The sequence below is a fragment of the Podarcis gaigeae genome (assembly GCF_964106915.1).
Source record: "Podarcis gaigeae genome assembly, chromosome: 11".
NCBI classification, from domain to species: Eukaryota; Metazoa; Chordata; class Lepidosauria; order Squamata; family Lacertidae; genus Podarcis; species Podarcis gaigeae.
In genome coordinates, this window is record NC_139687.1 from 1,818,525 (window position 1) to 2,079,256 (window position 260,732).

General features: G+C 42.8%; 4 protein-coding genes across 17 annotated transcripts in view; 1 reads left to right on the top strand and 3 right to left on the bottom strand.

Moving 5' to 3' along the window:
* Positions 1–75,353, bottom strand: part of TRPM3 (transient receptor potential cation channel subfamily M member 3) — a 418,053-nt gene extending 342,700 nt beyond the window's left edge. For 7 of the 8 annotated variants that reach the window (XM_083701865.1, XM_083701870.1, XM_083701877.1 and 4 more), the window contains exon 1: positions 35,624–35,894. In XM_083701865.1, coding sequence (XP_083557991.1) covers positions 35,624–35,806 — 183 coding nt within the window. In that variant the 5' untranslated portion in view covers positions 35,807–35,894. Of the gene's footprint in view, positions 1–35,623; positions 35,895–75,127 lie in introns of those variants that run through there. The other variant, XM_083701876.1, reaches the window with a different exon arrangement.
* Positions 75,354–128,937: 53,584 nt separating this feature from the next.
* CEMIP2 (cell migration inducing hyaluronidase 2) lies at positions 128,938–191,292 on the bottom strand. Of its 7 annotated transcripts, none has more exons than XR_014555944.1 (24): positions 191,174–191,292; positions 175,473–175,815; positions 171,572–171,712; positions 167,041–167,602; positions 161,943–162,112; positions 158,759–158,947; positions 156,159–156,328; positions 155,376–155,585; positions 154,071–154,276; positions 152,144–152,213; positions 147,163–147,291; positions 144,763–144,851; positions 143,852–143,983; positions 143,600–143,635; positions 143,150–143,305; positions 141,597–141,774; positions 141,248–141,463; positions 138,697–138,908; positions 137,579–137,920; positions 135,055–137,069; positions 133,695–133,793; positions 131,275–131,423; positions 129,549–129,652; positions 128,938–129,336 (listed from the first exon to the last, which is right to left on the bottom strand). XR_014555944.1 is itself a non-coding variant. In XM_083701896.1 (24 exons), exons 2-24 carry the CDS (start codon positions 175,801–175,803, stop codon positions 129,140–129,142), a joined length of 4,146 nt encoding a protein of 1,381 aa, XP_083558022.1. In that variant the 5' UTR covers positions 175,804–175,815; positions 191,174–191,238; the 3' UTR covers positions 128,938–129,139. The 7 variants fall into 7 exon arrangements, 3 of the variants coding, with proteins under 3 accessions (XP_083558022.1, XP_083558021.1, XP_083558020.1); XR_014555945.1 differs by lacking the exon at positions 191,174–191,292 and adding an exon at positions 188,543–188,761; XR_014555946.1 differs by lacking the exon at positions 191,174–191,292 and adding an exon at positions 185,108–185,252 and having other exon boundaries at positions 131,275–131,787; positions 131,909–133,793; positions 135,055–135,274; positions 137,741–137,920.
* A 5,033-nt stretch (positions 191,293–196,325) lies between these two features.
* Positions 196,326–216,816, bottom strand: ABHD17B (abhydrolase domain containing 17B, depalmitoylase). Its single transcript, XM_083702133.1, has 4 exons — positions 216,641–216,816; positions 206,957–207,431; positions 201,590–201,769; positions 196,326–200,990 (listed from the first exon to the last, which is right to left on the bottom strand). Exons 2-4 carry the CDS (start codon positions 207,421–207,423, stop codon positions 200,771–200,773), a joined length of 867 nt encoding a protein of 288 aa, XP_083558259.1. The 5' UTR covers positions 207,424–207,431; positions 216,641–216,816; the 3' UTR covers positions 196,326–200,770.
* A 61-nt stretch (positions 216,817–216,877) lies between these two features.
* LOC310826806 (uncharacterized protein C9orf85 homolog) lies at positions 216,878–238,259 on the top strand. The gene is made up of 4 exons (XM_083702153.1): positions 216,878–217,068; positions 231,721–231,827; positions 234,167–234,280; positions 237,899–238,259. Exons 1-4 carry the CDS (start codon positions 216,967–216,969, stop codon positions 238,068–238,070), a joined length of 495 nt encoding a protein of 164 aa, XP_083558279.1. The 5' UTR covers positions 216,878–216,966; the 3' UTR covers positions 238,071–238,259.
* Positions 238,260–260,732: the final 22,473 nt, after the last annotated feature.

Consider the following 260,732-nt stretch of genomic DNA (forward strand, 5'->3'; position numbering starts at 1 on the left):
CACATGCCATAGTGAAACTTCTAAAGAATTTTCAAAGGCACCCCATGCTTGCTCTGGATGGGATCATACGCTCTCTGAAGGAGCAGCTATATAGCCTGGGGTACTTCTGGATCCTGTGCTGTCTCTCGAGGCTCAGGCGGCCTCAGTGGTGCAGAGTGTCTTCCATCAGCTTTGGCTGGTGGCCCAACTGCACCCCTTCTGGACGGGGACAGCCTGAATTCTGCCATCTATGCTCTGGTAATATCCACTACGACATGGGGGGGCCTCTGGAGACAGTTGAAAAACTTCAGCTGGTGCAGAATTTAATGGCCAGGTCGCTCACTAGGCAAGATGGTTTCAGCATATAACACCAATCTTGCCCAAACTGCACTGGTTTCCAATTAGCTTCTCGGCTGATTTCAAAGTGCTGGATTTATCCTATAAAGCCTTAAAACGCTCAGGACCGCAATACCTCAAGGTCTGCCTCTCTCCATATGAACTGACACAGACTCTGCAATCATAATATGAAGTCCTTCTTCATGTGCCTCCTCCACGAGAGGTTCAGAGGGTGAAAACACAAAACAGTGCCTTTTCTGTAGTGGCTCCCAGTTTGTGGGATGCTTTCCCCAGCGAGGCTCACCTGACACCATCATTATACGTATATATTTAGGCACTAGGCAAAAACTTGTCTCTATAACAAGGCCTTTGGCCTTAAACTCTCTGTGGCCTTTTAGAAGTGGGTGGGACCCTTGAGGGCCTATCGGGTGGCTCAGGAGGTGGGCCAGGGGAGCAAGCCCCCTCGGGTATTTAAGATGGTGGCCTGCCAGAGGTTGCCCAATTGGCAGATCAACATGGAAAGTTACCACCCATGCAGATGTTGAGGGGCCTGCCCAGTGCTTTTCTTCTTTTAAAAAATGTTTAGGGGCACTCTCATTTTCCTTCTCATACTGAAATACTGCCCCTCAATGAGGCCAAACTTAGATTCACAAAATGTTTAGGGGTATGCGTCCCCCTGCATCCCCCCAGAAAAAAGGCACTGGGTCTGCCCAGAAGGAATGGGCAGGGCAGCTCCAGACTGTGCTATGGTTTATTTTGTCCCCATATTAGAAGCCAGGGAGGACAAATTGTCTGGTGTGCAGCAACTGTCACAACATTTATATATATATATTTTAATGATATTTATTAGAGTTTCAAATAGTACATAAAAGCAAAAAAAAGAAAAAGAAAAAGAAAAAAAATCAACATTTAAAATCCATATTTTCAATAACTTTTTTCCGCAACTTCCCCTCGCCTCCCCTTCTTGTATTCCATGTCCAAATATTTGTTCAACAAGTTCTTATCCCTAAATTTTTAACCTTAATTTGTTATTATATTTAATTCAATTTATATATCAACTTTTAGCTTATATACATCAATCATTATACTTAAAAACTTTTTCTAAGATCGACCCAGTTTCCCTTCCACGAATTCCCCATTTTTATACTAATAACAACACAAAAATAAAAAATAGAAAAAATCAGAATATATTTGTACACCCTTTGGATTTCCAAACCCCACCCTCCCTTCCCCGGTTTCGATCCCCGGACCATTGTCCATTAGTCCATCTACTATCAGCCTGGCAGCCTCACGTCTGAGGCCCTTAAATCTCTCTCAGTCCCTCTCTGCCGGTTTCTCTGAAAGTCCTTTATATTAAACACCAAGTCTTGGAGGGGCACGATCCCTATAATGTCCATATTCCTTCCAGCCAGACCTCCATATTTAAAGGTGGAGCTCAAATCTTGTTTCTTAATCCTTTTAAGTCCAAATAACCCAAAGGCTCCAACTTCCACCTTGATCAGATTTATAGTCCATAGATCTTCAGATCTCCACAAAAGGAGATCTTTCCATTCCTCATTTTTCAATTCAAACCAAATTTTCTTCATCCAGTTCTTATTTTCTTTTATATCCATCTTGACAGGCCTCCGGCTCTCCTTTGCCTTGTGCAGCATTGCAGCCCCTCCTTCTTGCTCCTCCTGTTCAGCATATATCTCTTTCTCCACTTCCTCAATTTCCTCAAATTTCTTTTCTTGTTCAGCTGCCTGGGTTTTGTACATCAAGTCCCTTTCCAACTCAGTAGATTCATTTACTGTTGACTTCGAAGTTATGGCACTTGTAGACAAAACATGACCTTGCTCTTGCAACTTTCGCAACTTTCTCAAGAGAAAAACAACCTCCGGGTGTTAAGGATGACTTCCGGGTTAGCGCCATCGTCTAATGGCGGATTCCCTCCAAGCTCCGGAGGGAATCGGCTCGGTGGGGGTCGGGTCCTGCCGCGGCGGCGACGCGGGGACCCTAGAAACCACAGGCGCGGAAGCCTGTGTGACTCGGCGGGCACCATTTGCGCCCCCCCGACCAGTGAAGGAGCCTTTTTAAAGGCTACGGAACTGGGGACGGGGAGCGGCGTGGTGCTGAGAGTCGACTGCTTCCCCTACTGAGTGCAGCCGCATGCCATGGTCGGAGAGCGCTGACTTCTTCCTTTGAACATTTGGACCAAAAGTAAAAGCCCGTGAGTAATACGGAATTTGGATTTACAAAAGAAAGATTTTTTTTTTAATTCGGCACGATCGGGGAAGGCGCAAAGAGGAAGCCCGTCTCCCCGCCTTGTAAACAATTTGAAGCAAGGACTAAATAACCAAGGTCGAAAGATCTCCTTCTTATTTGGATAAAGTTATTAATTGCACGGATTGATAGTATAAGTAATTGTGCTGGAGGATAAGAGCTAACTTTGTGAGTTAAAGTGCCACCCCCCCCCCCGGGACCCGGGAGTGATCCGCGAGAGGAGCCTGCTGAGGAGACATAGAAGATTTTGACAGCTGTCAAATTAGCTGTCAAAGTTGGAAAAAATAGAGAACTTTGTCTCTGATGTTCTTGCTGGTTACATTAGATGCAATATAGTTACAAATTGTTGAAAATAAAGAAGAACCGAAACAAATTAACTTGACTTTTGGGTTGGAAGTGAAAGGAATACTGAATAACCAGAATCCCTCTAGAGGGGGTTCAGGGACATTACAAGAATGGAAATAGGTCAGAAAATACTAGCTGTCACAACATTTATAGACAAGGCATTGGGTTGGATCCTTAATTGAGCAGGTACCCTGTTAAAGGGATCCACGAGAAATGTCCTGGAACATAATGCTCTGTGCTGAGTAAAAGGCAGCGTTTTCCCTCTCCTACACACAGAGAGAAAGTGCTGTGTGTGCTTGTATAGATGTATATGAGCAAATGTATAACACTTGGTGTGTATGGATTTGTACATGTGCAGGCAAGTATACATTGGCCATGTCCACCACTGGCATATGACCCTGTCAATGTGGTTCTAAATCACCTGCACCTATGGCTATAGATTAAGAAAAGATGCTTCTGTTTTTATAGCTGTGAACACTGTGATACTGCTTCTATCAAGGAGGAGAAAGAGACCAACATTTTTCACCAGTTGTGTCACCCAAATAAAGTAAAGAAAAATGTAGATCCCTAACCTTAAATTATGTTCCAGTTGAGTGGTGCTGTGATATTATCTTGCTACAATCCCCTTTCCATACTTCATTATTTCAGAAGGGATGGAAGCGAACATGAGCAACGAAGACAGTTCAGTGTTCTTTTTTTATGAAATGTAATTATAATACACAGTGGATCTGTTATATGAAGCAAAACCTACTACTTCTTTTTTACTTTTGAAAAGGTGACTAATCCCAGGAATAAAAAGAATTAAATTAGTTTTAGAAGTTCTAGACCCTATGCAAGTGCACAAAGTATGGCCTCTGTGACATGAATGCTAAAAATACAGTACATCTTTGGTACCTAAAGTCATGCTAAAGTTTTGGGTTCATTAACCAGACCAATTAAGGTGTTTTTCCATTTTTCTTTATCATGGTTGTCAAAAAAGCCATGAATTTCAAAAAATAATTCTGATAGTTAATGGCATAGCACACCTATCTGTATAGTCCATAATACCAAGCAATGAGAACGAGCCCTCTGCTCATCCTATCCTCCCCCAACCCACCTCACTTGTATGAACTTCCTTATGTGGAAAAACAAAGGAAAAAATATGACTGAGAAGACAAGTGCATACCATACTTTCTTTTAACCATTTTAACCACATTATTTTTATATCGTTGCAAGCTGCACTGAGACCTCATAGTGAAGCATAGGTAAGAAAGACTAATATTAATATACTAATACTAATAATACCACAAGCATTCTGGCAAGTACATTTTGACGATTCCAGGCTGTCTTTAAGGGAAGCCCTACATACCGTATTTTTCGCCCCATAGGACGCACCTTTTCCCCTCCAAAAATGAAGGGGAAATGTGTGTGCGTCCTATGGGGCGAATGCAGGCTTTCGCTGAAGCCTGGAGAGCGAGAGGGGTCAGTGCGCACCGACCCCTCTCGCTCTCCAGGCTTCAGGAAGCTATCCGCAAGCCTTGCGAGCCCGGGGGGAGTTCCTCACAAGCGCGCCCCACGCAGATGTCCGCAAGCCTTGCGAGCCCGGCGGGAGTTCCCGCCAGGCTCGCGAGGCTTGTGGATAGCAGCCTGTTCTGGGGGCTGGGGTTGGGGGAAGCTCGGGCTTCCCCCACCCCAGCCCCGCGGCTTGCAGGGGGAAATTTTTTTTTTTAATTTCCCCCCCAAAAAACGAGGTGCGCCCTATGGGCCAGTGTGCCCTATAGGGCAAAAAATACGGTAAATAGCAAACTAGTGATCCAGAATGGATCTAATCAGTGTGTAAGTAACTGAAACTGGCAAATCAGCTGAAACTGATAAAGTGATCCCAACCCCAGACACCACCTCTATCTCTTACGGTTACTGCCTTGTCTAGGAGAACCACCAAGCTGCACACCTGATTCCTCCTCTAGAACAAACGCCCCATCTCTATCCAGCTCAGCAGAATTCCCAAGCATCACCTATATGCAGAAATCACTGTCAGGGATGTGGCAGCAGCATATCGAACTTTGAAATGAAGACTAGGTAATTCAGTAGAAGTTAGCTACGATTACTGGAAGCTCTTAACAAACTAGGGCAAGTTGAGGGTGGAGGTACTTCTACAAAAAAATTCATAAGCTGATATTTTAATTGACATGTAGCCTGAGTGCATGGATATTGAAGCAGGATTGCCTTAACTTTAATGTGCCCAGGTGACCACTTCCATCTGCAGAAATGGTACCATTACAGATGCCACACAATATTCACTTTGCCGTTTGAAGAAATGGCTTTTTTAGTGCGGCAGCACCTGCACTCTGGAATTCCCAGACTACTGCCATCAGGTATGAGCCCTCACTGTGTTCTTTTCAGCTTGACACATTTTTGTTGAGGCAAGCATGTGCAGACATGAAGCTGTTGATGTGTTTTAATCTCATTTGAGTTTGTTGCAGATTCTATTTACTGGTGTTTCTTTAAAAAAAATCAAACTGCTTGTTTTTAACTGCTTTTATTGAAAATTTAAATATATTTAGTAAACCACTTATATTTTGTTAACCACTTAAACTATGTTTCTGCACTTAAGAGGTTTTGTTACTATCAGGTGGTACATAAATTTGGTTAAATAAATACAAATTAAATAAAACTTATCTTACAGCTTTTCACGAACGTTCAAGCATTTGGTACACACCAAAAACATGGACTGAACACATACATAGTGTTATGTACTGAAGTTCTCACCCTGGGCCAGCAGGGGGATACTGTAGATAGTTTTCACTCAGGTCCACATATGCAAATAAGGGATTGAAAGTGACGTTCAGTGATTGGATAGTTACAGAAAGTGTTACAGTTGCGTTGTGGTGGAGCTCTATAGAAGCAGGCTGGCTGAACCCTTCAGTTCAGTTCTGTTCTGGCCTGTGAATAAACAAGAGCTGTTTGAAGAATCGCTGTGTCGTTTGATATGTTCACCCACAAGTTAACCCTGGCAACGAGGATGGGATGGATGGACATCAGAGCACAGCCAGATGCGGCCACCCTTTGAGCTGAGCTGAATGGCTGAATCTTTTTTTTATATATATAAATATTTATTAAGATTTTTATAAGAGAAAAGCATAAGTAACAAACAACATTGCTTATATCACACACAAAATTTCATAACTTGTTTGGACTTCCTCACGTCTCCTGCTCCCACTTACATTGTTAAAAAGTTTTTTCAAGCAAATTATCATCTTGTTTACAATCTTATATCCACTCGTTTAAATATAATCTAATAGTTCTCCCAAAGGGTTTGTCTTTTCCTTAATCTCACTTATCATCTAATTCCAATCTAGTTTAGTGGTGGCCAATTATTTATGATCAAGCATTCTTCTTAACATTCAATCAAATTACAATATTTTTGTAAGTAAATTTTAAATTTCTTCCAATCCTCTTCAATCCTTTCTTCTCCCAGGTCTCGGATTCTGCCGGTCATCTCTGCCAGTTGCATATAGTCTATCAGCTGCATCTGCCATTCTTCCAGTGTGGGTAGATCTTGAGTCTTCCAATTCTTGGCAATGAGTATCCTTGCTGCTGTTGTTGCGTACATAAAAAATGTTCAGTCCTTCTTTAACACCTTCTGGCCGACAATACCCAGGAGGAAGGCCTCTGGTTTCTTAGTGAAGGTATACTTAAATACCTTTTTCAACTCATTATATATCATTTCCCAGAAGGCCTTCACTTTAGGGCAAGTCCACCAGAGGTGAAAGAATGTTCCTTCATTTTCTTTACATTTCCAACATTTATTATCAGACGAATGGTATATTTTGGCAAGTTTAACTGGGGTCATGTACCATCTGTATATCATTTTCATTACATTTTCCTTCAAAGCATTACATGCAGTGAAGTTCAGCCCAGTGGTCCACAACCTTTCCCAGTCCTCAAACATAATGTTATGCCCAATATCCTGTGCCCACTTTATCATAGCAGATTTAACCATTTCGTCTTGTGTATTCCATTTTAACAGCAAGTTATACATTCTTGATAGTACCTTAGTCTTTGGTTCTAACAATTCTGTTTCCAACTTCGATTTCTCCACCTGGAACCCTAGTTTTTTGTCATTTTTAAAAACTTCTTTAATCTGGGCGTAATGTAACCAGTCTCGCACTTTACCCTCCATTTTCTCCAAACTCTGCAATTTCCAATTGTCCCCATCTTTTTCTAATATTTCCCAATATTTTGGCCATTTGGCCTCCATATTGGGTCTTTTTCGGGCCTTGGCTTCCAGAGGGGACAGCCACCTCGGAGTTTTGTTTTCCAATAAGTCTTTGTATTTTGTCCAGACATTAAATACTGCTTTCCTGACAATATGGTTCTTAAAGGCCTTATTGATCTTAACTTTGTCATACCATAAGTATGCATGCCAGCCAAAAGCATTGTTAAAACCTTCCAAGTCCAACACATCAGTGTCTTCAAGAAGTAGCCAGTCTTTTAGCCAGCAGAAAGCTGCGGCTTCATAGTACAGTTTTAAGTCTGGCAGGGCGAAGCCCCCTCTTTCTTTCGCATCAGTTAATATCTTAAACTTAATTCTGGGCTTTTTGCCCTGCCAGACAAATTTAGAGATATCTCTCTGCCACTTCCGGAAACACTCCGTCTTGTCCACAATTTGCAATGTTTGAAACAAAAGCATCTTTGGCAATACATTCATCTTAATAGCAGCAATTCGGCCTAACAAAGAAAGCTTCAATTTTGTCCAACTGTCCAAGTCTCTCTTAATTTCAGACCAACATTTTTCATAATTATCCTTAAATAGACTCAGATTTTTTGCTGTTATGTTTACCCCTAGGTACTTTACTTTTTTAACCACAGTTAGTTCTGTTTCTCTCTGAAACCGTTCTGACTCTGTATCTGTCAAGTTTTTCCCCAACACCTTGGTTTTCTGTTTATTTAGTTTGAACCAAAGTCTTGAATCAGTTGTAATACTCTTTTTGTACTAGATTCTGGCTCCTGCAAAGTCAAGACTAGGTCATCTGCAAAAGCTTTAAGTTTATATTGTTTCGCTCCGACCTGAATCCCTTGCACCAACCGGTCCCCTCTAATCCTATTCAAGAGCACCTCCAGGACCGAAATAAATAACAGAGGGGAAATCAGGCAGCCTTGTCGTGTACCTTTTTCAATTTTAAACTCTTCTGTAACCACATTATTAACTATCAATTTTGCCTTCTGTTCTGAGTATATTGCATCAATCCCATTCTCAAAACCCCGACCCACTCCCATTTCTTTTAAATTTCCCTTCATAAATTTCCAAGAGATATTATCAAAGGCCTTCTCCGCATCTATAAAAATTAACACTGCTTTTGTGTTTATGTTTGTTTGCAAAAGTTCCAGAATATCAATGATGTTCCTTGTGTTGGCAAACATATGTCTACCTGGGAGAAAGCCTGCCTGGTCTTTATGAATTACTTCATTTAAAACTCTTTTAAGTCTGCTTGCCAAAATATCTGCGAATATTTTATAATCCACATTTAAAAGGGAGATGGGACGATAGTTCTTGAGTTGTGTCTTCTCAATTTCCGATTTTGGTATCAATGTGATGAAAGCTTCCTTCCACGATTCCGGCGCCTTCTTTCCCTCCATAATTTCGTTACTGACCTCCATCAATGGTTGTATCAAATAATCTTTTAATGTCTTATAATACTTGGAGGTCAGGCCATCTGGCCCTGGAGATTTGCCCAATTTCATGTTCTGAATGGCTTGTTCAATCTCTTGTCGTGTTATTTTGCTGTTCAGGAGTAATCTATTTTCTTGTGAAAGTTTTTTAAGTCCATTTTTTTCCAAAAATTGTTTAATCTCAGCCTCATCCTGCGGCCCTTGAGTATATAATTTTTTGAAATATTTCTGAAAACACTTTCTAATCTCCACGGGGTTCTGAATGTTTCTTCCTTCAATTTCCAAATTTGTGACTACATTTAACTTTTGTCTCTTCTTCAACTGCCAAGCCAGCAGTTTCCCACATTTATTTGCTGATTCAAAAGTTTTTTGTTTCATTAGTTTGATCTTCCATTCTATTTCCTGGTTCATCAGTTTAGAATATTGTGCCTGATGGAGTTTAATTTCTCTCAGAATCGGCTGTGACTTCGGATTCGATCTTAACTTCTTCTCTAACTCTTTAATTTTCTCCAAGATCTTGTCTTTCCTTTCATTTTGTGTTCTTTTTTTTACAGCATTCTGTTGTATCAAGAACCCCCTCATCACGGCCTTGCTTGCGTCCCAAATAATTCTTTTTTCCACCGTAGTGCTCATATTTATCTCAAAGTAGTCCTTCAAAACTTTTTGGGCCTTCTTAATAATCTCCTGATCTCTAAACAAATTGTCATTCATCTTCCATCTAAAGGAACCGATTGGTAGTAGTGTCATGTCCATTTTCAGTGCATTATGGTCGGAGCAGGTCTTTGGGCAGATTTCCACTTTCCTGACCTTGGGTGCCAGACCTCTAGTTATCCATATTTGGTCGATTCTTGTCCAAGTCAGCTGGGCTTCAGAGAAGAATGTTCCTTCTTTTCCCAAGGGGTTCTTCGTTCTCCAAATGTCAATCCAGTCCATATTGTCTGTCATTTCAAAAAAGGTCTTTGGTAGTCTGCCATCTTTCGTAACATTTTGGCTTTGTGACTTATCCATGTAAGTTGATACGACTCCATTCATGTCTCCCATCATAATGATGTTGTCATAGTCCAGATACTCCAGCATAGTCTCATGCAACTTCTTATAAAATTCCGATTTTCCTTCATTTGGTGCATAAATTCCTAATAGCAGAATCTTCTCTCCTTGGTGTTGTATTTCGATTGCCAAAATTCTTCCATGTTCATCTTTAAATAGAAATTTAGGTGACAGGCTCTCTTTTGCATAAATCACCACGCCTCTCTTCTTTACTGTATCTGAGGATATAAATTCCTGACCAAGTCTTTTGTTTATTAACACTTTTCTATGGAGCCTAGTCACATGTGTTTCTTGTAGGCAAATAATGTCCAATTGTTCCTTTTTTAATATATGAAAAATTTTCCTCCTTTTTTCCAGAATATTACAGCCATTTATGTTCCAACTCAACAGTTGCAGAGACATCCTGAATAAATCTGGTTATTTTTCTGGGGGTGGTACCTTGTTCGCTGGGTCTTCAGAATCCAAGGGTGCCGGTGCCTCTGGTGCTCCAGGCCCTGAGGGTAATTCAAGTCCTTTTTGAAGGTCCTCTCCGTACACGTTTAGAAATTTATCTCTATCTTCCAATGTTCTAATTTTAATCTTCTTCCCTCTGAAAGTAAAAGATAGTCCTTGAGGAAAGTCCCACCTGAAGATGATTGAGTTGCTCCTCAGCAGTCTTGCTAGTTCCAAATACTCAGATCTAAGATCCAAAAGTTGTTTAGGAATGTCCTTGTAAATTTCAATTCTTTTGTCCAAAATGACCAGTGACTTTCCGTAATGCAGGCCCAGAATCTTGTCCCTTTCCTCCTTTGATCTCAATGTTATCAAACAGTCTCTGGGTTTGTCTTTCTTTGTAAGTCTTCCAAGCCTGAAAGCTGATACAATTTTAAAGTCTTTTTCTTCTAAGTTCCAGAACTTGGAAAATATTTTGGTCAGAAACTCAGCTAAGTTGTCTTCTTCCACTTCTGGGACCGACCTTATCCTTAAATTAGTCTCCCTGTTCCGTAATTCAATCATAGAAAGGTAGGTCTGGTGTTCTCCTACTTGTTTACTGAGTGGTCTCACCTCTTTTTCTAGCTTTCCAAGTCTTTGGCTGGTATCTTCAGCCAATTTCCGATTTTCACCTGTAGCCTCCTTCAATTCTCCAATTGCTTGTGCATTCTGTGCCACTTGTCCAGTTAATCTATTTAGACATTCTGTGTTTTGGTCGATTTTAAATGTTTGCTCATCAGCTTTTTTATCCAAGGATTCAACTCTCTTATCCAAAGATTCCAATTTTTCATAGATTTTCTCTAAGATAGAAACAGTTGTTCCAGAGGCCATATCTTCCAATTGTAATTCCTCAGTTTCTCCTTCTCCTGCCCTTGGCAGGGATGCAGCTTCTTCCTCAGAAAGTAAAATAGGCACAGACGATCTACGTGGCTGTAAGGCTGTGGCTAAGGTTGTTTGTCTAGTTCTTACTCTATATTCCTTTTCTTTGGGCTCCTTTTCTTTAGGCTCCTTTTTTCTTGCACCACTCATTCCAAAGTTATCTAAAAGTCAAGGTCAGGCTGAGTTGTTTCCCATGGGAAAGAGACGGCCCAGATGGTAACAGTCAAACAGGAGGCCGGGAAAGAGAAAGTAAAACAATGCCACTGCTGTAAATTCCAAAACCTCTAGGGGGAGCTTAAAAAGTCTTTCGGGAAGAGATCAATTCCAATAAAGTTCATAAAATCAAAATTAATGTCCAGGAACCTTCAAATAGTAAATTTTAGCAGAGTTGGTATTAAATGAACACAATGTCTCAAATAGTGCTTGCTGGTATTCCAAATGATGCCTCAAAGTAGCAATTCCAGACCCCCTCAGATTGTTTCCAAGTTTAAATTCAAAGTATCCAAATCTGCAGGCTGACTGCTACAGTTACTCAGGCAGTTCCAGCACCTGGGCAGTTCCAGCACCTGGGTTTTTAACTTAAATTGTAATTCCAATAGAAGAAGATGTCACAGTCCAAATTAGAAACGCAAAATCCAATGCTTACAGTCCTATTCTGCTTCAAAGGAGGTTCAGTGGGTGCTCAGATCCATTAGGTTAAAAGTTCACTCTCTGCCTCCACTCCTCCTGCTCTTTGCTTTGAAGTTCAGTAGCAGCGGAAGACGGACTTCCTTTTTTTTCGTCAATCCGCTTTCAGCCAAATTCCGTTGCTTTTTAAAACTTTAAAATTTTTGAAAGTCCTTATTACTCACGGATTGTTGCTTTCCGAAACGTAGATTCCAGGAAGAAAGGTCAGCGCTCACCGGCAACAGCTTCGCGGCTTCGCTCCGTTGACTGCAGAGCGACCCTCAGCGCCGCTACCCCCTCCGCGATCCGGAGCCCCTTACGGGGTTCCTTCAACGTTTTGGGGGCAGCTCCTGGCGCCCGCCGGGTCCCAGGACCGCAGGCTTCTGCCGCCTGTGGTTTTCCGGTGTGGGTCTCCGCTTCGCCGTAGCGAACGACCCGTTTCAACGGAGCTTCCCTCTCCTGGTTAGAAGAGGGCAGCCATTACCGTTCGCGCCGCCTCCGGAAGTTGAATGGCTGAATCACTGAGCAAAACCACTGAACAGAACCAATTCAGAGCTGACTGTTCTGGCTAGAGCACTGTGTTCCATGTCGGCATCAGAACCATGGCTTCACTCGTGCCTCTACTGCCATTTGCGCCAGCCTCTGAATCATGGGACTCTGACCTCGCTCGGTTTGACTGCTACCTCCAAGCCAACAAGCTGCCAGAAGTGTCAGAGGAGCGTAAGTGGGGCCTATTCCTCAGCCTCTGTGGGCCCGAGGTGTTCGAGATGGCCTGAGCATTGGTTGCGCCTCAAGCAGTCCAGGCAGCGCCATGGGACACGATTCAAGAGAAGCTCCGCAACCACTACACGCCAAAGCCGTCCAATTTTGAGAAGGTGCCATTAAGAACTTGCAACTAGGCAAGTCTCCAGGCCCAGATGGGCTTTCCTCCAAATATTACAAAGTAATGAAAGACTATTTAATTCAACCATTAATGGAGGTTTGCAATGAAATTATGGAGGGGAAAAGAGCGCCGGAGTCATGGAAAGATGCTTACATCACGCTTATACCGAAAAATGAATTAGAAAAAACACAACTTAAGAACTACCGCCCCATATCCCTACTTAACATGGATTATAAAATTTTTGCGGATATTTTAGCCAAAAGATTGAAAAAAGTTTTAGCAGGAATTATACATAAAGACCAAGCAGGCTTTCTCCCAGGCAGATATATGTTAAATAACACGAGGAACTTAATTGACATTTTGGAAAAATTACAAGTTAATATCAATACAAAAGCTGTTTTGATATTTATTGATGCAGAGAAAGCCTTTGATAATATTTCTTGGAGTTTTATGAAGAAAAATTTGCAAGGGATGGGGGTGGGAGAAAGGTTTGGAAACGGCATAGGGGCGATTTACTCGGAACAAAAGGCAAAATTAATAGTGAATAATGCAGTCACAGAAGAAGTTAAGATAGAGAAAGGGACACGACAAGGCTGCCCAATTTCCCCTTTGCTTTTTATCTCAGTCCTGGAGGTCTTGCTGAATATGATTAGAAGGGACCAACAGATTCAGGGTATACAGGTCGGAGTCAAACATTACAAACTGAAAGCCTATGCAGATGACCTAGTTTTGACATTACAGGAGCCAATCCCTAGTACTAAAAGAGCTTTGGAAATAATACAGAAATTTGGTCAGGTGGCAGGGTTTAAATTGAATAAATCAAAAACTATGATTTTAGAGAAGAATTTAACACCAATTGAGAAGGAAAGGTTTCAGGGAGAAACAGGCCTAACAGTGGTGAAAAAAGTAAAATACCTAGGGGTGAATATGACTTCGAAGAATGTTAATTTATTTAAAGACAACTATGAAAAGTGCTGGTCTGAAGTGAAAAAAGATCTTGAAATGTGGACAAATTTAAAGCTTTCCTTATTGGGTAGAATTGCAGTTATCAAAATGAATGTATTGCCAAGATTGTTGTTTTTGTTTCAAACGTAACAGATTATTGACAAGATGGACTGTTTCAAGAAGTGGCAAAAAGAAATTTCTAGATTTATCTGGCAGGGCAAAAAGCCCAGAATAAAATATAAAATTCTCACTAATGCAAAGGATAGAGGGGGGGTTTGCCCTGCCGGACTTTAAACTATATTATGAGGCAGCAGCTTTTTGCTGGCTAAAGGAATGGCTACTTCTTGAGAATACAGACATTCTTGATTTGGAAGGATATGACAATGTTTTTGGATGGCATGCATATTTGTGGTACGGTAAGGACAAAGCACATGGCGTTTAAAAATCATATTGTCAGGAAAGCACTGTTCAATGTCTGGGTCAGATATAAAGATTTCTTGGAGAATAAAACCCCAAGGTGGCTCTCACCTATGGAGGCTAAGGCCTTGAAAAAATCTAATATGGGATCAAACTGGCCAAAGTATTGGGAAATTCTGGAACAGGAGGGGGACAAACTGAAACTGCAGAGCTATGAGAAACTTAAAGATAAGGTGCATGACTGGTTACATTATTTTCAAGTAAGAGAGGCCTATAATTCGGACAGGAAAAATGGTTTCCAGGTGGAAAAATCGAAGTTGGAAACAGAATTGTTAGAACCCAGTGCTAAGGTATTGTCGAGAATGTATAATTTGCTGTTGAAATGGAATACTGAGGATGAAACGGTTAAATCTGCTATGATAAAATGGGCACAAGATATTGGTCATAACATTATGTTTGCTGACTGGGAATGGTTGTGGACCACCAGTATGAAATTTACGGCATGTAATGCCTTAAGAGAGAATATTATGAAAATGATTTACAGGTGGTACATGACCCCAGTCAAGCTAGCAAAAATATATCATTTGCCCGATAATAAATGTTGGAAATGTAAAGAAACAGAAGGAACATTCTTTCACCTTTGGTGGGCCTGCCCAAGGATTAAGGCTTTCTGGGAAATGATCTATAATGAACTGAAAAAAGTATTTAAGTATACTTTCCTAAAGAAACCAGAGGCCTTTCTCCTGGGCATGGTCGGCCAATTGGTGCCAAAGAAGGATAGAACCTTTTTTATGTATGCCACAGTAGCAGCAAGAATACTCATCTCAAAGCACTGGAAGACACAAGATCTACCCACCTTGGAAGAATGGCAGATGCAAGTAATAGACTATATGGATCTGGCAGAAATGACCGGCAGAATTCGAGATCAAGGAGAAGAACAGGTGGAAGAGGACTGGAAGAAGTTTAAAGTTTACCTACAAAAATATTGTAAAATTTATGAATGCTAAGGGCATTGTAAATGAAATGAAGGGGTTCTGGCGATTAAGATAAATAAGACTATAAAGGGAAGGACAAAGGATGAACTTGAATATTAAATGATTTTGCTGAATTAATTTATAAAGTGGAATACAAGAAAGGAAGGCGGGTGGAAGTAAGGAAAATAAGATTTGGAAGGGTATTGATTTGAAAGAGAGTGTTTTTTATGCTAAATTTTCTTTTTTATGTTTTTTCTTTTTTTCTATTTTTCTGTGTGTATTTTTGATGTCTGTTGTTTGTTTGCTTTTGTGATTTTAGTTAGTTTTTTATTGGTTGTTAACTTTTGTAAAATCTAATAAAATATGATTTAAAAAACAAACAAAAAACAAAACAAAGCCGTCCAAGTTTGCTGCCCGCCATGCATTCTACCACCGGAACCAGCCAGAGGGGGAGTCAATTAACAACTACACTCCGGCCCTCTGACAGGCTGCAATGCACTGCGAGTTCCCAGACTCAGACGATGCCCTGATGGATTGAATCGTCTGCAGGGTTCAGGACATCGGTCTGCAACGGCGCCTTCTCGCCAAGCCAGACCTCACGCTGCAGAAAGCCACTGAGGAGGCTGTGGCCTCGGAAGCTGCAAGGCCAGCAGCCCGCGTCTTGCTAGGAAGCCAGTTTCAGTGCATCACGAAGAGGCCAGCAGTGACGGGGCATCCTCCAGTGAAGACGATGACGTGCACCAGACAAAGCGGGAGCACAGGAAGTTCAAACAGAAGTCCAAGGGCCAATCGGAATGTGCCGGCTGCGGAGGCAACCATTCCCATGCCAAGTGTCGATTCAGAGACGCCATCTGATAGAAGTGTTCCAGAAGGGGCCACATTGCTAAGGTCTGCCGGTCGGCTCTGTCCGACAACCCATTCACCGACTTGCAAGTCCAAGTCTTCACTCCAGTCCAATAAAGGAAAGCTGTTTCACTCTCACCAACTGCCACTGCCCGTCCGGAACCACGACTGACCAAACCGACTCGCCTACGCGAAGCAAGCTGAACGTCACTGTGTTCATTGAAGGAGCTCCAACCGAACAGAATTACAGCCAACTTGACAAGGAGGCACTGGCACTTGTGGCTGGAGTGAAGAGGTTCCATGGATACCTCTATGGCAGAACTTTCAACCTCATCACCAACCACAAGCTGCTCCTGGGCCTCCTAGCCAGTGATTGACCAGCTCCACTGGTCCTCTCACCACGCATGCTGCGATGAACTGTTTTCCTGGCTGCCTACCACTACCGGCTCGTCCACCACCCAGGAAAATTGATGGGCCATGGCGACGACCACAGCCGTTGCCCTCTTCCAGTGTTTGTGGAAGACCCAGCTCCTGCTTCACCGCTCCTCCTGATTGAGGATCTTCCGGCAGCACCTGTATCAGCTGCCACTGTGGCCTCCGCATCTGCCCAGGATCGCACCATCAGCCGTGTGCTCAACTGGTTGTGGAGGGGGTGGCCACAAGGGCCTTTTGCCAGCTGTTCCAGCTGTTCACAACCAGATAACACAAACCCTCGGCTCATGCCGGTTGTCTGCTGTGGGGAGACCACGTTGTGATTCCCCAAAGACTCCGTCAACGCGTCCTTGAGGCTCTGCATGATGGCCAATCATCAAAATGAAGGCGTTGGCTTGGTGTTACATCTGGCGGCCTAACATGGATGATGGCATCACTGCCTGGGTTTCCGTCTGTCAAGCATGCCAAGAATCTAGGCCTGCGCCACCAGCAGCTAAGGGACACACCTGGGAGACGCCCAAAACACCCTGGTCGAGGGTACACATCGATCTAGCTGGCCCCTTTCACGGCCGGACCTTTATGGTAGTGGTGGACGCATATTCCAAATGGCTGGAGGTGGCCCTGATGCCCTCCACCACTACCGAGGCCGTCATCCGGGTGCTGCGAGGCCTCTTTGCAACGCATGGGTGTCCTGATGTCCTCGTCTCCGACAACAGACTGCAGTTCACCTCAGGCACTTTTGAGCGGTATCTTTTGGGGCTGGGCATCTGCCATGCCCTAACGGCACCGTTTCATCCATCCAGCAACAGGCAAGCGGAGAGAATGGTGCGCTCGGCAAAAGAGGCACTGGCGTGCCTGGACCAGGGAGACTGGCATGAGCGGGTCGCCGAATACTTGTTCGTGCAACATCACCCCTCATGTGGCCACAGTCCTGCCAAACTGCTTATGGGCCACCGCCTCAGATTTCCGCTCGACCGGCTGCACCTGGAGTTTGCCGTGGCCGAACCCCCAGGCTGTGCCAACACGCCACGGTCCTTTATTCCAGGAAACCAGGTTTTTGCCCGGAACTTTGTGGGGGACATTCCTTGGGTGCCAACCACAGTTGTGGGAGTCACTGGACCTCGCTCGTACCAGGTGGCACTTGAAGACCGACGTTTGTGGCGCCAGCACATAGACCAGCTTAGGCGCAGGGTTGGGGACTTGGACAGTACCGCAGTGCCCCCAAATGCACTCATGGCTCTGGAACAGACACTTACAGATGGCGAGGCTCCACCTACACCTCTCTCACAAACTGCAGGCGTGGAGCCGAACCAAGCTGCTTCAGTGGGTCTGCCGGACTTCCCACAGACTCAGACCACTGCCGTGCCTGACATTCCGCCAACTCCACTTGCGGAGGTTCCACCCACAGCAGCGGATCCAGGGGACGTGGTTTCAACGCCACCTAGGGTCGTGCCGCAGCCTCAGCAAGAATCGGGTGGCCCCCCCGGACTTGGCTACCAGTCACCGGCGGTCTGGCAGAGTTTCCAAGTGCCCAACTTATTTAAAGGACTATGTTGTTGGACATGTAACACTGTCGGTCTAATAGAAGTATGCAAAATGTAACCGATATGCTTTTGTGCCTAATTGAACCATTTATGTGTAGTGCTGTATATAAGGAAACCATTACGATTGTAACTAACGCCTTATCTCGGTGGGGAGGGGTGTTATGTACTGAAGTTCTCACCCTGGGCCAGCAGCGGGATACTGTAGATAGTTTTCACTCAGGTCCACATATGCAAATAAGGGATTGAAAGTGACGTTCAGTGATTGGATAGTTATAGAAAGTGTTACAGTTGCGTTGTGGTGGAGCTCTATATAAGCAGGCTGGCTGAACCCTTCAATTCAGTTCTGTTCTGGCCTGTGAATAAACAGGAGCCGTTTGAAGAATCGCTGTGTCTTCTGATATGTTCACCCACAACTTAACACATAGCTATGGCTATCCTCACCCAAAGCAATGTAAGCAACATGAAACACTTTGGATAACAGATTCCAGAGGATTTAACACACTCCTGTCAAATAATCTCCATGTCATTCAAAAATGAGTGGAGAAGGGTGCGATTTTATCTTTCCACTTCAGGTGCAAAAAAGTACACGGTAACACTGCTTCTAATTATTATTTGGGTGTCATAATTGCTCTTCTCTTTCTAAGGGAAGGAGGAAAGAGTCATTTTTAAAAATATATTACAACTCCAGCTACTATTAGGAAAATATAGCTGTTAAACCTCCTGCTCCTGAAGCAAAACCACCAAAGAGAAAGCCAAATATAACAACATGCAATTATGTAGGGCACAGTTACCAAGGAGTTACTGTGTCTGCTCCTTGAAATGTCCCTATTTTAAGTCGGTACCTGTTAGTAAGGTCCACTACAGAAAGACCTAGAGGGAGAGAGAAAAGCTTCCTATGTGTCAGACAGGAGTAGTCCCCTGCTTTTAATGAGACAAAATCCAAACTGCATTACAAAATTCTAGCTAGCATAACGGGGGGCGGGGGGTCCACATATACTTCAAAGTTAGTTTTCCTTATTGCTAGTACTGTATCTTTATGCCTACATTTTGTTAACTAGATCTGTACAAAACTTGCATCTATGGTACAAGACAGTGGAATGCAGCTACCAGAGATCTGCCAAAATACCTTCATTGTAGTGACTGCTGAAACTACACTTAGTGCCAAGACTGCCTTTAGATAGAACTGGCTTCTTCACTTGTTGCTTTTCCTTCTTTTACAGAAAAGATTTGGCTTTCTTTCGGCTTCTTTATATCTGTGGATATTTTACTGGATATACGGTACAATGCCAAGGTAGCACAGATTGTTTGCTTGACTAAATCTTAACCGGTGTTGACATGATAGCAGTTTTTCTATCTATGGGCTCTGCAGAGACTTCATTCCCCAAGGAACAAGGCTTACAATACCAATAATTATAACTATGTCGCCACGTTACCTCCCCACAGCCCAGGTTCATTTTTGTGGGAGAAATACAAGACAGAAACAAATAGCAGCTCAAAATTTGTTTAGTAGATGTAGTGATTTATTTGTCCTTATTGTAAAGAAAATGCACAGACAGAAGGCTTATTTCCAATCCTCCAGCCTGTGCTTTGCAAGGATAAGTCAGAGAGCATGATATCTGAACACAATCCTAGTGTGTTAATACATTTAACTCAGCTTTGAACCAAGTAATTTTCATTTTGTGAAGGGTGTTAACATAAAATTTTCAAAGAGGATAGACAAATGTTTCTTTCTTTTTTAATACCAATTTTCCCTCCACATCTACAGCCTGAGAATAGTGACACATCTTTGATAAGAGCAAATATATTCAGAAGGCAAGATTGCTTTTTAAAAAAATTATTTGGCCTGTGCCTTGCAATCAAATGCTTATTTTTCCTTTTGACGTATAAATATTTATTTTGCCTGATGAATCTGCATTATTGTTCAAAATACTGCTTAGTACAATAAAGGTGTTTCACTTCTCTGTTTCTCAGGGTACGGAGGGGTGGGATAAAGGCAATAAATTTCAAAACGAACAAACTGTAGAAGATAACATATTTTAACAAATCGTATATAAACTTTGAAGTACATAAGTTACCCTCTTGTTAAGAATGCTTAATACATCCGTGTTATCTTTAATTTCCTTATTTTTTTAAGACACAACAATGTCAGAACAGAGACTGTTGCACACTGATTGAAAGGTAACCAAATTCATGATCCAGTTAAACTGAAGAGAGGAATTCCTTTGCAGATGAGGCAGTGACCCTGAACCAACCATGCCTCTTTCCATATCCATCAAGAATTGTTATTGAAAATCAACGTATAAAAGTAGTGCCTTACAATATTACAGATTAGACTTTTTTTCTGAAGGTGACAGTTCTAAGCTATTTTGGGTCTGACAGATCAAAACCCAGAGGCTGTTTTAAAAACAGAAATACAAAATGCCACATGCTTGCAAAGAAAGGGAACAAATCGTCAAGCTTAGCCACAGGTGAAAGGAGCAGGCCAACTTTGGTGGAATCTTAGTTCAAACACTACAATATACAAAAACTGGTTTTATGAGCAATATATCTTCCTTTGATACAGCATGACTAACTCCGTAGTAAATTGTTGTAACTTTCTTTCAAAAACATCAGCAGTGAATTAAGGGTTTTGTAGCACTTTAGATGACACTGATAAGAGTCGAAGCCAAACAGAATACAATAAATCAGATCCCAAAGCCAGAGTATCCTTGATGTGTGTATTCCATCACTTAAAGTTGTCCAAACGACAGGTCTATCCATGTAACCAACATTTATTTCTGAAAAACCGAAATGAAATGTATTTAGGAATTCAAAGCTGACCTCTCACACACAAGCATAAGAGTTTGGAACACCCTCAGCAACCCTCAGGGCTGCCAGGGAGTGGGTCCCAGCCAACAAAATGGCTGGGGCAGGTTAAACATGGGGGGACGCACTGAGACAACCAATCTCAGTGATCATGGGTAGGAGGAGGAGTTACGCTAAGATCAGACTATCCCTGCCTCCGGGTCTGGTCCTGACCGGACAGTTACTGGAATTAGCAAGGGAGACCCACATAACCTGAAGGTGCTGCTGTGCAATGCCAGGTCAATGATTCATAAGACCACTGCCATCCATGACTTGATCATGGATGGAGGACTTGACCTGGCATGTGTGACAGAGACCTGGTTGGATGAAGCAGATGGGCCTGTCCTTGCCGCTGCTTGTCCACCAGGTTTCTCTTACGCACAGCAACCCAGGCCTTGTGGGTGGGGAGGGGGGTTGCAGTGATTTTTAGGAAGTCATTAGTTTGCACCAGGCGTCCTATTGGGAAGACCCAGTTCTCTGAGTGCATGTTCTGGAAGTTGGGCAATAGGGGCAGTACAGGATTCCTTCTGGTGTACCGATCTCTCTGCTGTACCAAGGATTCCCTGCCCGAGCTGCTTCAGGTCATGGCGAATGTTCTCCTGGAGACACCTAGTTTGGTTGTCCTAGGGAATTTTAACATCCATGCCAACACGACCTTACAAGGGGCCGCTCGGGACTTCGTGGAAAGCATGGCCTCCATGGGGCTGTCCCTGAATAGGTTTGGACCAACGCCTAACCACGGACATGCCTGGGACCTGGTGTTTACCTCTATGGATGTTGGTGATCTGACATTAAGTAAAAGCAAAACGAAAGAAGTGCCATGGTCAAATCACTTCCTGGTGCAACTGGACTTCTCCACGACCCTTCCCCTTTGCAGGGAGGTGGGACAAATTTGGATGGTCCGCCCCCACCACATAATGGATCCAAATGGTTTCCAGAGAGTGGTAGGGGATGCTTTATCCCATAGAACCATAGAATCATAGAACCATAGAGTTGGAAGAGACCACAAGGGCCATCGAGTCCAACCCCCTGCCAAGCAGGAAACACCATCAGAGCACTCCTGACATATGGTTGTCAAGCCTCTGCTTAAAGACCTCCAAAGAAGGAGACTCCACCACACTCCTTGGCAGCAAATTCCACTCTCGAACAGCTCTTACTGTAAGGAAGTTCTTCCTAATGTTTAGGTGGAATCTTCTTTCTTGTAGTTTGGATCCATTGCTCCGTGCCCGCTTCTCTGGAGCAGCAGAAAACAACCTTTCTCCCTCCTCTATGTGACATCCTTTTATATATTTGAACATGGCTATCATATCACCCCTTAACCTCCTCTTCTCCAGGCTAAACATGCCCAGCTCCCTTAGCCGTTCCTCATAAGGCATCGTTTCCAGGCCTTTGACCATTTTGGTTGCCATGTTGATGACCTTTCAGCTGATTCCCTGGTGGCCCGCTGGAATGTGGAGTTAACCAGACCTATGGACTGTTTGCTCCGAAGCGCCCTCTCCGATTGCATGGAGCCCGGAGAGCCCCGTGGTTTTCCACAGATCTGAGGGTAATGAAACAATTGCTGAGACAGCTAGAGCGCCGGTGGCAGATAACTCATTCTGAAGCTGACCGGACACGGGTTAGAACTCAATGTCGAGCCTACCAAGTGGTAGTAGCGACGGTGAAGAAGACGTTCTTCACCACCTCTATTGCATCTGCAGAAAACAGAAGCAGGAGACTTTTTCAGGTGGTTGGCAATTTAGCAGAACCACCTGCTACTTCAGGGCTCAGTACGGGCCACATGATCTCCTGCAATGATTTTGCAAAGCTTTTTGCAGATAAAGTCACTCAGATTCGGGAAGAGGTAGACTCCACTGTGGGAGCAGGGCCGGGGCGGGAGAGTGCTAGTGTCCTGTCTAGTCTGGTTGAGTGGGCTCAATTCCAATCTGTTACCTCCGAAGATGTGTACAGGCTGCTTGGACGAGTGAAACCAACCACCTGTCTCCTTGATCCTTGACCAACCTGGCTTATAAAAGCTAGCCGGGAAGGGCTGGGCGATGGGCTTCACGGGGTGGTGAATGCTTTTGTCTGTGAGGGAGCCTTCCCAGAACCACTGAAAGAAGCAGTTATCAAACCGCTTCTTAAAAAACCATCTTTAGATGCTGCCAATATGGCCACTATCGCCCAGTCTCAAATCTTCCATTCTTGGGCAAGGCGATTGAGCAAGTGGTGGCCTCATCATGGGACTGAAATTGCCTTGGTCGCACTGGTCGATGATCTCCGGCGGGCTAGGGACAAAGGTGAGAGCTGTTTCCTAGTCTACTGGATCTCTCATCGGCGTTTGACACCATTGACCATAACATCCTTCTGGACCATCTAGAGGGGCTCAGAGCTGGGGGCACTGTTATACGGTGGTTCCGCTCCTTCCTCCTGGGCCGTGTTCAGAAAGTGGGGGGGGGAATGAGTGTTCAGACTCCTGGGCTCTCACTTGTGGGGTGCCTCAGGGTTCTGTCCTTTCCCCCATGCTTTTCAACATCTACATGCAGCCGCTGGGAGAGATCATCAGGAGGTTTGGGCTGGGTGTTCATCAGTATGCGGATGATACCCAGCTCTACCTCTCTTTCAAATCAGAACCAGTGAAGGCAATGAAAATCCTCTGTGAGTGTCTGGAGGCGGTTGGAGGATGGATGGCAGCTAACAGATTGAGGTTGAACCCTGAGAATACAGAAGTACTGTTTTGGGGGGACAGGAGGCGGGCAGGTGTGTAGGACTCCCTGGTCCTAAACGGGGTAATTGTGCCCCTGAATGACCCAGTGCGCAGCATGGGATTCATTCTGGACTCACAGCTGTTCATGGAGGCGCAGGTCAATTCTATGTCCAGGGCAGCTGTTTACCAGCTCCATCTGGTCCGCAGGCTGAGACCCTCCCTGCCCTCAGACTGTCTCGGCAGAGAGGTGCATGCTCTAGTTATCTCTCGCTTGGACTATTGCAATGTGCTCTATGTGGGGCTACCTTTGAAGGTGACCTGGAAACTACAACTAATCCAGAATGCGACAGCTAGATTTGTGACTGGGAGCGGCCGCTGAGACCATATAACACCAGTCCTGAAAGACCTACACTGGCTCCCAGTACGTTTCCGAGCACAATTCAAAGTGTTGGTGCTGACCTTTAAAGCCCTAAACGGCCTCGGTCCAGTATATCTGAAGGAGCGTCTCCACCCCCATCGTTCTGCCCGGACAGTGAGGTCCAGCGCCAAGGGCCTTCTGGCGGTTCCCTCGCTTCGAGAAAACAAGTTACGGGGAACCAGGCAGAGGGCCTTCTCGGAAGTGGTGCCCGCCCTGTGGAACACCCTCCCACCAGATGTCAAAGAGAAAAATAACTACCAAACTTTTAGAAGACGTCTGAAGGCAACCCTACTTAGGGAAGCTTTTAATGTTAATAGGTTATTGTATTTTAGTGTTCTGCTGGAAGCTGCCCAGAGTGGCTGGGGAAACACAGCCAGATGGGAGTTGTTGTTGTTGTTGTTGTTGTTGTTGTTGTTGTCATTATTATTATTAATTATTATTATCCCTCCCTATCATTGCCTTCTGGTGAAGTTAAGGTTCAGGTTAATTCTTTATCATGTACTTAAAATGTATCTTGCCTTCCAGGTTGCTGGTTTAACTTTGTTTTTCCCAAGGTTTCTCCCATCAAGCACATAAAGTTTTGTTCATGTGCTCCCTGACCTTCCTGTGGTTGTCAATGGTCGCTGTTTTCAGGGCTGGGAAGGAATCTGCCTGAGACGAATTGGCCCGCCTGGAGGTTTTGCCTTCCTCATAGCAAAACTTCACTACTTTAAGGCACTGGAATCCTAGTCATTCATTCTGGAGTAGAGTGTCCTCAACCAGCAGCGGATTCCGGGGACCCCATCAGAGGAGTCTCGGTGGAAGTCTCTGTCCAGTATTCAAGTGAGGGGCATAGAGCACCCAGCAACAGCCTTAGGACAGCCACTGCTAGGCATGTGGAAAGAGGGTAGAAGGAAGGAAGGAGCAGTGGTTTTCCTTCATTATTTCATGGATTTTTTTAAAAGTACATCCTTCCCACTGTTTCCACTAGGAGAGGAAAAACATAGCAGCTCTGGAGCTGGAACTTATTTCCCCTTATTTCAGGAAACATGTCAGAAGAATCTGAATGTCTTAGATCAGAATCCCCCTGACCCCCCAACTTATTGAAAATAGCTGGGGTGGACCCCTCAGTGATTTTTCTGCCTGTTGTAGCAATTGTAATGCTCTGTGCTAAATGCTGTAAGGTTTTTTATTTTATTTTTACAGACACACTGTGTACCTCCTGAATGAAGCTCATAGACCACCATTCAGGAACCCCCACTTCAGATCCATGCCTCCCCACAATTCCACTCCTAGCATGCCCCCAATAGGCTCCAACATATCCCCTTTCGGGATTCGGAGCTCTGTAATCAGAAAGGTAATGGCTGCAGAGCCTTATGAAGTGACTTCTTTCTCCACTCTCGAAGAGGAAGATCCAAGACAGCCCATGGGGAGCCCTGCTGGCTATCATTCCAGTTTCTTCTTGCCCTTTGACAACCACCCAGTTCCATAATAAGCAAAGTGAGGGCACTGCATCTGCTAATGTTTTAGCAGCAGGATGATGTATTCCCAGTGGAAAACTATGAAGCAGATGCCTATGTAAAACCTATGTAAAACAATGCAAATGAATAGCAATAGTCTACTTGCTAATAGAAGTGAGTCAAGAATGATGCTCTTCAAGAAGAAATATATATTTAATGCTCTCTCTCTCTCTATCTGTGTGTGTGTGTATGTGTCTATCTTTTCAAACTGCCCTTTATAATATTTATTGACAGCTGACACATCATTGGTGATTGAAATAGTAGGAAAGGGACAAGGCAAAGTGTTTTGTGACAGAATAGGCACTAAGAAATTTATTATGCATTAAGAAAAGCATTAAGTAGAAAAGTAGAAAGCCAAACATAATGCTGTTAAGTGTTTTAATACTGAAAGCTGTATCCAATGGTGGCTTTGCATTACTATCGTAATTCTTTTTTCTTTTCTCTTTTAGGGAAACCCTTAGAGGCTCAACACATGGGTCTCCGATCCCTGGAAGAAAGCCTTTCTCCTCCCAATGTCTGTCACAATAGCACAAACTGTTGTCAGTTTACAACTCATCACTGAAAGGCTTGTACAAAAAAGGAAGTTACAAGACATGTTTAAACCTGTGCTGAAATAACTCTGGAGTGTAGAGTTTATTTTATATAAACATAACTGATACATCATAACGGAAATACTGTAGATGCTGTCCAGGAAAACAAAAGCCATAATCCATGCATTAGCCATTGAGGTGTAAGAAGATTCTTTGTTGCCCATTTCACAAAGTTACAATGGGAAGGTTAGTTAACCTTCAGAAGATTTAAGCTAATGTTACTTCGTACCACAAGGCTGCTCAGGAACAGAGCATAAGCTGTGAGAGAGTACACACACTGCTGCCGGCCATGAACATGAGGTTAACAAGTCACATAGCAGGTACAGCAATACTAACAAACTGAAAAAGTGATACTAATAAAACAGCCACCTAAGAACACCCCCCATGGTACATGATGACTTTCAGCCTGGAAATTTATTTATTTTAAAAAGTCACTGTATGAAAGCACGTACCTTGGCTTGCCATTACCCTACTTTAACACAAGACTGTTCAATGGTCACTAGAGCCAAGAAAGCATTCGGGGGGGGGGGGGATTGGGGGGCATAGAACCAATAGGACGTGTAATTATTCTAAAGCAATTTGCAGAATTATTTCTAGTCAGAAAATAAGCACTATATTATTCACTACCAATGACCTTTTGCCCTCAATGCAAATTTAGAAAGTATTAATTAACATTTAATTCCACGTTTTTAATACTGTACAGTACTATACCAAAGTCAAATATTAGTAATGGAAAGTGTGTATTTTAAAATATACATGAAGTTTGTGAAAGGCAGAAAATGTTTTCTCTCTGAACAAATTATTCCACTGATAACTACATTACACCACACACAAAAATTACCCAGGTGGTTCCAACATATGCAAAATATTTCTGTTAAGAAGCAAATGAATGACCACTTGCTATATTGGTTAAAAAAATATTTTTAAGGAACCAATAATAAAACAGTGCTCTCCTTTCTATTTAGTTATTATCTTTGAAACAAAAATGGATTAAGATTAGAAATAGAAATGTTAAATATTTAATTCAGTTGTATTATAAAACCAACTTTGTTACTTAGGTTCAAGCTATTAGTATAATTTATCCATGCTCTCCAATTTGAAACTTATTTAAAGCCAAGGATCCAGAGAGCTATTGTAGGTATTCCCACATCTGCATGCCCAATGCAATAGGTTTTTCATGTTAATTTGAACGATTTCCTGTACTATATCCATTTTTTATTTAAACTCTCCGCATTTTCTTCTGGAATTTAAACAATTTTGTTCAACATGTGAGAGCATTTTGGAAACATATTAGAGCAGGGATGGGGAACCTCATGCCTAGGCCTGCGAATGTGGTTCTCCAGGCCTCTCTCTGACCTGGAGCCTCTCCCCAGGGCACACTCTCACCAGCCCTCTTTGCCAACCTCCCTCAATTGTCCCCCCCTGGGCAAAATATGTCCTTGAACTTGGGTAATATTTCTTTCTTGCCTAGAAGGGGGATAGAGAGGAATGTGCCCAATGTACAAATTTATTTATTTATTTCTCTACCACCCTTAACCCAAGGCCCAAAGTGTGGTTTACAATATAAAAACACAAGATTAATTTATCAGTATTTGTTGCTCTGCCCACTTTTGCTTCCAGCCCTGCTCAGCGCTGGCACGTGGCCCCTCAATGGCTGCCAAGAAGGAAATGTGGTCCTCAGACTGAAGAAAATTGAAATGTATTAATATTTTTTTTGTGATACAGCCACTGCTTTTTTTCCTTTAAAAATGTTTAGGGGTACTCTCATTTTGGCTGCTCCCGCTCCCCCTCTCCCCAACCCCCGGACTCAAGGTGGAGGCCCCCAGCGACGGCAGGGTTGGCTTGAGGGAGGAGGGGCGAGCTCTAGCTCTAGCCTGGCAAGAGGAGGAGGAGGAGGAGGAGCACCAGCACCTCCAACGCGGCCGCCCCAGACTCCCCTCCCCAGGGAGAATGACGAAGCTCCAGAGACAGCGTACCCCTGCGTCCCCCCCAGAAAAAAACACTGGATACAGAAATTAAAAATGGATAGATTCTGTAGGGCCAATGGTATATTTAGATAGTTTTGGACTCTGGACTTAAGAGTTTAATGGGGAGGGATCCGTATTGATATGGTAGTGTGTTTCACCTTAATTACTGCTGTTTATGAGGGGCCACCCTGGGCACCTGCCCCAAAGCCATGCCCTGAACGCACCATTGCTGAAGCTCCTCAGGAAGTTTCCAGTTGGCATGGATGATGCTCCTGTTCAAAAAGTGTAACTCTGAGAGAAACTGAGATGACTTGAGCTTTTGACAGCATCACTCCTAATCACTCTCTCTCACACAGGTTTACCAGGGAGCTAGGCATGGTGAAACAAGTTGGGAGATAGCTAAAATTTGTTATGAATACAATTGCACACATGCACAGGCATTCTGTTCTCTGCCTACTCTGTGGCAATGATGGCAACAAAGAAACCATTCTGCTCTAGCAGCATGTTCTCAGGGTGTTCTGTTCCTCTTCCAGCTTCCTGCTCAGAGAGATGTTCAGGGACACTTGGGAGCATACTGCACTTGCTAGACAATTTGGGGAGGGGGCAAACTGCTCACATCCCCCTCAACTCTGATCTCACAAGTTCTACACTGCAGTCAGTTGTTGGGTCCATTGCAAACCAACTGCAATGGTTTGCAGTTATTGTTGCTCAAAGACACAGACAGGGTGCTAGGAGGGATTTGGTCTTGCACTTGTTTTGGTACAAACTTGGCCTTCATAGTACAAGGAGCAGAAGGGAAATTCATGCTTTTTATGTTAGCTGACTGAATTCACCACTCTTGGACCAATATACAGATCAGAACATAATAATTCTTCAAAGTTCACAGTTTTCTGAATTTTATGTTCCAGTTATTGGCATAAAAATGCATTCAAAGTATGTATTTTAGGATAAAATACTGTTGCATGCCACCCCAATCTTCACTGCAGTGTGAAATTCCAGGGATACCAGGTGTGCTAAACCCAGGGTCAGTGTTTCCTTTTGGAAAAGTAAGGCACTGCAGAGACTGTGGTGTCTTTATGATACTGCCCATCGTTTATTTATGTATATGTCAACCTGAAGCCTAGATGGCAGAGAATCCTAGCATTACAGCCTGTACGGTCCCTTGCTGTCCCACAGCAGGCCTGGGTCTAAAGCAGAGCAAGCAGCCATGCTCCACGCCTCTTTCGTACAGTCTGTCGCTGTCAGCTGTTCTTACGACCCTCCTTTCTTCCCCTCTCACTGCTACTCTTGTGCAACTATCTCTTCCAGCCTAGATCATCCAGACTGAAATCCTAAACCCTTTTGGTCTCTGCCCACTAACACACAGCTGGAAGAGGAAGCCCATCCCTCCCTGCCTGGTACATCTTTGCCCTCTTAATGGCTTCCTTGGTGGATTAATGACTGGCCATCGTCAGGCTTCGTTCCTTCAATGACTCCCACTAAGCTAACTCTGCCAAGCTGGCCTGGCTCCATTACAAAAACTGAATCCGGGGGTTTCTTTGTTTGGCACAGTTTAGTCAAACCTTAATTAATTCTAATGTTTGCTAAACTCAGTAGTCTATCGGTAACATGCACCCACAAATTCCGGCATCCAAAATTTATAACAATACATCGAGAAACATGCATTTAAAGTGAATATTTAAATAAGGAGTGAAATAAAAATATGATTTGTGTAGGGGTTTTTTTTAATCTGCAGTTTCCATGCAGATGGAAATTGGATGGAACAGACTTCTGAATAAATAAAAACTTGCAAAAATCTGACAGTACCAGAAACAGAGGGCTCTAAGCGAAACAGAGGTCAGTAACACTTTATCTGAGAGAGAGATAGCAGCCATGGATATTTTGAAAAGGGCAATTGTGAAGTCCCTTCTAAAGAAGCCCCTTCTAAACCTTGAAAATTGTCACAATTATTGATCAGTCACTAGTTGATCAGTTTCCTTAGGGAAACTACTCACATCTTCACATGCTCTGAAATAAGACTGAATCCAGTCTCTGCCTTGGTCACCCTGACATATGCTGGCTTAAAGGTATTTATTTTCCTTGCAAGTGAAATAGACAGGACTGGATGCATGTCAAAAAGGAAAGTGAGGAAAGTTTTGGGAATGGACGAATCCAGAGGCTAGTGCCTTGGTGGTGAAGAAAGGAGCAGAACTTCTTTGAAGTATCTGCAACAAGGGCTGCCGCTGCCAAGGCCACCTCTGTCTATTTAAACCTCCATTCACAGAAAACATTCACAGTAAATATAATGTAACTGTCAATAGAGAAGGAAAGCAACTGAAATAAATCAGCATGTTACCTAATATTCTTCCCCATTACACCCAAGACTTTTAAAATATTTGCATCACTGTCATTCACTGTTAACTTTATTTTCCTGTTTATTTAACAATGCTTTAAATAAACACTTTTAACATTTTAAAAATTCAATCAAGTGAAATATATCAGTGTTTATGAGAAAGTAAGCTCACAGCTTATTACTTAAAATAAGCTGGGTGGTGAGGTAGGCTTTTTGTGCAATCTAAAAAAAGAGAAATATTTCACAATCCATGTGTGCCCAGTGTAAAGCTACCACAACTTCAGCAATATATTTTGACACCTGCTCTTCTGCAATACAGTGGTACCTCGGGTTAAGTACTTAATTCGTTCTGGAGGTCTGTTCTTAACCTGAAACTGTTCTTAAGCTGAAGCACCACTTTAGCTAATGGGGCCACCCGCTGCCGCTGCACAATTTCTGTTCTCATCCTGAAGCAAAGTTCTTAACCCAAGGTACTATTTCTGGGTTAGCGGAGTCTGTAACCTGAAGCGTATGTAACCCGAGGTACCACTGTATAGTGGGGAAAACCAGGAATGGAAGTACAGGGACAACAGAAAGGAAAGTGCTTGCTGTGAGTATAGACAACTGCTTTTTTTTACAACCAAGGTCTAACAAAACAAAAACAAAAAATCATTTCTCAAGAGCACATATGAAAATTTCCAGAATCTGCTACTGTTGCAGACTGGTCTAAAGGAATGTTTAATCAGTTTAGTATGAGTTCTTTCATATTATCGTTATTCATTTCTCTGGAGCAAAAACTGGGTTTCTTTTTATTTCTCCATAGATTATTTTTCAATCCAAATCACTATGGTTGGTTTCAAGTATTCTGAGCTAGCTTAAACTGGCCCTTCCAAAAATGGAATCAGACCAAACTGAAGTTTCCAATTATTTGTTTAAAATTGAGTCAGAATCCCCAAGTCATGGTATTTAGATAAAATAATTTGATAGAATTGGAATGCGTCAGAACAATTAGTTGCAGGGGTGGCCAACCTTTGTGGTGCCACAACTCAAGGCCAGCCATGCCTGGAGCACATTTGCCTCTCAACACTATGGCAGCAAAGACGGCAAGGTGAGGCAGCCCCACTGCCATAGAAGAGCAGCCCATGGCTCTTTCCACAGCTGTCAGTGCTTCTCCTGCTTGTGGCATCTGGGCTGCATGCTTACCACCCATGATTTTAGTCTGTGGTTCTTCAGTGCAGCCAGCAAGAATTCTGAATGAGGCCACCAAACCCTTGTCCCTTGTTCTTTACAAATCAAGAGATTGTTTGTTTCACTGACCTGTACAGAACATGAGAAAAAGCTGCAATCAGAGAAGCAATGGGGATAATCAAAAGATGCGTATGACAGACCCCAAATAAGGCAGAGCTTAGGGCAAAAGGGGGACATTTTCTTCCTCAACAAGTATTTCAATTACAGCCATTTAAAAAGCTTTCAAAGAGTTACTGAGTTTTTGTCATCACAGCTACGGATTCCCAACATGCCCCAAATCTTCTTATTGGGCCATAGATTAAAGCTGCAATACGTATACACAATACCTAGACACTAGTGTCTGAGTAAGTGATACTTAGTTAAGAGTTATACTTAGTTAAGAGTGATACTTAGTTAAGAGGGTTAAGAGACATGTATAAAAACCACTTACGACATACCGGTAGTTTTAATTATTTATGAAAAGGATTATGAATCTCCTTTCTGACCATAACATGATATACAATAGGTAAAAGGTAAAGGTAAAGGACCCCTGGACGGTTAAGTCTAATCAAAGGCAACTATGGGGTGTGGCACTTATCTCTGCTTTCAGGCTAAGGGAGCCAGCGTTTGTCCACAGACAGCTTTCCAGGTCATGAGGCCAGCAGGACTAAACCACTTCTGGCACAACGGAACATCGTGACAGAAGCCAGAGTGCACACAAACACCATTTACCTTCCTGACGCAGTGGTATCTATTTATCTACTTGCACTGGTGTGCTTTCGAACTGCTAGGTTGGCAGGAGCTGGGACAGAGAAAGGGGAGATCACCCCATCACATGGATTCAAACCACCAACCTTCCAATCGGCAAGCACAAGAGGCTCAGTGGATTAGACCACAGCACCACCCATGTCCCTATTGATATACAATATACTCATACAGATAAGCACACCAAGAAAAAGAGAACAAAGCCTTATTAAAGTAAAAGCAAAACTTAAAATCCACCAAATGCCATGTAAAACAAGAGTTTACAGTCTGCGTAAAGAAGGCAAATATGCGGCCGACAACAGCCTTCTTTAAAAATGGAGTTTCAGAATGGGTACACAGCTCCAGAAAAGACCCTTTCCAATCTACCCACCCACCTACTCTCCCTTGGCAAATGGAAATGCAACAGGAGCCTTAAATACTTGAACCCGAAGTTCTCTAGCACAAGGAGAAAGGCATTGCTTTCATGCAGTGAGGCAGCAATTAGCACTTGTAGTAGCCAGCATCCAAGTATCAATCAATGAGATTTAAAAGCACAACTTCATACTAATTGTGCTCTTCATCTAGATCAAGAAAAGCTAAAACTTCACTCCTACATGTGTTTGGCTTGAAATAAGACCCATTGATTTCAGTGTGATATATAATTTTCCAGGTCTGTACATCACAAGCCTAAACAGATTTAATCATAATTAAAAACAAGTATTCAATAGGATTTACTTACTCCACTGTAAGGTACCTAGCATTTCAGTCTTAAACATTCTATACTAAGTAAGCATGGGAGATAAAACAATTTTACTGCTACTGGTGAACTGGCAGTGATTGCAAAAGAATTTCCTGAACTACATAAGGAGTTTTGGCAGAGAGGGGAGACCTATATACCAGCTAGACACAAACATTCTGGACATGCTTGAATGCTTACTATTGCTTGAGCAAGGGCGCTTAGCAAGCCACAATGGATAGTGGCACTATAACCATCACAATCAGAAAAAGAAAGAGCAAGTGATGCAGAAACAAAGAAGGATTAGGAACAGCTGAGGGCCAAACCAGATAAGAATGGGATTGCTGATAGGATTTTCTATCTCTTTAAACTTGCTTCGAAGGCAGGTACTGTACTGGGAGGAGGAGGATGTGGAACACAGTGCTAATGGAAGTTCAACTCCCCGCAGGCCATTTTCTCCAATCTAAATCCCTCTCAGCAAGCTGCTATTTCCCCTATCATATAACATGGCAAAGAAGGGAGATTAACAAACTCTGCCCCATCATTCTGTTCACAATTACATATATTGTGCCCTGAGCTGCTTAAAAAAATAAGTAAAAAAGAAAGACAGGAAGTGTCTCATCCAGTTTGGTCCTGGGATACCGAGACTACAAATTGTATCCAAACCAGAGGGAAACCTACCCTGTGAAGGAATCTGTACCATGTTATATTACAGGCCCTGGCAGTTCTGATGCCTCATTGCTTTTCAGTAGTCTGTCTGTGATCACAAAGACTTGTGTGTATTATCTATATCTGTATCTCCAATGAAACAGTTCTAATCTGGATTAGGGTCTTCATTCCACATTTGGTAGCATTAGCACATTCAAATCCCTTCGGTTAGGTATAATTTAGCTTTGTTAAATTATAATTTAAACTGAAGTTTCAAAAATTATTTTAAAATCAGAAGAATCAAGCAAAATTAAAATACTCTGGTTTGGGGACATGTTTCAGAGTGGCCAGGACTACATTTCTATGGAATGTAACAAGGGACATAACTGAATAAAGATGATGGACACAAACCCTATTCAGCATGCAGAACTTTTTCATTTACTGGAAATGTATTATTCTTCATGATACAGCTATAAGCACCTTAACTATTTTGATGCTACCTGGCATTTGATGATATTTTCTGTCTATTTTTTTCCAGCCGTTTTGGTAACACTTGCAAACACACATTCTTCCCCAGAAACTGTTCTTTCTATCTGAAAACACCAACTGTGTCATAAGAAAAGAAGTAGCACGCTAGTTCTCTTTAAGTATGTTTATGACACTTGAATCTTTGTGTCTCAACTTTTCTCTATAGATTTTTTTGTTATTTGCCCTCACCTTACCCACTCAGATGCTGCAAAGGGTACAAATGTGCCTTCATACACACCTATCACCCCCTTTATCATGACAACCTGCTGCCATTTTCCAACATCCATTTCAAATGGATATCACAGCTTTTTATATTGTAATTTATAGCTATTACCGCTATATGTCACAGGTTGCTATTGAATTTCCTGTGAAATTCAGCTATAAAGTCAAATATTCAATTTCATGTACTTATTTGTATGACACATGAGATTAAGGATAATACAGATTTAACAAAAATACGTATAACTATTATTATTCTGCATCATCTGTTTGTGTCAGAATCAAGTTGCTTCTCCAGATTTTGGTTGTCATGGCACCCGCTCTACATCAGGTTCCCCCCTTTGCCTTTATATTCTCTCAGTACTGTCCTACTGCAACCTGTTGGGTGTTTTCTTTCCAGCTCAACCATCAATTGTGTTTAAATAATAATAATCAGAAGCACAACCATCATAAATCATTGAATCCTTTAAGGAAAAAAGAGTAAGGGGTTTTAATATATGTTAAAAAGGTAAGAAGACTAAGCGAACTTTGCAAAGCTGCTAATCCACTTCCATACCCCTCACTCTGCCCACACTGACTGGCAGCAGCGCTCTGCGGTTTGAGACAGATGCCAGGAACTGAACCTGGCACCTTCTGCATGCAAGGCAGACACCCTTCCCATGAGCCACAGCTCTTCTCCTAAACTGCAGACCTTTTCAGAATGACCTCAACTCAACTTCATCTTCAAAGAAAAACCACTGTAACCAATATACTCCCTTAGCATACCAGGGAACTCAATGTTCTGCCATTTTTCCAGTAAGTCAGTTTCCCCCCAGAAACAAGTACCATACCTTAGAAGCCCAGCATCAATGCCTCTCTCTTTCCAAATGTTTTCACGTGACAAGCAGTGACAGACAAAATGAATATGCATCCCTTAGCAAGATTAAGAGAACACACTACAGATCTCTCAGAATGTGTTAAAACAAGTTGCATAGTCAAAGCTCCACTATCCGTGCAAATGTTGCCACCAGTTCAACAACCACAGCCATGTTCTCTTCACATGAACACAGAAATAAAAGGAGGGGGCTCATTTTCATAGAGTGGTTAACCAGCTAAGCCAATGTTTTTTCCAGGCAAGAAGCAACAAGTGAATTTCACTTCTCTCTGCTGAGTTTGGGGCACTTTCTTTCTCTCTCTCTCTCTCTCTCAGAGAGTGGGACTTCCCATCCTGCAAGGGCTGAAATTGCACATGACTTTTCGGCCCTGCCGATACCTGCAACCCACACGAACACCCCTCGCTGGAGCCAAGGAAACGAGAGACAGCGGGAAGTTGGCCCTGGGAGGACCGTGTTGCGGCGCCAATGCACTCAAGGATCCCGCTTGCGAGGCCGGCGGGGCGGGACGGGGCAGCCTCGCTCCCCGCCCATCCCAAGGGCGCGCCAAGCCGCAGCCGGGCGGCGCGGCGCCCGCTCGACGCTTGGATCCGGCCGCCTGGTCCCCCGGCGTCTCTGGCCAGCGCTTCCAGCTTGGCGGGGCTCCGGGCGGCACTTACCGGCGGCGGCTGCGAGGGCAGCCCGGAGCGCTTGGCGGAGCCTTGGCGGGAACTTAGCCTCTTCCAGGACTCGGCAAACCTGCCGCCCCGGCTGGCGCTGCGGCTTCGGCGCCGACCCAGGTCCTCCTGGTCGGAGGAGGCGCCTTTCTCCGCCTCGCTCGGACTCCGCCACTTCTGCCCCATCCCAGGCCGAAGCGGCGGCGCTAAGGGGCGGCTCGCGGCTTCGGGGCGACCACCTGCTTCCGAGCGGCTCTTGCCATCTCGTCGTCGCCGCGCGCCCCCCTCGGCCGGGTCTTTCTTCGGGCGCGGAAGGCAAGCGAGCCCCCCCCCCCCCGCGGCGGGAAGGAGGAGGAAGAAGCGGCCGGCGGGCGGGCGGGCGGGGGCGGGTCTCGCTCGCTCGCTCTCTCGGCCCGGAGCGGGTCGGAGCAGCGACGCCTGGTTCCTGGCGCCAGATGGAAGTAGCGCGCTGGAAACAGCAGCAGCAGCAGCAGCCGCCACGCGCGACCAACTTCCCCCCGGACCGAGGCGAGCCGCCCTCCGAGGCTTCCTTCTGGGATGAGGCGGGGGGAGAAAATAAAGAACGAGGAGGAGCGACTTCCCGGTGGAAGAAAGTCACCTCCCCCTCCCCCCTCCCCCCTCCCCAGTTTCAGATCTCACCATTTTATTTCTCTTTGGGGAATTGATCTCTCGCCTGCTAAACTTTAAGCTGTTAAATTAGGTCATTTCATATAACATTGGGAGGATTTATCTTATGCATTACTTGACATTATTTTCATTTTTCGTTTTGAACTGAGCACAGAGTTGTGAGAAAATCACATTCAAATAAACAGATGACGAAGATGATGCCGATGACCAGGCAGATTTCACCTCTTCTGCCCCCAATCAATAAAAAGACAGAAGGTCGCTAACTGAGCTTCTATACCCCCCCCCCCCAACAAAAGGTCTCTCCCCCCCAACAAAAATCCTGGCTTTACCCACAGAGTGGGGAATCCTCTTTCCTTCCTGACAAAATGGCCTGCACAGAATGGGCCAGGTCTGGATTGTGCCCACAGGTCAAATCCAGTCACCCGCCACTGTTCTACCAATCTACCCAGAATCAGGCCCACTGAATTTAATGGGGTTTACTCCCTCGCAGCACATGTACAGCTCACCACTTTCCCCAAAGAATCCTGCAAACTGGTTTTTAAGAGTGCTGTGAACTGTAGCTTTATGAGTGGGTAGACTACAATTCCCAGGGTTTGGGGAAAGTTACGTGTGTCTGCAGCCTGAACAATGTGCAGCATGTTCACTAGCAGGTAAATCCCATTGAATTTAATGAGATTTCTGAGTGTACACGCCCAGGATTGCCCTGTAAGTCAGTTGCACAGCTTGCAACCAATGTCCTACAAACAGCGTATTTCATAAATAACTGAGAACATGATAAGTAGTAAAATAGTATCCAAACATAGGATCCGGTCATAATACAGAATGAAGGCCCCTTGATTCAGAGCATTTTAAATTCCACAGCAGTGCATGAAAATACTTTCCACAAATGCATTTTGTTTTCAGAATGCTCATTAGTTGAATATACAATCTCTTTGTAAGAAAATATTCACCAACTTCGTGTGTGGTGGTTTCTCTTGGCGTTTCCTATCAAGTTAATTGCAGCAGAAAACATGGTGATTGCTGTGCACAATTACTTGGAATTAAGACCCACTAGGATTTATTCCTAAATCATAGTCCATAATCATGCATGCCTGAGTATTCTCCAGTATGCAGATGATACCCAGTTCTACTTCTTGTTTAAATCAGAACCAGTGAAGTCTGTGAATGTCCTGTGTGAGTGTCTGGAGGTGGTTGGCAGATGGATGGCAGCTAATGGATTGTGGTTGAATCCCAACAATACAGAAGTACTGTTTTGGGGGGACAGGGCAGCTGTCTACTAGCTCCATCTGGTACGCAGGCTGAGACCCTACCTGCCCGCAGACTGTCTTACCAGAGTGGTGCATGCTCTAGTTATCTCCTGCTTGGACTACTGCATCGTGCTCTACATGGGGCTACATTTGAAGGTGACCTGGAAACTACAACTAATTCAGAATGTGGCAGCTAGACTGGTGACTAGGAGTGGCTGCCAAGACCATATAACACTGGTCTTGAAAGACCTACATTGGCTCCTAGTACGTTTCCGAGCACAATTCAAAGTGTTGGTGCTTTAAAGCCTTAAATGGCCTTGGCCCAATATAACTGAAGGAGTGTCTCTCCCCCCCCCCCCATCATTCAGCCCAGACATTGAGGTCCTTCTCCAAGGGTCTTTTGGTGTTTCCCTCACTCCAAGAAGTGAAGTTACAGGGAACCAGCCAAAGAGCCTTCTCATCAATGGCACGCTCCCTGTGGAACACCCTCCCATCAGATGTCAAGGAGATGAAGAACTACACAACTTTTAGAAGACATCCAATGGCAGCCCTGTATTGGAATTTTTAAACTTTTTGATGTTTTATTATGTTTTTATATGTGCTGGAAGCACATTCTGAGTGGCTACTCAGAATGGCTGGGGAAGCTGAGCCAAATGGGCAGGATTAGTACTTGTAACCACCCAATAAGATTGACAATGGATTCAGGACAAAACCTAACAAGAAAGCACTTTTTTAATGCAAGGGCATACCTGGGTGCAGGCCCAAGCAGACATGAAAATCATACTGCTGGTGATTGTGTGCATGGATGGAAGAGGTGTGTGAATCCTCCCTCTTGTCTCCTTCCAGTTTTGCCCCCCCCCCACCTGGCCAACCAAGGCTCTCCTATGGATCATTCCTCCCGCCAGCTCCCTGCCCAAGGAGGAGGAGGAAGCAAGAAGGGAAGTGAGAGACGGAGGCAGCAGGCGAGAGCATTGCATTGCTAAGGCTTCAGGGAACTTGACTTGCTGAAGTGAGAGGACAATGGAGCCATGAAGGGGTGGGGGGAATCCGGGTTGCTCTTTGACCCCTGTGGGGATGGACAGACCGAGGCTCAACTGGGCTCTCTGGCACTGCTTGCAACACTTGCCTGAACCTCTCTCCCCTTCAACTAGCCATGTCCTCTCCCCCCACCCAATGTGTGTGCATTTAAAAGCAAAAAGATTCATCATTCACCCCATCTGTGGATGGCCCCATAAATAATTTAGGAAATTTGGGGAGCTTCCTTAAAGTGAATTAGATCACCCATCCATCAAGCTCAGTGTCATCTACAAGACTGACAGCAGCTCTCAAGGGTTTTAAGGCAGGAGCTTGGAGGGTGATGACAAAGGAAAGGGCCTTTTCACTTCTGGCTCCCTATTTCATGCTTTGCCGAGGGAGCTATCCCAGACTTCCTTGTTCAAAGCACTTATAGTGGCATTGTCTTGTGTAGCAGCACTAGTGAAATATCCTGGATGTTTGCTAAACTCATGAATCACTAGGGCATGGCTCTTGCATCGATCCTATTAATTAAACAGCTGAAGCATTTTTATCCTGCTCATCAGCAGACAAGGCTACCAAAGTGACTTACATACAATCAGTTGGTCGGTTGGATCCATATTCAGCTAGTTGAACTAGGATTCTATAGAAATCAGTGGGACAAGATAGCTCTCACTGAAATTACAGTGAGTAATTAACTAACCCAGTGCATCCCACCCAATAAGGACAAAACAATTAAAACAGTAACATCCCTATTTAAGAAAGTAATGATCATAGTTCATTACTTTCGCTTTTTCTGCTTGCTGAACAATTGGTTTTAATGGGGTATGTTATCAGTACCTTTCGCAGTGACCATAGATCAAGTGAGCTCTGTGTGATGTCTGAAAGTGATCTTTAATATTTCTAGAAAAGGGGACCAGAGGGTGGTGAAGAATTGCTTGCTTAAACTGAAATAGCTGGTCCCAGGCTGCCTTTTCAGAGAACTGAAAAAAGATGGCATAATTTGACCTGCTAAATGTGGGGTGAATTATTCAGTGGTAAACACGCATCCTAAATAAGATCAGATAAGACACCAAAAATTATAGTATTTCAACAGTATTTTATTCCTTCTCAAATTCAGAACCAGGGTATTCAACAAGTTATTTTTAATATATTTAATCTGAACTAGTAGAAGCAAAAGAACATAAGGCATGAAGAGATGCAAATAATATCTCCCAGTTTGAAACAATCAGTGATGCAAATTATGTATATTATAAATGTTAGCTGACACCAGAGTTCTAAAAACAAGACACTCCTAGTTCACAAAATCAGAGTTGTCATTACAAAATTCTCAAAGGATATGCCACTTGTGTAAGAGAATAGTAAAGAAAAATGTGTCAAGTTCAGTATGTTCCTTTAGTATTTATCTTAATCTGCAAATTAATAAGCTCAAAAGGAATGCTATAACAACATTAACAACAACAACAACAATTTATTACTTATACCCTGCCCGTCTGGCCAGGCCTCCTCAGCCACTCTGGGCTGCTCCCAGCAGAATATCACCTAAAATGATTTGTCTAATCTGCTATTAAATTTACCTAAATGACATTTTGTGACAGCAAATTGCATCAATTAAATCAGAAGTAGGGAACTGGATTTGACCAATGCGACAGATCATTGTCCCCACCCCCACCCATAGGAAAAGTTTGACAGGTGGGCAGAGCCACCCTTCTGTCAATAACATGTTACCACAATGGCATCAAACCACCTTTTGGGGTTTGGGGTGGTGTGTGTTTTTTAAAAAAAATATTTATTGTTTTTACAATTAGTTTACAGCCATACACTTCAATATTCACAATAAACAATTGGACACAATAAACATTGCAGCATTTAACATGTACAGTGGTACCTCAGGTTACATACGCTTCAGGTTACAGACACCGCTAACCCAGAAATAGTGCTTCAGGTTAAGAACTTTGCTTCAGGATGAGAACAGAAATCAGGCTCCAGCGGCGTGGCGGCAGCAGGAGGCCCCATTAGCTAAAGTGGTGCTTCAGGTTAAGAACAGTTTCAGGTTAAGAACAGACCTCTGGAACGAATTAAGTACTTAATCCGAGGTACCACTATATGCATAAACAAAAACGATAGTAAGTATTATGTTACTTAGCTACTTATTTTGTTGTTGTTTTGTTTATAATAATAATTTATTATTTCTATCCCGCCCATCCGGCTGGGTTTCCCCAGCCACTCTAGGCAGCTTCCAGCAAAAGATTAAAGGTAAAGGACCCCTGACAGTTAAGTCCAGTCGCAAACGACTCTTGGGTTGCGGCACTCATCTCGCTTTACTGGCCCAGGGAGCCGACATTTGTCCACAGACAGTTTTTCCGGGTCATGTGGCCAGCATGACTAAGCCGCTTCTGGCGAAACCAGAGCAGTGCACGGAAACACCGTTTATCTTCCCGCTGGAGTGGTACCTATTTATCTACTTGCACTTTGACGTGCTTTCAAACTGCTAGGTTGGCAATAGCTGGGACTGAGCAACCTCCCCATCGTGGGGATTCGAACCACCAACCTTCTGATCAGCAAGTCCTAGGCTCTGTGGTTTAACCCACAGCACCACCCACGTCCCTAAGTAGCAAAAGATCAGAAATACATTAAAATATCAGTCATTAAAAAATTTCCCTAAACAGAGCTGCCTTCAGATGTCTTCTAAAAGTCAGGTAGTTGTTTATTTCTTTGACATCTGATGGGAGGGCATTCCACAGGGTGGGCGCCACCACCACCGAGAAGGACCTCTGCCTGGTCCCCTGTAACTTCACTTCCTGCAGAGAGGGAACTGCCAGAAGGCCCTCGGCGCTAGACCTCGGTGTCCAGGCAGAATGATGGGAGTGGAGACGCTCCTTCAGGGATACTGGGCCGATACCGTTTAGGTCTTTAAAGGTCAGCAAACTTTGAATTGTGCTTGGAAACCAAGTGGGAGCCAATGTAGGCCTTTCAAGACCAGTTTTGTTGGCTGCTCCCAGTCACCAATCTAGCTGCCTCATTCTGGATTAGTTGTAGTTTCCGGGTCACCTTCAAAGGTAGAGTGCATTGCAGTAGTCCAAGCGAGAGATAACTAGAGCATGTATCACTCTGGCGAGACATTCGGTGAGCAGGTAGGGTCTCAGCCTGCGTACCAGGTGGAGCTAGTAGACAGCTGCCCCAGACACAGAATTGACCTGCGCCTCCATGGAGTCCAAAATGACTCCCAGACTGCGCACCTGCTCTTTCAGGGGCATAGTTGCCCCATTCAGGACCAGGGAGTCCACCACACCCGCCCACCAACCTGTCCCCCAAAAACTGTACTTCTGTATTGTTGGGATTCAACCTCAATCCATTAGCTGCCATCCATCCTCCAAGCTGCCTCCAGACACTCACACAGGACCTTCACCGCCTTCACTGGTTCTGATTTAAAAGAGAGGTAGAGCTATATTGGCCGGGTCCAAATATGGTTTTTTTAAGAAGCGGTTTAATAACTGCCTCTTTTAACAGGTCTGGGAAGGCTCCCCACAGAGGGAAGCTTTCACCACCCTGCAGAGCCCATTCCCCAGCCCTTCACAGCTTGCTTTTATGAGCCTGGATGGGCAAGAATCAAGGAGACAGGTGGTCGGCTTCACTCGTCCAAACAGCCTGTCCACATCATTGGAGGCAACAGATTGGAATTGATCCCATGCAACTTGACTAGACAGGGCTCTAGTACTCTTCCGCCCTGGCCCTGCACCCATGGTGGAGTCTACCTCTTTCCGAATCTGAGTGACTTTATCTGCAAAAAACGTGGGGCAAAAACTTACCGGGCCCTGATGGCAAAGGTTGTTCCGTTAGATTGTGAACCACCTGAAAGAGTCTCCTGCTATTTTCTGCAGATACAATAGAGGCGGTGAATAAGTTCCTCTTTGCCGTCACTATCGCCACTTGGTAGGCTCAACACTGAGCTCTAACCTGTGTCCGGTCCGATTCAGAATGAGTTTTCCGCCACTGGCGCTCTAGCCCTCTCAGCAATTGTTTCCTTGCCCTCAGCTCCAGAGAAAACCATGGGGCTGTCTGGGCTCCATGCAATCAGAGAGGGCGCTTCGGAGCCAAACAGTCAATAGCCCTGGTTAACTCCACATTCCAGCGGGCCACCAGGGATGCAGCTGAAAGGCCATCAACATGGGATAAAGCATCTCCTACCACTTCTGGAAGCCAATTGGATCCATTGTGGCGGGGGCGGACCATCCGAATCAGTCCCACCTCCCTGCAGAGGGGAAGGGTCACAGATAAGTCCAGTTGCACCATGGCACTTTTTTTGTTTCATTTTTACTTAGTGTCAGATCACCCACATCCATAGAGGTGAACACCAGGTCTAAGGCATGTCCGTAACTATGAGTTGGGCCAAACATATTCAGGGACAGCCCCATGGAGGCCATGCTTTTCACGAAGTCCCGAGCGTTCCCTTGTAAGGTCGTGTCGGCATGGATGTTGAAATCCCCTAGGACAACCAAACTAGGTGTCTCCAGGAGAACATCTGCCACGACCTGAAGCAGCTCGGGCAGGGAATCTTTGGTACACAAAAAGGACTCTTTCTTCTTTCATTCTACATGCATACAATGCTAGCTGCTGGTCTACGTACATCTGTTGATTAATCCTCTTCTTTAAAACATCCATTCTTTTCATTTTCCACACTGTTGAACTTCAATGGGGGGGGGGGGATAGGTAAAACTTTCTTAGAGACACTATAAATTAAAACATAGCCCTTCCCTGCCTCCTCTCTTCCTTGCCATCCTTATTTGTACAGTGTGTTGTTGTTGTTATGCTTAATGCCCCAATGCTTTGCGTTTCTGGGGGCAGTCACTCCTGGCAATCCCTATTTCAATATAAATATAAATATTTATAATTTATAATATAATTTATAATATAAATAATTTCCCAGATTCCCTTAGCTCTCTCATAGAGTCAACTCACAAGCCTGAAGTCAACTTTTATTTTGAAACCATTCTCAGCTCTTGACCAGACAAAGCAATCCTTTATCTATGTTCCCATCATGGAGCCATTTTTTGTTGATGTTTTTCCAAGTTATTATTCCATACATTGCATACACCATGGCAAGAAAAATCTACAATTAACATTCTTTCTCACGCATAACTCAAACAGCTGGAATTTTACCTTGCAGTTTCTTTCGCATTGTTTCAGAGAGGGCGCCGTTAATTTAAGACAATCCAAATTGTTCTTATTATTAGGAAGTCAGCTGCTTCTGTGGAGCTTCCAAGGAGTTTGTTTTTTTTATAATAATTTTTATTGGTTTTTCAATTTTTTACAACAAAGCAACACCAGACAAGACACAACAAACACATAAAAAACACAACAAATACATAGATTTTACTTTCTTAACCTCATTTTCATAAGCCTCTTTTCTCAGACTTCCCCATACCTTCCCTTTTTGCATCCTAATTTTACAAATTTTCCAGCAATCCTTTTAGTCAATTAAAATTTAACTTGTTCTCATTTCAAATTCGCTTTAAATCAAAAAAGAAAAAGATAAGCATAGCTGTAATTATACATCTTCCTTTCCCTTGACACTTTAACACTCCTCCAGTTTATAGCCATTTTAAAGATATACTTTAAATTTCTTCCAATCTTCCGCCACAGTCTCTTTCTCTTGGTCGCGAATTCTGCCAGTCAATTCTGCCAGTCCCATGTAGTCAATCACTTTAGCCTGCCACTCTTCCAGCGTGGGTAGCTCTTGTGTCTTCCAATATTTTGCTAGAAGAATCCTTGCTGCCGTTGTGGCGTACATAAAAAAGATCTTATCCCTCCTTGGCACCAATTGGCCGACCATGCCCAAGAGGAAAGCCTCCGGTTTCTTATGAAAGGTGCACTTAAGTACTTTCTTAATTTCGTTATAGATCATTTCCCAAAAGGCTTTAATCTTTGGGCAGGTCCACCAAAGGTGGAAGAAGGTGCCTTCGGTCTCATTACATTTCCAACATTTGTTATTGGGCAGATGGTAAATCTTCGCAAGCTTGACTGGGGTCATGTACCACCTGTAAATCATTTTCATAATATTTTCGCTTCCAAGGAGTTTGTGATCCTCAGGCTGCCTGAGAGACCCTGAACTCCTTCTGAACCAGGAAAGGGGTGGGAAATGACATCCATCCAATGACAACCGTCAGGGACTGGCTAGATGAAGAGGTGGTGGAAACCACCTGACCAAGATCCCCCCAGGGAAAGCGCAGAGGAAGAGGATTGGGATCCTGGCTCCTGGTGGTGGGAAAGTGCCAAGAGAAGGGGAAGAGCTGGGAAGCACTACAGGCTGGGAGCTTGGAGGATGAAGGAAAGAAGGAAAGAGGCAGGTGCCCCAGCACAGAGCAAAGACAGGAATTAGACTTACCAGTTTCACCACAGAGACACCCTGACGGGTTTTCTGCTGACAGCCTACAAGCCAACCAATTTTAAAAGAGAAGCTGCATATTTGGCTATGAACCAAGAAAGCGCAAATACACATGCACAAAGTCCAACAACTTTAGCTCCTCACCTTTAGCACTGTTTCCTATTGACTACATGTTCAAAATCCGTAGAGGTCAATCTAGTCCCTTGTCTATGTAAAACACTTCAAACAGGTGCCTTGGGGGGGTATATGTTTGTGTGTGAGAGAGAGGGAGGGAGGGAGGGAGGGAGAAGGTTGCTGCTGTTACAGAAAGGCTCTTATAGATAAGAGCATAGATGCTGAGAGGGAATATATGGTCCCCATGATAATAAAACTTTGCTGAATATTATGTATCAAATTTTAAATATAAAAAAATAAATCTGGGAAGAGCATTGTATGTTACAACAATAAGAACGGAAAATATACTAAGTATATACTAAGTATTGTTTTGATACTGACGTGCAGCGTAAATTAATAACGCAGAGTCTTCTTCAGTAAAAGAATAAAAGCTTTACTGAGTTAAAATAAACTTGCTTGCAAATAACAGCATAATGGACAGAAGACTAAACTAGCTTTAGAGCATACACAGAGTTTCCATAGAGCACAGGCTCCACCACTCACACACACAGATACTGCAGACACATTGAGTCAGGGACATTGAGTCTGCCTGCAGGCAGATAAAATACTTATACAGAGAATGAGTCATCCTCAAGAGGCGTCACAGTGATTCTGCATGCTAAATGATTTTGCAGATTTTCAGCATTTCACAACATTTCTAGACTCCTTTGCTGCTTCCTTTACTGCTTCTGATCTCAAATACCTTTGTCACATGACAGATACATCCTAGATGTACAAGAGTAATTCAGTACATGTCTAGTCAGAAGTTGTGTGTCATTGCTTTCACTTCAGCAGAGCTTACATCCTCAGGAAAATGTGTATTAGGAATATAGTTTTAGTGGGTAAATGTCTAATATTTATATTTCTACCAACATTTAAATGTCTAACTCCTTCATTTTAAGCAGGAGTGTAAGTAGTTCCCTCCATTTCACTAACAAGATTGCAAAAATAACTTTTGGACATTCTTAGTACAAAGTAACTGATATTAGCAGCATGTGAGAAATGCATATTATTTCATCCATCACAACATACATAACCAATATTTCATTTTTGTTGTTTAGTCATTTAGTTGTGTCCGACTCTTCGTGACCCCCTGGACCAGAGCACACCAGGCACTCCTGTCTTCCACTGCCTCCCACAGTTTGGTCAAACTCATGTTGGAAGGTCCCACCATCTCGGCCTCTGTCGTCCCCTTCTCCTTGTGCCCTCCCATCTTTCCCAACATCAGGGTCTTTTCCAGGGAGTCTTCTCTTCTCATGAGGTGGCCAAAGTATTGGAGCCTCAGCTTCAAGATCTGTCCTTCCAGTGAGCACTCAGGGCTGATTTCCTTCAGAATGGCTAGGTTTGATCTTCTTGCAGTCCATGGGACTCTCAAGAGTCTCCTCCAGCACCATAATTCAAAAGCATCTATTCTTCGGCGATCAGCCTTCTTTATGGTCCAGCTCTCACTTCCATACATCACTACTGGGAAAACCATAAGCTCCAGTATATTTAAAAAGCTAAATTAAATTAAAACAAAATATAATGGGTAAGTATAGCATTTAAAAAAGGTGAAACTGCATTGACTTTGTTCAGCAAGAGGTGGTGTGGGGTTTTTTTTTTGCACCACCTACACACTTTTTGCCTCAACATTATTATTTATTTATTTTTGCAACTTTGATACAACAAAACACTTCCTACTCATGCACACATTAAAAAATTATACAGTGTAACATGAATGTGTTAAAAGGCTTGTTAAAAACATCTGTCAGGAGGGGTGTTTGTGTGTCACCGAAATCCCTTGTTACTGCAAAATAATTGCTTTTCTGGAGCTAGACTGGCACTGTAGGTGGCTAAATAAAATAGCAGCCTAATCAAAGCAAGGCTTAGTGGATTACAAAAATGTGTTTTGACTTTACTAAAAAAATATAGTTAAGATTATTCTGTTTGGCAGGTCAAATGTTATGTCCAAATACATCATGATGTTAAAAGTTATGTGGTGCATTGGTTTTAATCTAGGGATCAGACTCGCCTTGATGTGAGTCCATAGAAAGGCTTTTGTTTTCCTGTGTGCATGAACCTTCCAGGGTAGTTAATTGAAATCAGCAGAAATAATGAAATTCTTCCTAATGAGATTCACTATTGCTGATTCTTACCTCTTATGGTACAGGTTCCTGTGCCATTTCTGTATTTTAAATATACATGATTTGTATGGAACTCAAATCATTTATGTTTCTTTGGATGTGTGATATTTGCCCTCTCTTGGTTCTCTTCTAAGTGCTATGCTCTAAACAATGTGTTTCAGAAATTAAGTTTTTCAGAAATGCTCTGAAGCAGTTCACACATATCTTCCTAATGGTGCCATAAAGGCAGCAGAGGGTTTCTATGAGTCGACTTGGAAAGTCTAGGGTTGCTCCTGAAGAAGGAACTTTTGTTTCTGACAGTGGCATAGCGTGGGGGTGGTTACGCTGGGTGCAAAATTGTTAGGGGTACAAAATTTCACCACCCAGGGCTGCCTCAATACAGCTGCACGCTTCCGTCGCTGGGCTCCATTGAAAACAGCTCCTCCATGCAAACCAGGAAGTGACCTCTCCAGGCAATGGAACAACTCTTCCATTGACTCAAGACAATGGAATGACTCTGCAACTGCGATCTCCTGAGTGACGCAAGCACCGTTATGCAGTTGAATGTGCATGTGTACTCCACACCGTGGAGGAAGGCACACTTGGCAAATCCACACCGTGATCAACCCCCACCGAAACCAATGTCCCCACTGTAGAAGGACGTGTGGGTCCAGAATTGGCCTCCACAGTCACCTACAGACTCATTGTTAAAACCGTGTTTATGGAAGACAATCCTACTTGTCTACGAAGGATCACCAAAGAAGAAGACTCCATCTGTTTCTCTCCCTCCCACCCCACCCCCTTTCCACGGCCCAGGCGCTGGCAAGCCATGCCATGCCACTGGATCCTGAGCACTTTGAAGTACAACAAACATTAATAGTTGAGAATGTGTTTCTCCTTCTTGCATTCTTTTTAATTTCTGTGCTTCCCTCCTGCTTTCTTTTCAGACAACTCTTAACAATGTACAGACAACAACCAATTAATGTGCATCTGAATGATGCACAATCGCACATGTGTGCATAGCACCGGACCCGGAAGTGACCTGAAACCATCACTAAAAGGACGGAATGGGGTGGTGTGCACTTATACACCCTTTGCTGACACACACAAGGACCAGGAACAGAACCCAGCATGTCTGTATTCTATTCAATTGGAAAGTCACTATTCATCTGAATTTACAACCATTACAAATAAAGGTTTAGCTGGTCCATTTGGAAAAAAACCCAAACCACACTTGACCACTAAAATACAGGAATTAAATCCAGAACACCCATTCTGAGCACACTTCCTCAATTTAAGTTCACCTGATCCACCTGATCTGTTTACTCCCGGAGAAGAAAAACCTAGTATCTAAATACTGAGAAACTGGAATGAAAGATTGTGTGCGTATTTGGGACAATATTTCAATTACAATAATTCAGCTTCATCTTCCACCCATTTTTCAAGGAGGACAAGAAATTCTTTAAATAGATTGCTGTGCAATTTGAGTATCAGAAAGAAATTTTATGTACGGTATATTTTGTCTCACTTTAACCCCTGCACCGATTTTAAATGGGCCGGAAAGCATGAAAATACTCAGCAATGTGAAATTCCCTTGATGGTGGAGGATGCTTCAAAATGACCTGTTTATTGGACATTCATCCTGATTTGTTTGCAGAAAAATTAAATTAAGCATTCATTCTGATTTGTTTGTTGGGAGGTTGGATGATGTGTCGAAACAAATGCTATCCAAAATTTTTGATCATCATTTTCCCATTTCCCCAGCATTTCCCAATCACTTTCCTTATCAAAAAGTATGATAATTTGAGGAGGTGGGTTCCACTCCACTGTAATTGTGCACCCTGAATTTGCTGGTGTGTGGCTGAATCACACCTGAAAATAGCTGCAGACTGGAAATGCCCTGAGACATTAGAAGTAAAGTTGGGAGGTACATTTATAACACCATTCAGGGTTGAAGGCTGACTTATCTACCCCCCCCCCCCACATCATTTTCAATGGTGGAAGTTTCAAAGCCTAATTATATTGTAATGTGACATCAGTCAAATGCATTGTGCCATTACAGACCCTTTAAAAACAAATACATGGAAAAAAACAATGTCACCTCCCCAAATTGCTAAGATATAACATACACATCTAAAACAGAAAAAACACCCAAACTGCACTTAAGCTGACCAAATTCCTTTACAAATCTTTGCAGCAGAAGAGAGAAAGTGTCCGGTTTTTGTTTTGCCAATAAGTAGACTAAATACAATTCAAAAGTCATTCCTATGTATTTTAGTCCCCTATGAGTAAATATAATATTTTGGTCATCTCTGTAAAAGCTACGTAGAAAAAAGAACATACATTAGGGTTTCTGTTGCTGTATCCCCACCGGGACAGAACCATTCATTGTGAGTAACCAAGAATGACCAACCAGTATAGAGGAAAGCAGGCAATTAAATATAGTGCTCAAAAAGATATAGCTGATATTTGGGACTAGTCAGGTTATCCAAAGAATTGGTACGACTGTCAGAAAAGTCAGTGGACATACCAAGATGAACTGGAGTGCAAGTTTTATGAACAGCATTCATTCTACACCAACAACATTAATCCAAATATTAAGAATAAATTTTGCCTTGGAATGGTTCTGAATAAGAATAAAATTTACAGAAAGACCTAACTAATGTTTATTGCTGAAAGCTTTGGACCATGAGGTAACATACCTGTCAGATGCTGCTGTGGTTGCTTGAGAGTAACCAGGCAAGACTCCGACCTGTCTTTTACAGGCTTTATTCTTGGTGCAAACTATTTACAGTGAAGAGCGTTGTAAGTTCATGGCTGGCTCAATCACTAGCAGAATCCGGGAGTGGTCAGTCTTTGTACCTCCCCCAACATAAAAGTCACATCACCCCCAGCCTTTTCTGCCCCTCCCTGTGCCAAAGACTACTGCGCAGAATGGGCGCTGGCAAGGGCATGCTTCCCACCTCTCCGGTTTGCTCAGGCTTGGTGTTAAGGCTCTCCGTAGCATCCTCTGGTCCTTGGCCCTCTTCTCCACTGAAGGTAGGGCTTTCCTCCTCGCCGGAAGAGGAACTGCTTCACAAGATTTTCGGAGGCTCCCTGTAACACACCTGCCCTTCCATCTCTCGCCTCTGAGCTGATGGCAGTTCCCTGACAATACCCTTCTAAAGAAGATATAAATAATCCCCAAATGTGTTAGCTTAAATAAACTCTAAGCAAGATCTGGCCAGCATTCAACAGATAGCAATTGAGAATAATTACTCCAGGCAACTGTAACACCCAACACCGCAATAATTGCCTTTGTCATTTGTCCGAACTAGGGTTTGTCTGTACTTGGGATCATGGTTAGCTTAAACAAGCAAACTTCAGAAGCAATGGTTAGAAGATGGTTTGCTCCGAAAGTGACCTTACTTGGTTAGTTCATGATCCCAAATTCAGAAACAAGGACAAGCTGAGACTGAGGAAAACAAAAAGTAGACACTCAAGAGGTGTCCCTGGATGTGCAGGAGGCTGAAATGGGAGTAGCAGGGCGCACAAGCCCAAGGCCCACACAGCCTGGTTACTGCTAACATACAGCATGTTTTCAATGTGGTCCTCAGCCTAATTTCAAAGCCCTCTACAACCAATCAGTTCAGATCTCGGGCAAAGGGAATCTGTCCCTCGCCCATTAGGGAGGAGAGATAGACAGAGAAAGGGGTGTCCCATCCACCAATAGCTTCAGCCCCATCCAAAGTTGACATGAGGCATGCAGCAGATTACCCAAAGGGAATGTGGCCATCAACACAAAATAGGTGTCCACCTTTGTTTAGTGATGTGCAAACACAGTCCATGTGTCTGTGAGTATAGGAGCAATCACATTACTTTGCAAAACAGTCACAGCTCAGGACAATAAAGAAACTTAGGGTGCCATGGTAACATTTCTAGAATTAACAAATATGTTCTTTGAGCACTACTTAATGAAAATGTCTGGCAGAAATAAATTTGAAAAGAAGCCAGAAGCGTGATACTATTTTATTCTCAGATTCTGTTCTGGAGAGATACATTAAACTTTTGTGCACTTTAAATATGAAAAAGAGATCCCTGTAAACTAATGAAGCAAAACCTGATAAGAGGATAATATGTTTACATGACATTGTTTGTTGTTTCCATAGTATTTGTTGTATCGCTATAAGCTAAAAGTAAACACTTCCTTTTACTTACAATAATGTGATGCCCTACTTTTCACCACCACCACCAGCAGCAGCATCTAGTTGTGAACCAAATTTCACTGGGAACAATTTGTCTTATTAGGTTCAAAACAGCATTATTTTGAGAGGGAGATAAGACTGATGAGGTTCCATCCCCCCCAAATGTGTATAATGATATGGTTTATTCTTTCCATGTGATTTAGCATTAACCTGCAGTTTATCATTAGATAACATATGTTCTCCACAAAAACATTAATCCCTATTTGAGTTGCATGACACTTGGCCCTAGAGTAACAAAAACAAATAATTGATAATGAGAATATAAGGCCCCAGGACATAATATGACTAATGGAAAACATTCTCTTAAGCATTCTTGAGAGAGAGATTCAGAACTTATGCACAACTTTTACAATTAAAGTACAAACTAAAAAGGTAGATTAAGTAGCAAACATTTTGTGGACTTCCTTTTCGTAATCCAATATTGAAAGGTCTTGTGGTTTTTGTCTTGGTTTGCATACATCTAGGATAAATAAATATCTACTATGTATTCTGAAAAGTATGTACTTGTAAGGTATGTATTGCCTTAAGGTTACACAGGGCTTCCACTGTTAGATTGGATCTAGACGTGCCTGTCCACAACTGACAGGTCTCCCTTCATTTGTAGAGGGACCAGTGATACTGCAGAGGCTAGCAGTGAAGGAAAGAGATTGTCTCCCATTCCTCCTCCCGGCTGATCTCAGAGCCACCTCCCACACTGCTTTTCAGGGAGTGAAGGGACCCTGCAGGGAGGAGGAGGAGGAGGAAATGACAACAATCGCCTTCTTGCTCCCCCTTTCCAGCATGACTGGAGCTCTGTTCAGCACAAGTTAATCATAGAGCAATCCTATTATTTACAATTATGAGATCAGCAAAAGAATAAGAAGAGCACAAGCATTCTTTCTTGCATAGCCTGTAATAAAAAAGATAAAAGATTAAAAAGCTATTGTACTGTACTGGAAAGAACATTACCAGCATCTCCTTAACCACCACTCCCCCGGAGCTGCTGAAATCCTCTCAGAAATTCCACAAAAACAAATTCAAGATGAGCTTCAGGTATCTCCAAATCTGAGATAGAGAGGAGATCCCAGCAGACTTTAGGGATGCCAAAATTATCAATCTCTTTAAAAAAACCTCTTTATTAACTGCAGCCAGCAAAATTCTTGCAAGGATCTTAGCAAACTGTCTCCTAAGAATATCCAAGGCTACCCTTCCTGAATCCCAAAATGGTTTTCGACCTTCTAGGGAGACAGTGGACATGATTTTCACTGCTCAACAGCTTCACATTCAGCACATTCAGCAGCGCTGAGTAATTAAGTTTTATCATTTACAGACAAGACTTGGCTTTGTTTCTTTTGATGGTTTTTCTTTTTTTGCACCTTTGAGCTCAAGTATAAAAGAAAAACCATGAAAAGCAATAAACTATCTACATAAATGTATAATGCAGAGAGATTGGTTTTATTCACATTAAATTTGTTGAACTTACCAGAATCATAATGTAAAAAATGATTATTGGGCTTATCTGGACTTGAATAGAGAAGACAGAAGAAGTGAGGTGACATTTGAGTACAATTGCAAAATGGTTGGTAAGTTATAGGGAGTTTGGTCTGTTTTATTTATTCAGTGAATTAAAAAAATATTTACCACATTTTTTTTCTAGATTTACTTAAGCATTTTCTTAATTCATTTGTAATCCAATCCTATGCACCTCTATTCATCAGTAAGTCCCATTGTGTTGATTGGGGCTTATTCTCAGATAAATCGGATAAGATTTCAAGTTTACACACAGTAAGGTGGCAGAAGCCAGGTCAAGCCCCCCCCCCCCCAGTACAATGGGGCTTCCTCTCTCTCCTATACACCCCTCCCCTCTCCCAATTCCCCTCCAGAACAGCACATGGCAGGAGGGGGGCCATTATATCTGACAAGCAGAAAAACATGCCCTGACTTTACAATCAGCAGACACAACATTGAATTCCTTCCTGACAGTGTAATTTTAACTATGACTTAGAAATCCTATTCAGTGGGGTTTAAGTAAAAGTAAAGGGACCCCTGACCTTTAGGTCCAGTCGTGACCGACTCTGGGGTTCTGGCGTTCATCTCGCTTTATTGGCCAAGGGGAGCCAGCGTTTGTCCGCAGACAGCTTCCAGGTCATGTGGCCAGCATGACTAAGCTGAAGAGCACGCCCCGAGCTTCACGCAGCTCTCCGCAACCCTAGGGAGCCCGGCGCGAAGTCGTGCCAGTCTCCCAAGGGTTGCGGATAGCAGCCTGTTCTGGGGGCTGGGGTCAGGGGAAGCTCAGACTTCCCCACCCCAGCCTCGCGCCTGGGGGGGAAATAATTTTTTTTCTTTATTCCCCCTCCCCCCCAAAAAAAAAACCTAGGTGCGCCCTATGGGGCGAAAAATACAGTAAATCCCAATCCCAAAGAAGGGAAGTGCCAAAGAATGCTCCAACTACCGCACAATTGTGCTCATTTCACAAGCCAGCAAGGTTATACTTAAAATTCTACAAGGCAGGCTTAAGCAATATGTGGACCAAGAACTCCCAGAAGTGCAAGCTGGATTTCAAATGGGCCTTAGAAAGCACTGCTAATAACAAGGCCAGTGGAAGTGATGGTATTCCAGCTGAACTATTTAAAATTTTAAAAGATGATGCTGTTAAGGTGCTACACTCAATATGCCAGCAAGTTTGAAAAACTCAGCAGTGGCCAGAAGATTGGAGAAGATCAGTCTACATCCCTATCCCAAAGAAGGGCAGTGCCAAAGAATGCTCCAACTACCGCACAATTGCACTCATTTCACATGCTAGCAAGGTTATGCTTAAAATTCTACAAGGACGTCTCGAGAAGTATGTGGACCGAGAACTCCCAGAAGTGCAAGCTGGATTTAGAAGAGGCAGAGGAACCAGAGACCAAATTGCAAACATGCGCTGGATTATGGAGAAAGCTAGAGAGTTCCAGAAAAACATCTACTTCTGCTTCATTGACTATGCAAAAGCCTTTGACTGTGTCGACCACAGCAAACTGTGGCAAGTTCTTAAAGAAATGGGAGTGCCTGATCACCTCATCTGTCTCCTGAGAAATCTCTATGTGGGACAAGAAGCTACAGTTAGAACTGGATATGGAACAACTGATTGGTTCAAAATTGGGAAAGGAGTACGACAAGGCTGTATATAGTCTCCCTGCTTATTTAACTTATATGCAGAATTCATCATGCAAAAGGCTGGGCTGGATGAATCCCAAGCCGGAATTAAGATCGCCGGAATAAATATCAACAATCTCAGATATGCAGATGATACAACCTTGATGACAGAAAGTGAGGAGGAATTAAAGAACCTTTTAATGAGGGTGAAAGAGGAGAGTGCAAGATATGGTCTGAAGCTCAACATCAAAAAAACTAAGATCATGGTCACTGGTCCCATCACCTCCTGGCAAAGAGAAGGGGAAGAAATGGAGGCAGTGAGAGATTTTACTTCTTGGGCTCAATGATCACTGCAGATGGTGACAGCAGCCACGAAATTAAAAGACGCCTGCTTCTTGGGAGAAAAGCAATGACAAACCTAGACAGCATCTTAAAAAGCAGAGGCATCACCTTGCCAACAAAGGTCCGTATAGTTAAAGCTATAGTTTTCCCAGTAGTGATGTATGGAAGGGAGAGCTGGACCATAAAGAAGGCTGATCGCCGAAGAATTGATGCTTTTGAATTATGGTGCTGGAGGAGACTCTTGAGAGTCCCATGGACTGCAAGAAGATCAAACCTCTCCATTCTGAAGGAAATCAGCCCTGAGTGCTCACTGGAAGGACAGATCATGAAGCTGAGGCTCCAGTACTTTGGCCACCTCATGAGAAGAGAAGACTCCCTGGAAAAGACCCTGATGTTGGGAAAGATGGAGGGCCCAAGGAGAAGGGGACGACAGAGGACGAGATGGTTGGATAGTGTTCTTGAAGCTACGAACATGAGTTTGACCAAACTGCAGGAGGCAGTGGAAGACAGGAGTGCCTGGCGTGCTCTGGTCCAAGGGGTCATGAAGAATCGGACACGACTAAATGACTAAACAACAACAATGCTTAGTTTCTGATTACTCACAAAATAGCAAGTGGGAAGTATGTTTCAGATATCCCAAAATAATCTGATGACCATATAATATTAGTTTAGAAAGGCAGAATATAAATAGGATCAAGAGTACAGATGGTTGCACATATACAAATAAATCATTTTAGGAGACAAATTAATATGAGTGTTCCAGCCCTCCCCTATACAATGTAGTATGCTACACATAACTTCAGATGTCCAAAAATAATCTGATGCCCATGTAATATTAGAAAAAATAAGATCTGAATACAAATTAGGTTATGGAAACAAATGGCTGCTTCATATACATGCATTTACTTGGAGGGCCAAATGGTATTATTGTTCCAATCTCCTTCCTGCTCAGTAGTATTTGTTCATAATAATAAACTTGCTTACATAAGATGTTTATCTAGTTGTCTATAGAACATCAAGCCATCTATGTAGGTAGGTAGGTAGGTAGTAATTTAAACTATATATAACTTGCTGCTGCTGCTTTGCTTTGCTGTATAGAACAAAAAAAAAAAAATTGGATACAGCCAATTTTATAATGTGTGAAATCAATAAAGCCAAAGAATATAGTGATCAGGTTATTTAGTGGGTGGTTACTACGCATGTATGAAATTTATAAATTAAAAAAGAAAAGAAAAATTGAACCTGCAGCCTGATTCTGTGCATGTTTGTTTCCTTGAAGGAAGAACTCTTTCTGCATTTAATGGGATTTGTACCCAAATAAACTTCCATAGCCTTGGGGCCTTACCTATATACCAGCAAGGAATCTTGCAGCATGTAGTTTAAGGCCACTCTTGCAATATGTACAAAAACAATGTGCTATATTACTATACTGGGTACCAACAACTCCCATGTGGAGATAATCAGTGGATAACTTTGTGGAAGCACCTTTTTATTTATGTCTTAAACAGGTGCTGGTGAAACAATAGCAAGAAAATATTCAACTCAAATAAGCAGCACTTGTTTTTAAAAATATCTTTTTCAGAAACTACAAAACGCAGGGAACATCTCAGAGCAAGCAGCAAATTCTATGCATGTCCTGCACAAGGGATTAGATGTGAGGTCCCTCTTTCTCCATTAGGCTGCGTCTGCACTGTACATGGACAGTGGTACCTCGGGTTAAGTACTTAATTCGTTCCGGAGGTTCGTTCTTAACCTGAAACTGTTCTTAACCTGAAGCACCACTTAGCTAATGGGGCCTCCCTCTGCCGCCGCACCACCGGAGCACGATTTCTGTTCTCATCCTGAAGCAAAGTTCTTAACCTGAAGCACTATTTCTGGGTTAACGGAGTCTGTAACCTGAAGCGCCTGTAACCCGAGGTACCACTGTAATGCAATATTGCCTCACTTCAAAGAGTCATGATTTCCCCCAAAACTCCTGGGAGCTGCAGTTGTTTAAGGCTGCTGAGACACCTCCACCCCACCCCAATTCCACTCATGGAGCTATGATTCCCACAGTAAAACCAGCTGTTAAACCACTCTGAGAATTTTAGCCCTGCAGAAAAAAAATTGTAGGGGGTCCCAAAGCAATGATGGGGCTACAAAGTTAAAAAACAGAAGCAACGGGCAGAAGGATTTATTCAAGGTTTGGAAACCTTTCTGGGAATATCTGAAGACTGAAGAAAACATGCAGCATTAAGAGGCAGAAGAGAAGTAAGAGAATGCAATTATTTGAAAGCACCAAATAAGCTGAAAATGAGCACGGAATGGAAAAAGAAGCCAGTGACACAAAAATAGAAGAGGCAAGAGCAAACCAGTAGGCGGCGGCGATGGACTGAAGGACTGAAGAGGAAAAGGGAGTAAACAGACCCAGAATGGCTGCAGCTATTACAGGTTTCTCATTTCTTCAAATCACTTGAACATCTGAATTCTGCCATTGAAAAGTTTCTGATTAAAATAGGCTTCTTTTTGCAGTATTAATCACTGAGAAAGTTCCAACTTGTAAGTGAAGAGCCTAAGTCAATCAATTTAAGAAGTTAACATTTTCCCTTACCAAAATTCAACGTCTCTCAGCCTATCCAATTTATAATTTTAAACAGTAAAACTTGTTGTCATGGAGATGGGGCCTATAGATACTATTTGGCTTCATTATGCTTCATTTAGTGTGTTTTGACTGGAATATTAAACACTAATTAAAACATACAGGGCACTAAGAATCTGTAATAGCTTCTATTTTCTCATTTGTTATTCCCCCCCACCCCGCAGGTCTAGATGTCCATGATATGAACAGCTGAGAGACAATATACTCTTGATTTCCCCAAGCTGGTGGCAATATCTTTTTAAAAATAAATTTGTTCTTGATATCATAAAGTACATACATAGGACAATGCTACAGAGGTATAGCATAAGGTATAACAAAAGGTAACATATCTGCACTTATATTATCACTAAGGAGGTTGTGGGTTGTGAAATGGATGAGTTATAGAAAGTTCCCTCCATTATAGTTACTTGTTAGGGCCAATTTCAGAAACCTGCAATAAACTTGGCAACTATTTGTTTCTTTGTTTGTATTTCACCAGTAGCTTATGTCATCACTATCAAGCTACATTTATTGCTAAATGTGTACTTAGAAACATAAATATATTAGGGGAAAGTGTGCATAAATATGCATATATTAGGGGAAATTAACATATAAAATGCATTATATTATGGGAAATTGCTTTAAAAACGTGCGTATCAGGCAAAATGTGTATATCGGGGGAAATGCCTTAAAATACTGACAAATTTTCTTGAGAACAAAAGAAACATTTGCAAACTGATACAGAAATATGGAGAACTGGAGAACTGGGAAATGGAGAGAAACTAAAACTGACAGATTTGTCCATGGCTAGCTGTAAGGGAAGCAAATCTGTCCTCCTACAGCAGCTCATAGGTTGAAGGAGAAGCTACCATAGTTAATGTCAACCACGGTTTGTCAGTCTGGATGAAAAGAGAAACTGTGGTTAACCTAAAGTGGAACTGGAAGCTTCTGAACTTCTCCTCTTGGCTGCACATGAGAAGAGTTGAAGGTGCTTGCCCAGAAGGAGGCTAGACTCTTTCATAACTCACGAAACCATGAATGCAGCCGCCTGCAACCTTGTGGCCTGCAATTTACAAGTCCCATCATCCCCAGCCAGGAGTAGCAGAGAGGTCAGGGCTGTGTGAGTGCAGCAGTAGAGCCAAACCCGAACTCCTGCTGGGGCATCTGCACAGCCCTTCGCCATCACCTTGCCCTCAGCAACAACAATTCCCCTTCCAAGTGACTATTTCTGTCCTCTGCACCACTGGGCGAACTGATCCAATCTCTGAGCATTCATCATGCTGGCTGTGACTGATGTGAGTTGTAGTCCAAAACATATGGAGGGTATCAGGTTGAGGAAGACTAGTTCAGCTTGATGGCTAATGATGCCACATAAATTAAAACCTATAGTGGAGTAATTATATTGAATATGAATGGCCAAGTCATTCAGACAAGATATATGGAGAGTACACATGAGGTGCTATTCAAAACTAGTTCTACCCAGTGTAGACCTATTGAAGGTAATGGACATGATTAACTTGGGTTCATTTATTTTAATGAGCCTACTCTGAGTAGGACTTAATTTAATGAGGCCCATAACCAGAATCCTCTGCAGATAGCACTGTGAAACGTAAGTATATAATATGACCTATGGAGAACCACTATGCAAACATTTAAACATAGACTTTTAAAACATTTTAAAACATTTAAACATAGACTTTTTAAACATTTAAACATAGACTTTTTAAACATTTTTAAACATTTAAACATATATTTAATTTTCCCCGTCATGAAAATTTTGACATGTCAACAGAAAATCAGAAAAAGAAAGTGAAACCTTTCAAAGATGTACATATTTAAAAATGCTTGTCTATGAAGTCTTTGTATCTGCTCTTTGTAACAAAGGTTTAACAAAGCCAACATTATCACATGCCACATTAATGCCAGCCTGTAATTAAAAATAAATGTACCTACACAATTCATGCCTGAGTCTTGAGGTACAGCATGTGGGTTTTCTGCAGAAGTATTTTTAGTTGCAAGTAGTTTAACAGCCTCTGTTACTGTTTAATGATTACTGTTACAATGAAGTGATGAGAGTAATCTGTATTTTGTGATTTAAATTTTTATCAGGAAAATAAGATCATAGCTGTATGAAGGAAGATGAAAGTGCTCAATGCTATACATGACAAATAACAACTCTGGAAAGTCAATAAGAAGAGGACAAAGGAAAGAGCTCCTGAGGGGGCTTTAAATGGAAGAAAATGGAATTTGAAACCTCCTTAGTGAATCAGAGGCTTTGAGAGACAATATGAGCCCATGCAGAATTTATTCTCCCAGGAAGTGCATACAAATTATTGTGAAATTCACAATGTAATTTATTGCAGGTTATCTGCTCACTGAATTTTTTTTTTAAATGTTTCATAAAGCAGAAATAAAATTCATGCAAATATTTGGAAATACAGATGACCTGAATGATTGCTTGCAATGACTACTGTATAGCCATGATTTATTGAATCTGTTGTAGACTGAGAGACAAATAGTGCCCAAACTTTATAGACTGTGTATTTAAAGATTTCACTACTTTGAAAGAGCTGGCCTGCCCATGGTGTTTTAATTCATCACTTCATGAAGAGAAGCACATTTGTTTCTTCAGGTAAAGAAGGTAAAGAGACCCCTGACCATTAGGTCCAGTCGCGGATGACTCTGGGGTTGCGGCGCTCATCTCGCTTTATTGGCCGAGAGAGCCAGCATACAGCTTCCGGGTCATGTGGCCAGCATGACTAAGCCGCTTCTGGCAAACCAGAGCAGTGCACAGAAATGCCGTTTACCTTCCTGCCGGAGCAGTACCTATTTATCTACTTGCACTTTGACGTGCTTTCGAACTGCTAGGTTGGCAGGAGCAGGGACCGAGCAACGGGAGCTCACGCCGTCACAGGGATCCGAACCGCCGACCTTCTGATCGGCAAGCCCTAGGCTCTGTGGTTTCTTTAGTAAATACTTTTAACCTTGATAGCTAAAGAACATCTAGTCTTATTATATAACATTCCTTCTTCATAATTACAGTGCTCCGGTGTATATTCTTAGTACTTACACAGTTCTACTGTGTATACTTTTAGGTAATTACATGTGTTATGTATTCATTTTGCATTTGTGTTTTATTGCGGACTCACCATGCTCTACTGTCAGCTCCGTTCCTTCACTGACAGGGAATGAGAACACAGGCATAGAGAGAGAACAGGGAAGAGGGGAATGCAGAGGGGAGGGAGAGGCAGCAGGGAGCAGCCATAACCTGATCTCTGGACGCAGGGAAAATGAAAGAGAGAGCCAGAGTGAGAGAATGCAACTTGTCCTCTCAGATCAGGCACAGGCAAACTCCGGCCCTCCAGATGTTTGGGACTACAACTCCCATGATCCCTAGCTAACAGGACCAGTGGTCATGGGTGATGGGAATTGTAGTCCCAAACATCTGGAGGGCTGGAGTTTGCCTGTGCCTGGCTCAGACAGAGACACAGGAATACAGGGAGTGCTCTCTCCAAAATCTCGTAGCTCACAAGACTGGCCAAGAAGCGTGAAAAGGACAGGAAGAGAAGGTGGGGGTTTTCCTGTTGGGGGGGAAGGGCGGCGCTCAGTTCCGGCAACTGTGCTTTCTGAGGATAATGGAGATTAGCTGAGCTCCGACCGGGACCTTTTGATTTGACTAATAAATCTGAAATAATTAACTGCCAGAGTCATCCCACGTGTGTGGGAGAGACCCAAGCCATTACATCAACATTGTACAAGATTATTTGAAGTATTGCAAGAGCACCTCTGTGACACCACCAGTCCCTTTCTCAGAAACTGCCTATGCTGTAAATCCTTTGCCGAGAGCTCATCTTTTTTCAGCTTTTTCATCAAGTAAAATTGATTGGTGTTGGGGGGCAGGATGGTGAGAGAGAGGGGTCATAGGCAGGGCTGAATCGAGTACCAGGGGGAACCCCTTTCTTCAATCGGTATTGTTTTTGATATTTGGTTGGAAGCCGCCCAGAGTGGCTGGGGAGACCCAGTCAAATGGGTGGGGTATAAATAATAAATTATTATTATTATAATCTAATTGACCCTTTGCACTCCATATAAAGGAATAACAGCGTCAAAGTAAACATTGCTTAGCGCTGCTTTGATGCATACATTAGGTACTATTAGATAATGTTATCTGTTTATGGAGGTCAGACTTCTGTGGGTTTGGTGTGTGTGTTAAAACTGGGGCAAGATTTTGTGGCTTCCAGGTGGAAAAATCAAAATTAGAAACAGAATTGTTAGAACCCAAAACAAAGAATTTGTCAAGAATGTATAACTTGCTGTTGAAATGGAACACTCAGGATGAAACGGTTAAACCTGCTATGATAAAATGGGCACAAGATGTTGGACATAATATCATGTTTGCAGACTGGGAACAGTTGGGGAACACCAGTATGAAATTCACGGCATGTAATGCCCTAAGAGAGAATATTATGAAAATGATTTACAGGTGGTACATGACCCCAGTCAAGCTTGCAAAAATCTATCATTTGCCCGATAATAAATGTTGGAAATGTAAGGAAAATGAAGGCACATTCTTTCACCTTTGGTGGACGTGCCCAAGGATTAAGGCTTTCTGGGAGATGATATATAATGAACTGAAAAAGGTATTTAAATATACCCTCTTGAAGAAACCAGAGGCCTTTCTCCTGTGCATAGTTGACCAATCAGTGTTAAAGAAGGACAAAACTTTCTTTATGTATGCACAACAGCAGCAAGAATACTTATCGCAAAATATTAGAAGACACAAGATCTACCCACTTTGGAAGAATGGCAAATGAAGGTGATGGACTATATGGAATTGGCGGAAATGACCGGCAGGATTCGAGACCAGGGAGAAGAGTCAGTGGAGGAAGATTGGAAGAAATTTAAAGACTCAATCAATCAATTTCCTTTATTCGACCGATGGTCAGAAATAAATAATACACAATACAGAATTATAAACTAAAACATCATAGGGGTACATAAATAAGGTAGGGCCACAGTACTAGACCTCTCACAGATAACCCACATCAAAGCATTCAGTTATACGTTTCCGACACTTGAGTGCCAGGAAAAGGAATTTAGCCACTGACAAAGTTGTTTTCCCAGAAGACTTACTTATCAGATATGCTGTCTGCTTTCCTCTTTGTTGGGAACTGAGGTGGGGTAAGTATGGAGTTGTAAGATACTGTCTTAAATCGTTTTAGAAGGGACAGCTCAGTAAAATGTGCTCTGTGGATTCTACCTCACCCAACGCACAGTGGCATAATCTCTGGTCATATGGGACTCCTCCATATCTTCCCTTCAGAACCGCCGAGTCAAGAACATTCAGCCTAGCTGCAGTAAATAGTCTGCGGTATTCCAGGTAGTGGATATCCGCCAGGTAGCGAGCTGGAGCAGCCCGATACAACTGCTCCCCCAGAAACAACCCAGGTTTCACATGGGCTATGTCCTCCTGTCTGGCAACATCCCTTAATCTTTGAGCGATCACCGCCTTTGCGTGACTATACGTCATGGACCCTATATAAAGGGAGGACAACCACCTTCCCCCCCCCAATATACTGGGGGAGTTCACTCACCTGGGACTAGCATCTAACATTGATTACTTCTTGATCTCTGCAAATTTGGCCGTTAATGTACTTTCCTTCCAAGTTGAAAACCAACATTTCAGTGATCACCTTCCAATAGTGACCACTTTGTCATTGTTCCGGTGCCAGAAGGACTATAAACACTCAGTCCTTCTGGAAACCTTATCATCGATCAAAATAAGAGGGATCAAATGGTCGGAGGCTGTGCCCCAAAAATACCAGGAATTTTTCCATAGGGAAATCATTGCCTATCTACCTCAAATAACTACTGATTTACAAGATTTCAATTCGGTTTTGAAACTTTTTAACCTTCTTATAACAAACCTTACCACTTTTTTTACATCACCTCCTCAAAAGGCGAAAGTGGCGCATTGCAGTGCTGGGGCCCCTTGGTTTAACACCTCTTGCAAACAAGCAAGATCCCTTCTTCATTCCATCTATAATGAATACAAAAACTCTAATGCCCAGGCTCTACCACCCTCCTATTTACAAGCCAAAAGAGCATACAAACAGACTTTAAAGCTGGCCAAACGCGAATGGTACCAAAAGCGTTGGTGAGCCTTGATTGTGGCCTCTAGATCCCGCAGACCACAGGAATTTTGGGCTCTGATAAACAAAAGAGGAAGGAAGTACCCACTGGCGATTATCCCTGCGCCCACATGGGAACAATTCTTGAGTAAATATTTCTCTTTGGCAGAGGAATCCAACTCATCCACGGAATTCCGAGCCGACCATCTACCTTTGTGGCCCTCTACCGACCCAGACCTGATAATGGACTTGATACTAGATCTGAAAACGGGCAAAGCCCCTGGGCCGGATCTAGTCCCTGCTGAGGCTATTGTTGCGCAAACGAGGTGGTGGGCTGAAATTCTGGCCAAAGTCTTTGATGCAATTAATTCTACGGGGCTTATCCCTAGGTCATGGAAGGAGGCCGTGATCGTACCAGTCCATAAAAAGGGTCCCCCTGCTGACCCAGAGAACTATCGGAACATCAGCCTTTTGTCTATCATCGGGAAAATCTATGCAAAATTTTTGCTGTCTAAGCTGTCCCATTGGGCATACGACTCAAATTTGATTGGCCATGAGCAAGCGGGCTTTAGGAACAATTATTCGACCACTGACCATATGGTAATTATGTATCATCTTGCCAGAAAATATTCTGCCCCGAGTCGGGGGCGCCTATGTGTCGCTTTCATAGACCTAAAGGCCGCCTTCGACAGTATCCCAAGAAACTGTCTATGGAAGAAATTAGAGAGATGGGGCATAGATAGAAGGCTGTTATGGCTTATAACCCAATTACACCACGGGTCGTCGGCTAGAGTGAGACTCACACCGGCGGGAAACCTATCCAACGAGGTCCCAATAAATAGAGGAGTGCGCCAAGGCTGCATTTTGGCCCCACTCCTCTTCAACTTGTTTATTAGCGACATGAAGCTCTTTCTGAGTGAGTCTCAAGCCAACATTCAACATTTCTGAGTGAGTCTCAAGCTGATTTTCGCTGCCCTCTGCTCCTATATGCCAACGATGCAGCAATCCTTTCCTACTCTAGAGTCGGTTTATGCAGAGCTCTAAAGATTTTTGCGGCTTATTGCAAACTCAACCATCTGACAATTAATCATGGGAGGACAACCCGCACTTCTGCACTTCCTCCACTATCTCCCCTTCCCATGGAGATTTAAAGTTATCCCTCAGAATCAAGGGGGCCAAACCCACCGGTCTGAAACAGAGCTTGAGCCATAGCCATAACTTCGCTTTTAGGGCCACATACCTAAAGGCTTGACAACAGGTTTCCAATCTCATGATCGCACCTGCCACGGAGGGGGGGATCCTGAGTATGGCCCTGAGGAATTGGGTTTGGATAGATTCCAATTTTTCAAAGTCCCTACGTGAGCCCAAGGCAATGCCCACCAGCAGAAGAGGGAGGACTTTCATTTTAAAGAGTCGCAAGGCAACTTTGACAGTTTGTGCCTGTTTCTTGGAGTACAGGGTTCTAATCACCAAGGCTGCTTGGGATGCGTTCGAGGCTATGTATTCTCTGTGCGCCAAGAAGGACCTATTTGATCTTACAACCTGACCCAGGTATTTGAAGCAACTGACCTGCTCTAAAGGAATACCATTAATTGACCATAAATTAGGTTTCAGTCGAGCAGCAAAGACCATTATTTTGGTCTTGGCATAATTTAGTTGGAGCTCGTGTTGGGTCTCATATTCATGAAGAGCTCGAAGCATCCTCCTTAATCCGATGGGGGAGGTAGCTAATAGGGCGGCATCGTCCGCATACAGTAGGACATTCAAGGCTCGTCCTGCCAGTTTTGGTGGATGGAAATCAGCATTTGCCATATGCACCACTAGCGAATTAATATAGAAATTAAACAGGGCAGGGGCAAGCAAACAGCCCTGTCTTACCCCCCTAGTGGTGGCAACCGGATTGGAGACTAGCCCCTTGCTATCTAGCCTAATCCTCAGGAGGGTATTTTAATGCAAATTAATAATCAGCAGGAGAAGGCGGCGGTCAATAGATGTCGCTGCCAATTTTGTCCATAGCTGGTTCCTGGGAATTAGATCAAAAGCCTGCTTAAAGTCTATAAAGGCGATGTGGAGGGCTTTTAGGCCATTGCCAGCGTACTTGGTGGCCAAGTGATTTAGGATTAAGATTTGGTCTGTTGTTGATCTTCCGGGGCGGAAACCCGCCTGTTCCTCTGCGATGATATTGTTGCTTTCCATCCAGGTCGTTAATTTGTTAAGTAGAAATCTTGAATAGATCTTCCCGATAACATTTAGCAGGCTAATTGGTCTAAAATTTCTTGTGAATTAACACAATCAGTGCAGAGTTCCAGCTTGGAGGAAATTGTGCTGTTTTGTTTATATAGGTAAAAAGAGCTGCTAGGGGTGGACACCACCAATCCTTATTGGCTTTAATAACATCTATGGAAATAAGATCGTCTCCGGGTGCCTTGCCCGCCTCAAATTGGCCTATAAGTGTTTCCACTTCAGAGCAGGTAACAGGATCCCACTCCGGCAAGGGGGCCAATTCTATCCTTCCTCCGCTGGCAGCGTGAAATTTAAAGACTATTTACAGAGATATTGTAAAATTAAGGAATTTTAGAATAATGTTGGATTGGAACTAAGTGGTTTCTAGCTGTGATGGGTTAAAAGAATATGAAAAAATGGGTTTATATAAGTAAAAATCTAAGATTGTAATAATTTAAGAATAAGATCTGGGTAGTAAAAAGAGGGAAAGAAATTGTTGAATTAATAATTTGATTTGGAAGACAAAAAAGGGTGGTATGAGGAGGTCCGAGAAACAAGTAAATGAAAAATAAGGAGATAGAAAGATTGGTTGTTTTTAACAATTTTTGTTTGATATTTTTTCTTTTTTCTGTTTTTTTCCTTTTATTTTTTGTAATGTAAAATCCTTAATAAAAATTATTATAAAAAAAAACTGGGGCAAGATTTTAATTTCTGAACTCAGTACATGTTAGAATTTTTATTGATTTTACAAAATAAATCTCACATTTACTACATTTAAATTTTAAAATCAAACAAGATTTTTCCGAATCTTAGGACTTCCCTCCTCCCCTCCGTGGGTCCTTTATATATCTAAATCAACTGCATATTATAGTTTTTCCACATTACAGTCCTCCAAAGTATCCAAAGTGTTTCTAGCATTGCAAGAGTTACTAAAAGCTTGCCAAACAACTCAAGTGATTACAGTGTTCTTTTACATACAGTCTGTATTTGTCCCATTCCCTACTGAAGTTTTGATCTTCCTCATTTCTGATTTTCCCTGTCAGTCTTGCCATCTCTGCATACTCTAATAATTTCATCTGCCAATCCACTTTTGTTGGCATTTTCTCCTGTTTCCATCTCTGAGCAAGCAGCATCCTTATAGCTGTAGTTGAGTACATGAATAGTCTTCTCAAATCCTTCAAGATATCTGCATCTTAGAATTTAATTCTGTCCAGTGAGTGGCAGGATTTAATTAAGCCCCGAGTGTTAAACTGGATGCCAGATCCTGCGTGTTAAAATGGATGCAAGACCCAGGTGTGTGTTTGAGCTGTGTGCTAGATGCTGTTAATTCTCTGGAATTAGCATGTGTGAAAGAATTGATATAGCTGAGGAAACTTCTTGAGTTCTGTATCAGATAACTCTTAAGCCTAGAAAATTAGCATGTGTTTTTAAAAACTAATTAACCCAGGCTAATTCCCTTGGAGTTGTTGGTCTGTGGGGTAATGAACCATTAGCACAGGCTTCCTCAACCTCAGCCCTCCAGATGTTTTTGGCCTACAACTCCCATCATCCCTAGCTAGCAGGACCAGTGGTCAGGGATGATGGGGATTGTAGCCTCAAAACATCTGGAGGGCCTAGGTTGAGGAAGCCTGCATTAGCACAACACAGGATCAAAGGAACCATGTGGTGGCTTCCGGTTCCACTCTGCCTTAATGGTGGCAGCCAACATGATCATTGGTGAAGGTAATCATTGGTGAAGGAAAAACAAGGATGATTGAGGGTAATTATCCTTGCAAGTTTCCCCCAGATACGGGGGGAACAGGCTTCACTCACAGTTCGTCTTGGTACCTGGATCTCACTCAGGCATGGATTGCAGGAGGCAGCAAGGTGCTGAGTGCAAAACACTTCACCTGGAGAAAACCCTCCAACGCCGCCATTAAGAAGCAGAGGTTCTCCTGTTAATTAGAGCTTAATTGGACTAAAGTACAGGTGCGCGCTAGAAGAGATGAGATCATAAACTGCAGAACAAAGAACTGCAAGGACTTTAAGGTTTGAATTTAAGATAAGATTTCATTCGGTGCAAAAGATGGTGAGGGAGGGGAGCCTATTGTTTCTTAATTTAAAGTTTTATTCTCTACATTTATGATTCGGCAACCCTCCTCTGAATGTTAGTTCAAGTAATTATATTTGTACAAGCGAGGACGAAAGAAATTGGATTATAGATATGGAATATAACATTAAACAGAACTGTGCGTGTAAAAAAAAAGAGAAAAAGGAGGGAAGCTTTATTTTGCAAAAGGTTTATGATAAAAAATAAAGCTGACTCTTCCCCATCCTTTATTATTTACGGAATGAACTGAATAACACTAAGAGCACTAGGAATTTAATTTAATTGGAAGTATAATTGCTCATATATCTTCAGTTGGACGGAAGAATAAAAGGAGTGTGAACTTGCCAAGAAACTGATAAGGTTCATTACTGAGTCATCTGCAGTTTGACAGACCGCTCTTCTTCCCAGGCTGAGAGGGAAAATGGTGAAAACAGGTCAGCACCAACAAAGAAAGAGTGGCACAAATAAACTCTCCACCAAAATCAACAAGCAAATATTTTAAAAACAAATTAAGAATCAGGATACCAGGAATGGGGGATAATGAAAAATCTCATTATTCTACCATGTTTATTTCCCAAAATATTGCTCAGTTTTCATTTAACCACTTATATACCATGTTAACATCTGCCAGTGGAATCTTCATGGCTAAAATGAACATTTTGAGCAATTTGAGACCTGTTGTTGCTGATATAAATGTTAGACTGCAGAAAGTGCAAAGGAAGTTAATTTGCAAATCACATAATAGCGCTTAACCCAGTTTCTGTGGAAAATGCAGAATTATTTAAATGAGTATTGCAACTAAAGAGGGCTAAGCAGGATCTCAAGAGGGAATCCTTGCAGAAAGACATTCACTCGCCTGACCATCTGGAGGAAACAATTTCATGGACTGGCATGACAGAATGGTACTAGGTGCCCTAGCTTAGCACCTGTTTAAAGAACTTTAATTAGTAGATTAATATTCAGCGATATACTGGGAATCTAGAAACAGCCATGTCAGCAATCACCAGTTAGTCTGCTTGGCAGAAAAAACACTTGGGTCCAACTGACCATTGCCATAGTTTCCAGAGCTGAAGGGCAACAGAAGCTTGCCCTCTCTCTGCCATCAGCCAGGGTGCCAAAGGCCACCCAAATGCTGGACTCCTTTTCTCCTGGGAGGGTCCTCATCCATCATTGAGCAGCTGCAGAAAGGTTGCTTCCTATCCCCTCCCTGCCAAGAAGAACTCTGCTTCCATGGCTGGTTGCCCTGGGGCTGCAGAAAGGTACCCCATGCACTGTCTACACCCACCACTACTGGAGCAAGAACACAAGAAAGAAGATCACCCTGGCCGGAACTGATCTCCCTCGTCTATGTCTCCTTGCCCCTTCCCTTGTCTGTCTTGCCTTTTGCAAGTCTGTTGTCCAGTCCCCGCTGCTCCCTAAATTCAATTTAGTAGTAATGACCTTTCCCTCTTTTACTAGTGGGAGCATCTGCTGGAGTTCTTCATTTCCTTCCATAACTGGGAGGAACCCTTCCATTTGCAGAATGAAAGTGCAGACTCCCGCTGGCAGTCCAAGAAAGAAAGAAAAAATCCTTTTCAGGCAATGAATATATATGGGGGGGGGCACCATCATGATAGTAGGCTTTTCTCTTGACACTTCTGGGCGCCCTGCTCCTCCAGAGCTCTTTGCAAGGCCAACTGTATCTACAGGGGTATTTTCAAAAGCTACAGGGAATATGCACTTGTAAGGACAGAACCTGCCACCCTCCAAAACATGGCAATTGTACATTGTACATGCATTAAAACATTTCTAAAACCCTAGAGAATGAAAATTCTAATTCAGCATAGCAGTAGATCAACAGCCTGGAGTACCTTCAGCAATGTAAGCAGTGCTCAGTTGCTCTGCCAGTTTCATTTCTCATTGGCGGTATCCTCTGGTTTGTAGTGGCAAGTCTTGAGTGTGTGTGTGTGTGTGTGTGTGTGTGTGTGGTAAGTGCAGCTTTTCATTTCATGCTTAAAAAATTATTTTGAGTCATACTATTCTCTGAGCTACTCTTATGAGTTGAAATATCTTCTGTCTTGTTGTTTTGGATATCTTTATCCATAAGGGGAAAGAAGTATAAGATATTTTATTCCTTTTCGAAAGTTTTGGCAAGTCACCTTCACTCCATTGCTTTCGGTGTGGAATAATGCCATCTCTCGAGGCTGCATTGCCGCTCTGTGGCCACTCTGTGGCCAGTCGAACACAGCAAAGGAAAAGAAGAGCAAGTATTGACTATCAAACACAAGCAAGAGGGCACCAATGAAACATACCACAATAATTTTATGAGGCCATTGCTTAGAGAAAAGTATTAAATTTCCTTTGTGTTCATTTAGTTCAACAGATAGTTAATATGTTAGCTGAACATACACTGTTCAACAGGATAAAAGCTTCTCAAGCATATTCTTCTATAATCAATATGCCAGCACAAAGCACTATTCTTTATTATCAAAGTTCTATCCTTCACATTATACTCCCTAGTAGTGTTGAATTGCCCCCACCCAAAAAAAGAACTTAAAAAAAAAATGCATTCAGGTATTTGCAACCGTAATGAAGTGGTCTGTATGCAAGGTGTGCATGTATAATGCCCCAGAATGGGAGGCTTTAGCTTGGATCCTAACTAGGCTTCAAAAGGAAGGGCTTCTTCCATTCATGGACAAGACCAAGATCCAGCAGATGACCATGTTGCTTGAAGGGACGGGAAAAGCAATTTTTGCTTATTCATCCTTCCTCCTTCAGTTACCCCACAATGCTCAGGAGAATCACCCAACCCTCTGGAGCAGATTTCTGGGGTTGTAAGGGAAAGGGGAATCGGGAAGAGTTGCCTTCCCATTCCTCCAACAATGGGAACCTCCCAGAACAGAGCTGTCACAGGGTGGACCTGCCAGCAGGAGAAAAAGCAGGATTCTCAGCCTAGGTGTCTATGTTGGATGGAGGCTTTGAGCACAGTATCATTGGTTTGGAATGCTAGAGACAGGAAGAAGCTGATTAGTGAAGTATATTCCCTGGTTTCTAGCTTTCAGTTGGCTAAGCTTCTCTCTGTGCTACAGTAGTTTGCATAGCTCTGTTGGTAGATCATGGGACTCTTATTCTCAGGCCTGTGGGTTCGAGCACCTCTTTGGGCAAAAGATTCCTGCATTGCAGGGGATTGGACTAGACCGGGGTCAGCAAACTTTTCCAGCAGGGGGCCGGTCCACTGTCCCTCAGACCTTGTGGGGGGCCGGACTATATTTTGAAGGGGAAAAATGAACGAATTCCCATGCCCCACAAATAACCCAGAGATGCATTTTAAATAAAAGGACACATTCTACTCATGTAAAAACACGCTGATTCCCGGACCAACCGCGGGCCGGATTGAGAAGGCGCTTGGGCCGGATGTGGCCCCTGGGCCTTAGTTTGCCTACCCATGGACTAGACCCTCATGGTCTCTTCCAACCCTACAGTTCTATGATTCCATTGATAAAATCTCCGATCCCCTATATCAACTTGTGCAAATAGCTACCTTGCATGTGTGAAAGGTCTGTTTCATTTCTTACAAGCCTGTTTCCATGCATATCCTCTCTATTAGTCCTCATAGAAAATACAATGCTAATCTGTTACTTATGTTGAAATACTTGATCAAGTTTGCATGCTTAAAGGATTTTGCTCAAAAAGTCTGTCTCTAAAAGTCTGAATGATGAGGTGAGAGAATGAATCAAAGCTAAATTGGCAAAAACTACTGATGTACTGATGTACTTTGTACACAATGTGTGCTTTTCTCTATCTCAGTCTGAAACTTCTGTACCGAAAAAGGGAAGGCAGTTTTTCTGATATGGTATGCCTATCCCTGACAATATTTGTTTGCTTGCAATATAATATTAGTAACAACACCTACATTTGTGAAGTATTGGTGTATGTTGGTGAAATATACAAATACTTCAACAGGTTACTGATTGTAGATGCTGACTACCAAGGCTCAGTTATTGTCAGAAATTGTCTTTGTGCAACTTCTGCTTCATGCTAGAGAAGCAGTTAGTGCAAGTTTTACCTACAGCTTTTTGCGGTAAATGTAGTTTACTGTGTTGTAATTATAACTTTCAGAGGAAGATTTTCTAAGTGTAGTTTGTACCAGAAAGCTAAAGTTTTCATTAATTAGTAAGAAATATAAATGGAAATATCACCTAATACAAGCTATGTTTTCTTCCAAGGTGATCCAGATTCTACAGTCTTGTTAATGGATATTTGAGAAAGAAAACTGGTATGGTCGGCCAATTGGTGCCAAAGAAGGACAGAACATTCTTTATGTATGCTACAACAGCAGCAAGAATACTTGTCGCAAAGTATTGGAAGACACAAGATCTACCCACCTTGGAAGAATGGCAGATGAAGGTGATTGACTATATGGGACTGGCAGAATCCGAGACCAGGGAAGAGAGACGGCGGAAGAAGATTGGAAGAAGTTTAAGGACTATCTTAGGAAACATTGCAAAATTAATGAATGTTAGAACGATGTTGGTTTAGAAATTAAGTGGTTTTCAGCTGTAATGATTAAGTAAAAAGAAAAGAAAGGCTAAAAATTAAATGAAAATTAAGGGAGAGGATTTGCTGAACTAATAATTAGAAACTGGAATACAGAAAGGGGAGGTATGAGGAGGTCGGGGAAGTAAGTTATAAGAAAATAAGGGACTGAAATTATACTTGTTTTTGTTTTTGTTTGTGTTTTGTTTGTATTATTGTTTTTTCTTTTATATAACTTTTGAAACTTTAATAAATATCTTTTTTAAAAAAAGGGGGGAAGGGGGGAAAAAAGAGAAAGAAAACTGTCAATTGCATGGCATGGCTAAGAAAAGCCCACCAGGACGCAATTCTGTTGTTACAGGTATTTTCCTGTATTTTAATTATTTTCAAGTTCTTTGTGGAAGACGTGGGGAAAACAGGTGTTTATTGCTTGGCAGACGATCCTCTTAGTGGCTGCTTCTCATTTAAACTTTAAATTAAATCCTCTGTTTACAACATACAAATTGCTGCAGAGTTTATCAAGTCATCAAAAGCAGCACTAACAACTAACAGCTGAATTCATAATCACCAAATATTTTGCAAATGTCTGCATTAAAAGAACAAAAAGGTGATGAAGTCATTAACATTCCCAAGTCAACAGAGAGAAATGTGCTTTAAAAAGCATGTTTGAACCTTCTAAAGCAAATCACATTTACTATTTTCACTTGAAATTGCAACATATATCTGTACTGATGTAAACTACTTAAAGGCAAATTCACCTGAGTCTAGTTTTAGAACCAAAACAAACTTATCCAATGAGCGTAATACAAGACAGGAAGATAAACAAACAAACGAATAAACCTACATGACAAATTCAAACTCTCTTAATGTACCAAACTATGTAAGAGGTCAGTCCCCTGAATCTCTCCTAGTCATGCAGATGGTGGTTTAAGGAAGTTTCATTCCAAAATATCTGGAGGCCACAAAGTTGGAGATGAAGGTTGGTCTATTGGCTAGGAAAATTAAGCTGCAATCCGCAATGGAGCTAATTTCTGAGTAGACATGTATAGGCTTGCATTACTGGAGAGTTTTGGCATTTCAGGTTTGCAATACAATTAAATGAGCTATCAAGAAAGTGTAGAAAAATATTCCAATTGCAGTAAATGCAGCCAGGATTGTAAATAAAATTGGGGGGGTGTTGTTTTCGGGTATAAAATTAATATGTTTGTGAAATAATCTGACTCTGTTTCATCTATCCCACAGATTTTATTAATCCACAAATAAATAACTAAAACATATTTTGCTAACTTGCTCTTGCAGTAGGTGACTTTAAAACACTGGACTCACAGAAAACAAATAAACCAAAAAAGTGTTTTGCCAAAAATTGTGTGATCAGGAAACTAGGAAAAATAACATAAACAGAAACTGTAATGGCATATCAAGTTTTAAATTTACCTATTTTTTAATTGTTCAGAAAACTTACTTTTCTCAAATATTGTCAATGTAATAATAAAATGCAACAAAGCATCAAGTCCAGAAAGATTACAGTGTAACATTTGCCATTTGTCTTTACCATATTACTTATGAAACACTGTATTAACTGAGACTGTTTTCAGAACTGTAGTAATTCTGCCTGAATATTGCAAAATACAATTCCAAAGGCGCAAAAAAACTGCCAAAAGTAAGCACTTTAAAACCCTGTTTACTTAACAAAGAAAAAATGAAGCACATGGTTAACTGTCCCATTAAGAATCAATTAGAATTAACAGTGCTTAACTTACCCTGGATTGTGACCTTATTTTTACCAGCTCTATAATAGTGTAGGTACATTTCTAAATAACTGTAGGAAAAACTTTTAATAATCCAGGCTTTTTGTTGCTGCTGGCCAACAGGCCAACAGGCAATATTTAAATTCTAGAAAGCTTCAATACAGTGTAAACTCTATTGTTCCAAAATAATACAATATATCATTGGCATGCAATTGTACAGTGATATTCAGTCATATAGCTGATAAATTGATATTTTATAGCTTACAATGTCATACTTTTTCATATATTTGTGAAATTATTTGTTTTATTAATATATACTAATAGATATATGAAGAATCTGAACAAATAATAAACATATAATACACTGACCTAACACTGGAATGAGACATAATAACATGCTACTATAATATATAGTCCACTGATTATTTCAGAATAAACTGTTCTCATGTATAATTTGTATTTTTTGCAGTTGCATCATATTCCCTGGTAGAACTATACTGAATTAGGAAACACTCACAAGGGATTGTCTTCTCTCCCATGCCCAGAAATCTGGTGAACCCCCGAGATTCTGCATGTTATTATTGCATCCCTATTGATATTTCCTGGCAGTGTTTCTGAACAATCATTCACCAAATTATTAGCTTTGAATTTGTACTGTATTTCAGATTTCATTTGCAAATCATTTTAAACCCTGGAGTTTGCTCTAGATTTAGGATTTGTAAAATAAGTGACATAAAAAGCTGTGTCAAACAGAAAATTGCATCAATTGCAGCTTCTCTAATCATCGCTCTACAATTAAGGGAAAAGTCAATGCTGCTAAAATCCTCTGTTCTCCACTATTAAAGGCCCAGAGGTCTCAACCCACCCTGGATCTGACAACCCTTAAATAAATGTTCATCTAATTTCAGAACTTTCCAGAGAAATGCAAGACTCACCAAATTGGCTGGTTTGTTCTTCATTGGGGCAGGTGAGCTTTATTTAACAGTTTGACCAGTACGAATCCACTTGTCTGTTCTTCATTCTGTGAAGTCTACATACAGCAAAAGTGCAGGTTGAGCCAGCAGCTCTCCATTCAGCTGTGCAGGTGAGGGTAGCAAGGAGCGTGCTAAGACTTCTGGCGTGTTGCTTCTGCCACAGGTTGGAGTGACTGGCTTTGGCTGAGCCGCGCTTCTCTGACATTGCTGCCTATTGAGCTGCAGATGTGGAAATGAAGCCCTAATCACCCTGTGCCTAAGCTGACTCTTACAATAAAACCCTCGTGTTTTTGTCAGCTGTGGAGATAATCAATTCATGAGGAAGTGGGGGGCTGCCATCTGTCACCTGAGTTAAACTGATCAATTTCCTCATCTGGGTGCTTATATTGCTTTTAAAACTAGGTGATAATTATCCCAGCTGGCTTTTAAAGTGCTCTGTGAACTATGCCACATTATTAATAATGGTGTTAAATGCTTTCAGACATAAGAAAACCTTTGGGTCTGCATCTGTTTGTAGACTGAGCAGTTTTGTTGGTTGAAATTTGCTGGATTCTTAAGGAAAGAAATTTTCCCTTAGCACACTGCCATGTATTTTTCTCCACAGAGTGAGTTGTTACTTCAAATAAAAGTGTACCATTTGACACAGGGAATGGCACTATATAACCAATGGTCAGAATAATTAACACTAACAGGCTATTTCATTATTTCTGAGCTGATGAACACTGAAAAGTGCTTAATTAATATAACAGTATCTTTAATTTATTTATTTCTGAATTGATGAAAACAGAGAAGTGCTGGCTGTGTTAGGATCAAACACTCTTGTGTAACAATATCTAGGTAAAGGTAAAGAGACCCCTGACCATTAGGTCCAGTCATGACCGACTCTGGGGTTGCGGCGCTCATCTCGCTTTATTGGCCGAGGGGAACTGACATACAGCTTCTGGGTCATGTGGCTAGCATGACTAAGCTGCTTCTGGCGAACCAGAGTAGCGCACGGAAACGCCATTTACCTTCCCGCCGGAACAGTACCTATTTATCTACTTGCACTTTGATGTGCTTTCGAACTGCTAGGTTGGAAGGAGCAGGGACCGAGCAATGGGAGCTCACCCCGTCGTGGGGATTTGAACTGCCGACCTTCTGATCAGCATGTTCTAGGCTCTGTGGTTTAACCCACAGCGCCACCTGCGTCCCTAACAATATCTATATACCACTTATTAGAATAAAAGATCTGTAAGTGATTTGTATTCATTTAAAACATTCATTTAAAATACCAATACAAGCATTAAAACCAATTTAGCTTATTAAATTAAAATACAAAATAAAACCAGTAATTTAAAAACAAACAAACAACCACCACCACATACTTAACTAAATTCACATGCCTGGGTAGGCTTGCTAGAGCAATTATTATTATTATTATTATTATTATTATTATTATTATTATTATTATTATAATAGTAGAGTGAAGTTGCCTGCCTAATATCAATGGGCTGGGACTTCTGAAGTGCAGGGGCTGCCTCACCAAAAGATACGCTTCTTGCAAGTGAGCAGCACATCGCATGTGGCACTTGTAAATGTGCCAGGTCTGCAGATTTAAGAAATGGTATTTCATGCTCTAGTGTCTGTCATGTTCATTAATATTTTCTATGACAATGGATCTTTCTCACAGAACAGGAATCAGTGAAAGTGGAACCGGGGCAGATCCTGATTCCTCTGCTTCTTCTTCCAGAGCATCACACCAAGGAGAGGGGGTGGGCCTAGTCCCCCTTTTAGGACTCCAAAGAAAGGTGTGCAAGTACTCCTTCGTCTAGTGGGCAAAATGACAAAGTGGGACTCATTTGCACTTCCTGTAACGTGCAGGAAAGAGTCTTGAGGCAGCAGGTCCTTGCCTTAGCAAGTGAGATGTCAGGGAGCCTTCTATGGTGCGTGCAGAACAGACAATGTTTATGCCTCATTCCATTTCCTCTGTGTTGGGTGGTAGTGAGATGCCTTCACTGACATTATAAGGTGTGTTGCACTTATTTATAGCCCAATGATTTTATCTCCTGGTGTTCAGCTCCAGGTGATGTCTTTGCAGACAGATGGAGTGGAGCAAATCATTCAAGACAGACAGCTGTGGGGATCAGCATAGCTGTCAGCTTTTCCCTTTTCTTGCCCTTTTCCCTTTTCTTGCGAGGAATCCTATTCGGAATAAGGGAATTTCCCTTTAAAAAAGGGAAACGTTGATAGCTATGGGGATCAGGCTGGAGCAAATCTGGAAATTGGTTTCAGCAACAAATAACCCTATCTAAGTAAGGACTTGTAAGCAGACCAGTGGCATGGTGCCCTGTGTGAGCCTCAAGCCCCAGGAAACAGGACATATTTCAGTGCTGACCAAGGGGCATGTGGCTGAGGTGCTTGAAGCAATTTGAATGGTGTTTGAAGAAAGAATGCTTTTGCATGGTGAATATTTGCTACTTTAGTCCAGTGTACAAAATCTATGTGATACCTGCACATCCACTTAACATTTGTTTTGTACTATGAGAATACTGGAGTGTGGCAGCACCATATGTGGTTCATTTTATTGGCTTTGTGCTATTTTTAATGTTGGCAATGTTATCCTTTTTTCAGTCATTCAGAGTGATGCAGCAGTTTCACCCTCAAAGTACTGATAAAGTAGACAATTTTCACAAGACTTGAAGATGAATCTTTACACACACACACACACACACACACACACACACACCCCTCAGTTCAATACAATCTGTTTCTCTCCCTTGAGTCCAAGAGAGGGCTTGGTCTTCTTGCTCCCCCCCCCCCCGCCACACTTTTGTAGCAATGCATAAACCATTAGTCCATAGCTTGCCTGTCTTCATAAGCTCTTCCAGACAGAGTCTGCATGTTCTCAGTCAACAAAACAACAATGAGACAACCAAACAACCCCCAACTCCCACACACTCTAACACACATACACACACTTTTAAAGGCAGTTAACAAGTTAACAAGGCAATGATCCAGCATTTCTGTGACCTTGACTGAAGTCACACACTTTGCAGCTGTTATATTACATATGTTTTCTTTTCCCCTTGACAATTTATTCTTTGTAAAATACATTTTCTAACAAATACAGTACCAATACTAACAGGCAACACTGTAGACGGTGGTAGTATATTAAACACTGGTTTTATCCAACATTTTGGAAATACTTTATTAAAAAGTGAGTTTTACCCTATTTTTAAAAACACAATAGAATCTGCTACATTAATCCACTATGTTATTTTTGTTGTACTTGATCTCCCCATCCCATCAACAATATTATAATCCAAGGAGGAGGAGGATTTTAGTATTATTAAGACTTGTTAGTCGCTTGATTCTTGGAGGTCCCCAAGTGACTTACAACACATTAAAAAGCATTAATATAAACATATTACGTACACCCTAAAAGCAACAGTACCTCATAACAGTCACAGGAAGCTTTGGCAGCACACTTATAACAAAATATAATAGCCTGCCAAAAGTCTGTGGGAAAGGTAAGTATGAAAAAGGTTAGTGAAGGCACCAGGGCAGTTTCACAGAACTCCAACTGAAAAAGCCCTGTGCCTTGTCCCCATCTTCCAGGTCTGTGTCAGGCAGAGAGAGGACCTGGAAATGGGTTCCGGCTAAGAGCTAAGGGGCCAGGGAGCAGGTGCATTCCAGAATATATTGGGGTCCTGAGCCATAATGAGCTTCTAAGGTCAAAACCAGAAATGGGCTCAGAAGCATTGTAACAGAATTATTGCTATGTGATGGGGAGGGGGGTTGGCCTTGTACATGTCAACAGCAGCCGCATTCTGAAGATTCTGAATCATTTTCAAAGTTACCTAGCATAACTTTGCATATTGCTGCCTTAAAGATCCCCCCTCACAATCCCAGCTCCTATAGAAAGTGAATTCAGCTATGGATTCTGTGTAAATCATGCTCATACTAGCACATATTATGGATTGAACCATAAGAATCAGTGCCGGATTTATGTATAAGCTAAACAAGCTCTAGCCTAGGGCCCCACTCTCTTGGGGGGCCCAAAAAAATTAAAGGAAAAAAACAACTGGATGTACATTTCCAAAATATAAGATAAAAAACAAATAAAATAAAACCTACATACAGTTAGAGCTTAATAATTATTTCACCATTAATACACTTCTTCTTAATTGTATTTCACTATTAATATACTTCTTCTTAATTGTATTTCAGTTCAACAATTACCTTGATAACATACATATTTTGTTATGTGCAAATGTCTTTAGATACCTATTAGGTCCATAAATTACCATATAGCATATATTCAACACAAAATACAGCAACAATTTGTTGTTGACAAAGGACAGCTGGACATATAAAGGGCCCCATTACCTTCAGTAGCTTAGGGTCTCATCAAACCTTAATCCGGCCCTGATAAGAATGTACATAGAAACTATGAATGCAACATCACTATGAATGCAACATGAGTGCCTGCGTTTGGGTGCAATTTATGCATGAGCACCTAGTTCTCCCCCCAACCCAAGATATTCCTGCTTTATTTGCAAATACAGCTTAAAAGATATGCCTCAGCATTCAATTGAAAGCAGAGATGGGGAGCCACTACATTCCTGATCACTGGTCATGGTGGCTAGTTCAACTACATATGGAGAGCCACAGGTTCCCCATTCATGACTGAAGAGCATTTATGCTCAAACAGAAGACAGTTATTAAGAAGGAATCTCTCACTAAAATGAATGTGTGTGCTTCTCTATTTGATGGTAGTTCACTATTATTCTGCTGAAGAAGCAAATTGAAGCCAGGAGGCAATAACCTGACCATGTCCAAAAGAAGCTAATTGCAGAGGTGGAAATGCTAGAGATCACACCATTTATGGAAAATCACCTCTCCAAAAACCTTATCCAAAATCACTTCTCTGTCTTTTTGTTCCAGACTGGACTTTTCTGAGATGGAACATCACCTTGGTGTGACAGAGCTCTGTAGTATTGATGTTCTCCTAGTGGTAGAAATACTGCACCATCCAAAGTCTGAAGCACCACAGGGACTGAGATGGTAATTCTCCCTCTCTTTATGTGCTTTATAGAACTCTGACAGCTAAGGCAGCAGTTTACCTATGTATATATGGCTTTGCCTACAAAGGACTTATTAGCTGCAACTCATGTGGAAATCAATGCAATATTGGAAGTACCTTGCCCCTACTCCAGTGGTGTGGGGGGGGGAGATTGCCCTGGGAGCATTTTGGGGTCTGTGTGCAAAATTTCCCCAGTGCTATGAATAGAAACATTAAAACATGTTTGCTAGCATGTCTTTTTAAAATATAAAACTAATAAGGTAATAATTTCAGGTGGCAATGTGTCTTACTTATGAAGAGCATTCTATTTGCAGAGCTTCATTTAAGGAACTGTAAGAAGGGAGAGCAAGGGACGTGGGTGGCGCTGTGGGTAAAACCTCAGCGCCTAGGGCTTGCCAATCGCATGGTTGGCGGTTCGAATCCCTGCGGCGGGGTGAGCTCCCGTCTTTCGGTCCCAGCTCCTGCCCACCTAGCAGTTCGAAAGCACATCAAAGTGCAAGTAGATAAATAGGTACCGCTTTATAGCGGGAAGGTAAACGGCGTTTCCGTGTGCTGCGTTGGTGCCGGCTCGCCAGAGCAGCTTCGTCACGCTGGCCACGTGACCTGGAAGTGTCTTCGGACAGCGCTCGCCCCCAGCCTAAGTGAGATGGGCGCACAACCCTAGAGTCGGACACGACTGGCCCGTACAGGCAGGGGTACCTTTCCCTTTCCCTTTTACGAAGGGAGAGCAGCAGGGGGCTTGGAGCTGCACATCAGCGCCTCAGCAGCTGGGCAGCAAACTGAGCTGATCCCCAGGCAGGTCACTTGACCACAATCTTCTCCACTACAATGAAAATTATATTGATTATGTATTTCAAGATTTGCATATATACTTGTGCAAATTAGCATGTGCAAGTTTTATTCAAATAAGTGTTATTTTTTTACCACTCTTTGGTTATGTATTTCCTCTTGGGGGGGGGGGGTCTAAGAGGCCACTCTATAATACCTTCCCCAAACTGATCTATTTCAAAGGTTCTGTTTGGATGTATTTCCTCTCCAGAATTGAACTAGCTCACCCATGAAATTTTGCTTGTTTTATTAAATAAGCAACATTACTCTATTTTGTATGTTTTACAATAAAATTTCAAATACCATCTATATGCCATCACTGAGAAATTAAGGCTTAAGGAAGAGGTAGAAGTGCAGTTACCATAGTAACGTAGTTCTAGAAGGTTCTGTTTTGACGGCATCCATATGGGATTGCAGTGCTGAAAGGAAATGAGGCAGAGCTTGTTTTCCCAAGGACAGCAGGACCAGCTCACACAACTGTGGCAAATGAGCAAGAGTGTCACAGACTGGCAGGCAGCTGGAGGTGGGTGGAGGAGGACGAGGTGATGGGAAGAGATTCAGCAGGTCAAGGAACAGCGAAACAGTAGAACGCTAAATATACGCAACTAAAAATAAGAGAGGCACTGAACAGTATTAGTTCAATTGAGCAACTTTAGAGATATTTCTGCTACTCGGTTGACACAATTTTCATGTAAATATCCACTATCCCTAGCTTAATGCCAAGGATCTCCGTCCAGGTCTGACATGAAAGAATTTGTCTGTGGTTTCTCATCCCCCTCATCAGCTTCTCAACTAACTCTAGAGGGTGCAGAATGTGTGAGAAACAGATGCCCAGCAATCACGGGGAAGCCATTCTATCAAAACGCAAGAGAAGTAAGAGCTATAGGCTCTGTTCATGCAGCAAGATGCACCATCCCCATGCTGCTCACAACTGTCCAAAAATCTTGGCAGTGGTAGTGATGGTTATACTGAAATGTCTGTGTGGCCAGATATTACAGTCACCAGTAGAGTTTTATATTTAGTTGTACAGGGATGCATAGAAAGTCCTGTTTTGGACCATTTTGTATTAGAATGAGATTCCTTAAATTAGTCAATTTACAATAGTAAATTGTAATAAAGATACCCTTCCCCTTAAAAAAAAACCACATTCAGAGATCTGAACTGATGGTTTCCAAAGAACAGTAAAACTTTGAAATCAATTCTATAATAACTCTGTATTATTCTCTGAGACTTTTCAGAATAAAAGGAAGGTTGCATAAAGTCTGATACTGACATCTTTAGGTTCCTCTTTTGACTCTCGCATCAAGTGAAGATTGACATGTGTGAATAGGTGTTACCGAGAGTCAGAGGCTTTCATTTAATGTCCCATCACCTCCCAGTGTTACACTATTCAACAGAGTCAGTAGTTCACACATGCAGCTGTGAGGCGCAAAGTAGTAAGAGATCAGGTGATACACAAGTATGTGTGAACTAGCCCATAGTTGTGGGAACATTCCCACTGAAAACCTATGAGATCAGAATTCTTTGCAAAACAGTCTTATTCCAATACTGACTGCTGCTTTGTAGAAAGAGAAATCGAAAGACTCGCACACATGCGCTACCAATGCTCAGGCCTGGATTTCATGCATATGCAGTTCTGACATTAAGCAGCCACCCTACACTGTACATTTGCATGCTGTGAATATTCCCAGCAGTGGGTCAAATCCTCCATGGTAACGCTCTTCAGGGAGCTCTGGAAACTATTTAATTATTAAAATGAATAAATTCTACCAACACATTTAATTGGGAAATATTACATGTTTAGATGAGCCCTAATGGAACAGCTCAGAGAATCTAACAATGTAATAGAGTATGCTGTTTGAAGTGAATTCTCGCAATATTTCTTGGTCAATAACATCATGCATTATTTATCTCTTCTCTTTTCCCCTCCATCCGAGGAATTGTATGAGGATGGAGTCTGTGGAACCTTAGAGATAAAAAATGCAAATCTGAGCATAACCCCCTGGGAAACTGAACTAAAACATCTCCTTAGTTCATAACTCTCCCTTCCTGTCTCCTATCTCCCATGGAAATGATTCCATGAATTTATTTCTGCAATAATACTAATAATAATCATTTAAAAATCTGAACTCACACCTTCTTCTCAACTAATGGGAGAACAGTTCAAAAAGATCAGTGGAAGGAACCTCTAAATCACTGCTTAGCAGAGAGTAATAAATACGACCAACGTACAGGATATTGTTAGCCAGTCAGTATGGATAATAACTGGAGGGAGCACAATAGAAAGAGTGACAATGCAGAGATAAAAATGTGACCTTTGCATAGAATTGGGGGAAACAGATGGCATTTATTCCAAGGGAACACTTTAGGCAAACATGAGCTTATAGAGAAAAGTACAACAACTACAAATGTGCACATTTATTCCATATTTGTAAGAGAACCAGTTCCTGTGGAACAGCATACACAAACTCCTGCTGTATTTGCATTTGAAGCCATGAGTAGATTTCAGAGAGCCACTTAGCTTTTCTCTGTCAATATTTCCTTGTCTTAAGAGAGAACAGAATAAGCACCGTCCCATTTCAGAGCATTTGGTAAACACCTGCAAGCATATTCTGTCGAGTCTTTATAAAAACAAAAATCCACAAATGTATTTATTCATACATGCAAAATTTCCTCACAGGGTGGTTTGCCTGTTAGTTTCAGAATAAAATATGGGGGAGAGGATAGCGGCAATAAAGATGAATATCCTTCTGAAGATGGCTTTCTTATTCCAGTTACAGATAGGTAGCCGTGTTGGTCTGCCATAGTCAAAAAAAAAAAAAAAATTCAGATAAGAAGTATCTGAAGAAGTGTGCATGCACACGAAAGCTCATACCAAGAACTGACTTAGTTGGTCTTTAAGGTGCTACTGGAAGGATTTTTTTTTTTCTTCTTATTCCAGTCAGAGCAGGGGAGGATTCTCACTTCCCGACCTGAAATTGTATTATGAGGCTGCTTGCTTGGTACAGATGAAGGGGTGGAATGAACAACAGGAACCTTAGACTTAGCAGGACATGATTTAATGTACGGTAGGCACGGCTACCTATATTATGATAAAACTAGAACACGCAGGGCCTTCTTCAACCAAGTGATCAGAAGGAGTCTGTATGTTTGAGTTAGACACAGTGGCCTACTAGAAAGAAAGACACTCCCCCCCCCCCACTGGATATCCCTTACCAAGGCAGTGGTCGTTAAGAAAGTAAACATGGGGTGCAAGTGGGGAATCTACAAAGACCTTCTGGAGTTCCAAGGTGATTCGATAAGACTAAAAAAGGGAAGAAACTACAGAACTTGTGACAGATTAGTTTCAGTTCTTTCAAATAAATGAGCTTTTCAAGAAGAATCAGAATTTGGGGAAATAATTTAAGGCACAAACAAGAAATTATTATCTAAAATCTATAACATCTTTTTGGAATGGGAGACAAAGGATGAGCTGGCGAAGGAGGCAATGATCCATTGGGCATCTGATTTTGGACACCGTATAGAACTACCAGCATGGGGGAAATTATGGAACAACATGATAAAATTCTCAGCATGTTATGAAATCAGAGAAAACATTCAAAAAATGATCTTCAAATGGCACCCAACAGCCAACCAATTGGTTAAAATGTATAAAAGAGGGTCCAGCTTATGTTGGAAATGTTTCGACAAGGAGGGCTTGTTAGTCCATATGTGGTGGCAGTGCAAACTGGTAAAAATATTCTGGGGAATTTTTTACAAAGAACTAAAGAAGATGCTTAAATGTTCCTTTCCCAATAAGCCAGAAGCATTCCTGTTAGCTATAATAGGACAGGAAATTCCAGATAAAGTAAAAAAATCCTCTTCCTTTACAGTAACAACATTTTAACAAGGCATCTTTCCCCAACCCTGCCTTGGGGAGGCAATAATTGGGACAAAGGAAGGAAGGGACCAGGAATAAGGATCCCCTCTAGGATCCTTATTCTCACTCTAGGAAAATTGCTTACAAAATTGTTTGCCAGTGGATTTTCCATAAAGAACGAAAGAAAGGCAATGTGACTGAAACAGTAAAGGGAATCCTGATTTGTACAGGCATGAATTGTTTTAGAATAACAACTATGAGATAAGAGCCAATCTCTGAATTCTCCTTGTGAATGTTCGTCTTCCAAGTTTTGAACTTCATCATGAAACTGCCATGCTTGTTATGGGCAAGTTGCACTATTACATTTTGTTAATGAGTGTAAGCAAGAGTATGCAGTTATGCTCTGTTGGGTGTGTGTTTTATTTAGCAAATTATTCTTTTAATTATAAACTAATAGTTGTTTTGTAGTGCAAACCTAACCATGATTCTGCAGAAGTCCCATTGATTTGAAGGAGACTTGCTTCCAGAGCAGTGCTTAGAAATAAGTCCCACTGTGTCCAAAGGTGAAACTCTCTAGAATGTGCATTTATAGTTGCAGCTGTAGGACTGCACCCTCAGATACTCATTTTTTGGTGCATTGTGCTAGAACGTCTATTAATTGGCCACCTCATTTTTATAGTGAATAATAAATACATTATGTAAAACACTATGCAACAGATTGTCATATGTTTCTCTTAGAGAAATAACACAGGCCATTATGTCACTCCCCAAATATGATGATATTTTCACCATACAGTGGCGCCTCCCATCCAGAGTAATTTACCGCTGGCAACTTCCTTTTCTTCCAAATGTCTTTATTCCATTTTAAAGGTTGCCTTTTATTTGGAAAGCAGCTACTGAACCTAGAAGAATTACATGTATGGTCTATACATAAGTTGACTGAGAATAAAATAGCAGATGAATATTTCAAAAATATAAAAAGCCATACTTCTTTCTGCATCAATTATTTTAAAAGTACACAAGCCACCTTATCAAAATTGGATATGCCACTAAAATTATTATGAAGAGGGAATGAGCAGTTTCATGGAGAATAGTTAGTAAATATAGTTTCAGCCTTTCTGTTATCAGTTGATGAAGAGCAGGATATAAATGCCTTAATTTTTTAAAAAACTTATCAACACAGGAAACTGGTTGTGTCCTGAGTCAAACCTCTGTTCCATCTAGTTCAGTGCTGCCCACACTGGCAGGCAACAGCTCTCCTCCCAAGCCCTATCTGGGGACTGAATCTGGGACTGTGGGCAAGCTGTACAGGGGAGATAGCCTTCTATTTGCTCTCTTTCCCCCACCATCTATGCTTTCAAATCATAGCATAGATTCACATTAAATACAGTTCCTTAAACAGTGACGTCTCAGAAGAGAGCAGGGCTAATGCTCCGTGGCCGTCATCTCCTCTTCTCCCATTGCAGCAGCAATGGAAACTGACCGGGACCCCAAAAGCATTAATAGCTGTAATAAAAAGGGCCCAGTATCCCACCACCCATCTAGGTAAATGGTTCCACTGGCAAACTATATGGAGCCCCCCGGGAAGGGCTGCAGTTCAGTGGCAGGAGGACCCAGTTACAGTCCCCGGCATTTCCAGGTAGGCCTGCAAGAGACGCCTGTCTGGGGTCCTGGGGAGCCTCTCCCAGTCTGTGTAGACCCAGCCTAGGGCAGCTTCCTTTGTTCTTAGCTGCTTCTCTGTCTACCATATTTCCTCTGTTGTTTTATTGGCACCTGGAATTCCAGGCAGCCTGTGTTTCTGATCACCATTTCCAGCACCCAGAAGAGCCAATTCCAGCATCTTTGTTGCTGAGGGCTGGGGCTGGGGGGCAGAGACAGGTGTGTAGTTTTGAGGGTGTCTTAAGATATATATGAGTTTACTGATATAATAAAGATTTACACCTTCAGCCTTCTTACTGAGTTAAGCTTTCAACTACGGAAACAAGAGCAGTTGGGAATGGCTCCAAGACTGGGGGAAAGGGCAATAGATAGCTTGTCAGGAATAGCAAGAAGCAAAATATAATGGATGAATCACAGTTTGCATAGGTGGCTGCTTTCATTACAGGTATTTGGCTTTCCCTCAATAATCTGCTTGCTGAATTTTTTTTTATTCTCTATTCAAAAAGCGGTGCCATTTGAGCAATATTCTGGGCCAAACGCGACACGTTGCCTTACCCACCAGTGGTCTGTTAACCCAAGCAGTGTTTTGCTGACTCAGTGTAAAGTCTCATGCCAAAGTAAGTTGCTTCATGGGGGGCAGGGAGAAGATAACAGAGATCTTTTCTGTGGGGAACGGCCTGGCTACAGGCCACATGCAGCCCACATCCCTTATGTTGCCAATCTTCTAAACTGGTTCTAAAGCACTGTGTATAAAAGGGACCCATAAATATCACACACAGAGAGAGAACTTCAGATTCAGCATCTAGCATCCAAGGCTGCTCCTTGGTTTTATAAATGGACGGTGCTGTTCTCTTAAATCTTTAAACAATTGTTTGAGGGTGCATTTTTGTTTTAGTTTTTAAAATATTGTATCCCTTTAATTCTGTCTTCAAAAGAATTTGCAAACCATTAGAAACAAGTTCAACGGCATTAAATTTGCAAACATAAGTAAACATAAGAATAGGTAAGATATGGACATAAAGACAAACTGTTACAGTACTGTGTTTTTTAAAAGTCGCATATAAAAGCAAATCCTCCTTTATGTTTACTTGCTGAGACCTCGGGGAAGAGAGGGTTGAAGAAGACTGGAAGAAATTTAAGATTTACTTACAAAAACATTGTAATCTGGTTGAATGTTAAGAAGGATGCTTGATCATAATTAACTGCCTACTACGGAATTAGATTTGAACTTGATGATAAGTGAGACTAACGAAAATATGAATTTTCTGGAGAACTGCTAGATTCTATTTAAATGAGTGGATATAAGGTTGTAAACAAGATGATAATTTGCTTGAAAAAATTTTATAACGATGTAAGTGGGAGCGGGAGACGTGAGGGAGTTCAAAGAAGTGATGAAACTATGTCATGATATAAGTAATGTTGTTTATTATTTATGCATTGTATTCAAAAAATCTCAATAAATATTTATAAAAAAAATATATGTTTACTTGCTGAGATCTGTTAAGCCTACTTTTTATTTTCTTTCTTACTTGCTTAGCCAAACCTTTATTAGGCATTACAATTATAGGCCATCATAAAACCTCTATATAAAATTTAAAAATATACACAAATAATAGCCATGTAAAATATATAATGAGGATTTTCATTGGGATTTCTTCTTGCTAAATCGTGCCATGCACCACTCTAAGAGATACTATTGACAAAAACTCAGCCCCTTGCAGTTGCTTCCAGGTTAATGTCAGAGAGAGTAGAATCTGATGTTTTCACTGTGCCACGATGTCAGACTACCCAAAAAGGGGGACAGGACGCATTTGCATAGCTGGTTGTACAATGGACAGCACAAAAGAATATGTTCTGCAGTGTCCGGCACATTCAAAAAACATCCGCAATGTCTATAATTTCTGGGGATGTTTAAATATCTGCCCTTGACAAAAGCTGAGAGGAAAATGTTCAGTTGGGCTAACATAAAGGCCCTGTGTTGGACTGGAATTATTATTTTTGAAATATAAGTGACCCTGTTATCTGTTGGATTTAAATCATAGAACTTGGGGAACCAAATTTTATTTACACCTGACTCGATGTTTTGTTTTTCAATGTCCCTTAATCTGGTTTGAATATTGCAATAAATATATTGATCACCTGAATTATACAAGAGTTCCAAGGCAATACCAAAAGATCTGAGTTGAAACCCTCGGGATTTATAAGAGTCCTTAAGTAAGTAAAAAGCAGACTTGAAGGTTGGCAATGGAAATGGCAGTGCAACCAGTATTTTATAGTGCTGGCCCACAACCAATATTCAATCATGTGTATGTCTATTTCTGCACACATTGTCTTATACTTGACTGAACTTGGGAGCCCCAGGATACGTCTCCGTAGTATATGCTTGTATCCATATTGGGATCCCAAAAATTAGCTGGGATGACACTTTAGCTTGAAAAATCTGAAAAGCAGCTTGTATAACTCAGTTACCTTTCAGAAAATAAAAGTGAGCTGCTGCTGGGGAGGTACACTTTGCCTGGTTTAGAGCACTTGTGTGGTGATTTGACCAACCTGAGTTGCTCTGGAAAAAAATTCTGAGATATCTGTGCATTATTTTCACCTTGTGTGGAACACCCTTCCATCAGATGTCAAGGAAATAAACGACTGAATCTGAATTTTAGAAGACATCTGAAAGCAGCCCTGTTTAGGGAAGTTTTTAATGTTTGATGTTTTATTGTACTATTAATATTCTGTTGGGAGCTGCCCAGAGTGGCTGGGAAAACCCAGACAGATGAGCGGTGTATAAATAATAAATTATTATTTATTATATAGGCAAGCAATTTATTATGCTTATTCACAGTGTCATATGTGGTAAGTCAACCGCTAGAGGGCAATAGAGTTACACTTGATTAAGAAGCGTTTATATTCCACCCTGAACCAATAGGAAAAGCAGGAAACCAGTTACCTTTTCCCTACTTTCATTGAAACATTCCACTTGACTGCTGGTAGCAAAAAGAGAGCCATTTTCCTGGGTCACTATTCAACCTGTCATTAACCCAAGATATTCTAGAATGATTGAGTCAGCTGTTTCAGATCTGTGAGCCTATATATCTATATCTATGGCTGGATCTAGTCACATGAAAAAAGCGATTCAGTTAAATGCGTTGTAAACTTCATAAAGGGAAATCCCATTGGCGAAAGATGGGACTCCATAAAGCACTTTTTCTTTACTAATGTAGCTGACTCCCTTATCTGCAAAGTGACAAATGACAGATATATTGATTTCATTGAATCAACTTAGATTGATGGAGGACTGCTGCTCATAGAAATCTTCAGCAACAAGAATCAGTAGCACCATAAACAAATAATATCAAGTTCTTTATAGAGAACTGGAAAGTTTGCACCTGTCCGCACCAACCTAACATTAAAAAATGTTAGATGTCTGCAACCAAAGATAAAGTTGGCTATTTCAAATTTGAACTTCAGCCTTCCTCATCTCTGCAGCTTCAGGTCTTCTCTTTCTTTTTTCCTTTTTCTTTTTTCCTTCCCTCAAACGCCTTATCTTTACCTTCTCTTCACCTCATTTATCAGAATCACTCTCTCTTCCAACCTGAATTTATTAGGCACATGCTTCTGTTTATTTCCACAGGTAAGTCATGCTCTAAGTTTAAGTAAACAACAAATGAAACATATCAGCGATCCCCATATAATTCATAATGAGAAAGATCTAACATTAAAGACACAAAAATATAATACCATTAACAGCAGAAAAATTAAGCATAACCCAAATTAAATCTTGATCCCAACAAACACTGCCAGACAATACCCCACTCTGATTCCCAATACAAACTTGAGCCTTTGGCCCCTTCAGCTGCAGCAACAGCTTTCTTTAAAGTACCAAATCTCTTAAAGAGCTCATGAAGTGCTGTTCAAAGTACCTTGTACATCCCATGTTGTAGCAATAGATCATGTCAATTATTCACCATATTGGTGCTGAAAGAGCTGCAGTGGCTGTTGATCTGCCACTTGGCCACGTTTAAGGTCAAGCTATTGGAAGACAGAGCCCTGAGCATCTCCCACCCAGGTGATCTCTGAGAACGCCTTGCCTTGAATACCTCTGCCCCGTCACTTTGATCCTTGAGAGACACTCTTAGCAATATATTATGCTCCTGAGATTCATCTTATGTCCACTAAGACCGGCCTTTTATGAGGTGGCACTTGCCTTTTGGAATATGTTTTCAGTGAACAACACAATTGTCATTTTCGCCTGCTTAAAACTCAGCTCAGGCTTTCCCTGAGTGATGATCCAGCTTTGTTAATGTATTAATCTGATCTACTGATGTGCAACATATTTTGTATTAGATTTTGTTGATTTCATGCTATTCACTGCAATTACGTATTTTGTTTCTTAATTGATTTTTTAAAAAACAAGTAAATAAAAAATACTTTTTTCTGCCTTGAACATACTGTCAGTCAGTTTCATTGGATGACTTTCTAGGCCTTTAATTTTTTTATACTAAACATTTAACAGTTTCCTTTCCTCCTAGAATAATAAGTCAGTTAGGAAATATTTTCAAGCTGGTTGTCTAATAAAAAACCAACCCATTTTCCCCAGACTCTCTAAATTACTTTCATGTGAAACACAAGTTCCCCTGTAAATGTACTACTTACTGTAGACTGAAAACAACACCAAGAAAGCACACAAACAGTTTTGTGCAGTCACAACAAGGTGCTAATTGCTGTAGCATAATATAACATACTCAGTTTCATTTGCACAGAGCTAATTTGTGCATAGCCTTGAAAGCTTTTCAGGTTTTCCCTTAAATCATCCAGACTGAAATGCTTTGCATTAAAGAGCCATATTTCTACTGACAGCTTTGCATTTAGCATAAAATATTTTTCTCTTGAAAGCATCTGCCACAGCCCTCATGGAACATCTTGGCGTGCATTATGAGCTTGCTTCAGCTAAGACTGGTTTACTGACATGTGATGTGCTTAAGCCCTTGTCAAAGGAAAATAATGGAGAACTGTGCCAAGGAAAGGCTTTAAATTAGTTGGTGAGTGTTAGAGAACATGGTCCTCCATGCTGAAGTAGGTTAATTAGTATGATGTGTTAAAAAAAGACAGATGAGGGCATTATCAGAACAGGGATTGTTGTGCCTCTGAAGGAAATGCAGTTTTATCTCTGTCTACAGGAATTCAATTCCTGCAAGATTTGAGAGACAGGAGGCAACCCAAACTTTTCAAATAATCACAAATTAGAAATGAAATAGCTATTCAAACAATGTGGAAGGCTGACATCATACGATGTCATATGAAAGCTGAAGGGCAAGCAGGAATGACCAGGCATATAAATTACGAAGCTGCACAGGATTTCAGGAACAAACACCTGACAATAAGTCTTATTAGGACTGGGCCAACAATGCAGGGGTGGATTTTGGTCTTTCAAATTTCAGTTGCACCCTGTGCAAGGTCAAAATTCAGCGCCCTCCCCTCTTGCCTTCCATTCTGCTCAATTCATTGTATCAGAGCTGCAGCACCCTGCAGAGCCCCCATGCTTGGTGCTCAGGGCGACGGAACCGGTTGCACTGCCCTAAATTCGCCTCTGAACGATGCTGCCTTTGCAACTGCTCCATCTTTTGGCTCTTTGGACACACAGAGGTCCACCTGGACATAAGCACAGGCCTTATGGATTGTGAGTGCTGGGACAATCAGTCAATGCCCTTTAGGAAACTGTATCTATTGTTTGGCAAACTAGCAGTCCCTGGACCAGTGCTGAAGAATCATTCGTGCAACACATTGCGTGATTGAAATCTTCCTTATATGAGGCACGACTACAAATAATAAATAAATAAATAAATAAATAAATAAATAACTAACTAACTAACTAACTAACTAACTAACTAACAGTGGCTCCTGGGGTGGAGGCAGAGATCTGCCCTCCTGTCACCAGCATTGCTGCAGCTTAGCAGGCCAGGGTGTTGTGTGGCAAGGTCAGGATTGCACACACCCAGAGGCAGAGTCCATCCAGCACTCCCTCCGGTGCATCTAAGCAGTCCTGGCCACTGCCCTGTCCAGGAAAGTGAGGGTGATGTCAGTAGCAGCAGCTGGAGCCTCTTGAGAAGTTGCTGTTACTGAACACTAGCAAAATAAATAAAGACCTGATCAAACAAGGCAGAAAATGTTTCTCAGCAATGATTCATCAGATATGCTGAATGTAGTTACATGCTAATCATATGTATATCATACATGTTCCTAATTTAGATAATAATTTTATAGAGTTTCATATAGTGCATATGTTGTGTCTTATTTTTACATGGGTACATTTTGCCTGTTGCATATGGTATGCGATCTCTATGTAATATGGTGGTAAGTTGAAAACCACAAATACTGTTACATGAAACAAATAAATGAAATGAATAATATAATAAAAGTAACTAAGAGTGCAATAATAGACATGTCTAGTCAGAAGTAAGTCCCATTTAACTCCCCTTGGGTTTGCTTCATCCCAAGTAGGTGGGTATAGATTTGTTGTTGTGGTGGTTGTTGTTGCTAATAACCCACCCTTCACCCTAAAGTCCCAGGGCAGGTTACATCTTTGCAACACATTAGTAAAACACTTTTAAACAACTTACAATAACAAAAATAAAGTTGGTCCTTAAAATACACACTTTAGGTGTCAAAATCCAGGGTCAAGATGTGTGTCTTCAGCATTTGCGGGGAGCTGTGTAATGTAGGGTTGCCGTATTTAAACAGTGAAAATCCAGACAGAACAGATTCCATTCAACTTCCAAGGTATGACTGTATATTCTTCTCCCTGTTGCTCTCATGTGCCTTCAGCTCGACTGAAGACAGTATGTACATCCATTCAAGGAGCAATGGGGGTCTGTTCAACCTGCCACATCACCAAGACAAAAGTGTGACAGGTCCTTATCAGAAAGATGTTGTTTGCAGATGACGCAGTCTTGACAGTGCACTCTGAGGAAGCTCCATATAGACTCACCAACTGTTTTGCCCAAGCCTACAGGTAGTTCAACACTACCATCAGCCTCTATGGATCAGCATTGGTGACCACATGTTTGAGGTGATAGAAGATTTTGTCTACCTTGGCAACACTTGGCCAGCACTTTCTCCATCAGTGCTGAGCTGGACAAGCATATTGGCAAGGCAGTTATGCCAATGGCTCGTCTCTCCAAAAGGCTTTGGGAGAATATGATGCTAATGCCCAATACCAAGATGAAGGTCTACCAAGCTTCTGTGTTGAACCTGCTGCTTTATGGAAGTGAGTCATGGGCAACTTACGCCCATCAGAAACAATGCCAGAGTCTCATGCAAAGATATGCTGTCCCAAGCCCACATTCCCAGCATTTATGTCTCAGCTACGTCTATGCTGCCTTGGTCATGTCCACAGAATAGAAGGTGGCGGAATCCCCAAGGATGTACTCTACGGGAACCTGGCTCCAGGCACCAGGCCCGCTGGCAGACCAACTCTGTAATACAAACATGTCTACAAAGGCTGGCAACATTAACCCTGATATGTGGGAATCCCTTGCAGACAACCACAGTGCCTGGAAACAGACAGACAGGCTGAGTATCCACAGCAGCGACCAGAGGAGCTGCAGGAGGAGAGAGAAGAATCGCCCTGGTGCATCTGCAACAGCACAACTGGAAGCCTTCATCTGACCCAGCCGCAACAAAACATGTGCCTCTGCAGCCACAGCAGGCACTGTAACTCGCCAACAGTTTGACTTCACCCCTGAAAGCCCACTCTCCCATGGTCTCCCATGACAGATGATGCCAACAAGAAGGTATTTAGGGCTGATATAGCTTCAAGTCTATATCCACATCAACATCTCCATGTCTAGACAGGCTTGCCTAAAAAGTGTCTGGATGTTTTAATGGGACTTACTTCTGAGTAGACCTATCTAGCTTTGTATTGTGTACTGCACATACAAAGCACAAATAACAAGATAGTAAGAAAGAATGTTTCCCCCCCCCCCAATGGCATTGCAGTGAGCCATTTATTCATAGCAAACTAAATTTGTTTGCACCTCAAAACTAAACCACATTTGAGTCCCTTCCTGGTGGTTATGAAGTATCCAGTGCATCCAACGAGTGATATATGTTTATTTTCAGTTCTGTTAAATCAAGAGAATCAGCCCGAATAATCATATATCCTCCATTTTTTTAAAAAAAAATCCATTACTTCCAGCAACTCCGTATCAAAATGCATCCGTGCTACTATAAATGCATTTCTGCCTCTTATCAAAATACCACCTCATTTCATTTTTATCTTTCCAGGTGTGCTATTATCTTGGCCCCACAGATGTGTTAAGAGAGTTTTTTGAGTACATCTGCTGTAGCAACCTTTCTCTGTTGCCTTGAATATCTTTTAATCACAAATGAATATTCTTTAACACTGAGATAATTAAGGAGAGAAGCACACCAGGAACACAGCTGGGAGAATACAAAAGAACTTTGCCCTGAAGCTGTTAAGGTAAGGAAGGGTGACTCTGCCATCACAATCCTGAACTTTCACATATTTGCTAACTTCTAGCTGTCTCTGACTGCAGAATCTTTAAAAGGTTTACCATTCCAGGAGTAGCAACTTTTACAATTGCCTTTTAGCCTCGTGAAAGAAGAAAATCTATCTGCTTTACCAAAAATCAATAACTATCATTGCAAAAAATCTAAAACCCCGAGCAGAAATCTAAGATTCAAAGAGGCATGAGCCTAAGAATGGTAAATGCTTTCAGTATTAAACCTGAAGGGAAAATAACATGAAATGTTGACCTCGAGTTCTTATGGTGAAAGAGCCGTAAGAAAAATTACTTCAAAGACAATAAATGGTCACTTCTATAGCCTCAAAGCAGGGACTGATGACTGCCAACCCTAAACTCCAGGGATAATGAGAGCTGAAGTTCAGGGACTTCAGAGAGGCCACAGGTTCCACACATCTGAGCCATGGTTATTCAGCTGGTGATGATGCTCTAGGTGATGTTTGAGGACCGGGACATTCACAGGGAAACCAAAATGCTTGTTTACAAAGCTATTGTACTACCAACTTTACTTATGCTTGTGAAACACGGACCACTTATAAACACCATCTCCAACTCCTTGAAAGATTCCATCAACAGTGTCTCCAAAAAATGTTACACATCACTTGGAAAGACAGGCGAACTAATGTCAGTGTACTGGAAGAAGCAAAGATCACCAGTGCTGAAGCAATGATTCTTCAACATCAACTCTTTGCATTGGTCATGTTGTGCGGATGCTTGATTACAGTCTTCCAAAGCAACTACTCTATTCCAGACTTAAAAATGGAAAGCGTAATCTGGTGGTCAACAAAAGAGGTTTAAAGACTGTCTCAAGGCAAATCTAAAAAAATGTAGTAGAAACACTGACAACTGGGAAACACTGGCCTGCGAGCGCTCCAGTTGGAGAACAGCCTTTACCAAAGGTGTCATGGGCTTTGAAGACACTCAAACTCAAGACGCAAGGGAGAAATGTGGTAGGAGGAAGGCACGCCTGGCAAATCCACATTGTGATCAACTCCCGCACGGAAACCAATGTCCCCACTGTGGAAGGACATGTGGATTCAGAATTGGCCTCCACAGTCACTTACAGACTCATTGTTAAAACCATGTTTAGGGAAGGCAGTCTTACTCGGCTACAAATAATAAGAAGAAGCTGCTCTAAGATCCAAGAAATCTGGCTTCTTCCCATACCTGCACTAACCACCGGGATATGGGGTTAAGATCAGTGAGGGAGGAGCTGTGTATTTGCTATATCCAGATGATTATTATACATTTCCCCTGGAGTGTAGTCTGGAGTACCCAGAAGTAGCACTGAGTTCTAGCCTTGTCTTCTCACATCCTAGTAGTTCTGAATGTGCAGAGAACATCCCCCACCGGCGGTCATAAATTACGGTACATCACATGAGCCTGTTGGTTGCATGTATTGTCCCAATACTCTCTTCACAGGCACCTAAAAATGTAAAGAATATGTGACAAGCACATATTTGCATAAGAAGATGTACGGTAACTGGATATTCAGGCTATGGACACAATATTTTATTCTACAATCAATTGAGACTAAGTCGGTCTTTTTCAATGCACTCCACATGCAATCTAGGTCTGTTGCCTATTTTATGCCCCTAAAAAACGCCTCTTCAGAAAAGGTCTTCTTTTGTTAAAAGCAATATAGAAAACCTTGGCAGTTCCTTTTCAACAAATTTGTTATGAAGCTGGGGTGCTAATGCCTGTGCAGTCTTTTTTTTTTTTTTAATACTGAGATTTGCTAGTTCTCATTTGGACAAGTAGAAGCGCATTGTTCTCGTTTCTCTTGATTTCCATCACTGAAAGGCAGTCTTCAAGAGCAGCTTGGAAACTTTTCTGCAGCAAGGGGAAGACCTGACTTCACCAGAGAACTTGCCTTGAATTGAAATTACATGAACTGTTCAGTTTTTAAAAATGGAAGTGATTCACAGCAAGGCTTTTGTTCTATTTCTATTCCTCTGGCCAGAGACTGAATACAGGAAACCATTATACTCCTTGGTGTGTGGAGTCCTGCAGGGTGCAATCCTTTACCCAATGATTTCAATATCTTTATGTGCCCGCTTGCCCAGATTGTCTGGAGTTTTGGGCTGGGTTGTCATCAATATGCTGATGACACCCAGCTTTATCTGTTGATGGACGGCCGCCCTGACTCAGCCCCGGACACACTGACCAGATGCTTGGAAGCTGTGGCTGGATGACTGCGTGGGAGCTGGTTGAAGTTAAATCCTTCAAAGACAGAGGTCCTCTCAGTTAGTGCTAGCGCCTTCTGTCAAGAGTTTGGGTGTAACCTTCAATGCCTCCCTTTCCATGGAGGCGCAGATTGCAGCCACAGCAAAGGTGGCATTTTTCCATCTCTGCTGTATTAAGCAGTTGGTCCCTTACCTTTCTCGCCCTGACTTGGCCACAGTGATCCATGCGACGGTCATCTCCAGGCTTGATTATTGTAACTCTCTCTACGTGGGGCTGCCTTTGAAGCTGAGCCAGAAACTCCAGAGGGTGCAGAATGCTGCGGCGAGGCTCCTTACGGGGTCCTTGCCATGGGATCACATTCATCCAGTGCTCTACCAGCTGCACTGGCTCCCGGTGGAGTACAGGGTCAGGTTTAAGATGCTGTTTTTGACTTTTAAAGCCCTATGTGGCCTAGGACCCTCATACCTACGGGGACCGCAAGGTGGTTAGATTGGCCCTGACTTGGTGGAATACTCTGTCACAAGAGACTAGGGCCCTGAGGGACTTGACATCTTTCCGCAGGGCCTGCAAGACAGAGCTGTTCCACCTGGCCTTTGGTTTGGACTCAGTCTGACGCTTATGTTTCCCTCCCTTTATGGTTTTGATCTATGGGCTACTATTAAAATGAGGCTGCATTTTAAATTGTACTTTAACCCGTATTTTAATCAACTGGGGTTTTTGTTGTTGTTGTCCCCCCCCCCATTATTTTCTATTGTAATTTTATTGGTGTTAGCCACCCTGAGCCCAGCTCTGGCTGGGGAGGGTGGGGTATAAATTATTTATTTATTTATTTGTTTATTTTATTGCTTCCATTTTTATAAGAGAGGGGGAAGGAGGAGGGCAACCAAGTTGATCCAGGGTCTGGAAAGCAAGCCTGACGAGGGATGCTTGCAGGAGCCGGGTATGTTTAGCCTGGAAAAGAGGAGACCGAGAGGAGATACGACAGCCATCTTCACATATTTGAAGGGCTGTCACATGGCTTATTTTCTCCCACTCTGGAGGACAGGACACAAAACAATGGCTTCAAGTTACATGAAAGGCGATTCTGACGAAATATCAGGAAGAACTTTTCTGACAGCAAGAGCCCTTCAACAGTGCAACAGACTCCCTTGGGACCCTTCCCGGGAAGCTGGTAACTGGAGGCTGGATGGCCATCCGTCATGGATGCTTGAGCTGAGATTCCTGCATTGCAGGGGGCTGGACTAGATGGCCCTTGGGGTCCCTTCCAACTTTACAAATGAAAGGTCCTTACAGCATAATGCAATTTAGTCCCATATGATTAAGCAATTATAAATAAATGAGTCCCCCCACCCTGAGAATAATGCACTCAGATACAGTAAACTGGTTTGTGCATATCTTTTTGGGTAAGATACTTTGGTCAAAATAACAGGCTACATCCAACTAAATCCTACTTAGGGCAGACCCTTGAAATTAATCTTTGGGGTTTTAATTCATTTCAGTGAGTCTACTCTGAGTAGGACTAGCATCTGAGGCAACCATGTGCATGGGGGGGAGGGAGAGAGACATGTAAATTGACATAGCAGGAGGAGGGCAAACGAGGGCTGAGAGCAAGTGTAAAAAGGATGGGACAGCTGCATATTCCTGCGTTGCAGAGGGCTGGACTAGATGATCCTCCACAGGGTCCCTTCCAGCTCTTGTTGTTGTTGTTGAGTCGTTTAGTCATGTCCGACTCTTCGTGACCCCCTGGACCAGAGAACGCCAGGCACCTCTGTCCTCTACTGCCTCCCGCAGTTTGGTCAAACTCATGCTGGTAACCTCGAAAACACTGTCCAACCATCTCGTCCTCTGTCGTCCCCTTCTCCTTGTGCCCTCCATCTTTCCCAACATCAGGGTCTTCTCCAGGGAGTCTTCTCTTCTCATGAGGTGGCCAAAGTACTGGAGCCTCAGCTCCAATACTATAATTCTAGGGGAAAGGAGCTGAAAGGGCAAAATGGCTTCCCAAAGGTGTCTTTCCACGTGAGAAAGGATTTAAAGTGAAGCAGGAAACAGTTAAGCGGGGAGATATGGAAAGGTGGGAGGGGAGAGAGAGAGAGAGAGAGAGAGAGAGAGAGAGAGAGGAGAGAGGAAAGTGTGCCCTCTTAATTTGTTCACAACTTCAAAAACACAGCCCATTACTCAGGAGAAGCATCTCATGAATACCTGAGTGTAGGCAGGCGTGCACAGGCACAGCGTGAAGACTTTACACAGAGAGGAACCCCATGCGGGTTTCCCCACATGTACCGTGTGGCCCTGGCCCTTAAATGAAAGGCGAAAGCAGGCAACCACAGCCTCTCGCCTCCATGCCCTTCTCAGGAGTCTGCGTCAGCCCCAGAAGGACCCCACCTTGCCCAGTGAGGAGCACAGACACACACAGCCCCCAAGCGAGGGCGGGACATGCGCCTGGTCACAGAGGAGGGAAAGGAAAGCAATGCAACTCAACCCCACTCGGTTCCTTGAGGTAATCGTGTGCGCACAAACACACACACACAAACATGCACATGCACATGCACACAGACTGTGCCCAGCCCACCACCCGCCCTGGGCGCCTTCTTCGCCTCGAGTACAAATTCAGAGACAGCGTCGAGATGAATTCAGCCAGCATTTTGTCACCCCCCTTCCTATGCCACTGCCACCAACGTGGGTGGCTTTTAAGAAGGATTAGACAAATGAATGGAGAACAAGAATCTCCACGGCCGCTACTCACAAGGGCTGTGTTCTGCCTCGTGTGTTGGAGGCAGTGCACATCCCTGTTGTGGGGCCCTATGTGGGGAGAGGGCTGCTGCATCTGACTGACCCCTGCGAGAACAAGATGCTGGGCTAAGTGGCCATTGGGCCTGATCCTGCAGGGCTCTAATGTTCCTTGTGCCTGCAGTTCTTTCTGACTGTGCTTTAAAACTCTGCCGTTGTTAACTTTGGAATAGACTTGAAAATAATCCAATTGTACATTGGATTCAATGTACAATCTGGAGCTCAATGGTGCATTCAAGACTAACTTATTTACTCTGCCGTAAGTTCTCCTTGACTTTACAACCCATTTCCTCAAATGCATGAAGTACTGTACATAATTCCAGCAAATACCAAGATACACGGGTAGAGAGTTATTAAAAAGTAAAATGAAACAAAACATTTGTTTATGTACCTGTTAATTTCATAGATGCTTCATGCATCTGAAAAAGTAGGCTTTAACCCACAAGAGCATACCCCACAACCAAGTTATTGCTCTTTAAGATGCCACAACACTCTTTAGCTTCAATTGGTACTTGGACCCTTTTGAGGCCATTTTCTGGATGCCAAATGGGGAGGGGTGACTAATAAACAAGGGACCTTTCCAGTTCTGGATGCCTTCTTCCGAGAGGCTTTCCTGGCTCCTGTGAGGTGCTCTTTTTGGTGCCAGTTTGGTAAATATATTGCAGCAATGTGCAGAAAGTAAGAATCTGGTAAGACTGCTGGTTGAAGGGATGAAGAAAATATGAGGCTGAAGAAAACTCAAGGCAATGTCATTCTAAGTTTAGGTTTCACATGTGGCCAAGACAGAGCCAAGAAGTAAACATTGGCTGACTCACACGGACCAGGTTTAGAGGAGAAGCAGGGAGTGAAGCTTGAAAGGAAGTGATCTACTTCACCAACAAGGAGTTACTAAGCAACAAGGAATCGGCGAGGAGGCCAAACAGGTGGCCCTTCTTTCATCTCCCACTGGTTTAGCCTGATTAAAACGTTGTTGCTTTACTCTCAGCATAAATGAAGAAGCAAAGGTGTGCGATTCAAGACAGGGCTGAAGCTTGGGGGGAAATTGGCTGAAACTGGATACATCTTCCACCAGTTCCACTGGGATCTCAAGCTACCGTATTTTTCGCTCTATAACACGCACCCGACCGTAACACGCACATAGTTTTTAGAGGAGGAAAACAAGAAAAAAAATCTAAACAAAACAGTGGATGTATGATTTTTGTGGTTCATGCTGTGGCCCCAGACATGTGATCTGACGGTGAGTTTGGGGTAGCCCAATGCAAAAATCCTGAGGATCCATGTGGATCCATGCTTTGTAACCACGTTTTTGCACCACCCCAGGCAACAGTGGGTGTGTGATTTTTTTGGTGCAAACTGTAGCCATGGACATTCTATGTGATCTGATGGTGAATTTGGGGTGACCCAGTGCAAAATTCCTGAGGATCCATGTGGATCCGTGCTTTGTAACCACGTTTTAAGTGGGGAGGGAAGGAAAAGCACTCAAGGGACAAGGAACACGCGTGGGGTGGGTGGGTGGAGAAGGATGCTGTTAATAATGCAGAAGAGGGGTATAAGAGGAGAAGGCTCCTCTCCTCTCCCGCTTTGCTCCTTTAAAGCAAGCAGGCTTTCTGTCCCTCTCTCCTCCCCACTCAGCGGCTCTTCTCCCGCTTTGCTGTTTCAAAGTGAGCCACGGAGGAGGGAAGGAAGGGGAACCATGGATCCTCTGCTCAGGACTGCAGCAGATCCCCCCGCCATCCGTAGGCATTCGCTCCATAACACGCACAGACATTTCCCCTTACTTTCTAGGAGGAAAAAAGTGAGTGTTATGGTGCAAAAAATACGGTACCTTGTTTTGGCTGTAGCAGACTCATCAGTTGATCCCTCTAGATTTCAGTCTTGACTCACTCTCGCAAGGCAGATTTTGCAGGTACAATCTGACATTTTCATACAGTACCTTCTGCTTCTATTAATTAAAAAATTATATCTCAGTATAATTGTTGGACCGTTGCCCACCATGCAGCAACAATCATCCTGGTAAAAACTCCTGAGGTAAAACGTTCATTCTTTCCCTCTTGCCAGACACGTCTTTTCTGTCTGAGAAGGTAAGGATGAAAACAATAAAAGTAGTCTGCCATTTTACAGGCAACTTAATTTAAACAGATTTACAGTTCAGTATTTTTGGATTGATAAATCTCAGCAAATCTAGTGACCCACTGTTGGTGTCACATGATTGACAGTGTTATGATCTCTCTGAACTTTCTCCTTGCGGCAGTTATGACCCGGGTACGGTTTTGTACCCTTAAATTGTTGTACCCTTAAAGTGAGCTGTTGACTGACAAAATTGAGGGAATGGAGTCTTTCAAGACTGGAAAGGAGGAGCAATGTTTCTGTGGCTCAGAAAAAGATAGGAAAGAATTTCTTCTTGTTCTCATGAAAAGGCTCCTATCTCATTGCTTTGTTTTTTCCTCCCTACCCAAGTGTCTGCGGGGGGGGGGGGCTCTGATCCATCAGCAAACCCTGAGGCCATGGGAGGTCTGAGGGGTAACATAGATGCAAAGTATCTATAACAGCTGGCTCCTGGCACCTTCTAGTCAGCAAACCTTTTCAGCAGGAGGACGGTCCACTGTCCCTCAGACCTTCTGCGGGGCTGGACTATATTAGGGGGTGGATGAACTACCGTATTTTTCGCCCTATAGGACGCACTTTTTCCCCTCCAAAAATTAAGGGGAAATGTGTGTGCGTCCTATGGAGCGAATGCAGGCTCCTTGGCTTCAGCGATAGCAACACCAAGCCTCCAAAGTGCAGAGGGAACGCTCCCTCTGCGCTCCAGATGCTTCGCGTTGCTTTCGCTGAAGCCTGGAGAGCAAGAGGGGTCAGAGCAAGACTCTCCTGGCTTCAGCAGAGAGGGAGAGCTGCGTAGCGCCCCTTCAGCCAGGCGGGAGGAGAAATGGAAGGGGCTCCGTTTCTCCTGCCGCTTCGCTGAAGGGGCGCTGAGCAGAGAGGGGGAGAATTCCCCCCCCCCCTGTTTTCCCCCTCCTATGGTCCGGTGTGTCCTATAGAGCGAAAAATACAGTAATTCCTATGCCCCCAGAGATGCGTTTTAAATAAAAGGGCACATTCTACTCATTTAAAAACATGCTGATTCCCGGACTGTCCACAGGCCGGATTTAGAAGGTGACTGGGCCGGATCCGGCCCCCGGGCCTAAGGTTGCTTACATATGTTCTAGTGACCAAGTAACAGCCAACGATGCAGGTGAAGGAGCTGCCTCTGCTCTTAGCGGTTCAATTCACAATGTCTGTACTTTAGTTGTTTGTTCTCTCAGTCCAATCTGGCAAAATGGAAGGATTTTGTTACTGCAGTACCTGAACATTTCTTCCACATTATATACAGTGTTTGGCTGGGGTGAGTGGGGAAACTGATTTCTCTGACATAAAATAACAGCTGAAAATGTTGGAGAAAATCTTTCCTCTTGTAAAGAAGTCAGTATAATATATACTGCCATCTAATGCATTTTCCTGTTTCTTATACACATATAAGTACATATACCTTTTGATTTAATGAAAGGCAGACCCAAATTGTTGAATAAAAGCCCCCAAGTTTCACATGGTGACAAATAACCTCTCCCCTCATTTGTTTTTGTTGTTTTTACCCTTTCGTAAGTATCAGCTGCATAATTAGGGCATTTTATTATAAGTAATTAAATCTATTCAGCAGGATTGCTTTTGTTTCCAGTGTGCTGGAGAAGTTAATAATCTCGCAGAGCTGCCAGCAGTGAGCAAGCTGTGTTAATATACAACATAGCCTGACTTTCCATTGGCAGACACAGAATTGTTAGGTTTCCTGCAAAAGCACTGTGTATATTTTGACCAGGAGCAGTCTCACCTCCATCCACACACATTGGGCGTTAAAAATTCTAACAATGCCCCATGGAAGAAATATTATTTGGCATCCATTTTCTACTTCACTTACTGAACATCCATAAACTTTTTCTAATTATTTTAGCCCAAGCTTAAATCACGGCTGCCACCTTGTGGCAAAAATAATGTTAATTCTTTAGGATTAAACCTTTCTTATTCCACTTCCTTATTCATTAAACAGCTAATACAGTGTTTCAAGGACTGTGTCCAAATTTCTCATAAAATAATCTTCTGATTTATTTATTTTTTATAATTTTGATATTCCGCTAAATGTACCCCTAGCTCCTCTGACTGTAAATAAAGTGCCACAGTTGTGAATCCAGGTGTAAGTATTTTTAATATTATTTTAATTTCATAGAATTTCAGAGTTGGAAGGGACCCCGAGGGTCATCTAGTCCAACCCCCTGCAATGCTGGCATCTCAGCTAAAGCATCCATGACAGATGGTCATCCAGCCTCTGCTTCAAAAGCTCCAAGGAAGGAGAGCCCACCACCTCCCCAGGGATTTTGTTCCACTGCCAAACTGCTCTTACTGTCAGAAAATTTCTCCTGATGTTTAGTCAGAATCTTCTTTCTTGTAATTTGAAGCTAATGGCTCAAATCCTACCCTCCAGAGCAGGAGAAAACAAGCTTGTTCCATCTTCCATGTGATAGCCTTTGAGATAGTGGAAAATGGCTATCATGTCTCTCCCCAGTCTCCTCTTTTCCAGGCTAAACATACCCATCTCCTTCAAGCACTCCTCTTAGGGCTTAGTTTCCAGACCCTTGACCATCTTGGTCGCCCTCCTCTGCACACCTTCCAGCTTGTCAACATCCTTCTTAAATTGTGGTGCCCAAAACTGGACACAGTATTCCAGGTGTGGTCTGATCAAGGCACAATAGAATAGTACTATGAGCTTCCTTGGTCTGGACACTAGACTGCAGACTGGAACAGCATGAGCTTTTTCCCCCCATTCTTTTTTTTTGCTGCTGCTGCTGCATCAAACTGTTCACTCATGTTAAGCTTGTGGTCCACCAAGACCCTAGGTCCTTTTCACATGTACTGCTAGTAAGCCAGGTAAAGGATTAAATAGGGCTGTTTCATAGGTGAAGACAATGAGCTTCCTTCCAGTTCTCTCTTAACCACCCACTAGTACAGTGGTACCTCGGGTATCAAAAATAAGGTTAATCGGGTATGAAACAGTGCTATTTAATCCTAGCCAATGTGGAGTAGAGGTTAGAGTGCTGGACTAGGATCTGGGAGACCAGGGTTCAAATCCCAGCCAGCTGCTGTCTCTCAGCCTAACATCCCTCACAAGGATGTTGTGAGAATGAAATGGATAGGGCCAAAGTTCTTTGGAAAAAAGATTGAATATAATAATAATAGTAATATGAACTGGGAATTTTATTTCATTACATGTTGTGAACAGACATGGGCTTTACAACAGCAGCGATAAGTGATAAAAATAACCAGCCTGACGTGCTGGTTTAATTTTAAAGCGCCCCCTTGCCAGTTTGCCATACATTCTAGCACTAACTCAATTGATACTGCCTGTACTTTTGCATTTCCATTCCCTCTGGCCTAACTGCTTATAATTCATAAGACCACGCTGCCCCCTACCACCATGTCCCACGTTACGCATTGGGTGTAGTGGACGTAGCCCACAAAAACGTCTGATGTAATAAAATGTGTTAGTCTTTTAAAGTGACACAAGACTCTTTGTTGGCAGCGTGTCATGGTTTCCTTGCACTGATGCAACTTTTGTTAAATACAGTTCCTGGAAAAGCAACTCTAGTGTGCTGGTAAAAGCAAACATGACTGATGGTAGCTCATATCTTGGTTAACAGGAAAAAGGAACTTGCACAGAAACCACTCTCCCGTTCTTTCCCTTGGTATTTATCGCTTTTCAAACTGCTTGTGAACCTGTTGCTGAGGCCACTGCATGTCACGGATTCATCCATGTTTGGGGGGACAGAGGGAGGGAGGGAGATCCACTTCTCCATTTTCAATTCTGTTAGCCTCTATCATATTATTAATCTTTCCCTGTTAAACTTACCCAGTACACAGAAGGCGAATACAACAGGGGGTGGAGGGTGAAGAACCTAACCTAAGCACTGAAATCAGATTTCAGACAGTTTTATGGCTACATCGCCCTCTGCTGAAATAAGGAGCTCTAAGCAAGGAAGAGTATTGTGAATGCAACTCTCTGAAAAGCATAAAACACAAGCAAAGCGTATGTGTGTTTGGCCAAGCTCTGAGGAAGCATGAAAAAAAATATTTAAGGGGTGTTGGGGGGGGGACCTGCACGATTTAAACAAAGCTAAAACAGCTAAATGATGGCTGAGCATATTTAACAGGCATGGAGTTGAGACTGATTGGAGGTGGGTGAATGAAAAAGAGGGAAGAGGAACGGAATGGAGTATCCTGGGAAAGGCATGGTTCAGTGACTGGGATCCTGAATAGGAGCCCTCTACACTGCAGCATTTTGTTGCAGGTCCCACTAATACTTCTGCATTCCTATACTGTAGTTTTTTGTTCGCCCTGTTAATCAACAGCCTACTAAGGCTAAGTGCTATGACTTTTGTTGTTGTTTAGTCATTTAGTCGTGTCCGACTCTTCGTGACCCCCTGGACCAGAGCACGCCAGGCACTCCTGTCTTCCACTGCCTCCTGTTTGGTCAAACTCATGCTGGTAGCTTCGAGAACACTGTGCTAAGACTACATTCTGCAAATAGAAACATACATGGTGAATATGCTAGTTACTAAAAACCTTGCATGCATTTCCACACACACTTCATTTGTGTCAATACAGTCTAGGGTAGACCATTCATTTCTGTTACCATAACAGAAGAATAAAAAAAATAAAATGTGTTGGACATTGAAAATATATTATCTGCATTTTCCCATTTGATGTTTTCCTTGCCTTGTTGTGTTGTTTAGGAAATTAAAAATAAAAATTGTTTGAAAATTAAAAATATTTGTTCCTCCCAACTTTTGGACACTCACCTAACTTTTCTTCTTTTTTTGTATTCTTCTCATGCAAACTGTGGAAAAGAAAGAAGAAAAACTGCATGGTGAAGGTTGTCAGCTGGGCAGCTGGGTGAGGTTCTGGGCATAATTTGTTGTTCTGGTATTTTGTGCGCATATATAAAAGCCTAAATAGTCTGTGCCTTTTCATAACCAAACTTCTCTGCACATGTGTGCACATGTTGTGGGCACCAAACAACAAAAAGGAGCAGCTGGGACTAAATCCAGCTTTCTCACTAGCCTATTGGTGCTCTTGGCAGTCAATTATCTGATAAGGTGACACAGGCATAGTCCTAACTGCCTGACTGCAGGGCCGGCTCACACATGAGGCAACTGCCTCAGGTGGCAGGTTCCACAGGGGCAGCAGATCCCAATGAGGATTTTATTAGCCTCTTGTTTCTGATGTAGAAACACCCCATTTTTGGTGTGGACAGGGGTTGGCCCCTGCCAGGGTATGGGCCTCAGCTGTGGCAGCATCTCCTCCTCTCCTGCTCACCAGCAGTTGCTAAAATCTGCCCAAGGGAGGAGACCAGAAGCGACAACCACAGAGAGGCAGCAGGATGCTCCCTCGCACTCGGAACAAGTGCCGGCTCCTCCTCCACCCCAAACCTGGCTCTGGTGGGGGAAACAGCGGCAGTCCAGGATCAAATCAGAAGCCAGGATGGCTTTGGGAATTCCAGTACTGTCCCTGGAAAAACAGGACACTTGGAGGGTATTTAGGTACTGTATCCAGGGGATTTTTTTGGGGGGGTTATATATACAAGTGTGTGTGCCCTCATTGTGTACCAGGCATTGAGTGGTGCTCATCAGCTGAAAACAGGTTTGCCAGATAGCAATAGACATGACCCAGATAATAGACTTTTGACCCATTTATGTTGGTGACTGAAGGAATCGGCACAGATCCGAGTTTTATGTGTGTTTTGGTGTTGTACGTCACCTCGGGGGATTTCAAAATCAAAGGCTGTTGGGTGAGGGAGGGGAAGTACCCTAAATAAGTAAATAAAATAATCTAAAAACATGACTCATCAAAGCTTCAACAACAACAACAACAACAACAGCAACAACTTCATTCCTAAGCTGTGGGCCTGGCACCAGAATCTTACCCCGCTTTCACTTTCTTCGGGTTACATAAGTTTCCCCGCAACAATAAGATGTGAAACAGTGGCATTGTTCACCCATCATACAGAGACAGGTGATTCTAAGCATTTATTAAGCATCCACTGCACAGGTTCCCTTTTATGAGCCACATCTGCTGAATATTTTGGAATGGAAATTACATCTGTAAATTAATTCTCCAGAGTAAAAGCTACAGAAATGGAAAATCTCTTCTTATTCAAAGTCATTTGTGGTGCCTGTTTTAATCCACCCTCCAACCCAGACTTTTCGCTGGTATCCATAGCAACAACTCTTTGTATTTCTTCACACCGAACTTCTGCAAATAGTGTTAATTTGGTTGAACCAGAGGTTACTTTGAGACCCTCCTTCATTAGAGTTTCAAATTAGTGGCATACATTAACTTTAATGATTAAAGTGACCTTTTGCGAGAAAGGCTTCACCTTAATCAGTTAGAATGATGGGTACTCCTTTCGCCTGGTTCCCTTTGTCCTCTGGAGATTTTTTGTTCAGACAGCAGCCTCTGTTGGGTACATGCCAAGATCAGCTGCAACAAATGATGCTTGTAGCAGGGAGTGTTCTGCCTGTAGGACCAAGCTGTGCGCACCAGCACTGAGCCTCCCAGCAGAGACAAATGACAAGCCGTTCCTCCCCCCCCCCCATTGATATGCATCAATAGATTTAATATCAGACCCATTCACTAAAAAATGACCCAAGAAGCCTAACCTGAACAATGCAATCCTAAACAAAACCAAGGGCTTGGGAAGAATGGCAGGGCCACTGTGGCTTGCTGGTCATGGCGATATGGAACATCATGAACAGATTGTTACAGTATTGTTGCATTGTGAAAACATCTCCAAGAGTTATGCATCTGTGTTTAACTAGGGACAGGGCATTTTGTTCCAAAATTCTTTGGAAGGATCCAGGATAAAATCATGTAGTATGACAAACAAAACTAAAATTTAGCTGGCTGACAGAAACTTCTCTATAGCCTAGTTCAGAATAAAGTGTGATGCAACATCTAACTCCTGCCTGAAAGTATTGTGGACCCATTCTGTGTAATCCATTGTGTGTTTGTGTATGTACACAGTTGTATGCATTCTGTACACAACTGCGTGTGTGCGCACACACAGAATCCAAAAGTGGCACAGCTATTATAATTCAGTAATGAACCATGAAGCCATACTTCTGAAAAGACAGTAACATATAACAAACAATTTTTCAGTATATGTGCAAGAGTGTGAGTGAAAAAGCACTTGGATGAACTGAGTTTAGGGCTGTGTGACTAATGTGGAAATTGGAGTCACTAATCCTTTAGTGCCTTGGTGACAGGAAATGTCCCATAATGAAGCAACCTTTTTAAAAGATCCCATCCGTCTTGGCATTAAGTCCTCTTGATTATTAAAAAGACTACTATAATATGTATTGTTCTTATTTCTTCTTAATGATTTTAAATATCACTCACATAAGCTAAATTAATATATGATGTTCTCGACGCAAGAGGCACGGCCGAGCCTGCCATCCCAACCGAGGGTCCACCACGAAGACCTCACTGACGACTCAGGATCCAACAGGGAGGAGGTGCACCGAGTACAGCAGCGCACTCAAGCAGCCCACATACCACAGCTGCCTCGACGAGAAGGAGGGAACTGCGCAAGCTGTGGAGAAAGTCACGAGCGGAAGACCTGCCGTTTCCGCAACGCAGAGTGCAGGCAGTGCAGAAAATTGGGACACATCGCCCGGGTGTGTCGGGCTCGGCCCACCCGACGCCAGGCATCAGATGACCAATCCAAGAGCCCCAGGTCCCGGGGCCCAACGCACCAAGGCAACTCGACGGAGCTCACGGACTTCCAGGTATACCAGTTGCCCCACCCCAACGTAGAGAAAATTTATGTAGAGGTACAGATAGAGGGGGCCCCATGCCGCATGGAGCTTGACACGGGTTCAACTCTATCCATAATCTCAGCAAGGACCTTAAGGAAACTGTGTCCTACTGGAGGTCCCAAACTCAGGCCGGCCCCATTCACCCTCTGGGACTTCCAGAAACGTAAGGTCCCCACAATGGGGGTGGGGACCTTCAGGGTGCAATACCGAGGGCGGACGCGGCAACTGGACTTGCTTGTGGTCAAGGGCCCCTACATTAGCTTACTGGGATTGGCATGGTTTGGACCACTGGGGCTAGCCATCACCGGGGTGAACCACACTACCTTACAAGTGGACGTGGATGCCATATGCAAGGAATTTCCAGAGGTTTTCGATGGGAAATTGGGACAGTATACGGGCCCCCCCATTGCTCTACAGCTTGACCCCGCAGTACGACCGGTCAGGCTAAAGGCCCGCCGGGTCCCGTTCGCCCTGAAACCCCGTATAGACGAGGAATTGGACCGGCTTGTGGAGCAAGGAATGCTGGAGCCCGTGCCTAATGCCCCCTGGGAAACCCCAATCGTCACACCCGTCAAGCCTAATGGTTCAGTCCGCATCTGCACAGACTACAAATGTACCATAAACAAGGCCCTCACGGCCCATGCATACCCAGTACCAGTGGTCAGCCATGTCCTTGCCACCCTGGCTGGGTCGAAAATTTTTGGCAAGCTGGACTTGGCCCAAGCATATCAACAGCTGCCAGTAGATGAGGCCACAGCAGAGGCACAGACGATTGTGACGCACAGAGGAGCGTTCAGGGTAAAGCGGCTGCAATTCGGTGTCAGCGTGGCACCAGGCATATTCCAGAATCGAATGGACTCTCTCCTTAAAGGGATTCCTGGTGTCATCCCCTTCTTCGATGATGTGTTGATTGCCGGGCCCACACCAGAGGAGTTTGAGGACCGCCTCCACACTGTTCTGCACCGTTTCCAGACGGCGGGTCTCAAGGTGAAGCGGGAAAAATGTCTACTAGGAGTGCCTCAGGTGGACTTTTTGGGATTTATGGTGGACGCAGAAGGGGTCCACCCGACTGGGGACAAGGTACGGGCCATTTGTGATGCCCCGGTGCCCAAGAACAAGACTGAACTTCAGGCCTTCTTGGGACTATTGAACTTTTACCATTCCTTCCTTCCCCACAAGGCGGCGGTAGCGGAGCCCCTACACAGACTCCTGGACAAGCGGGCCCCTTGGGTGTGGGGCCAGCGCCAGGAGGCCGCATTCCAGGCAGTCAAGGACTTGCTTGTCTCAAACTCGGTCTTGGCACACTTTGACGAGAGGCTGCCGGTGGTCTAGCATGCGACGCCTCACCCTATGGCATTGGCGCTGCCCCGGGCCAGAATTCGCCGGCTACACAACCCGCAAACATGAACTGTCAACCCACAAGGGGTGCCTGTTATGGGGAAGCAGGGTCGTTGTTCCCCAGCCCCTCCGCAAAAGGGTCCTCACAGCCCTTCATGAGACACACCCAGGGGTAGTAAGAATGAAGGCCCTTGCCAGGAGTTATGTGTGGTGGCCGGGGATTGACGGAGAGATAGAGGCCTGGGTCAAACACTGCCAGGCCTGCCAAGAATCCCGCCCAGATCCCCCAAGGGCCCCAGGCCAGTCCTGGGAGTCCGCCCGAGCACCATGGTCACACCTGCATGTGGACTTCACTGGCCCCTTTCAGGGGAAAACATTCTTCATAGTGGTGGACTCCTACACGAAATGGCTGGAAGTCGCACTGGTACCGTCCACTTCTACGTCCGCAGCCATCCGGGTGCTACACAGGCTGTTTGCAACCCACGGGCTCCCTGACACTCTCGTCTCAGACAACAGGACTGCATTTACGTCAGGAGAATTCCAAACCTTCACAGCGCAGAACGCCATCCACCACATCCGTTCGGCGCCATTCCACCCGGCCACCAATGGCCAAGCAGAACGCATGGTGCGGACCACCAAGGACACCCTTCGCCGCATGACGCAAGGGGATTGGGAGTACCGCCTTGCCACATTCCTTCTAGCACAGCACAGCACCCCCAGCTCAACGACTGGCCGGAGCCCCGCGGAACTACTAATGGGTCGGCACCTTGCAATCAGATTGGACCGCCTTCACCCCGATAGAGCTCAGGATGAGGTAGTGGTGGGGGAAGGCAGGAACCCCCGGACCTTCGAGGCCCAGGACCCAGTGTACGCAAAAAAATTTGGGGCAGGCCCTGCATGGGTACCCGCCACAGTCACCAGGGTCACTGGCCCTGTGTCGTACGAGGTGCTAACAGATGGGGGGCAATGCTGGTGCCGCCACTGCGACCAGATACGGAGACGATTCCTGGGAGAAAACCAGGAGGAGGAGGACAGGTCAGAGGAGTCCCAAGGGAACAGTGGGGCAGTGAGGCCCATAGAGCAGCAGAGGCAAGCAGGAGAGGCAGAATCAGTAAATACAGAGAGGACCCGTGAGGCCGAAAGGACACCGGAACCAGAACCATGACTGAGCGAGCCGGTTGCGCCAGACCAAACAGCCCCATCACAGCCAGCATCCTTGGAACACGAGCCAGAACCTGGACACCGGACCAGGGAACACCCCAGGCCGCAACGCACACGTAGGCCGCCGGCGTACCTTGAGGACTATGAATGCGACCTCCCGGGCAGGACTGGAACTTAGAGGGGAGGGGTGTTATGTAGTGAGTTGAATAGGATCCAAACTGCAGCTGTCTGATTCGTCCTAGAACAATAGGATCCAAAAGGCAGCAGCCTGGTCCTAGAACAATAGGATTCAGAATGCAGCAGTATGATTGGTTGGCAGGAACCAACCAATCGTGCTCCAGATAGAAGTGAATCCACAACCTCATTGGCTTACAGTAGAATTCTGGAATTAGCCAATCATGTGCAGCCCATTGTGTAAATAATGTATATAAAGCAGATACTTTGAGGGGACTTGCATTCATTCCTCCTCACCACTATGAGCTGAATAAAGAGCATGAAATCACTTTGCGACTCTGAGTATATTTCAGGGCCTGTTGCTGTTCCACCCTCAAGGCCAAACTAGATGTGACTTTATTTTATTGGCCCTTGCACAATTAGGTTTGGCTGTTTTGAAATAGTGGGGGGGGGGGGGAGAGAGACTGGCCCTGATCTGGCTCTGGCTTCTCTGCACCAGCTATTCACTTTATCAAAACAAAAATAAATACCCACATATTTATTTGGGGCCTCAATCCCCCCTTCTGAAGTGGCTTTTAAAAGAAAGAGCTACATGTTTGCTCTTAACATCAGAAGCACCCTAGGGATGGGGAATGTCAGACCCAGGGGCCCAGTGTGGCCCTTCAGGGCTCACAGTCAGGCCCTTGTGACTCACTTCAGGCCACACCCTTCACCAGCCTGGCTTTGCACCCCCCCTTGAAGGTTCATGGACGACAGAGAGGGACGGGCTGCGCACCCACTGAGACCTTTGGCCTCACTTCCCTGTGGTCTGCGGCCCAATGAAGGTTTCTCAGGAGGGAAAGTGGCCCTCAGGCTCCATGGCGCAGTCCATCCTGTTTCCTACAGAGTCCAACCAGACGCCACCCAGAGGAAGCCCACAGGCAGGACATCAAGGCCATTGCCTGCCTGCCTGCCTGCGCTGTCTGCCCCCCCCTGCCCACCCCAAACAGCAGGTCTGTAATTTTCCTTAAACGATTCTGCTTGCACAGGAACACATTTCTCTTTGAATAGTCTCTGTCTGATGATACTCATCTGACCAATCAAAGAAGCAAATTAAAAGCATCTTGATCTGTCACAGCCTGTGTTGAAAGATGCACTGGCTGTTGTTTCAGAGCAATTTCACATTAAGATGCATAGTGGTTAAACAGAGGAAGAAACCAGTAACTGCCTGAGTATTCTTGCACTTTCATTGTTGCTGCAACATCGTGATACACTTTGTGCTTTGACGCTGTTTGTGCTTTGACAAGAATCCATTGTGTTTGTTGCACACTCTCTCTTTGAAAAGAAGAGTTTCAGCCTAACTTCACCATCACACTCATTCTTTGGAAGCTTCCTGGCTGTCAACAAGTTTGGTCGCTGTTATTGCAACTGGCAATTTTCGTCCAAGATTGCAGCTTCCCTTCCTTCACTGTTCCCTTTTAGCCATTAGCTAAAATGTGAAGTCCCCAAAGGGTCTTAGCACATTAAAACTGTTGACAGAATCTTGGCAGTTAATTGGCAGTAACAAACTCATCAGGATACTGTTGGGAATGCAATGATGTAGGAAGCTTTAACTGTGAGGTCTGCAGCTGACTCTCAGCATAGAGGCCATTGAGAGGCCAGGGAGGCAGCTTGCAATGTCTCTTTGCTTCAGGGGTCTTGCAAAATAAAATGAAATATTATGTTTCATCTGTTATTTAAACAAAAAGATAAATTAATATCCAAGGCTTCATAACTGTGCAGCTCAGATCCCAGGATGAGCCAAAATATGGTTCTGAAAGCAGGAGGAATTAGGATTTCATTAACTGCGCAATCTCAACATTTCTTCCTGGAGTTGCGGGGGATGGCGGAACTCATCTCTGACTGTGTACACACCATACTTTGAAAGCACCTTCTCTCTCCCCTCCCAAGAAGGGTTGGGAAGTGTTTGCCCCTCACAGAGCTACAATTCTCAACACATTTAACAAACTACAGTTCCCAGGCTTATATGGAGGAAGATGTGCTTTAAATATATGGTGTGTATGCAGCCTTCTCCCCTCTCGGGGGCACACATATTATTCAAGTTCCCTTAGGAAGGTAAGACAAATAAGCTGTTCTTATTTTATTTTATTCTGTTTTGTTTCTGTTTTTTTAAAAAGTACAAGAGAGTGGGGTGCTCAATAAAGTGACATCTTACACACATTTATGAAGTTTGGAATGCTCTCTGTGTGGGGCTTGCCTGGCCCCTTCCCTATGCCTTTAGGTGTTGGGTGAAAACTATCCTCTTCAGCCAGGCCTTGGGCTGACGAACATTCTATGTGAAATGTGTTTGTGGTATTCTTGGTTTGTGTAGCTTTGGTTCTTGTTTTCATTATGTATTTTATGCTTTTATATTGTATTTTTATGCTGTGAAGCACTCTGAGATCTTTGGATGAAGGGCAGTATACAATTTTATTATTATTATTAATAATAATAATAATAATAACAATGTGAATTGTTTGCAGCTGAATCATGTATCACAGAGCATGTAGCAATAGCCTAATCCTTGGTTATGCTAATATATTCGGCAACATCAAGGGAGTACTTTGCATACAAGTGATTGTACTGCCATGTTACCTTCTTCACAGAGAACGCTCGGAGTAAACCTGTGGTTGCTGCTACCAAGGTCTTTCTCTTGCCTTCAGTTCTCAGTGTGGCTGTTCTTGGGATTGCTAGAGATATCTGGTACTGTACCTTCTTGTAGCTTGGCCTGCAAACAAACTAGCAGGAGCCCAGTCAGATACCAAGCTTCAGACCAGTTCCTTTCTGAGGAATTATTTTCATTCTGCTGCTGGCTGGGCTAAATAGTTTACCCCTTAAAATGGATTAATTTCTACACTTTGCTCCCTCTATCCAGTTTGTCTGGTATCATTGTGCAGAACTCTAATGATGCTTGAATATTTCCTTTAAGGGGCAATGGGTTACAAGTGGTTCACAATTTTTGTGCCTGACATAAGAAATAATGAAGTTTTGCAGCATCTTTGGGGAATGGATGTTGCTTGCATTTCAATTTTGAGCTATTAATTTTTACACCCATCTGTTGTTTAGCTTAGGCACTGTAGAAATGTACATTCATTTAAATAAATCAATGCAAGAGCAGGGAAGAGTTAATAGCAAATTTTGGGGGCTGTGTGCTGAACCATAAATAAAGAGCCAGTGTCACGTAGTGCCTAGGGTGCTGGACTCGGACTAACACCTGAGAGACCAGAGTTCAAATCCTGACTCAGCCATGAAGCTTTCTGGGTAACTTTGAATCAGTCACTGTCACTCAGCCAAACCTACCTCACAGGACTGTTGTAAGACGAGGGAGAGGAAATGTCTGCCACATTGAGTTCCTTCGGGGAAATGTGGGACAGAAATGTAATAATAGGTACACTAAATAAGTATTTGATTTGGACCACAAACAGATGATGGTAAACAACTGCTTTAATAACAGGCTTCTATGAAGACCTGCAGCAGGATTCCTCCTCGGCCAGGGATGAGGAGCCTGTTGCCCTCAGGTGTTGTTGAACTCCAATGCCTATCAGTCTCAGCCAATGGGCAAGGATGATGGGAGCTGTAGCCCAACAAGATCAGGAGAGCTGCTGGCTTTCCATCTCTGCCCAGGCAAAGGGAACAGAGAATGGGGAGGCTGGAGGTTGGAGGTTGGAGGCTGGATTCAACAGGGCATGCAACAGTTAATTCACTGTTGAGCACTCAAGATAGGTGGGAAACTTTGCCAGGAATAGACTCTTGCCTCCTGGAGTGTAAGCGACCTTTGCAGACACTAGCCTTTGTCTGAAGAGTTTATGTATTTGCCAAGTCCTTACTCTGTCCATTATATTTATTCTCTCTTTTGCATGCACACACACACACACACACACACACACACAGGCTGCATTCACACAGCAGTCTATTCCATTTCCTCAGCATTTCCCTAACTTTTAATTTCTGCATTATATTTGAACTTTCACATGACATAAAAGCCACTTCAGGAAAACTAATGGAATACAACACTCATCTCCATGTTATTCGATTCCACAAAAAAATCAATTTACAGCCCCCTTAACCCTCAAAACCGTGGAAGTAAAGTGATAAAATTTGGGGCCTGCTGTTTTCATGGGGGAATAGGAGGCTGTGTGTGTGGAAGAAGAGGGGACGTGAAGCTGACCAATTGCATTTGTTGTGTCACACCATGACCTGTTCATAGAGTGGTCAAAAAGCCATAGTGCGATAACATAGCAGGTACTGCAGCGTGAAAGGAACAAAGGAAAACTGATGCAAGATTCCCAGTGGCGGAGGAAGGGGGGTGGGAGGCGGGCCGTCCAAGGTGCCATCTCTGAGGGGGGTGACAAGGCTCCCCGCCGGGGGGTTGCCCCGCTGCCATCGCACCACTGCAGCCGCGTACGGAGGATCCTCTGCTTGCGGCTGCAGCAGTGGTGGAGGGATCCCGCCATCATCCGTATGACACCGTATGGCACCGTTGGCAAACTGGACTATGTATGGTGCACATGCACCGTACGTACAGTGCACGCACATGCGTCATACGTAGCAGCACATGCACAGCGCCACTCAAGCGTCGTACCGACGGCAGCGGGATCCCTCCACTGCCGCTGCAGCTGTGAGTGGAGGATCCCTCCACCGTTGCTACAGCCATGAGCAGAGGATCCCACCGCCATCCGTACGGCGCTCAAGCGGTTCCGTCCGCAAGCCGCCCAACTACATACAGCACCATGCATGCACCGTATATAGCGGCGCGCACACATGCGCCGTACGTAGCAGTTTTGCGCATGCAGCATACATATGATGCAAGCACATGCCACGCCGGCCGGTTTGCCCAGCCCCCGACAGCCCGCAAGGGGTGCTGGTTCTCCTTCTTTCACCCCTGAATATTCCCCAAAGGTAAGCAGTATCAAGAACGTTAACTGGATTGATGACCCGTATGCCACCAATACTCCATGTTACTTGTGGATACTACTGACTTCCTGAGGAAAGGACAATCCATTGGCAACCTCCCAGAGAATACCATCCCAGCTAACATGGATTTTGAGGCCCTTACAAAAATAATACAAAGATGAAACACCATCCTTTTGGTGCTACCGGGCATCTAACCACCAAATTCTGCCACTTCCCACTTACCCACAATTACTTCCATTCTGTAAAACAAACAGGCCAGTCTCTATGCAAAGTAATGCATAGGACACAAAGCAGACCCCAGACATGTTCCTTGCTCTTCCTAGGGCACATGGGACTAGCCTGCCCACCTTCAACCCTGAGAAGCACCCATTTATGTCTGCTAAACTGCAGGAGTCAAATCACAGGCAAACACAATTTATGAATTTATGGGTGTTACATATTTAAAAAGAAAGCTTGTTCCTGAACTTGGGAGGACCATCATTTCAATAAAATTATACTGGCCCAGCTGAAACTGTCTGAAAATCAGTACTCCCTTTGACCCCCTTTCTGGCTGCACCAGACACAACCTGAGTGACAGGCTTCCAAACAGTGCTGATAAAAGCAAACCGCAAGCTGCCCATTGGCGTTTAAAATGAGAATTGTTTGTGCATAGGGGGAAAGGCATTGCTGCAGTCCTGTGCTGCCAGTCACAGCAGAGCTCTGTGGAGGGAGAAGCCAGCTAACCAGCCACTTCTCAGGGGGGTACTTGCCTGGAGGCAGAGTCCCTATGCCAGGTCCAGCCTAGTCCTAAGGTCAGGAGTATCTCAATTCATGTAGTCAGATGATCCGAGGGTCAAGAAAGTCAAGGGTCCAAGGTCACAAGAAGCAGCAAGGTCTGGCCAGGACAACTAACCGAGGCCAGAAACCCTGCTTAAGAAACCTGGAGCCAGCTGGTTCTCATCAGGAGCAAGAAGGCTGATCAGCAGCAAGTCACTTTACCGTCTGCTCCTTCAGGCTGCTGCTCAGCAGGTGAAGCCGACTCCTGGCCCATGACAGGCATTATTTATTTTTAAAATTATTTAAAATTAGTCAAGTGTGTGTGTGTGTGTGTGTGTGTGTGTGTGTGTGTGTGTAAGTAAGTAAGTAAGTAAGTAATGTAGTTTACTTGTATCAGGCCTAGGTCAGTCTCATTTTGCTAAGCAAGAAAAGAGGATGGGATAAGCAGGAAAGGGAATTACTCTAACCCATAGCTAAGTGTAAGTGGTTTTGCTCCAAAACAAACAGCTCTGCCTTGTAAGCCCTCACGGGGTAAGTGGGAAACGATGTGGGTATCCATAGAATCCTGCACTCACCAGCAGTCACTTGAATACTTTGTTCTGCTCTAGATTTTATTGCACCCCATAAACAGCATCTGTTAGCACGTGCTCATTAATGTTTGTTTAACTTACTAACCTTGGTTTTGAAGGAGACTCATGTGTAACTTTTAACAAAGGCGTCATGAAATCTCTTGTGCTTGCTTTTAAATGGTTCACATTAATTATGTAGGTCTGGCAGGGAAATGTGTAGCACACTGCAAGACCATTGAAAGCAAGACCAAGGAATCAATGTTTTCTAAAATCAATAGTGCTGTTTATTCTTATTGCCTAGCTGCCGTCAAATCAAGCCTAATGTGACGCTTAACAAACTCCCTATTCAAGACAGAAAACGCTAACAGGCTTGTCTCGTGGTTCTGACGGAAGCTCAACATCTACAACATTAGATTGCTTTATTGTGTTAATTGGCTCTGGAAGAGTGTGGGATAAATTTCTGGCATTTACTATTCCTGCTTTTTATTACAGCCTCCCTTGAGGATGCTGTGACTGCATGTAATGGGTGCATACTCAGAGTGTGCAGGTGTGCTCCTGCACACATGCAAGAATGAGGGAAAATGGATCTTCCACATTCCACTTGGGCTTCTTTAGTATATAACCTGGGCACATAAATTTGCAATGCCCAAAGGTAAAAAAAAAGCTGTCAGAGTGGATAAAACTCACAATTTTTTTAAAAAAAGAAAATGCAGAGGTAGTAAGTATATTTTATTTACTTTAAAATAATCTGGTTTAATGTGGAATTTGTTTAGCTTCACATAAACCCTTAAAACTGAATTCATGACATGGCAACACAAAGACCCAATGTGTGCCTTTCTATGTAAAATATCACATTGCGGAGAATAAAATGTTTTTGACATTAACCTTAAATATGCCACAATAGCTCACATAGTGGGTTTATTTCAATATTTATATCAAGGAAATGGGACGTGGGTGGTGCTGTGGGTAAAACCTCAGCACCTAGGACTTGCTGATCGCATGGTTGGCGGTTCGAATCCCCGCGGCGGGGTGCGCTCCTGTTGTTCGGTCCCAGTGCCTGCCAACCTAGCAGTTCGAAAGCACCCCCGGGTGCAAGTAGATAAATAGGGACCGCTTACCAGCGGGAAGGGAAATGGCATTCCGTGTGCTGCGCTGGCTTGCCAGATGCAGCTTGTCACGCTGGCCACGTGACCCGGAAGTGTCTTCGGACAGCGCTGGCTCCCGGCCTATAGAGTGAGATGAGCGCACAACCCCAGAGTCTGACAAGACTGGCCCGTACGAGCAGGGGTACCTTTACCTTTATCAAGGAAGTACAGTGGTGTTTCGCAAGACGAAAATAATTCGTTCCGTGAGTCTTTTCGTCGTGCGATGTTTTTCGTCTTGCGAAGCACGGTCCGTTGCAACTGAGCCTCTTCAAGCGACTTTAGGAAAAAAGCGAACAAACTCGCAAGACGTTTTCGTCTTGCGAAGCAAGCCCATAGGGAAATTCGTCTTGCGAAGCGACGCAAAAGCCGAAAAACCCTTTCGTCTTGCGCGTTTTTCGTTTTGCGAGGCATTCCCTGTTCCCTGTTCAGGGAAGTTTTTAATATGTGACATTTTAGTGTATTTTTTATCTCTGTTGGAAGCCGCCCAGAGTGGCTGGGGAAACCCAGCCAGATGGGCGGGGTACAAATAATAAATTATTATTATTATTATTATTATTATTATTATTATTATTATTATTATTCGTCTTGCGGGGCACCACTGTAGCATGGATACGTCCCACTTCATGAAGAAACATTCTGCACAGTAACTACCAGGCTTTGCTTCCATAAAGTTCTGGGCACTTATTATTTCACAATCCAGCACACTCATAAGTATGTCTTCTCAGATGTATGTAAGCCCTACTGAGGTCAAGGAAACTTACTCCTAGGGAAGTGGGTACAGGATTAGAAGTCTGTCTGCAGACAGAGCCACTGACCTTCCTTTCATGTGTAGGAGGGGACCAGCCAAAGTGAATCTTGTAACCCAGGTGTGTGTGTGTGGGGAAACTTTTGGTCCTCCAGATTTTGCTGAAGTGCAGCTCCCATCGTCCCTGTCCATTGGCCATGCTGGCTGGAGGGAGCATGAGCTGGGCAACATTGGGAGTGCCAAAGCTTCCTCACACCTTCCATAACTTCACAAATACCCCTTTGTCGCTGAGGAGATACATGGCAAAAGCACATGAGCTGCTTGATCAGGCTTTTGGATTGAGCTCCTGAGTGGTCTGCTTCATTGCAACAAACTACAGTATAGTGTTAGTTTTAATTGTTTCAAGCAAACAGTTGGTATCCGTTCTTTATCAGGTAATGCATAAATCACAAAACTAGCTTAAAACCCTTTTACCCTAGGTAATTTAAATATTTTGAAAAGGGGAAGTGCAGAGGGAAAACAGATGGGCAGCAAAAATATGATGATGAAGAAATCAGATTAATCAGTACTTATTTCAACTTTTTATGGACTGACTTTTAGGGCAAAGTCCTCCCAGGGTCTCCCCAATCTTAACAATGATTTAAAACAGTAATTTAAAACATTCCAAATATGAGCACCACACTTATGTGGTTGGTTTGCGGAGAAGGGAGGGGATAAAGAGGAAGTAAGGAAAAGATAGTAACTGGAGCAAGTTATGGAATTTCCTGAGAGGAAGCCAAAGTTTATCAGCAGGGGAAAGCTCAAGGATACCCTAAACAAAGAGGAGCACAAGCAGAAAAAGGCACATTGGTCAGTTAGTTAGACCAGACTTTGTTAGTATTATGTCAGTAGCTTTCTGCGCTGAAACTCTGCTCTAGATGCTTCTGTCCATAATTTCATCCTTCTGGAAGTGAAGGGAACAAACATGATTGAAGATTTTATAAAACACCCCTTCCCAGTTATGGAAGAAGCAAATATTTCAGCATGGTGCACCCATTGATAATTAACCTGAGCTGATGTATAACTGAACTTTTGATCTCTCATTGTGCTGCATGTAGTACTGTATAATGTATACTACCGTTGCTGTAACCAGTGCTTTTTTTTCTAAACAAAATGTTTAGGGGTCTGCATACCCCCAGGAAAAAAAGCACTGGCTGCAACCAAACTCACAATGTTTGAAAAGAAGAATTAATGTATGATGAGTCTGATAAAAGCTATTAGCTGTGACAGCTAAGCAAAGATTTCAGATTCAGAGATAGTACATACCGAAGATTAATCATAGAATCATAGAATCATAGAGTTGGAAGAGACCACAAGGGCCATTGAGTCCAACCCCCTGCCAAGCAGGAAACACCATCAGAGCACTCCTGACATATGGTTGTCAAGCCTCTGCTTAAAGACCTCCAAAGAAGGAGACTCCACCACACTCCTTGGCAGCAAATTCCACTGTCAAACAGCTCTTACTGTCAGGAAGTTCTTCCTTATGTTTAGGTGGAATCTTCTTTCTTGTAGTTTGGAGCCATTGCTCCGTGTCCGCTTCTCTGGAGCAGCAGAAAACAACCTTTCTCCCTCCTCTATGTGACATCCTTTTATATATTTGAACATGGCTATCATATCACCCCTTAACCTCCTCTTCTCCAGGCTAAACATGCCCAGCTCCCTTAGCTGTTCCTCATAAGGCATCGTTTCCAGGCTTTGACCATTTTGGTTGCCCTCCTCTGGACACGTTCCAGTTTGTCAGTGTCCTTCTTGAACTGTGGTGCCCAGAACTGGACACAGTACTAAAGGTGAGGTCTGACCAGAGCAGAATACAGTGGCACTATTACTTCCCTTGATCTAGATGCTATACTCCTATTGATGCAGCCCAGAATTGCATTGGCGTTTTTAACTGCTGCGTCACACAGTTGGCTCATGTCAAGTTTGTGGTCAACCAAGACTCCTAGATCCTTTTCACATGTACTGCTCTCAAGCCAGGTGTCACCCATCTTGTATTTGTGCCTCTTATTTTTTTTGCCCAAGTGCAATACTTTACATTTCTCCCTGTTAAAATTCATCTTGTTTGTTTTGGCCCAGTTCTCTAATCTGTCAAGGTCGTTTTGAAGTGTGATCCTGTCCTCTGGGGTGTTAGCCACCCCTCCCAGTTTGGTGTCATCTGCAAATTTGATCAGGATGCCCTTGAGTCCATCATCCAAGTCGTTGATAAAGATGTTGAATAAGACTGGGCCCAAGACAGAACCCTGTGGCACCCCACTAGTCACTCTTCTCCAGGATGAAGAGGAACCATTGATGAGCACCCTTTGGGTTCGGTCAGTCAGCCAGTTACAAATCCACTGAGTGGTAGCATAGTCAAGACCACATTTTACCAGCTTCTTTACAAGAATATCATGGGGCACCTTGTCAAATGCCTTGCTGAAATCAAGGTAGGCTACATCCACTGCATTCCCTTCATCTACCAGGCTTGTAATTCTGTCAAAAAACGAGATCAGGTTAGTCTGACATGACTTATTTTTCAGAAATCCATGCTGACTATTGGTGATCACAGCATTCCTTTCTAGGTGCTCACAGACTGTTTGCTTAACGATCTGCTCCAGAATCTTCCCTGGTATTGATGTCAGACTGACTGGGCGGTAATTATTTGGGTCCTCTCTTTCCCCCTTTTTGAAAATAGGGACAACATTTGCCCTCCTCCAGTCTGCCGGGACTTCGCCTGTTCTCCAGGAATTCTCAAAGATGACTGCCAGTGGTTCTGAGATCACATATGCCAGTTCTTTTAATACTCTTGGATGCAGTTCATCTGGCCCTGGAGACTTGAATACATCTAGACTAGCCAAGTATTCTTGTACTATCTCCTTAGTTATTCTGGGCTGTGTTTCCTCTGCTGAATCATTTGCTCCAAATTCTTCAGGTCGGGCATTGTTTTCTTTATCGGAGAAGACTGAGGCAAACAAGGCATTGAGGAGTTCAGCCCTTTCTGTGTCCCCTGTTTGCATTTCACCATCTTCTCCTCTGAGTGACCCCACTGTTTCTTTGTTCTTCCTTTTGCTACGAACATACCCATAAAAGCCTTTTTTGTTACTTTTAACCTCTCTAGCAAGCCTGAGTTCATTCTGTGCTTTAGCTTTTCTGACTTTGTGTCTACATGTGCTGGCTATTTGTTTGAATTCCTCTTTGGTGGTTTCCCCCCTTTTCCATTTTTTGTACACATCCTTTTTTAATCTTAACTCAGTTAAAAGTTCTTTAGATAGCCACCCTGGCTTCCTTAGGCACCTTCCATGTTTCCATCTCATTGGTATTGCCTGAAGTTGTGCTTTTACTATCTCCCTCTTAACAAACTCCCAGCCATCATTGAACTCCCTTTCCTTTTAGTATTACTGTCCATGGGATCTCACCCAGCACTTCCCTAAGTTTTATGAAGTCGGCTTTCTTAAAGTCAAGAAATTGAGTCCTAGTATGCTTGGCTGCTCCTTTCCGCTGTATAGTAAACTTCAGAAGAGCATGATCACTCGCGCCTAATGATCCTTCCACTTCTACCCCACTAACCAGGTCATCAACATTGGTTAGGACCAGATCTAAAATGGCTGTTCCTCTTGTTGCTTCTCCCACTTTCTGGACAATGAAGTTGTCTGCAAGGCCAGTGAGGAATCTGTTTGACCTTATGCTCTTGGCTGAGTTTGACATCCAACAAATATCCGGGTAATTGAAGTCCCCCATTACTACTATCTCCCTTCCTTTTGCATGCTTGGCCATCTGTTCCAGGAAGGCATCATCTATGTCCTCCATTTGGCTTGGGGAGCTATAGTAAACTCCCACAATGAGGTCACTGTTATTCTTCTCTCCCTTAATTTTGACCCAAATGCTCTCATGATTGGGAGTAGGCTAAGAGTTGGTGCCTTTGGGGGGCTTCTTGGAGGCATCTGGCTAGCCATTGTGGAAAACAGATGCTGAACTAGATGAATCCAGCAGGACTCTTCTTATATACTTGTTCGTCTGTTTCTTGAATTTGAGTTTTTGCTCACTCATTTCCCCTCCTTAGCAAAAAATCAAAGTTCTGCTACTACTTATGATGATATTGTATGCAGATTCATACAAAACTTAGTAAGGATCAGGAACTGAGATGTTAGTTGGGGGTGTCTAGTTTTGGATGCAACAGTCCCTATTCCCACAGTCTTTTGATTGTCCGAAGTGCTTCTGTGCCAGCTGCTCCTGCGTGGTCTGGTGCCAACTGGCTTTTTGCAGGGGGCACGGGCGTCACTGAGAAAAGCCTACACACCATGCAGTCTTTAAACAAACTTTTAAAAATTGATGACTGATGTAGTATCACCAAGAGGCTGTGATGTCTTATAGAAGGGTAAACATTTCTTGAAGGAGGGGAGCGTGCGTACAATGCATCTCAGGTAAGATTCGCACTACTAGCTCTTATGGAACAATGTAAAAGAGAAGTGGCTAAACCTGCAGTCCTAACCCCACTTACCCATTGCACCTTACAGTTGTCCCTATTAAAATTCATTTTCTTAGCTTGGGCTCAGTTCTCCAATCTGTTAAGGTCATTTTGAGTCCCGATTGTGTCTTCTGCAGCATTAGCTACCCCTCCCAGTTTGGTGTCATCTGCAAATTTGATGAGCATCCTCTCAATTCCTTCGTCAAAGTCATTTTTAGAGATGTTGAACAACAATGAGCCCAGGACAGAACCCTGTGGCACCCCACTTGTCACTTTTGACCAGGATGAAGAGGAACCAATGATATGTACTCTTTGGATTTGGTCACCTCAGCTAATCCACCTAATACTTCCCTTGCTCAACCCACATCTTTCCATGGAGGACTTTGTCAAAAGCCGTACTGAAATCAAGAGACACTATGTCCGCAGCATTCCTTTGAGCCATCAAGCTTGTAACTCCATCAAAAAAGAAAAGGAGATTCATCTGCCATGACTTATTTGTGAGAAGCCCATGCTGGGTCTTAGAAATCACAGCATCCTTTTCTAAATGCTCACAGACCAGCTTGAACGATCTGTTCTAGGACCTTTCCTGCTACAAGCTCACTGGACGGTAGTTACCTGGGTCTTCTTTCCCGCCCTCCACACAGAAGGCCTCTTGTGCTGTGGTCTGTTTCCTCTTCAGACCTGCCTTCACTTCTTCTAACCCAACCATGTGAATGGGAGCCATGTGAGTCACCACATGGGAACTTTTGAAGAGGCTACTAAATATTTTCACTTAAACTTTCTTAATGCTCCTTCATCTAGTGAAGGGGAAAGCAAATGTATTCATTAATATTTGTTTAGTAGACATGAACTATAACTGGATGAAGCTATCCAAGGTCTGGCTAACTAATCAACCTTGGGGTAAATTCATGCATTGTAATAGATAGCTTTCTGCCCACCTCATCAGACGGCTCTTACTCATACATACCATGTGACTAACTAGTTTGTTAAGAAAATTCCCAAACTCGGACCCACGGGCGACTCTGGGTCATTTCTCTATGGTAGTCTATCTTAAAGTTTTTGTGTATTATATGCCTACCACATTTTTAAACTTAAAATCCATTGTTCTATATTGTTTTTAATGTTTGTTTTGCTTGTTTAGTTCCATTTGTGTTTTACGAGCTGGTCTCCAACCGTAATAATAAATTTCATTTCACTTCATTTACCATGTGAATAGAGAATGTAGTGGAAACAGGGAAATCTCTGCTTCTCTATTCGCCTATGTGTTGCTTTCATAGACTTAAAGGCCGCCTTCGACAGTATCCCACGAAACTGTCTATGGAAGAAATTAGAGAGATGGGGCATAGATAGAAGGCTGTTATGGCTCATAACCCAATTACACCACGGGTCGTCGGCTAGAGTGAGACTTACACCGGCGGGAAACCTATCCAATGAGGTCCCAATAAATAGAGGAGTGCGCCAAGGCTGCATTTTGGCCCCACTCCTCTTCAACTTGTTTATTAGTGATATGAAGCTCTTTCTGAGTGAGTCTCAAGCCAACATTCATGCCCCCCGCCTAGCTGATTTTCGCTGCCCTCTGCTCTTATATGCTGACGATGCAGCGATCCTTTCCTACTCTAGAGTCGGTTTATGCAGAGCTTTAAAGATTTTTGCGGCTTATTGCAAACTCAACCACCTGACAATTAATCATGGAAAATCTAAAGTACTGGTCTTTACCAGGTCTCGGAAAACTTACAGCTGGAAGTTAGATGGAGTCCAATTAGAACAGGTTTTCAAATTTAAATACCTGGGAGTCTTTTTTCACTACAACCTAAGCTGGAAGCCACAGATACAGTATTTACTGAACAAAGGGAAAACAATACTTTACACTCTACTCCAATTTTTGGCGGTCGATGGAGCCTCCCACATCCCTTGAAGGTGTACCACGCAAAAGTGGTTTCCACCCTCTGTTATGCTGCCCCGCTCTGGGCTCCAGGGTCCAATTTAACATCGCTGGGGACATTGCAGAATCAGTTTCTCCGTCGCCTCCTGAAACTCCCCATGTGTGTGAGCAACGCAGCCATACATCTGGAGTTAAGGATTGCATCCTTAGAGACGGTCATCTGGAAGCGAGTCTTTGGCTATTGGCTGTCCAGCTGGCATAGGCTTCCCGACCATTACCTCTTTCAGTGCCTCTGGCGGGATGACTTCGTTAACCCGTGGGTAGGAAAAATCCATGCTAAACTTCTGAGCATCGGAATTTCCCCAGCGGACTCCTTAAAGATGAACCTACGCTCAGCCAAAAGCCTTATCGAGCAAAGATTAGCAGACATTGAAAATCAACACAACCTCTCCAGGGGTGGGGGTGTCTGCTCCCCCAGGTATCACGGAATAACCCCACCACTTGGCCTTCCATCATACATGTCATCTCTTTCATCTGTACCACACCGACTTGCATTTATTCGTGCAAGGTTCAATGTTTTTCCATCGAACCTGCTGAGCCAGAGATTTTCCAAGGGTTTGGTGTCTCCGCTATGCGAGTGTGACGGGAAAACAGTTGAATGTCTTCCACATATAATGTTCAACTGTCCCTTACATAGCATAGCTAGGACTAAATTCCTGGGTCCTGCCTTACTGCGCTTGGTTGGCAGGCCTGTTGAGTCACATGCCGCACTGCTTTTGCAGGATACAGATCCTTCTGTAACTCTGCAGGTGGCGAGATTCCTGAATGCGGTTATCTCACACACAAAAACCACCAAAAAACAACAACAACAACAAAAACTAATCGGACAGTTATGATGAGAGTGCATGATGGATCTCGTCTCCAGTTCTCCTTTTTCTGTGAACCGTCCCTTGGATCTTTCCGGGCCCCAAGCTGTTATTTGTCACTGCTCAATGACCCACCCTTGCATCGTGGTGTTCCCCTTCTATTGTTAGATGTATTGGTTTTTTATGCTTCTGTGCTTTTATGTTTGTACATATTTTATGGGCTAATAGCCGTAAATAAATTTGAATTGAATTGAATCTGCTTCTCTATGGGCCTCTATGGGCCAATGAGGAGTTGTGGGTTCAGTGTTGTAGGCCCAACTCTATATATCTCTGCCCCACAAGAGGTTAAACAGGCACTGTCCCTACAAAGTTTCAGATGCCAGGTCAAAACTTTATTTCAAGAGACCTTTGCACGCTGATTGCTTTTCATGTGTTTTACATTTTTGTGCGTTTGGGATCATTAAATTCTGGAGGTTTAATTTATGTTTTAAGTGGTTTTATTGTTGTAAACCACTATTAGACCTGCATGTTGAAAAGTGGGATATAAACTTTTAAATAATAAAAAAGAACAGAAAATCTCATAGCCTGTTCCATCAGCTCCTAGGCTTATGTTCACTGTACATATATGCAGACCACACGGTTCAGTTGGAAAGAAAGAAAATAAGTGACAAATTGTGATGTATAAACTGGCACCCACATTGCAAACATATATGCATGTTTTTAAAGACTTTCAGCCAATCTAAAGGTAAGATTTTATGTTTTCTGATCCAGCCTTCAAGATGACTGACACTTCCAATGTTCTTCTTTCGAAAATGCAAAAAATATATATATAAAATGAGTAGAAGACAAAAGGCTTTTTATAATAAAGGACAAACATTGAAATAACACCCCCTTACAAAAACTGTTTTTTAAACAAATACTTTAATTCTTTAATATTTTGTACAATCCAAAAGGTGCACAGATGGGCATTCAAGCATTCAGCGTAGGCAAATGTCCATATCAAAAACAGCAAAGTGATGTACTTGGGTAATAGTACACGTTAAAATTCCATAAAATAAATAAATTAGTTCACATTGTCTCCAGTGTGCATATGCACCTTAATTTCTATTGTGTTCTTGTAGCCTGCTTTAGAAGTTCCAAATCTTTCCGTCGGCTAGTATTTGCTCTGGCACAGCTGTACTCTTCCAGCTGCAGAGGGATATACTTTTCCATTTGGCCCAGGCCCTGTCTTGCAGGACTGGTCAATAGCTTGATCCAAGATGGTTTGAAGTTCCCTCTGAACCCAAAGAAGCCTATGCTCCCTGAAAGAGGAAAAATGTATGTTTCAGAACTGAATACACATCATCAATAACGGGCAATGGATTCAACATTTAAAATGTTCTGTTCCAATATCATAGCAAACTTTGAAAATTTATCAACACTGAATATGAAACAGCAACTTGCACAGCATCTTTTGCATTCCATTTCTAGAAAAGGAAAAGGCACATTTTAATATGTAAAAAGAAGAACACACCCTTGTTGTGAAGATTTGCTGGTTTTGCTGCTCCCAGGGTCATTAAAGCTTGAGAAATGTTAAGGTTTTTTATATTCCCTCTGGTGCTTAATACAACTATAGACCTGAGAGAAAGAAAATGAAGGGATAAGGTTGAAGGGGAGAGAATAAGACTTGATTTACTGCCACTAAAAAGTATCATGCTTTAAGTAAATATCTATTGCAAGCTGCTTTGGAAAGGCAGCATATAAAATTGTTAAAATTGGTGACATCATATTCATAGAGCCGTAAATGTGGAACGTCAATATGACTAACACACTTTTCTATAATAAATTGCCATCTGGAGAAAGCAAACTTTTTTAGAAATAAAAATCATGCTTACTTTGCAAATGTCAAAATTTGCATATCCATAACAAATTAATCCGGTGTAGCACATTATACCTACATTTTGTTAAACATGGTAACAAAAAACAAGACTTCTAACAATCAATTTGTATGAATTTATACTGAATTATAATATCCATAATGCCTAACACATTTGGGACACAATTTAAGCAATCACAATCTCCTTCTTACTTCCTTTTCATTTGATAAAAAGATAATAATTTTCCATTTACATTTTCCTGGTTGTATTGCTTGAGGAAAATGCTATTTTTCCTTCCCAGATGTCCGGAGGGGGAGGGGAATGATAGGCTTCTGCTGTCTGTGTGTGTGTGTGTGTGTGTGAGAGAGAGAGAGAGAGAGAGAGAGAGGAAAGAAAGAAAGAAAGAAAGAAAGAAAGAAAGAAAGAAAGAAAGAAAGAAAGAAAGAAATAAATCACACTGAAGTTAGGAAGGGCCTGTTTTCACTTGCTTTCCAGAACAGCAGCTTTATTTGTCTGACTGTACCAGAAACATCCTCTGAATACTTATTTGAGAGTAAGCCCACCAAAACTAGTGGGGCTTACTTTTGAGTAGACCTGCATAGGAGTGGAACTTTCTACTTTCCTAAAAAAGCAAGTTTCTAATTTTTGGGGTTGGCAAAGGTCATCTTGGAAACATATGGGCAGTTCCTGAAGAAGTCTCAGAAGCCTTGTGGATCTGAGGATTCAGTGATGTTTATTGACTTGGTCCTCTTATATGGCTAACAGAAACAGAATTAGGTGAACACAAATCACATGCCTTAGTTGCAAAAGTTACAAAATCAAGTTTTTATGGACATAGAATTTAGATTTCTTTCTAGCATATGCAAGATGGGCCCTGGGATGCAACTCCTACTACCCCACCCGCCTTTTAAGTACAGTCGTACCTCGGGGTGAAGTAGCTTTGGGTTGAGCGTTTTCGGGTTGCGCTCTGCGGAGACCCAGAAGTAACGGAGCGCGTTACTTCCGGGTTTCACTGCTCACGCCATGCGCAGACGCTCAAAATGATGTCATGCGCATGCGCGTAAGCGGCAAATTGCACTCCAGAGACGCGGGTTGCATTCGCTTCAGGATGCGAACGGGGCTCCGGAACGGATCCCGTCCGCATCAGGTACCACTGTAACAGAGTACAAGAGTTCTTTCCTTAATTTCAAACACAGAAAGTGAGGTGATATGAACAATTCATAGCAGTAACACAAGGTACCTTAAGCACCATTCTCTGAAAAACCTTTAAGTATTATGAAAAGAAGCACCTCTGTGCATTTTTAAAAGGAAATGCAAAATAGCTTAAATGCCACTCCCGCTAAAATTCTATTTGCAAGCTGGTGTTTATTCTGTATCACATACCTTTGAGGAATTCCAGTTTTGACATATTCTTCTAGATTCCTTACATTTGCTTCAGAGAAAAATCTCTCTTTTGTTACTTTGCCAGTGCAGGCGTCAATGACTACGGTAAGAACACCCTCGGCACTCAAGGGAAACGTAATGCCACTGACCTGAAATTACAGACCTCATAAATCACACTCCCCCCTTTCCCCAAACCAGTAATTTGTAAATACAATAATCTGCTGTAAATTCACAGTTCCACTGCATTTATCATCATTTGGCTTCCAGATGGCAATAGTGTATTCCTGGCAGTGAACAATTTCCTATGAATTAGTCTTTTCCTTCAAAATCTTTGCTGATAAGATTTCTATGGCCCTCGGGTTAGGGCTTTCCTGTTTTCTTTGTGTAACTGAAGCCACTGACACATATCCATGTCCTTTCAACAAACCCCCTTTGGGCCCTGTAATAATGGCTTCTGATCCAGTGATTACAGAGCTCCAATTATTCTTTCGCTTAGCCTTAGGAAGGCCATCTCTGTCATCAGTGGGAGACAACAACAAATGTTTATGCGGCTTTACGCCCATCATGAAACACAACACAACAAAACAAATCAAATAAAACAGCGGACTTGTACAAACCACAAGTAGTATAACACAGTTCTCAGTGAGAGAGTTGTTCAAAGCCCCTTTTAAAAATCAGAGGAGAACCATCCTCAAAAGCTTCAGTTTGCCATGTTAAGGCAATTAAAAATGCTAATGCTGCAACTCTATTTTCCTCCGATTTCCCTGAAAGATTCAAGTGCATTTACCTGCCCACTGATTCAGTTCTAACCTTCAAACTCTGATGCCTGAAGACCTTCATTTCCCAGCCGCACATTTGGCCCCAAACCAGAACTAATTTTTCATCACTACATTTAACCCCTTAGAGCTGAAGTAAATATCCCCATCTCAGCCATCTAGGAACGGAAGAGCAGCCCTGCTGGATCCTGCCAAAGGCCATCAGTCCAGCCTCCTCTTCTCACAGTGCCCAACCAGATGCCTTTGGGAAACCTGCACTCAGGAGCAACTCTCACCCCCTCCCCCGGTGGTCTGCCTCATGAAGGCCACCCACAGCCTTCATGGCTTGCAGCCACTGACAGCACTCTATCCTCTAATTTAATCATCGTTTTAAGGCAGAGGGGGGGGGAAGCTGGAGTCCCGCAACACCTGGAGGGCCACAAACCTCATCCGCCCAGCCAGGGATGGTGGGAGTTGCAGCAATATTGTGCTTTAAGTGTTGCACCAGTGCACTACTGACATTCACCACTTTAAGAAATAGTGCAGTGGTACCTCAGTTTACAAACTTAATCCATTCCGGAAGTCCGTTCTTAAACCGAGGCATGCCTTCCCTGATGAGGTCTCCCGCTGCCAGTGCCCTCCCACCGTTCGACTTCCGTTCTTAGACCAAGGTAAAGTTCACAAACCAGGACACTTTTGCGGAGTTCATAAACTGAATCGTTCGTAAACAGGGTTGTCCTTAAACTGAGGTACCACTGTATTGACAAAAACTCAGCCCCTTGCAGTTGCTTCCTGGTTAATGTCAGACAGATTAGAATCTGATGTTTTCACTGTGCCACGATGTCAGACTACCCAAAAAGGGGGACAGGACGCATTTGCATAGCTGATTGTACAATGGACAGCACAAAAGAATATGTTCTGCAGTGTCCGGCACATTCAAAAAACATCTGCAATGTCTATAATTTCTGGGCATGTTTAAATATCTGCCCTTGACAAAAGCTGAGAGGAAAATGTTCAGTTGGGCTAACATAAAGGCCCTGTGTTGGACTGGAATTATTATTTTTGAAATATAAGTGACCCTGTTATCTGTTGGATTTAAATCATAGAATTTGGGGAACCAAATTTTATTTACCCCTGACTCGATGTTTTGTTTTTCAATGTCCCTTAATCTGGTTTGAATATTGCAATAAATATATTGATCACTTGAATTATACAAGAGTTCCAAGGCAATACCAAAAGATCTGAGTTGAAACCCTCGGGATTTATAAGAGTCCTTAAGTAAAAAGCAGACTCGAAAGTTGGCAATGGCAGTGCAACCAGTATTTTCAAGTCATGTGTATGTCTATTTCTGCACACATTGCCTCCTACTTGATTGAACTTGGGATACGTCTCAATAAACCTGAGTGTATCTTATTCTAAATCACTAGTATACGCTTTAAATTTAAATTTTACCAATGGTATTTTGAAAACAAATCAATATGCAAAGATGCTGCAAATAACAGGAATGCTGAGGATGCCAAATTATTCTCTTATTCTTTTCCCCCAAGTTTATGCTGATATGGTTTGTTCCTAAATGATCCTTTTTCAAACACCTACACAGGTTATGGCATTCCTGCATGATGTTAATAAAGGCTTGTGGTAAAGAAAGATTGCAAGAATACTTACTGAGACATAAGATTCTTCGTTCCTTTGCAACTCAACTGTGTCCGGAGACTGAATTTTCACAAGGAGGTAGGTTTTATGAGGATCACTGGTAAATGCCACCTGAATAGAATACAATTAATGTTTAAAAGTAGCCATTATATGAGTGTATAGCGTATAATTTTTCTCTTAGAACAGGAATGTCAGGTGACAGAAGCCGACTGTGCTGAGATTTGGGTGAGGACTAGAAAAAGTATATTCACAAGTACAGCATCATACAATAAAAGATGGAAAACCTTATATTCCTGTTGAAGCTTTAAAAAGTTGTTCAGTTCATTAAAAGCCTTTTTTTCCTGTAAAAGGAAAGCTTCAAAAACACACCGCAGAAAAAAACAGCACAGCACAGAGAAATGTGAAAGAAAGAAAAAACAAAAGCCTCAAAAGCATAATGGAAAGGCAAGATTAAAGTGATTCTGTTTGGCTTATTTTCCTCAACTTTCCCCAAGCTAGATCTTTAGGATCCTCAGCTACACCTGCCCCCTAGGAAGGGTTGGGCTGCAGGGCTGGATCTGCTGCTTGGCTCTTCCCCAATCCCACCTAGGATTCCCTTACAAATAATGCCCAGCTGTGCACTTTCTGGTCAGGCACATTCACCACCCTGTGTATCTGTCTAGCAGCTAACACTGAGAGGCAGTGCTATTAGGAAGAATTTTGCTGGATAAGACCAAGGTCAATCTAGCCTAGGATCCCATTTCTGACCATGGTGATTCAAATGCCTATGGGAAACCCATGAACAGAAATGTGAGGGCAAAAGCCCTCCTGTCTGTGTGTGTCTGTGTGTGTCTGTGTGAGAGAGAGAGAGAGAGAGAGAGAGAGAGAGAGAGAGAGGGAGGGAGGGAGAGAGAGAGGGAGAGAGAGAGAGAAACTGTTGTCTATCCACTTCCTGTATAATGGAGCCCTGCTTGGTTGCCACTTGAGGGTTTCCCATGATGGGAATGTGGTTGGCCACTGTGAGAACAGGGATGCTAGACTAGATGGACCACTGGCCTAATTTAGAAGGGCCTTCTATTCTTATTCTTTCAAAATATACATATCATGCAGATGCAGTCATTTCCAAATGATTTCAAGTTTTGCTGAGGTTTTAAACATGATGCTGTTCAGCAATGTGATTTCCTAAAACTTCTCATCTTATCTCATCTCGTCTCTATCCATCCCATCCTTCAGTCTCTGCTTTGATCCACCTCATTCTTCTTACATTCAAATCCTGCCCCATTTACTCATGACAGCGAGTGTCCTGTCAACACGGTTGAAAACCCTGAGAGAAACTGCAAGAGGTTATGCGCTAATCAACCATATCGCTCTTGATGCTGTGCCCTTTTCCCACCTGAGTGGAGCCACATTTCTGACAGGAGCCCGTAGTCTTTGTGGGCATTCTTTTCACCACAGTTGGCTTCTGGAAGTACTTTGGGTAAGCTTTTGTCAAGCAGTTACTGACAGACTTTGGCCGAAAGCTGGCCTGAATCTTGACTCTTTCACATCCCCGAAAGGAACAGTAACTGTGGCCCTCCCTGTGGTATTTGGCTTGAAGAAACAAAAACAGCAGCCTGTACATGAACACACAAAAACAAAGAACAGATCACACTTTATTACAAAACCAGCAGTGCTGGCACTATTCCTTATTTCATATGGCTCCCATGAGGCCATTTGCCAGAAGTCAGGCTACCTGGTATCTTCACTGTGTGTAACGAGCTGAGATTAGAAGCACCTGCTGTAAGGGAGAGGTCTTGCCTGTAATCCCAGCTCGTTTCAGTACCTGTACAAAAGACACCTGTCGACAGAAACAATCAATCCAGCAGATTCCAAAGTAGCCACCAGGACCAAGATCAAAGAGCTGCCCAAGGATGCCAGGGACAAGATTGTAGAACTGCACAGGGCTGGGCTGGGCTACAAGACTATTGCCAGGCAGCTTGGTGAGAAGGTGACAACAGTTGGTGCAGTAATTCGCAAATGGAAGAAACACAAAATAACTGTCAGCCTCCTTTGGTCTGGGGCTCCATACGAGATCTCATCTCGTGGAGTTGCAATGATCAGCAGAACGGTGATGAAGCAGCCCAGAACTACACGGGGGGAACTTGTCAATGATCTCAGGGCACCTGGGACCATAGTCACCAGGAAAACAGTTGGTAACACACTACGCCGTGAAAGACTGAGATCTTGCAGAGCCCGCAAGGTCCCCTTGCTGAAGACAGTACATGTACAGGCCTGTCTGCAGTTTGCCAATGCACATCTGAATGACCCAGAGGAGAACTGGGTGAGTGTGTTGTGGTCAGATGAGACCAAAATCGAGCTCTTTGGCATCAACTCAACTTGCCGTGTCTGGAGGAGGAGGAATGCTACCTATGACCCCAAGAACACCATCCCCACCATCAAACATGAAGGGGGACACTTGAGGGTGTTTTTCTGCTAAGGGGACAGGACACCTTCACCACATCGAAGGGATGATGGATGGGACCATGTATCGTCAAATCTTGGGTGAGCACCTCGTTCCCTCAGTCAGGGCAATGAAAATGGGTCAAGGATGGGTATTCCAGCATGACAGTGATCCAAAACACACGGCCAAGGCAACAAAGGAGCGGCTCAAGAAGAAGCACATTAAGGTCCTGGAGTGGCCTAGCCAGTCTCCAGACCTTAATCCCATCAAAAATCTGTGGAGGGAGCTGAAGGTTTGAGTAGCTACACATCAGCCTCGAAATCTCACTGACTTGGAGAGGATCTGCAAAGAGGAGTGGGACAAAATATCTCCTGAGATGTGTGCAAACCTGGTGGCCACCTACAAGAAATGTCTGACCTCTGTAATTGCCAACAAGGGTTTTGCCACCAAGTACTAAGTCATCCTTTGCAAAGGGATCAAATACTTATTTCACTCATTATAATGCACATCAATCTATTGGCTTCTGGGTATGTGGGGTTTTTCCTGTTGTTATTCTGCCTCTCACAGCTACAATAAACCTACCATTAAAATTATGGACTGGTCATTTCTTCGTCAGAGGGCAAACAGGCAAATTTAGCAGGGGATCAAATACTTCCCCCCCCCCCACTGTATGTTGCATCTTTAGTGCATAACCACATAGAGAGGAAGGGGAGGAAAGAAGTAAGATGTATTCTGCAATTCTTCCTCTGTGCAGAGTGCACTGTTTACACAGATTGCTGGGAAGTCTGGTGGGACAACAGGGCAGTCTGAAAGAATGCACTCAAACCTTGGGTGGGTAGGGAAAGCCCTACCCAGAATGGCCTGAGATGGGTAACAAAAGCATTTGTTGAATGTAAACTTCATATTTTTCTGTGTACTCAGAACAGCCTACACTGCAGTGACCTTTGGGGAATTGACAGTTTGATAAACTACTGCATGTTGTTGTTGTTGTTGTTTAGTCGTTTAGTCGTGTCCGACTCTTCGTGACCCCATGGACCAGAGAACGCCAGGCACCTCTGTCCTCCACTGCCTCCCGCAGTTTGGTCAAACTCATGCTGGTAACCTCGAAAACACTATCCAACCATCTCGTCCTCTGCCGTCCCCTTCTCCTTGTGCCCTCCATCTTTCCCAACATCAGGGTCTTCTCCAGGGAGTCTTCTCTTCTCATGAGGTGGCCAAAGTACTGGAGCCTCAGCTTCACAATCTGTCCTTCCAGTGAGCACTCAGGGTTGATTTCCTTCAGTATGGAGAGGTTTGATCTTCTTGCAGTCCATGGGACTCTCAAGAGTCTCCTCCAGCACCATAATTCAAAAGCATCAATTCTTCGGCGATCAGCCTTCTTTATGGTCCAGCTCTCACTTCCATACATCACTACTGGGAAAACCATAGCTTTAACTATACGAACCTTTGTTCTGCTGCATACATAACTACTGCATACAACTACTGCATACATAACCACAAATCCTGATGATTCCTCTTAGAATTACATTCATGCTATAGCTCTCCACTGACAAAAAACCAGGTCATCCAGTTCTTATAGATACTAAAAAACTGAACATTTAATTATACTACAAATTATGGTTTTGTGGCAAATATCTACCCAGTGCTGTTATCAAAATAAAACTTTCTCTCCATTCGCCTATTCTGCAATTCCGCCATTGAAGATACAGACACATAATCCTCCACGCTGTTGGGAGGTGCAGGCCTCCGGAATGCGTCAGAGGTTACTTGGAAAGTAGTGTCTGGTGGGTAACAGAGACCCACCCGAATCCAGTCATTCCTGAAAACAGAAAGTGACAAAAACATTACCATATGCTTATAAAAGCTTTTTCATTTGCTGCTTGCGATGAGTTATCATTCAGCATGACCACATAGTACTAAAATGATTTCTAATACTGTTTACAAGTATCCTTACCACAGAAACAAGAAAATTCCTAGTTTCAACTGTAATTCCTAGTTTACAGATGTGGAAGTAAAATTAGCTGCAGCAGAATGAACAAAGTTCTTTGGGAACTATTTTAGCTATAAATTTAAACCAAGACCTTCCAAAGTTCTGTCCACCATGCCATACTCATTTTGTCTGAATACTGAGCATATTTTTTCACAACATAATACTACTGAAAGGTTGAAAAGACTGCTGGGAAAATTAGAACAAAAGAGAAAAATCTTCTGCTCCACAATGTTCTTTTGATAAGGACACAGGAACATTCAATGTGGCTTGCACATGAGGACAGCCTGATGACTTGTGCCACAGAACAACTTGGTTTTCTCATCTGAGAGGAAGTTTAAATCATTTATTAAATCAAGCTAGCCAATTTGCATTGTTAGTGCTGTCAGTGAGGATTAGGCTATGATATAAACCATGTGTTCTTCCTTTTGTTGTCATTGCTGTTTGTCTACGGCTGATAAGAGTTTTGCTCAGTTTGTAATAATACATTATTATACTTCAAAAACTAACAAAGAAATACATGCTTCACATTGCTTTATGAGGTAGATGAGAGTTCATGGAATATATCTGCATTTTTAAACAAAACTGGACATTGAAAGGCAACCTACTTGTTGAAGTTAATGAGGTACAGAAATGTTGTTTGTGGGGCTTGTCCATTCCAATGTATTGTGTAGCCCTTCTGAAGCATCACCACAGGCTGGTATTGCTGGTAGTCAGCTTTCTGATTATTAATCCCTCTCAGTATCATAGGACTGGAAGGGTATTCATCTCGCACCATAGTCATGGTAAGATTCTGTGGATTCCGTGTCTGAATGTACACCTAACAGTTATCAAAACAGAATGAATATGTAAAAACTAGGATAGATTATACCACATCAGTTGCAAACAGTCCAGCTCTCAGTTGTTTGGATGGCCTAGAGGATATCTAAATATATTTGGATAACAAAAACTTTGAATTAAGAAAAAATGGTTGTTTACCACTGGATTACATGACATACTTAATGGAAAGTTTTGATAAAGTCCCTCTGCTCATACAAGACCTCAGTTGGAAACCAAGATCAGAAACCATCATTTGGTGGTATTGGCCGCTGTTACACCATCCCCTTCAATAATAGTAATAAAATTTTGACATGACAAGCTATGGCTAGTCTTAAATAGGAAGTGGAGAAAGGGGCCACATAGGAGAGAGGAAGGAGACTTGTTGGATCCCCCAAGGCATGGCTGCCTGGACAGAGCAGGTAGAAACAAAACCTCTTCCAGGAATTGGGGGGAAGACATCTACTTCTGCTTCATTGACTATGCAAAAGCCTTTGACTGTGTCGACCACAGCAAACTATGGCAAGTTCTTAAAGAAATGGGAGTGCCTGATCACCTCATCTGTCTCCTGAGAAATTTCTATGTGGGACAAGAAGCTACAGTTAGAACTGGATATGGAACAACTGATTAGTTCAAAATTGGGAAAGGAGTACGACAAGGCTGTATATTGTCTCCCTGCTTATTTAACTTATATGCAGAATTCATCATGCAAAAGGCTGGGCTGGATGAATCCCAAGCCGGAATTAAGATTGCCGGAAGAAATATCAACAACCTCAGATATGCAGATGACACAACCTTGATGGCAGAAAGTGAGGAGGAATTAAAGAACCTTTCAATAAGGGTGAAACAGGAGAGCACAAAATATGGTCTGAAGCTCAACATCAAAAAAACTAAGATCATGGCCACTGGTCCCATCACCTCCTGGCAAAGAGAAGGGGAAGAAATGGAGGCAGTGAGAGATTTTACTTTCTTGGGCTCCATGATCACTGCAGATGGTGACAGCAGCCACGAAATTAAAAAACGCCTTTGTCTTGGGAGAAAAGCAATGACAAACCTAGACAGCATCTTCAAAAGCAGAGACATCACCTTGCCAACAAAGCTCCGTATAGTTAAAGCTATGGTTTTCCCAGTAGTGATGTATGAAAGTGAGAGCTGGACCATAAGGAAGGCTGATCGCCGAAGAATTGATGCTTTTGAATTATGGTGCTGGAGGAGACTCTTGAGAGTCCCATGGACTGCAAGATGTTCAAACCTATCCATTCTTAAGGAAATCAGCCCTGAGTGCTCACTGGAAGGACAGATCCTGAAGCTGAGGCTCCAATACTTTGACCACCTCATGAGAAGAGAGGAGTCCCTGGAAAAGACCCTGATGTTGGGAAAGATGGAGGGCAGAAGGAGAAGGGAGTGGAAGGCAGTGGAAGACAGGAGTGCCTGGCATGCTCTGGTTCATGGGGTCATGAAGAGTCAGACACGACTAAATGACTAAACAACAACACTGTACTCTTTATATGGAACCATAGTAGTTCTACAGTTTTTTTAAATAAAGGAAGTACTTTATCACAGACCAAGCGCTAAAGTAAAAAAATAAAATAAAGTGACTTGCCCAATGCCTTTTTCAGTATTTGTATGAAATGATAACAAAGAATGGAGTTCAGAGGTTCCCGCCTCTAAGCTGTGCAAATATGATAAAGGAAGTCTTTTTTCTCTGTGTGCTGGTTCTGTCTTCATACATCTAATCCTGCACTTGATGAAAATGTTTGCCCTCTTCCTATTCATTGTTTTAAAAATAGCGGACAATTTGGGAGCAGGGAGATGGTGTATGAGTGTGAAAGAGAGAACCCATTCAGTAGGCTGAGCTCTGAATATAAATAAGGATGTAAATCAGAAATGACAAGCTTGGGCCCAAGTACCACAGGCTGCCCTCAGTCTGATGTCATGTGACCCTTGGTCTAATTTAATGCACATATAAGCAACAAAAGGAAAAGAAGGGAAAGGGCAGGGGCAGAAAGAGAGACAGAAACAGGGGACACAGCCCTCAGCCACTTTTGCTTCTGGTCTGGCCCACCTCTCTGACAGACAGACAGACACACAGACAGACAGATCAATCAATCAATCAATCAATCAATCAATCTTTTTATTTGTACCCTCCCCAGCCGGAGCCGGACTCAGGGCAGCTAACATCATGAAACTAAGACAGTATACAAAGACAAAGGGGGGGGGGAGACTGCCCATCCCTTGACATAAAGAATTCTACTATAACTTTCATAAAAATTGGAAGAAATGGGTAAACAGTAATATCAGCTGCTCAAGTTTTATGCATATTAACAATGGCCTCTCTTTAACCTGAGCAAAGGTCCCACTGCAGAGCACACCATTCCACCTGGTGAGATTAACACAGTCAGGATGTCGAATCAGGTAGTTATCCATTCTGCCAACATAGGTGTCCTTGTAGCCAGTCACAGATCCATCAACATCATGAAATATTGAGTTCTTGTCGCCATCCAGATCAGCCTCTTCAAACCAAGGCCCAGGTTTACCGAAAAAGACTTTCAGAGAAACCTTAAAAGACAAGAGCAACATTAATTTTAAGGCAATAATCTTTTATCAATAAATATTTGTTTGTTGTACCCTGCATTTCCACCAAACATTGCTCAGTCATCCTTTCCCCATTTGGGAAAATCTGAAAATTTACCTCTTCACCAAACTTCACAAGAGAAATATTGTTTTGGGGGGTAATTTGCCAGGTGTTTTTCATTAGGAACCCAATTGCACTAGTGAATCTATCTGGAGTTGGCACAAAATTGTTGAATGTGCACTTGGAGAGACGTATAGGTCCATCGTAAATCTGAAAGCCTCTGATGGGATACGTCCTGTTAAAAGTAGATAGGTACATATTTAGAGACCCCTTTTTGCCTGCAGCAGCCAAGTACACTTCTTTACTTAGATATGGACTAGGCAGACAATATCCATGGCACTCCACCCAACACAGTGAGAGTTACTTCTGAGTAAACATGCATAGGATTAAGCTGTATATATAAAATATTCGTAGCTAAAAGATACTAACATAGCCTTAAAATTACAGCAATTTTTTGAATATAAATGCAATGCTGAGACAGTATTTGTGTTTTTTAAAGGTTCTAATTGCAAGCAATGCATGCTTATTCTGGCCATATCCACACCCAATTAATATAACTCCTATTTCTACTCTATCTCAAGAGCTCAGCACTCAGCCTTTTTTTAAAGTGAGTGTATCTCTAATGATCCTTATTTAAATACAGGAATTTATGAACTCTAACCTTATTCTTTCTACTCTAATTATCCTAAGGTCATCTGCAGACAGCTGAATCCCCTGCAGCTGGTTAAATAGGAAAGTGGAGGAAAGTATTGAAGAGGTACCAATTAGCAGGTAGATTTTGTGCAATAGTCCAACTTTTGCACTTTGATCTTGCTCATTTCTAGCCTATCATTCAAACTAGCATGGTAAGCCTAAAACTTGTTAATACTGTTAATTAGAGTGCCCAAGCCTCCAAAGGACTTTATTTGCAAGCAGCTTTAGGAAACTGGTCACAAATGCTCATTGTCCAATTGCCACTGACAGCTGCTAGCAGACTTAGACTGACTCCCTCCACATCCACTCTCTCGTGTATGTGGTTCTACTTGCACCTTGACATGAAGCTATCATTCTAGGAGACAGCAAATATTCTTTTTTTAAGCAAGCAGGTCTCCTGCAAGGTCAGCAAGCGCTCCAGACTCTTTTACTGACAGGAATGCGAAGCAGAGTCAAATTGGCATTCCCAAAGCTGAACAAACATTTTCCCTAAAAGGTCACTAGAGCTCTTTCATCTCCTTTAACTGAAATGCAAAGACTGTGTAAGAAAAACTGCAGGAGTTGTGAAACACAAAAGGTAATTTAAAAGAGCATTACTTGGAGGCCTGCCCACATGAATGTCCCAGTGCGTAAGTGCATGTCTGCTCTAACAAGAAGGTTCAGGAGCAAGTCAATGGGAAGAAGATGGGATCCAGAAGGATCTCTCAAGACATGAATGTGCTTGGACAGGATGGCAGGCCTGTGTTACTAAGAAGTAAGGGAAGCTGGCATGTGCCAAAAATAAAAAGAAGAGAGCTGGAGAAACCCAACTTCAAGTCAGAGATTGATAGTAAGATATTTGTAGAGTTTCTCACAGGGAGGGGAACGAGAGCTGCGCCCCTGGAAAGGTCACTCTGTTTCAGGCACTGTATGCTTACCGGTTTCTAGGCAAAGTACGATTTTTATTGTTTATTCCTCCAGTGCCCCAGTATTTGTTTTGGCCGCCTGAATTGCCATAATTATTGCTTTCACCAACAAACAGAGAGTCTGATACATCCTGGCTGGAGCCTTCATCACTTGGGAAGCTTCCATCACTGCAAATAATAATAATAATAATAATAATAATAATAATAATAATAATAATACTTTCAACTACAGCCTTGCTTATTTAAGAACCTGAACAGAATATTCTCTACCTGTGCAACACAGCAGCTAAAAACCACTGAAGCTATATGTGAAAGCCAGCAGGGCAGCGCTGCCTCTGATCTGACCTGGAGTCCAACAGTAACTTAGGCACAGACTTGTTAGGATCTGTTTTCTGATTTGACATTTAAAACTTCAAAGGAGACAGACTAATACAAAAGTAGTAAAAATGAAACAGCACTAACCTGGCAAAGGTTAAGCCTATTCCATTGTCAGCAAAGCTAGAAGAGAAAAAAACAACCAATTATTTCAGGAAAAACACCAATAACCTAAACCTAAAGCCCCAATCCAGATAGGTGAAAATGGCAATAGTTTACATTTCCAGAAATTGGCAGGACAAAGTTTTTTACCTGTACAGTCACCTTGTGCAAGTCTGTTCAAGATAGCTGTTTTATTTACTTTAACAATGTGTAGGTATTTGCTGAAGGGCAACCTACCCAGAGTTCTGAATAATGATTTCCCCTCCTCTGACCCAAGCTCCATGGTCATTATTTTTATAAGCTATTAGCCTGTCTATGAGAGCAGCAACTCGGGGCTTTGCAGGATCTGCATCTTGATGTGGTCGAAACCTTGAAAAAGAAGAGAGGGGGTGTGAATGGACCTGCACACCTGCAATTCTGCGTACATCAGTATAAAAACGACAGCACCTCACACAAATGTTTACAAAAATTCAGCTCAAGCACACACGCATACTGCAAAAAAGAAACAGGTTTTACTTTTGAACTCCAAGGGTCTTTGTCACTAAGCAAAACCTAATTTCCATAGCATAAAGCAATCCCCAGTAATCTCATACTGGAAAAGGACAACATACCCACAGATGCAGATGCTTCAGTCCTGGAGGGAATTTATTGCTGAAGCTTTCCTCCCTTTTATTTATGAGAGTGTGGAAAAAAGTAAGAAAAATGCTGCAAGTACTTAATGGCTACCTAATTCTAGAACACAAAATCCAGTAGTGTTTGGAATGCTTCTATCTATGCAGAGGGCTGTGCACAGGTAGAGCAGTGGTAATGGTAATTGGGAGACTGACCAACCCTTCTCTATACACCCCAATAGTAAGTGTGCCCATGGACCACAATTCAACAAACAGGAACAGGCAGAACTGAATGAAACAGTGAGGTAGCAACAACATGCATGCACTTCAGTGGCAGCCTTAGGGGGGTGGGGGAGTAACAACTGGAAGTGTTTCACTATAAGGCTGCAAAAATTGTGGATTCAGCAGCCAAAACATGTGCACAACTACATTAAGACATTCCATGTGAATTAAGCTAGGGTTTGCAAATTCTGGACAACAAAAATAACACTCCTGTATTTAATCCTCCATCATTTCCTTCCACATAGTATGTTCTACCTTGCATTATTGTCCAAACACAGATACTCCCTTTTATCATCAGCACTTGCATTGGTAGTTTTCACACCTTTATCAATGAACAATCCAGCCTGCAATAATAAAAAGATACAAATAACTTTATAACCAGTATGGTGTTTATAGTCTTGCAGTTCTTAATTACAACAGCTAATATGAGAAGGAAAAAGTGCCTGGGAACATATTCTTGAAGCTTTCACAGACTGAAAGAAATCAGAGAGTCTTGTCTCCTGCATTAGAAACTGAACATATCAGAATATTCCACCCACTATACTATCCTAGGTCACAGCCAGTAAAATGCCATCTTCTTCTCAAGCAGCCATCTCACGGAAGTGAAAAGTTCGTGTTACCACACCTAAGACTTGGAGTGTGTTTTCAGCTAAAATTCTAGGACTCTAGGACAATGAACTGGAAAATGTCAGCATGCATTCTTTCTATTTGCAGAACCTACCTAGCATGCCCACAGTAATATGAAGCCTTTCTTTTGGCTTGGCTGGTGTTGGAAGAACACCAAGAAAATGTTGGAAGGACATCAAAAACCAATTGGAAAGATGACAAGAATATGAAAAATTATGGCAATGTTAAGTTCATTCCAAGGAGGCAATTCGTCATAGTCAATTTCTGAATGTATGATTTTGCTGGGCTCTTTGAAGATGCTCAGAGTGTCTATCTGGCCACGAATCCTGAGAAAAGATGGGTCTGTCTGCAATTTGGGGAGAGGGCGTCACAGAGGAGGTTATTGGTTTTGTTTGTTACTATGGTATGCATTTTTGTGTTTTTATATTGTAAACCACCCTGTGATCCTCAGATGAAGGGCAGTACAGTAATGTAAAAAATTACTGTACTTTTCCAAGTATAAGCCTATTTTTTTTTAATTTAAAAATCATGTTCAAAATTAGGGGTCTTCTATACATGGGTAGTGCATTGTGGGGCATGGGATTGGTTGCTGCCACGAGTTGGAGATTATTCTTGGTAGCTGTTGAAAGGGCTGTTGTTGACTGGCTGTCGCTGCGGCAATTGGCTTTTTCAGCGATGGGAAAGAGGATAGGTTGCTTTGTCTACCTACGCAAGCAGCATTGTCAGTCTGGCGGGTGAGTGACTTTTTGCATTTCCCCATAAAAAAGCCCAACAACTATGCCCCCCCAAAAAGCTCAAGAACTTGGGGAATCCCCCCTTTTCTTAATTTTGGTCCCCCAAAATTGGCGGGGTTTGTGTGTTATACACAGGGGCATGTTATACATGGAAAAGTACGGTAAATGATATTCATCATCATTTGCAATTACCATATTTTTCAATCCATAAGACACACTTTTTTCCTCCTAAAAAGTAAGGGGAAATGTCTGGGCGTCTTATAGAGCGAATGTGTGGTCCCTGGAGCTGAATCGCCAGAGTGCAGGGGCGAAAATCGGATCGTATGTCACGGAGGAGGGAAGGCTGCAGAGAGGAGGCTGCTGGGGTTCCTGTATCGGGCATATTTTGGGGGGGGGGGGTGTGTGGAGGAGTGTGAGTTGTGTTGCTCCACGGGAGAGTGCGTGGTTAAAGGGTGCGTTTGGGCATTTGAGTGTCCTTGTGTGTGGAGCCTCTCAATCTGTACGGCATCCCAAAGCTACCATTTCTTCATCAGCCCTGTTCCCCTTGTCTAATTATTGTAGCACCTTCCTAAGGATTCAATTGCGACTCCTATTTTGTTTTGCGCTCCCAGCTGTGTACGGTTTTAACTGGGCAGTTAAAGTCAGCCGCTGCTCTTGTACCTTTCTGGCAGGGAGCGCACAGCTGCAGTGAATTCCTTTCCTGCCCTCTCCCTCAGGGTCTTACTGCCCACCCTCTTGTGTTTTCGGTTGCTGTGTTTGCTCGGATCGGACCAGTGATGGCCCATTCCCCTTATTCAGCGTGTCTGCCTGCTGCGAGGTGACGGTGCGCAGGCTCCAGCCCACCCAGCTCAGCTTCCGGCAGCTAGGAGCGCAAATGACAGCTGTCGCCTCCTCCTCCTCTCTGTGCTCCGGTGCTGCGTCCAGGGAAGCATGCCATGGACGCGCAGGTGCCAGAAAACATGCAGGTGAGAGAGAGAGGGCTGGCTTGGGCGGGGGGGGGGGAGAGAGACCATTTGCCTTCCTTTCCTCCTCCCCTTAAACCCCTCTCCTGCATCATTAGCCACCTCCTTTTCCATACACCCCACATGTGCTCCTTGTCCCTTCAGTGTTTTTTCTTCCCTCCCCACTTATAACTCCTCTCCAACAACATTTGATTCAGAATATTTTTTTTCTTGTTTTCTTCCTCTAAAAACTAGGTGCACCTTATGGTCAGGTACGCTTTATGGAGAGAAAAATATAGTACTTTAGACATAAATTATACATAATTTTTCAGTTCATTTGAAGAATTATTTACCTTAAAGTTGGAGTGCACCTTGTTGTTATAGAAAATTCCTAGTGGTGTTAGTTCAGCTTTGGTTTCAGGAAACAACCCATGAGACTCTCCTGTAGGCACTTTGTGAAATATGTACCATATGCCAGCATCCTGGAAACAAGAGGTGATAAATAAACTTTGTCATGGATCCGTTTGGATAGGAACACAGCAACACAATCATAATTACTACTACATAATGTGCTTTCTAATCCTAGAAAGCACATTATGCTTCCTACTCCCAGCTAATTACAGTCCTCCAAGGACTGGTGAGTGTTTTTAAACTTGTTCATAAATTTTCTGGCATTAGGGGTGAGCAACAAGGGGACCCAAGCTACAGATGCTAGCAAATTATTTAGGGTAGTAAAAACCAAAATATAGTGCAATGAGTTCAAAAAGTATCTCTCCAAAATAGGTGAATGGGCAACAAAATAGCAAGTGTTGAACATTGGGACACCCCCCCCCCCAACTTCACATTGATGGGGTGTCAACTGGTGATTACTATCTAAGAAAACTCTTAAGAATGTGGTGAATAGCTCAGTAAAAATATTCTCTTAAGCTGTTGCTCACTGAGTAAATTGAATTCCATGCCAGAGATTGATTTTTTAAAAAAGTTAGTATAGTAATACTTTTACACACACCTGAAATACAGCTTAAAGTTCTGTTAATTACCCCTCAAGAACCTCAAGAAAGAGGCAGCAAAAATGATCAGGGGGCTGAATCACCTTCCCTTTACAGAAAGTGACAACTATCAGGGCTTTCAGGTTTAGAAAAAAAAGGTGAGTAAGGAGGAACATTATAAAAGCTTTATAGAATTGTACAGGATGTAGAGAGAGGGGTCTTTCTGTTCCAACAAGAGAAATAATTAAGACAGACAAAAAGAATTAATTCTTCACACAGCCCTTTGTTGAATGGCCCCTAATTCAACAAACTCCTGCTGGACTAAGCAGGACAAGCAGGACTCAGCAGGGCTCTTCTCATGGTCTTATCTTAAAACATTAACAATAACTACTTTTATATCATTCATATCATGCTGTTGTTATAAAATTCATTTCCTACTGTTCTTCCTGGGGTTGCCAAGGAAAGCAATAATATTTTTTTAAAAAATTCAGCTCTTAAAGGATTGTTGACAGGTTTTCTCCTTCAGAGGAAAGTAGATTCAGAAAGCTTTTCCTTCTCCAGCACAGGATCAAACAAAAAATTCCCTGGCCCTTGCAGTATGTCTCCTTGTCCAGTCCAAGTTGAGGCAAGTGACAAGTGAAGGTTTGCATGGTGAACCAGTCAAACCAAACAATCAAGTAATAATAATAATAATAATAATAATTTTTTATTTATACCCCGCCCTCCCCAGCCAAGGCCGGGCTCAGAGCGGCTTACAAGCAATAATAAAAACAAGATGAATGATTACAACTTAAAAAAAAATAATACAACATTAAAATAATGGAACATTAAAATATTAAAATGTAGCCTCATCGCAGGAGGAGAAGGAAAAGAAAGAAAGAGGGGAAAAAAAGAGAGAGAGAGAGAGAGAGAGAGAGAGAGAGAGGGAATCAAATTGGCTCCAAGCCAAAGGCCAGGCGGAACATCTCTGTCTTACAGGCCCTGCGGAAAGAAATCAGATCCTGCAGGGCCCTGGTCTCATGAGGCAGAGCGTTCCACCAGCCAGAGTTGAAAAGGCCCTGGCTCTGGTTGAGGCTAATCTAACTTCTTTAGGGCCTGGGACCACTAGGGTGTTGTTATTTATGGACCTTGAGGCTCTCCGTGGGGCATACTGGGAGAGGCGGTCCCGTAGGTACGAGGGTCCTAGGCCGTGAAGGGCTTTAAAGGTCAAAAGGTAAAGGTAAAGGTACCCCTGCCCGTACGGGCCAGTCTTGACAGACTCTGGGGTTGTGCGCCCATCTCACTCAAGAGGCCGGGGGCCAGCGCTGTCCGGAGACACTTCCGGGTCACGTGGCCAGCGTGACATCGCTGCTCTGGCGAGCCAGAGCTGCACACGGAAACGCCGTTTACCTTCCCGCTGGTAAGCGGTCCCTATTTATCTACTTGCACCCGGAGGTGCTTTCGAACTGCTAGGTTGGCAGGCGCTGGGACCGAGCAGCGGGAGCGCACCCCGCCGCAGGGATTCGAACCGCCGACCTTTCGATCGGCAAGTCCTAGGCGCTGAGGCTTTAACCCACAGCGCCACCTGCGTCCTTAAAGGTCAAAAGCAGCACCTTAAATCTGACCCTGTACTCCACCGGGAGCCAGTGCAGCTTGAAAAGCACTGGGTGAATATGCTCCCATGGCAGAGACCCCGTGAGGAGCCTCGCTGCAGCATTCTGTACCCGCTGGAGTTTCTGGGACAGCTTCAAGGGCAGCCCCGCATAGAGCGAATTACAGTAGTCAAGCCTGGAGAGGACCGTCGCATGGATCACTGTGGCCAGGTCGGGGCGGGAAAGGTAAGGGACCAACTGCTTGATGCGGCGAAGGTGGAAAAATGTCGCCTTGGCTGTTGCTGTAACTTGCGCCTCCATGGAAAGGGAAACAAGCATGCAAGCAAGCAAGCAAGCAACAACAACAACACCCATACACACACACACACTGAAACCCTCTCAGTGGTCTGCTTGAATTAAACCATCAAGCCACCTAGTTCTTTCCCCTCCTTTCCTGAGGGTGAAGCCTTCTTGGCTGCACATGTGAGAGACACTTTTCCTGGGCTGCATGAATCTCTTTGTCATTTGCAGCCCAGGAGGCTGTGCAGAAATCGTTTCCATTTGTAGGCACAGAGTCTGGGGACAGTGCAAATAGGCCACTGCAAAAAAACAACCAGAACTAGCAGTGCAGCTCTAAGAGTGGCTGCAAAAGGTCTCCATGGTGATTCTCCAGGGTCGCCTTGCAGCCGGAGTGGAAAACACTATCTGTACCCCTAAGACCCAGCCTGGAAAATTCCCAGCAGAGAACGCCCTGGGCAAAGCTCTAGCTTCTTTGAAACCTTCACAATATTTATTCATCAGTTTCAAATCTTCCCTGGATTTCCCCATATATTTTACACCTCAAAATGTCAAAATAGTTAAGCTTGCCTTAACATACAACCCAAATTTTCAGTGCTCCCCACTAACCTATGAACCCCCATGCATGTAAGCACTCGCTCCTGGTTCATGCATAAGCTCTTCACATCTGGTCTTTTCATCCTGAATTCTGATTCAACCCTTCAAACTGTCTTTAAACTGACAGACAATAAAGGACAGCTTCTGCTTTTTAACTCATATACCAAACAAACATTACCACTACTGGGACTCCCAACTTATTATCTAGTTTGATAAAGGTAAAGGTAAAGGTACCCCTGCCCGTACAGGCCAGTCTTGACAGACTCTGGGGTTGTGCGCCCATCTCACTCAAGAGGCCGGGGGCCAGCGCTGTCCGAAGACACTTCCGGGTCACGTGGCCAGCGTGACAAAGCTGCATCTGGCGAGCCAGCGCAGCACACAGAACGCCGTTTACCTTCCCGCTGGTAAGCGGTCCCTATTTATCTACTTGCACCCGGAGGTGCTTTCGAACTGCTAGGTTGGCAGGCGCTGGGACTGAGCAATGGGAGCGCACCCCGCTGCGGGGATTTGAAGCGCCGACCTTTCGATCGGCAAGCCCTAGGCGCTGAGGCTTTTACCCACAGTGCCACCCGCGTCCCATCTAGTTTGATAGTAACTCATAAATACTCTTTTCTTTTAAAGAAAAATGCAGTTATCACCACAATCATCTTTATTCTGAATTCTAATACACAAGTGTTATTCCTTTTCCTTGATACACTTTACATTTCTCATGACATTTAAGGCTGCACTCCTACCCCTACTTACTTGAGAGTTGTTGGCATCTGCTTGCCTTGGGAGACAATGGAGTGTTCCTCTGGGGGTGAAGTCAAAGTGCTCCATTAGCAGCCCTGAAGTGGCCTTCCTGGGACACAAGGCTGGGCAGTGTGTCTGGATGTCCTGGGCTGCCCAGATGCCAAGACCCCCCCCCCTCAGCCTCACTGATGGGGTCCAAAGGAAAGCATAGCAATGCATTGGACACCAGCTTGGCTGCAGGAGCTGCCAGAAAGCGGCGTACAAAGTGGAGCAACTACCCCAGAAGGAGCACAACCAGAGGTACTACCCCTCCCCTAACTCCCCATAAACCCCTCTCTGTAGGCTCCAATGGATTCAATGGGACTCTTTCTGAGTTAAGATTAGTCTGAGGCCCTAATCTCCAGCTTCATTACAAAACCCACTAACGAATACCGTAAGAACAGAAAATGTAAATTTCATTGTTTCTTACTGCATAGTGAATAGTACGGCACTCTACCTGTGTAAGTAAAATATTGAGTCAAATGAGTTTTCAAACAAAATCTAACCAATTTAGGTCTCAGCACCCTAAAACTAAGCTACCATTTAAAATAAACAGACATCCAACCAGTTAGACCACAGAGATTTATGCTTAAATTAACAACCTCTCATTTGCAAAAAGTAACTTTTTTCTTTGGAATAGGGAGATTTTTCAATGCATTTAAAGTAACACAGTTTTACTGGCTTGTAAAAGATAAAAACAAATCTTCTTTAAACATCTTTGTACATGAAGAAATAGGTCTGCAAAGTGAAAAATATTATTCAGCAAAATACATGGAAATGGATCCAGGCTAAATTCGCTGAATTTAGGCTGCAAACTTAATCCCAATTACCTAGAAGTATGCCCCACTGAATTTAATAAGACATGGGTTAGGACTGCCCTGTTAATTACCACTGAAACTAATTGTTTTCAACTAACTTAGTTCAAATCCAACCCATGATTTATAATATAGGTTTTATGAGCTTTTCTGAACAGTGCATCATTTATGCATATTAAATATAAAAATGATGACATTATGATAAGAAAACAAAGGGAGGTGGATGAACGTTATATGCTTCCAGTATGCTTCCATTTTGTAGAATTAGTTAACACAGTGCTCCAAGAGCCTCACCTGAGAGCCGGCAGCCACATTATTTATAAGGTGATTGTTGGGATGAGCAATCCAAAATGTGGAAACAGCCCTGCAAAGTGACACAAATGGAAAGAGTGTAAGCAGCAGGTCCTACAGATACTCATATGTCTCACAGTAGAAGAAGAAGAGTTTGGATTTGATATCCTGTTTTATCACTACCCGAAGGAGTCTCAAAGCGGCTCACATTCTCCTTTCCCTTCCTTCCCCCCAACAAACACTCTGTGAGGTGAGTGGGGCTGAGAGACTTCAGAGAAGTGGGACTGGCCCAAGGTCACCCAGCAGCTGCAGGTGGAGGAGCAGGGAAGCGAACCCGGTTCCCCAGATTACGAGACTACTGCTCTTAACCACTACACCACACTGGCTCCCAGTAAGAGCGTAAACTTGCAAATTTAAGCAACATTCATTTTTACTGGGGTGGGGGATCTCTGCAGATTGAGCAACAATGCTTAAAAGAGTAGATAAACAATTCAAATATAGCTCTCCTATACTGAAACTTAAGGCCCTGAAGTAAAATCACATACTACAGTGGTGCCTTGCAAGACGAAATTAATTCGTTCCGCAAGTTTTTTCTTCTTGCGAGTTTTTCGTCTTGCAAAGCACGGTTTCCCATAGGAATGCATTGAAAATCAATTAATGTGTTCCTATGGAGACCGCTTGCCAGGCTGGCGGTGCGGAGAAGGGCTTTTCTCCCCACCGCAAGCCTTCAGGACAGGTATGGGAACAGAGGGGAAGGCGAGCAGCGCTTCTCCTCTGTTCCCGGGGCTTGCGGTGGGAGGAGGGTTTTTCCTCAGGGTTTTCCTCAGGGAGGAGGGTTTTCAGAACAGCATTCTGAATGTTGGCGGTGGGAAGGAAAACCCTCCTCCCACCGCAAGTCTTCAGGACAGCCATCCGAAGGCTGGCGCGGGGAGAAGGTCTCTCCGCCCCACCGCCAGCCTTCGGAGCAGCCATCCCAAGGCTGGCGGCGGGAGGAGGTCTCTCCGCCCCACCGCCAGCCTTCGGAGGAGGTCCGAGGACAGTGGGGAAGATGCGCTGCGCTTCCCCGCTGTCCCGGAGATTTCCCCATGGGCTTTTGTCTTGCGAAGGAAGCCCATAGGGAAATTTGTTTTGCGAAGCGCCTCCAAAACGGAAAACCCTTTCGTCTAGCGGGTTTTCCGTCTTGCGAGGCGTTCGTCTTGCGGGGCACCACTGTATCTGAATCAACTGTGGAAGAGAGGATGTATTTAACACAATCTCTTCATTAATAGCCTTTTGTCGTTTGGAACATTATGCATTTTGTTTCCTAAAACAGGAATATTTGCACCTGCTGGTGGGAAAAGGTAGAGGAGAATGATTTTCACCAGTTCTCCCCAATGTTTCTCCAAATGTGCTCTGGAGAGTGGGGGACCCTCTGGAGCAGCATGGGAAATGGCTACAAGGGGAAAGGGAAATCAACGAAAATCACCTTCCTTTCCACCAGTGGAAACCTTCACTGGATTAAAGCCATTCCGTGAATGGAAGAGAGCCCTGAGAATTGGAGCGTGGCAGCTCTGGATCCAAGCCACTAAGTCTTCGTCCCACTACCTTTCCTGCTGCATTCCATGGACTTCAGACAGGCTAAATGTTGCAATATATATTCAGCTAAGCTCATATTTCAACAAACCTGTCAAATCAATCTCTTTGGCTAGCCTAAAGTTGCCTAATGAATTACACTGCTCAGCAGTGATTTGAATCCAAGTGTTCAATGGCTCAGCATAGAGAGCTAGCCACTGTACAACAGTGCCTCCTTCAACATACCAGCACTGAAGCCATGTACACTGACTGTGGGTAGTTTATTGAAAAGAAGTTACTTCTGTATAGAATACCAATCAAATAATCAGCACCTGAAATTCCAGCCCCCCCCCCCCCAATCATTTAGCCAGTCACTCACATGCAGTCTGTGGTTGGAACTGGCTCATAGGCTCCATAGACATGATCCTTCATGGCCAGGCACATTGTGCTGTTCCTGTCAGTGGGAAGGAGTGTGCCTGGTTTGGTGACTAGCCCTAAGTTATGATACAGTGTATTCCTCTGCTCAATGCCATCCTCCAGGAAAAAACAATGACCTAGTGTGTCATATCCAATGGTGTCTTTTATCTGCAGAAATAAAAGTTTATGTCATTCCCAAAAGCCTATACTGAGAACTGCATTACATCTTCACTATTTCGAGACAGCTGCAGTAGGACAGACACTTCACTGTTAGCAATGTAATAGTTAAATCAGAATAATGAACCACACACATTTTCTGCCCACAAATGCAGAACTTTAGGATGAACTTAGGCTTCAAATTCTTGCCAGATATGTTTATATACTATGTCTCATACATCACTTTATCCAGATGTGTTGATAGATAGCTGACAATAATCATGAGGTTCAGGAGCAAAATGCAGATTTCAAAAATTATAAAAAAAATTCTAGCATACTCCCCAAACAAAACAAAAACTTATGAAAACATTAAACCCTATTTTCACATGTATTCATAGGGACACATAGGCCAGTGGCATGTTATTCGGGTGATGTGCTAGGAAAGCCCTGTCCCACTCCCCAATACTAGTTCCATGACATGGTTAGCACTTGATCAAATCATCTAGGCAACACTGCATACAAGCAATTGATAACATGGAAAGGCAATCTCGTGATTCCAGGTTCCCAGGGCCAAGAACATTGAAGTGGCTCTTAGTGTTATCATCAAAACGTAAGACCAGTCAATCAAATTTAAAAAGCTTCTAGATGATCCTGACGCTTAGGCCAAGCGATGATGAGTCTTCCATACTCCTGTGCATCCTCTTTGCTGAAGAAAAGTAAACAATTACAAACTGCCCAATTCATCTTTATCAGATCCTACAGTTAGGATGAAACCTCCTCACAAACGCTAATATCCATAAGGACTGAAAGAGATAAGCACAGTAATAAATCCAAAAACCCACATCCAGAGATTTGTGCAGGTGAAATACTGCCCGATCTCCTAACCATGGCCATGTGATCCTGAGTGCCCCAGAGTCTCTCCTCCCTTCCCTTTGCAGCTGTAACCTTGATTCGTGTTATGCTTACACCACTGGCAGTTTGCAACACCATTTCTAACCACAGTTGCAAATAGAAGTTTGCAACTAACCATGGTTAGCATGGCATGATCCAAAGAGGTCAATAACAGAGGAAGTTTGAAGTAGAGGGGAAGGCAAAGGAGAACTGCTATTACCAGCAAGCCATTTGTTGCATGAACAGTCACACATCTAGAGAAGCAGTGATGAATTGAGAGGCCTTCTACATAAGTCCTGTAGTTGTACCCTCCTTTCTCGTCCACATCTTCACAGCGGTGGAAGTGAACAGGGTAAGCTCCATGGACCTGCTGACCCATTTGTCTGAGTTCCACGTAAGAGAGGTGAACAGAGGTGAAATTCTTCAGAATCTGGAAGAGCACAAAAAATAATCTCATTGTTTACCAATTCATTCCCCCCCCCCCCCCCAGATCAACAACAGTTCAGTGATTTACAAGCTTTAAAGCAGCCTTTCCCCCCAGATAAACACTCAACAATACAGAGCGGCATCAAAACTATTACATTGGAAATCCAATTACACTGAAGAGTAATAAACAGAGCACAGTTTTGAAACGAGTAAGGCTCCAGGTCACGTCCCCAGTGGCACCACATTGGCTACCCCTGCTATAGGCAAGACTGCCATAGTTGTATTCAGTGTCAAGCCTTACTTGTACATGTAATAGGACTGCCATACGTCTGGATTTTCCTGGACACTACCGGGATTTCAAAAGCAGAATTCCTGTCTGTGCCAGTGCTTTCTCCTGGATCAACAACTTTGGAGTGTCCTGGTCTTTACTTTTTGAAATATGGCAACTTAAATATTATATCTCAAAACAGGAAGGGAATAATCACCATGGAAAGTCTGCATCAGCAAAGGTTACTGGGGCAATGACAGGAAGCAATTTAGCACCCCCACATGCATGCCCCCCCCCCCCCGTCCATACCTGGATATGTCCACCAAAAGTATCAAAATGGAAGAACTGGCACTCTTTGCCAGTGTAACAGGAATCTTCCATCTCTCCCTTTATTAAGATGTTCCGAGTAAGAACTCCGACCTCAGCCCTCATGTCCACTCCATCAACAATTTCTCCTATATGAAGGAACTGAGGGATTTCTGTTTGAAAGAGAAGTTCATGTTCAAAGGCAAAGCAAGTGAAAAATGGAGGTCTCTGATTCTTATCTGTTGTGAATGTATGCAACCTGCTAACACAGTTAAGCTTCATTCCTGGAAAGGCAGAGCTATGGAGTGGAAGATGAATCTTGTCCCACCTTGGAGTTCATGTGATCTAGTGCTATGCCTGCCATGTGTCAGAAAGAAAATGAACAGGTATGCTGAAGTTTTCACATATGGTTTGATCTTATGAAAACCTTCCTAGGATCTGTACAAATTTGAAGAATGAAGCCCACTCAAGCGTTCATTATTTTGTTCACAGATGATTTTGCCATACAAATTATTTTTAGGAGCACTATCTGGAATGAAAAGTGGTCTACAATGGCCATGTGCAGATGGATGACCAAAAACATAAATGGGAGATGAGAGACAGTTGATGTGGCAGTCAAGAATTACTTTCTTCCAAATCCTTTATCATGCTGAGTTTATGTAGTTTTAACATTCACACCAAAATGTAGGGTAGGACACTTACATTAGACAAGGAAAGTGAATGAGCTACTTTAATAGCTTCAGAAGCTGAAAATATGATATGGCTTCACAGGTCTCATAGCTACAGTTAGGAATAATTTTACAGATAAATATAATATTTAATATCTTTCTCGCTCTCTCTCTTCAATGTTTTATCACAAATTCCTTTACTTTGCCTTAAAAAAACAACCCAAAATCAAACTTCTCCTGTTTAAAAGTGGCCTTTTATCTAGCAGAATCCAGTATTTTTACCAAATCCACTTTTGCCATAGTGAAGATTCTCTTTACTAAGTGGGCTGGTTTCATGGCATAGAGTAGAACAATAACAAAGCACCAAGATGGAAAAAAAGCTAAACTATCATGTATCTTGGTCTCACTTCAATAAAAGCTTTAAGTTCCAAATTACTCTTTTCTGAAAGTGTTCAGCTAACATTTCAGTCTAGCAATACAAGTTCTGTAAAACTTTTATTGACCACCTGTGCAACAGCTCTTTCATAACCATGTAGGGAACATATTTTTTTCTAAACACATATAGCATAGATGCAGTTTCAAATCAAACTCGTTAGCATGCGAACTACAAAAAGTAACAAAGAAAACAACTTAATGTACACCTCCAGATGTTAACAGCTCAAATTAAGTTTATTTCTTCCGTCAAAACCTAGAAGACTGTACACGTTTGAAAAGTAGGAAGGGATGAGGCTCTTGACACATTTTTGGAACACTGAAGGAAACTGGATATTAAATGAACAGAAAGCTGAAGAACTGCTTCCATATGGGAGTAATTTGCTTGCCTTTCCTCATTCATGTGAGAGAGCATCTGCAGATGCTGAAGTCCAAGGATTAAGAGAAGCAGAAATTAAATTTCACTAGTAAGATGCTGAGATATGTATTTCAAGCCAAAGGGGCAGCTGGGCACACCAGAAAAGTTTTGCCCCAGAGAATCCTCAGAAATCATATGAAACTTGCACAGATCACAAGAGGAAATAAAAATTTCTAAGACAGCACTTCCTAGAACTTTAGGCTATTTACCTTTGCACACAGCTAAATGTGTATCCAAATGCTACCTGCATCTCTTGGCTTGAATTACCTCTCCCTTCCCCCTACAGTTACGAGGTCCAGGTATGGATGGTTCCAACTCTTCCTGCCACCCCACATCCAAGCCTTGAAACCCCAAATATACACCACCAACCATCTCTACCGTGATCACCTAACCATAACTCCCAGTCTCACCACAGCTTCAAGCTGCACAGATCAGTTTGCTTTTCCTAGATGGAGTGCAACAAGGAAGTGGTAGGTCCTCTGCATGGGGAAGATGGAGAAATGCTACTGGGTGAGAGAGAAAAGGCGGAACTTTGCCTCTGTCTTCACCCAAGAGAAAGCGATGCCCAACCTGGTGATAACAGAATAAATGATATAGGGAGGGAGGGGAACTACTATCCTGATCTCCTAACTCCATACAAGAGATCTCCAGCTGTTAATGTTGCAGACAGATATGGCACAAACACTGAAGGAAGAAAGAGCAGTGACACATCAAAGAATGATAAATGCCTGTGTGGTTAAGAGAGCAGCCCAAAACAACTGAGCGAAAGGAAAGCGCATAGGACATTAATCAGTGAAAAGGGAAGCTGTTTTGCACAAAAGGGCAAGCTGCATTTCAATCACGTCCAGAGCAAAACACAATTTAGCACTGACATATGCTACACTTGAGATATGAAACTTCCTTTCCTTTGTGCTGATAAGTACAATGGTGTGTGTATGTGTCACGTCAGGGTCAAATGAGGATCTTAGACTGCAGTGAATGTTAAGCAGCTGGAAAGGTTTATCAATGCCAGAAAGTCAATGTGACTGCATTTATACTAGGCATCAGGACCACAGACACATGGAAAGCAAAAGCTTGCACCATACCTTTAACTTTGATTTGATATCTATTGCATTCTGAACAAGGAAGGAGGGTGAATTCTTCTGCCTGGTACATAGAATAATCAGTGCTTGCAACAACAATCTGGTCTTCAGGCTTCCAGGTGCTAACATCTTCTGACAGATCCAGGATCACACCATGCACTGCTTCCACCTGGAAACCTGACTTTGAAACACCTTAAACAAACAAATAAATAAAATCAAACAAAACATATTAATTTATTTTAAAAACATATGAATACCATTTCCTCAAATGCTCAAAACATTTACACATTAAAATCAATAAACAAGATTAAAAACATTGTACAGCAGCTAAGAGGAAATTATCAATTGCTTATTCTCTCATGTGATTCCTTATCCACTCCCCCCACCGCCCAAAATATTCCCATGCTTATTGAAGCAAAGACAACACTGCACCATCCATGCTTCAGAGGGAGGTGTCAGCAGACTTGTGGTTTACTTAAAAATTCACAGAAATGCAAAATAAAAAGTCTTTAGTAGAAAAGGAGGAGACTCTTGAGAGTCCCATGGACTGCAGGAAGATCAAACCTATCCATTCTGAAGGAAATCAGCCCTGAGTGCTCACTGGAAGGACAGATCATGAAGCTGAGGCTCCAAGACTTTGGCCACCTCATGAGAAGAGAAGACTCCCTGGAAAAGACCCTGATATTGGGAAAGATGGAGGGCACAAGGAGAAGGGGACGACAGGAGACGAGATGGTTGGACAGTGTTCTTGAAGCTACCAGCATGAGTTTGACCAAACTGTGGGAGGCAGTGGAAGAAGGGGGTGCCTGGCGTGCTCTGGTCCAGGGGGTCACGAAGAGTCGGACACGACTAAACGACTAAACAACAACAATAGAAAAAGACTCCTAAGGGATAACACCTTGCAAAACACCAGCCTAAATAGAGACTCAATAACCACACAATTCTGATTAAGAGGAAACAAACTGAAAACCAGGTAGGAAGGAGAATGGAATGGTGGGGAACTAAAGACAAAGGAAGAGACCAATGAAAAAAGAGTGAACCATCTATCTCAGGGACATTCAACTCCCAAGAGACTGTGATCTACTCGGGGGGTGGGGGTGGCACTGATCTACCCATGGGGGGTTGGGGGCAGGTCAAAGTTATTGAGCTTAGTTTTGAGGGGGGCTTCCCAAAGTTGTTGACCTTTTATTAAACAGTATGTGTGCATATGAAAGAATGAATGAAACTTTTTTTTTTGCGTCAGCCATCAGCCATAGCAACAAAAAACATTGTGGCATACACAGAACAAAATAAGCAGTCAATTATATAACACACACTGCTGAATCAGCAGTCAAATTGTGGACCTTATTCTGATTGCCCCAGCTAAAAACCTTGCAACCTTTGCTGTCACCTGCTCCTCTTCATCTGCCAGAGAAAAGAGAAAAGAGACTGTGGAAGTGGTTGGGCAACCCAGAATGGACAATAAAAGAGGGGTGATAATGTCATAATGTCTTTGTAAAAAGTGCAAGCCAGGAGGGCATGCACTACTGATTCAGTGCTGCCATCTCCACAGTGACATAAGCGTTTTTTGTATGGAATCTGTTGGAATCGTCCCCCAAGTACAGCCAAGGGCAATACATTCAATCTTGCGAGGGTAAAAGCGTGTCTGTATTTTGGAATTGCTAGGTTATGCAGATAGGGTGCCAGAGAATCAAAGTGGGAAAGTGGAAATACCATGGGCAAAATTTCCTTATTGTGGCCAAGTTGTTCTGACGATCGATATCATTTAGGCATTGACAAATTAGACTGTTTGCTTTACTATAACCCACGGTGAGTAGCTGTTGTGGGGTTGTGCAGTTTTTGATAGACTATTTTAGATCAGGCACTCTTGTGACAGTCTTGCAACACTAGCGATATTAGACTGGGGGGATTTTAGGCGAAGCCAGAAGTCAAATGTCCTGCGCCAGATCCATAATTCTACCGAAGGGAGATTGGCCTCTAAGTGCAATGATGGGTTTGGGACGTAAGGTGGCACAGAAATAATTTGCCTTAAGAGCTTTGATTGGACAGCTTCCATAGATACAAGGTAAGTGCCAGTCCAGATCTGAGCCCCATATAATAGCTGTGCTAGGGATTTAGCTTGGAACACTTCCAGGACTGATGGTATATGTTTGCCACCTTTTGTGTGGAAAAAGTGTGTCAGGATTTTGGTGCTTTGGGACGCTTTTTTTTGCACATTTCTGAACGTGCCCAGAGGAGGGCAACCAAAATGGTCAAAGGCCTGGAAACGATGCCTTATGAGGAACGGCTAAGGGAGCTGGGCATGTTTAGCCTGGAGAAGAGGAGGTTAAGGGGTGATATGATAGCCATGTTCAAATATATAAAAGGATGTCACATAGAGGAGGGAGAAAGGTTGTTTTCTGCTGCTCCAGAGAAGCGGACACGGAGCAATGGATCCAAACTATAAGAAAGAAGATTCCACCTAAACATTAGGAAGAACTTCCTGACAGTAAGAGCTGTTTGACAGTGGAATTTGCTGCCAAGGAGTGTGGTGGAGTCTCCTTCTTTGGAGGTCTTTAAGCAGAGGCTTGACAACCATATGTCAGGAGTGCTCTGATGGTGTTTCCTGCTTGGCAGGGGGTTGGACTCGATGGCCCTTGTGGTCTCTTCCAACTCTATGATTCTATGAGTTTTCCAAAGCAACAACTCAATATATATAGAAACAAAGAATTATAATAATATTCAACATCTGCAAATAAGTTAAACTTTTATTATTATTATTATTATTATTATTATTATTATTATTATTATTAGCAGGTTGATCTATCCTTCCATCTTGCTGTATTCTATTATTTTGGCTATAAGCACAGGACTGCTGATAATGCCAAGGTTGTAAGTTTGATTCCCATATGGAGCAGCTGCATATCCCTGCACTGCAGGGGGTTGGACTAGATGATCCTAAGGGTCCCTTCCAACTCTACAATTCTTTGATTCCATGAACAGAATAATATAAACTACATTCCCTTTTGGATTTTTGCTTTGGAACAGACACTGCTGGTTTCCAGCAGGATCACAGCAGACAGTGGACAGCACAGGAGCATGGAAGGAAGGTGCGTTCAGAGTTAAGTAGTTCCAGCTATACAAGATTGTTTTCAATTATTGCATCACCTGTATTGCTTTTTTAAAAAAGAATAAAGTATATTCATACCATCATCCCATTCACTGAAAGCTCTCACAGCAAACTTCTGACCGTCCACAGTAAAAAATTCTCTTTGTGCGACAGCTTTCCCTCCCGTGCTGTGGTTTTCAGAGTTTCTCACAGACTCACTACACGATGAATCTCCATCACCAATTACACCAACTAAAGCCCAGGCCTGCCTGGAAAAAAATAAAATACATGTTTAAGTACAAAACTCTTCCTTAGTGCAGGTGTTTACAAGTAGCAAGAATGCAGCATGTACAAATGTATTAGAAACTGTTATTCTTAGTTTTCTGATACATTCTTCAAAATCCGTTTTTAAAAAAAGGAGAAAGAATTTTATAACTTTGGGGCATAAGGCTGTAAGTACTATTGCTATCATCTCCCTTGTCAGAAGTCACAAAAAATTGCAACACTTGCCATATCCCTCCCCCCACAAAAAAACCCTGAGGATGTATATAGACTGTTGTTTCCCACTCACAATTGCTTGTGAAAAAGTAGTGCAAGCCCAGCTCTCAGTGTGGGAGATGGAAATATTAGATTTTAATTAAATCCCATAATTGTCTGGAAAGGAGTACTTTCTCCTCTAGATGGAAACCAATTACATATATTTGTATATTATCCAATAAAAAGGAAAATCATAAAACAGTAAAAGATACTACATCCCTAACTCTGTGAAATTCATTACATTTTCTGTTGTGTTGAAACAACTGGCAGGGATGGAGAGGGTGTTATGCCTCACTAATAAAGAGGCAAACAGGATTGGCATTTTGAACCACAGTGGAACTAACTGTGTGCCTTGGCATCTTGAAGAAAACTCTTTGGTAGGTCCATGCTGAACACCAATAATGGAAAAACGTTTCCATGCCTATATTTTCTGGAGCCTTGCTGATAAAAGATTGCCAGTGCTGCAGCTGGACATTTGAGTAGGCTGGCATGGAGCCCTCATTGTAGACACCCCATAAAGACACCCCATAAATTACGTGTTCAAGAGCAGAAGGCAAGCCAAGAGCCTCCTCCAGACTCTCTTCTCTAACTCCAGCTTTGAAAAGCTATACTGCCCTAGCATTACGTTCATGCCTCTAGTTACTCCTGATTTTCCTATTAGCTTTAATCTAAGCCAGCTCTGACTTGGCAGCACCAAAGCCAAGGGATTTCGTTTTCTTCCAACCATCCCTCTTTTCCCTCAAGTTGCATGCCAACTGGTATCAACATTTCCAGCAATTCCTACATTTAGAACCTCCACAAGTGGAGAGCTAAATTTAAACAGCACACAACTGCTCAAGAAAACTGTTGTGTGATATTTTTAGCTCAGTGTTCTTTATGAAAAGCTTGTACAGTCACCAGTTTTAAACATAACAGTCCAACTTCAATTCCAGGCACCTCAGATATGGATGTTATCCACTCTCGTTTGAATTGGCAGGATGTCTGCTGAGAGGGCTGACACCATTACAGTGAAAAAACATAGACTGTACTATGAACCTCTGCAATGTTGCAGGTTATGGATTTAAAGGGGACAAGGGAGTGGCAACAGCAGACTGCTTCCCTTTCAAAATCAGAGCAGTGAGGGCTCTGCAAGACTGCGCTCCAAAACCATGAACTGCTCTGCAAACACCATAAGAGCACACACATTCCCCATCTCATATGCAAATGAGGAGGGGGCAGAGAGAGAGAGGGAGAGAGGGAGGGAGGGAGGGAGGGAGGGAGGGAGGGAGAGAGAGGGGGGGGTGTCTCTTAAGAGGAGCTTCCAGGTCCCTCCAGCTTCCACATTATAAGCTCCTCATAGAAACTTTAAAAACTGCCTTGTATCAGATCAGACTTGCTCAGTATTTTTGACACTGACAGGCAGTGGCTCTCTAGGGCTTTCAAACAGCCCTATACCTAGATATCCTAGGGCATTCTGCAAATGCTCCATCGCTGAGGGACACCCCTTCCCCTTCCTGCCAAGACACAAGAATGCTAAGGAAGATTCGTAAGCTGAACTTGATAGAGAACCACAGACAGCGTGTGTGAAGCAAGACACAAACTGAGCATTACCAAAGAACCTAGCACAGAATACAAAAACGGTAACACTGCACCTATGCAGGCTGCTGCACAAGGATGTCAGTAGCTGCAGAACTGGCCATGCTAAGGTAAAGACACACACAGGCTCCCTAAAATGTGACTGGATATGGCTTGAATGAACATTTACTGCATTCCAAGGCATCAGTTTTCAGGACAGAAAATGTGGGCTCAAGGCTCCCAGCATATTTTGACAGGACTTTTGTCTTCACCCTCAGTTGGAGCAAAGGCTTAAGCTTTCAGGGAGAGTTACTTTTCACGCAGAATTAATGGTTTCATTTGAAATATCTGTTTGGAACTGGGAGAGAAGCAGCTGGTACAGCAAAGTGCCTGAAATGATCTGACTCACAAATTAAGCCTTAATAACAACATAGAGAATAGCAAGATGTTAGGAAAGGGGGGAGAGATAGAATTTCTACTCTCCCCCCCCCCCCGGACCAGTGCTTTTAACCCAGTTGCTTCATAGTAAAAAGGTAAAGGGACCCATGACCATTAGGTCCAGTCGTGACCGACTCTTGGGTTGCGGCGCTGATCTCGCTTTATTGGCCGAGGGAGTCGACGTTTGTCCGCAGACAGCTTCCGGGTCATGTGGCCAGCATGACTAAGCCGCTTCTGGCGAACCAGAGCAGCACAGCACACGGAAACGCTGTTTACTTTCCAACCGGAGCAGTACCTATTTATCTACTTGCACTTTGACGTGCTTTCAAACTGCTATAAAATTGGCATTCTTATTTTAAACTAGAACAGTAGCTCTTAGTAGGTCTTCACTCTATGTTACATCATTCATATAACATGGTTATGAACTACATAATACATTTGCTGGGCACATAAGTCTGCTGATGCTGCATTTCAAATTATCCAAGAATTTCAACTCAATGGAATAGTTTCCTGCAGCAGTTGTAGCTTCTGCCTTTCAAGCGCAAGGAAAAGCTCAGTATTGTTGGAGCCAGACCCACGTGGTGCAGCTGTCAAGTACAGGCCCTCACAGGGCTAGAATTTTAGCCAGCATATGAGAGCCAATGTGGTGCAGTGCCCCTGGGGGACAAATCCCTCTGGCCAGTCAGCTGCCCAACTCTGGCCTGTACTCAGCCAGCTACCAAGCCAGCAGCCAAGTTCCTAAGATGAACATGCTTTTTTAAAAAAATTAAAAGGGGGACAAATAGAATGAGAAGGAAATTCCTAGCTCAACTTCCAATGCCTGTATCTTCAGGTGACACATAAAGATGACCAAAGCTCTGGCCCTGAATAGCCCAGTCACCCCATGAGGCAAAGAAGCGCAAGTCTGAAGTAAAAGAGCCTGCTAAAACACACCAAGTTAAAGTAGTAGTCAAATTTACATTTACTAGGGAGCCCATGCAACAACACATTCTCTCTCTAATCCATCAGAAATATCCACCACTTCTTAATTCATGCTCAGCATGAATCACCACTTCACTTAGGAAACAACACTGGAAAGCAATCTACTCCTTAACCTTTCCTCTAATGCCATTATAGCACCAAGTTTATTAGAGTGAGATACCTCTCACTTGAAATGAAAGAACGGCTGCAGACAGTAGTGAGATGAATCTGTCTCCTCTATTATTTCAAATACGCTGGACTGGCACAGGCTCAAACAATTCTACCCTGTCTTTTCACAATAGGTGTCATCACGGTGGCCTACAACGAACTATAAAAACAATCTGAAATGAATCCACACTGAAATAAAGCAGTAGTACCCTTTTATACAATCCAGAAATTTCAGATAAAAAAATTAAAGCAAACAATAAAAGAAAATGTTTTGAAAAACAATTGGACAGTCAGAGGAATCTTACACAGAGGTTAGCTAGAGAAATGAAATAAATTTTCCACATTTTTCTTTTAAACAATTTCAGGACTACAAGAGCTGAAGGTAAACCAATCACAGCATGTTTCATCATTATACTTGGAATCCCTTCCCTTCCTTTCTTTCTCCTCATGACTTTTAAATGCCATTTCAGGGCAGAGTAAAAGCACACCAGGGAATTTTACAGGATGGGCCTGCTTTCAAGATCTTTCACGGAAGGAACATAATTCAAAGTGAGTCTTATGGCCGCTTCTTAGAAGATGATTTTCCTGCACATATATTTGTATTTGTATGTAGGAAAACTGTAGGTACATTACATGTATCATGTAACAAATGCATGTGTCATGTTTGCAGTGTGTGTATGCAGGGGTGGATTAACCACTAATTACAACACAACTAGTTGACTCATGTGCGAAGAAAAGACTTTGCTTTCAGACTATCAGTTGTTAAATATACAAATCAAAGAACTGAATAAAATAATTTACTTTTATTATACCAAACGATCAACAATAAATATGTATATGGTTTCAACTAGCAACTTCTGGCTCTCCCCCGGCCCAAAACCTCCAATATTCCTAGAGCATGTCCTGAAGGCTAGGTAGATTTGGTCAATGCCTGGATGGGTGACCACCCAGGGACGATGCGCTTTGGTGTCCATGATAGAAGAAATGTAAGAAAATAAATATTTAAGCTCAATTTTAAAATCAAAATTTGTAAAAATTTGTGTACCAAGTTTACAGTTTCAAATACTGGCACACAGACATTCAAAAACAACGAAGAGAAGCAGTGTTGTGGTACTTGTCTGTATAGCTAGTATTAATTCTTGCAATGAAAACCAAAATAACAGAGGGGGAAGACTTTGATGCAATGTAAATTTGAATATAGGGGTGCAGCATGATGAATACCCAAAGGAAAATATATGCATGAAATTTTGGAGTGTTGCATGGCCATATTACTGAAATACCCTAATTCAAGGGAGGAAGGGTATACAGTTACAACTCCAAGCTGAGTTGTTATAATTCACAAGGGTTTATAACTTTAAAATATTAAACTAACCATCTTCCTTGTGCTGCCTCCAAAGATATATTCTGAAGCACAACCTATCATATTCATACATTTGCATAAGTCAAAACATGAGCTAGAACATACAGGTTGAACTCCAAAGGAAATTTAAATTAGTTTCTTTTTCCCCACAAGAGCACAGAATACATTTTTTTTTTTTACCTGTAACTCAATCCTTTGACAAGCTTACTTCCCAGAAGATTCTGTATTGTTGTTCTGGTTTCATCTAGTAGGTTTTTAGCAGCTGAATCTCCCACAGCAATAGCAACAATGCGACCAAAATCTTGGCCTTTTAGGAAATCCTGAAGTCTCCTGCTATCATTCTGAGATTCATAAGTATCAAATCTGTCCATTGCCAAAACTTGTGCAGTGTCTTGATCAATAACTCTCACATTGAGGCCTCGGGAAAAATCCTTTTCAAAAGTATATGAGCCAGAGGCCAATCCTGAAGAATACAGAGTTTTTGACAGAGAAGTCCAGGATAACTTCTGAATTCCATGCAATTCCAGTGTTCCACCAGGGCCAACACCCACAAACTTTTTGCCAAATGTTGGCACATAATCACCTTCATCCATTTTGCCATATAAGGTGATAGTTGCTTTGGATTTATAACGACATTTCTCTGCTCCAATATGAAGCGCTCCCCCATCCTTTATCAGGATAAACCGTGTTCGTAGTGTTATATTTCTGGATCCCTTTTCATCATCTCCAAAGACAAGCAATCCTATAGCGAACAATGTTTTTGGTAAGCAACCAATAAAGTAAGTATTAACCAACTATTTTTTGAGGAATAAAAATTCGCTGTGGTATAGAAAAAAACACTAATCACTGCATTAATAACAAAGCTTTAAAAAATTAGTGAGCATTATATTTCAATACACAAAGCAGTTTTCGAATGGAAATCTGCATAACTCAGTTTGTCAAGGAGTTATCAGAGGAAGGAAAAGTACAAAGAACCAAAAGCAGCTGAACAAAACATTCTGCACTGCATCCTACGAGCCGGATCTTGCCCTTGCAAAGTTACCAAACAAATCTTGCTGTGTAAGGCTCTTAAACACTGGTGACCAAGCAGTATTTTTAATCTGCAGGTATTTGATATGCCTGGCAAAGATGCAAAAAATGTACCAAAGGAAGTCAGGAGTAATAAATGTTGAAAACAGACCAGAACGACAACATAATAACAAAGAAGTAGCTAGATGGGGAAGATATGCAGACGTATAGACTTGGAAAGGATATTAAAAGGAAGAAGCAAATTAAGTGAAAACAGTTGTAAAAGTAACATGGCTGTGCTTACTTTCCTCTGAGGATTTAGCAGGATAAGGGTGGATAGAACATTAACTGATGCAAAAGAAAGAGGGGGATTTGCCCTGCCGGACTTAAAATTGTACTATGAATCAGCAGCCTTCTGCTGGTTGAAAGACTGGCTTCTTCTTGAGAACACAGACATTTTAGATTTAGAAGGGTTTAATATTAGGTTTGGTTGGCATGCATATATATGGTATGACAAGGTAAAAATTCACAAAGGTTTTAAAAGCCATATTGTTAGGAAAGCTTTATATAATGTTTGGACTCATTATAAAGAACTGTTGGAAAATAAAACCCCAAGGTGGCCGTCGCCAATGGAAGCCAAGGAGGCGAAAAAACTTAATATGGAATCTAAATGGCCAAAATACTGGGAAATTTTAGAACAAGAGGGTGAGAAAGTGAAATTACAGAGCTATGAGAAATTGAAGTTTAAAGTACGAGATTAGCTCCATTATTATCAAATAATGGAGGTATATAAACAAGACAGAAAAATTGGCTTCCAGGTGGAGAGCTCAAAACTTGAAACAGAATTGCTAGATCCCAATACTAAGAATTTGTCAAGAATGTATAATTTGTTGCTGAAATGGAATACACAAGATGAAATAGTTAAATCAGCAATGATTAAGTGGGCACAATACATTGGTCATAATATCATGTTTGCTGACTGGGAACAGTTATGGACCACCGGTATAAAGTTTACGGCATGTAATGCCCTAAGAGAGAATATTATGAAAATGATTTACAGGTGGTACATGACCCCAGTCAAGCTGGCTAAAATTTATCATTTGCCCAATAACAAATGCTGGAAATGTAATGAAACTGAAGGTACTTTCTACCACCTTTGGTGGACATGCCCGAGGATTAAGGCCTTCTGGGAAATGATCTATAATGAAATGAAGAAGGTACTTAAATGTACCTTTCATAAGAAACCAGAGGCTTTTCTCCTGGGCATGGTCGGCCAATTGGTGCCAAAGAGAGACAGGACTTTTTTTATGTACGCTACTACAGCAGCAAGGGTACTTATTGCAAAGTATTGGAAGACACAAGAACTACCCACTCTGGAAGAATGGCAGACGAAGGTGATTGACTACATGGGTATGGCCGAGATGACTGGCAGAATCCGTGACCAAGGAAAAGAGACGGTGGAGGAAGATTGGAACAAATTTAAAGTTTATCTTAAGAATGATTATAAAATTAATGAGTGCTAAAATGTCGAGGTTAGAGAAAAAAAGAGGATTACAGCTGTAAATGATTAGGTAAGAGAGAAGGGGAAAAAAGAGCAATTAGTTAAATTAAGTGAGGATTTGCTGAAAGAAATTTGGAAATAGGGATGCAGAAAGGAGAGGTATGGGGAAGTCGGAGAAGCAATGTTTATGAAAAGAAGGTTTTGAAATTATATTTGTGTGTGTTTGTGTGTTTGTTTGTCTTTGTATAGTGTATTGTATTGTGTGTTCAATATGTGTTGGAAAATCAATAAAATATTTATAAAAAAAAAGGATGGATAGAACAGAAACCACCAACCAGGTGACGGGAGTTGTAGGCCAAAACATCTGAAGTCAGAGGCGGTCCACCATGACATGGGGTGAGGCAGCTGCCTCAGGCAGCGGAAACCGAAGAGGCCCCAGTGAGCGCCCCACCTGCCCCACAGGAGCCACCCAAGTAAGGGAGGGAGAGGTGGCAGAGCTCAGTGTAAACTTCTCCCATTGCTTTTTCCTACAAATGCTCTAAGTTAACTGCTATGAAGAGAATGTTTCTACTGCACAGGAAGTAAACTGGGAGGAAACTTCCGTTTGGATGGATTGGGTTTAAATGCCTGTTCTGAAGCTGCTCTGTTACTCAGCTCTGCCCGCTCCCTGTTCCAATGTAACTTGTACTGAATGTAAACAGTAAAAATTTATGTCATTTGCAGTATGATAGTCATTTCTTGGAGATCTGTTAATATCCACAAATATAACAAATACAAGTTATGTTTTAGGGACGTATGTTTTTTTCCCTCACGCCAAATAGCATTTTCAGTAAAAGAAATGACTGAAACAATTACCGAGTAATACCTTAGCAACGAGCTAACTCACGACACCACTTTATGAACTTTGCCCCCGCCCTTCTCGTAATGTAATCTCGCAAGATTTGGAAATACTGCATGATTCCAATGTTAATTGTTCCCTATCTTTTCAAATGCTATATTCTAAAAAACAATTTCAAAAATGGACCAATTATGTGCAACATTATTTTATATAGTGCTGCGATAGAAAATGCCTTAGATAGGAAGAAATATTGAGAAAAATAAAGTGTTAGTTTTTCCTCACACTGTTTACCCAGGATATCCTTTCAATGTGTTAGTAAGGTAAAGGTAAAGGTACCCCTGCCCGTACGGGCCAGTCTTGACAGACTCTGGGGCTGTGCGCCCATCTCACTCAAGAGGCCAGGGGCCAGCGCTGTCCGGAGACACTTCCGGGTCACGTGGCCAGCGTGACATCGCTGCTCTGGCCAGAGCCAGAGCCGCACACGGAAACGCCGTTTACCTTCCCGCTGGTAAGCGGTCCCTATTTATCTACTTGCACCCGGAGGTGCTTTCGAACTGCTAGGTTGGCAGGCGCTGGGACCGAGCAGCGGGAGCGCACCCCGCCGCAGGGATTCGAACCGCCGACCTTTCGATCGGCAAGTCCTAGGCGCTGAGGCTTTAACCCACAGCGCCACCTGCGTCAATGTGTTAGTACACCTCCCCAAAACTATCATAACAAAAGATGAGGGGAAGTAGGGATTGAGATGTTTCTTTACAACAGAAAGTTTATGCCTATGAGGGGAACAGAATCCTGTCCATCTCCTCCTGAAGGCCCAGATCTGATACCAGAAGAGAACTGGGCTGAGGAGAAAAATGTCTTGGTGACCAAGCACAACCAAGGAGAGTGAGGAGTGTGCAGCTCCCTTCAGCCACATGACGACACCAAGACCCCACCTTTCCCCCCCAAGGAGCACAGTGTAATGCATATGGGTCTCTCTCTCCTTCACTGAAATCCCCCAGCCGCCCTGTGAGGCAGGCTAGGCCAAGAGGCAGTGACTAGCACCCAGGTCACCCAGCCAGCTTCATCCCTGAGTCCCCCAGGTCCTAGTCCAACACTTTACACCTTTCTATATTCACACGCAAAAGTGTGTGTGTGTGATCGTAACTTTATAATAAATAAAATATAAAACATTGTAATTATAAAAGTATTTTATTAAAATTACGTATTCTAGACTTATATTATTATACCATTCTAAAATTTAGGCTATACACATACACTCCTTTTTCCTTGTAAGTGGAAAAAACATAGGAATAAGTAAACACAGCTCCTTCATCTTGTCAGTTTGGCCCTAAGATATGTTGAAGCTGGGATGTCACTTTACATACCTCCATCCTGTATCACTATAGAGTGCACTGTAGCATCCACACTGAGGCGAAACAAATCTCCCTGTTTGAGTACAACTTTGTTTTCTCGATCATGTCCAGGATTCCAGTTCTTAAGGCGAGGATTTTGATCTGGACAATTTTCTGCAACAGAAGCAAGAAACACTTATAACTGAAGTATCAAGGCAGCCAACTCATGCTTCAAGTATTTTTATCCAACTCTGTTGGTATCAGATTTGAATAAAGACACAGTAAAAAGCTCTCCATTCTACCCATAAGAAAAATCCTCTGAATCTGAATGAAGTTCAAGTAAAGTGATCTGCACTTTCACATTAGTCAATCAATACTCGGCAGTCTTTCTTACCTTTTCATTTTATAGCCCCTGGAAAGGAGCATGCCCGCTTTAGAGTTTCAGAGGGCAATGCAAAATGCCTGGGGTTTTTGTTCAGTTTTTCTCTCTGTTCAGCTGTTCCCATAATTCATTTGGATATACATTTCACATTAGGAAATACCATTGCTCTTCAGCTTCTGAGTTTTGGCCCACATTAAGACCATTTTTACATGGGTCCCAGTGTTTACAGGGCATCTTCATCCAATTGCCATTTTTTACTGTTTAAGATACTCATTTTCTGTTTTGTTCTAATCACAGCCTGCAATGGTCTCCTTTTCAGCCCTTCTGTGAAAAAAGGGAGCCATTAGCTCCATTCTGCCCCCATGTACTGCAATGAGTCATGTAAAATATCCACAAGTTACTGACTCATTCAGCCAAACTACTCATTTCCCTTCTCTCTATTCTTCCTTACCAGTGATTCAACATTTCCTGATACAATACTTTACTTGGATGCAATAAAATTGTGAAAATTACACTCATGTTGCTCCTGTTTCCTTTTAGAGAAAGCTTTACAGTAAGTTTCACTTGACTATTAGGAGTTGCTTCCTGCTATTAAACTTATTTGGCTCATGCTGATAAAACATAATTACTTTGGATTCCCTCTCTTGCTTAGTGCTTTCCCCCTTAATTACAATAGATTTCTTATTATTCTTTAGCTTCTTGTTACTTGCATGTCCATGTGGAGTTGCCCTGCCAAAAAACCCAAACCCTTCTGAATGCAGTTTGAAATGAAATAAAATGACCGTGCTTTTTATTTAAAATATGCAACACCCCCCTTTTCACTATAGAGATCCCCAGGAGCAGCTTAAATTGCAAAATAAATGTTTTAACAAAACAACCACACAATTTTAGACATGAGGATGAGTCATTTGTGACAAACCAATTGCTGTAAACAGAATACAATATTAGGTGGACGTTTGGTCCAGTTCTGGAAGGCCCGTCTTTTTTCAATCCTCTAGTCTTCAACCTTTTCAGACCAAGGACCCACTTGTAACCAAACATGCTTTGGGGACTTCATTCCTCAGTCTTTCGCCCTATACTTGCATGGCGGTCGTATTCTGTTACGACTAACCTCTGACAGGACCATGACCCGCCAGTCAAAGACCATGGATAAATCAAATTGTAGTGCTAGTGGTTCTCAGCAATACTGCCGTGTGATCTTGCATTTGTGATCCCTCCCCTTTTGCCCTTTTCCAGTTATCTGAGATTAGGAATTTCTCCCCATCACTCATCTTAAGCACACTTCTTCAAACCATCTGTGCCAATTATCAGTGCAAGTGCTAATAATGCTTAAAACTATATTAATGAATTTTAGTAATTAGACAATTCTTGTTGACTATTTCAGTTATCAGAAACACTTAATAAATGTTATTTGACACTGTAGTAATTTTTATTAGAGACTTAGTTTTAAATGCACTGTCTAAACTCCATCTCTTCGCTCAAGGTTTTTGCAGGAGTTTGATTTAATATGGCCCCCTACTGAGGGCAGGTTTGCAAGCAATACTGTTATCATTTGCATTTTTATGTGGTTGGGATCTCTGATTGGATCTGTTTTATTTATACATTGTAACCCCTGTGGGATCATTAATTGTCCAAGGGAAGGCTAAAAGAAGAAGAAATAATTGGATGTGTTTGAAGAGGAGGGGAGATACATTTTTTAAACAATTCTAATCCAGTCTCTCCTCTGGAGTCAACTCTATCACGTTAACATAAGAGATACTAAAAGTTATTTTAACAACCCAGTAACAGTGTAGAAATAAACATGGGATTCAAATGGGTTAGAAGCTCTTTCTCCCTTCATTGTAATTGATTTACATTCTAGGAGTGAATCTCAGAACTAATAAGGAGAGGAGTTACTTTAATTACCACCAAGCAAGAACTGCACGGTTAGTCAAATAAGAAGCATGGTTAGAGTGTAGGAGCAGGACCTGGGTTCAAATTCCCACTCAGCCATGAAAACTGCATGACTTGGGCCAGTCACTCACTCTGAGCCTCACTACCGCACAGGGTTGTTGTGAGGATAAAATGGGCAAGAGAACCATGTACACCACCTTGGGCTTCTGGGAGGCTGGGCTATAAATGCAATAAATACATGAATAATTGGTTTATGTGAGGAATTTTATGTTCAGATGGAATGATTCCTTCCCCCCAACCTCAGGAAGTGTGGGTGGGGCACAGAGGGGGAAGAGGTGGGGCAGGAAGCCTCGCTGTGCAAGCAAACGTCCTTGTGCAGGGCTTCCGCTGAAGGGGCTCATTATGGGAATCCAACCCTAAATGCACGATGACATCTAGCCGTTGGGCACATGGCGTGAAGGAATATCAGCTGTGATGATGCTGCACAAGAATACTCATCACCTGGAGAAATTCTGCTCTGGTTCTTTGCTGTTCCTGCCAGTGTTCTTGACAGACATGCTTCTACTGCAGTGTGTACAATGCTGTCCTGTATTTTGTTCAGAAAACACTGTTCATGTAATGAGACTAGGAAAGACATTTACCGTATTTTTCACTCTATAGGACGCACCCAAACCATAGGACGCACCTTGTTTTAGAGGGGGAGAACAAGAAAAAAAATTCTCCCCCTCTAAAACAATGTGCCGTTCAAGGTGCGTTCAGTCGCCTTCAGGCGGCTACCTTGGAAGCCTGGAGAGCAAGAGGGGTCGGTGCGCACCGACCCCTCTCGCTCTCTAGGCTTCAGTGAAGGCAACCCGAAGCCTCCGGAGCGCAGCGGGAGTTCCTTGTGACCTGCTCTTTGGGGCTGGCGGGGGGAAGCCCACCGACTGCCCCAAAGAGCAGGTCGGGGAGCAGCGGAAAGGCGCACAGCCTTCCTGCTGCTCCGCGAGCTTCTTGGGGAAGCCTGGCCCCCCCCCCAGCCGGGAGAGGCAATACCCCCACCTCCCGCAAAAGCCCACAAAAGCCGCGCACCCTTTAAGGAGCGTGCAGCTCCTGCGGGCTTTTCTACAAGGAGGGAGAAGGGACTGACTGGCAGCATCAGTCCCTTCTCCCTCCTGAGGAAAAGCTCGCAAGAGCCGCACGAAGCTTGTGTGCGGCTTTGGGGGGCTTTTCCTGCCTGCCTCCCCCCTGCATTCGCTCCATAGGACGCACACACATTTCCCCTTACTTTTTAGGAGAGAAAAAGTGTGTCTTATGGAGCGAAAAATACGGTATACACTTTTCTGGAAAATGCCACCTTGAGCGGGACTATATGGATGCTGACAAGTAGTTCTCTACTGCTGTTCTATACGTTATGTAACTTTGCTGTGGAAGCACAGAACGTGAGAACAGATGAAGCCAATGGGCCTTTATCACAGTCACTAGTGTCAACAACAGAGAACGGTCCCTTTCTTTTGTTTTTTAACAGAGGAATAATTATGTGTGTTTTAAATTATACGATTATAAATTATACAAAAACTAGTTTTGAAAACTATCAATCTTCTTCCAGAACAGCAGTACAAATATTTGGATTTTTCTATTGGCACTTAGTAGTGGTACTAAGTAGTAGAAATGGAAACTCACCATCAGGAGCATATTTTGATGCTATCCCCAAAATAATGCCAAGTGCAATAAAAAACGAAAAGCTAGACATAGCAAAGCAGATGAGTGTGTTTTTGTGTCTTTTCTTTCTGCTCGCTTCCGCCTGACTGCGCTGCCCATCTGCTGAGGAGGCTACTGTTGCACGAGCTTCCTGTCTTCCAGAGGTAAATTTGGCTGAAGCTTGGTTCTTTGGAGGAGGAGGAGGACGAAATGGGACAATTCTTCCTGGGAAATAGCCAGAAGATTTATGGCTGCTTCCATTCTGAGGCTGAAGGAAGGCAGGAGTCCTCCCTCTGGGATCAGCGGCTTGCATGTTATGCAATCACTGGATTAAAAACAAAAGGGGGAAAAAAAGATTAATGTTGAAGTGTGCGAGGAGTCGTTTTAGTTATGCCCTGGAATTATTTATGTGGGAGTATGTATACCACCAGGGACGCCGGTGGAGCTGCAGTTTGAATCCCCGCGACAGGGTGAGCTCCCGTTGCTCAGTTCCAGCTCCTGCCAACCTAGCAGTTCGAAAGCACGCCCAAAAGTGCAAGTAGATTCATAGGTACCACTCCAGCGGGAAGGTAAACAGTGTTTCTTTGCACTGCTCTGGTTTCGGTGTTAATCGTGCTGGCCACGTTACCCGGAAAAACTGCGGACAAACGCCGGCTCCCTCGGCCTGTAAAGCGAAATGAGCGCCGCAAACCCAAAGTCGCCGGCGACTGGACTTAATTGTCAGGGGTCCTTTACCTTTTTATGTATTCCACCAGGTTACTCCAAAGCTAATGTAGTGCCAATGGTGCTTCCTAGCCAAGGACACAGCAGAAAGTTAGCTTTTTATTATCCAAGATAACAGCTCTGGAAACCTACGCGCATCACTCTATTGGCTAGCCAGCTATTCCTAGGTCTGAACTCTATGGCGCTGTTGCAGCAACTGGAGACCAGCCCCCTTCCACCAATTGATGCACCTTCCCGACGGGCTGCGCTCACTCTGCCTGCACAGAAGCTACGTCTGCTCTCTCCTGGTTTTTGGAGACAGTGGTACAGGGGAGGGTGGAGAGGCACCCTCTCCTTCAGTTGCCTGGTCTGTCTCTTCCTCCAGCTCTGAAGCTTCCTCTGATTCTGACTCTTGCCTCTTGGCTGGTACAGGTCCCTACAGACCACTGCCCCCCCCCCCCCAGTCTGCAGCATCCCTTCACCCAGGGCACGCTTGTCAGCATCTGGCCAGTCCCAAATATTTAGAGGAATTTTTTTTGCAAAAAACAGAGCTCAAAAGCATATGCCAATTTTCATCCAGGTTCTGCCACATTTGCACAAGATCACACACAAAAGATCTGTCTTTATAGCCATTAGAATAACCTTTGAAGAAGTTTGCTTCAAAATCTATAGCACTGTTAAAAACCATTACTCCATATCATGCCATGCTAACAGGACTATCATAAACTGCAATCACAAGTAAACTATTAGGATAATAAACTGAATTAGTTTTAGCAGCTGACCTCCTTTCTCCTGCCGAAAAAAATTATACAATTTTCTGTTTTTCAGGATATCTCGAATATTCAATGAATAGATTCGAGGAAAGTAAACACACTGTCCGTAACATCTCAGCAGTGAAGAAATTCTACACTTTACCTTTGAAGAATTCCACTTTAAGCTAACTCTTGCTGAGCTGCCAGCATTAAATAAGAAACAATTGGTGGACTGGTGATGGTATCATCCCCAGGGCATTAAAATACAGCAAGATATAGGCTGGAGCTTCTGATGTGCCAATCAAGTCCAATATATATTAAGAAAACATCTTTATTAGGCTAACCAAGATGCCAGAAAATAGTGTGCAAGCTTTCAAGGTCCCCAGAACTCTTCAGCAGGCTAGATGGTTAAAAGAAAAAGACAAGTGAGGGGTAGCAGAGAAATTGGCTGCTGTTCAAACCAAAAGTCCTATACAAATTTCAGATCCCCACCTGTTGGACAAATTTGCCCCAGGAGTCTTCCCTAGAGCGAGTCAATTGCTCTGTGAGAAGAAGGAGTCAGAAACTGAGATCAGGCAAAACCAAAGGTTGCTTATTCCTGAGACAGCGCTGCACGAGCAACTCCCCAGCTCATGCTGCAAAGAGGGCACATCAAAGGTACTTTATACGCTAAAGCCCATCCAAATTTCCCTCCTACAATCTCCTATTGTTTAGGAAATTGCAGTTTACCAACTTCCCGGTCCACCTATTTCATGTTTTCCCCCTGATATGTAACCCCACCGTTACATACCCCCCCTTCTTCATGCTGATTAGCTTTAGCTCCACCAGGGGCGGCTTGACTAATATTCACAGCCCTTTTAAGCAAGTGCAATAGCTTTCTAACTGTTTTCCTCCTTTTTCCCTTGTGGTTTTGAATCACCCACAAACCGTCCTAATACCTTATAAGGCATTACCTTTTGGCTACTCTCAGTGATTTCTTAACGTTTTATCACAAGTTTCCTCTTTCTTTGCCATGCAAGCAGTTACAGCAAGGCATGGTCATTCCTGCTAAGCTTTTCTGACCTGTTTATCCCTCACCACACCATGCTGAAAACCTGCTATTTGAATACATCCTCCCCAGCACTGACCTGCCTCAACAGTGGTTTTAAAATGAGCTAGAGAGAGATCATGTGCCACCTACCATCTGGATTTGTAAAACTGGCACATAATAAAAGATGAACAGCTCTCTCAAATGTTATGCCAGTCTTCCACTTTCAGTTCCACTTGCAGATCTGTTTCCCAATTGTACACACAGGCTAATGTGATAATTTATTTCCTCTATTACCAGGATATGGTCCATATAAAAACGTGGAGAGCCCTGCTGGATGAGATCCAAAGTCCACCTAGTGCAGCATCTCCTGTTTCAGAGAAAACCAGCATCTGCCCCCCACTCAACTATGGGTTGAGACCCCTGGAAGCTTGCAAATAAGAGAACATGGCCTTGTTTCCTGCTCCCTCCAACAAGGGGTAAACCACCCTCCTAAGTATTAGCAAGCTTTAAATATTCCCTGTAACTGCGGATAATCACTGTGGGTCTCTCATTTCCTTAGATGGAATCTTGATGCCTTTAACTTGAATAAGCAAGATTAACCCTAAACCCAGATACCTTTCTATGAAGCTCTAACTCAGGTAAAAAAAAAAAGTACAGAGTATGCCAACTGAAGCCTGGTGTGCTCAACTATACACGGCATGCTCAGAAGGACTGAAACGGGCCAACAATAAAAACAAAGGAAATATAGCAGCTAATCTCAAATCTTATGCAGAAACATAGCAAGAACGCTTTCTTTGTAATTTCAAAGCTGCAGAGTCCAATTCATCACTGCGATAAGATCATTGTGCCCAACGCTTTCAGAGGAGACAATGCCCAGCCAGACAGGATCAAAACATTAAAAGGAGTGCAGGGTACGCAAGTCCTTCATGTTTCTTGCCCCTGTTCCCTGTGTCACCAAGGCTTCAGTCAAAATGGGCAGCCCAGTATAAAAACCAAGGAGTTGGACATGGTGTGTTTAACCCATTTCCTTTGTTCTAAACAGGAAACAAAGCAGACACAAATCACAGGATAGTCAAGTAAATTCTCTGAACAGCCCAGGCCTCAGCATGCCCATTTCCAAGTGTGGCAAATGCTCATAACAGTAAGAACCTATAATACAAATTATTTCCTGGGGCCATTTTCTGAGAGTCCTCTTTCAGCACAAGTGTTGGTGCTGTTCTGGAGCCTGACAAAAAAACAGTATAAATTTCAGCCAAATCCCCACCCATACCCCCTAATTTGAAGCAGTAACAAAAGAATTTTTATGCCAGATTACTTATTTCAGCTATTCTAATTTTGAAACTTCAGAATATAAAGTATTCAGTATTTCCTTCCTCTTTCAAATGAATGCAGAATCAGAAACATTTATAAAACTGTAAAGTCACAGGGAGGTGATCACTGAGCAGGAGATTAAAATATCTGCAGGACTCCATTGCTTTCAAAACTTTGCTGACACCTGAATACATTAATGCCTCTTAATAACTTGTGCAGCGCAAATGAGCAGCAGTTACAAAAATGATAGTTTGACTAAAACAAACAAGATGATGGGGGCCACTAGGGGAGGGAGATGTCGTATCGCCACCCCTTGGTGTGTGGCGTGCTGCAGGGCACAATCCTCTTCCCAATGCTTTTTAACATCTTTATGCGCCCCCTTGCCCAGATTGTCCGGAGCTTTGGGCTGGGCTGTCACCAATATGCTGATGACACTCAGCTCTATTTGCTGATGGAGGGCCACACTGACTCGGCCCCGAACACACTGACCAGATGCTTGGAAGCTGTGGCTGGATGATTTTGTGGGAGCCGATTGAAACTAAATCCTTTGAAGACAGAGGTCTTCTGTCTGGGTCGGGATGGCATGGGGATGAGGGACCAACTCCCATCTCTTGCGGGGGCCCAATTAGTGCCACTGCCTTCCTTTAAGAGTTTGGGTGTAATCCTTGACGCCTCCCTTTCCATGGAGGCACAGGTTACAGCAACAGCCAAGGCGACATTTTTCCACCTTCGCCGTATCAAGCAGTTGGTCCCTTACCTTTCCCGCCCCGACCTGGCCACAGTGATCCATATGACAGTCACCTCCAGGCTATTGTAATTCGCTCTACGCAGGGCTGCCCTTGAAGCTGTCCCAGAAACTCCAGCGGGTGTAGAATGCTGCAGCGAAGCTCCTCACAGGGTCTCTGCCATGGGAGCATATTCACCTAGTGCTTTTCAAGCTGCACTGGCTCCTGGTGGAGTACAGGGTCAGATTTAAGGTGCTGCGTTTGACCCTTAAAGCCCTTCACGGCCTAGGACCCTCGTACCTATGGGACCGCCTCTCCTGGTATGCCCCACGGAGGACCTTAAGGTCCATATATAGCAACACCCTAGAGGTCAGTTAGATTAGCCTCAATCAGAGCCAAGGCCTTCTCAACACTGGCTCCAGCCTGGTGGAACACTCTGTCTCATGAGACCAGGGCCCTGCGGGATCTGATTTCTTTCTGCAGGGCCTGCAAGACAGAGTTGTTCCATCTGGCCTTTAGCTTAGAATCAGTTTGATTCCTTCCTCCTCTTTCTTTTTCCTTTCTCCTCCTGTGAAGAGGCTGCATCCTAATGTTTTAATGTTGTGTCTTAATCTTTTAAATTGTCTTTTAATCAACTTGTTTTTATTATTGGTTGTTAGCCGTCCTGAGTCCGGTCTTGGCTGGGGAGGGTGGGGTATAAATAAAATTATTATTAATTATTATTATTATTATTATCATCATCTAGTCCAAGCCTCTGTAATGCAGGAATCACAACTAAAGCATCCCTGAAAGATGGCCATCCAGCCTTTGCTCTCCAATGAAGAAGAGTCTACCACCTTCTGACGTCATTCATAGATTTGCTCTGTGATTTTGTTTTAAGTGGGCCTCTGGTGCAGGTCAGCATGAAATGAAGGCCCTCAGAAATTAAAAGCCATTGCTATAGACTTCTTCTGCCAAGCACCTTCGTTGGCCTTTAAGTTACCCACTCCCCAAGGGGAAGCAAGGTACAGACACCTGCACTTCTTAAATACAGTATGTGACATTTGTATCACTGTAGATAAAGTACCCTATTTTAAAATAGGGCTGGGGAACAGACTACTTGGCTGCAATCCTACATTTACCTGGGAGTAAACAGAGGTGCATATGGTTGGGTTTTTAGAATAGATGTCTTTATCTTATCTGCCATCTAGCTGTACTTACAATTACATTTTCATGTCAATCAATACACTGTGATATTTATATACCATTATAAGTTCAAAGTCAGCAACCAGGCACAGAGCTCAGTGTCCTTGTGCAGTTGCTTTGACAGCTGATTCATTTCTGGCTAAGAAGTTACTACATCCTTGTCACCTCAAAACAACTTCCAATGAGACTTTAGAATATAAAAACCACAATTAAAAAAGAAAGAAAGTAATGCCGTAAACATACGAATCAGTAGCAAGAAAACAGCAACAGCTGAATTAAGAGGCCTGGGCAAATAATATTGTTTTAAGCTGGCACCGAACACTCAAAAACAACATGAACTAGACATATAGAGAAGGGCATTCCAGAGACTGGGAGCCAACAGGATATATATTCCTGCCAATTAACATTAACCTCAATTAAGAGAGTAGGGTTTTTTTTTTTTTTAAAAAAAAACATTTTTCTTTCAAAGTGGCAGGCAGTGGGGGGCGGGGAGGGAATAAGTACAAGGAAATATTTTCCTTCTACTATACTGTTGTTTTGTTTAAATCTTTAATATTAATTGTGATATTTTTAATTCTTTCCTGGGACCTTTGGATAAATGGCAGACTTAAAATACCCCAGATAAATAAATGACATTTCACTTGTAACAAAGAACATCAGAGATGGAGCGGGGGGGGGGGGAGAGAGAAGTAATTCATGTTAGGGTAGCATCAAGAGGGAGAGAGAGAGTTGGGGAAGTGATGCTACTCTCTGGGCACAAAGATGCAACCTAATGGAATATTTTGATTTTCCATATCAAGTTCCTTTCAAAACAAGGAATCTTATACTACAAGGACCATGGCACATGGCAGAGATAGTGTCTGGGTTATTTGATGTACCACTGGACACAACTTCAGTATTAAGAAAAACATTTTTTTAAACCTTGAAATGGCTTGCATGCAATGCTAAGCCAAACCAAACCATGCCTAAGAAGGAATTAACCCGTGTGCTGGTGCAGTTAGATCTTCATGGCTACACTGAGGTCCAGCTCCGAGGGCCTTCTGGCGGTTCCCTCACTGCGAGAGGCCAAGTTACAGGGAACCAGGCAGAGGGCCTTCTTGGTAGTGGCGCCCGCCCTGTGGAACGCCCTCCCATCAGATGTCAAAGCGATAAACAACTACCTGACATTCAGAAGACATCTGAAGGGAAGTTTTTAACATGTGACATTTTAGTGTATTTTTCATCTTTGTTGGAAGTGGCTGGGGAAACCCAGCCAGATGGGGGGGTACAAATAATAAATTATTATTATTATTATTATTATTATTATTATTATTATTATTATTATTACTCCTCTCCTCCCCTCTTTCAGCTGCACTACTGGGAGCAGGGGAGGAGAGAAGTGGCCAAGATTTTTAACTGTGCACCAGCACACTGGTTAATTCCTACTTAGCCATGATTGTGAATGAGGCCAAGTTGTAGCTCTTCTCTATTGTCTTGAAAAAGCTATACAGGAGGAAAGCTTGCTGTGGCCCACCCATCCCTAGACACAACAATCTATTTCAGCCCTGCCACGATTATTCACATTGAGAGCTAATGGAGACCAATAAATTTAACAAGTGTCCAAACCATTTCATATGAGGTCTGTTAGATGCCAAGTTGCACTTTCTAGATTTACTAGCATGTACACAACTCTGGACACAACTACACCAGAACAAATGGCACAGTAAAGAAGCAGTTTTATCATACCTACAGTGTAGTTTCAATGTGAGGTTCTACTACATCAGCAACTGCTGCATAGCATGAACTTCATTAAAATATTAAATTTCATGTGGTCTATGACTGCTAACCAAACTAGCCAAACCTTTATGTGCACCTGCACATACTTTGCCTATAAGTGGTTGCATAGGTTACCTGGCATTCATCTTTTACTTTTTCCTGAGAAAAAGCACTACGTTTAGAGATATCAGAGATATCCACTGCCCCGACTGGCACACACCATAAAGGTTATCTACAAGATGATAGGAAATGCCTTTTCCATTGCATGCTTTCATATGGCTTCATGAAAGTCTAAATGCATGCGAGGTGGCTCAAATAACATGAACCATACAACACCAAATAAGTTTTATTCTGTACTGTTAGCAGAAGAGGACATCATCAACATACTTGCTGACAATGTAATTCTTCATACTTGATCAAATAGTATGATCAAAACAAGATGAAAGCTAATAACTTACATCTGATGAAGGGAATGCAGATTAAGTCCAAGCAAGTTACTTTTATCTGGGGGTACCAGAGAACGTGGGGTGAAGAATGGGCTCCAGCAACAAAATCAGTACTTCTGGCAGCATCTCAGACAATTCATGAAATGAGCAGCAAGCAATGGCCATAAATAGGGACACTGCCAAACATGCAAGAATTTTCATACATGTATGAGAAGCCAAGAATCCTTGCATGCTTGCGTTCAAGTGTAAGTGACTGCTGCCTTATTCCATTCAACTTTGGAGGGAGTTTTCAGTGTGACTGCCAAGTCTCAAGCAAAAGTCGGAGTGTGCATAGGTAGGATAACGGGAGAGATGGGAGAAGTCTCTTCCTTACTGTAGTGACTGGTTTTTGTTTCTACATCACCACTTCCAACAAAGGAAGAACTGTAGCTGAGCAGCAGCAGATCCCAGATTCAAACTCCAGCATCTCTAGGTAAAGGCTGGGAAACCATGGATAGTTGCTGCCAGTCAGAGAAGACAATACTGAACTAGGCTGATCCATTTAGCTGTGATTCCTGCACTGTAGGGAGCTGGACTAGCTGACCCTTCCCACTCAGTGCAAGTCAACTTCCTATGGGCTTAACAGCAACATAGCATAGGATGCCAGGTTCCTTCCCTCTCGGTTTAAGAAGGCAACTTGTAAATTGCTTCCTTCTTGCAGTGCCAAGAGGGCTGGGAAAGGTCAGGAACCTAGGAACCCATCTTGTACAGATATGGACAGAAAGTCTAACTGGCCCAATATTTTCTACACTAACTGGCAGCAGATATCAGACCAGTGATTCGTACAGGCATTAAACCTTGGATCTTTTACATACAACACATATGCTCTACTACCAAACTTCTACAGTCCCTCCCCCAAGAGAGCAGATCAGATTCACATTCAGAGTGAAGTGTGGAAGATTTTTTGGGGGGGGAGGGGTGTCCCTGCTGTTTGAGATGAGAAACTGCTGAGGAATGTGGGAACTGTTGATACAGGGAATTTGCAGGAGGGGGTTGCATTCTGGGTCATTGTGCGTGATGGCAGAGCACGTATTATAAAAATAAATGCACATTAGCATGCCCTGCCCCCCTTTCCTGCCACTTCTGGGTTTGTGGCGCTGTGCATGCGCATGGTCACAAGTGCTTTAAACACACATAAAATGATCATTGCCTGTACTTTCAGGTGGGATTCCACCTCATTAAAAGTCATGCTGTGCCTAATAGTTGATTAGGACACGTTGCTCAATAATCCAATGCCACTCTTTTTGTTAGCAATAAGGAAAGTGATGAGGGAGATGACAGAAAAGTGTGGGATGCAATGTCATCTAAGCTCTCTTCACAGGAATGGCCAATGGCTCACACCCTCTAACCTCCAGGAAGCCTCTGCTCCTTCCGCAGGTCCTCTGGAAGCGCCCAAAGACCCGGGGACCAGGCCGCTCTGATTCCCTCCTCCTTTCCATGTGCCCGGCTCTCGCCCGGCTGATCTGAAGGAGCTCTGGGCCAGAGAAAGGGCAGAAAGCAGCAGCAAAGCAGAGGGAGAAGCCCCGGCCCAGAGGCGCGTCCGGCCAGCGGGGAGGCCAGGGCGCGCGCGGGGCAGGCGAGGGGGCGCCAGAGGGAGCGGAGGCGGCCGAGGCGAGGCTGGAGGCCGGGCAGGGAAGGGGGCCTGGAGCCGGGCGGCGGGGGCGGCACTCACCGAGGCCTCGAGCGCAGGCGGCGAAGGAGGCGCGCTCAGGGCGGCGGGGGCTGAGGCATGGCGGGCTCCCTCCCTCCTCACGCAGCAGCGACGACGACGCCGCCGGCTCCCCGCCGCAGCCGCCGCGCCGCCCCGGGCCCGCTCCGCCCGCCCCGCCCCGCGCCGCCCTCCGGGAGGAGCCTCCTCGCCGCCGCGCCCCCGGCCAGGCGGGGAGCGGGGGAAGGCGCCCTGGCGAAGAGCCGCTTCCGCCGAGAGAGCCGCGCCTGGCGTCCTCCGAGCGCCCCTGGGACGCAGCCGCGCCGGGAGGAAAGGCGGCGGGTTCCGCTGCGCAGCCCGGCGAGGCGCATCCAGAAGGGGGAAGAGCGCCAGCTCGACGGGCAGCAGCTGCCCTGGGGCCTGCGCCTAACCAGGAGGAGCGAGCGGGCGAGGCCGCGCTGGGCTTCCCTCCCCGCCGCGACACGGGCAGAGCTGCTCCTTCGGCCCCCGGGGCTTGGCGCGCCCGCCGGTCTCCCGACCACTCGACCAAGTTCCCCGCGGTGGCTGCCCGGATTTCTGCGCTGCGCGCCGTGCAGGACTTGCCTTGGGATTTGGCCTTCAAGGGCAGCTCAGGCACCTTCATTATGCCAGACCAGGCCATGTTCAGCGTCCTCTGGTTACCGCAGGGCCAGCCAGGTTTCCTGAAAGACTGCCTGCCTGCCTGCCCGCCCCTGTGTAGACTCGGGGAAAGTGAACTTGGAGCACTGCGCCCTACAGATTCTTATGGGGCTGTGTTCCAAGAAGGGGCCCTTCGGCCATACATGAGGTAGCACCCATCATTTGCTTCAGAAGTCTTGCCAAGTCCAACGAAGACGTGTTTGTCCATGCTTCCGCTGACCCATAACACACAGGACCCTGATCCATGTCCACAAATCCCTGCCCTGGGTAGAAGGCATGGGAACATAGGGAAGTGCCTTATGCTGAGGAAGATCATTGGTCTAGCTAGCTGTTGCCTACACCAACTGGCAGCTGCTCTCCAGGGTTTTAGGCAGAGAACGTTTCCTGACCCTGCTTGGATAGGCTAGAGATTAAGCCTGGGAGCTTCTGTGTGCAAAGGATTTCTGCCACTGAGCTCTGGCCCTTCCTCAAAGGCGTGCTCAGAGAACCCAAAAGATTCCACAAGAGAATATTTCAAGTCCTGCCACAAACACCCTTCAGAACAGCTACACACATATAAGGACTTGTGTTAGTGACATAACAAACTTTTTGCTAGGGAAAAGGCTACAACCACAAGAGCAGAAACGGCAACAGAAAGGTCACCGTGATCGGCTGCAGCAGCCTGGTAACCCTAAGGAAGTGCATTGCAATGGGAAAACAAGCCCTGCTTGGTTGAAAAAAGGGCCCTCTGGCCCAGCACCCTTTTTTCACAGGGACCAGCCAGATGCCTAAGTGAAGCCTGAAAGGGAGATGTGGGGCTGAGTCCCACTACGCTGCAAAGCTTGCCTTTTGGATGTTCTGCCGGCAACCATGACTTGGGGTTCCAAAGGTGCAGGGAAGACATCAGGCTAGAACCCAAACATCCCGCTCAAGAGAGCGACGCCATAGGCACACAGCCAAGCAAGGGATTCCTCGTGGAAAACTCCTCCTCTGCCTCAGCACTAATTTCCCCCCCTTTCACCACTGGCCAAGGTACCTTGCTGGTGCAAGAGTAGCAGTACCCCAGTGGACATTGCCATACTGTGCTATTTCAGGGCCACACTTTGGGTCAGTTCTATCTTGCCCAGTATGGATAAAGTAGAGAACAGGATCATTGTGTGCACGTTTCTCCTAAAACACTCACCCCAGTAAAAGCAAATAATTGTTTCATTGTTTTCACATGTCAGCTTGTACAGCTCTGTGGCTGACAATGTAGAAGTTAAAACTGCCATCAGGTGCCCAAAAAAGCAGGTGTTGGGATTACCACCTGAGAAGTGGTCACTGTTTCTGTTTTCTTCTATTTCCATGTATATTTGTTTGACATTTTTCAGCTGCTGTGTCATTATCAAAGTATTCACTAAATACTCTTTATTTATCCAAAGCAAATAAAGAAGGATTTGCACAGATATGCATTCTGCTTAAATAAGCAGCATGGAATTCAACTTTTTCTTCCTGAAGGTTATATGACCTTATGGCAAAATGCCATTTTGTATGCAATTGGTATTTACAGTTTGAACTGATGCCATGTCAGAAAATTATCTTCTGGATCCAAGAAAAACAAAAAAAAGTACAGTTCTTTCTGAAAATTAGAACATAAGAAGTTACAGTAATTGCACCACAATTATAATGTATTGGATTAAATGCTATTTTAAAAAGAGCTTCACTACAAAGTTGGAGAACAGCTATTGTTTAATATGTTTACACGTTTTCAGTGGAATCCTGTGTGTATTCAGAAGTAAACCCATTTAAAAGTTACTACCAGGCAACTGGTAAAAGGGACGCAGGTGGCGCTGTGGGTTAAACCACAGAGCCTAGGGCTTGCCGATCAGAAGGTCGGCGGTTTGACGCCCTGCGACGGGGTGAGCTCCCGTTGCTCGGTCCCAGCTCCTGCCAACGTAGCAGTTCGAAAGCACGTCAAAGTGCAAGTAGATAAATAGGTACCACTACAGCGGGAAGGTAAACGCTGTTTCCGTGCGCTGCTCTGGTTCGCCAGAAGCGGCTTAGTCATGCTGGCCACCTGGAAGCTGTACACCGGCTCCCTTGGCCAATAAAACGAGATGAGCACCGCAACCCCAGAGTCAGTCAGGGGTCCCTTTACCTTTACCAGGCAACTGAGCACAGGTTTGCAGCATCGATTCAATGGAAACTGTTAAACAAAAAGGTGTAATTTCTCTTTTTAATTATTGACAACTACTGTAGTAGCTATTGGGTCAGTGGAAATCTGGATTTTGCAGTCAGTTAGCTTCCTGTGAGAGGATGCATACAGTGGCATAGCGTGGGGGGTGCAGGGGGGGCCGGGCGCAACATCTGGGGGTTAGGGTTAGGGGGCGCAAATCCACGGGTTAGGGGGCGCAAATCCACAGGTTAGGGGACACAAATTACTTGCCTTGCCCTGGGTGCTGACAACCCACGCTACGCCACTGAATGCATATATCCTAAAACAGCATTGTTTGTTTCACTGAAAACATAGTAAGGTTCAGTAACCATGACAAATATGGGCACTTCAGGTAGGGAGTAAAGTATTGGCGAAATAGGCAAAATTGAAAACAGAATGCAACAAAAATAAAACATAAGCAAGAATTAGAGGTCCTGAGACACAAATATTTATTGAAAAGTAAAGTGCAGCTCACTTGAGCTTTCACTTGTCACAATCCTGCACATTCTGATACAACAGTAGTGAAAATATTTTAATAGCAGAATATCTGAGTACTTAATTATAACTTTCAAAATAACATTGCAGAATAAAATACTTTTTACACTTACCTGGTTAGGAGTATACAAAACACTTAATGATCTGCAAAGAACTAGAAATCCTTTTCGCTCTCACAATAGTTGCAGTTTTCTGTCTATATGGACAGTCAACAAATGAGCAAACAATCTAAGCTTTCAGGGAATGAATATAAAGGCTTGACGCTGCTAACAGGAAAAGCATTATCTGTCATCCTCTCTGTTCAGGATGTCACGGCAGATTCTTATTTTTCTGACTTACAAAAACAGGAATTGTCTCATGTGACACATCCATGCGAGCCAAATATTGTTGGTAAAGGGATTGTGCAACCATTTCAAATCCAATGTTTTATTACTATCGGTGATACTTTTCAGTGTAAAATGAATTGAATCACAGTCCTAGGCAGAAGTAGCCCCGGCATAGTGGGGCAATTGCTGCCTTAAATGCAAAGACTTCATCCCTTACTTGAGCTAGTATATTTGGTATTGCTGATTATGAATAGATCCCTCTTTGTCTAGAGAGATGCAATTCCTCAGCATCAGAACAATGGACACAGAAGCAGTTGTACATGGACTAAGGCTCAAATCCATGCTAAGTCACGGATTCGCAGGATAATCACTATCTCACTTTCCCATGTGTAAAACTGAAATAATGAAATCACTGGGTTGGCATGGAGATACTGATGGTAACATTTCTTTCAGGGAACAACTGTTTTAAGTACATTGGTTTAAGTTTTATCTTCACTGTAATTTTATTTTATTTTATTTAAAAGTGGTTATGAAAATTCAAACCAAACAAAATACCGATTCTTGATATATTTAAAATGTTGCAATCTGCAGACTCTAACTCAGGGTTTGATGCATGCCTACTTCACAAAGTTCTCTTTTTTGACATAGCATTAAGTCTATAGGCTACTGTGAGTATCTGAATCATGTGACATCTGGCACCTCATTTTAGTATTTTACACTTCAGTACCTCATTGAATTAATCTGGTAACTGTGATAAAGCAAATTTTATATATGCACAATGATAAACACAACTACTTCCCCTCATTTAGAGAACCCTCCAGGCATGAGGAGTCTGGTCTTGCAGATGATGTTGGACTCCAAATTCCATCAGCTCCAACCAGTGTGGTCAATCGCCAATAATGCTGGGAGCTGCAGTCTAGCAGCATCTGGGCCCAGGCTCCCCATCTCTCTTTTAAATGGATTAAGGCTAAGTCGGCAATCCTTTGCAAAGTTCCAGTGATCTCACTTGCACTTTGCAAAGTTTCAATGACCCTTGCACTTAAGTAAACACATATAAGATCACAATGCAATGGTGCTTAAACCAGTTCTTGCAATTTCACATACAGTATATCATTTGAATGTACTGACTACATTGGATGGGATATTTTAATTAGGTAATGCAGCCTCCAACAGTCCAGAAATAAACTCAGGTTACTTCACACCTGTTCAATTTTACCTATACGCCTCTTTCACAAGAAGTTGTTTTCTTCCACAAATAAAACTGGAAAAGTCAAATAGAGTTTGAATATAATTGCTGATGTGTTCTTGTCCCTGGCAACTATGCCAACAATTACTGGAAAGCTAAAATGTTTGTGATGCAGTATGATTCATGAGTCCCTAGAGAACTTCTCTGAATACAGCTGCACATATGTGCAAACCTTTTAATGATACATGACATTTGCCTTTAATTCTTGAAGGAGGAGTGTAAAGCTACAGGAAAAATAAAACCCAGGAAAGCTGCCTCATGAAATACATGACATATGAAAAAATCATAAAGAGGCATGCTGTAATTTGTAACGAATTTCAAATTTATTTTTTGGGGTACGCATAATACTGAATTTCATTAGGATGAGATAACATGGAGGAAAGCAACTAATTTCGCTGCCTCTTCATAATTGCTTTGTGGATGATTCAGCCAAAGTTCAGCACTCAAAATCCCACTGACTTTAAGTATGTTTTTTAACTGTGCTAATGCAGTCAGTGGCATTTGAAGTTAACTACGGGTGGGTTGTGCTTTTTTTCTTTTGCAGTTTCAACCAATGCTTTCTCCTTTACAAAAACTTCCATTCCATATTTCTAAATTTAATATCCCTTGTTTTAATGCTACAAAAATGCACTAACAAAACAAGCCAGATGGACCAACTTCAGCTCCTACCTCCCATAAAACTCACTGGGCCATGCAGAAGAATGCCAAAGCCAATAAAATATTATTATTTGCTGCTGTTCCTGCTTCTAATAAAAATCTCATAAGCAGGGATTTTTTGACAGCAATGCAAGATGTACATAAAATACACTTTCCTCCTCTTTTTCTTAAAAAGGCTATTATGACTTGAAAATATATGATCATGATTAGAGCTAATTTAGGATTAAGGCCATACATAGCTAAGAAGTAGATCATCTGCCTTGTATGCATAAGGTCAGTCACTAGCATCTCCTGACGGGACGGGGGAAAAGTCCAGGCTGAAATCCTGGAGAGCACATTCCCGTCTCCCATGTACACACACACACACACACTGCCCTGCTTCCAAAGATCTTATGGCTGTTTAGAACATAAAAACCCAAGACACATAACATAATAGTAAAAAGCAAAAGCAACCCCCGTCTCCCCTGCGAGCTGATTAGCAACAGCCAAAGCAGTCATCTCTGGCAGTCACTTACCAGAAGAGAGGACGGGAGCTCCACACGTCACTCCAGTCAGCAGTGGCAGCAGCAGGCAAGCAAGCAAGCAAGCAAGCAAGCAAGCGGGAAGTTGAGCCGGGTGGGTCCTCCGTCTTGTACTTCCTGGCACAGTAGCTATGAGCTTTGGTTGCTGTTTTGGCAACAATAAAAAGAGATTGGGGAGAGAGAGGATCGTCCATCTCAACACATAGGATTACATCCGCTGATTCAGAATGCCTATTAGCCACAAGCCCGTTTCCATGGGAGCACCATGGGAGATGATGGGATGTAGCCTTAATTACTTAATAAATGCAAGGGCTTTGTCTATTATTTATCTATTTGTTGCATTTACAGCTCACCCTTTTCTCCAAGGAACTCAAGCTTCTTTCCCTCACTTAACCCCACAACAACCCTGTGAGGTGGGCTAGGCTGAGAGGTCCAAGGTGAGCTTTATGGTCAGGTAGGGCTTTGAACTCTGGTCTCCCAGGTGCTAGCCTGACATGCTAACCACTACACCACAGTGGCTCTAGGAAACATGCAAAGTTGGGAGCTGTTGCTGCTTTAGAAGGCAAAGAACCTTGCCTCCTCCCCTACAGAATGTGCTTACAGGCACCCCAGTCAGATGGGTGGGGTACAAATAATAAAATTATTATCATCATCATCATCATCATCATCATCACAGACATTGGTGGCAGCCAGATCTCACAGTAGGCCTTGAAATCGGCACACATGTTGATCAATGCTATTTCTATCAAGTCTCCAGTCTGAAACATTTTGATATGCAAAAGGGGAAAGACTGAACATCCAAATTTGACAGGAAACAGGTCAAGTTATAAGTTTCAGTTCAATTTCATTTTGCCACTTCCAGTGGTTTTATGTCAAGACAAAAATACTCAACTGTTTTTGCTCCTGCTACCTTCAGTACGGTAACAACACAGAAAGGAAGGGGTGTACCTTATTTAGCAGCTCAACATTTTGGCCTTTTAGACCAGTTATACAAATGACAGATTGGATTTGTTTGATTTATTATATTTCTATGCTGCTTTTCATTCAACGGAATGGCCAAGCGACCTACAAACAGCAAATAACAATAACATAATAGAACATCATAAATACAACAGAAATTATATAGAAAAATTAACAAATAATTGGTTAAGCAATTATGAATCATTAGTTAGACAATTACAATTTATAAAACTATTAGAAAAACAACTGAAAAAAATAAGCTAAACTGCTCAATTGCAACAAAAGTCATATTACAGGATTCACAAAGTACTACAGCATTCATAACCTTTAAACAATATTAACAGCAACCAAAAAATAAAGTAAGCACTGTTGAATTCATACATATTCACTCCCAACCCCTGTGACTCCTCATCCTCCACTCTGTTTGGTTAATTAGAAGACACACGTCCAGATCAAATGACTTTGCCTGGAATATTTATCTAAGTCCCACTGATCTGTGTCCCTTTACTGTACATGGGCTTCTTTCAGAATACCCGTTCTCTTGCTGGCTCTCAAATAAAAACCACTTTAAACTGTGAATTTGCTGCCTTGCTATGAGTTCCAATATGTTACGTGATGAGTCACTGCGCAGAACCCAGGCTAGCCTCAATTTCAAGGGTTTTAAGCACAGACACCATATTATTTCAGTAAAGGAAAAGATCCTCACTTCACAGGGATAAGATAACCATTTATTCATTGAACTTTTTAGCCAGCTCCTTATCATCTTCAAAACCATTATGACAGGTGACAAACTCCTCTAATCTAACTAAATAGCAGACAGGTGGGGGTGATCAGCATAAAAAGCAGTTTCTGGCTTTTTAAAAAAAATGAACAGTGTACCAGCCATGGGCATAGCCAGGATTTTTGTGGGGGACGAATCCCTGCGGCGGGGTGCGCTCCCGCTGCTCGGTCCCAGCGCCTGCCAACCTAGCAGTTCGAAAGCACCTCCGGGTGCAAGTAGATAAATAGGGACCGCTTACTGGCGGGAAGGTAAACGGCGTTTCCGTGTGCAGCTCTGGCTCGCCAGATGCAGCTTTGTCACGCCGGCCACGTGACCCGGAAGTGTCTCCGGACAGCGCTGGCCCCTGGCCTCTTAAGTGAGATGGGCGCACAACCCCAGAGTCTGTCAAGACTGGCCCGTACGGGCAGGGGTACCTTTACCTTTACCTTTACTGGTAGGTACTTTGAAATGTCTCATTGTTTCTGATTTAGGAACTACTGTTACAATGTTACTAAAAGTGTAAAATAAAAATCAATTTATAAAATCCATAAATATAGTAACACAAAAATTTAAAATAATCTTATTGGTTTTAAATACATAAAGTTGACAAGTTATATATGGGATTTAAAGTGGGGATTTTTGGTAATTTGTTTAAACAGGGTAGTTTTCCCCTCTCGAGTTTTTAATTTGTAAGACTCAAACTGGGTTTTGAGTTTTCATGCCTTACATGTATGCATTACATGAGCTTCTGGTTGGTTACAAACACTTCTAGGAGAGTTAACTATTATTAGTCATTCCAGCAATATGTCAGCAGAGGGCACGCATATTCATTCTAACAAAGTCCAACAGGTTTGATTTAAGCTACACTTCAAAACGCTGTATTTTCACTGAGGTGCTTCAAAAAAAAATGTAAATCTCTCAAACTTAGAAGTCAGAGAGAAGAGTTCTAGCTTTGCCATCTTTCTGAAGCGCAGTGTCATTTTTCATGGTAGCTGTTAGACTGTTGCAGCAAAAAGAATGAATCTTGGGGCGCCTTAACAGCTGCAAGATTTGTCATCACATGAGCTTTTCAATGACTCCGGTGCAAGCAAGGTTATGCCACAAGAGACGCTAGAATCTAACAGCCCTGCTAGATCAGACCAAAAGCTTATCTTAGTCTAGAATTCTCTTCCCACAGGGAGCAATCCAATGCCTATAGGAAGCTCACCAGATTTGGGTGCAACATGCCTCTCCCAGAGGTAATTTATAAACATGTCATAGACAGACTTACCTTATTCTCCATGAATTTGTCCTTTTCAAGCTGACCAAGTTGGACAGCCCTCTCTGTATTTTGTGGCAGTGAATTCCATAGTTTAACGAAGTATTTCCTTTAGTCTAAGCAGCCCTTAGGATACCAAATATAAGGAGGGAAGTCTTACTGGGAGCGTTATTTTACAGACATTGCAACCCTTGCACCTGAACAATGTAAGTGAAGTGGGCACAGGACAAGGATAAAAACCTGCCTCAGCTCTGAACATTTATTTGCCCAGAAGGTCTGGTTGAGCTTGGTGCTCACATTACTGAAGCAGCCTACATTAGACTCTTATGCCCGTCATGGCTGGCACCTAAGTGCAGTGCTTTGTCTGCAACAATCCATTCACAGATCTCCATTATGAAACTGGCATTTTTAGCCCACCAGTTATGGGTTAAGCATAGTAACAAAGCCCACCCATTAGAGGCCCAATAAACCTAGCACCCCACTCAGATGTCTTTTGTCATGCATTTCTTACTCAGCTTGCATATATTATTTTTCAGGTGCCCAAATCAGCTCTCAGTTCAGAAAGCAGCTGATGTGAAAACTCATGGGATAAAAATAATGTAAACTTTAATTCACCACTCTTGGCAGCATGAGGGGAGATGGATTAGAATACAACCAATCTTGTATACATGTGATCTTCAGTATATTCTCCCAGATCAGCTTCCTTCTACATCCTGTGCTTGGGGCAGCTTAGACATAGTGAACCTGTAGCCCTCCAGATGCTGCTAGACTGCAACTCGCTAAACTACAATTCCCAGAGTTCTTATTTGTTAGCCATGGTGGCTGGGGATCATTGGCTAAAAAACAAGTGGATGTTGCAAGGTAAAGGACCCCTGGACAGTTACTGTATTTTTCTGTGTATAACATGCCCCTATTTTGGGAAACACACAATTTTTAAAATGGGGGGAGATTTCCCTGAGTTGTTGAGCTTTTTGAGGGGGGGTGCCCCAGGGTTGTTGAGCTTATTTTAGGGGGGATTGGCGAAAATAGCTCACCCACCTGACCTACGGTGCCACTCGCATGCTTCTCAAAACACACCTATTGTCTGTCCCCGTGCCAGCAGAAGCTGCCATTCGCCTGCCCTAGTGCCGCAGCAACAGCCAATCAACATCAGCACTTGCTGCAGCCACCAATAACACACAAAATACCAGCTGACAATCTACAGCTCACAGGCAGCAACCAATCCCACATCCCTCCCATGCACTATCCGTGTATAAATGACCCCCAAATTTTTAACATAATTTTAAAATAAAAAAAACCTTGTCTTATACACGGGAAAGTACGGTATGTCCAGTCAAATTCAACTATGTGAGGTGGCGCTCATCTCTGCTTTCAGGCCAAGGGAGCTGGCATTTGTCCACAGACAGCCTTCCGGGTCAGGTGGCCAGCATGACTAACCCACTTCTGGCACAACAGGACACCGTGATGAGTGCCAGAGTGCACAGAAACACCGTTTAACTTCCTGCTGCAGCAGTACCTATCTACTTGAACTGGTATGCTTTTGAACTGCTAGGTTGGCAGAAGCTGGGACACAGCAACAGGAGCTCACCCCGTCACGTGGATTCAAACTGCTGATCTTGTGATTGGCAAGTCCAAGAGGCTCGGTGGTTTAGACCACAGCGTCACCTGCGTTTCTATGTTGCAAGTGAGCTAATTCCTGCAAAAATAGATTTCAACTACAGATAACAGGAATGAGAAACCTGTGGTCCTCCCTGTACTGTTGGACTCCTCAGTGCTCCTCAGCCCCAGCCCATGTGGCAAATGATCACTGATGATGCAAATCATAGTCTGTTGACTGGAGGGCCAGAGTCCACTCATCTCTGACATATACAACCTTATATCAGCCATGGTGTAGGGTACTTATACTATACTAATATGCTTCCACGACAGAGGGGCAAAGGGTATTTTTTTGTATAGACTTTATATATTACAGGTATGAAATGATTTGCAAAAACCAACCTAGGTAGCAAAAACCAAATCCATCTTCATATTCTAAATAATGTTTGTACTAATACACCTTTAGCATCCACTGGCTCATATACAATAAATGTATGATCTCATGAACATTTGCTCCAATCAATTTCTGTAAAACTGTAAAGAATCACAACAAAAATGTTGAAACAATGAAATAGTCAAAAGATAGGCTTTATTTGTGTTGTCTTTGAGTTGTCTTCATGTACAATAATCAGCAGAATGTTTAAACAGTTAACAGTGGGTAAAGCTTAGACCCAACTTTAGATAAACCAAATTTTAAGAGAAGAGAAATAACACAAAGCAAACATTAGTAGCATTAACGTGGTTTAGATTTAAGTCAATGCAAATAGTTTCCATTTCAGATAATTCCTTGCATTGCCTGTAGAAACATTAGATTAACCTCTTTACCAAAGCAACACTTCCATAATTGTATTCGAAGCACACTTTCAATGGTGAGGGTCTCAAATATCCCTAAGTAACCAGACCAGTTTGAGGTAGTGCTCAGCCTGAAGTCACACATCATGTGCCCATTTTGCTCTCAGGCTATAGGATCCAACTCAACCACCTTCATTCCCCCAAAATCATGAACATCAAGAGTTGCCAAGCTTTTAATGCACAGGAATGAAATGAATCTCCTAGTCTGTAGTTCATACTGCTTTTTAGCACCAATTCTAAAATAAAGATGACAAGCTTTTTCTGGCCGCTACCCTTTCACTTGACAGTGAAAAGATGCAGTGATCATTTGCAAAAGTTATCCCAGTTGCCACTATCAGCCCTATACTGTATATATTTAAAAAGTATCAGTACAGAATGAGCATCAAGCCTTACTTGGAACTATGGAGTGTATGATGGGTGACAGGGCTTGGCTTTAATGCCCATGCAGAGCTCTACTGTAAATACATTTTTAGAAGCCATACTTACCGCTCTTACCAAAAGCCCAACCCCAATCCCATCCCCTCCCCAATGCCTTGTGCAAAATGTGTTTTGAGTAGTCTAATTTGATTCTAACTAAGCATAAGCAAATTTGAACTTATTTCCAGTATTTTCAAAAGGTATATTATGGCAGTCTACGTCTAGATTACTAGGTTGCATCAGTGTTTCCACAGCTAATATGTTGGGCATGACCCAAGTTTGTTAAATCATTAGGAATTAGTCCTGGCATGGCAAAGCACATCATACTTCTCTAAATATAAAAGGGGGGGGGAGAAGTATATTGATGCTTTTTCACACTAATAATTACTATCTGCTGGCCAACCACATCCAGAGGCTGCAGCCTGCCTCTTTACTAGCCGATAAAAATGGATCATTTTGCCCACAACACCCTCCAGGATGGACAGGAGAGGACAATGGCACTGTAAGGCAGCGCCAACCGGGGGGGTGGCTGGTTGTAGCATCAAGCCACACAGTGAGGTAAATTCTCCCACATTCTTCACAGCTACAATCAGAAATGTGGGATAGTGTGGACATAGTAAAAGTTAGCTTCCTACACAACTGTAAGTTATATATTAATAATACAACTGTAATCCTACCATGGATTTACAAGCTGCTTTACCCAAAGACAAATGTAGATTTCAGATGTCGACTAACTAAGTTAAGTTACCAACCCCGGTGAGCTCTAAGAGCTATTCTATGGCCACCTATATCGCTGCCCTGATTTTACTTCATTAAAAAAAATTAAAACAACCCCTAGAATAAATGTAAGTTTCTGTGATGGTGTACTTTGGAATTAAGTTGAGTTTTATTGGATCAGCTTTTCATGTGAAAAACTATTAAGGTTTTGAATCATACAGAACAAACAGAAAACAAAGAACACAGTCTTATGTGTCTTGTACTAATATGAGGTGAAAGTCAACTGTTAAGTTTCTCTCAGCAATTAATTGAGCCAATTGCCCCCTCATGTCAAAACAGGGCATCTGGATAAAAACAATTTGAGGAATGATGTTTGAGGGATGGATTTCTGACAAAGTGACCAGATAGAAGAAAATTTAGCAGAGCTTCTCTAGAACTACTGAATGTTTAACCAATACACAGGAGTGAAGCTGGAGTTTGATGACTAAATAGATTTCTGTTTTCAGTAAAGTATAACAACTAAACATTTTGATTTCACTAGTGCAGAGGAGTAAAGAGATACCTGTAAAGTTAAAAAGGTAAAGGTACCCCGACCGTTCGGTCCAGTCGCGGACAACTCTGGGGTTGCGTGCTGATCTTGCTCTATAGGCCATGGGAGCCAGCATACAGCTTCCGGGTCATGTGGCCAGCAGGACTAAGCCGCTTCTGGAGAACCAGAGCAGCGCACGGAAACGCCATTTACTTTCCCGCCGGAGCGGTACCTATTTATCTACTTGCATTTGGACGTGCTTTTGAACTGCTAGGTGGGCAGGAGCTGGGACTGGGCACCGGGAGCTCACCCCGTCGCAGGGATTCGAACCGCCGACCTTCTGATCAGCAAGCCCTAGGCTCTGTGGTTTAACCCACAGCGCCACCCACGTACCTTATAGTCCCTTATCAAGCTACAGAAACTTAACTTTCACAGTATACAACAGCTCCAGTAAGTTCAGTGACACTTTCAAAGGCCAAGCTAACATGAATGTATGCATATTTTGCAGTATTGTAAGCCAAAATTTACATAGGCACTTAACATTATGTCGAGTCAAACTACCTCAAAGAGTATGATGCTACGCTAGTGCATACATTTCTAATTTGTGGTCTCAACTTATTTAACAAACAGAATCATAATGGCATCTATAAAGTCTTAAGCACAGAGTGTGTGTTCTTTCAATTAGCAACAGCAGAAAGTTTTTAACTCAACTAGCACAACTCCAGTTCAGTCCATAGATGCTGTCTGCTTGCTTAGCCCCCCCTCCCCCCCCTGCTGCAACTGACTCTCCTCCACATAGTCAAGGGACAACTTCAGTGCGATGCAGGTGGAACATGGGGGCTGCCTGCAACAAGGACGGAGATCATGGCATAATTTGTTCTGTTTATTGGGGAGGGGCACAAAATGTGTTACTATCTTGCATGATGTTTGTTTATATACAGTAGGACGGACCAATAGGATACACCTCTGAATCCAACCAGTAACTTCAGCATATTTGCTACGCACTGTGACAAGCCATAAATCATTTACCCTGTATGCTTAATATGGCCACTCCTTCATTTATGAAAACATTAAAGCTACTCTAAGCTTTAATTAAAAGCCAGCATGACTTCATTTAAGCAAAGTGTATACTGAGACAAGCTGACTCTCTCAAGTAGATATGGATTATGAAAATAGCAAAGAGCAAAGAGGAGAAAGAGGTCAAGATAATGGAAGCAGCAGATTTTGGCAAGATGTTTTAGTCTCATAGGGAATTGTGCTATGTCAGGAACTTTGCTGTTTATGCTTTGCAGGAAAAGCTCAGTATCAAGTGTGTGGAATTTCTGTTATTTGAGTTAAACATATCAGAATTTAGGCATCCACAATACAGAATACATTTTCCCCAGACAATCACAAAAACAAGCCAAACAAGTAAACTATGTAAGGCTTTAAAATGAGAAGCACAGTGTGTATTTGAGTATTACTTTGTTTACAAATTAGGCTACATTTTAGGTCTATTTTATATTTTATTCAAGCAAAAAAATTTCAAGGGAAAGGCAACTTATTTTACTATGAGTTGTCAACATTCATTTCACTATATAGGAGTACATTAGTAGGTTTTTCATAATAATTGAAACAATTAGTCCTACACTTACAAACATTCAAATCAAATCTGAAATGACAACTGCAACTTTGCATGTTTGCAAGTACAAAAAAGTTAGAGAAATATTAGTTTATTATTATCCAAGTTCTGTTTCTTTACATGATGATTTTCAAAATGGCCACTTACAATGATATTCATATTTCATACCGATTTAAGAGAAACCACTGCATTTAGTTTCTTTAATATGTACCCTGTTAACAGGGGTAGTTCTAAAAATCACAATTTTGTGCCTTTGTTTTGCAGAGCAACACAAATGGCTAAATAAGCATTTTTGGCCATTAGTCATTCAGGAAAAGAGAAAAACATTGAGAACAAGACATGAAAGATAATAAAACACATGTTTTGACTTGCTCCCTATATAATAGGGCCTGTAAATTCCAGTGGTTGTTTTTCCTTTTCCCTATTCCTTCAAATATAATGCCTATTTATACTTTACAACTGCTTCAATTATACCTGTGCAACAGAGTAGATCACAGTACAGTTTGAGATGTTTTAAAAATATTGTATATAAACTTGTTTGATATGCTAAAGCATTTGGCAACACTTTTACAGCATTTGATTTTACATAATTAAAATTTTCCTTCCTTTCTATGGTTAAGAAAAACTTTCAAATTGACTTATGTATTAGTCTAAGAAAACTTGCAAAAAATATATGAACTACACAAGCTTATCCCCAACATCCACTGTTCCAGCTAATACTGGTATTAAAATCTTCATTAATTAGGTTTACAACTCATTACCTGTACACGCTTGAAGGCAACTGACCCAATTTGAAAACAAAACCATCAGGTTTTATGCTGTGGCTATAAAGATCTACAGTTCTGCCATGAAATTCAACAGCAAATAATATATAAAGCCATTTACAAATTCACCAGTTCCTGTGATACAAACTGTTTTAATCTTTCAAGGTACTGTCCATAAAGCTCAACATCATTGTGTCCTGCCCCTTCTACCCACAGTGGCTCAACGGGTCTTTGGCAGCGCTCAAATAATGCTAGGCCATGTGAAAAGTCAATCACTTCATCTTCAGTCCCATGGATTATTAACACCGGGGATGTAATTTTAGAGATCTTGTCAATGCTATAGGAACACAAAAAGACAAATCAGTATGCAAAGGTATACAACTTCACAAATAGCCATCCTTGGAACAGTTGTTGATGCACACTGGGCAATATCCAGCTGGGCCTGCCTGTCGGGGGGGGGGGGGCTTTGGTGAGAAGACTGAGGCGCCCCCTTCCAAGCCCCCTGGCAGCTGCCTGCATGCCTGCCAAATCTGATCCAGCAAGTTGGTGGTCCCTCCAGAGCAGATGTGGGGAGTGCAGGGTCTTGAGAGGAAGGGTAAGCTCCTCCACCCTAGCGGATATTGGCTATCATCTGTTAGCTTTGAATTCTTTGTTTATTTGAAGTGTGCCTTATTTAACTGGCACAATGCCAACAGAGAGACTTAATACTATAAAGTATTAAGTATTCATATGGAAGTTACCAGTTTGACGACGGGGGGGGGGGGGATTGTTTTAACCACAACATTTTAAACAGTCTCATTCACAGCAAAAATCAAAATCAAGCAGCTTTGAACTGATTAAGGCTTCTTTATTTTAAGCTTAGTGACTTCCCTACTCATTGTTTACGAAGTGCTTACTAGATGGTTCATCTAACTGTATGAAAATACTACAGCTTACTTTGGAAATGCATCAAAGCAGTAGGTCTTCTTGGTATCAGGAAAAGCTACACGCATTCCAGAGGTCAGAGGAGAATGAAGAATTACAGCAGCACTTTCATAGCGAGCAGCAAGATCCACAGATGGCACCGTTCCTATACTTTGTCCATATATAATCACATTTTCAGGGCGGATTCCGTACCTGAAAAAGTAAGCAGCATGTTATTCCATGAGTAAAATTACTGAATATACAAATGTTCACTTCAGAAAACTCATACAAACTCCAAAGCATAAATCATTTCCCCTTCTTTCATCAAGTGTAACAAACTTGGCAGGAAATAACTTGATTTCTGCAAATACTGCAATTTGTGATAAAATTAATTGCATTAAAGAAATAGGGTTTTTTTTAAGGTGTAGGTAAAACATTATATTTCTGAGACCCAATAAATGCAGCAGATGCTGCTCCTTTTTAAAAACAGGCTGCACATACTGTGTAAAAGTGGCATTCACTATTTGCATGGCAGAAGTGTCTGTATTTCTTTCTCAAATTCAGGAATAAAAACAAACACACATTTTCTAAACTAGTCTAAAAAGGGCAACCAAAACCATATCCAAGCCTTATTACCTATCTTGGAGGGTGTGCCAGAAGGTAATAAAAAGGCAGGCAAATACATTTCTATGGAGAAATATTACAAGTGACTGTGTCCAGGCTACAGAGAACCCCTTAAATACTTCCCAGTGTTGCTCCCCTTCAATGCCAGGCTACTATTGAACTGAAGGAAGTCAAGTCATTCTGCTATGCCGCTGGAATCAACTGTGAGAAAGGAAGAAGGGGAAATGTACCAGAGCTGTTCTGGATCAGGCCAAAGGCCCATCTAGTCTGGCATCCTGTTCTTACATTGGACAATTAGATGCCTATGGGAAGCCTGCAGAGAACACAGGAGCGCAACAGCTCTTGACTTGTTATTGCCATCAGCTGGTACGTAGAGAGCTGCCTCTGACAGGGGAGGCAAAACATAGGATTAGGCAAATTTGTGAAGTCTCTTTTAAAGCTGTCCACGTTAATGGACACTACCACATCTTGTGGGAGCAAATTCCACAGTGGACCTCCAGGCTTCTCTATCTGACTCTCAGGACTCCCTCTGGGTGACCCCCTTTACTGGCCTGCTTTGGGATCTCTGCAAGTGCTTCTGCCTAGCAAAAACCTTGACCTTCAACTGTGATAATGTGTGCACAGAAACCTGATTTTTGCTTGACTGAAATGTAGCCAACTGTAACCAGGTTAAGAGTCCACCCACTTTTGCCTCTGACTGCACCCACCATTGGCAGGACCCCTCTAGAAGGTTCCCCATGAACCTTCATGCTGTGGAAGGTCCTCCCTCTCTGAGCTTCACCAACCCCATTGGCAATGTGGCTGGAGGGAGCTGCAATCCAAAGCACCTGGAGGCAGGTACCAGGTTGAGGAAAGCCATCTTGTAGGGTCGCTAGGATTACAACTAGGGAACCCATGTGAAACATTCTGAACACCTGAATTCACTATACAAGTGCTAACACTTACTGTTAGCGTGGTGTCTCTTGTGAGGTTGGACAAGCAAACTAAGAGGGACTCAGACCTTCCAGTTACTCTCCAATTGCTCCTTTTAGACACAGAAAACATTTTTCCTGCATACTGCAGCCAACTCAAACTCATTGTATCAAACATGAAACAAAGCTAGAAAGCAGGATACACTGGTGGGATCGGCAGCAAAATATGGCAGTTTGGAGAGCTCTTGTTCACTGGCCATGCCAGCAGCCAGTCATCCCTTCTGCGTGGTACTTCATTTTCCTATCCACCCAGTTTTCTATTCCACCACCACCTGCAAACTAACTGTTCACTGGCCATAGAACACTAAGTTTTCAGGGCGGTAGAGCTGGGAGGTGGGAACGCAGAGGACTTGGAACCAAGCACTGGCTTGGGGAACAGGGCGCTGGCTGCCCCCCATTCAGGGCGGTAGAGCCGGGAGGCAGGCACACAGCGCACTCGGAAGCAAGCATCGGTGCCGGCTTGGGGAGAAGGGCGCTCAGCGCCAGCTACCCCTGTTCAGGGCGGTAGTGCTGGGAGGCGGGCCACACCCGCAAATAAGCCTTGAATTTTAAAGGTGGGGCTTATTTGCAGGTGTGTCTTATATTCGGGCCAATACGGTACAATACTTAAAACCAATCATTAATAAAATACAGCAGCAAGGGTGTGTGTGGGTGTTTTACAGCATCAACTAATTTTCTCCAAAGGCAAGAAATTGTACTTTGGCAAACCCTGGGGTCCCCCAAGGCTACCAATACCCCCTTGCATGAATGAGAGGTGCTGTTTTATGCAACAGTACCCATGCCTGAACATACACAATATGGAGAGAATGATTATTACATAAAATTAAAATTAGAACACGGCAATTGGTGCAGAGTACACACCAGTTAAATTACAGCAATATGATTTTGAATAGCTTGTGCTTAGGTCTTTGAAAGAGTGATACTATTTTAATGTTGACTGGCTAAAATGGCAGACTTCTATAATCAAGGGGCTCATGGCACTGCCTACAGTATATTGACAATACCATTTATTATAAAAGTTATGGGCAGCCAGACTGTAGATAATGAATCATTAAAAATGTTTAGGAAACAATTTTAGGATGAAGAGATTTTTTTCCATTCTCTCTTCTGTTTCCTAGCTCCATACAGTGATGCCCCGCAAGACGAACGCCTTGCAAGACGGAAAACCCGCTAGACGAAAGGGTTTTCCGTTTTGGAGGCGCTTCGCAAAACAAATTTCTTTATGGGCTTGCTTCACAAGATGAAAATGTCTTGCGAGTTCCTGCGGGGTTTTTTCCCTCCCCCCCCCTTTCCTAAGCCGCTAAGCCGCTTATCAGCTGATCCGCTGATAAGCCGCTTAACAGCTGATCGCTAAAAGCCACTAAACCGCTAATAGCGCTAATCCGCTAAGCTGTCAATGGGCTTGCTTTGCAAGACGAAAAAAACGCTATACGAAGAGCCTCACGGAACGAATTAATTTCGTCTTGCAAGGCACCACTGTATTAGAAAGGAGGAAACAATAAAGAGCCTCACAACCTATATGAGTGCATATTGTGAATGTTCTTTGGTATAATTATTTTGGCAGGCATATAAATCTTAGGGTAAAAAGAAAAACGGCAGGTGAATAATGGTGGGGTTAGGGAGGCAGGCTTGTAACTTTGGAACCACACCCAAAGCTTTCAATATGCAGCTTTTAAGCTTAGGATCTTTGACTACCACAACACAGAATCCTCAGTAATGTTCTACTTTTGTAACAAACTTAATATACTTGCACACCACAACTATCACTTTCTCTGTTCAAATTTAAGTCTCACTTCCAAATTTGAATTTACCAATGATAGGAAACCCTCCCAAAAAATGCCTGTCTTGCCTCATTATCAAGTTGTTTTAATACCACCACTCAACTACCATATATGTGTTACTCATGACTATCAAAAACTAGCCCTCATTGCTATAAAATAAATATCTTAAGGTGACACTCAATGATGTTCATTCTCTTGTGCAAAGGAAATCTACTTGTACAACCAGACGTTCAGCTTCTTCTCCCCCTCAAGCCCTCCCCAATCTGTTATGGATGGTCCCAGGGGGACAGGGAAAGGCAGACAGGAGAAGTCTCAATAGAGGAGCTGACACCCACTCACACGACACTGAATCACTCCCTAAATGTTTGGAGCCATATGAATTCAAAAGGTTTCTGAGAAAGACTCCCAGGAACTTGAAGGACAGGGAATGTTTTGCAGTATCTGTGCAACTACCAGATCCTTTCACTTAACATCCAGTTTTACCTACACACTTCTAGTCAATATGTACATGACCAGTTCCTAGTAAGTATCAGAACACAAAAAAGCTGCACAAATCTTAGCAAAATATACAATTTGCACATTTTTTCTACACTATTTTATGCAGAAACCTATACAATAAAAATATAGCTCTATTTTTACTCATAAATCTATATATATGCAAGTATTTAAAATGCAAATGTTCTACCAGGTGGAAAAAGGTTAGAAGGTAGAGCAGTACCAAGCCTAAAAGCTTCTTCCTACTCTTAGGTTTATTTTCAAGTAATTAAAATGTTAGATCACTGCAGAGGATAAATACCTGGCAGTAGAAAGGTCTTAAAAATTCACCTGTAGATAATGAATGCAGAAAGTAGTTAATCTCTGCACAATGCCTCAGAAATATCAACCAGTCTAAATGTATATTTCCTTTAAATGAAGGACAAACAACAGCCTCCTCATATTAAAGAAATCTTAACTATTTGATCAGAAAGCACCCTTAGTTGTTCAACTTTTAAACAATATCTAACTTCAGTAGACATTTGAGAGATTTGAGTTTCAGGTTTTCACAAATGTTGCCTGTTTCTTGCAGTGACAGTTGAAGAAGCAATTCACTACTTACTAGGGCCAATAGCAAGTCCTAGTCTCCAAAAACTCTATTTTGTCTCTCAAAGAGTAATCAGCACTACAATGCTGTTTCCAGCCTGGAACGTGTGACACACGCACAGCTTAACCCTTACTGGTCAGAGAGGCCGTACACACAGCTGCAGAGTGCTCACTCTTTGGGTCAAAAACATCATGGAGAAACAAGTGTCTCTTCCATCCTTGAACAGTGAGGAGCGACAGCCACAATTACAAGAAGAAAGTGGGGAGTTGATAAATTGGAATTTATCAGAAAATTAGTGGGTGTGCTTGTGTCTGAATGTATACACAGATGTATGTAAATGTAAGTAAATGGAAAGATGGCAGCGAACAGGAAACCTAAGATTTGCAAGACTTGCTTAAAGTCAGCTGGACTGAAAAGTTGTCTTTTAAGAATTCAGAGCCATTTGTTTAGAAAAGGACCCCCAGTGTTGGTAAACACATATGAATGGCTATAGGTATGCAAGCTAGAAAGAAGGCTGGCTAGAATTCCAGTTCTTAATATGCAGACTCTACATATCTGCAGATTCTTTTCTGAAATAAGGAAACATTCAAACATTCTCCACTGGACTGAAATGGTTCAGTTTCAGAACAGAAATATATATTTTCTAAACAGATGAATCAGCAGTAAGAATTTGAGCAAGAAGACTCTCACTTGGCTCTCCTTCCTGATTTAAAATTACTAAATAACTAATCCATTTGCTATGGGCTCTGCCAATATAAACTGTTATTTTTCTTTGCTATTTAATGAATTAGTATTATTCGCTCTCTCTTCCTGATAGGTGAAAGGGCAAAATATGGGACAGACTACTGATGTACAAAGCTCACCTGATTAAATGGAAACATTTATCCAAATTAAACATAAATACATATGCATATACACATACAAATAATGCATTTCTATTTACCTTGTTCTAAGAGCTACCCAAGCAGCATCGATGTCAGCATATAAATTCTTCTCGGTTGGTTTTCCAGAACTTGCTCCATATCCAGAATAATCATATGAAAATATGTTGCAGTTAATCCGTGAACCAAGTCCTATGTAGAAGCTGCTCATTTGGCCCAGGTCAACAGCATTCCCGTGCGAGAAGAGCAAAGTATACTTGGCATTAGGGGAACAACGCACAAACATGCAGGCAATCCTGTTACCTTTGCTGGTTCTAGTCATAAAACATTCAATGGCATCTTTTTCTCTAGAGGAATATTGCCAGTCTGCTCGTTCAGAAAGATGTAGAGTCCAGCGACTCCCACTTTCATCACACATCAGTGTGTATGTAGGATCTGGGGGCAAAAATGCCAGCTTGGAAGCAATCTTTCCTGGACATGGTGGGCAACAGAATAGGCAGCACAGTTCACTAAACGAAAGATTATTCATCTTCCAATCTGAAATAAGAGAGAAAAGTGTGAGCTTCTAGTAAGATTCCCATACATGCATGTTATCAAACACTAACAGACCAGGGATTCATTTGCCTGTCTACATTTGCAGAACAAAAAAACTTTTCACATCTAAGCTAAACATCAAACCATCAAAACAAGAATTAGACACCAAAATCAGCAAACATTACTAACTTAGGTCCACATTTTTCAATGGGTCCATTGTGAAGTATGCTATCACCCAACTGATTCTCGTTTAAAGACTTGTCATTCTATTTTTCTTTTTCAATGTTAGGCAAATGTTAGGTTGTTATAGGTTAGTACTTGGTCAGTGCTTATATCTTTCTGAGAAGCCAGTAATATCAAACAAAACTAGATACTTATTTAAGAAATGTATACACATTTCTTCAACTTACAAGTTTTATTGAAAGCTGTTTACAAAAATAAAAAGCCAACATACAAGTCTGTACAGTCAGGTAAGAAAAGAAAGCATATAGAGTAACATCAGAGTATACGTTGGAAGGAATGTCAATGCCAGGATAATTTGTCCGGGAAGAGAATTTTACTATTAGTATACCACTGAAGAAATTACCCTCTTTCTGATTATATTAAGAAATAGGAGCATGTTAAATAAAGGGCTTACATACTATTAACAGTGCTTCCTATGAACTCTTAAGTTGGTAATTTTTAAAGCAGTTCAAATTCTAAGTGATATATTTTAGTTATTTCAAAAGCAATATTAGGATAAATAATTCAAGTTCGTCAATAGCATGGTTTTAGGCATCTGTTAAGCAGCTCTGTTTGTTGCATCCAAGTTAAGAAAAAATAGTCAGGTTGAAACCAATTAGGCAACTTCCTAACAGATCTTCTTTCTCTCTGAAGCAGGAAATGGGGAACCTGCGGCTTTCCAGATGCTGTTGTACTCTAACTCCCATCATTACCAGACAGCATGGACATTGGTCAAGAGAGTGGTAATCAGACAACACCTGGAAGGCCACAGATTTCCTGTCCCTGCTCTAAAGATATTGCTGTTTCACAGTCCAGGTGGCTCTTCTGCATACAGTACAATCTGGCTTTTCCAAGAATTATTTTAACTGATGAACAGTCAAGAATGGAGCATAGTAAATCAAGATGGAGATGCATCTGGAAGGAACTATACACTTTTTCAAGTAAGAGTCTCAAAACACACACCAAAAAACACCTTATCTTGATAATTTGAAAACCAAATTAAAAAGCTCAAACTGAAATCCCATACAATATTTAAGTTATGCTATAGATGCAAAACGGGATAATTAACCTATTAAACCATCTTTAAAGGGGTGCCACCTGTCAACAAATGAGTGTGTTCAATGGCCACAAAAATAACAGAAGACACTCACTTTGGATTCATGACATGATCAAACCCCACAAACCTGATCTGGGGAAAGCTCAGAACGAGAAGTTTCTTTGTATTGATGCAAACTTTCTATCCAGCTCTTCAGCCTAAAAGGGCTTACAAGAACCACTAACAATACCAGCTTCTTCCAATGCCAGTGATTGATTACTATTTGAATCCACAAATCCTGGCAAGGAACATAAGAGCAGATGATGGAGTAAAAGGAATTACGGTGGGGAATAGAGAATACAAACTGAAAGCCTTTGCAGATGACCTTGTAATAACAGTGGAGGAACCTTTGGTAAGTGTACCAAAGGTATTAGAAAAGATTCAGGAGTTTTGACAAGTTGCTGGTTTTAAGCTTAATAAAATAAAAAACAAAATTTTGGTGAAAAACATGACAGTATAATCTAAAGAATTACTACAACAGATCACAGAATTAAGTGTAAAAAAGAAGGTCAAATACCTAGGGGTATGGTTAACCACAAAAAATATAAGTATCTTTGAGGACAATTACATGCCTACATGGAAATAAATAAATAAAAAATAGAGCTGTGGGGAAGGATGAATTTATCATTCTGGGGAAGGATATCAGTTATAAAAATGAATGTGCTACCAAGAATGTTATTTCTGTTTCAATCAATACCTGTGATCAGTAGGGCAGGCCACTTTAAAGAATGGCAAAAAATGATATCTAAATTTATCTGGCATGAGAAAAAAAGAAGGATTAAATATAAGTTGTTGATAGACTCTAAAGAAAGAGGTGGCTTCTCCCTGCCAGACTTGAAGTTATATTATGAAGCGTCCTGCCTATGCTGGCTTTGGGATTGGATAGTGTTAAAAATACAGATATATTAGACCTGTTAGGTCATGATAACAGGTATGGGTGGCATGCATATTGATGGTATGGAAAAACAAGAGTGCATCAATCTACGAGGTATGGGAGAGGTATAAAAATCTATTAGAGTGGAGGACACCATGGTAGCTCTCCCCATTAGAAACAATATCGGTTACAAAATAAATATGAGAGGTGGTTAGGCAACTTTCAAAGAATTGCTAATAGAAGTAGAAGACCAATTAAAATTGAAATTTTTTGAAGACATTAGAAAGTTATTAACATATTGGTTACAATATCATCAATTAAATGATGTTTTCAAATTACAGTGGTAACTTGGGTTAAGTACTTAATTTGTTTCGGAGGTCCGTGCTTAACCTGAAACAGTTCTTAACCTGAAGCACCACTTTAGCTAATGGGGCCTCCTGCTGCCGCCACATGATTTCTGTTCTCATCCTGAGGTACTATTTCTGGGTTAGCGGAGTCTGTAACCTGAAGCGTATGTAACCCGAGGTACCACTGTAGATAAAAAAAAAGGGTTTTGACAGAGATGTCAAGGTTTGAAAGGGATCTGTTGGAAAATAATGTGAAATTATTTTCAAAAAATGTATAAATTACTTTTGGAATGGTTTACTTAAAGATGAAGAACTTAAATCAGTGATGATACATTGGGCAAGAGATTTTGGTTATAATCTACAACTTTCATCATGGGAAAAGTTATGGAAAGAGGATTGAAGTTTACAGCTTGCTGTTCGTTGAAAGAAAACTATGTGAAAATGCTGTACCGTTGGAATCTGACTCCGATTAAAATTGCGAAAATGTATAGAACCAGCTCAAATTTGTGCTGGAAATGTAAAAGGAAAGAAGGTACCTTTTATCATACGTGGTGGTCCTGTGGAATGGTAAAGGTGTTCTGGGAAATGTTAAGAAAACTTTTGTTAAAATACCAGAGGCTTTTTTTATAGGTATAATAGGTGAGGAACTACCAAAAGAAAATAAAAGACTGTTCATGTATGCAACAGTGGCAGCAAGGATGCTTCTAGCCCAGAGATGGAAAGAAGGAGAAATACCGACCAGAGAAGAGTGGCAGACCAAGCTGATGGAATACGCAGAAATGACAAGACTGACAGGGAAACTCAGAAACAAGGAAGACCAAGTATTCTTAAAAGACTGAAATAATTTTTAACTATATTTAAAAGACCACTGTAGACAGTTGAAATCATTGGCAGGAATACAATGACACTTGTAAAGTGAAATGAACTTTGGTTACTATGATTATGTAATAGATGGATAACGGTAAAAGACGCAGGAAAAAAAGAATAAACCTTTTGAAATGGAATCCATGGAGGAAAGGAAGGAGGTCTGAAGGTTCGAAAGAACCTTTTTTATTTTCATGTTTGGAATGGTTACGGTTATTGTGTATAACTTTACGTAAAAAAAAGAATCCACAAATCCTCACTGATGGGAAGGTACCAGGCACAGTGTTCGAAATCCCCAGGCACCAGGTGCGTTTCACGACTGCCACGGGTCCAACCATGACCAAGTGAAGATGTCTTGTTGTCACATTTGGCAACTGACATCTCCACTATCTGGCTGGCGCACGGCAATGTTTACCAGATGGAGGGGGACGCCATTCCTGACAGGATGACCCTCCGACTGGAGACAGGCAGGGTCTTCAGCTTGCCATGTCCTTTCCAGAGGGGAGGAGCCCTCCCGTTTCTCCAGACTGACCCTGCCTGCTGCAAGGGATGGTTGCATCTTTGTGTCTCTCTCTGTGTGTGGAAAGAAACACTTGTTTTTTTGTGGATTTTGCCTTATCTAGTCCTCTCCTTCACCCTGTTTGCTAGATCATCATTCTGAATGAGTTTTTTCACTGTGTTTTCCTGTTAGCTGTCCCCCCACCCCAGCTTCTTCATTTCTATTTCATTCTCGTCGTGTTCCCCACCCGCTTGCTCTGTTGTCTGCCATTTTGTTTCAGCAACTCAGCATTTCTTCAGGAGACCCCAAAAGCTCCTAGATATGTGATTGCTGTTGGTCTAGTGCTTTCCCACTCTCTGCACTTTCGGGTCTCAGCACCAACTGGGAGATTTGAGCTGTGACTGCTGTGTCCCAAGTCGCATTCCTGCCCTTCAACTGCATCTGCATGCAGGACGATTTCATCTCCGCAGGGCAACCTTGCTCCTCGCAATGTTGCTGCAGAGGAGGAGACTGCAGGCACACAGCCTTGGGTGATTCTCCAAGATTCTCACCAGAACAGGTGGCAGTGAGTAGGGGGAACCATCTCTCTGGTTCTGAGGCCTTCCTTAGTTCAAAAAATTTCAGAAGACTGCTTTTGTGGATAAAAGGCTTTTTATCCTCAGAGATTAATGATTCCCTCGGAGGAACCAACCATAGAGAGTACGCTGAAGTTTTTCTTGCCTACCCCAAGGCGGAATGGAGAGCCCCAGATAGAGCTTAGGCTCCTTGCAAACAGGGAGAGAAATATTACAAGTTTCCAGATAAGTTTATGTGTCACCACAAAGGTCCAGTGACGGATCCTCAGCCAATTCCACCTTTCCACTTCTCTGAAAGACACTGTTCCAAGTAGATAGTGTACTCCGCAATTTAGACCTGCATAAAGTTCACATCCAGGCATCTATACATTATATACTAATCCTACTTGCTCATTAAAAATGGTTTGAGGTGTCTCTTAAAGGGTTGCTGCAATTCACAGCATCATCTCTACAGAGCAGGCCTGTCCAAAGTCCATTTCGGGGGCCCTAATCCGGCCCGCTGGTTGGTTTAATCCGGCCCCTGTGGCAGTTTATTTCCTGGGCTAAAATCCTTAAAAAAAAAACTTCAATCCCCCAAAAAGGGTTAACAACTTTGGTCGGCCCTTCACTTCATCAAATCTGGCTCTCTTTGAAAAACGTTTGGACACCACTGCTAGAGAAACTTCACCACGTGCCTTCAAATCTGAGATCACACAGATGGCCAGAGAAAGGGCTTTACAGTAACTGCATCTTCACTTTGGAATGTGTGTCCCCCCCCCCCCCAGGTTGCTTGCCTGGCGCCTAGCCTGATTCTCCCAGGCATTAGAGCATGGGTAGGCAGACTAAGGCCCCGGGGCCGGACCCAGCCCATTCGCCTTCTAAATCCGGCCCGCGGACGGCCTGGGAATCAGTGTGCTTTTACATGAGTAGAATGTGTGATTTTATTTAAAATGCATCTCTGGGTTATTTGTGGGGCATAGGAATTCGTTCACCCCCCCAATATAGTCCAGCCCCCCACAAGGTCTCAGGGACAGTGGTATTTTTTACTGGTCCTGTTTTCACTGTAGGTTTTGTAAGATTGCTTGGTTCTCCATTTGTAATTTGTTCTGATTAGAAGTCATAGCAAAAGTTCTGAAGGTGCACACAATCTCTCAGAATAGGAATTCTTATGACAGAATTATCTGGCAGACTACAGGAAGCAATTTAGACGGGCTACATTCGAAGAAACTGATACACTTACTCAGAAGTCTTTCTAGGAATTATTTGGCCAAGTGTTAAGCAATAGCATACTATACATCAGCTAATATATATTATAACATATATATGTTATGGAAAATACAGAGAAATAAAGTGATGGGGATAGCATAGAACAGTGGTTCTCAAAGTAGCACATGGGTGTGGCAAGAGAGCATGGCAAGTGTGGTGGAAAGATTCAAGGACAATCAAATAAACATTTTAGTGCAGTATACAGTAGTATAATTTTTTTTTTGCGGAATACAGATAGGTATATTCAGTGCTTTTCCCCCTGGGGTACTCAAGGGTACGCAGTACTGGTACCTTTCCTCCCCAAAATGTTAAAAGTGTGGTACTTACTGTAATAACTTCATGGTGAGTACTGGCACCCTTTCCCTTTCCCTTTCCCCCTAAAAAATGAAGCACTGGGTATCTTTTCAAAACGAGAGCAATAGCAAGAGCATCAGCTGATACTGAGGACAATCCTAGTTGTGATCCAGAAACACCGTTTGAACAGTTATGGAGAATAGCATTGGCTATTTTTCTACAGTTCACAACGACATACTGTTGTGATCAGGGATTTTAAACTGACAAATATGAAGGAGATGAGAGTGAGTTTGTCTCAAATGAGACTTAATGTATATGAGATTACCCACTCTCTTTGTGTTTGAATACATACTTAAGGTACGTATGTAAGAGGTTCATTTATAATTATATTTGGGAAATGGTACTTGTTCTTATGTAAATGTATTGTTTTATACTTTCTGGATGTCTCATGATCATATTAAAAAGTAGTTGTGTTCTATGTTATAAATCACCCTAACCATTCTATCCAAGAGCAGAGAAAAGCTGTTGTGTTCTGCCATTCATTTTAGAAGCCAGCATGGCAGCAGCAAAGGACAGCCCATAAATAGTGAAATTTTATCCTGCCTAATGTCATTTAAGTTCAGAGATGTTATCTCTATTTGATCTGTTCAGCAGAAGTTAATGGGAAACTCAAAAGTGGTGACAAAGCGATATTTTATGTAATGTTTCCATGCATCTTTGTTAAACTTCAGTTTCATTAGGAGCTGATGAAGTCAAGTCTTAACAAGGTCAATTTCAAAATGTTTCTTCTGCCTAGCACCATTTGCAGAATAAACATGAACATAATCTGTAATATTGCTTTTAAAGAGTATTCTTCAATAAGAATAATACACCAGAATCTGCCATATTGAGATTTCCATACGGTTTAATAAAGCGGCTAGCACATTATTTCCTTCTACCCACTGCACTATTTCCTTTTAGCTAGGTTTCTTAAGCACTACAATCAATCAATTATCAATATACAACATTAGGAACACAGGTTATAGCTACCAACAGTAGTTGTTTGGGACAAACTCAACAAAAGATTTAGGGCAGCTCTGATTTAGAAGTCAAATAAAGCAAGAGTCCTACTTTAAAAAAGCAAATGTAGTCTGGGCTAAAGTATTATAAAAGGTGTGTAAAAGTAAGAATGTCTGGATGAGAATATCTTAAACCATAGACATGAGCTGAACTAAACCCTTCTCCCCTAATCCCACAGGGCCAACTGTGGAAAGGGAGTGAGAAAGGCAGGCAAGATATTGTAAGGGCATGGTCCAGGTGGACTGGGCCCCAGACTCCCCATTCCCAGCCAACTTATAACAACTACCCTATGGGAAGAAATATCTGATGCTTGCTCCTGCATTTCCGAGCACATGGTTTTTTGTGTATCTGTTGGGTTTTATAAATGTAAGCTACTTTGACAATTCCTGTCAAAAAGAATGAAATAGACCTATTAAATAAACAAACAAACAATGGAGTGGGAACTATGGTGTACAATTTAGCTTACTAGACTGACAAGCAGTGGATGGACCAAATTTAAGGGAAAATAAATAAATAAATAAATAATTTTATTTGTACCCCACCCATCTGACTGGGTTGCCCCAGTCACTCTAGATGGCTTCCAACATAGATAAAAACATAATAAAACATTAAATGTTAAAAAACATCCCTATACAGGGCTGCCTTCAGATTTCTTCTAAAGGCTTTATAGTTACTAATCTTGTTGACCATCTGATGGGAAGGCGTTCCACAGGGCAGGCGCCACTATCGATAAGACCCTCTGCCTGGTTCTCTGTAGCTTCACTTCTCTCTGTGAGGGAACTGTCAGAAGGACCTTGGTGCTGGACCTCAGTGTCTGGGCTGAACAATATATACAGGGCCAAGGCCATTTAGGGCTTTAAAAGTCAGCACCAACACTTTGAATTGTGCTCGGAAACGTACAGGGAGCCAAAGTAGGTATTTCAGGACTGGTGTTATATGGTCTCGGCGGCCACTCCCAGTCCCCAGTCTAGCTGCCACATTCTAGATTAGTTGTAGTTTCTGTGTCACCTTCAAAGGTAGCCCTGCGTAGAGCGCAATGCAGTAGTCCAGCATTATATGAATGTTTGATTTTCTGAAACCCACTATTGGAAAAAGTTATCTCTCCCCGCCCCCAAATGACAAGTACAGTGGTACCTCAGGTTACATACCCTTCAGGTTACAGACTCTGCTAACCCAGAAATAGTACCTTGGGTTAAGAACTTTGCTTCAGGATAAGAACATAAATCGTGCTCCGGTGGCGCTGCAGCAGCAGGAGGCCCCATTAGCTAAAGTGGTGCTTCAGGTTAAGAACAGTTTCAGGTTAAGAACAGACCTCCGGAACGAATTAAGTACTTAACCCGAGGTACCACTGTATATTGCAACTGGGAACTAACACACATGCTTCCTGTAGAAATTAACGGCAAGTAATATTAAGAAACATTTTCCTGATTTGTGTCACAAGAAGTCTAGCTCAAAGTCCTAAAGAACACCTGATCTGTTTCAAGTAAGCAAAGTTTTTCTCCCCAAGGAAAGAATGAAGTTACCAAGAAAAATCAATGAAACAGAATGATTCTGCAACTAATCCCAACTCGACATTTTCACATGCCAAAGAACTACACTATAGCACTTTCTGTTTAAAAAAGCAAAAAAAAAAAAAAAAAAAAGAGCACACAATCTGCCCATTCATAACAGCTGAAATCCTACATTGTGTGCCTTTTACCATCCCAGACTGGTACCTCTTTGCACCATCACAAGACTTGGGGACTCTCAGCCTCAGCAGCAAAAGAGGCTTGTTTACAAGTCTGCCATCATTCAAATTCCGCTCCAGGCTGCCGAGTCTCGAGACCCCTCAGGGCAGAGACGGGACCTGGAGCGGAGAGAGGGCAGGAAGGCCAGCTGCCAGCAGCAATGGGGGCGGCCCTCCGCGGCTCTTCCTGCTCCCGCCCCGAGGGGGAAGCCGAGACCGGCCGCCTGGCAGGCTAACGAGGCCCCGGCCAGCTTCGCCTCTCACGGATTCAACGACCCCCCCCCCCGGGGAGAGCGCGGGCGCCGCTCCTTGTGGGCGCAGGGCCTCCTCCCAGGGCTGAGGGGGCGGCGGGGGTCTCGGCTGCGCGCGCACCTCCCCCCCCCGCCAGGCCCGAGACCCCCCGACTCTCACCTGGCAGCTCCGCCTCAGGGGCCTCTCCGGGGGGGCCGCGCTCGCTCCCTCAGGGCAGCCCGGGAGCCGCCCGGCGTCGGGATGAGGAGGCGGCCGGGCTGGGGCGAGGCGAGGCTGGACTCCGGCCGGAGCGGCGGGGAGAGCGAGGCAGCCCGAGCAGCGACCAATCGGGAGGGCGGGCTCTGCGCGGGCGCAGCCAATCCGCGGCCTGGCGCCGGCGTCCCCGGCCAATGCGGGCGCTCAGGAGACACTGCGGCGCGCGGCCCATTCGGCGTCGCGGGGCGCCGAGCGGCGGAAGCCGGCCAGCGTCACTTCCGGGCCGGAGGATGAGCTGCCAGCGGGGGAACGTGGCGCGCACGAGGCCGCAGCGCCACCAGAACGCGCAGGCCTTCCGCAACGACAGGCACGACGCCAGCGCCCGGCGCAAGGTAGGCGCCCCGCGGGGCCCCCTTTCTCTCCCTGCGCATCGAAGCATGAGCTGAAGCCTCTGGCTCCGGGGCAGCCTCTGGCCCTCCAGGTGGTCCGGCCCGGGCGTAACCCAGGACCACTGACCAGACGGAGAGAAGCTGAAGCCACCAGCAGCCCGAGGGCTAGAGGTCCCCCCCCCTGAAGATGAGTTGAGAAAGCGTGACTGCAGGTGTGCGGTAGGAAGAGTGGCTAATAATTGTCGGACATGTAATAATAATTTATTTATGCCCCGCCCACCTGGCTGGGTTTCCCTGCCACTCTGGGCAGATTCCAACAAACTATTTAAAAGGCAATGAAATCCAGGCCTGTCCATGTTTGGGTTCAATGGAACTAGCTTCCAAGTGTGTGACCACAGAACTGCAGCCCCAGGTCGCTGTTCCTGTTCTGCATGGCTTAATTAGACTGATCTCTCTAGTCAGGCAGGACCCACAATGCATAGAAAGCAGCATCTTTCAAGTGTAATTTAAATACTCATCGCTGTAACCATCCCTTATGAAGTGTCGGCTGGCTGAAGATGCACCTGTGACGGAGTTTAAGGTGGGCGTTCTTGTTTGGGTGTGGACTAAGGAATGATGAGCCTTACCAATTTTATTTTGAAAACAAGGAGGATTTTTTAAACAAGCAGAGTTCTGAGTTTGTTTACATGTTTAAACAAAACTAGCTTGCAATGGTAATAAAAACAATGTAAATTAATAACGGCAGAACAAATAAAAGCCAGTAGCAGCCTATAAAAATAATCAGATGCTGAAAAGCCTAGGTAAATCAAGTTTCTACCTGCACTGGAAGAGCATCTGTTTTGATGCCAGGTGAGCCTTAATGGGGAAGGCAGCATATAAGCAAGGTGCCAGAAATGAGAAAGCCCTCTCTCGTTAAATTCATGTCAGGCCGTCTACCTTGCTTCTCCCAATATGCCACCTATGGATGGATGAGTTTCAATAGGGACTGCAGCACAGGCCCAAATTCCTGGGTTTAATTTCATTCCTACTGTCTCTGGTACCTGAGTTTGCCAGTTGGCAGAATCAGAGTAACCAGTTACAGGCACAAGAAGCTGCTATGCATGTGATATAATATCATGTGATATTTCATGAACGTCTGTCTCAAGCTCTTTTTATTTACCTTTTTTCTCAACTAAATAGCCTCAAATACTCATCGAGCAATGAACTTCAGGATACTGCAAGATGATAACAATGCAAATATTTTAGGCTTCTTTTCTGAGCAAACAATTTCCCCAAGCAATTATTACTGTAATACAAACAAATGATAGAAACACTATAATATTTAAAACACACCAAATTCATAACACTAGACATTAAAAAAACCTTACCCAACGAATGGGCATCATGCCTGGAAAACCAGTTGAAGAAAATTTTTCAGGGGCTTCCAAAAAGCTTGCAGCAAAGAGATTGGGTGCAGGTCCAGTGGAAGGGAATTCCACAGCGGTGGAGCCACCATAAAGAAAGATCTCTCTGTCATGGCCACACAACTTTCTGACGTAATGGGTGGGCACACAAAGAGAACCTCCAGAGCAGAGCTTAAGGTACAAGCAGGGTGGTATGGGTGTACTGTTGAATAAATAGCTTTGTTGTCATCTGGATTCTCTTTTCTTTGTGTGTGCCTGATGTGTATGGTGGTCAATATGACTGATCCTCCTGTTGTGATTATATTTGTTTGATAGTGTGACCTGTTGGCATTTACCGGTACTTTGAAATATATGTCCTTGGAAATGTAGCCTAAGGCCTTTAACTTCATATTAATACCAGTGCTTTCAATAAGATTTAGAATTGCCTAAGCCCTCAAACATTAAATGAGTAATATTTTTATTTAACAGTTTTAATAGTACTTTTTACTATAGAACTGTTGTTTCTACAATTGCATGAGGGCAGCTTCCCAATAATTTCTACATTCATGTTGATATGTAGAGAGTCTTTATAAATGGTGGACATTCTACTTTCTGACATTCGCTGCTCTGGAAATGTGTTAGTCTGTTGCTGATTCCACCCTCAGAAGTTATTTACTTATTGGGCAACCATGTTTTTGACCATGAATAGATGCAGTTGTAGGGGTGTTCTTGTATTATGACATTCCATGCTGGATAGTGTTATGTCATTGGTCTATAGCTGCATACCTTAATGGCAGGGCTTGAAAGAGAAACATTTGTACACTGCAGGCAGTAGTCCAGTTTGATCACACACCTAAACCACATTGCTACGGGAAAGGTCAGTTTCAGGCATTGGCATTTAACGAGAAAGGTGGAGTGTTTTAGCCGGTGGTGAAAATAAAAATTGAGATAGAGGAGAGGAAGAGGAGGTCCTGTTTGTGCAGGTGGAACACCTGGTGCTAATGGGCACCTTTGTTGGATGCAATCCAATCTACATATCTCAAACAAAAAAGAAAGAGCACCATTGATATTTAACTAAAGTGGAAACATGGGGTGTGTGGGTGTGCGCGCATGCGTGCGCAAAGGCCACAGATGGAGTAGATTTTAAAACATGTTAAAAGTTTTTATTTATTTATTTCTGCAGAGCATAAAGCTCTGAACAATTCCATGGGGGGGCTTTATATAACTAGTATAGTATAAATAAAAATTAAAAAGTAAAAAATTTTCTAGTAACACCTTATAGACTAAGTTTGTTCTGGTATAAGCTTTCCTGTGCATGCAAAGCTTATACCAGAACAAACTTAGTTGGTCTATAAGGTAAAGGGACCCCTGACCATTAGGTCCAGTTGTGGCCAACTCTGAGGTTGCAGCGCTCATCTCGCTTTATTGGCCAAGGGAGCCGGCGTACACCTTCCAGGTCATGTGGCCAGCAGGACTAAGCCGCTTCTGGCAAACCAGAGCAGCGCACAGAAACGCTGTTTACCTTCCCATTGGAGCGGTGCCTATTTATCTACTTGCACTTTGACGTGCTTTTGAACTGCTAGGTTGGCAGGAGCAGGGACCGAGCAACGGGAGCTCACCCCGTCGCGGGGATTTGAACCGCCGACCTTCTGATCGGCAAGTTCCAGGCTCTGTGGTTTAACCCATAGCGCCACCCGCGTCCCTGGTTTATAACGTGCTACTAGACAATTTTTTAATTTTTATTTCGACTGTGTCCGACCAACACGGCTACGTACTGAATCTAGTATAGCATAGGGAGACTAAAGCATTTCAAATGGCTGTCTTCTCTTTTACCATCACTTAACCATATAAATTCTGTAAATATGGGCATCACCACTGCTACTCTTTCACTGGCTATTAATTGGTATATGCCAGGGATCAGCAAACCTTTCTACCAGCAGGCCAGCTTATTGTCCCTCAAATCTTCTGGCGGGCCGGACCACACACGCATGCATGTGCACACACCCGGATGGAGGGGAGCTGCTCTCTCTCCCCCAGCCCCTCTTCCAGCAGTGGTTGGGAGCCGACGATGCTGGTGGTGCCTCTTGTTTCTGGGAGAGCTTTCCCGGGCACCTGGCGTGGGGCCAGCAGGTGTTCCAAGCTCCGGCCGAAGCCCCGCAACACACCCACCAGCCTCTCTGCCCATGGCCGTGATGCTGGCCAATCCGAAGCCTTGCCGCCCGCACACTGAGGAAACCCAGTGCAGCTTCGGATTGGCCACCGTCGCACCTGCCCAGAGGCATCTGTGGCTTTGGATTGGCTGTGGGAACTTCCTGGAGCCAGTCCGAAGCTGCCTGCGTGCGTGCCTGTCGCGGAAGTTAGTCCCCGTGCAGTGAGGCGTCGCTGTGCAATGCCAGGTTAGTGTGGGGACTGACCAGGCGGGCAGCAGGGTCCTCAGGCTGTATTAAAGAGCCCCTCGGACCTTGTCCAGTCCACGGACCTTAGTTTGCTGACCCCTGGTATAAGCCATTTGGTTGTAATTAATTTTTATTTATTTTTGCTTCTGTTTTTAATTTTCCAACTAAAATATAATATTGCGCCTGTACTTCACTATTTGAATAATCCAAAAGAACATATAATGGATTTGTGGTATGGTGTTGAGAGGGGACATGTTAAAATATATGAATACAACCAAATTCTCTTTTCTGCGTATGCCTCAGTTTCTTGCTATGATTCCATGACTGATAGAGCACCAGTGCACAATATCTTAGTGTTTCCTCTTTTAGTACACTCCCCTTTTGAATCTGAGTTTTAATGCTGTACACCTGGCTTTCTTGAAAGCTAAAATGTAGCCATGAGGCAAGTTTAAGACTTACTCTGAACTATAGTATTACTTTAAAAAAAAAGAACAAGGCAGTTTTCTGTTTGTACTCAGAAACTGAGATGTTCTATTGCGGATGTCATCAGGTAAGAAACCGCTTTTGTCATATGACTTACTATATGCTTAATAAGCATGTGTCCTATCATGTGCACATATCTTACCTACCAATCCTTTACAGTTCTTGTTTATCCTGCAGTCGAGCTCTGCTGAGACTTGAGTCACTTTCACTTTTCAGCACTACCACACAAAGCAGGGCGTGAGAACAGTATAGCAGGCAGGCTCTTCAGTGGCCCTGGCTGCATCTGCTCAGGAACATCTTTCATTCCAGGCTTGACATGCTGGCACCAAACTTGAAGTACAAGAGAAATGGCCCAAATAAGGAGGATTGTGGCATAGAAGAAGCTATGCTGACTTCATCTTATGTGATTAGGGCAGGTGTTTGGCATGGCTCCATATCCATCACTTCTGCTGTGCAGATAGACCGGGTTTGGTCTTTGCTGGGTACATGCATGGCATGGGGGGGGGGGGAGAGAATCAAGGGCTTCTAAAATAGCCCCATTCAGGTGTTCAGTACTTTTTGTCTTCATCCTTACCTTTGCACGTGACCTTAGAATTTTGGTTCTACTTTTCTGAAAGCTGCATTGGCTTGCAAGAGCATTGTGACTTCTTCAGAGGTTATGCTGGTGACTACTGGAGAAAGAACCTTTTCTGTGGTGTTTCCCAAATTGTAGGACACCCTCCCTAGACATACCCACCTAGTACTATCTTTGTCATCCTTTAGGTACTAGGCATTGTCTGCCTTGGTCACGCATGCATGTAAAAGGGAAAGGGGTTGGCCACATGCAGGACAAGATGTGGTGTGAATGGCAGCCCCTAGTATGGAATATGAATATAGCAGTAAGTAAGTAAGTAAGTAAGTAAGGTAATATAAGGAACACAGCAGGGTTAACATAAGAAAAAAAGTACCAGGATTATGTATGTCATTCAAGTCAATTGCTAGATATACCAAGTTTGTGTTGATACTTGTCTGAAAAGTGTCTTACAGTATTCGCTGTGTGTGAAATAAAAGAATGCCCTTCTACAGTGTGGTCCCGTTTGAAAGGGTTTCAGATGGTACACTCTGTAATTTTTCCTAGTTTTTTAGCTAAAGAAAACAATTCAAGGATAAAATAGTATTATTAAAACTACCCCCAGAGAAGTGTTACACCAGGAAGACAAGACTCTTAAAGGGGAAAACGCTGCCCTAGAGTCTAGAGATTGTAGTCCTTGTCTGAAATGATGTGTGATCTTCAAATATATATTCTTTCTCAGACTTGTAGTGTTAACTGCAATAAATCTGTACATTTTCATCCACCTTCCTGTCTTTGTGTCTCTGTGTGGTTTTTTTTAAAAAAAAGAAAGTGGAGGGTGAAGTTCTACTCTTCCTATAATTTACAAATATAAAGATTTAGAATAGCCTTAGCATAAATGGAAGAGTTACAGAAAGAAAAATATACTGCTGATTTTTAAAAAGAAAATTAAACATACTTCCTTATTAATGTAAAGCAATACATGTATCCAGTGTTTGCTAGAGAGAGAGAGAGAGAGAGAGAGAGAAGTCTAGAATAGGAAGCATAGGTCAATCAGGAAGTGGGTGTTGTGCCTTGGTTTCATAATTACAGTATTTCATGCTTCATTACCATTAAAATAAAGATCCTCTTGCTTTATCATAGATTCCTGTTTGACAAGCTATAGGTAATGAATGACTTTAAGTAGCCCTTGGGAAATGTCTGCACTCCTCTCAGAGCTGCTCATACAGAGCACTCCTGGCCTGCCTGCTTGCATTCTGGGCTGCCTTTATCCTTGAAACATTTCCCTTTCCAGTTGTGATGTCATACTCCCTTAATGGAATAGCAAAGTATTTGGAAGGAAAGTTCTCCCCCCTCCCCCCTCAAAAAGGACATTGCTTAGCAACATCAAGTTTTCTTTCAGTGCTGAAGTTTGCCTGGTGCCTCCCCAAACTATTAAAATGGTTAAAGATGCCAGAATGCTCTCAGGAATACAAAATACGGTATCTTTTCATTTATTTGCTTTTGCATACTAATGAATACAAACCAGAAATGTGAGGAAGAGTAAGTAGAAGCTAACTGTGAATTTTAAAACTATTTCTCATAGTGTTCTGCTTACATGTCTATTCAGAAGACTGGCAATCTTGTTAAAACCGGGGAATTTATGGCTTGTCCTGCTGTTTTTAACATATGCCCTACAAAAGGGGATATGCATCTTTTTTAAAAAGAATGAAGCTTACTAATGGCTGTAGTTGAAACACCTTCCGCAACCTTGATGATGATGATGATATAATAATAATAATAATAATAATAATAATAATAATATAAATAAATAAATTTTATTTATACCCTGCCCTTCCCAGCTCAGGGCGGCTAAGCAAGCAATAATAAAAACAAGTGGAATGAATAGAAGATTAAACACAACATTGAAGCATTGAAACATTAAAATGCAGCCTCATCACAGGAGGAGAAAGGAAAAAGGAAAGAGGGGGAGGGAATCAATTGACTCCAAGCCAAAGGCCAGGCAGAACAACTCTGAAAAGGCCCTGGCTCTGGTTGAAGCTAATCTAACTTCTTTAGGGCCTGGGACCACTAGGGTGTTGCTATATATGGACCTTAAGGTCCTCCGTGGGGCATACCAGGAGAGGTGGTCCCGTAGGTATGAGGGTCCTAGGCCGTGAAGGGCTTTAAAGGACAAAACCAGCACCTTAAATCTGACCCTGTACTCCACCGGGAGCCAGTGCAGCTGGAAAATGCCATCCATCTAGTAAATGGAAGTTGAAACCATATGAGGAAGTCAAAGAATATGTAAACGATTGGCTACACTATCAGGTTAATGGAATGTTTAAACAGGATTTTAAAGTAAAAGGATTTGATGAAAATCAAAGTTTGAAGTTGAGATATTAAGTAATAAATATAAAATTTTGTCCCAAATGTATAAATTGCTGCTTGATTGGCATTTGAAGGATGAGGAGGTAAAGTCTGTTATGATTCATTGGGCTAAAGATATTGGGTATAATATACAGCTGAACGATTGGGAAAAATTATGGAAGGAAGGTTTAAAGTTTTCTGCATGCAATGCTTTAAAAGAAAATGTGATGAAAATGGTGTATAGATGGTATATTACACCTCTAAATTGGCTAAAATGTATAAGGTAAGCAATAAATGTTGGAAATGTAAAGAAAAAGAAGGAATGTAAAAAGGTGAAAAACTTCTGGGAAATGATATATAATGAGATAAAAAAATGTTGAAATATACATTTATTAAGAAACCAGAAGCATTTTTACTGGGCATTGTAGGAGATGATATAAATAGAAAAGACTGTAAGCTGTTTTTATATGCAATAACGGCAGCAAGAATATTGTTAGCACAAAAATGGAAGCAAGAAGAATTACCGACGAAAGAAGATTGGAGGATGAAATTGATGGAGTATGCAGAATTAGACAAATTAACAGGAAGAATTTGAAACCAGCAGGACCAGAGATTCACAGAAGATTGGTGTAAATTTATGGACTATTTGAAAAGTAATTGTGATGATCAGATTACATTTGTAGGTTTGCAAGAAGTTTTGTGAGGTGAATAATCTGAATTATTGCATAATTGGACAAAAAGGAAGATGTTAGTCAAGATAATTAAAGGCAATATGATATAAAGAAATGCAGAATATATAATAAAAATGGGGGATCATCAGAGGTGTTGATGGAAGTCCAAAAATATTGTATAAGATGTGAAATTTTGTGGTATGTATGATAATATGCTTAAAAATGAATAATTTATTTTTTTTTAAAGGAAAATGCCACCCATCTGACTGGGTTTCCACAGCCACACTGGGTGGCTCACAGCATATAGCAGAACATACTAAAACATCAAACATTAAAAGCTTCCCGATACAGGGCTGCCTTCAGATGTCTCCTAAAAGTCAGATAGTTGTTTATTTCCTTGACATCTGAAGGGAGGGTGTTCCATAGGGACAACAACAACAGCAACAAATTATTTATACCCCGCCCATCTGGTTGGTTCCTCACTTCTTGCAGCGAGGGAACTACCAGAACACCCTCTGCTCTGGATCTCAGTGTTTGGGCTGAACGATGAGGGTGGTATACTGGGCTGAGGCTGTTTAGGGCTTTAAAGGTCAGCACCAACACTTTGAATTGCGCTCGGAAACGTACTGGGAGCCAGTGAAGATCTTTTAGGACTGGTGTTATATGGTCCTGGTAGGTCTCCCAGTCACCAGTTCTGGATTAGTTGTAGTTTCAAAGTCACCATTGAAGTACTTTATATTGGAGCACCTTGGTTGGAATGCTGCAGAGAAGAGGAAGATAGATCTGCTGTTGAATTTTGCTGGTGGCATTGCTGCATTATTTTTCCGTTTCCTTTAATAATCTGAGATGACTTTATTGTGTCTGGTTATATAGACTCAGTGCTTGATGCAATATGGCTTACCTTCTGCTACTCAAATTCCACAGTCTGCCCAGCTACCGTATTTTTCGCCCTATAGGACGCGCTCCCCCCCAAAAAAAAAAATGAAGGGGAAATGTGTGTGCGTCCTATGGGGCGAATGCAGGCTTTCGCTGAAGCCTGGAGAGCCCTCTCGCTCTCCAGGCTTCAGGAAGCTATCCGCTAGCTGTGGGAGACGCAGCTCTCCCAAGGCTAGCGGAGACCTTGCGGATAGCAGCCTGTTCTGGGGGCTGGGGTCGGGGGGAAGCTCAGGCTTCCCTCGCCCCAGCCCCGCACCTGGGGGGAAAATATTTTTTCCCCTTTATTTCCCCCCCAAAAAACTAGGTGCATCCTATGGGCCGGTTCGTCCTATGGGGCGAAAAATACGGTACCTAAAAATAACATCTAAACAAGGAGAGAGTTATCTTTGGTCACTGTCCTTCCCAATTTTTCAGTTGAGACTTAAGAAAGTTCTTTTTTTAACATAGGCACTAGAAGGATCCTGGCTCTGTGCATATGAAAAAGGGCATTCCCAAGCAACTAGGATACCATTCATTCCGTACCCAAGGTGTGCTCCACATCTCAGCAGTTATGACAAGATGGGCAATGGATCTGGGATATAATATAGAATATGATAAATGGTTGAATTATGGACTAGTGGAATGAAATTTACGGCATGTGTAACACTCAGGGAAAATTTTAAAAAAGATGATGTACAGGTGGTACATTACACCAGCAAAATTAGGGAAGATGTATAAAACAGGAAATAAGAACTGTTGGAAGTATAAAACCAAAGAGGGTAATTTTTTCCATATGTGGTGGACATGCGACGAAATGAAGAAATATTGGGAACATATTTATAATGAGTTAAAAAAAATATTTAAATATACATTTCCTAAAAGACCAGAGGCATTCCTACTAGGAATAATTGGGGATGAAATAAAAAAAGAAGATAAGACTATATTTCAGTATGCCACAACCGCTGCCAGATTATTAATTGCCCAAAATTGGAAAAGTGAAAACACCCCATCAATTAGTGATTGGCAAACAAAATTATTTGAATTTGTTGAACTCGCAAAAATGACACAAAAAATTAGAAACCAAAAAAACACAAAGTTTATTAACGATTGGAACAAATTTATGACATACATCAAAGGGAATTGTAGAAACTTTAAAACTATAGCAGGTCTGATATAGATCTTACGATGTGCAAACCATCAACAATCACCAGCTGCAGGAAAAATAAATTATGTATATCAAGAAGCCTGAAATCAGGAGGGATGGAGGTCAATAGGGAGTAGAAGAATGAGATTCCTTAAATTTATTTTTAATATCTTTTGCGTATCCAAATTAACTTAATTTGGTCATTTATTCATCTTCTTTAAATATATACTCTTATGAAACTATAGGCTATTACAATAATCCTAACAAAGTTTTTATCTGTTTACAATTTATCTAAATACTCAATAAACCATTTCCATTCTTTTATCAAAAGGTTATCTTGATTTCTTATTCTTCTAGTAAGTTTCGCCATTTCTACATATTCCATAAGTTTTTGTATCCATTCTTCCTTTGCTGGGAATACTACTTCTTTCCATTTTGGGGCAAGTAACATTCTTACTTCTGTAGTCACATACATGAATAAGTTTCTATAAAGTTTTAGGTAGTTCTGTCCCTGTAATTCCCAAGAGAAAATCTTCTGGGTTTTTTACGAATGTTATTTTAAACACCTTTTTCATTTCATTACAGTGGTACCTCGGGTTACAGACGCTGCTAACCCAGAAATAGTACCTTGGGCTAAGAACTTTGCTTCAGGATGAGAACAGAAATCGTGCTCTGGCGGCGCGGCGGCAGCAGGAGGCCCCATTAGCTAAAGTGGTACCTCAGGTTAAGAACAGTTTCAGGTTAAGAACGGACCTCCAGAACGAATTAAGTACGTAACCAGAGGTACCACTGTATGTATCATTTCCCTGTACAGTGGACGCTTGGGTTGCGAACGTGATCTGTTCGGAATGCACATTCGCAACCCGCAGCATCCACAACCCACAGCAGCATGTTGGCGCATGCGCGGGTTGCGATTTGGAGCGTCTGCGCATGTGCAAAGCACAATTTAGCGCTTATGCTCATGCGTGACCACCGAAACCCGGAAGAAACCCATTACGGTACTTCCGGGTTTCGGCGGTCCACAACCCGAAAAAACACAACCTGAAGCGTCTGTAACCCGAGGTCTGACTGTAAGCCTTAAGCGCAATACAGTGGCTCTTCAGTAGTTGAGTTACCGGTGTAATTCTTCTTTGATAATAGAACTTGGAAGGCTAGACAAGCAAATGTCACTAAGTTGATCAGGTATATAAATATTTCTGATTCTATTGTCTTGCATAAGTTGAAGGCTGTAATGTGACTACCAGCACGCTTTGTGATACACAGCCCTTTTCCCATTTCTCACGAGCTGTGACAACAATGCAACAAAAATGCTGACATTACAATTCTCCTCTGTTTCTTCAGGAGGATGCCATTTAGTCAAGTGTCCCTTAAGCATCTCATTTTTGGGTCCCTGCTTCTAGTCTTTCCACATTTACCTTCTGCCTTCAAGTTTCTGAAGCATTAACAAACTGAATAGCGCTTTTATCTTTTCTTAATATGTAATAATACATAGTGACAACATTTGAATCAAGTTATGGGGACCATTGTAGAATTCTCAAATTTATAGACTACGATCCTCAGAATGTTGACAATTCATATTTTTTGAAATTACATTTTGTTATAACAAATTGTGATTGCAATCACAGAAATATATCTATTGGATTGTAATTAGTTCAGTTGAAACAACCATATAACAAAATACTGAAGGCTTCTTGTAGGAAGGAATTAGACAGTTTTCATTGTGTAGCATCTTTCTTTGGATTGTGCAGTTAAAATTAGTTAAGTGCCTTATAAAAACCTCACAATTCTAGCTAATATATTCAGGAAGTGTGAATTAAGTGACTTAAAAGCTAACTTCTCTTTTCCTCTTGTAGCCTAAAATCTTTGTACCCATCATGATTGCCACAATGGCCTTTGCAATAAATTAGCTTACAGTTAATCTTCCCCACTCCAAGCCTTACAACCTTAGCTTTTGAACTGGGCTTATCCAAGTTTTTCTTTTGCCTTTGCAAAAAAAAAAAAGCAAGCTATTTTCCACATTATATCTCTACTGATGCTATTATCATGCCCCTGCAAATTCTTCTTTGCTTGGTGTTTTCTGTGATGTGACTTGTTTGTAATTTTAACTGTATACATTTGTAATATGCAAAGCATTTTTTTCTTTTTAAAAATTGCTTTGTTTTTCCTGCCAACAATTGACCTTGAAGTCTGAGTCACCTTAGTTTTCTCAGTGCTTACACTGTTTCCATGAAGAAACTTTAATGGGATGAATACAGGCAATTTAAACCACTCTTACAAACAGAAACAAAACTGTTTGCATTCTAAAGCAGTTATTTTTCATTGACTTTTTCTTATTTATTTATTTATCTATTTATTTATTTATTTTACTTTACTTTCTCCTGATCTGCTGTATTGTACTGAATATCATTTGGGTAACCGTAGCAGATGTGGAATTCATAATTGTGAAAGCTCAGCTTTGTTGTGAAAGTTGTTGCTCTGTTTCTTAAACTGTGTTTCTGGTTCTTATGGCTGTGAAAAATAAACTTGAGAGCATAGTGCCGGTCTTAACTCCACGCTGTCCTAACGGTCCGAGGACAGGATAAATACAAGAAAGAATATGCTTATAAGGGGCTAAAGGACTTGTGCATGTACCTAATGAAATATAATTTTCACTGTTGTTTCTGCAATGCATCAGCAAAGGCAATCTTAATACTCATCAGAGTCTTCGCTTGGCAGTTTGGGACCATCAGCTGCACATGAGATTCCCAAATGTTCATAGAATCAGAATTGTGTTGAGTTAGAAAGGGACCCCAAGGGTCATCTAGCACAACCCCCTTACAGATGGCTATCCAACCTCTGCATAAAAACCTCTAAGGAAGGAGAGCTCACAAGGTCCTGAGGGAGTCCGGTCCACTGTCAAACAGCTCTTACTGTCAGAAAGTTCTTCCTGATGTTTAGTCGGAATCTTCTTTCTTGTAAGTTTGACTCCTATTATATGTACCTATTGAAACTTACTTTGGGCCTAGTTCTCCAATCTGTTATGGTCATTTTGAATTCTGAATCTGTGTATAAGGTGACATTAGAGAAGTTTATAAAATTATCCATGGCACGGAGAAAGTGGATAGGGAAGAGTTTTTATCCATCTCTAAAAGTACAACTCATGGACATCCAATTAAACTGAATGTTGGAAGGTTCAGGGAAGATAAAAATAAATACTTCTTCACACAGCACCCACAGGCGGCAGTTATGGCCACCAACCTGTAGGACAATATGATCAGACAAATTCACGGAGGAGCTTACTTATGATGTGCCTCCACAGCTGGAAGAAGGAGAGTTTGGATTTGATATCCCGCTTTATCACTACCCGAAGGAGTCTCAAAGTGGCTAACATTCTCCTTTCCCTTCCTCCCCCACAACAAACAGGTGGGTGGGGCTGAGAGACTTCAGAGAAGTGGGACTGGCTCAAGGTCACCCAGCAGGTGCAGGTGGAGGAGCGGAGATGCGAACCCAGTTCCCCAGATTACGAGTCCTCTGCTCTGAACCACTACACCAGCAATGCATCTGAATACCAGTTGCTAGAAGCCACAAGAGACGAGTGAGCTTAGGCTTCCCACCTTTGTTCTGGCAAAATACAGGACAGGGTAGGGCGGTGCGGTTGGGGGACAATTTTTTAAAAAATTCTGGTGCTGAAGTGACTTGAAAGCAACCCATTACAATCTATTGCAACCTAACTGGATTGCATCTCTGGAATTTGTCACACACACACAATGGATTTTACATTGAATTTTACATTGAAATACAGGACAATCCTGTGTTATACAGGTGGCAACCCTAAGTCTGCTCTTGTGCTAGAATCCTGCTTGCAGATTTCCCACATGCATCTGGTTGGCCATTGTGAGAACAGGATACGGGAATATATGAGCCATTGGCATGATGCATTAGGCTCTTCTTATGTAGTTAAATCTGATTAGTCAACAAGGAGTCGAGGTCTTGCGGAGATAATGTTGTGATAGTAGGATGAGTAGCTTCCTGCTCACTGTTGGAATAGCTAGCTGAGTCACTTCTCTCTCAGTAGGTACAAGGGGGAATTTACTATGCACTGATGTTTGGCCAGAGTGTCAAACTAGCCTAGCATGGTGATGTTCACATGCTAATACATGATGCTTAACACTACTGTAAACATCTCTAATAAGAAAGTTGCTAGCAGTGTTAATTTTGACTGATTGGAGAGAACATTTGCAAATGCTTCCCTTCATCCTTGCAACTCCCTGCCTTGCAGTGACGGAGGCCAAGAAGAGAATGGTTGTGATTTTATTTGGAGCCCTTGCTGGTGGTATAATATTGCTAGTTCTTTTCTTCAGCTGTCTGTGTCTGACAACATGTGTCTGACTCACAGCTGATGGGATTTCCAAAAGCTGTTTAATATGGAACTGTGTGTTTGGTTAAAAGAGTGACGTGAGAAATCTCACCAGGTATTTCTAAGGCTTTTGGCTGCAATCTAGAAAGCTTTTTTGAATGTACCCAACTAAGTCTGCAGTCAAACAATAAGTAGATTGGTTCATTCTTTCCATAAAAATCATGACATGTGCCTGTCCTCAAGCAATCCAGAAAACAGTGCAATTAATGCTGACAAAATTTTGAACAGCTTTTCATAGACCATACACATTACATCGCATATGGTTTCTTAAAGTTTTCAAAACTAGAAATAATGAAGTTGTCACTGATTTGTGAGATTTTGTATTTCAAGTTCAACTAAACTAATGCAAACTCTTCATATTCCTTTTAGAAAATTAATGCAAAAATCCATGAAGGGCTATGTCAGCATTGTAAGGAAGTCCTGGAATGGCGTGTAAAATTCAACAAATACAAGCCACTAACGCAACCTAAAAAATGGTGAGTAAATATTGTTCCATAGCTTACTACTTTGCTGTTATTACATGTGCTCAGTGCAGACCAGTATGTACTGAAGATACTTGACTGTATTCAGATGTCAAGATGACCCAAGGTGTGGACACAGTCTTGTGATTTCATGAAATAAATTTGTGAGTAATGAGGCATGGTGAAGAAATGTTGATACAAAAGCCATGCAAAGTAAAGACTGTCATTAAATTGGAGCTATGGAACACTTCCTTAAAATTAATCTAGGTGAATAGTCTTCAGTGGACTTTGAACTATCTTAGACCTCCATTGCTTGAATAATCATTAGTTGCTCTTCCATACATTCAGAGACAAATGATGTATGCAGGCATGCATGTAAATAAGCTTCTGTGTATTCTTTTTAAATGAGAAGCAGCCTCAGGAGTTTGCAGTTTTGAGCAGGGCAATGATAGGGTACGCAGGACCCTTCATGGGGAGGAAACCGTTTTGAGAGGGAGAGATTTAAGCACTCTCTTTCCATTCACTTACAGTCAAACCTGTCTGCTTTTCATTAATACAAAACAAAAATCTGGGCTTTGTGACTTGTGTTTTTTGCTCAATGTGTCATTTGCTTCTCAGAAGGAGTAATACCTTTGCATAACTAGGTGATTCATACAGAGGAACGCCTTGCAGTTATAAACAATCTTTGGGCTTGCCTTTGTTTTTGAAAGGGTTGTATCACTCAAAGTCTCTATTGCGAGGAGGAAAGGGTGTGTTTGAAACGACCTTTGTGACTAAGGCTGCTTTCTTATGTACACTTCCATAGGAGTGAGTCCTGCCAAACTCATTGGGACTTACAAGGTAATTTTATGTTTAGAAGTAAGGGCTATGTTTTGGTGGCCCAAGTTTGATGTAGTAGCAGAATTTGATAGATAACTTTCAGAGTAAGCCAGTGGCCCTTGCTCAGTGTCATAGAATCATAGAATCATAGAGTTGGAAGAGACCACAAGGGCCATTGAGTCCAACCCCCTGCCAAGCAGGAAACACCATCAGAGCACTCCTGACATATGGTTGTCAAGGCTCTGCTTAAAGACCTCCAAAGAAGGAGACTCCACCACACTCCTTGGCAGCAAATTCCACTGTCAAACAGCTCTTACTGTCAGGAAGTTCTTCCTAATGTTTAGGTGGAATCTTCTTTCTTGTAGTTTGGACCCATTGCTCCGTGTCCGCTTCTCTGGAGCAGCAGAAAACAACCTTTCTCCCTCCTCTATGTGACATCCTTTTATATATTTGAACATGGCTATCATATCACCCCTTAACCTCCTCTTCTCCAGGCTAAACATGCCCAGCTCCCTTAGCCGTTCCTCATAAGGCATCGTTTCCAGGCCTTTGACCATTTTGGTTGACCTCCTCTGGACACGTTCCAGTTTGTCAGTGTCCTTCTTGAACTGTGGTGCCCAGAACTGGACACAGTACTCCAGGTGAGGTCTGACCAGAGCAGAATACAGTGGCACTATTACTTCCCTTGATCTAGATGCTATACTCCTATTGATGCAGCCCAGAATTGCATTGGCTTTTTTAGCTGCCGTGTCACACTGTTGGCTCATGTCAAGTTTGTGGTCAGCCAAGACTCCTAGATCCTTTTCACATGTACGGCTCTCAAGCCAGGTGTCACCCATCTTGTATTTGTGCCTCTCATTTTTTTTGCCCAAGTGCAATACTTTACATTTCTCCCTGTTAAAATTCATCTTGTGAATTTTAACATCTTAAATGTTATTTTAACATCTTAAATGTTATTTTAACATCTTAAATGTTATTTTAACATCTTAAATGTTAAATGACACTTAAATGACAGTTCTCTAATCTGTCAAGGTCGTTTTGAAGTGTGATCCTGTCCTCTGGGGTGTTAGCCACCCCTCCCAGTAACTGAGTTGGGATTTATATTGGACTGTTACCTTACTGTAGAGAAGATGAGAACTACTGACTCTTGAAGAAACTGCCACTGATACAGGGTATAAGCAACAAGCAAAGCGTTCTTTGTGTTGGTTTGTCTTTTTAACATTTTGTGCGTTTGGTTAATATGTGCAGCTGGAAAATCTGCTTTCAAGAAGCCTTGTGCCAGGGATGTAGAATGTAATGCAGGAGAGGGGAACCTTCTCTACCCCTTTGGGAAGAAAGGGGGTATTACATATTACAAAATGAAGAAGAAAGAAACAAGCAAAACCCTCTCATTCTCACAGGATTTCAAAGCTTCTGAAAATCATTCAAACATCTCTCTTACTCGGCTATCTGAAATTTGAAAGATATGCAGCGATCTTTTGTCACAAACAGTCTGGTTAACCATTTTAATTCAACTTTTGTGTTCCTTTTAATAGTGTCAAATGTCTGAAGAAGACTGTAAAGGATTCTTACCACATCATCTGCAAACTGTGTGCTCATGAATTAGAGCTATGTGCTAAATGTGGAAAGAAAGAAGAAATTGTGATTCCGTAAGCATTTCACTTAACATTTGTGTATCCCAATTTATTTCACACAGGTGTTGGCAAACGTTGGTGTCCAGCCAGAAACCTTCTGATGCTTGGACCTTCCTTGCCTAATGGGCAGGCCGGAGCAAGTTCAAAGCCACATCAGAATCCAGGCTTGGGCCAAGCCCCAAAGCTGGGAGGAAGTATCAGGTTCCTCCTCACAGTGGCAGTGAAGGTTAAATTGTCCAGCCCTGCTTATTTCGTGATCTATACCTTAGATTTGATGTGTGTAATAATCATCTTAACTGGTCTTGGAGTAGCTTTGAATGTGAGATGGGGAAGGAAACGCAAGCATCTGCCGTGCTCCATGCGTCTTGCTTATCATGCAGCTCTTGTGTCTTTGGCACGGTCTCCTGGTGCCGTGCAAATGCTGTTCCTGCATGTGAAGCATCTCCATCTCTCTTTGGGCAGATGTGTTGCAGTGCTGGTTGGAGAACTAAGGGTGGCCTCTTACGCCGCCTCCTCTTCAGCTTTTCAGTAATGATGACACTAAATTTAGTATTTAAAGCATCTTTACCCTGCTCTTCACCCCTATAGGCGCCAAGAGCAATGTAGAAAAGATCAGTAACAAACAAGGCATCCCCTCCCCATGGGCTTTCAATCCAAAAGGCAGGAAGAGGAAAACCTAACAGAGTCAGGCACCAAAGTCTCATAATAACCAGCATGAATGGAAACTGTTTGAAGAGAGTGAGGGAACCAGAGGAATCTGGTCTCTTAGTATAGTCAACCGAGTGGCCTTGCTTCCTAGGTCTTTGTATCCTGATGGAATGATTGTTGCTAGACAGTTGTGGGGGGAGAGGAGGGGTCATCAACTTCAGTGCTTCCACATGAGGATGCCTAGGTTTGCCATCTTAGCCACAGGCTTGGACCCTTCCCCTTTCCAGTAAAGTGGCCAAATGGTAATTTGCTACAACAAAATGGGGCACCTTGATGAAACTACGAGTTTGGTTACATAAAGGAGTTCCATTAGTAATGCAAATGCTCACACCTTGGCTGCATCTATTTATATATATGCCTAGGCTGGAACTACCAGAGTTAACCTAATTGAGCGGTTTGTGGAAATCACTTTTAAGCACCTCACCAAATGTTGATTTTTAGCACAATAGCTTTTAAAATGTGCTATGAGTTTTTTCAGTATAGTTGTTCTGATACGCATCAATTTTGCAACAGTCAAACAACAATGTGTTACTGGAAAAATGCTGTTTTCTTCCTACCTAGCATATCTATAGCATTTTTACAGAAATTGGTTATATGACTGATAACTACCTGGATGCTGACCTCACTTGTAGTGAGCAATCTCTTCTCTCTCACTCAAACACATTTCAGGAACTCCTATATTCTTAAATGCTTCCAGATCTGGAGGCTAATTGTTTCCAGTAATATTACAGCAGGGTCAGCACTTACCTAGGCATTAAAAAATAAACCAGGAGGAGATACTGGTATTCAGTGATATGCTATGTGAATTGTGGGCACTCTCCTTTAATGGCATATGAGAGCACAGCTCAATTTTTTTTAATAACAAAAAAAATACCTTCCCATTTTGGTCAACTGCCTATGATTAAAACTGTTGCCCACATGTGAACACTAAACAAAATTTTATTTCTTTCTTTATTTTATTTCGTAATTTTTTCTGCTGCTCTTCTGCCAAGGATCACAGGGCAATTAGCAGTATAAAAACCCCCAAATGAATAACATAGTAAGAAACAAAAACAGTGACCTCCCCCCAGATTAAAAAGCCATAAATTGTTTAATTAGCCAAAGACCTGGGAAAAGAGAAATGTGCCTCACCAAGGAGAGCATTCCACAAGTGGGGGGCCACCACAGAAAAGGGCCGCTCTCATGTTGCCACTCTCCAAATCTCTTGCAGGTTGGTTCCCATGGGGAGAGGTGGTCCTTGAGGTACTGCGATCCTGAGACAGATGAAAAATGGGTGACAAATGCCTTAGATGTGTCAAATGATGCTTCATAGTTAATACATTAAACAGAAAAGAGAAACCGGACCTAGCTTAGACTATATAGAGCAGAACAGCTCTCTCTATTACTCCCACACCAGCAGTTTCTCCTTGCTTCCCATGAAGCATTACTGTGCTGTTCTGGCCAGCATGACTGACGGGTTGAGGTTGCATTACCCTCGTAATGGTGGTCCTGAATCAGACGTGTTGGACCTGTCGACCGCAGTTGACTGGTCGATTGCGGGGTTGATCTTGGTCGATCGTGGGCCGAGGCAGCCAGAGCACAGGAGGCTCCTCACCAGCCAGAAAGGCAACGGGAGCAGGGCGTGAAAGATGCACACGCACAACAAAGGCAGAAGGAGAAGCCGGCGGGAGGAGGAAGAGGGCGGAGGCGCACGCAGATGGAAAGGCATGGTGTGTGTGTGTGTGTGAGAGAGAGAGAGAGAGAGAGAGAGAGAGAGAGAGAGAGCGCGCGCGCGCTGGTTGGGGGGTGGGGTGGGGGAGAGGAGAGGAGAAGCATCACCCAGAGCTTCGCAGCCCATCTGCTTTGAGGGGGGAGGTGGGATCAGGATAGCCTGCAAGGCTCCCTTTGACAAGGGCGGGGGGAGCATCTGGCATCGGGCAAAGCAGCCAGCGCCCACCCACCCTGTACCCAGCCCTGCCCCCTCAGGAGAAGCAGCCAGGGCCCACCCACCCTGTACCCAGCCCTGCCCCTCAGAAGAAGCAGCCAGTGCCCGCCCAGCCTGTACCCAGCCCTGCCCCCTCAGGGGAAGCAGCCAGCGCCCGCCCAGCCTGTACCCAGCCCTGCCCCCTCAGGAGAAGCAGCCAGGGCCCACCCACCCTGTACCCAGCCCTGCCCCCTCAGGAGAAGCAGCCAGCGCCCACCCAGCCTGTACCCATCCCTGCTGCCCACCCTGCACCCATCTCTCTCCCCTCGGGAAACAGCCAGTGCCCACCCATCCCTGCCTCCTCAGGAGAAGCAGCCGGCGGTGCGCGCCCACCCACCCTGCACCCATCCCTGGCAGTTTTTATAGTGGATCGTAGACCACAGGCTACTCCAAGTTGGACATGCCTGCCCTAATCTATGCCATATGAACCTACCCGGATCCTGAGATCATCTTCCGAGGCCGCCCTTTGTGTGCCGCCTCCTCAAGAGGTCCAGAGGGTGGCAGCATGAGGGTGGCAGCATGGCAGCCTTCTCTGCAGCGGCTCCCCGTCTGTGGAAAGCTCTTACCAGGGAGGTTCGCCTGGCGCCTTCATTGTACACCTTTAGGTGCCAGGCAAAAACGTTCCATTTTAATCAGGCCTTTGGTTGATTTGGCTGATATCAAAATGTGTTTTTTTTTAAGGGGGGGAGGTGGTTGTTTTTATTTTGATATTGTATTTTGTGGTTTTATATTTTGATTTTATTCTGTGAACTGCCCTGAGACCTGCGGGTATAGGGCGGTATATTAAGTAAGTAAGTAAGTAAGTAAGTAAGTAAGTAAGTAAGTAATTAAATACATAAGTAAATAAAAATATATGCATGAAATATTTGTATGAAAAGTCTCTTCTCCTCCTGCATCACATCCCAGTTTCAAAATTCAGGGATGAAAGCTGGAGAAATGATACTTTGTGTATTTTGTCATAGGATTCAGACAAGTCTAGAGAACGCTGAGCATGAACCTTCCAAAAACGATCAAACAAGAAACAGAAATGTTGAATTTGAGGAAAGCCATGAATTGGACTTAAGTGGCGAGGAAGATGAAGATCTGGATTTACTGGTGAAGAAAATTATAAACTTAAAGCCTGAAAGGACCTGAGTCTAATTATCTCTCCAGGGAGAAGATTTGGGTGCAAATTCCATTTCCAGCCAGGAGATTGCTTATTATTGGACACTTTTGCAGTTTAAGGTTCATGGTATCTGGAATGGTTAGCACAAACCTTATGCCTGCATTTTCTTAAAATTTGTTAGAGAATACTACCATTTAATAAACTTTTCTTTAAAAATGGATTAGAGTAATTTTGTGCATTCGGATGAGTGTCTTCATTGCTTGTTGATTCCCCCGGGCGCCTGCCCCTTTGCCTTTCCCAAAAGATACTGTAGGTGGCAGTGGAAGAAGCTCAGATAGATAAGCTAGGCACCAAAGAAACCTGACAGACGCCACAATGGAATGTCTATTCACCAGTTGGTTGGACTGGATGTCCCTTGAGGTCCCTTCCAATGCTACGATTCCATGATCTCAACCACATTGCTTGACTATAGTCTGCTGTTACAACAAATCACTTGTCCCAGTATGCAAGGAGGAGAAGCGCACACAGTAGGAATGGAAATGGTATTGACAATGGACTAAGGCAGAGTGAGCTCCATTTGAGTGGTCTATGGAAAGGCTGCAGCACAGTCAAATATACTCAGCCCTCCACTTACTTTCCTTGATGATGGAGGACTCAGATGCGCAACAAGGGGTGCATGATTTGTGTGGCAGCGCAGAGGCACACGGCAGGTGTCTTTTGCTGCCCATGGGTCGGCTCGCTCATTGGAGATGTCAGTTGCCAACTTGACACCCAGAAATTTCCACGTAGTCACAATTGGACCTGCACCAGGAGCAAAACATGCCTGGCGCCCGGGGAACTCTTGGTAAGTCAAGGGACTTCACTCTGCTCCTTCAGCTTTCTTCTCTGTTCTGACTAAATCAACAAGGCCTTGTCTGAATCATTGTTGTTCCATCTTTGTATATCTTTGTCATTAGCAACCCTTTCTCTACCCAATAATCACTACTTTTAAAAAATCAAGGCCTGCCATAAGAATGTAACAGTAACTCCACAGGATTGAACCAAACGTTAAGCTAGGGCAGCATCCTCCTTCCAACAATGACAAAAATATGCTTCTGGGAATCTCACAAACAGCCTGAAAGAAGCAGACCCGGCTTCCTACTGACCTCCCTGTCTGTCTCGTTTTCCTACCTGTCTTCTTATTATCGGAAGATCTCAGTGAGTGAAGTGGAAGATAGATAGTTCTCTGGTGCTAAGGATGTAAAACAGAGTTCACCAACGTGGCCCCACGGGCTTCTGCCCCTGGGGAGATGGGGTTTGAAAGCAGCCATTGGTTGTGGCAAATCAAATGGTGTGGGGGGGGGCATGGCAGTTTTCTCTGGCTTGCAAATGTCTCCACTAATCCAAAAAGGCTGGTGACCCCATTGAAAGCCATAGTGCCAATGCCTGTTAGAATAGCAGGCTTCCTGTCATCAGCATTTTGGGACCACTGTGGAAAGAATGTTTCTAATCCTGATGAAAGGCAAACATTAGAAAGGACTTTTCTGGTAATTATTAATATCTAATAACATGACTCTCCTCACTCTTTTTGCCTATGCTTTCATTCTTTCCCTCACTGTCTCTCAACTGTCCTTCAACACGCCACTTGTCCCTCCATCCAACACTGTCCTGACCACCATTCTTCTATTCACTCTCACATTAGAAGCTGTCAAATGAGAAATGGTCCTCCAGTTGCCACTTGGTTGAAATGTTCAGAGGGGGAAACTAGAGAGGATTGTGGAAGCCACTTTCTGTTGGCTTACACTGTGCTGTGAGCTTGAAAGCCCTGTTTTTGATTGACCTTCATAAGCAATTATTCTTTGTGACGTATATCTCAGAAATATCATCATAGGTCAAGCATTTTGATGTTCTGAAACTGCCTTGGTCGCTCTGGTTGATGATCTCCGGCGAGCTAGGGACAAAGATGAGAGCTGTTTCCTAGTTCTGCTGGATCTCTCAGCGGCCTTTGATACCATCAACCATAACATCCTTCTGGACCGTCTAGAGGAGCTGGGAGCACTGTTATACATTGGTTCTGCTCCTTCCTCCTGGGCCGTGTTCAGAAAGTGGTGGTGGACCCGCTGGACCCTCACTTGTGGGGTGCCTCAGGGTTCCGTCCTCTCCCCATGCTTTTTAACATCTATATGAAGCCGCTGGGAGAGATCATCAGGGGGTTTGGACTGGGTGTCCATCACTATGCACATGATACCCAGCTCTACCTCTATTTCAAATCAGAACCAGTGAAGGTGGTGAAGGTCCTGTGTGAGTGCCTGGAGGCGGTTGGAGGATGGATGGGGGCTAATGGATTGAGGTTGAATCCTGACAAGACAGAAGTACTGTTTTTGGGGGACAGGGGGCGGGCTGGTGTGGAGGACTCCCTGGTCCTGAATGGGGTAACTGTGCCCCTGAAGGACCAGGTGCGCAGCCTGGGAGTCATTTTGGACTCACAGCTGTCCATGGAGGCACAGGTCAATTCTGTGTCTAGGGCAGCTGTTTACCAGCTCCATCTGGTCCGCAGGCTGAGACCCTCCCTGCCCGAAGACTGTCTCGGCAGAGAGGTGCATGCTCTAGTTATCTCCCGCTTGGACTACTGCAATGCGCTCTATGTGGGGCTACCTTTGAAGGTGACCCGGAAACTACAACTAATCCAGAATGCGGCAGTTAGACTGGTGACTGGGGGCAGCCTCCAAGACCACATAACACCGGTCTTGAAAGACCTACATTGGCTCCCAGTACGTTTCCGAGCACAATTCAAAGTGATGGTGTTGACCTTTAAAGCGCTAAACGGCCTCGGCCCAGTATACCTGAAGGAGCATCTCCACTCCCATCGTTCAGCCCGGACGCTGAGATCCAGCGCCGAGGACCTTCTGGCGGTTCCCTCATTGCGAGAAGCAAAGCTACAGGGAACCAGGCAGAGGGCCTTCTCGGTAGTGGCACCCACCCTGTGGAACGCCCTCCCATTAGATGTCAAAGCAATAAACAATTACCTGACATTCAGAAGACATCTTAAGGCAGCTCTGTTCAGGGAAGTTTTTAATTTGTGATTTTACTGTATTTTTTGTTTCTGTGGAAGCCGCCCAGAGTGGCTGGGGAAACCCAGCCAGAAGAGTGGGGTACAAATAATAAATTATTATTATTATTATTATTATTATTATTATTATTATTATTATTATTATTAATAGCATTTTCTCTTGTGTAGAAGAGCAGCCTTTACTACTGCTCTTTAATACGGTGTTTGATAGACAATCATTAAAGCACACGCTTTAAGCATGTTAAATTCAGCTTTCCTTTTAAAGCAGATTATTTCAAAAATACATTTTTTTGGTTACCTGAAATAATTACTGACTTACCTAGACATTGCCTCTTGTCACTTTACTGACAGCTTGTGTTCTTACAAAGGAGAAAGTGAGAGCATCACCTAGTGATCAGTTTCTGTAATTGCTTTAATTTCTATTTTCACAGTTTGAATTAAAATATTCAGACTTCTTAATTTACTTTGAAGGTGTGCTTTTGTATGGGTACACTTAGAAAATTGACAATGTTTCCATAATACAGAAATACAGAACTCCAGGGGAGTTGGTGTGACAGGGTTGCTCCAACTAATACGGCAACTGCACAAATTAGAATTTCAGTTGTTGTGCCTTTTACTTGGATCAGGAAGATGTTAAGAATGAAATTACTGATCCAAACATTTATATAAATGACAGTACCTTACTGCAACCCTCTAGGTGCCATTCCTTAACAGCTGTCTGTGCCCCTCCATCAGCCCCATCTAATGTGACTAATGGGTCAACGATAGTGGAGTTGTTGCACACCGTGGGGGCCGTGTGTCACCCAACCCTGATATAGAAGCTAAAAAGCGTGCAGGCAAGATGAGCCATGTTGGTCCCTATGTTGAATCCATGGAGTGAACCTGTAGTCCCCCAGCTGTGCATTCTGGAAATGGTTGTCTTAGAACCACCATAATAAAGTGCCCTCTATCCCAGCACAACCTGTCAATCTAGAACAGGGATGGGGAACTTGCCCCCCCCCCCCCGATGATGCTGCCACTCCAACTCCCAGTAGCCTCAGCCAGCCAGACTAATGGTCAGGGATTATGAGACCAGTAGTACAACAATGTCTGGAGGGCTGCAGATTCCTTATCCTTGGTCTAGAAAGATAACTTGATTGCAGGTATTATAAGCTGATAAGAGGAAGAAGTACCAGGTTTGCACTCCCCTTATCTTCCCAGGCTGAGCAAAACAGTTTCTGTGCCAATATTTGGCCCAAAGCCTAATTGAAAGGAGTCCAGGGAGAGGGAGGGTGGGGGGGGAAACTAATCCAGGAGGTTTGGAGTTGCATGGCAACCACTTGGGCAATATGCCCAGGAAAAAGAACAATAGCAGCAAGCCTCTAGCCGTAATCCTGTGGTCCCAAGGAGAGTTTTACAGCCACCTCCCTTAAGGAAACATTAGAGCTGAGTTAAAATTGTCTTTAGGACCGGTTCGCCTCAGAACGTAAGTTACCCATTTATGGTGCAGAATGTACATTAAAATATAAAATAGCTAATTCCAGTATTTGAAACAGTGGAAATAAATGCATGTGTGTGTGTAGTCTGCAAGTTCCAAAGATCTCAGAAGCAACATTAGCCCGGGCTTCTAGTGTGGCTGTCCTTGTTCTGTGGAATGGCATTTCTGTTCAGATACAAAAGGGACCCACTATCTAGTGGGGCGAGAGAGCTGAAAATAATGCCAATATATTTCACACCTGCCAGCCAAGGTAGTACACGGGCAGGTAAGTCTAAAAAAGCTCAGGACACATGTCCACGGCCCTCTGGCAGATGAGTATTTATCATTAGCTCTGGAAGTGTATACTCGATTCTGACCAAACTTAGCCACCTAGAGCAAAATATACATCAGGATTAGCCCCCCCCCCCAATATAATAGAACCATAGAATTATAGAGTTGGAAGGGACCCCAAAGGCCATCTGGTCCCCCCCAAATGATCATAAACCTTCACCCCCCATTCAATTTAACAGCATCAAACATGAAAGAAAATTGAATTTTTCCCAGCTCTTCCACCCCACTAATTTGCACTTTCTGGAAATGACCGAAGACACTTTTGTTTCCGCAGGCTTTTCCAGCTGGCTAAATGGGTCTTTGACTGAAGTGTCTGTTTTGTTTGGTCATAGTTTTGCTTTAAATGTATATATCTGCTTTTTGTGTTTTAATTTTTTTGCTGTTTTTAATTGAGATTGTATAGAAGGTAATTGATAAAAAATGGTGATGATATTTTTTTATGGATAAAAAAGCAAATGAAAGTTTGCTTCAATGTGGAACAATTTGTTCAAAGACTTTTAAAACCATTTCTAGGATAAACAACTCAGCACTTTATGGCTTGGACTGTCTGGTCAAATAGGAAGTGGAAATTTGGACTCTGACACTGAAGAACAAATTTCACTATTAATAAATTCTCCCCTGGGGTCCTCCTGACGTGGGCTGCAGCAGGTATTGCCTACCTTCCTACAGTCTCTACATCAGTGCAGGTACTGGCGTATCGAAAAATAACTGCACCTGCTTGGAAATGTTGACATGGAACTCAGAAACTAGAATCCTGACTGTCAAATGCAACCAGTTTTTTACTCAAGAGAGTAATATACATATGACAAGCATCCTTTCCATGTAATATTGTTGGAAAAAACTGCCAATGATGCAGCCCATTACACCCAAAGGTGAGAGGCAATCCTGCCATGGTAGGCAAACACATCATAGACTGCCAGTCTCTGAGAATCAAAGTGCGGGTTTTTTGCTGTAAGAGTGACTAAGCCTATTAGTACGGCTGGCAAACCATAGCAAGCAGATGGCAGGCCCCAAACGACAAAACAGGAATTGGGAGTGGAGGAAAGACGACATTTAGTTCTTCCTACAATGTGACTTTTCTGTTACACCCTTTATCTATATCTGCCATAAACTTGATGGATACCTAAATATAAACATATTATCTATCTAGAAGCATTACCAAAATGCTGGCTGCAAAGTCTTGCACCATTTCTTTGGCACAGCCCCAAATCAAATTTTCATACAGCCTTGTGAATACACATTTAAAAAGTAACCATGTGGAGTTGTTCCATATGCGGCTTATTTAAATCATGTCATCCTTTTTTAAAGTTGTTTGCAGCATTGTGCTTATTTTTTATTTATTGAAGTATTTATAATGCACACTTTCATAAAAGTACATCAAGGCAGTATGCAGCATACAAAAGATTATAATGAAATCAGTAAATGCTGCAGTAAAAACAGCAGTAAATACTGGTTGGTTAAAATGAAAAATAAAACCATATTGCAAAGGTCTGTCTAAACAATACTGTTTTTAGAAGTAGTATAAAAGACAGCATGGAAGATGCCTGCCAAACTTCTTCTGGCAGTGACTTCCACAGGGCAGGGCCTGCCACTCTAGTATAGGCCCACTGAGCCTTGGGGACTTTGGGCATCTTCTGATAGTTCCCCATTAGAAGATCTCAATGAGTGAAGTGCAGGATAGCGGATCTGATATTCCTTAAGGCACTTTTATTCACAAGTTGTGTAGGGCTTTGTGAATTAACACAAGTACATACTTTGAACCTGGCGCGGTAGCAAATTAGCAACTAGTGCAGTTTTCAGCAGCAGAATAGCATGTTGCTGGCAATCTGCACTAGCTGAACTTCCAGGCCAGATACAAAGGCAGCCCCACATAAAGCATGTTGGTTACTTGTGGTTAGGCTATCACAGTCCTGGAATGCCTGCAGCTGGTGTAGCAGCTGGAGCTCATTCCAGTGCTGCTGGCCACAGAGGTCATTTGGGTCTCAGATGGTTGGGTCTCAGATGGATCAAGGACTACCTCCAAACCACATACTTGCTCCTTCAGAATGCAACCCTGCCCGGAACAGGCAGTTGACCCATGTCCCAGACACGGGAACCACCCATCCACAAGACTTCAAACTCAGGATTCAAACTCAGTTTATTGAGCTGTATCCAGTCTATCACTGCATCCAGACATCGCTCCAGGACTTGCACAGTGTCTGCTGACTCAAACATAATGGAGAAATAGAGCTGACTGTCATCAGAATACTCATGATATTTTGCCCCAAAACTCCTGGTGACCACTCCCAATCACTTCATATACTGGGGACAAAATAGTAGGAACAGAGCCACCCAAGCTTAGTGCCACCAATACCCAACCCACAAGAGTCAAAGGATACCATGGTATCAAAAGTGGCCGAGAGAGCAAAGGGAGCAGAGTTGCACCAACACCCACATTTGTCCTCCTCTTGATAAAGGTATTTAATCAGGGCAACCAAGGCTGCTTTGGTCCCAAACCCAGACCTCAACCCAGACTAGCATGGATCCAGGTAATTAAAATTTGCCCAAACCCTTTAGGGAGATCCACATGCAAACAGGTTGCGAATGTGGAGCTGTCTCTGTGGTTCATTTTCAGTGGGGACCAGCACAGCCGTTGGAATGTCTAATAAATGTGGCACAATTAGGTAACAGAGGTGTGGGTGCTTGTTCAAAATGTAGAAGCAGCTTTACATGGCGAGCTGTTCATGTATGTCTTTTAAGCACAACAACATTGACATAGTTAAAGTCACCAGAACTCTGCAAGGAGACAGACACTCAAAATAGGCTGCTAGGCTGTGTTGCCTTCACCTGACTGTGTTTTAGCTCCCAGGATCCTTGACCATTGGCCATGCTGGCTGAGGTTGAGCTGAGCTGGAGTCTGACAACATCTGAAGGGCCATCTCGTCCCCATCCTGGCCAAAGAAACGACACTCATAAATGCAGCCATTTTCAATAATATCAATTGAGAAATGTAGGCATTCTTGTCACCCTCAGTGTGCCATGCAAGATGCCGTTAAAAACAAAGGCACACATTGCTCCTTTGTTCCAAGCAAAATGTCTCATTGATTTTAATGGCTGCTCTGTGTAGCTTCAGAAAGAAAAAGCCTCTGCCTAGATTTGCTAAGCTGAAGGCAGTCCTCAGTTTAGGCCTGGCAACAGGGAAGCTTCAAGTTTCTCTCTCTTTTAAAAACGAACACTATCCTTAGCACACTTCACAATGGCAAAAATTGCATTTGTACACCATCTCATTTAAACAGCACCAGTCAATTTGCACAATTCAGCAAGAATGCAAATAAGCAGCTACTGCTCCTCAGTATCTTACAGGGCTGTCAATCAGGCCTCTGTCTCCAACTCATTAAGCTTTAGGCACTTGGATGGAGCCCTGGGCAGCAAAAACTATCATGCATAATATACAATTTATTAAAGCATATAAAAATGTACATTAAAGCAAGTGAGAAGCAGATGTTGTCCTTTCAGATGAGGCTGCTATGAGTGGCCACTGAAATTCAGACAGGCCTAGTTTACGCACCACACTTAGCCAAACTATTCTGGCTTCTGGAGAGAGGCTCCTAGACACATTTCTATCCACTTCTTTTGCTGCTGCACTGAGCTAAGTGTGCTGTCCAAACTCTGGCTTGTGGTTTACTTCTCCCAGAAAAACCATGAGCTGTAAACAATAGAGAGCTAAACCACAAGCCAGGGTTCAAATGACACACGAAGCTCAGCATGGCGTAGCAGCAAAACAGCCAGAGAGGAGTTGTGCAGCTGGGAATTATTTGGGAGCCCCCAGACTCATGCATTCACATTAAGCCAATGTGCAAACCAGGCCCCAGTGGCTGTATTCAAATATCAGAACAAGCAGAGGACCTCTGGGCATATCTATACAGGTAGCATTATAACAGCAGCCAAAAACCAACACCTCCTAGAATATTATACACCAGAAATTCTTTGACATTCCTTTGGCCCAACCCCTTAAGCGCTAATATATAGGGCATATGCCCTCCCCCCAGCTGCTACTTCCCATAAGGCCACACCCCCTCCAACATCATTGACTCTGCAACCAACTGGACCCCCACAGTCCTGCTTGAATATCCCATAGGGCAGGGATCGCTAACCCGGGGGGGGGGCTCTAGATATTTCTGGATTGGCGCCAGCTTAGTCATGGATGATAGGTAATGTAGCCCAGGAACATTTGGAGGGCTATAGGTGAGCCATCTCTGTGGTGACATATTTCCAAATCCTTTCAAATCAGCAGCTTGGACTACAACTCCCATCACCCCTGACTATTGGGCATGTTGGCTCAGGTGGGGGTGGGAATTAGAGGACAACAACTTCTGGAGGACATTACATTGGTTACCCTTGCCTTAAACATTAGTTTTCAAGGGAATAAAAATAACAGAAATGCAGACAATGAATGCATCTAGCTATGGTCTGACACAGAGTAATGGACCACTATGTTGGCCACAGATTGGAAAAACCAAGACCTTTAAAACTGTCCCAAGTGTCATTTACTTCAAGTGCAAAAACAGTTCACCAGAAGAAGAAACCCCGTATTTTGAAAGGACTACATATAACTGCGATTGTAATTAAGCCTGGTTGGTGACTTATTAAGTAGCTGAGGAGACCAGATTTTAACATTTGGGCAGGATATACCTCTAATATGTCAACAAATGACGTTCTTGTATGCAATTAACATTCACCTACCAGTATGTCCTTTACCTTTTTATGTTAATGTCTGTTGTGCAGAAATTATTTAGGACACTAGGTGTCACTGAAGTAAAGGAAGGAATGTTTGCTCCCAAGATTGTACTGAGCTATAAAATTAGCAGATGCCAATATTTTCCTGCATGATCCACCACAACTCTCCCGAATATGTGATGTTGCTTTAAATTTGTGTGTTCATCTCTGTAAGCACCACAATCTAGCCATGCGTTGTAGAGAAAAGATGTAGGTGTATGCAACACACCAAGAGTAGTACACTTACCACATCTCTCAGAGATTGCTACTAAGTGTTCTAGGCCGTGGGTGCCTGGTGCCCACTCTGAGGAATTTGAACATGCCTAATTTTTAGTTCTTCCTAACCAACTTTGACAGTCACTGGGACCTGAATAATCTGGCTGCACATCTTACATGTATTAGTATAAAGGTAAAGTAAAGGTACCCCTGCCCGTACGGGCCAGTCTTGACAGACTCTGGGGTTGTGCGCCCATCTCACTCAAGAGGCCGGGGGCCAGCGCTGTCCGGAGACACTTCCGGGTCACGTGGCCAGCGTGACAAAGCTGCTCTGGCGAGCCAGAGCCGCACACGGAAACGCCGTTTACCTTCCCGCCAGTAAGCGGTCCCTATTTATCTACTTGCACCCAGGGGTGCTTTCAAACTGCTAGGTTGGCAGGCGCTGGGACCGAACGACGGGAGTGCACCCCGCCGCAGGGATTCGAACCACCGACCTTTCGATCGGCAAGCCCTAGGCACTGAGGCTTTTACCCACAGCGCCACCTGCATCCCCTGTATTAGTATAGTCAACTATAATAGATTGAATCCAGAGATCCACAAGCAGAGTTCTACTCATCAAATTCTCCTGTGAAGAGAAGCGGGGAAGCATTTCTTGGCTCAGGGGTTGCATCATTCCATACCTTCCAACATTTCTCCGATGAAAATAATGATGTCCTAAGGAAAAGAGGGACATTCTGGGATCATATAAAAAAACTGGAACAGCTTCTGTAAATCTGGGACTGTCCCTGGAAAATAGGGACACTTGGAGGTTTTGCCAAGTGTGTGAAGATCTACATCAGGAACAAGGGGGGGGGGAGAGAGAGGGAGATTGACATCAAGATTTGCTGTCCCTGGGGACCATGCTGTCTGAGGCGGCCCCTCACTTGGCCTTGTGGGTGAGCTGGCCCTATCTTCAACGGAAGATATGACACTTTGTTCCCACCATACCCTTATTCCCAGCAGGACATCCACCTGTACTGAAAATGACTCGCTGATAATATTCTGTCGATATTTTTCTTTGAGGTGCAAAACACCCATCCAAAGAAATGTGAGGGAGGAGGGAACTGGAGCCCAAGTGTGGGCAGCCCAATTTATATTCCAGAAGCACTGTGTTTGTTTGGCAGAGTAGGTAACCATGGTGATTGCAGCAGCTCTAATTTTATATACAAATCTAACAGTGCACTATCCAAAACTGTCAGTATTCTGTGAACAGACATTGCCTCTCTGGTAATGCCGTTTAATTTAGTCCTTCCTTCATGCCAATGTGTATCTAGAGGCAAGGAACATGGGTCATCATGTTGGTGCATCCAAAGGCCAATTGAGGGGCTGCTGGGTGTGGGGTCAGTGCCCTTCCATTGCTGGAGTCAAGGGCACCGACGTGCCCCCCATATTGCAGGGGCGCATCACGTGATGCATCCCACTCCCACCTAGCACGAGAGTGCGTCCCACCCACCGCTGCGATGCTGGCACTTGCGCACCAGGTGGGGAATGGGGAGCACAGAGTTGGGCTCTGCGCTCAGCCTCCTCCTCCCCGCGCAGCATCAGCGGAGAGGAGGAGACAGAGCAGGAAAGTGCTTGAACCAATAGGCAGTGGAATAGGGATATTGCAAAGAAGCTGAAAGATGGTAATAATGGAAGATGGAAATAATTCCACCTTCACTGTGGAAGGATATAAGACAGCTATCTAGGGCACTGAAGCAACATACTTTGGCTGGTGTGTGTGTGTGTAGTATGAAGAACTGGATCAAATAGCGGAGACAAAATATGACATTCTAGAGTGTACTGACATGTTGTTGTTGTTAATAATAATAATAATAATAATAATAATAATAATAATAATAATAATAATAAAATTTATATACTGCCCTATACCTGGAGGTCTCAGGACAGTTCACAGAAAAGATCAACATAAAACCCACAATATATATAATAAAAATATATATAATCATTAACATTAACAATAAAGCATCTCCTGATCCAGACTAGCTATGCAATAACTGAACCTGCTACAATTTGGAATCAGGCAGCCTATTTGTGAGCCTCATGAAGTATATTTTGGACCAATATTTTGATTAAATTCTTAGGACTGGCCCTGGTGATTATGATGAACGGAAAGATGTTGTTGGGGGCAAGGGCGAATATTGATATTCCTTGGTGTTAGCCATAGCCCTAAGTATTTCACTTTGTGGTGAATATTTATACCTAGACATAGAATCATAGAGTTGGGAGAGACCACAAGGGCCATTGAGTCCAACCCCCTGTCAAGCAGGAAACACCATCAGAGCACTCCTGACATATGGTTGTCAAGCCTCTGCTTAAAGACCTCCAAAAAAGGAGACTCCACCACACTCCTTGGCAGCAAATTCCACTGTCAAACAGCTCTTACTGTCAGGAAGTTCTTCCTAATGTTTAGGAATGTTCAACCTATTTCTTGTTGAATTTTTTTCTTTATCCTGTTTTGGGATATTTTTAACTACCGTAATAATTTTGTTTTATTTTTATTAAGTTTGAAACCACAACTTGTCCAAACTCTTTTTTTCTTATATAACCTCTTCAAGTGACATTACTGGATCTTCTGCAGTGATTACTAAATCATCTGTGAATGCTTTCAATTTAAATTCCTACCTTTATTCCTCTAATTTTCTCATCTGCTCTGATATTTCGCATCAAAACTTCTAATACTAAAATAAACAATAACGGGGAGAGAGGACAACACTGCCTTACATTTCTCAGTAAAAATATTATTAATTATCAATTCCCCGTTTTGCCTAGAATACAGTGGTACCTCAGGTTAAGAACTTAATTCGTTCTGGAGGTCCTGTTCTTAACCTGAGGTACCACTTTAGCTAATGCCCCATTAGCTAAGGCCCCCTCCCACTCCTGCCACGCCGCCGGAGCACAATTTCTGTTCTCGTCCTGAAGCAAAGTTCTTAACCCGAGGTACTATTTTTGGGTTAGCAGAGTCTGTAACCTGAAGCGTCTGTAACCCAAGGCACCACTGTCAGTAACTTCTATGCCTCTTACAAATGTCATTTCAAAGTTATCTGTCCTGGGGCCTTCAACATAAAGGTCCATGAAACATTGTCAAAAGCTTTTTCCGCATCAATAAATATAAATGCTGCCTGTTTATCATTTCTCACCTCCAAATGTTTAATGATATTTATTATATTTCTAATATTTTCTTTCATTTGTTGACCTGGAGGAATCCTGTTTGGTCTTGATGGATTATTTCTAATAGTAGACCTTTCATTCTCTTTGCTAAAATATTTGCAAATATTTTATAATCACAATTTAATAATGAAATTGGTCTATAATTTTTAACTTCCAATCTATGTACCTCTTGCTTTGGAATTAATGTAATGTATGCCTCTTCCCAGGTCTTTGGTATTTCCCCTGTTACTAATATTCCATTCATTACATTTTGTAATGGTTGAACAAGCCATTTTTTATAACATTTGCCATCAGCCCATCTGGGCCTAGGACTTTACTTGTTTTGGTTTGTTTAATGGCTTCTAAAATTTATTGATTACTGATTGGAGCATTTAATAAATTTAATTTATCATTTTTTGTTGTATATATCTTTCAATTTCTATTTTGTTTTCTGGGCCTTTATGGTATAGATCTGACAAATCTTTAACAAATTTATTCCTAATTTCTTTAGGGTTATCTATTATTTTGTCATTTACTTTTATCTTGTTGATCAGGTTATTGGTTTTCTTTTTATTTAATTGCCTTGCTAGTAATTTTCCTGGCTTATTTGCATACTCAAGTTCTTTTGCTTTAGTATTTTAATTTTCCATTCTACTTCTTGATTAATTATCATTGAATATTGTGATTGTAATATTTTAATTGTCTGTTTAATGCTTTCCTTTTTTGGGTTTTTAGCTAACTCTTTTTCTTAATTATTTCATCCAAAACTTCTTGTTCTGGTCTTAATTTTCTTTTAATGCCACCAGAAGCTAAAATGTGCATGAAGAACATTGGAAGGGATACTCCAACTTCAGTAGGACCGAATTCTTTCAACCAAGGAAAGCATGGGTTTTCCGACAACCAGAAGTTATGAGAACGGAACATGAAATATCACCTTGGAAATGTCTGTGAACATGATGACTACTTGTGTATTGAAATCTGAGTGTTGGGAGAAATGGGACGGTATGATATTAACAGAACAATTTCCTTTTTTAGAGTGGTGTATGGCTATTTTGGGTGCCACTTTAAAATATTTCTAAGTGGTGCACAAAAAACTGAGTTTAAAAGTAGAGGTAATTTATATTTTGTATATAGATTTCAAAGCATTTGCTAATTTTGTAGGTTCATGCCATTAATTTCACAAGGTTATGGTATAATTTATTATTATTAAAAAAAGCACACATCATGATGTCACACCACATGTGATGTCATGATGTCACGTATACTGGGCACCCATAACCTGGGGCCCAAGTTGGCTCCCCTGATCTTCACTCTGTTCCCACAGCTGCATAGGTAGCTGTATTTATTTTTCTTTTGTAAGAAAATGAAGCTGTGAAGTTCTATTATTGTTTTTTTTAAAAAATGATATTTTATTATATTTCAACAAGAAAAAAGGTTACAAAAACAACAAAAGAAAATAAACACAAGAAAAATACAAAAACCAAAAATTCAACACAAAAACAATAAAAATAAAATAAAAATAAAATCCCTCCTTTCAAATTTTCCAAAATTCTTTTACTTGTTTTCCTGACTTCCTCTCACCTCCCTCTTTGTATTCCATTTAAAAAAAAAATTTCAGCAAATTCGCCCTTATTACTCAAACCACTTCAATTTTTACATTAATCTCATTAATCTTATCTTATCTTCTTAATCTTTAAAATTATTAAATTTAAACCATAGTTAACTTTTCTACTAAAGCCAATTACTTCCTTTCCAGCTTCTCTTAATATTTCATTAGTATTACACTAATTCCATAAATATAGGTTTGTTACAAAAAGCATTTCTCATTCTAAGTTTATCCAGCGTCCCTTTTCCTGGTTCCGGATAATGTCAGTCCTTATATCATTATGCCCTCCTCAGTCCGGTGTTCTAATATCTGAGGCCCTCAGGTCACTTCCGAGCCCCCTCTGCGGGTTTTCTTGTTTCTGTTTGTAGTTGCATACATCCTTATTCCCTGTTGGGTTCTTTCGCATTCTCTTCTCTTTCTCTTTGAGGAGCCAATCTCCGGGGAGTTCCGTACAGTAATATTCTTCATTTTCTTTTATCCAGTTGTCCCATTCCCCAGTGATGCACTCCCCAACATTTGATTTGTAATCCAAAAGGCAATTATTCCAGAAATGGTCTTCCACCTGTTTCACAGTCCCACCAGAGATAAAGATTTTCTTAAGTCCAAAATTTAGCCAGTGTCCTCCAAGTTCCATTTCCCAATGTTGCAACTTTTGATCATGTAGGACTTGAAGTCTCTTTGTCTTTTGAGGTGCATTCGCAACCTCTTCCATCTTTCTCTGCCCTTGCACTTGCTCTGTTAAGCCAACTTCCTGAATGGATTGTTGTGCAGTTTCTGTAACTTCATCTCCCATTGGCACCTCCTTGCTGACTGCAGCTGTTATATAGTCCACCTTTTGATTCATCAGAGACACTTTCTCATCCAGCTGCAGCAGCACATCATATATTTTGTCCAGGGCAGATAAAACTTCCTTTCTAGTCATTTCTGTCAAGGTCAGGGAGCTAGTCCCACGGTCTGATTTTCCCAGTTACAATGTTCTCTTTATAAATTGTAACAGAACACACTGGCAGACTTCCTCTAGGGGGTGTAGTTACTTTTTAGCATCCATTTTTTAAAATGTAACCAGCAAGGAGAAAGTTACTTTCAGCTTTCAATTTTGTTTCCTTTCAGCATAAAACAAACAGCAGAAGGCAGCATTGGAGTTATTTTTCCCCTTTTCCAATTCTGTCTGTCAAATTTTTCTAAATTTAAGTTGTAAGCATCACCGGCAGTTTCTTTCCTGTCATTCCGTCCCCAGGTTAGGGACAGTGGAGACTTACTTTCTTGACACACTCTCTACAGGATTAGAAAGTCAAAATTTTCCCCCTTTCCTCCTGCTGGCTAGGGGGATTGATGGTTAAGAGTGCAGGAAATTCCAGGCTGTCAATTTGCCCGGCTTTTAGCTTGTAAAATCTTTGCTTTGTTCTTTATACAAGGAACGGGAGGCGGGCTTCCTGTTTACACCTTCCTGTCTCGGCTCAAATTTAAGGGTATTTTTAAGTCCAAAAGTTTCAATTATCCTACTCATGGGTTGTTGTTTAGAGTCCGAATTATCACAGGAAAAAGGACAGCGCTCTCCGACATCGGCTGTGCAGCTTCGCTCCGCAAAAGTAGCGATTGACTCTCAGCACCGCGCCATCCCCCATCTCACTCCGGAGCCCTTTGTAGGGCCCCTTTGCTAAACAGGGGGGCGCAAACGGTGCCCACCGAGTCCCACAGTCGCAGACTTCTTCCGCCTGCGGTTTTCGTAAGGGTCCCCGCTTCGCTGCAGCGGTAAGACCCGATTTCTGCGGAGCTGTCTCCCCCTGAATCAGAGGGAATCCGCCATTGTCGGAGGCGCCGCCTCCGGAAGTCCTGAAGTTCTATTATTGTTTCTGGATATCTTTTGTACCTGAGCAAAACTATCCCTCCTCCAAAAAAAAAAACTTTAACACAGGAAGCTTTTGAATGAACACAAAGTGCTTAAGGGTAGCATTCTCATTTTTTATTAAAAAAAGGTGTCACTCGTGAACTTTTGTTCTTTGCTATAGCTATTTAAGGTTTGGAACACACATTTACACCAGAAGTTTCTCTGAGTCATGTCAATTGTGAGTCACAGCAATATCCTTCAGAGAGATATGTTAGTATCCTTGAAGTGGCATTAACAATTGTGACCAAACTAAAACTGGACAGTTTCACTAGAGAGGCCTCCCTTTTACTGTGTCATCCAGCATCAAAAACTGAATGGAACAGTACAGCACATGTTCTCCAGACTGGTCAGCCATATTTAACTGCATTCTTGAAAGTGTCTTATGCACATGTACCCAGAAGAAAGTCTCACTTAATTCAATGGATCTTACCTTTGAGTGGTGGGCCTTACTCTGAGTAGGCATGACTAGGATTGTGTTCTGTTGTCAGGAAGGTTCTAAGGTTTAACATCTTTGGGAAGACATCAGGAGGCAACATCACAGAAGCCATGGCATCAATTCTCTACTGCATTCAGCCAGTTATAAGAAATGCTAAACAACACCGAAAGGAAATTTGAGTCTTCAGAATCTGACAGTCACAAGCAGGAAAAAAAGCTGCAATATAAACACAAGCTAGACAAATCTAGATCTGAAATTGCACTTGAAAAGCAGCAGCTATTTCCCACAGTAAGTGAAAATAAACACACACAAAAGCTACAGCAAAGCAATCAACATATGAGAGAACAGTGACCTTGGCAATGGGTAACACATGCCACAATAAGAACAAAGACTGGCCAAAATCTGTTCCTAACACTGACAACAAGCTCTAAATCACATTTGCAGCCACGTGTGCACATGCCCCACAGAGGAATTGAAGTGCTCTAGATGCTTGGATATATTTTTGAATCTATTTTTATATTGGATATATTTTTGAATCAATTTTTTTATTTTTAAAAATATTTCGCTTCAGTAGACCATGAGACACTTAATCTCAAGGTTGTGTGTTTGAGCCCCAAGTTGGGCAAAAAGATTCCTGCATTACAGGGGGTTGTACTAGATGACCCTCATGGTGCCTTCCAACTCTACAATTCTATGATTTTGAAAACGCAGAACGGCTTACTCTGAATAAGGGCTGGTGCTCTCCTCTCCAGGAACTGGGTAGGTTCTGCAATTAACAGCATCAGGTGGCTCAGCTTGGCATAACATTGAGTAGAAGATGAGGATCAAAAGACAATTGTGTGGAGTATTGTCCATATCATTCTGTCAGGTACTCTGTAGATACCAAACCAGCATGCCATGTATGTATGTGTAAATAAACCATATATCATAAAGACACCACAGTCTTTGCTGAGCCTCATTTCCAAAAGGAGACACAGACCCTGAGTAAGCACCTGGGACCCCTGGAATCTCACACTACTTTGGTGTGCAACGGAATTATGTCATACATAGATTGCTTCCACACCAGCCCTTTATGACTTGTTCACTTAGTTTCCCCAGATAATACAGATAATGCTGCTGCTGGCTCACTCTATTCCTCAGTTTTCCATTTTGTCATCTTGTCTTTTCTAAGCTGTGTTGTGGATACCATTATTTTATTGGATTCCCTACCTGACTCATCCAGTCAATGGCCAAGGTCAAGAGGGCTAGCTGTAAGAAGTCAACATGAGCAAAGATCAAGAGGGCAGGTGGTTGGACACCCCTGCAAGCAAAGTCAAGGGCAGGGACACCAACTACAGGGGGCTCTGGATGCCTGAGCACCTACAAAAAAATTGTTGTGGGTGCTCAGCACGCACACCGCAGGGCCCCAACACAACATCTGAGGTCTCACAAAGCCTCGGATAGCGTCTCTGAGGCCTTGTGAGGCATCAGAGATGATGTCTGGGCTTTGCGAAACTTCGGAACCCGACTTCCAGTGCCACGGAAGCTTGTGCTTGTGACATCATGACATCATGTCGCACGTGATGTTATGATGTCATGCGCACTGGGCACCCATAACCTGGGGCCCAAGTTGATTCCCCTGGCCAAAGGTAAAAAATGGCCGAGGCAAAGATGGTCAAGCAACATATGTTACCTTTCTAGAGAAGGGCATGTGCCCTCTCTATTCTCTAACCAGACAAGCAGGGTTTTTAAAATCAGAATTAAATGACACATTCCATTCAGGCAAAAACTCCCATGAAGGGTGTGAAGCAGAGCTATTGAAGGGTACAGCCTGGGGACTGGGGTGTCTGGAACAAAGAGAGTTCAAAGTTCCAGCTGATAAATATTTTATTCTAACCCAGTTGCATAATCAAGACCTATACTTATAAAGTTAGCAGACTTCTGTGGTAGGATAATGATTAACTATCATAAAGAGGAACATCTATTTCCCAAGGAAATGCTTTAAATTCCATGGGTTCATAGAATTTTCTGTTCATGTCACAGAATTGGATCCAGACTTACCTGTGCTTAGATTAGACCCAATGAAATAAGTGGGGCTTAAGTTAGTAATTCCTAGTGGGTCTACTCTGAACCAGGCTAAGTCCTGGTTGAATCCACAGAGTATACCAAATGTGTATACTATGGACAAAGACTAGCCATCAGCCCACATTTATGATACCATAGTAATGCAAGGCTTGATGTGAATCTCTTTCTGCTAGAAACACTGTTGGGGTCTTATTTATTCTACCTAGCAGCTACCAGAAAACAACACATTTAAATAATTTTCCTGTACAACAGTGAGTACAATGTACTAAGAGGATTCAGACAGCTGAAAGGAAAAGAACAGATGAATTATCACCTTCTACAACTGTGGCCTTCTTACTGCTGTTGTTGAAAGAATGGTTTGTGCAGTAATTGCTTGTGCAACCTAGTTTCCAATATGAATATGAACACTGGCCTCAGCACAAGAAAGCAAAGGGATGGAAGCACAATTCAGTGGAAAAGCACATAGTCTCTGCGCCAACCTCTGGGAGGTCTTGGTAAATGGATCAGGTAGCAAGGGATGGCAAAGTTATTTGTCTAAGGACCTTGGACAGCTGCCAGACAGAGTAGGCAATAGTGGGCTGAATGTACAAATATAAGGCAGCTTCCCATGTTCTTATAACAAAGATTTCTGCTACTGAAATGCAGCATAACAGAAAGGCAGCAAAGAGCAATCCTCAAAGCAAACCACATACAGAAATAACATAGTTGTTTTATGATATGCAACAGCCTTATTAAAGGCAACCTACAAAATCACACTTGGGTAGATTTATTTCTCCCTTTTAAGTTCAACAACAACATATTATTATTATTATAACATATATTTGAAACATTTTAAAAATTGTGGGTAATTTACACAGCACATTTTAGTTCTTTCCTACCTTGTCCGTTCTCACAATAACATACTGAGTTAGTTACATGGTGTTCCCATTTTCCACAGAGCTGGTGTCAGACTTCTGGATCCCCTTGGCATGGCACCAACAAAAGACCCTCCAACCAGCACATGGTTCAGCCCTGCTTGTCATGGCTATGGCAGCTGCCACCATGCATTTTCTCTGCTGCCTCTGTTTTGGTGGAGTGCCACTCACCATCCTCCACTGGGGACTTGGACAGGTGGCAAAGTTCTGAATGGGAGCTAAGCCTGGCTCACATTCATGGTGGCCGCCAGCACCTTAAGCTAAAAAATATATATGCAAATGCCTACCTGAGTATAGATGCCGCAACCCCAGAATCGTCCGCAACTGGACCTAATGGTCAGGGGTACCTTGACCTTGACCTTTAAGATACAGATTGCCAATGAAAAGTAATAGGAGTCTCATTTTCGTAAAAAGGTAAAGGTAAAGGACCCCTGACAGTCCAGTCGCAGACGACTCTGGTGTTGCGGCGCTCATCTCACTTTATTGGCTGAGGGAGCCGGCGTTTGTCCACAGACAGTTTTTCCGGGTCATGCAGCCAGCATGACTAAGCCGCTTCTGGCAAACCAGAGCAACGCACGGAAAGACCATTTACCTTCCTGCCAGAGCAGTACCTACTTGCACTTTGACATGCTTTCGAACTGCTAAGTTGGCAGGAGCTGGGACCAAACAATGGGAGCTCACGCCATTGCGGGGATTTGAACTGCCAACCTTCCAATCGGCAAGCCCAAGGCTCAGTGGTTTACACCACTGTAATAGGAGTCTCATTTTTGTAAAAATCCCTAAATCTGAACCTAGTCCTTTTCTTCACCAAGTACCACTTGTCAAGGACATAAGGGATCATTTAAAAAGTTAGGGGTGATAAGTAAGTGGTATAAAGGTGTCACAGATTTTAGAAACCAATAATGCAACCAACTCTGTGTTAAATGAAACTTAACTTTATACAACTGTTTCAGAATTAAAACCAGATATAGAATCTGAAAGAAATCTAGAAACCTTATTGTGGGTACCATGGACATCCACAGAAATATTTTCAGGGAGCAGGGAAGTGAATACTCCAAACAAACAAAGAAATACAACTGAAAGGCAAGCTAACAAAACAAATTACAACAGTGCTCATATATTTTGCCTCATATCTGAAGTTCTACAAGTGCTAGAAACCTATTCTATCTTTGAAAAATAAAAACTGGGTTACAACACCCATGCTGGGTACGTCAGGGTACGACTGTAGGCTCTGTGCATTGTTTCCATGTGGAGATAGGTATGTGCTAACTTAGGCTTCCTCAACCTCGGCCCGCCAGATGTTTTGAGACTACAATTCCCATCATCCCTGACCACCGGTCCTGCTAGCTAGGGATCATGGGAGTTGTAAGCCAAAAACATCTGGAGGGCCGAGGTTAAGGAAGCCTGTGCTAACTTGTAAAAGTTTCTCTGTGAACTCCACGTAGCTGCTGAGGTCCTCTCACAAATTCCGCAAAAACAAGTTAGAGATGAGCTTGCAGTATCTCCATATCTGGGAGAGTTGTGTACGGCTATTAACCAAATGAAAAACAACAAAGCCATCAGACCTGATGGGATACCTGCCAAAGTCTTCAAAGTGAGCGGAACTGAACTTACACAACAACTTCACAAACTCATCGAAAAAATCTGGGGGAGAGAGGAGATCCCAGCAGACTTAGGGATGCCAAAATTATCAATCTCTTTAAAAAAGGTGATAGAATGGTTTGTGGAAACTATCAAGGCATCTCTTTATTAGCTGCGGCCGGTGAAATTCTTGCAAGGATCTTAGCACACCGTCTCCTAACAATATCAGAGGCTACCCTTCCTGAATACCAAAAAGGTTTTCAATCTTCTATGGGGACAGTGGACATGATTTTCACCACTTGACACCTTCAAGAAAAATGCAGAGAGCAAAACCAACCCCTGTATATGGCACTTATTGACCTAACTAAGGCCTTCGACACTGTAAATCGTAATGCCCTGTGGACTGTCCTTCTGAAAATTGGCTGCCCAGAAAATCTGTGAACGTCCTTCATCTCCTCCTTAATACATGAAAATAAGATGACCCAAGGACAGTATTCTTAAACTTGTTACACTCCTGCCCTGGCCTTAAATTAATAGTTCACTAGATGGTTTGCCCAGAGTGTCCTTGGCAGTTTTCTCATTAATTCCAGGAAAACTGGCAGATATAGTCCTTGAACTGCAGTTAACAGTTGAAATATGCTGTTCAACTCAGATAAACAGTAGCACGTGTTTCTCCTAGATTCAGAGAAACATGTCCTTTGAACTTTAACAACTCTAGTGTTATCAGGGAGAACCATTATGCTGTGCATAATTTTATAAACTATCGTGTCACCCCCCCCCTTCTTTATTGCCTTTTCTCTAAATTGAAAACCCTCAAATGCTGCAACCTTTCTGCCTTTCCTCCATCCCCATGATCATTCTGGTTGCTCTTTTCTGGAACTTTGCCAACTCTACAATATCCCGTTTGAGGCGAGGCAACCAGAACTGTATGCAGCATTGCAAATGCAGTTGCACAATAGATTTGTACAATGGCAGCATGATGCCAGAGTTTTATTTTCAGTTCCTTTCTGATCCCTAGCACTGAGTTTGCATTTTTCACAGCTGCCTCAAAATGGGCAGGCAGATAGAATTACAGACTAGACTGGCGTATCTTCACCACCATGGCAGACTTGTAGGTTCAAATGGAGCCCACAGCAAGCTCAAGAGATTGAGCAGCATCTGCCCCACAAGAGGTGGTTTGAAGAGC

What these genes read in the sequence shown, in the direction of transcription:
- CEMIP2 (XM_083701896.1), bottom strand. Translation starts at nt 175,803, where the DNA reads ATGCAAGCCGCTGATCCCAGAGGGAGGACTCCTGCCTTCCTTCAGCCT. An exon ending in ATATCAAATCAAAGTTAAAG is followed by an intron (nt 156,329 to 158,758) that starts GTATGGTGCAAG and finishes TCTTTCAAACAG; the next exon opens with AAATCCCTCAGTTCCTTCAT. An exon ending in TTGTGAAGTTTGGTGAAGAG is followed by an intron (nt 141,464 to 141,596) that starts GTAAATTTTCAG and finishes TTGTCTTTTAAG; the next exon opens with GTTTCTCTGAAAGTCTTTTT.
- ABHD17B (XM_083702133.1), bottom strand. Translation starts at nt 207,423, where the DNA reads ATGAATAATCTTTCGTTTAGTGAACTGTGCTGCCTATTCTGTTGCCCA. An exon ending in TGGGTAGCTCTTAGAACAAG is followed by an intron (nt 201,770 to 206,956) that starts GTAAATAGAAAT and finishes TTACTTTTTCAG; the next exon opens with GTACGGAATCCGCCCTGAAA. An exon ending in TGCTTTGATGCATTTCCAAA is followed by an intron (nt 200,991 to 201,589) that starts GTAAGCTGTAGT and finishes GTGTTCCTATAG; the next exon opens with CATTGACAAGATCTCTAAAA.
- LOC310826806 (XM_083702153.1), top strand. Translation starts at nt 216,967, where the DNA reads ATGAGCTGCCAGCGGGGGAACGTGGCGCGCACGAGGCCGCAGCGCCAC. An exon ending in CTAACGCAACCTAAAAAATG is followed by an intron (nt 231,828 to 234,166) that starts GTGAGTAAATAT and finishes TCCTTTTAATAG; the next exon opens with TGTCAAATGTCTGAAGAAGA. An exon ending in AAAGAAGAAATTGTGATTCC is followed by an intron (nt 234,281 to 237,898) that starts GTAAGCATTTCA and finishes ATTTTGTCATAG; the next exon opens with GATTCAGACAAGTCTAGAGA.